General features: G+C 39.3%; 3 protein-coding genes and 1 long non-coding RNA gene across 25 annotated transcripts; 2 read left to right on the forward strand and 2 right to left on the reverse strand.

Annotated features, from left to right (window-relative positions):
- Positions 1-10,953: 10,953 nt before the first annotated feature.
- MPP7 (MAGUK p55 scaffold protein 7) lies at positions 10,954-166,586 on the reverse strand. Of its 7 annotated transcripts, XM_054190550.1 has the most exons (19): positions 155,321-155,617; positions 146,707-146,942; positions 143,635-143,779; positions 124,576-124,742; positions 111,269-111,387; positions 80,242-80,319; positions 75,630-75,710; positions 60,608-60,739; positions 52,917-52,998; positions 51,893-51,978; positions 49,987-50,061; positions 49,167-49,363; positions 48,579-48,643; positions 29,752-29,922; positions 22,718-22,798; positions 20,792-20,885; positions 19,604-19,712; positions 17,944-18,087; positions 10,954-14,989 (listed from the first exon to the last, which is right to left on the reverse strand). In XM_054190550.1, exons 4-19 carry the CDS (start codon positions 124,610-124,612, stop codon positions 14,810-14,812), a joined length of 1,731 nt encoding a protein of 576 aa, XP_054046525.1. In that variant the 5' UTR covers positions 124,613-124,742; positions 143,635-143,779; positions 146,707-146,942; positions 155,321-155,617; the 3' UTR covers positions 10,954-14,809. The 7 variants fall into 7 exon arrangements, 6 of the variants coding, with proteins under 6 accessions (XP_054046525.1, XP_054046522.1, XP_054046524.1 ...); XM_054190547.1 differs by lacking the exons at positions 143,635-143,779; positions 146,707-146,942; positions 155,321-155,617 and adding exons at positions 161,888-161,963; positions 166,473-166,586; XR_008464750.1 differs by lacking the exons at positions 10,954-14,989; positions 143,635-143,779; positions 146,707-146,942; positions 155,321-155,617 and adding exons at positions 18,421-18,541; positions 161,888-161,963; positions 166,473-166,586 and having other exon boundaries at positions 17,982-18,087.
- A 212-nt stretch (positions 166,587-166,798) lies between these two features.
- On the forward strand, positions 166,799-170,046 carry LOC128905555 (uncharacterized). Of its 2 annotated transcripts, none has more exons than XR_008464903.1 (3): positions 166,799-166,870; positions 167,945-168,022; positions 168,486-170,046. It is a non-coding gene; the product is annotated as an uncharacterized LOC128905555 (long non-coding RNA). The 2 variants fall into 2 exon arrangements; XR_008464902.1 differs by having other exon boundaries at positions 166,808-166,866.
- A 21,106-nt stretch (positions 170,047-191,152) lies between these two features.
- LOC128905554 (microtubule nucleation factor SSNA1-like) lies at positions 191,153-210,461 on the reverse strand. 8 transcript variants are annotated; one of them, XR_008464901.1, is made up of 4 exons: positions 210,290-210,429; positions 208,801-209,257; positions 202,723-202,886; positions 191,153-192,896 (listed from the first exon to the last, which is right to left on the reverse strand). XR_008464901.1 is itself a non-coding variant. In XM_054191789.1 (3 exons), exon 2 carries the CDS (start codon positions 209,186-209,188, stop codon positions 208,844-208,846), a length of 345 nt encoding a protein of 114 aa, XP_054047764.1. In that variant the 5' UTR covers positions 209,189-209,257; positions 210,290-210,429; the 3' UTR covers positions 191,156-192,896; positions 208,801-208,843. The 8 variants fall into 8 exon arrangements, 7 of the variants coding, with proteins under 7 accessions (XP_054047764.1, XP_054047766.1, XP_054047765.1 ...); XM_054191789.1 differs by lacking the exon at positions 202,723-202,886 and having other exon boundaries at positions 191,156-192,896; XM_054191791.1 differs by lacking the exon at positions 191,153-192,896 and having other exon boundaries at positions 197,652-202,886.
- On the forward strand, positions 210,424-274,168 carry WAC (WW domain containing adaptor with coiled-coil). Of its 8 annotated transcripts, none has more exons than XM_054191780.1 (16): positions 210,452-210,537; positions 211,322-211,358; positions 212,772-212,967; positions 222,379-222,479; positions 230,091-230,221; positions 235,119-235,225; positions 236,024-236,139; positions 236,628-236,740; positions 238,217-238,525; positions 249,158-249,403; positions 251,429-251,551; positions 252,481-252,629; positions 257,684-257,802; positions 265,669-265,855; positions 271,404-271,531; positions 273,950-274,168. In XM_054191780.1, exons 3-16 carry the CDS (start codon positions 212,821-212,823, stop codon positions 274,017-274,019), a joined length of 2,046 nt encoding a protein of 681 aa, XP_054047755.1. In that variant the 5' UTR covers positions 210,452-210,537; positions 211,322-211,358; positions 212,772-212,820; the 3' UTR covers positions 274,020-274,168. The 8 variants fall into 8 exon arrangements, with proteins under 8 accessions (XP_054047758.1, XP_054047755.1, XP_054047754.1 ...); XM_054191779.1 differs by lacking the exon at positions 210,452-210,537 and adding an exon at positions 210,599-211,145; XM_054191786.1 differs by lacking the exons at positions 210,452-210,537; positions 249,158-249,403 and adding an exon at positions 210,599-211,145.
- Positions 274,169-288,358: the final 14,190 nt, after the last annotated feature.

The raw sequence follows: 288,358 nt of genomic DNA on the forward strand, positions 1-288,358 counted from the left end.
GTGGGTGCAGGGCTCTAAGGCACTTTCCCAGGGCACCTTATGGAGCCACAGTCCCTGGCTTCCCTTCTATAAAACAGGCTGAAGCCTAAAAGAGTAAGGCAGTGACTCTGAAGCACGCAGGAACCGGAGTCCTCCGTAACTTACCACTTTACTAGACAACCCCACAAGTTCACGGGCAATCACCAAGTAGCCATGAGCCCAGAACATGAGTAAGATCCTTCCTGAAAACAGCCAGTGGTGTCAGTAAGCAGTGTGTGCTCAGGGCACCTGGACTGAAGTGAACCCCTCAGGGAACCGAGTGCAGACTTGTCTTTTAATGGGGTTAAAAGAAGCTGCAGCTAGAAGTTCGGAGTTCGGTGTAGTCAGAGAAACCTAAGCTTTAGCGCTTAGGAGACTGACAGAACCAAAACAACGGAGCCAAGTGAATTCAGATTTTACAGTCAGTAAAGCAGAGGTTTTCTGAATCGCTTTTGTGGATTTGGATTGCCTGAATTCCGCTTTTGGTGCCTTGTGTGCATCCTGTGTGTATGGCTCAGTGTTCCAACAAAAATATAGGCTACATCTCAAATAAACAAAATTTAGAAAATAATTGGTTTTCCATTTTAGTGTGTGTTTGCGAGTACTAAAGTAAAAAAAATCCTGTAATTTTCTAGTCACCTATGTAATTAACACCTCTGGTGGAACCGAGCATACCTCCTCTAGTTACATGAAACAGACACTTCCAAATGTAATGTTTTATAAAGCTGTTATTAATTAATAGGAGAATGGAAGAGTTTTCTAATAAAATAAGGTAAACATGCTAAAAAAAAGGCACTTTTAAAACAAAAATCTTAATTCTCCTTGGCATTGGATCACAGCATCAAGGAGCAACAAAGTATATTTAAGCTGACAAAGCTATTTATATGACAGAAATCTGTGAAGTTATCTGCTTTCCTGTTCTCGTATGCAAGCTAGGTATTTTTTGCTTTGCCCATCTTGATATAAGGATAGCTGTGTATTTATATGCTATGCATTTTTTCATGTAATTTGTGATTTACAAGGTACACTACATTACATAAACCATCATGTTTTATTTTGAGAGTAAGCAGAAAAGTAACTCTTCACTTCAAGAAGCATCTTCCCATAAAGTGTCTTATGTGTCTTTTTCTACTTTTACCAACAGAACAGTGTAGTATTTTTAAAGTGTTATCTTTTTGCTGTACAATGTTAAGACTGGGAAAATACACAGAGGCTATTGTATCCCTAACAATTACTTTGCATATAGTCAGTGAAAACACACGTGTACTCAACAATATTGCTTTATTAGTGAGTTCTTTAGTGACTGACTGGTCAGTGATACAATAATATCTCCATTTAAAAAGATAAAAAAACCAAGACAGATGAAGGACAGACAAGGGCTGAACTTTACTAATTCTCAGATTAGCAGAAGTATCTTAAACTCAGCAACTGGTCACAAATCTTACATTTGTATTTAGCTTGAAATTTGCTGTTCTTATTTTAGGTACAAGGAAGGACAAGTTTAAGAAGGACAAGCCCCTTCAAGCTGTTCTCCAGCCATGTAAATTGAACTCACGAAGATTTATCTTTGAAATCCCTGCCTCCGCTTTTCTTGACTGCCTCATTGAGATGCATGGTGCCTGATTTCTCAGTATTCATTACGCAGCAGTGCTTACAGTCACAGCACAGCTCCCGCTGCCTACAGCTTGCAGTTGCAAGTGCTCAGCACTTCTACAAATTACACTCCACCGTACCAAACACCAAGAAAAACACAATTAACAACCACATGTGCAAAGTGACTAGTATCACACAGGAAATCTGTGGCAAAGGCAGGGATACAATTCAGTTCCCCAGGGCTGCACTCATGCCTTAATCATGAAAACATGTTCTCTACAATTGTCTGCTTCATTCACGATGTACTTCCAACGGCTGCAACAAAGAAAGTACAGATTCCACAGAGCACGATCGCTTTTACTACACAATGATTCATCCTCCAGCGCAGGTCTTTTCTACGTGCTACATCACACAGAAGACCCACGGAAAACTCTCTGTGCTCTCAAAGGAATCACACACAGTTCCCTCACCCTCACCACTCACATAGTCCACCAGAGTCCTTGTCCCTTTGTCTGCCTCTTCTACCACCAAGAACTTGGGTGCTTGGGATAGTCAGGATTCCTGATCCAATTCCTGGGCTTAATCAGGTCCCAGATTGCAGCAGCAATGAGCGGCAGGATAAGGGAAGACCGTTTTGAACGCCAGTAGCCCCAGGGCTGGAGCATGCCCAGATGTTTCATGGAACGGCTCTGGCAGGCCAGTCGCACACAGGTGTTTATTGGCTTGAAGTAAAAATCAGGAATACTGAGAATAATTCATCCACCGCTTAGCTCTTCAAACAGAACAGGAATGAGCACAATGTGCAAATCTAAATGCAGATAACAGCAGTTATGAACTAACAAGCATGCTTTACTCATGGAGTTGCTTGCGTGATGAACTTTTTCTTTTCCTGGAATGAACTCATTTTAGTATGAAAACTGATTATGCATGAAGTAGTGTCAAAGGCATGTAGCCGAGCAACTGTACAACTCCTTTTTTCACTAATATCTATAATTTTTAGGAACAAAAGATGCTAACTGCAATAAGTACAAATCTGCCTCTTAGAAATGTGATTTGCAGTTTACTTTCTCTTTACACTTAAAAGCTATTTAAAAGCAAAACAGATCTAACCAAATCAAAAGTAGCATTGTGCACTTACATTAAATAGATTCATTTTCATGCTAAGATTACTTTAAGGAGCAAAGAATTGCTATATGTGGAAAATCAAAGGAGAAATGTAAGAAACTATTCCAAAGAGGTTCGATACTTCGCACAGCAAAAGCTCTGCACAGCCTCTCCGTGACCTAGACCACAGCCAGCTCCGCAGGATTTATTGGTTATCTTTAATAAAGCGAAATCCAAACGCCTTTTCTGTTTTGTTACTTCCATTTTAACACCAGCAGTAGCAGACAGACGAAGTTTAGTTTTAGCCTGGGAGCTAAAAGAAATACGTCTAACATACGTATGCATTGTTACAGTCTAACTTATAAACGCTCAGTAGTAAAGTCGGCAGGAATTGAGCACTAAAACCAGAGAAGAGTAAATGGAAAGACACCCCGCTGTATTTGCAGACTCGTGGTAATAAGGAAAGCGCTCCTGACTGGTCTTGGAAACTTGTCATGTAAGTGAGCAAGGGGAGAGGTCAGGCAGCGACAGGCTGCTCTTCCAGCCTGAAACGGGGCTTGCGCCAAAGTTAAAAAACTGAAAACAGTTCGAAACATGCATTTAACTAAAAATGAATGTTATTAAAACAAATGATACCCATCATTTATAAATGTAATCTCAAAGTACCGTAGCTCCTGGCTCCCACTCAGATGATGTCTGGCAGCACGCTGTGTATCATCCACAAAGTATCTTCCAGAATCCCCAGCACCCTGGCTTCAGGAACCGCTCTAAATCTCACTAAATTCTGATGATTCTGATGTCATTTTCTAAGCTTAAAGTGTTCTTTCAAGTGACATCAATCATGACTCAACCTACCCTCTCCTGCCATATATGACAAAGGCTCCTATTTTTAAACTTTCAAACAAATACAGCTTGTATAACTTTTTTTTTTGCCAAAAATACGTCAGTTCAAATCTCACTGTTCTGAGCGTATTCTGCTCTTTTGGGATACTTGTCAGCTGGCCTATTTGTATTAGGTTTATAAGAAATTAGATTTTTTTCTAGAAGTAAAATAGCAGACTTGGAGAACAGAGCTTCCACCTTGCATTATTAATAGAATTCATGGTAATCTGTGGCTATATTGTCAAGAAGTACGGAGACTAATTGCACAGAGCCAACAATTCACTCAGTGCGGTGGTTAAAATGGATAAAAATGATTTGTATTATTGCCTGCAGTCTCTTGTAAATGTCAAATACTTTCTTGACATTCTAAAACCCAGGCTGTACAGCAAAAGTGGGAGAGTAGCATTTCGTATTAATTTAAAAATGCATAAAACTGATTACCCTCTTCTAGCAGTCAGTATTTCACTGTTTCATGAAGACCCTAGATGCTGCTCATAACTGGCTATACTCTTTCAACTCATCATGTCTCTCATTTTTCTTTCGGCAGAGCAATGAGGGTTTTACTTCAGGTAAATAAATAAAATTTTACTTCCTGTAAAAGAAGATATTTACAGAGATTCTCCACAACCAGTTCTGTCACTTGGAGAAAGTTGTAAGTATTCATTTCCCCCATTTCCCATGCACAGCCGTCTTGCCAGTCCCATGAACCCGCTCTTCCTTTTGTGTAAATCCCAGTCCCATGCAGGTATCTTCATGTACTGTCACTTAGGCTTTTTACTGGTCACTTTAATCACCTCGCAGGGTTCAAAGAACACCTGCACATATTCTCATCTGCTAGTCTTTAAAACATTCACAAAATGTTCTACTATAAAGAATTTATGATATTTCCTTGGTTCACCCTATTTGTGTACTTACCTTACATCTGTTAGACTCTATTTTTTTTACTCCGCTATAGGAGAATGATGCACAGGTGTAATTGAACTGACAAAAGTGTTAATATTTTTCTGAAACAGATCACTTATATTTAGTACAACTGACATTTTACTCATTGTTCTCGTTAGTACCCACATTTATTCCGAAAGAATTGTGAAATGAAATCATCAAAAAGCTACCAGCTGCACAAGTCTTCTGAAACCTCTGTCGTCTGAGTCTGTCTTACACATTACAAAAACATGCAAAAAGGCTTAGAGATAGTTTTAAAAAAAAAAAAAGAGTAGAAGGGGATATCCAGGTGGCTTTTTAACTGTGGAATACAATAAAATACAGTTTGGAAAGTATTACACAGAAATATAATAACGAAAAAACAAGATAGGCAGTTTACAAGTTGAAATACATCGTGCTGTGCCTTTGCTGGAGCTGCGATCAGCCAAGCAGACAGAGCACGCTTTATATGGGTTTGCTGACGCTTGACAGCTCCGAGTTTAAAAATGCATGACTGGCAGCTTACAGGCGTGCCGATCAACACTAGAAAATCTTTTAAGGCTTAAGGTTAATTAAGGTTAATTATTCTCAAACACTGTTTTGGAGATTTCAGTAATAATTGCTTAAAGTGACAGAGATGAATTGCTGCCTCCATCTTGAGAGCACTTGGGAAATTACTTAAAAGTGTGTGAGAAGATTTATCAGGACCACATTGTAGGTGTAAAAGAACTGAAACCCTGGATGAGCAGCTAAGCAGCAAAGGGCATGCCAGTCTAACGCAATCCTACAATTTGCATTAAATAATTTAGACAAGGAGTCAGTAGATTTATCAGCAATACGTATTTACTATCATGTGCTTGACAGGACTTAGATGTGTTTGCACTGAAATTCATTCCCAGATACTAATCTCAGATATTAATCCAAAGAGAATAACCAGACAGCTCTTACATGTTTGATCACTCACCGAAATATTTATCATCTTCACTGATCGCATCTTATCTCAAAGCCAGACCCTGAGCCCACAGAAGTCATCAACTTGGTTCCAGGGTAAGAGCTGCCAACCCCATTGTCAGGAGTGTTACTGAAGTCAAAGGGACCACCCATGAAATGAGGCACTAAAGCTCGACAGTAAAAGTCAGCAAGACCTGGCATTAGATTACAAGGTCTTCTGAGCAAAGGCATTCCTGATTTCCCAGGCACACAAAGACAAGAGGTAAAACCCCGATACTGTTAAAATCAAAACTTTCGACTAACTTTACTAGCACCGCATTTCTACCCACTGCTGTCTCATCTGTGCCACCCTGTTTAACTGCATGAACAATCCCGTGTTCCAAAGTGGCATGGGTGGAAGTCACTTGAGGCTAACTAGAGGAAGAGTTCCTACTATCGCTCGTGTAGGGGTTGAAGTGGTGTCAGCTATCTGCTGATATTTCATACTTCTCCCGTACGCATAATACAGAAAGCAGCAGCAGCCGTTAGGTACTAATAGTAAAGCAATCCAGACTAAGCACTTTCCAATAGCACAAAATGAGGCAATTTACCAGGAAGAGAGGGAGTTGCATTAGCATGAAAAAATTCTAAGTTATTCACAAGATGCTAAAAGAGAAGGAAGAGTCATCAATCCTGAACACTGGAACCATGAGGATCCATAAGGATTTTACATGACGCTAGTGAGGCCAAGCCAAGTAACCACTGCTATAAGGAGCTGTGCGGGGAGCAGAGTAGTAGCGCTGCCTCCCTGCAACGCTTGCTCAGATTTAGAGAACCTGGTCGCTCGTGTTTTCCACTTAGATTTTGTCACAGGGAAGTTACTGCAGCTGGGAGTGACCCAGGAGTTCCTGCAGAAAATCTGAGCACGAGTGTCTCACTGGAGGTACTTAAATGCGATTGCAAGGACAATAACAAACACCAAGTGTGTAAATGCATGGCAGCTTTCCACAAGTACCAGAGTTAATACCAGCCACCACCATCCCTCTGGTACAAAGTCAGTGGAGATGAAGGAGGCTCAGGATTAAGAATGCACCCACTCTGTCAGTGATAAATTGACACTTCAACCACGCACTTCTCAGGACTTGTTGGACTTGAACAGGCTCTTAAGAGTAGACAGGCTTTAATACCCCTTTTGAGAAGATGACTTCTGGAGACAACAAAGTCAAGAGCTACTTTCAGACTGTGACATTATGAAGGGAAACCAGGTGCAGACTCTGCCACATTGGAATTAAGAACTGCACATGGGAAGTGCTCTACCTGGTGATGAGGGTATCTTAACTGCTCCCTCCTAAATGCTTATGAGGGAAGAGCAGAGGGGTGGAGATGCTCCTTCTTGTAGTTAAGAGGGATTAAACAGCACCTTGATGCTTAAAGTATCTTCCCATGCTGTTTTCAACCATAGGTTGCTCATTTTTGCCCCAGGCTTGCAGACTTCCCCGTGGTTCAGAGCCCAGCAGTGCCCCAGCTTCTCCCTTCCAGCAGTTCCTGGCCAGCCCCTCCGGTCTGCTCCACGTCGTCCTTGTTAAACTGTTGGCCGCTGACATGGAGAAGCTTTTTGACAAGACGGGTTAGGAAGAAAGGAAACAAGATTAAACAGAATAGGTCACTTGAGAACAGTTGCAGAAATTTTGTCTTTATTTGCTTGGTCAGGTAGCTTTGGAAGATAGGAACTCCACATCTTTTACAGTTACATTTATGTAAAGAACGAAGGCTTTAATTACAGCAAGTCTTGCTTTCAAGTAGGCAGTAGGGAAGCCAAAAGAAAAATATAAGAGTTTGTGGTTAGAATAATAGTGTCTGATAATCAGAAGTGTCACATAAACTGTATTTTCCTCTTTTACTAAGTTAGTGTATAGTTTTATCACAAATAGCATCTAATTTCACACACTGTGGTGTTACCTCTGGCAGGCTTTACCATGGCAAAGGGTGGCACCTCCTGCTTTGCTTGGAATCGGTCCCCTGTAGCTCCCCTGCCGTGCCATAGCATCCCCCCAGCCCGTGCGGCCGGCTGACAGCCACGGAGAGCACGGTTTCAGAAGGGGGTACATATGTAGTTGGACTTTTGAAGGGAAAACAGAACTTGATACTTCAGTTCCCACAGGATGCCACCACAGAGACTATTTTCTGTAAAATGAAACCAGCGGAGTGGTGTTTTACACCACAGTATCGCATAAAAGGCAAGACAGTTGGCCCAGTGATACTCCTACACAGACAAATTCCTGTGTCTCCTGACAGGTTCACGTTTCTTTATCTGGCAAGCATAAAATTATAGCCTATGTACAAAGCAGCCTTTTCATTTAGGGAACAATTAAGCTAATCCCAGCAAGATTTCATATTTAACTAGGTTTGTAGTGAACAAGTTCGTAGTCTGCATTCAATCAAGCTCTTTTGACTTTCACAAAATAGGGGCAAACCAGTGTATTTCAAATGTAAAATTCTAAGCTTCCTGAGATGTGAGTCCTGCCTGACTAAAACTATGGATCGATTTGCTAAAACTTTAGTATCATATCAGTAGACTTTAATCTGTCATTAATCTTCCAATTCAGCAATAGTGGTTTTGTAAGCCTGCGTTTTTCATTAAAATAAATTGGTATACATGACAGCACTTGATAAATACATAAACATATATATGTATGCACACATGCACAATAAAATAAAGTTGCTATTAGCATAAAGGTAACATTAGCTGCACCCATTACAAGACGCAGACTCCTGGCTTTCCAAGTCTCACCTATTCAAAAGCGTGGTCAGAGTCTGTGCTTTTTCCAGTTTGCTTTGAGTTGAGGCTGGATCCAGCTGTGGCCAATGATGATCTGAATTCACTGAAGTCAATAGAAGACAATAATTCAGGTTCAGTTCTGGTTTTTGACAAAACAATGGTTCAAATCAATCTTTGGTTTTGGGTCTATTTCCTGCTTAACAGCTGTGTAAAGAAAAACATCTGGAATAATACCCCAGCAGGGCCAATAACTGAGGCTGCTCTTTCATACTATCCAGATAGCACCAATAATAACAAAGCTTTCAGGCCAGTCTTCAACAACAACAAAAAACCCCACCAAACAGAAAAACCCCTTTTGTGCCTTACAACCCACAGCAGCCAGGACTGCAAACGGCACTTTGAACATACTGCCTCCAGCTGCACCAGCAGCAGAATGGGCCAAGACCAGTTGTTCTGGCTCTGAAGGAGGTAGGAGAGCACGGCTCATACCTACACAGCTCAACTCCCTCCTGCAGTCGAGCTGGCCCCACGGCTGCTCAGACGAACCTTTTGCCACCCCTCAGCTGTGCCTGGGCACTACCCAGCATGGGTTGAAGACCTGCCAGGAAGCCCCCTCCCCACCTGATCCTCCTGTGAGATGCTGAATCCCAGACCTGACTGCCCCATCGTGCCAGCGCAACCTCTGGTACCTGTTGGTAAGAAGACCCGCTCTCACTGGATCTCTGCGCCTTCTTGCTGGTCAGCACTGCTCTGCCATCTCTGACTCTTTTAGTGAGCTTCTTTGAACCTCGGAGGACATCTTTGTTCCATGCTCATATGGTGCCTAACACAGGCCAGTCTGTATTCTGGAGTAGGGCTCCAGAAGCTGCATCAAAGTAGGTATAATGGGGAAGTGTAACCCATACATGGTATGCAAAGATCTAGGAAAGACTAATATATGAGAGGGCCTAGATGCCCGTCAGAGTGGTCTCAATCCATGCTTCCATCTCTGCAATTTCTCCATCATAAATGTGTGCTTTGATCATGAAACGTGGTGGCTACTGCCAGCACTTGAAACCTAGCCCAGTTTCAGGGGAAAATAATTTCTGAAGAACAAGCCCGTAATGTGTATCTAGGAGAGGGGACACACACACCACGAAATGTCCAGAGGCCACAGACAAAACAAGTAGAACTGCCCCCAGCTGTCGTTTTCTTAAACAAGAAATCCCGAAGCCAACACTGCCTGCACAAACATGGAGATCGCTCCTTGTTTGGCCTTTTTTATCATGCGCTGCTCTTGTATCAAACAGGGACCTCTCAGAGCAATTTGTTTTCATGGGACAAAACGCTGCTCAAACCTGGATCAAACACAAGCTCTTCACCTCTTTGTTTCAGAAACACACCGCCTCTAGTGTCCACTGGGAGGGAAAGAAAAAATGTCCTTGTATCACATTTTTGGTGTCTCACTGTTTTTCAAGACAAGTCAATTATCCCGTTTTCCCCCTTGTATGACTGAGATTACTACACTAAAACGGTACGAGGGCCAAGAGGAGAAAACGGAATGAAATTGCCAATGATTTAACCCAGTTTGGTAAGTTAGTGTTAAAGCTCTGATCTCCGTACTCTAGCTGTAACAGTTAACAAAATTGGAAGAAAGCACCAGCTTTGCCAACACCACCAGGATACGGAGCACTCCTTCAACCCTCCATAATTCCAACAATTTTGGCTTTGCTTACCAATAAAGATTTACTGGCGCTTATTTATATTTACCAAGGAGGGAAGAGAAACCACAGAACATTCGCAGCCAACTTGCGAACCTCCTTGTTCACTGACTTACAAAAACAAAGATGCATTTCCAAGGTAGAGCTCGCGTTTGTAATATTTGCAGTCCCTCTCTGCCATACCCACGCACCCTCTGCCTTTAAAATACTTATCAAATCCCTTAAAACTAAGTTTCCCTGAGCCCGCGTTTAACCCTATGGAAAGCTTGTAACATCTTTGTTAAGCCACGAATCTAAATTTCATTTGAGGAAAATTGTAGCTTTCTTTCTGTTTTTTTTTAGCATATTCAAGTAGTGAATATTAACGTGACTACTGAAAAGAATAAATAGTTAGCAAAGAAACTGTGACCTGATTTTCTCTATTTATTTCTTATCAAGAAGTTTTTGAATATTGTTTGTGCCATTTGAGCCCTTTTTGCAAATCCTGAAAGTATTTTTCTCCGTTCATATACTGAAATGTGTAGCTGGCAGTTTTGTGCCACTAAGTCTTTAAAAACTTGTTTAAACAGACAGATGTGCACAACTAAAATAGAAGCAAAACCAATGTCTCAATAATCACAAGGATTTACCCTCTGTTAAAATATTGGATGTCAGCTACACAAAATACCATAGCAGTTTATTATAGAGATGTAAAATCATTCCATACAGTCTTCCAAATATTCAACTTGTATTTCAGACACAGATACCAAGAGGGAAAAAGTCTCCAGCTGTCTAGAATTCTAAATTCTCTCATTTGTACTGTCATTTAACATAAGACAAAATTTAAGACCAGACTTTAACTGTTTCCAAATGGTTTTGTGTATGTTTCTGCTGAAACCTTTAACCATTATCTAGCACCAGAATTCTTAAGCAACAAATATGCACACTGCGTCCCTTTAATTTTGCGCTCCGACATTTTTCCGCCGAATGCTCGGTATCATACATTAATCATGGTAACATATGATAAATACTTAATGACTTTGAGAGCAAAAGGATCCTGGGCAAATTGCAAGTACAAATGATTTTAAGCATTTATACACAGAAAACTCAATCCCGTGGGGAAATGACTGTAGATGATGCAGTAGCAAAAGTAGACTCAGATTATAACTTTAATTCTAATCTCTGAAAAAACTATTCATCCTTTGAAAAAATCTCACAAAAACTAAATATGAGCTTTACCGAGGAAAAAAATTCTCCACACACAGTAGAAACCTGAACCTAAGTACATGTGGGAAATGCAGAATCCTGCACTGAAACAAAACAGAAGGGGCTTAAAAGTCTTCTCTCTAATCCTAGCACGTGTTAGGCTTTTTTTTCTGGAAAAGACATAACATAATGCAAAAAGTAACTTAGTTTAAGCATCACTTTCTTCGAGTCCTACAAATGCACACAACCTCCCACGGGACGTGTGAGCGGCCGAGGAGCGCACGTGACCCATGAAACACTCCGGGTCGAGGACTCGGGTGACACTCCGAGCACTTTGCAAGCCCAGGGCAGCTGATGTCTCCGCTGGACCCACTGACTTCAGCTTTCCCTCTCAGAAAGAAAATGGCTCATTTTGGGGCAGGCTGCGGGAAAGGGGAGACATCTATTTTGAAGGAGAATTCGGCAACAAAAATGAAAAATTAAGAATTTTAGTCCTTCTTCTAAGTTGCTGTATTTTTTCATTTAAAGATTATTGGAGCATTAAAGTTAACAGAGACGCCTATGAAATAACTTAATACTTAGGCATTTTACCTTTTAAAGTCATTACGCCTATATGGTATGGTGCAATTTACAATAAATTAAAAGAAACACCTTCAGTGATATAGCAATAATTTATTGTTTTGCATAAGAAGGTAAGATCGCATTTCAGGTAAGACATCAACCAAGGACCTGATGGCAAATTCAAGTATCGAGCTTGGTACAATATTAAAAAATACTACCATTTGTATGACTATGGCAAACAGCTAAAACACAATAAAAACATCTGGACTTGACTGTCAAAACATACAGTTCTCTAAAAACCCACACAGCGCAACCTGAATATGTGGAATATTGGAAACATGTTTAGTCGTTTTCGTTCCCAAATTCTTAGGAGTCAAAGGAACAGTCGCCTCCCCCCGCCTTGGTACCCCAGAACAATTCAGCCCACGGGCGCAGCGTCCATCACGACAGCAGGCTCCTGTCCCGTTGAAACTGATGCCCTGAGACATTTTTCTGCCTTGGCCCACTGTCATCTCTGCCCGCCTCGTGGAGGCCAGCGGCTTTCATTTTATTTATTTATGTATTTATTGAAGCTTACACTGCAATAACGTCAATTTTCAAGAGCAACCTAGTAATTTAATTAAACCGATTTCTCACTCCTCAAAGAGTCTGTGCACATTTTACTCTGCTGGTTGGATTTATGTTTTTGTGATTCCCTTTCTTTTTGCAGGTGTTACAGTTCAGGAATTAGCTCCTGGCTCGGAGACGGGGCAGGCAGCCATCCGTCTGGGAAACTCCTGCCAGGACTGTGCTGAGGATCAGAGGGTCAGTGTCGCTGCGAACGCCGCGTGCTGCCGCCCAGCACAGCAAACCTGCTGTAGAAGGTCCTCCTAGACCACACCGACCCAGGAATGGGAATTAAATTAATTTCAAAAGGACAGGAAGAACAGCCTGTGGGACAGCCAGAACTGTTTCTAACAGGGAGCGTGCAGATTATTCTAGCATCTATTTCTTAAAGAGAAAAGCAGGTCCCTTACGTGAGCGCTATTGTACATGAATGATCTGAGACAGCCCAGGTCAGAAGCAGCGTTAAGAGTGTTTCAGTGAGGACTAAAGCCCCTCTTGTTGGAAATGGCCAGGTCCTGAGAGGTGCCGAGTGCCCGCTCCATTTGGGTTGGCTGCAAGAGATGGCGAGGGCACTCGGCGACTCGCAGGCAAAGGCAAACAGACCCGCTCAATTCCAGATCCCCTGAAAAATATTTTCAGTAATTAAAAAAAAAAAAAAATAGAAAACGTTTCCTCAACTCACATAATCTCCATGCAATTAATTTAATCAACAAATTTCTATTTACGTTACAAAAAAAGTTTAAGTCCACCAGGAAAATGGTGAAATTTGACAAAAAGTTACATTACAGCCGTTCAAGCAGAGCATGTACCCGTACTGGGATCCAGTACATCTGTAACTCTTGCATAAACATTTCCAGACTCCTTGGGATTTTGCTGCTGTTGCTTGCCTTTCATTTATTTTATACGACTCTAAGCCAAATGCAATGACCCACACGTTAAATACGCATTTAGAATAAAACTGCAAAATCTGATGGCTTTATCAGCATATGAACTGAAATAAAATATTTACATGGAATGTTGAGCTCCATTTACGGAGACGGGGTTTCAAATTACAGACGTAGTAATCTCCTTAGTAAATGATCACATTGACAAGAAATTTAAAAACTTAACATCCCTTTTCAACCCTTTCATAAATATATAAAGTTTCACTAAATTCTTTTTTCTTTAAACAAGACAGCTATATTCTCTTTACAGATTAACATGAAATAACGGTTTCCTGTTTGAGTGCCACAGATGTGATGGTCTGAAGTCAGCAAGTTCCTACACACATTCCGTACTTAGAAGACATATTCACAACACAACACACAGGTGTTACTGGGTCTTTACAGATGTACTCATTTCCTGCATATCAGTAGTAAATGAAGAAAAATACCAAATTATCTATATTAAAAATACATAATCTAATATACATGTGCTGACACCGACACATCAAATTTTACAGTGAGGTTTCCAACTGTGTCTGACCAGTGACAAGGATACTTTTTACAGTGAAGTCTACAGCAATAATTCATTTTTGGGTGGAGACAAAATAGCTGTTACACTACTACGAAGCATCACTACATACTAAACAATAAAAAGAATTCATCTCTTGCAACGGCTTCCCACATCTCCAAAGTTTCCTCACTAATTGTTTGAAAATTTCTGATGGGAAAACTGTTCTAAAGGATGCCAAAAATGTCTGAAATCAATTTAAAGGAAAAAAAAAGTTACTCTCTACTTTGTTGCTATTCATATCACTTTGCCACTGATTTTACAGAAGACTAATCCCAAAGACTTTGAAGTTATATACATAGAAACTCACATTTTCCCCTATTTAAATAAATATTCCCGTGAGTTTTCTTTGTTGTGCCACAAAGCATGCATGAAAACACGTTTAATCCATGCATGCTCACAGCAGAGTATTTCACAATTAAGCCACTGAATACATCTTTCTTTCCATGACTATGTAAGTGCAAAGGAATACTAAAATCACTGTACATTTAAGACAAGGTTCACATCTAGAAAAGTAAAAACATTTATCTTGATATGTAATTAAAACTATGATGTCTTCCTCGTAAAAATGTTGGTCACTTTTGCCTGATTCAGTTCTCTCAAGCACTTAAAGGGTAATAACTTCCAAGTGCTGATGTGCTCTTTATGGCAGCGGTTACGCTTAAAACCATCAAAGTGCTGATCTCCAGTGTTAATTAGTATCTTCTGCAAACTCTCCGTTAAAAAAGCTTACCTTGGAAATACACAGGTGATGATAAAGAGGTGCCTGGCAGTTTTGTTACACTAGCATTAGCTCACTTTATGGAGCATAGTAAGACTTCGGTTTAATCTGACTGTTCTGCCCCAAAATTGTGGGCTGGAGGATTGAAGACCCAGGAAAACAAGAGCGGTTCCAAGTGCATGAGGAGTGAACCTGCTGCTCAGGTAGAGCGAGAAGCCCTCCCACCAAGGAAAGTAGCAAACGGCCATCCAGTAAAGCCTAACCGTGCCCCAGATTTCGCTGCTGAGACAACAGCAGATGTTTTGTCCATTTAAGACGTTACGAATGTAGCCAGCTGACGGGAACCCAGAAGGTCTCGGTCTCCAACCTGTCAAAAGTTGTTTTAAGCTCACTGTAAGCTGTAGCGAGGTCATCGTTGACTATCACTTTATCGAAAAGGTGGCCGTACTGGCTCTCCATCACGTGGGCAGATTTAATCATTTCGTGAAAATCTTCTTCCTAGTAAGATCAGCGCAAGGCACGGTCAGCCCACAGCAACATCACATCAACGCGGTGGTAAACGCAAAGCTACTTGCTTATTTCTCATCTCATCAGGAGATGGAAACTGAACTTTTAATTAAAAAAAAATATAGAAATTACCATTACACGTGAGCTCAGAGAGCATTCTCACGAGTAGACTTTGCTCAACAGGCAATTCTTTCATCTCTCCCCTTGCAGTGACACAATTAGTCACTGCACGGTAATCACAGAGACATTTTCTGTTAGCAGTACCAGTGGAAAACGTTTCTAGCTGTTTATTTTGATGATACATTTAGAGTTTCGTTACTTAAGTCTCAGCTTGCTATTAGCATACAATATACTACAGTGCAGCCTTTATTCTTTGAAGAGCTTGGCAGGAGCTGCCTTCCTACGCCTGGTCTGACCTGGCTCAGGGGATTTCTCTTCATGTTTGGGGAGGGAACAAATCTTAGGAATTTCATTGCTTAACTCTGAGGGATGAAACCCGTCCTAACTAAGCAAGGTCCTGAAGGTTGCTCTTAAGAATGAATCATAGAATCATAGACTAGTTTATCACTCCAGTCTTCAAAAAGGGCAGGAAGGAGGACCCAGGGAACTACAGACCGGTCAGTCTCACCTCTGTCCCTGGGAAGGTAATGGAGCAACTCATTCTGGGTGTCATATCCAAGCACATTCGACAGCAGGAAGTTACTGGAAATGGTCAACATGGGTTTACCAAGGGTAAATCACGCTTGACCAATCTCATAGCCTTCTATGATGTTATAACTGGTTGGCTAGATGAGGACAGAGCAGCAGATGTCATCTACCTTGACTTCAGCAAGGCTTTTGACACTGTCTCTCATAACATCCTCCTTAGGAAACTGAGGAAGTGTGGACTAGACGAGGGGACAGTGAGGTGGACTGAGAGCTGGCTGTGTGACAGGACTCAGAGGGTTGCGATTAATGGAGCAGGGTCAAGTTGGAGGCCTGTAACCAGTGGTGTCCCCCAGGGGTCAATACTTGGACCAGTATTGTTTAACGCATTCATCAACGACCTGGACGAGGGGACAGAGTGTATCCTCAGCAAGTTTGCTGATGATACCAAACTGGGAGGGGTGGCTGACACCTCAGAGGGCCATGCTGCCATCCACCGTGACCTAGACAGGCTGGAGAGCTGGGTAGAGAAGAACCTAATGAGGCTCAACAAGGACAAGTGTAGGGTCCTGCACCTGGGGAGGAAGAATGTCAGGCACCAGTGTAGGTTAGGGGTGGACCTGCTGGAAAGCAGCTCTGAAGAAAAGGATCTGGGGGTCTTGGTAGACAGTAAATTATCCATGACCAAGCAATGTGCCCGTGGTGCCAAGAAGGCCAACGGAATTCTGGGCTGCACAGGGAAAAGTGTGGCCAGCAGGTCAAGGGAGGTCATTCTCCCCCTCTACTGTGCACTGGTGGGACCGCAACTGGAATATTGTGTCCAGTTCTGGGCTCCCCGGTTCAAGAGAGACAGTGAACTACTGGAGAGAGTCCAGCGTAGGGCAACAAAGGTGATGGAGGGATTGGAGCATCTCCCTTATGAGGAAAGGCTGAGAGAGCTGGGACTCTTTAGCCTGGAGAAGAGAAGGCTGAGGGGAGACCTTATTAATGTTTACAAGTGTCTAAAGGATGGGTTTAAGGAGGATGGACCCAGACTCTTTTCAGTGGTTCCCAGTAACAGGACGAAGGGTAACGGGCACAAGCTGGAACATAGCAAGTTCCAAACAAATATGAGAAAGAACTGCTTTACGGTGAGGGTGACCATGCACTGGAACAGGCTGCCCAGGGAGGTTGTGGAGTCCCCTTCTCTGGAGACTTTCAAGACCCACCTGGATGCAGTCCTGAGTAATGTGCTCTGGGCAATCCTGCTTTGGCAGGGGAGTTGGACTAGATGATCTCTAGAGGTCCCTTCCGACTCTGAAAAATTCTGTGATTCCGTGATTCCATTTTGGTCTGAAAGGACCTTTAAAGGCCATCCAGTCCAACCCCCCTGCCGTGGGCAGGGACACCTTCAACTAGATCAGGTTGCTCAGAGCCCCGTCCAACCTGACCTGGAATGTTTCCGGGGATGGGGCATGAACTCTTCTTACATTTTATATACCATAGAACGTATTCTTATAGCCATTATTTCCAAACTATTTCAAACGCAAATTCTACACAGATACAGCCTGTGATTATACCCGTGACTCAGTTTGAAACAAAATCTAAAAAATCCTAACATCTGAATGAGAGAAAATGATGCACACCGTAAATGTAGATAAAAGGTCTAATAATAATCAGCTTTGCTTTAGCTTCAATTACAATATGATTTCATCATATTTCAAGGAAGTAAATAAGTTACTCTTGGGTAATCCGACCAATACTTTTTTCTGATTATTGGCAAAAAGCAGCATTTGTTATTTGCTTTGATTTTTCTCCTTCTTTCTTACAGTGTCCATTTCTCTATAACATTTTTAAAAATTGTTTCTTTTATTCACAAATATGGTCTTTTTATTAGAGTAGCATTTACCTTTTTAATAGATGCTTTATATTTGGGCTTTCTTCTAAATTTAGACCAAATAATGCACTTGATAAAACAGGGAAATTCTTATACTTGAATAGAAAGAGCTAAGCCCACATAGAAGTTTTTTTAAGGAAATCCACAGCATTATTTCTCATAAAAATATACTTGCATTGTGGGGTTCCTCAATGACATAAAATCAGGGGACCATGGAAATGTAGATACCCATGAGCATATTAAACAATGAAAACACCACAGTAAATCTGTGATGTGAGAGAGGCTGGGAAACAAGAAGATAGTACGTGTAAGCCCTGACAAGGACTGTTGATGACATCCAGGGATCACCTTTGTTTTCAAGGGAAGCCACTACAGCAAAACTCTGAACAAGTTCTCGTGTTTTACCATGTCTATATATACTTACTGTAAAGGGTTTTGCAGTTCCCTTATCATCTTTACTTGAAATAATCTTGGCATTTTTTCTGGTCTCTCTCAAACGGTCAAGCGACGGAGGCTTTATAAATATAACAAATGGTTTAAATTCATACGTCCGTAAGTGTTTCACTGTCTGGGAAGAGGAAAGGTTTTAATTAATTAGTTTATTTTGCACAATGGAATTTACAGTTATAAAAGAAACTCTCCACTAACCAAAATAAACCCATAAGGCACCTCTAGAACGCTATTTTTCATTTCCTGCCACCCCACCCTGGCGACTGGCATTGATTCATGGAAGGAGAATTTTCAGGCGAATGGGAAGAAAACTCTCCATTTCCACACATGCTGCTGGTGAAGCCCATCAGTCCGGCCAAGGCTGGGCTGGGCACTGCAGCGCCACGGGCAGCGGGGGGATGGAGGGGAGGAAAAGCTCAACACATTTTAGCAGGACTAACACGTTCTGTACCCATGAAAAGTAGTGGGAAAAGGGAAAACGGTCACAACAGGTCAATGATTTGTTCTCTTCAATACTGTGTCTCCACCACATAACTCCCGCTGCTCACTCTTCCTGAATCAGTCGAGTGATGCTAGGTATGGAGTTAGAGATAGAGATGGTTAGAGACAGAGACAGTTAGAGATAGGTCTACAATTCAGATTGCACACAGGGTGAAGCAGGGATGGGATGGCTGGCAGCTTTCTGTCCTCTTCACACTGCCACGGCCCACAGGAAAATGGTGTGTCGGAGACCGGGATCCCAGGATGGCTCACAAGCCTGGCTCCCCGAGAGAGTTTACTGCTTCACTGGAAACCAGGGCCGTGCTGGACGGGCGGTGGTCTGGCAGAGCAGCCTGGCAGTACCAGCCCCAGGAACCCCTTCCCAGCTCCCCTCCTCCCCTGCGCGGGGCCTGGCTTCCCCGGCTGCTCCCCGGCCAGCGCAGCCCCTGCCCCGCTCCTCGGGCACAGCCCCGCCGCCGAACCTGCCCCAGGAACTGTTCACACGCTGCCAGGGTTCAGAAGTCACAGGCTGGCCACCCTTGGAGAAGAAATACTTTGGCTGGCTTTAAACAAACTAGTCCAGCTCCTGGAAGCACTGTGGTTATTAGGAGCATAAAAATTCCCAGCAGAGCTGTTCAGCAGGGTTGAAAGACAAGGTCAATGCAAGAACAAATGGTTTAGAGAGGAATGTTCTTAACAATTATCCAGCCAACATCACATTTAGCGCGTTCCTTGACTTGTGTCCACCCTGCACGGAAACCTTTTCCATGAACAGTCTGGTTAAACGTGTCAGAGTTGCTGGAACTGGGTGGTAGCTCTGAGCCGTTCTGAAATTGAAGTTTCGGAGAGAAACTCTAACCCAAATCATCAGAAAGATGAATCGAAATATAGGAGCATTTTGTAATTAAATCTTTGGTATTACACTGCAGGCTTTCAATTGACTTAATTACTAAGCTGAATACTTGCCAATATGTATTGAAGTTTCCTTCCCCTCCTCCTTTCAGAGATTCTTGCTGTGATAAAGGTACCCAGCAAGCCCACTCTACGGTCATTCAGTGTGGAATAAAATACACCTTTTTAGAAACCCTTTTTTTTCTGGAATCCCGATATGCAATGCGGGGCGCTGCGAGAGGCCAAAAGACGTGCTTACTTACATGAGGCTGCACATCCAACAGACAAACTTTGTTTTTAGCTAGAACAGATCGGACAGAATCCAAACTTGTACCATAGTAGTTGTTCTTATACTCGCCGTACTCGATAAACCTGTGGCAGAAGGTGAAAACAACTGGAATCATTCCCATTTTCTCCAGAAAAAAACTTATCAGTTTGGTTGGTGAGATCTAATTCAGGAGCAAAAATATTTTACTTTACATGAGAGTTTTACCATGTTTTATAAAGGAAATGCTGTCAAGTACTTCAGCATGTCAATTTTAAGAAATCTTCTACTTTACCACTTTCAAATCAGTAACACCTGCTTGTATTACAGTTAAAGAGAAAAAAGTACTGTACTCCAACAGCCCACTAATGTTTTCCATCACCTCTTTTTCTGAACTAATGCAATGCAATAAAACAGTGGATAAGCTAAACAATAGAAACTACTGAAATTTCATTGCACACTACAGAATATCCAAATTCTCTGTCTCAGAAGAGGAGGAGGAGCGACGATGGTGCTAATGGAACCAAGGCGGCTGGTTATGCGCTATAAAAGTAGAAGCGCTATTTGCCAAAAAAGCAAAGCACAGTTTGAAGTTTCAATAAAACCCGCAGCTTTGTGTCTAATACACTTTTGCCCTCTGAAACACTGGGGGAGAATTTCAAGCTACGGTATTTTACAGGCTGCTGGAGAGCACGATGCTACCATTGTCTCCATTTTCCTTTAATTTCTGGCAGGTTTACAGGCAGGGGCTTCACTGTAGATCTCTAAATTCAAAAGCAGAGGAAGTGCCTGGCCTGAAAGAGAGCAGAACTACGCAAACATTGACTCAGGCACGTTCGCAGCACTTCCCGCCCCCCCTCCTCGAGCTGCAACGCTTTATTGCTATGGCAGATGATGCCCTGTTAAAAGAGTGCTCCCTCATCCATTTCAGTGTCTTCTGGATGAGCCGAAGTACTGGGAACACTTGCAAGCTCAGAAACAGTCGCGTTTGCACATGCTGCTTTTTTTTTCTGTGTTTTTGCTATCTGCTTTGAACTGTTTATATATGAAAATGTAATTTTAACACATCTTCAAATCACTGCAACTTATATCCACTTTGACTTATTATCTAAAATTACAAACAGTTCCATTTTATAACAAAGCCATTGTTTTAACTGCGGTTCTAGTTAAAATCTCTTCAGCATACTTGTTATTCTGTACGTCTGTCTCAAACAAGTGCTTGGAAATGAAAATGTATTCGACACCGTCACTTTCTTGGCTTCTCCTTGGTCGGGTAGTGTCTGCAGTTTCATGAAATAAAAAAAAAAAATTAAAAAAAAAAAGAGGAAGAGAAGCACAAAACAATATAATGCAAACCAGCTCAGGGAACACTGCGAAGCACACAACCCTTGTGCAATACTAAGCGTAACGGTTCCCTCCGTTCTGACAAACACGAGGCTGCTCTGGGTCCAGGAGGCGGCACACAGGCACAGGACAGGATTGAGTTTTAAAAGTGTGCAGGAAAAAAAACCTACTGGACAAGTATCAGATTATCCTTTTTATTAACTAGTGGAAAAATCCAATAAAATGAGGACAGCTGAATAATAAAAGGAGCAGCAGTCCATAACAATTACCCCAACCTTGCCACTTGTTAAACTTATTAGCATACGAGGCCATAAAGGGAAACAAAAGCTCATCAACCTGATTTATAAAACGTTACGTTCATTAACAACACTAGCAGCTATGGTATGTGAAGCATGATAATAAAAAAATGGGGGGGTGTGTTTTATGTTTTAATGCTTTTCTTTTTCCGGTGATCAAACCCAAATTCCTTTTTCTTTCCGTAGCCTTGTAGTATTTGCACGTCTTACTTTCCTTCGAGTACGAGGTACAAAGGTTTTGCTTACAAATGAAACTTATTTGGGGGGGTGCCACTTATGGGTAACGAACTCATTCGAAAGTCCTGTTTAGTACAAGCTGTACGTTACAGCATCCCGCGTGCACACAACCTGCTTGCAGAAACAGCGTCCTGAGTGCCATTTGGTATCACGCTCTTCGTGGGTTGACATGAAGAGGAACACGTCCAAGACAAGAACCCCCCAGTTTTCCCTCCAACTCTTGACTTACTGAATTTCAGGGAGAGGGATTTCTTTACGTGTTTGTTTTAAATTATAACCACAAATTTGGAAGAGAAAAGAGAGAAGGCAGCTTGATGAATACTGGCAATTTTTAGAGAAATATTTTTGGGCAAATGATTGCATATGTTTCAGTGTGTTAAATATTTGGGAACATCTGGCTTATTTTGTTGTTGTTTTCAATACACAGCTGAAGCAAATATGTGCAAATGAAATGACTTGCCAAAACCAAATGTATTCATTCTTCTACCTAGTAAACTCATTCGTATATATACTTTATAGAATACCTGTACTTGCAAAAAACCTGTGACGGTATCTCCCAAACCAAGAATGTTTGACCCATATTTTTAAGGACCCCCACAGGAGGCACAACTACAAGTAGAAAGCAAAACAAGGAACGCAAGTCTAACTAAAACCGTCAAGTCCTTAAAGAAACCCCAATAAAGTATCGTAGAAGTTAATACAGACAGAACGATGTTATTCAAGTTATACAAAGTAACACTACCTGGTCAGACAGGGGGAAAGATGGAAAAAAAAATAAATCCCCAAATCAACTTTTTTAAAGTTAATCAAAGGGATTTAATGAATTTATTCACAGGATTAAACTGCTTATCATCAGTCTTCATTTTTCAGCCTGTCTAATATAGAAAGGCCATTTTGCTGAAAGCAAGCATTGGTAACGGGGTGGGTTTCACTGCTTTACAGCCAAACCCGGGGTGTTCTTCAGCTGAGTTTCATTTACTAAACCTCGCTGACATCAATCACGTTAAACTCGTACTAAAAGTCTACTGCAATGCCTCTGAGCCAAAACGTCCTATCTGTTTAATCAATGCTATTTAAAATACAACTGCAGCAGCACTTTTAAAAATTAGAAAAGTAATTTGGATGCCAGGCATCCATTTAGGGACCCAAATCTGAAAGTGCCTTAAGGTAATGCAATAATAAGGGATAGTAATGCAAGTATAGCATTAGGAGAACAGAAGTGTATTTTTACTTACGTGGCACTGTTACCCCGTAATGCTGGGTGTCGCTGATCAGCAATTTCCGTTTAAGCTCATTCAGTCCAACCCCTACAGGACCTGAAAGAAAAAAATCGTGCTGTTTCCCAGCAGCCGGTTCTCTCTTGTCTTCAGGTATAAGTACGCTCCGAGGTAAGACTACGTAGCATACAGCTATAATATATATTGGCTTCTAATCAGAGTCATTTGGAAACGCCCATGGTTATACCCTCTCCTAGAATACACAGCGCTGACAAATTTCAGGGGATGTAGTTGGCAGTTACTCTGCTCTGACTTTACTACGGAGGAAAAATCAGTGTAAGAGTTAACAGCAAAGCTAGCTTTCTTTTCTCCAGCAGCTACCCATAACAAACACCATCCTCAGCACTACTGCAGACCCCCGCACCCTAACTTGCAGCTTTCCAGCACAAAAACTAGCTTGGCTTTTCATTTTGCCAGAATATCCCCAACTCACAGACTGGAGGACCCCAGCTGGCATGCGCAAAGTCCCCCCCAGAGCCTCTGCATTCCATGTGTCACCACGGCCTTCTCCTTACTCCCTCCAGCTGCCGCATCCCTTCTCTGCACCAGAGTCACCGGAGAAGCCCTGCTCCCACCTTCTCCCCATGCCCTAGGAGCACTGTGCTCCTTCCCAGCTGCAGGAACACCGCCCGGCCTCAGGCTGGCTCCAGCTGTCACCATCCACCTTTTGACTGGGCCATGGTGACATCGCACGGGGAGAGGAAGGGCGGGCAGCACTCCCCAGGTCACAACCCCTTTGGGATGTTTGGGTTTCTTTCTTTCTTTCTTGTTGATTTTCTTTTAAACTATGCTTGCTCGTCTCCTGCCTGCTGTCTGAACTGGTCCAAAGCAAATGTTTCCTTCTTCACGCGGCTGCCAAAGAGAGACCACTCTTGGAAAGAGGATGGCAGGAAGAAACAAAGACTGCACGGAACTTTTTTTGACCCGTCTCCTCCACCTCCATTTGAGTACTACTGTCCTAGAAGCTACTGAGCTTCCTCTTGTTTTTCAGGCTGTCCCTAACTCTCAGCCATTTGCCAGAGGTGCTTTAGGTCTCTGAGGGCTCTCTGTCTCAAAAGCTCCATGGGCAGTCGCTGCCGGTCCCCAGGAGCCCGTTGCACGGGGCTCCAGCCTGCCTGGCCCCTCTGGCGGTGGGGCCGTGGTGTCATGTGTGCGTGTGTGTGTGGAGGGAGCTCAGCTCCGCGCGCTCGTGCATCTTTTATATAAAGAAGCCGCGGTGCAGTGGCTTCATTTCTGCAGAGCCAGGTCAACAGCAGAATGCAGAGGAGAGCGAGTCATTGGAACCGTATCCCAAATAATACAAAGATAATACATGTCGTTTTAAGGAAAATTCTTGCTCTTCTAGTAAAAGCGACACATTAATGCACGAAGTGCTTTTTAACAGAGGCATTTTGGACATGAGAAATACAAAACCTAATGAACATTTTAATGAAATAGTGATATGTTGGTTAATTACTAGCGAGAGTCTGGTATCAAAAAGCAGAGACTGATGCTTCAGCACCTTCAGGTGCCGATTTGTAAAAACGACTACCCGCCACGCCTGAAGTTAGAACCACACAATGATGAAAAGCAAACGCTCGCTACTTTGCTGCTATCCCCAGACTACAGTCTCTCTGTAAAATCTTAGGATTTCTGCATTTATAATTTTTATATGTTTACATAAGTTAAACACACAACTACATTTCAAGCTCCTTCCCTGACCTGCCTGTAAATTAATCTATCAGTATGTATAAATGTTTATTTAATATGGTGTACAGCAGCCTCTACTGGCGCATGTCTGCAGAGGAAAGCAATGTGTCATGTAGATAATGGCATTTCTTTTGTTCTTATTTTTTTAAAAAACATTTTTCCTTTTTTAATAGTATAGCTATTTAAGGCAAATATGGATTTTTATAGGAAAAGTAATTAAAATTCTCAATATATCCTAGCAAAGTAGAATGAAACAAGTGGAAATCAATTAAAAAAAAAACCAAACCAAACAAACAAAACATTGTCTTCCTTTCAAGCAAAAGATTTTCCCCATCAAATCTACAAAAATACTATTTCCTCTGTCTACATGTTGTCAAATCAACATTATGCTTTTAGCTCTATTTATATATAAAGAATCCAGGCTTCGCTTCCTGCAACAGATGCTTTGGAAACATAGATCCAATCTGTTTCCAGACCACAACCTCACTATTACTCTGTCTCCCCTTCCAGAGTACCATTTAAAAATCATCTTTAAATTTAACTACTAGAAGGTGTAGATTCTTCTTTTTCAGTGCTGTCTTCGCAGAATTCTCCTAACTGTAGCATATGGACGCTGGAGGCTGATTCCTAATTAGCAATGCCATCCATCATGCCGATTTTTACACTATATCTCCCAAGTGCAAGGTACACTTCTCTTCCGAACATTCTCTTCATTCTGATGCAACACAGAAAGGTGACCGTTTCTAATAATGATGAACCTGAACACGATTTGAACTCAAGAAGAGAATTAAGCATCGGGATTGAAAAGGACAATTTCTTGTAGTAAAATGCCAGGTATGTGGGATCCATGACTGCCGCATAGTTTTGGTTTACTATACATCACCCCAGGCAGCAATATTTAGAGTTACGGTGTCAGATTTAGAGATATTTTGTTTTGTTTCTTTTTAAGGAACATTTATGTTGCTTGCTGTTGCCTGTTGAGTCACATAAGATAAGCAATGGTCAAGTCTTGCACAAATGGGCTGTACTGCCTACCTCACCTTATTGAGGGACACTTGCAGAATTAAACCACCAATCATTAAAACTTGCATTAAATTTTGCCCCATTCAGACATGTCTGAAGAAAGCTTAAGAAACTGTTTGATGTAAATCCATGTCTCAGGATTAACCCAACCAGCCATTCTCCACCTGCAGATATACACACTGACCTCCCAGAACTCTATTTGAAAGAAAAAAAAAACAACAAGGAAGTAAGTGGTCTTTCAGAAAAGGTTTTGGGAGTTAGGTGAGAACGTGCCTGCTGGGATCATAAAGACCCTGTACAAAACATGGCTTGACAGAGGTTCTGTGGCTCAGTTACTCCTTCTCTAGTACAACTGATCACTATTGATCACCGTAATGCAATGCCAGCACACGCACGTCTGTAACTGTAACTCAATGAGATATGCAGTAGGAACCTCATTTTTTTGTGTCACAGTAAATTACAACTAGAAGTGGGAGTGTACTTCTAGATTTGCTGTTCACTGAAGCAGGATCAGTGATTTTATCCCGCTGTTCTCATGGGCAAGGCTAGCCAATATATTGCAGCCTACATATGCATTCCTGAGCCACGCTGACCTACCCGTGCCTTCAACCAGGAAGGATTAATGAAGGTAGCAATTCTAGGTCTCTTGTGTCATTGTCCAGATGGTGTATGGCCATGGTAGGCTATTTCTTGAACTACTGCTGTAGATCTATTAAGTCTCTGCAGGCCACTCCTGAACACATGTTGAAGGTGAGTCAGGAGGTGTAGAAAGCTAAAAGCCACTTCCATTTCATCCGCCCCAGCTCTGAGACAGACCTGGCCTCCACATAGCTCCATGGTAAAACCAGAGGTGATAGATTTCTTTTAAATGTAAGCAATATAACAATAGAGAACTTTTCCAGTCCCAGATTCTTTCTCTTCGCAGAGGTGACCAGAAGGACACCACTGTGGGGAGTACTGACAGCATAATTCAGAGACAGTGAGTCTTTTCTGATTGTCTCACATACCAATAATGACTGCTCCTTTGTGGTTACACACCTCTGGTCCTCGCTTCCACCACTGCCCACTTGGGACAGATGGATCACCATGGGTGACCGCAGCACCCGAAAGGCTTTGCATGCCTGTGGTGGTAACCCTGCATGCACATACCTGCGTGGGGACACGCTCGTGGTTTGTTACTGCTGACCTTGCTTCATCCTCGCACTGCCCCTTAAGAAACCTCTAACTTAGCTGATACTACACCGCGTAAAGTTATATCATGTGGCACATTCATTCTCACTCTTAGGAAATAAAATTTGTGCTAGTCTGGCCCTCACAGCAGAGGCCTTTGTGAGCAGGACCTCATTAATGTAAATGAAAATTCTAGTGTCTAAGTAATACGTTTCATATTAAAATATTCTGCCTCTGCCTGATAGGGCTGCAAGGTATCATGCTTACGATGCAGGATGTATATCTGAAGAAAGACTTCAAGGATTTGTTGGCAGCCTGGGAACAGTAAGTTATCAAAAGACGACTGGTGACATGATACCAGATAATTTTGTTTTTAGCAGACTCATCATATTTATAACAACTAAAAGCACAGCAGAAGCATCTGTATCATTACCGCTTCAGATGATCTGTTATTTCAGCCCCAAGGATGTGCAGGATTTTACTGATGAACGTACATTTGCAGACAAGGTAAAATCTTCACAAACTAATACATCTAGCTGAACTTGAGACTAGTATATATCACACTACAGGGCGCTAAAAATTACTGTGTATGCAATTTGCGTTCTGTAAATTAGACTAGGCCAATTTAAAATGAAGCCAAAAGACATTTCCACTTTAAAGTTGTCAAACTCCCTCCCCCTAAAAAAGGGCAAAACAAACCCTACAAAAACCTTCCAAGAGTAAATTATACATTTAGGCCTAGCAAAACACAACAGACATTTAATGCCCCCACCAATTACAGCTATAAATGAATTATCTGTCCCTTTGTTTCCCGGTACTAATATCCCAATTATATTTGACGGATTATATTGAAGGCTGATACTGGCAGACAAAAAGCTTTTTAAATGTGTTCGCTTCTACTATACCTGTGTTGCTTAGCTCTGCTAGTTTTTCCACATTTTGCCCAAGACATTTTTATGGTATTGGCCAGACTTAAGCTGCTCTTAATATCCAGAGAAAAACATTAGAATTACTGAAGTCTGCAATAAATTTCTGAACTGCTTTTGTTACTGAAAAAGCACACTTTCTTCATTTGATTTATTACAACAAAAATCAAATGAAATCTCTAGGTATTCCTTAGATCAGACATATGCAATTTGTTATAAAAAGTCTACTTATCGCACTTTTGCGCTGCACTCTGTTGATGTAAGTGTAAAATCAACTCAACCATGTTATTACTTGTTGTATATAGCCCACAATCTCACAGTGATCACACTAGTAGGTGGCTGAATTTTAGTGCTTGAGAGTGACAAAACTGTTTATTAAAAACTAAATTTAATGTTCCCTTGGAATGAGTGATATAAAAACACAGCTACTCAACAGTTCGTAACAGTCCCTGATAGAGGGTCATATTTCTCTGCTCTGCTGCTTTCCGAATGGAGGAAACTTTACTAATGAAGCATCAACCTATGTGCTACTGCAAAAGAAACAATAAGCAATGAGACATTACTCATCGGTACTCCAATGGTTACCTTCAAAAAATTTAAGATCATGTACTTTCTCTTTTTTTAGGAAACTGAAGCAATGCATTTTGGTTAGATAATAAATTCTGTGGAGAACCCCCGGCAGCAACAGATTATAGAAGAGCAGAAAACTGACTAAGGAGGACATCTTGAGCCTTCTGCAGCTATGCTTACATCTGTTCTTGGCCTACAGAAGTCTGTCTCTCATCCACCTTCCTCTCTATTGCCTATTTACTTATTCTAACACGGTAGATGGCTTTGTTTCGTTCCACTGTCTTGGCTGACCAAAGGTATTTATTCTGTTCTTTTTTTTTTTCCTTTTTCAACATTGATATATTGATTGATCTCTAATAGCAGAACACCAAATTAATTCTTTTGAGTTTTAGTACCGCTTGATTGCCAGGTGCAGACTAGTAACCACGGCACCTACATTTTAATGTCATCTCCTTTTGTTTTAGCAAAGGCTTTAAACATGGTCTCCTAAGGCATCCTTATATGCAAGTTGGGACATCCTGTCTAGACGGATGGATAGGGGAAAAACTGGGTGGGCGATCATGTTCAAAGGGTTGGGGTTGTTGGTCTGTACTCTACTGGGCGACTGATTACAAGTGAAGTTCCTCAGGGCTCTGCCCTAAGGAACACACTCTGTTTAATATCTGCATCAGTAACTTGGAGGAGACCACAGAATGGGCCCTCATCAAGTTTGCAGGTGCCAAAATAGGTGATGCAAGTGACTTGCTCAAGGCCAGTGTTTCTATTCAGAGGGACCTTGATATGGTACAGGCATGGGCTGGCAGAACTTCGTGAAATTTGATGAGAACAAATACAAAGTCCTGCATCTGGGATAGACCAAGCCCCACGGCAGTACATGCTCGGTACTGACTGGCTGGGGAGCAGCCTGGATAAAAAAGACCTCGGGGTCCAGGTGGGCAGCGAACATGAGTCCACAGCACACGCTGGCAGCAACAAAGGCTAACAGAAGACTGGGCTGCATCAGCAGAGCCTAGCCTGTAAATAGAGGGAAATTATTCTTGCCCTTTACTCATCACTTGTTAGACCCTGTGAGCTTAGAGATATGGTTTAGTGATAGCTTTTGTCAGCGTTCAGTTGATGGTTGGACTCAACGATCTGAAAGGTCCCTTCCAACCTAGACAATTCTATGATTCTAGGATTCTGTGAATAGAATGGGCCCTGCACTACAAGATAGATGTTGATAAACCAGAGCAAAGCCAGCAGAGGGCCTCCAAGATGGTCGGGAGCTGAAGCACACGACCTGTGAGGAGAGACTGAGGGAACTGGGCTTGTCTAGCTCACAGAAGAGATGGCTTCAGGGGGACATACCAGCACCCCTCCGATACCCGTTGAGAAGATGGAGGCCACCTCTTTACTGAGGCGTGTGGTGGGAAGACAAGATAAGATGCGGTGGGAAGACAGGTTCACAAAGTTGTCATCAGCAATCTGCTCTGAATTCTGTGTTAAGCCTGTTGAGTGGGAGGCTGGACCAGGTGACCTCCTGAGATCCCTCTCAATCGAAATGATTTTGTGGTAAGCACTGCGCTAATAGCAGTCCTCTGTTTTACCCGTTCAAAAATAAAGAAAACAACTTACCAACCAAAACTACAAGCCTGTATTTGTCATTAGGTTGTCGTCTATATTTTGCAACTTCTTCATATGTTGGGATATCTGCTGTATCATACTGATCACTCTTCTTGCATTCATACATAGATTTGTTTGTTTTTTTATCTTTTCTGCTAAGACGAAAACTTCTTCTAAAACCAGCTGCAATAAGAACAGGATTTTTTCAAAGTAAGAAAATAAGTCGTCTCAAAGTATTTGAAAACAGTCTCTTCCAAACATTTGAGGACTGGTGCATGGAATAAAAAAATAGATTGTGTGTTTAATAAGCCAGGTCATTAGAACAATATTTTCCCACAGTTTTAAACTATACCAGGTGCCTATTTAAACTGCAAAATTAAGATTATCAATAAAATTATAACAGTAGCAACAACAAACTATAAAATATAATAACAATAAGTTGTTAACATATTTAGTTAATTCAAGTGTCTTATACATTAGTTTATATACACACAAGAAATTCATGCAGCCTGGACTCTCATACCACACTTAATGCATTTCTATTAAATCATCACGGCACACAGACATCAAATACAACATATGGCAGAAACACATCCGGTGTTGAAAGGGTTAATGAGAATTAACTCCTTGAGCAATTTTTTTTTTCTTAGCTCCATGCTGGTAGCATAAAAAAGTACACAAAACCATTCCTGAAGATGTTTAAAAGTAAAACCAAACACTGTTAGTTAAATTCCAAACCACCATGAAACATCTTAGACAATACAGTACCCATATTACGGATATGTCAGCATGAAATTAAAAGTTAATATTCCTATTAAATTTGCGTTTACAACTGCATCAACAGTGTGAATTCTACAGTGCCTACTAGAAGACTGGAAATTTCACCCAGCTTTTAAGTACTATGAAAGAGATAATCATAGGCATTTTCAAGCAGAATAGCACAAAAAACCCCCTTCTACGCTATATGTTAAAAACCAGTTTACTCCTCTGTTAATGATTACTTTACAGTTTTTCAAATAAACCCTCTACATTGCATTATATTACATTTTACTGGTATCTCTATGGCACCACTTTTGTTCTAGAAGGAGCTACAGGAAGGACTGCATAGAAGGACTGCAAAGCTTATTTCATTATTTAGGGGAAATAAAGTAAAACACAAACCACACTTTAAATACTGGAAAAATCCCAACACCCTTTTTTTTTCCCCCCAGAACATTTCATAGGACAGTAAACACGTGTAAACTTTTAGTGACCCCAGATTTTTCAGCAATATGTTTTCATAAACTTGTAAAAGCACTTATGTTTAGGTGTTTGAGAAGTAATCACATTACAATTTTTTCTTCAAACATAGTACCTGGCAAATTCAAGACTCAGTTCTGCAAATATTTATAACCAGATCTGAAGTGAAATCCTGTAAGGCTTAGTTACAGGCTTAGCATTTTGCACACACACAGTTCCACTTAGCATAAATCCTTGCAGAACCTGGATCACAGAGGATGTTAACCAAGTTATTTTACTGGTGTGAGCCCCTATACCTATGGGAATCTACAACACATGCAGACAAGCAAAAAGGGAAGAAAAATTTGAGAATACAGTGATGTTGACCTATTCACATTCAAAATATGACCAAGTAAAATGAAAGTCAATGAGAAAGGTGAAGAGCTGGCATCCTCAAACCAGGATAACAGAAAAGGATGGTGACATTTCCATTCTCCAATGAGAAGGACACGGACTGAGACAGAAAAGGGACCAAAATATGCGATATGAAAACATAACGAAATAATCCGAGTTATGTTATTATTTAACGAACACTAACACTGAGGTGACTGCAGCCAGGAAAGCCCTGACAGAGCGCCGACAGCTGTGAGCGCACGCACTCAAGGGAGGGCCCAGGAGATCTTCTCTGCCCCAGGGTGAAGTCCATCATGACATGAGGATGATTTCTTGCTACATAACTACACCTAACCATATAGGCAGTTATATAAAGAAAGGTTAAAAGTAACATTGGCAATACAGACACATGAAGTTTCCTGAAGCCTCATCTAAAAGGCTCCACATTTAAAAAAAAAAAAAAAAATCAGTTGCCCTAAAAGCAAGCTGAAAATGGCTCTGATTTTTTTTTCTGTATAATCATTTTATGGGGGGGAAAAAAAAAGAAAGAAAAAGAAAGAATAATTCTTCACCATCTGCTACTAAATGGTTTACAGAATAAAGAGCTTTGTCACAAAACCCAGAATCCACATATCTGGAAAAGGTAAAAAGTAAGGGTAGCGATCAAATGAAGCTAAACCAACCGTCTCCATTCCAGTTCGCTGTTGACCTTACAAATACCAAGAGCTCTGGGCCTCTGCGTAGCTGTCTCAGAGCAACATTACCAACAGCTTTTTAACCTCAGCTTACATGTCCAACTGCGGAATCTTTAGGAAAAATATCCTTTCTGCAAAATCTTCATACGAATTTAATCTCTGGTGTTGCGTTTTAGTAAGACCAATTGTAACTTGTTCCTCTTTTCTCCATCCATTTTATTCAGATTTCATTACCAAACTACCCTGCGGTGGGTTATTTAAGAATTTTCATTCCTTATTCTCTCAAAAGAGGAAAAAAACCCCGGATTTTTTTTTTTTTTAATCAAATAGGAGAAAATCTTTTGGTGCTGTCTTCAGGCTGATTCATCGCTTGTCACTTTCATAGGCTGCATATAAAGCATCACAAAGACTCGGGTGATGCAGTTCCACTGCTAACATGGGTCTCCTTGATTAAAACAGTTGATATTTCTGTGACTGAAACCCACTGGTCAAATGAAAATAGTAATATTGTCCTGTATATTAAGATGGTTCAACAACAAGTTCACCTAGGACTTGGACATTACAGAAAAGCTATTATATTAATTAAAAAGAACAAACACACACGTGAGCCAGAGATAACGAAGCAGATCTCCAGTGCGGCTGATCTCTCTGCAGTGTGCTGGTGAAGACGCTCTGTAAAACTACCGAATATTAAAAACCTGTGATGCGCTGATTGCTGTGCCACTTTAAGACTATTGTGAATCTGAAAGTTGTTTTAACTGTTCCTCCCAGCACATCTGAATAGCCCTACAGGGAAACCCAAGAAAGCTTGCTTTTAGCAGCTTTCAAAACCAAGGAAAACGTAGAGTACAGAGAGAAAGGATGAGACTGTTTCAAATATATCCAACATTTTTATGACAGCGCTACTGCATTCCTGGAAACATGATTCTCCCTCTCTCACATCTGCCATTATATATCCTCGCATATGCAGCTTAACTTTACTACCTTCAGAAGCTATTTCATAAAGAAGCATTAATAAATATTTTTTACTGAACTCTGCATTTATAATTGCACTATAAGTTGGGCAGCTATGACTGTGCAAGAAGATTAAGCTGAACTGAAAGAACATCATACTTGCAAGGAGTAAAAACATCTATGAACAAGTAAAAATATTCTATTAATGCCTGTATATTTTACAGTTTAGAAAAGATAAAAATAAACTTCATATATTTAAATTAACAATAAAGCATTATTAAAAATATAGTGAAAATCACAATGGAAAAACAAAACCAATACTGATATGCAACAGAAAAGTAAAATTTCTATAAAACGATTAGGCTTGAAAGTAAATTCCTATAAAGAACAAAGGGGAAAAGCACTGCTTGCCCAGAATATTTGATAATATAAACCTCAATGAATATGAAAGCAGCTGCAGGCTATACTGTCTGTGGAATATGGATATCAGCAGAGATTAACCTGTTGCCAAGTATGCAGACTATAAAATAAAAGGGGGAAATTCTGCCACAAAAGCAACATAAAATTCTGAACATTGAGAAGCTTGCACCAGCTCCCTGGGTTCAGCTACATGACTAGAAGCCTACTGAACATGCAAACCCATAAACTACTGCTGGAATGTAACAGTTTGGTGAAATAAGAACAGCCACTGGGAAGAAAATATGAAGAACAAATGTTCTCAAACTACAAATATCTGCAAACCTCGTAACACTTCTCAACATGAAATAAAAATCAAAGGCTGCTACTAATAAACTTGATTAAGGCCCAACAACAATCCAAGAGAACCTACTTACATCTCTAAGAAAAAGAATAAAAAAAAAACCTAGCAGAAAAGTGTGATTATTCTTTTGACCACTAGCAATATACAGTTGGTCATCTTGGAACAACACCCTTACGTTTACACAGAGAAATCCACTTGGACCTCACCAAGAAATCCAAACTGAAAACAGGCAATGCATCGACCTGTCTCTCCTAAAATATTTTAAAGGATGCTGATGTAAAAAGCTGTGCTTATTTAGATTTAATTATATAGTTCTAAAGAAGAAGTGAACAAAAGATTGCAACTATGTTGTGAGAATTTAGATCCAAATATATTCATGAAAGTAGGAAGGTAATTTCTCAAATTCAGAGAAATTACACTAGCAGGAAATGTTATAATTTAAACTCACCTATGCTTCATGAATTCACCAGTAAGGCTCCAGATTGCTATAAAGCACTTACACACGCTTTTGTTAATTTTCATTCATTAAAACAAGTGCTTAAGTATGTGTTCAAATTATGTATATTCTTTGCTGAATTTAGTCTCATCTTAAAGAACAGAAATCTCATAGTGAAAAAATGCTGTTTATGTCTAAATGCATTTGCAAGTACTATTTGTATTCATATTACTGACAAAAGCAAGTTTGGTACCATAGTCATTATCTAGGTTTGTATGAACACAATATTTTTTGTAGATATTTCTGGATTTTTCTTTCCCCCAAAATATTGGGATTTTTTATACTGGCTCATAGGCCGAGTATTTCTATTGTTACAGAGGAACTGCACAAACACAGAGCAGACTTCTTACTCTGCTTGCTTCTGGACTGATTCCCAGCTTGCACATTTAGACAGGGTTAATAAAAATTTAGATTATGTCTGGATTTTTAAGACAAAATTGAGAATAGTAAACAGATGATATTCATCTATATTTACTGTATGTTCATAAAGGTTCAAGTAATGTAACTAGAATTTAAGCTTGGCAAAGGCAAACTCCTAATGTTCTCTCCAGCAATTCCTCAGGAAATTACTGCAGAAACATACAATACTACACTGTGACTTAAATATTAGAATTTGGTGAAAAATCATGAAATTTATCTGAGTCACTTCAGAGGGGAGGGTTCAATTTAATAGCAGCATAACCTTGGACATACAAGATCCGACCCCAGATGGTACAGACATTCTGCTTTCTGAAAGCTGCCTCTTCTGTTGCTCTTCATGACCACCCTGTGTGTGTCTAAAGTGCATATGCTTGCAGAGACGGTCAGATGTTCACAGAATATCCTGGTTCACAGATTGAAATGCCAACAAATACAGAGCCATAAAATAGACTGAAAATTCATGAATTGATATCGGAATTGGTGTAGTTCACTTGATGTGATTACATACTAACAAAAGCAGCATGAAACATGACTTGGTCATTTTGATTTTAGGAAGTAACCGGTGTATCCATACTTATGAAAAACGTTTCTAGAATGGACACACACGAATGATTGACCACACTCCAACTTACCTTATACTAACTGCTCATATGTGTGAATACAACCTGCTGTAAATGCAAGGTAATACAGGTCAGCTTCTTCACCAATGGTTAAGCTAATTCAGACTCCCTTTGCTCTTGTAACAGCTTACAACATATAGACAGGCATTTAGTGGGGTGTCACTAAAACACCCTGAACTTTTTGGTGTGACCCAAGCCCTACAGCAACAATGTTTTAGGTTTTCTTTCCAGTGTAGTATGTTTAATCAAGACTTTGTGTTTTAACAATGAAGAGACTTGCCTAGAAATTCCTAGTTACTTAGTAATTAAGGACCGCCATAAATGCCTATCATCTTTGAAGAATATGCACAGTCAGAAAAATTGAGACGCTCAGGATTCACTCCAAAAAACAGTACTGCAAAACATTCAGAATAAGCTGTTTTCAAAAATCAGACATATTCGTTTTCCCACTTTCAAAAAAACAACAGGCAGGAAAAAAAAAGTATCTTTGAAGGCCCTTGGGATTGAAGGAATATATAGTCAGACCAGTGGAAAAGAGAGAGGCCCCTCCCAAGCAGGAAGGTAGACTGCAGTAGTTAGATACGGTATTGGCTTCCCTGTACCTAACAGAGGGTTTATAAAGTGGCTTTGCCTAGGACTCCTTTGCCTTACAGATTATCCGAGTTTTGTATCTTGCACAGCACACAGGCAAGAGTTTTGTGTCCTCCCTGCAGCTAGTCGACAAGTTTTGTTCAGATTATTACACATTAGGCAGTGGCATTTGTCCAGCCCAGAAAGTTATTGCACAGCAGCTCGTTCCTTGAGAAAATACAACTGAAAAATAATTTAGGAGGAAAGCAACCCCAAGTGTATCTGAATAGGATTGGGCTCCTAATGTTTTGTGAAACAAGGAGACGCTGGAGTGCATGAGACAATCTGAATTACAAATCACTGTTTCCTGTTGCCACGTGCAAAAGAATGGTAACATCAGCTTTCAAAAGCCTACCTGCTTGATCTTAAGAAAGGATAATTTTTTATACATGATTCTTAGTGAAGGACTCAGGGGAACCTCTAATTTCTAAACCAAATAGCTGACTATTCACAACCAATGAATATACTTGCGTCCTTACCCCAAAACTGGCCCTAACCTTAGCCAATTCTTTTTTTCTCCCTGTTGTTCTGTCTTCTGACTCTCCTCTCTGACACCTCACTTCCAAAAGCCCAGACCCAGAATGAGAAGGCTGAAGGTACCGTCTCTGGACCGATGGCCACACTTCTCTGAGTGGAAGCTCTCAAGAGATAAACCATTACCTGCACTGTACAGCAGTACTCCAATAATTTTTGTAAAGTTTTGCGTAAGTAAACTACATTCCACCTTGATTTTTCATTCTTTGCATCTGGGACAGCAGTAGCTTCTTACACAAGAAATCTCCCTCCTGGGTGATCAAGCCTTTTTGGCAACTGTAGACCAAAACTGAAGTTTCACTGAAAGGGCTACGGCACCAAGAAAAGGTGGATTCTGTTTTGCCACGTTCATTCTGAAATAAAATATCAGCCCACTAAGATCTGATTGCAAAACCATGATCTTGAGAATTCACTCAATCTGTATTTGCAGAAAGAAAAAAAAGGATTGGGGGGGGGCGGGGGGGAAGGGGGGATGGGAAAAAAGATCTTTTCTGTTTCAAAAAGATTTGATAAGGAAAATGCCATTCATCTGGAATCACATCCAAAGTACTGTTTTCTAAGCACACTTCAATCTCTCAATACAATTACAGTTCAACATTAATTTAGTTGATTAACTAACAAAGGTAAGAAGTTTATTTTCAGCCTGATCAGATGACCGCTAGTTCCACAAATATGTGATGAAATTATACGACACTGAAGTCTTGGAAAGAGGTCAAAGTTCTTTCAGTCGTATAGTTTGTGTGTTCCTGGTGTAGTTTATATACCATGCTTTAAAACAGTATAGTGCAATATGAAAACCATCTCTAATTTACAGTACTGGTCTAGGGTGTTTCAGTGAGCCCAGTGGCTTGGATGCACTAAAGCACTTTGACATGTTTCTTCCCATTTCTCCTGTAGTAGGAGGATGAAAGCCTTGGGAAAAGGGCTGGTTGCCACAAAATCCGCTCCAGCCAGCCTTCAGCTGGCAGGAATTCTGGACAGTTTCAACTAAAATATTTTTACATCGCTTTTAAAATGGCACAAATTAAAAAGTTGAACCATATCACGGAACATTCACCTTTTTTAAATGTTACTTTTGTTTGAAATTTGGAATCTTGAAGCTGAATCCAAAGGACGCCTTCCCCTCCTCTTCCCCCCTCCCCGCAATGATGCATTGAGCTCAGACTAGCTTTAAAGCTAAATTTAAGCTATTGAGTTATTATGACTTATTTCGTTTTGTAATGTGGAAAAAGAATTGGTGCCTGCAAATTTGTTCTGTGCTCTCACTGAATCCTCCCACAATTGTTAGACAGATGCGTACAAAGAAAGAAAGTGTAAGCAAAACCTAGATAAAACCTTGAAAGTGTGTCTTTAAAGACTTACTCAAATGTTTCACAATACAGTAACCTTTTTGTTTCGTTAAACACATTGCTTACTTAATGTACTTTAAGAGTCAACACTTTCCCAAATTTATATATATTTTTTATTTTGACTTAAAAATCAAACCAGTATTTTAGTAGCTTATGTTTAACCAGATAAAGGCATACGCTACATAAACCCTTTATGTCAAATCCAATGAGCCATTTTTAAAACCTTAATATTCATGCTTTTCTCATGCAGAGTAAGGACATTTATATGCAGATTACCCCCAAAAGCAAAGTGGACACAGTAGTTCCAGGGAAAAGAAGCTGAAAGAAAGGAAGAAATTGTCTTTTGTAACCAATTGCTCACCTAGATAGGATCCACTGTTGTGACCAGCACACTCAGCATCTTCTGGACGAAGGGTAAAAGCATACAGAATAAGAGCCAAGAAATAAAGCAGAACAGTTAGAAGCCCAGCAAAAAATACAGAAGAAATTACTTAAAAAATGTCAACTGTACAAAGCATAGCATTAAAAAGCCTTCAATAAGCCATTTTCTTAAAAACATAAAACAACATTTATTGTTTTATATTTTAGCTGGAGATATTCTGGAATTTTGCAGCATGCACACTGATCTTTTTACCTTTTCAAGCAAAAATTGTGATGACAGCAAACATTCTAAAAAGAATTCTAACACTGTATTATTCACACTTTATCAGTTAATAGAAAATACGATGACGCTTAAAAGAAAGCAAAACGTATTTGATGTAAATCAAGCTTTTTTCTTAAATTATACATTATCAGACTTAAGATTTAAGTTTTGGCTCAGTGGATTAGACAGAAAGGTTTTTGATCAAAAACACATCCTCTCATTTGATATAAAATAGCTATAATGTATATTTTTACATGCCAGAGGCCCTTTGATCAAAAATATGAGCTACAATTTCTAATGCCTTTATAAACAAAGGCCTCTTAAGTAAAAAAAAAAAAAAATTAGAAGAGATCAGCTGCTATTACTTTAACATATGCTGCAAGCATAACAGTAACCGGCTACACTCAGAGGGAAAACAGTAAGGATGATACTACATGGGTGAACTTTCAGCCATCTCAGAGAAATACTTCATCAGTATTAATTAGAAACGCAAGACCTCTCATGGCCATGTAATTAAGTCGGAACAATCTCCTTCCAACCCAGCCCACCCAAGTTTTGCTAATATTATTTTATGATACTACTTTTCTATACATGTCTTCTAAAAGTTCAAGAGAGAGAGAGAGAAAGCAGTTTAAAACAATAGCTCAAATTACTGATCTTTACATGAAGCAACTAGGAATATTCCAGTACTTTTATCTGCTTTTAAAAAATGATTGAACGCATTTGGTGGCAATATAAAAGCATTATATGTATAACATGTCTTAGAAACGTTGGACTATATTCAATTTAATTCTAAACACATGTTCTCTAAATAAAATTATTGGGCTATGCAGGGAAACTTTTGTACATGTACCTTCAATTTCCTCTGAGAAGCACAAAGGAAAAATAGGAAAGGAAATCATTAAATGGAGTGAAAACATAACTTAAGAAGGAAAAGTTAAATCGAAGAAGAAAAATGCACCTACCACACTCAACCGCTTCCTCATCTTAGAACAGCCAAAAAAACAAAGTATTATTGTTTAATACTTCATAAATAGGAAAAAATTTAGCTATGTAAGCTACTCTAAAATCCTCTTGATAGCACCTATTATATTGAGGCATATACCAACATACCAGCACTGAATTTAACTTACATGTTTAACTACACTCAGTTAGAAAAGGACCTAAAAGACATTGAAATATTATGTTCACTTAAAATTTCCGATAGGAGATTCTTTCACTATTCATTTGGTAGTAATGACCTTTCCCAGTTTTCACGGAAGATCTCTTTGATATTAAAGGCAAAGTTTATTAATTCCATTTAATCAGTCTTAACTTAGAATTTCTAAGAATCACTACCACGAACACGATCTCAGTATTTTTCTGCACTTACAGTAACAGCTGCTACTGCCCTTGGAGCTGGGTTTTGGAGAGGTTTTTGAATTTTTTTTGAATGTCTATACTTGTAGCTGAAAAAATGATGAAAGCATTTATACACTCTTGTCATTTTTTCTCTGACACTATCCTAATATAACAGATCTACCCAAGACTTTCTGTTTACCTCTAGTAAGTCAGTAAATTTCTGCGTCCTTGATAGTGGAAAACATACAGTTTTACAATCATCTTTGGGCTTTTACAGAAAAGCGAGATATATATAATGAATTTTTGTTCACAGATATTATATACTAACGTCTAGATTTATATAGAGATTTTACAACCTACATCTCATTCAAATTTCCTTTGGAATCTGGATAAATATGCCTAAAATATAAATATTTCAAAGAGTTTCCATGAAGCATGTCTTTCCTCGGAATGTGGAGAAATTATTCAAGAGATATTTTACAATCTTTCACGCGTAACTGATGCACCAAACAAAGGCGAGGTCAAAACCCTCCTGCCTATCTCATTACACGGAAGAGCTTTTCCCATTTCATGCCATGAAATGGAGACAAGAGTCTTTTCTGCCAGGGGAAGAATACTGTTTTGCAGAACTGTTTCTTGGTATCTTTTTTCTTGAGGACTTATATTTTAAAATACTAATTTGGAAGACTTCTCTGAATCCTATTTAAAGTTTATTTCTACACTCGAGGTGACCATAGGGTTTTAGTAGGCTGGAAAGACCTCTAAGGTGAGCACTGCTTGGTTGACCACATCTGGTGCCTTAAAAAAGCGCCGACAGTTTTGTGAGTTGAGAGTGAAAGTGTTGGATCCTTTTTCCTCTCCTGACCTTAAAAGCTCCGAATTCTTGAAGTGACAAACGCCCTGAAGCTGGACCCAGAATGGCGGGCTGGCTTCCAGGTACTATTTCTTTCTCCTTCTCTGTGCTGAGAGACCTCTTACGCTTCCTGATATGTATGACAAGTTTTTCTATGACTTTCAATAGGCTGCAAAAACGTCAATACAACTAGAAAGTCTCCTGAATTCAACAGTTATTTGACTTAACTAGTGACTGTGCGTTTTGAAGTATTCTATTTAGTATTTTATCATTAGAAACAGACATGTCCTCATCTATGAACATGAAAGGCTGGACCAGGAGAAAAAGACGTCTGTATATACACACAGGTATACACTCACTCAGCCCTGACCACCGCAGACCTTCGGAGGAGACCTGCGAGTATGGGACGGTGGAGCTACAGCAGCAGGGCTGAGAACAGCTGAAGGCAATGCAGGCTTCTGGGCTACCCCTGCTAGGAAAGGAAACGGTCTTATCCATCCATGCTATAAATTAAAGAGGTTAGGATTCCCAAGTGAGCCAGCTGATGCCAGAAAGCACAAGCCAAAATGTCTACAAGCTGAGGTTTAATGCTGAGATAAAGTGAAGGCGTTTTGAACTTTTTGAGTTTTGTTAAAAATGTTCTTTCTTAATACTGCTCTGGCTTTCTTTGGCTACTCCTAAGCTCGAACATAACAGTCTGTAATGAAAAGATGTGGGAAATCAGTGGATCTTCAACGCTTCATGGAGCTACAAAACAGTCATCAACATGCAGATCCCAAATTTGAACTTGACCAGGAATTTTAGCAGGGCTATTACCTATACTTTGTAAAGTCAGAGGTTATTTGCCAGGAAACTTCGTATTGTGATTTACGGCTAATCCAGCTCTGTGTGTCTGAGGCAGTTATACACACGCAGCAGATCTGTGCAGATAAATGCCTGAAGTTTGGAAGTTTAGAGACATGAAAAGTTTGGGTTGATCTGAGGCTAAATTAAAGTGGAGTGAGAAAGGAAACAGAAGTGTTTATCTGAAAGGAACAAATAACAGACTAAAAGAAGACAGAGAGTAAAGAGGAGGAAATCTGGTGGGAAGCAGGAAAATAAAAGCAGTGACAAAATGAAAAAAAGCCATAAGGCAACATGGAACAAATAAAACACTGAGAAAAGAAATATGATTAAATAAATGCTGTGTGATAAGAAGGGAGAGGAAGTTACAAAAAAAATAGTCACGGAACAGGCTCATGAAAAAACAACAACAAAGCAGTACCAAGACAGAAATGGGAAAAAGAAATAGGAAACACAAGCGCAACGGAAGTTAGGAAGTAGGTGTTTTTATTCATTTTAGAAATATTTCAGTGTAGCCAATACGCTAAACTATAACAACGCAAAACAGTATCACATACACTGTATTTCTGTATGTATTTTAACTTAAATATATTTGGATTTGATTGTGGGGGCCTCACCTAAATTATATTGCTTATGAAGCTCAAAACAAGTGCTACTCCAGGAACTTCCTCAACTCTTTACAACAGCCCAGCACCAGGTTAAAATCTTTAACTTTTGCTGACTTTGTTTCAACAATATTTCCATCAAAGAACCTTATGCCAATGTAAAATTAGATCCAACAGCTCTGTTCTAGTTTCTTATGACAAGCAAGTTACATTATCCCTTAAATTCTACTTCACTCTAGTAAGCAAGAAATGGTGATGTACAACAATCTGTGTTACAGTGAATATTAAACACTCCTGATTTTTTATTGATGGAACAGCCCCACATAGCAATTGACATTTATGCTGTTTTCCAGGTTTTTTATCTTATAGGATTTTGTAGATCAAATGAAACATATACGTTCATGCTACAAGAAATTTAAGGTGATCTAATTTCATCCCCTGTCAATATCCTCAGATAACAGTATCTCTACCAAGATAATTTGGAAAATGAAGGATAGTCTTGCGGTGAAGGACAGAGCAAGAGTTTATGAGATCCATTTCCACTTCTGTCTCATGTGACCTTGACTCAAATGTCATCCAGCTTCAGGTTTCCTTAATTTCTCTGTGGTAGCAGAAGTTAGTATTTGTAAGGACAGGAGACTTCTGAACAAAGATGCTAATGTGCTAATTTAACTTTACAGGTCTATTTATTTTTTGTTTTCACTCATAACTACCTGCAGGTGGGCAATCAAGTTTCATATGAACACAGAAAAATACTGAGAAGAAAGGCAGAGTTAAGACTGTGCAGCAATTATAACAAGCAAGAGTCCTGCTATACATTTATCCTAAATCTTTGGTCTTCAAATACAAGTGGTACAAAGCATTCATTCTTTTCGCCTGTTTAAATTCTTTTGTTGGCAGAACACGATCTTCAATTCACAAGACACTCATCTATGGATAAACTGGGTTACATCTTGTTTGAATGAACACCATTTGGCTGCAGTTAAATATTTCCTCTTGCTCATACAATGCCAATCACATATGGTAAATCAAAATTGAAAGTAAAATGGGTTTTAAGCCCTAGAAAAACTATATGATGATGGCTTTGCCACAGTAAGTATTTACATTTAGGATTAAATACACAGAACAAATGTATTTTCAAGGAAAAGACATCTCTGAACAGCTCTGTCATAAATGCTACATACATATACATATTTATATATAACTATACACGCAGGGTATGGATATACACATACACATATGCACGCGCTGCACAAGTTAACAGAAGTTACAGGCTATGCTAGTATAAAATATAAAGTTACAAGTAATTTTCATACCAGAGACAACACATATATAACATAAGAATAAACACAGTAACCACTGTGAAAGCAAAATTATGCTGAAGGAATATAATGTCTTGGCAGATTGTTGTAGCTCACAACAACTGCAGAACCGTAAGTTATTTGGTTGTTATTCAAAGAAATTTACTTTTTTTTTTTTCCTCAAAAAAATAGGCAATCAGTGTTTTATCTACAAATTACAGTAAGCTACAAATGCAAGAATGACCACGTTTGTTGGCAGTGACTATTACAGTCAGAGCATGAGTAGTCTTTGTATTCAAGTTAACAGACTGGGAACTATTAAACAAATGAATTCTTCCCTGTACTGAGTCTAGGTGCAGTCCTGTAGCCAGGATGCAGTGACAGAAGAACTCACAGAGCTAACTCTGTGCCCAAAGTTGTGCCCAAGCTAAGATGACCTCCTAAAGGCGGGAAAGCTGTTAAGTATTATCGAGGAATACCAGGTAAGCAGGTTTCTGCGGAGCTGGCATCAGCCATGGCTCACAGCTCAGACACACCAACGCTGTTTGCATGCAGCCAGGCGCACGTACTGTACCTCCCTCCGCATCCCACCGAGCTCCCGCGCACCCCGCGTCAGGTCACTGCACGTTCACCGTCCCAGCACGTGGAGGGTTAGTCCTACTCACACAATCTCATGCTTATTTATCCCTCTACTTTCATTCCATTTTCCTATTTTCTTTTCTATGCTGCTTTTTTCTATCATTTGTTCCCCAGTATAACTTTCCCGTAGTATTAATGCACAAGCAATACCGCTTTTTGCTGAAAAGTCATTGCTGTTAAGTATTGAGAATAATGCTGAAAATGCTTGAGAGGTTTGGTATCCCTCCATCATTTCGGCACTACCTCAGAGCCTGGGAAGTAACACTATCAATCTTGTCAGAAGGTCAGCGCATCTAACTTCCACTTATCTCATGCTTTTAAAACTTAACAAATATTAATGTTGAACTTAGTGAGGTTTTCTATCAATAATAAAAAGCCCAAAGCTGCCAGAGTTTATATTAGTAATTTTTGCATTCACCATTTCAAAATCTTTACCAAAACAAGTATGTTAATGTTTGATTTAAATGGAATCAAGAAACAACTGAACTATAGTGCAAATACTGTCTATAGTGATGCTCTTGCATAATACTGTTAATTGCGCTAATTTAATAATTTCAAAGCCCATTCTCTGTGGGGTTTTGCCTAAAGGGGTTTATGGACAGCTTTTGTCCATCTGTTCTTCCATTGCCCTTGTTGCAATACTTTCTCCTTTTCTTCATCCTCAATATGAAATTTCACTTCCCTGCTTTTGCCTTTATTTCTATATTCCTACTTTTCCTGGGTCTTCCTCTCGATGTAAAATCACCTCTTCTCAGCAAAGGGTTCATCTATATTACCAATTTCCTGTCACCTTACACCCAGGTACCATCAAACTATGCACCCTCTCCATTTTTAAGTGAAGTGTGATTTCACTTACCTTTCAATATGGAATGTACATTGTTTTGTCCTCTCCTCCAGTGTACACATGTTAAAGATTTTTCACTTTGGTGCAATGCAAGAAAGATTCTCTTACGTCTTTCAAGAAAATAGCTAAATTCTGGGAGAGGCATATGTATGTATCTTCCACAAAGCTAAAGTATTTACTTTTACTTATATTCACTTTACGCATAGACAAATGAAACAAGTTGACTTGGCTATTAAAGTGAAATATGAGTTGGCATTTCCATTATAAACTGATCCTTTTAATAGTTTAGAATTAGGTGGGGCTTCTGTTGTTTTCCATGCAAAGAATTCTTTCTAAAAAAGCTCCTTGGAAAATGTTCTCTACTCCCTTTCCTTGACATCTGTATACATACAAGCATGGTCAGCATCACCAAAAAAGCCCACTTTTTTTGCTTCCAAATTTATGACACACAAATATGTGTACAGATTAACAACTTTACACGACATGCACTGCTATGCTGAAAAGTATAAAAAATTCAAAACTGGAAATAGAAAGAAGGCTTCCCAAAAGTAATTCAGCTCCTTGCAGGTTTTGAAATATATTTAGTTATCAAAGCAAATCCCTATGGACATTGATGTTACTGTGAATACAGTTATTGACTATGTTTCAGGCAGCTCTTTTTTTAGATAAATACAACAGTCCTTCCCAGTTCCAGAACTGCCTTGAGAAGAGAGGAAAAAAAAGGTGGTAGCATACTTCTTTTTATGTTCTACAATTTTGACTCATTTTTAGATTAATTTTCAAGTAGAGGGACACTACTATCATGGAAGCCCACCCAAAAAATTACAGCTGACTGAAATTGTCTTGGTATCCAAGAAAATAGAGGATTTCTCCTTGATTCTCCCGATTAAAAGCAAAGGCAAGTACCCAGGTTTCTTCCTCCTTACAAAACACAGGATCTGTGGAATAAGTTGACTGAACAGAGCAGGCTGACATCCAGTGCTACTTACCATGTCTCAAGAAAGCTCCCTAGTGCAACTCCCAGTCCTGTCAGGAAAGGGACTTCTATTAGCAGCTCTGTTGAAGTCAACAGGTTTTCATCTTTGGGAAGCTATAAGAATATCAGGTGGCAAATTGCCCTTTCCCTCCAAACTGCTTAAGAAATTCAGGTCATATGATTGGATGGGATCAAGTGCAATAGCAAGCAACCTCTCAATATACATCTAGCTCAGGAAGATCTACAGAACATCAGTTTCCCCGCACAGTTACCCTTCCAAACACTGGAGAACCCTATATCAAGCTGAAGGGCTGTAGTACAGGATTAAAAAAGAATCAGACAAGATCAAGCATTACCAATTTCCCACCTCTTCCCACGGGAACTTGTTAAATAACACTTTAGAGGACAATAATCAGTGGGTCATACCTCACAACACAGAAAAGGCCTAAAAAAAATCAGACCCAGAAGTCCTTTACAATTTTCTGTTCTCTATGTCACCTTCCTTACACGTTTCCAATACTGGCAGTATGCTGTTTGTTCAGCTGAGCAATGCATGGTTTTCCAGCATCTCCCAATTTTGCCAAGGTGATTGCTCTGCATGAATACAGACACAGACTCCACATCTCACAGCTTTGCTGCTGTGCTTGGTAACATGAAAAAGCTGCCTAACTTCAGAAAGATCACAGGGGCATGGAGTTTCCCAGCTTACATGGAACCTTCTTGAAAAGCCAAGCAAATGGAAGGTTTTCCTGTGAGCAACTTGAGCAACATCCTAATCACAGCATTTTTTCTATAGCTGAATTCTCATCCTTATAATGCCTCCTCTGTGAAGGATCTGAATACCCTCCCAGCACTAAAAACATGTTCAGTCTGTGAATAAAGGGATGGACCTCTACTCAGACCAGCACTTCCCCTCTTTCCCTGGAAATCTGGCAGATGTAGCAGCAGATTGTCCTAAGACATGGGGAAGAGAGAAAATGACAATGCTATGTTACTCCGCAGTCTTTCCTCCTTCCAGCAGCACCACTGCCTTCTAGATAGTATTTAGCTGGACCTTGCTCTGTTTAAAGAAATTCTGAAAGAGAACAATAACAGGCATACTGCTTGCCCTTAAGGCTTTGTCATGTTTTAAAGGAAAGGGGAGGAAGAAAGGAACTCTTCTCCCTTGTTTAAGCTAGTTAAGGCAAAGTCAGTGGAGAGAGCAGAGACAACAACAATAGACCTCATACTGTGGGTCTTCTTGGGGTTGTAATTTTGGCAATTCCCAATCAAGTTCAGGCTGCCTATTTGGAAGCGTGAGATGCATCTTGTAAAACCTTTCACTTGAAGGTGACTAAAAAGATGCAGTTCATTACAAAAGGAATCATGCAGTTTTGTTGCAGCAGCTGATTTACCTCTTGAAAAGCACCAGTGCCACATTAATTGAAGGCTCTTGCTGAGGGTATTATCCAGATTCAAGAACAGTGGACAGAGAGAAATAGCTATACCCTGGGATCAGACACTTTTCCAAAACTGGGGCAGAGCAACTTGACCTAGAACCTAGAAAAACAACAGATTTACTACAAGCCGGAGGAGCTCCTCTTTGTTTCTAAGATCTATGTAAATTAGAAAAGCTATAGTGCAATCACGTAGTCTATTATTGTAATTACAAAGCTAATCAAGGGCTTTGGAGTTAACAATAGCATTAGGGCACGCAATCAAATAGTGAAATGGAATGAAAGATAGAAAATGCAGATTATTAGAAAACTAACAGTAATTGTCAAACTTCAGAACACAAAAGTCATAGCAAGGAGTTAGGAAAATTGCAACAGGAACCTTGGTGAGAAGTTTTAAAGCTAAAAGCATTTAGTTTTGCACTTAGTGTGCCAGCATCCATTGTATGCCATAGTACCCGTACGTTTTGTTTTAATGTTAGAGAATGAAAGATGGTTGGAAATTTCAGACCACTTTCTGAATATTTCTAGTTGAACTCACAAACATCTTTGCATTTAAGATTTAGATCCTACTGAAGCGTGATAGTTTCTTACATTGTACTCACTTTGTTATGATCTGTACAACTGAAAGAAATAACAGGTCAAGTAAAATATGCAATAATACTTAAAACAGATGTTGATGTAAATTCCAGTGGAAAGAAAATATTTGTTTCAATGTATGCACTTCCTTAGAGCTTATTTTTCTTATATTGTGCAACTACTGTATTTAAAAGCAGAGGCTATTAAGAATGAATTTGTTTTCAAAACCAGTAAGAAATGGTTCTGTGAAAGCCTGACAAAGAACTGAATGTCCTGACTTTTAAAAATTTGTGCTGCTTCATAGGACACAAAAAAAATCACCAAATCTACGGCGGTTAGAAGGGGAGACTACGCGACCTTTTATCTCACTCTCAATATAAATTTCACTGTATTGATGCATTCCAAATTATATAAACTCTTGGGCCAATTCTGTACTATTTCCTGTAATATTTCAACCTTTGAAATACTATATATCAAAACATTAATTGGGCTTGGTGCTTCAAAAACAAAGTCAGAGGGTTGGGAAAAAATGTTAGCTGCTTTTAAAGCTTCTAATTTCAGGTCTTATATTTATTTTCCTACCGATACAATGTGATCAAGAAGCTATTGTGCACAGGAGAAATGCATCCTGTAGTTACAGGGCTGAAACAAACTGCTATTTTATAAGGTTAGAGATCAAGAGTCTGATTTCTATTCCACGTTAACAAACTTACATGATTTTCTGTTGGAAATTTTCAGTGGCTGAATCTGCACTTCTGGTCTTCTTAGTGCAAATCTCCTATAAAATGGAAGGTGGTAGGGGAAAGACACAAACTCCTCAGTTTTCACTGCAAGTTTGGGATTAATAAACACTTAACATCAGGAGACTATTGCAATCCCGAAGATTTTACAAGAAATTAAGTTAAAACAATGCAATCTATTCACAATCTAAAAAAATTAAATCCTCAGCCTCAAATTTTTGTACCCTCTCCAAAACCTGCTGCAGTTCTTATTCCTGCATAGTACATCAGTGTGAATACAGATACTGATGTGCAATTTTCCATATGTTTTTTCTTTCAATCTGGATGAGTGTTATCCTATCAGTTTTTGTCATTATTAATTCTAGCCAGACAAATAAGGAAATCCAAAGTATTTCAGCAACACGTTTCCAAGTTCAGTTGTCTTGCTGCAAATGCAGGTTTATCATACCCATGTAAATCTATGAGCGCTACATGTGACAACTATGCTAACTTAACAACTCGGCAAATAAGTGTCTTCTCTTACTACAAAAAATAATGAAAATATGCTTCTCAGTAGCTCACCTCTCCTGGAAATGCTTTGAAGGGATCAAGCCTGCTCTGGGATTGGCATCACCTTCGTGTTTGGCCTGCCACCAGGTTGCATCATCCTGGCTCATGATCTGAAGGATATCTCCTTTTCTGAAAGCAAGTCCAGCTTCTTTGCAAGGAATTGCTTTATCCTCGTTAGGATCATAGTCAAATAGGGCTCTGATAAACATCTGAAACAAACCGTGGCTTATCTTTAGAATCAAAAAATTAAATGTAATCCAAAGGTATCTCCTTTTTTTGCTTTTACTGTTCAAAACCATTGAACTAAATAATGTAAAGCAATAAACATTTACTGCTGTAAAACATCCTTACGGACGTCTTAACATTAAAAGTTCATATGGGAATGTTAAATTCATTGCTTCTGCAACCACAATCCCAATGTAATAAAGGCTCTATGATCTGAGGCAAATAGGACTTTGAGGGTGAACAGCGTGCCCATATGGGGAACAAAAGAGAAGATACTTTCGAACCAAGGTTCTATCAAGTATCTTCTACCCAGTGTAAGATGGAAGAAAAGGAGTACTTGGAAGCAAGCCAGGAGTACTTGAAAGCAGAAGACTGAAGATTGCCTGGGTCAACTTCACATCTGTAGAGTTAGGGCTTAAGAACCCTGTTACACCCACTTGTAAATCCAGCACGTGAGTATTGATGTGTACAGTGCACTACACATTGTCACATTAGAAAAACCGAGTCCAGAAGCATAAATCACATTCTTGGTTCTGTTATCCAAGCAAACAATATATATTCTCAGCATAACAGTGACTGCAATAGCTTCTGAAATAGTCTTGCCTACCTTGCCTTCTTTCACTGGCATTTCTTCCTTCACACTAGGTATAATTTTAAACGTAATTGCTCCTTGAGACTGAGCCTGGTGAACATTTGAAAAGAAGATGCAGTGAGAATTAAGCTGTACATTTCAAAGAAATCTTAAAAAGAAAAGAAATTCAAATTAATTTAAAAATACTCAAATATAATGAATCTACCCTTTCCCAAGCACGATCCATAGAGTTTGACAGCTTCGCCATAAAAAACTTTGCATTGCAAAGATTAAAATACCCACTTGAAACACTCTGTTTTATTTGCTTCACTGGTGGGAAGAGATGGACTGTTAAAAACTGGGACCTGCATGTTTCAGAGGTCTCACTTCTGCACTGAAAACAGGAGCAAATGCTACAGCTAAAATGTGTGCATATCAGAAGCAACTGCTGGACTCCTGGCACTGTTTGGACACCCCTGGAAAAATCCAACTAACATTTCATTTTTCGAAAAAAAACCACGATAGAAAAATTCAAACAGGCTTGTGCCATATTTATCACATAAAACTTTTGGGGGGGATTTATTCTTTTGGCAACTTTAAGAAACTAGAAAAGAAAAACATTTTTGAATAGACTACGTGTACGAAATGGAAAAAAAGCCCTCCACTATAAATCTTAAAACAAGTTAGCCATCATCAACCACCTCATCCATTCATCGTTCCCTATATCCCACTTAAAGTGTGTCTGGCTGCATTTTACTTATTAACCACAATATATTCCCACTGCCTCAGTGACATTTTGCTATTGAAGGAAGTGCTAATCAGCTGGAGCCTCTGCTACTATTGCATGCAGCCGACAAGTTTCATAAAACTAGCAGAGTGCAACAGACAGCCAACGATTTAAGCAAAATGGAAACAGGCCTGTCCACTACCAAGCGAGACATACTTCTGCCGGCATGTCTGCGATCCAGGAGCTCACTGTTTGACAAGCAGCAGCCAAGTTCTTATTTCACCAGCCGTAGGACTGGAATCAATATTTCTGTTACTTTTGAAACAAGCTCTAACTAGCTTTTGATGTTTATATTGTACCTCGAGGAGGTAAATGGGGAAATTGTTCACACCTTTTCTAGCGCTATTGTGTTTCTAGAGATTTTTAAATATTAATTTCTGCAGGAAAATATGTTTCTGTAGGGAACAAAAAACCATAAAGCAAGTATGAATATCAGCAGGCTAACATTTGAAATGAATCATCTCAGTTATTGAACCAAAACTGTGAGACAGCCATTCAATTCAGCAGGACACCAAAGTATTTATGTATATAGAAATGCCTACACCGTGAACATAAAGACCTGTCATGACACTCATTGGTTTCTTTGCTGTAAAAATATTAAATACTTCTGAAAAAATCTAAATTACTCAATTCACAATAGCGCTCCATTAGTGAGTAATCAGGTTGGCTTTAGAGATTGTGCAGTTCAGTGGAGTGCAAACATAATCATATATATGGCTGTATACTGCAAATCAATATAAAAAACAATCTTCATATACCACTTAGTTTATTCTATCAAGTACATGTATTATGAATTAATTTTCACATGGAGTTAACCCCCGAGTAATGAATAAATTTAAAATAGTTTTAATTCAACAGGTTATGGCGTGCCTTAAAAACTGCCGATTATACGTTGAGGTCTGAAACATTCTGCAACATATTTACAGCCATATTACCATCATGAACTTTTTACAAGTAATCTGTAATTGCATACATGTGTAATGCATGGAAAAATCATTCTTTAAGAGAAACGAAATAGAGTTTTGTAAATGATGGCACTGGAAGAAAAGGCATTATTGTAGAACATACTTTTTTCCAAGAAATACACCAGAAATTGTAAATCTAATTACTTCTTCTTGACTCCCCTACATTAATTTTAGAATGTTTGGTATTTACCAAAATGTGTATTATTTCTTCAGGTTTTTTATCATCTACAGGAATCCCATTGACTTCCCTCAGTTCATCACCAACATGAATAAGACCTATAGAAGGCAAAGAGGAGTTGTTAAACTGTAGTTATCTATTATACAAAAAATGCCATTAACATTCAGCTTTTTTCTCCCTTGTTCATCCACTTGAAGTTCTAACTTACAAGCAGGAATATATGGTGAACACAACAATAGTTAGTGTCCTCACAGATAAGTTTGAGATGGTTGGTTTACTCACCTCCCTTCCTTTTTCCTGCAAATTAGTACCATTTCTCTATGACTTTTCCAGACTTTCATGCAGATGTTTGAAAAATGTCTGTGCCAATTCTTTTTCTACTTATACTACTTTCTTATTGCTACACAGCTGCAAGTACTGCAAAGATCACTTAGGCTGTGAGCGCTAATTTGTGGGACAAATGCTTCCTAATTTAAATATATATATCTAGACATACTCCATTACCCCATCTGAGTGTGAAACACAGCTGTCCTAGATTCTCTTCAATGAAAAGAAGCCCTTCAGAGTATAACTCAGGACCTCTTGCTTGAGCTCTTGAAGATTTGGAGCATTCCAAACTAAACAACGGCAGTCAAAGATGTGCTGGTATTTTGAGAATTACCAGCTGAAACTCCAAATGGATATACTAATACAAAATAATGTAGCCATCCTGAGTTGCTCCATCAGCAGGTTGTAATCTTGGTGTATCCTATCATTTCTAAGTGGATGTCTTCAACTGGAAACGAATCATGATACATCTCAAAAAAAACCCTGTATCTACTAACTCAAAGACAGCTGGTTGCAAGTGAATTGGGGAAAAAATTCAGCATGAATACTTTCACTAGTACTGAAATATCACTTTGGAAAGCCGTCTAAACCCCAAATACTTTTGCTTCTGATAGTGACGTATTTCATGTGTACAAAATGCTCCCATTTTATCTCATCTTTTTCTCAGTTATAGAACTTGAATGGCTAGTGGAAAGCAGTAACACCTTACCACTTCTGTCTGCAGCTCCTCCACGCATTATCCTGGCCACCACAATTGCACCAGTATGTTCATCCCTTTTAATAGTAGCACCCTTAAAAAAAAAAAAAAAAAAAAAAGTTATTTGGTTAATCTTACCATAATTTTAACTCACTTCACTAAAAAAACATTTGCTATGTAAAACTGCAAAAAGTTGACATCATATCTATGTGTGAATATGCCAGAAATTATACTTGCTCATGAAAAGAATACACAAAAGATGTTGTTCTATTGCCATCCTATTAAAATGTGACAACTTTTCCATTCAGAATTGACTCATGCAGTTTGGACAAATGAAACAAGAAGTTTAGTTTTCGACTTAATGGTGACTTAATGGTAACTGCAGCATACCTTCCTTGAGTTTGCTGCTAAAACTGTACTAAACTGTTACTAAGAATTGATAAATTGTTTTTTCTCCATTAAAACAGGCCATGTTGGGTACAAAAAGCTTATCCGTGTTCATAACAGTTGCACTTTACGCTCAGAACTGCCTGTGTACCCACTGATCATAGTTTTGCTTTACAACATTATGAATAAATAAACATGAATTTGAGAAATGCCCCTGCATGTCAGGGCTCACCTGGAATACCCGAGGGACAGAAATGCGGAGGAGGGGAACATTTCCTGCATTAGTCATGACTGCTTTCATACATTACACAAACACAGCAGCAAGGCATTTAGGTAAAATGACATCACATAGTTAAATTTCCAGCGAACAGCTGTCTAGATGAGAAAAATGCCTTTCCAACTAGAACTGCGAGGGTGCACTGAGAAGAGGCACAAGGTGATGGGGAAGCAGCAGCAGCGGCGGCGGTGACCAGTGAGCAGGGACGGGAAGCGGAGGCACGGAGCCCCTGCCTAGGCTGTGGTGCCAGACCTTCCAGGCAGATGGGAAGGAGGGAGGGGGGAAATGCTGGCCCTGCTCTGGAAGGCAGAATCCACAGAATAACGAGGGGGATTTTAGCTAGATAATTCATGCTGTATAATCACCTCCAAAAAGGTTATTTGATCCAGTATTTAAAAAAAAAAACAAAACACACAAAAAAAAGCACCTCCTGTCCAACAGCTTTTTTTCTGCACACGTTCTATCCAGAAGCAAAGTAATTATGCAATTTGCCAGCTTTATTCTTATGTGTTGTTTATAATGTAATTATATTGGTAGCATTTGTTTGTATTACAGTTTCAAATGAATCTGAGAGTTTCAAAAAGATAAAGATTTAGCTGCAGCTAATCTCCTTTTAAAAACTCATGATTAGACTTTTGTGCAAAACTATTAGGAATATTAAACAAAGTACTAACCCCTCTAGCCTATATCACAATATTAAGTTTTGACCTTGCAGCAACAGCTATTAATTTGAAGTTTATTACTAATACCTGGAAAGTTACATCTGCTTAAAAGTACAAAGCATCTTTTTGATGGATATATTCAGAAAAAAAGAAAAAAAGCAGCATTAGGATGCTAGAGCCAAATATAAATACAGGATGTTTCCACTCTATTGTCCACATAAACCAGAGGCTCTCTTAATTAATCATGGAAAAAGCCTTGAAAGGAAAGGTTTTATGCCTAGAAGTCAACACTATTAAATGCCACCGAATGCAAAAGGCAAGCAATGACTGACAGCCTTCCACTGCCATCACCCCGCTACTGCAGGCCCTAATGCTCATGTCTGAAAACAGGTTCTTCACCTTGTTTTTAGACAGACCCAAGAAAAATCTCATGTGCGATCGAAGATCACAGTATTGACCCAGCCGGCATCTGGAAGTAACGATAAAGCTCTTGGCCCCGTGGAACGGTCACTTCACTCTTTATGCGATTATCGCTACCAATGTGCTGGCACAAAATGAATTCCTAGCACAGATTAGCTGATTTGAAAGATGCCCCCGTAAAGGCAACAGGTAATTTGGAATTACGTGGAATTATCAGCAGAAAATCAAGTCTGAATTTTCAGGGAAATTATTTAACCCAAGTTAGCTCACTGTCAGTAACTCCTTTATGGCAAATTGAAAGTGAATGGGCAGACCCGTGAAAAGCACTATTTGAGTCTATGTGTTTTTGCTGTACCCTATAGTATACAAAGAAAAATGGGGGTGTCTTAAATTCCCCTTCCCTCCCAATTTAGAATACTTAAAAAGAAATCATCAAACACAAGTGGGTTTCTTTTTGAAAACCCAAAGAGTTGCTTTCTGAAAAAGCAGCTTCTCTTGTACTGCTGCCAGCCCTGCTTAAACTATGAGGTATATATAATCTGGCAAGAATTTCTCCTTATGAGATGTTCAGCTCCAGTACTTTCAGTTACATGTGCAGTGCAGCTCCTCATTTAGAGCTTTAAAAATGGAAGAAGGTTAGACTGGACCTTGAGAGCTGGAAAATATTTTCAGTGTTGCTAGCCAAAAGTGTAAGCTACCCTAAATGAGACATATACAGATGTAATAGCATAGCTCAGTTTAAAATGCTTTTAAAGGGAAAAATAAGGAGTTTGGGAGCCATATGGTGATCAGACTGAGAAAATGTTTAAAGGTATACCATGCAAAAGCACTAAAAATAATACAAGCTCCTTCAGCAAGGCTTTTTCACTGTTTTTTGGGTTGGGTTGTTGATTTTTTTTTTTTCAGTTTTAATGTAGTAACACTGATTGGTGAGCATCACCCAGGATTTCACAGATGTGAGCTTTATTAGTTCATCCATTTATCTGCTGATTCCAGAATATAAACATTATAAACCTCTATTTTTAAAGACAGAAACACTAGCCTGTAAAATAAATTATTAATAAGAGAGTTTGAAACATCAGTAATATTTTTGCATACCTTTCCATTAAACAAAAGCACATGCACATGTCGAATGTAAGTACTTCAATAAACCTTATTTTAATTCATTCTCTATTGAAAATGCAAAGACGAATACCAGTATTTGTCTACACACATGTAGACTATGCACATTAAGGCTGACCCTACACCCAAATTAATCCCACCTATAAGACAGTCACTAATAAGAACCGAGCTCGGGGACTCAGAGTGAGAGGTAAGGAAGAGCTGTGGAATTTGCATGAGCAGAACATGTGAACGACTCTTTTAAATCACAATTGTTTTCACCCAGGTTCAGCTATGGAAATCAGGTGTCTAGTTCAAGCTAGGTGTCTAGGTTCGTTCCTCCTACCGTGAATGAAAAGAAAGAGGCAGCTTTGGAGAATGAATCATCCTTTCATTAAGAAAGGCATCTTAAATAGATGGCACAGTTTATTCTCCAGAACTGCCTATTTTTCTCTTGACTATAGATGCAGCATTGAGATTAGCTTTCAAATGGCTAAATTTATGTGAAATGAACCTGTGTGATGAAGAAGCAACCATCTTAATGTGAAGAAGCATCCTATCCTATGCCAACTGTGTGACAGCTCTAACAAACCTGGAATATCACTTGGGAGCTGGAAGTAGTGAGAAGTCAGGAGCCAAACTCCTGGTCGCCTGGCTGTACATCTCAGATATCAGGAATGCTTATCAGGAAAACTGAAGTGGCTGAAAAGGCCCTGGAGAGGTGGGCTTAAGCAAAACCCCTCCAAACTACCTGATAAAAAGCCTAATTATAGCCAGGTTAATTTTAGACTATCTCTGAAGAGAGACGTGTCTACTTCTCTCTACATAAGGTTCAGCGATGTTATAAATTACTTTGTTCAGATAAAACCTCCTAACACAAAATCTCATCTCACTTGAGTGAAACACTGCTAGAATGGCATTCACTAATAGAGTATTTATAAAAAAAATGTGGAGAGATTAACAAAAAGTTTAAATCATCTCTTCCAAAAAACTGGAGGGAAGTTTATCACTGACTTCTGAACTGATGAAATCTGGCAAACAGAATGCCCTCCCACAAACCATGTGTGTCCCTCCTTTTAAGTTGATTACTCCTGGGAACTCAGGCTTCATTAATATGTGATTAACACCGGCTCAGAACACTGGTGAGGTGCTTAACTCAGAGAAAAGCACGAACAAGTACAAGAGGAAATGTGGTGCAGTTTTATATAAAAATGGTCACTAGATATATTCCAAAGAAGTTAAGAGAGTGTCTAATTTACTTCACAGAGAGTACCGTTGAAAGTCATCCAAAGGAGATATCCAATTCAAGAACGTCCAGGGTGTGCAGCTGATGTAAAGCTTACTGCTTTGCAGAAAAAGAGTCTCTACTGTTTGCATACAAAGAGAATGAGAATGTATCTGGGGTGAAGGAAGAGTTCAAAGAGCTCGGTATCTTCAAGTCAAGAAAGCAGACAATGTCCATCCCATAAAAATATTGTATGGTACCTCCAAATCTCAACTTCAGTAGCAAGAATCCTGACATAACTATGCAAGTGGAAGCCAGACCTTATGACTGGAGAATAGTGAATAGATAAACTGAGTAAGTAGAGACTCTTTGATCTGTACCCAGCTAACAATATCCAAGACTTAAGAAAAACCTGTGAAGAAAAAGCAATTAAAACAACATGGAAATAAATAAAAAATGAAATTTTAAATAGTTTAGTAAACATAGATAATGGCATATCCTTTCCTTAGTATAACAACTTCAGGAAGCATAGATGCGGTAGATCTAATATACCTAGCATAAACCTGTCTTTCTTTATTCTACTGTGCAATACTCTGGTAAGACCTTATCTGAATTACTATCCATGTTTCTTCTCATCTCTACCTAAGAAAAAAAAAATAATCTGGGGAAGGCAAAGACACAAACAATAGGTTCGTTCTGTATTGTGGTGATAGTGTCATATGAATAATTGACTACCAATCTGCCACAAAGAAAGTAATGTTTGACTTAAACATTAATAATGTTAAAATGGATTGAAGGTGGATTATGGAAGAGGAGGACGCTATTCTTCGAAGTCCTCCTGGATGGCAAGTAACACACAAAACAGAACTCACCATAAGCTCTTCTCCAACAAAAATAAAACATCAAAAAAGGCTAGGGATTTGGAAAGACCACAAACAGTCCTTTCCCCTACAGTAACATACAGTCTTTGACATATTGGTTGAAAGGAAGCTTTTGGAAGTCATTTAGGCCGATCTCCTGCTCAGAGCAGGACTACTGTCAATGCCAGATCACGTCAGCCACTGCCTTATGGAATAGGTTGGAGATACCACATCTCTGGCCAGCCTGTTCCAGTGCTGTACTTCCCACTGAATGAAATTTCATCATTCTCAGTCTAAAGATGGCTGCAACTTGTGGCCATTACCCTGTGTTTTAGTATCTTTCAGTGCTGAGAAGAGTTTGACTCTACCGTCCTTGTGAACTCCCCACTCTCAAGTAGTTGTAGGCTACGATTAGGTCCTGGCTCTTTGCCTCTTCCTAGTAACAGGTCTATCACAGATTCCATTATACGGCTATTTTCGCCATCGTAATTACACTAAACAGTCTTGACAAACTGAAGACTGAGTTTTCTCACTTTTTTTTTTTTATATTTTCCATAGCTGCGTTCTGTCTAGTAAAAGAAAGTTCTAATAAAAAAACCTTATTTGTTACCTCCGTATCACAACAGTCGTACTAAGTTGGATGCACCTTTTCAGAAACTGTACTGGTTTTGCGCTGGATAGAGTTAATTTTCTTCATAGTAGCTTGTATGGTGCTATGTTTTGGATTTGTGATGAAAAGTGTTGATAACACAGGGATGTTTTCATTATTGCTGAGCAGCGCTTACCCAGCATCAAGGTGTTGTCTGCTCCTCACCCTGCCCTGCCATAGAGCAGGCTGGGCGTGAACGAGAAGTTGGGAGGGGACACAGCTGGGACAGCTGATGCCAACTGACCAAAGCGATATCCCATACCATATGATGTCATGCTCAGCCATAAAAGCTGGCGGAAGAAGGAGAAGAGGGGGGATGTTTGGAGTTATGGTGTGCTGTCTTCCCCAGTCACCATGACGAAGCATGACGGAGCCCTGCTTTCCTGGGGATGGGTGAACACCTGCCTGCCAATGGGAAGTAGTGAATGAATTCCTTGTTGTGCTTTGCATGCCTGTAGCTTTTGCTTTGCCTATTAAATCTTTATTTACCCTTATTTCAGGCTCATGAGTTTTCTCACTTTTATCCCTCTGATTCTCTCCCACATCCCACTGGGGAAAGTAAGTGAGCGGCTGAGCTGCCTACCGAGGTTAAACCACAACAAACTCACAGGTACGTGGAAGAGTTTAGTATCCCACTGGAGTGAACGGGCAAGAGTGGAATCTGAGAAACAGCCCAAGGATAACCTTTGGCTTAGGCAATTCTATTTGTTCTTTTAAAAGGGCTTAAAAGTCTCAAAAGTAGATATACAGTGCATATATCTCAACAGGGTTTAGAAAATCTCTCCGGGTTTTTTTCGAAGTTGCTATTTATCCGATTCACTTTGAGATACTATTGACTTATAGAATTTGACTCACAAAAGTCTTAGTAGCAAATCATGTTTGAAACATGAAATTATATAAATCCAGATTTTAAGATTTTTCTGACATATATTCAAGAAAAACAATAATAAAGGTGTTTTCACTAGCACTAAAATTAAGCTGCTCAACTAGAACTCATCTTGTACTATATGTTCAAATTTATTCACACCTGTCAGAATTGATACTCTTTCTGATACTAAATCCTAAAGCAAGTCTGTTTTCTCCCTCAAAGAATTTCTTTGATAAAAAACAGGAAAGCTTAAAGCTGTGATTTAAATATTTGGGGAAAAAAATGTTTAATATGTTAAAACAAAGTAAAAACTTTCCATATGGTCAAACTTTTAATTATGCCCATGGGCACCTACAGGCAGTCAATACCAAAACTTATTTCTTGTTTATTGATGCCAGAAATCTATCAAGAATAACAGTGATGGTAAGACATCTACTGTGGGAGAAGCTACCCCTGCACGTCTAACAGAGGCATCACGCTCTCTCTGTCATCTCAAGTAGAGAATCACAGCTTTCTCAAAGTAACTTTGCAGATATTTCTTCAAGATTGCTATCCATTAAAACAAATATCCAGTACAACATAAAACAAAGCTCTTACTGGTTTGCAGGAGAAAAAGAGTACAGTTAAATTTTATACAAGATGACTCCCACTCTACAGCAAATAAAAATAACCAAATCAGTAAAGCATTTTAATATTCTTGTAATACAACCTAGGTTTAGTCCTTTCATTTTTCCAGATATCCCCATGAAGATATTAACTTTCTAGTATTCATAATCCAAAGTACAACAACAGACATCTTAAATTTGCCCAGATTTCGATTCAAGTATTTTAAAATATGTTTTTATGCTTTCTTTTCAGTGTATCGAAAGGTCACTTTTTTTTACATGAATGCTAACAGGCACAGTTCACAACAAAGGTCAGGATTTCTTTGGGGATTCATTCTCCCTCTCTCATTTTAATACAAGTTCATGATTTGAATTCAAGATAAAAGATTAGTATGTTATTGATCTAAATGCTGAGACTGGCCCACGTGCTCAAACACCGCGAATGAACAAATTACTCATTTCATGTACTTTACTACTAATGACTGCGAATGGAAGTCACAAGTGTATTACTGAATGTTATGAATAAACATGCGTAATGTCCGTCTACCCGCATTTCAAGTTAATGTCACCCATTCATATTCATAATCTGAACACTCCCCACCCTGTGCACAAACATAAAAACTCAAACCAAAAGACAGGGGTTGCTTACCAATGGTTCCCTGTTTTTGACGAGCCTGATTATTTTAACAGAATCTTCTTCCTCATCAATATCATCAGGCATGGGGGGCAAGACAGGATCATAGTTCTTCTGAGCAACAGTATCATGTACAGACAGCAAAGCCTGGAAACATTAATAGTCAGTGTATTATTTGGCATCTGAAAAGTTTATGAAAGACAAAGCAGAGGATATTATTCACAGTCTACTAGCTCTACTAGCGTGATGGACGTAGATTGAATATAATTCTTGTATACAATTTTAACACATGTCAAACTGATGAAAGAACTCCATGAAGTATGTTTTCATATACACAATGTATGCATCTAGTAAATTGTGGATACAGAACAATGGCTTCATACACATGAATATATCAGTGCTTTGCACATTGACTTGAAATTACAAGAATTATGATCAAGAGAAAACCCAAGCGTCCTGAAGTAAGAACATCATTCTACTTGCCCTATATAAAAATTTCTTTGATCCAGTAAGCAGTCCTATGAAACAAATAAGCAAAATAAGCATCTTCCAGTACTTCTGTTAAAGCATGAGATGTGTAACATTAAGCTGTTGCCCAACCATTCCCTTCAGTGGGGCTCTGGAAGCTTACCTGGTTACTGGAACCCTTTCATACTAGCTGCCTTTCATACGAGCTCCAAATAATCTTAGGAATTTTTAATTTATTGTGGAATTCATGATTGAGATTGAGGAACATATAGCTGAAACAACTTGGTTCAAGAAGGTGCTCACCAACCACCTGTCGCATGTCTTGCCTCCTTTCTCTCTCAGTTGCTTCTGCAGTTCATGTATAACTTGAGCAATAGTGTTTTTTCAAAGAAAAGCCTAACAAAGCCTGACAAAAGGTTCAATCTTAAAATAATTTATGAACTTGGAGAAATTAAAAAAAACCTTGGAAGTCAAAGAAAGTTAGAAATCTCATTCTCCTAAGGCTCTAAAGAACCTCAGGTATAATGTAAAATTCACAGCTTTTTCTAGATACAGAACTCAGAGTTCTGTTCTGTTTTGAAAAGTCTTCATTATTTATAATACCTTTTAAAGTGGTGAAAAATGGTTCAGTAACGCTTTTAGTTTTGTAGTGAAAACTATGCATTATAGCAGGAATAACAGCAACAGCCATACACATAATTCTATCTATGGCTTTTAGTTGCTTCTGTTCTCAAGTAGTTGCTCCTAAATACTTGAATATTTTACATTCTGACCTGATATTTTTTCCCCAAAGAGTCAATATTACAAAAGTTCGAGTCTAAATAGCAGAGGTAATTTGCAACGATAAAAATAAAGCATTTTGGAAAACATTGAGATATTTAGGATAAAGCAGAACAAATCAACATTGTTGACATGGATGATATCAGATGATATTATACCAATGACTGTAATAATGAATCTATTGTAACAATTACAATAATGGTTAAGAAGAAACTCCTTAATAAAGAACAGAAAATGGCTACATTTCTCTGATGCCAGTTTACTTGCTACTTAATAAAAGGCAGATAATATTAGACTAAGTACACAAACGACCAGAAACTGTATGTTATCAAGGATAGTGTAAATGTTTTAAAAAAGCATTACACTTCCATTATGCTATTCCGGGTTTTTTTTTCCTGAATGGAGGAGATTGTAACAACAGAAAACAATTTCCAGGCAATGCTGCAAGCTATCATGTCAAAAGCAGAAGGCAAAGCGTGTATGGTAATCTTGAAATTCTGCAGTTTAAATTTGAAGTTAAGTCTTCAACAACATAAACACAGAGGAAGATCATGCCTGCTTCACTGTAATTTGCTATTGTTTTACTAATTTCTATGCATATTGTACAAATTGATAAAATTGTTTCAACACAATCTAACTAATTATTTCTGGTTTTCTTCCCAAGGCACAGTTATATATTTTTACTATTTACCATCAGAAATTACCAGCTCTCTCCCACCAAAGATTAGTTTTACTTTAGATCTGAGCTAAAAATCTCAGGCTAGCAATTACGGTTCCTCCTGGAAATATGCATTATGAAGCATTACGTATGTAAAAGCCATGCAATCACATGCAGTCCTCTAAAGATGTATATGAAATATCAAAGATATAGTAAAACAAAAGTAGCGTTTGCTTTTACTTCAGGCTTCAGTAAGACTTCTAAAACTAGTCTTCTGCAATTACATTTTTCCACATAAAGCTAGGGCACATTCGTGGACTGGCTCAATTTAATGAGGTTCTATATTGCAGTTTAAAAACAATCAGGCAGATAGAGAAAACAGATGAAAATAATCTAAAGCACCACTTCCAGAGTAAAGGGTAGCAACTTAAAACATGTTCAAAAGAACCTACCCTTGACAATGAAACTTGCAAACCAGATTCTGTCCACTACTGCAGTGAGTTATGCCACCAGTGTTAATGAGATACTTCCCATCTCTGACTGCCCGATCAAGCTCCTGGACACCGCACGCAAAAGAACGATGCAGCCCAAGTATTACAAACCAATGCCAATCAACGTCTGGAATTTATGATGCTTTTCTGCACTCACAACAACTGGAACTTATCAACCCTTTCCCTCCTCCTCCCAAAAAAACATATTAAACCACAACGTACTACAGTTTTCAACATAAGATCTTTTACCCAAACTCTGGTATTATTTTATCTTGGTGCAAAGATGCATATTTTAGGCAAGAGTACGAATGCCAGAAATGATGTGTCTTTTCTCAGTCAAGTTTCCAGTAAAGCTTCTGTCATCACAACTTGTTTATGCTGTATACCGAATATATTAAGATTTCTTTCCTGCTCGTCTTCCATCATTGCTTCTTCTAACACACTACTCCCTGTCCACTGTAGTTGCTCTTGAAATAGTCAGCAGTATAGACATTAGTCAGCAGCATAGACATCCCACAATAATTAATCCACAAGCAAAACTTATAAAGCTATTTTGATTTCACTTAATGTATTCAACTAGAGGTGATGAGAGCCTGTCCTCGAGAGAACTTCCTAATGTCCTGAACACATGAAAAAATGACCATATTCACAGAGTAAAGGGACATTTCTTCAGCAGATTCTTTGTGCTGTGCAGTTAATATAGTGTATGATTAGTCCAAAAAGCTATCTATCAGACTAGACTTTTATAGAAAAGGTTGGGACTTTTTTAAAAACAAACAAATTACAAATGCCAAGAAATAAAAATTGGATCCTATCACGAATAAAATTTGCACAGAATAATTGTGCAGCAAATGCGCAAGGCAACATAAAGGTAGTAATGTTCTCTTGTACTTAAGTGATCTATTTATTCACTGCAGTTTTATACTCCATGATACTAATTTTTGCCTATCACAAGAAACTGCAAGAAGTGCAGATGACATTTTACTATTTTTTTATATTTTATTTTTGTTTTCAAATACACAACTCTTTGAAACTATGCATGTACGATCCAAGATTAGGGTCATGTATATTTAAGCAACTCTGGAGAAAAAGATTTTATTTCAGCTCTAAGTTCTACGCTTATGATTCACTAATGCAAACATGGTCCATATTTAGAACTTGAAAGAAGGTATGATTCAAACTCCTGCACTACCTAAATATAAATATTGATGTTCAGCTAAATTCTTAGACATGATCTAGCTGGAAATGAATACTTTCATCAGACCTCTGAAATGTCTAAGAATTAGTGCTGTATTTTTCATATTAAAGCTATCACTGATCATTTCACAGTTTATAAATTGAAATTTTACACTATCAACTTACACAAAGAAAATCTGACATTGGAAACATTCAGAGTTCTTTTTCTTAAACTGTTTTGAAACTTTTAATGTTTATTTAAATTGAGAATGTTGTTAATGAAAACACTTCTATATTTTGAAAAATGCGTATCATTTAATTACACTGACTACATTTTTGCTCCTCTAAAACAATGACAAATTTTATATTATTTTTTGCTTCTGTTTATATTTTGAGATCTGTAAAAGTAAAAATACTCCAAGTAGCCCCTGACTCGCAAACACAGCTCTTTTATGTTTTTAAATTCTCATTATTAAATAAAAAAGAAAAAAATCTCAATTTAAGCCTTATTTTTCAGAAATATTTTTTATTTACTAGAAAAACATTTTAGAAAACAGTAAGTTAAATAAAGAAACCAGACAGAATGGACAAAGAAACAAAAGCAGCCTTTTTCTATATGGTACTTTAAAAAACAAGATTAGAATATTAAATAATTAATGGTCAAGATTATTGACATAAAATTTGTAGGGACTCAAACCACCTTTTATGAGAGGCAACAGCTGCAGCAGACTGTGACCCCGCCAACCCAGCTGCTGGCTCCCTCGCTGATGGAGTCCATTACTGCCCTGGCAGCAGAGTCAGCAAAATGGAACAAAATGGGCCATGACTTTGCTGTCCCAGTCCACAGCTTGGATCATTAGCAGCAGCCACCTTCTCTGGCAGCTCACGTTGAACTCCATCAGGTGAGACAGAGACATTTTCCCACCTCTTTGCTTTGCTATGGTGACAGTAACTTCCACTGCGGCTGGCACAGAGAAGTTACACCGGAGGAGAAAAGCAACTTCATCAGCAACCACAGCAACTCGCCTGGCAGAGCTTGTCCTCCAGAGAGCTCTGGCCATATTATGTTTTCCTTTGTGATAAGGTTACAGCAGAAATACAAAAAGACAAGACGAAAATGTTGGTGGAGAAAATTATTCAAGACTGGAAAGGCCGATTTATGAGTAAGTTGCATAATGTTAAAATGAAGGTGAATTAAGTCATCCAGCAACAGACATCAAAGAAGGAAAGCTGAAAGAGCTGGGAGGAGACTGAACCCACCGAGGGAAAAGACCGTCAAGAGTATCAGAATGGAAGGAGAAGCACAGGAGTCGTAACAGCCAAACACATGCAAGAATTTAGAAAGCAGGAGAACAAAACCAGCAGAAAGCTGAAGCATAATGGTGATGGCATACAAGGCTCTAGGCACAGAAAAGCAATTTGACTTGGGAACAATTTGGAGAAGGGATAAAAATATAAGGTTTCAGAATCAAGCTATATGTTTAAGAACAAATGTAACAGGGCAAAAGGGAGATAAAAATTTAGATTGCAGGCAGGGAGAACGACCTTTCTTCTTCTACAGGAGAATTAGTCTTTAATCCTACTATCTTGAGTCAATAAGCTAGATTTTACATTGATGTACTGATGAATTCCATTCTCCAGTAAAAGGGCGGTAAAACAGCCATCAGAAAAGGGCAGCACATGGCAGCATCTTGTCCACCAACACTGGCTGCTGTGGGAGTATGTGCAACCCTAATCCTCACGCAAGAGAAGGGCTAAGAGGGCCATCAAGAACAGGCATCTCAACTGACAGATAAGAAGAACCACATTAGCCGAATTCTCCAGCTTGGCTAAAGCAGGAAGCATGAATCTAGAAGCAGAAGCAAGCAATAAAACTATAGGTAGGAGAAACTCGTCAGTGCTGCTGAAGCAACCAGAGAATGGCTGGGATAACAGTGAACCGAATTATTATTTTTTGGCAGTAGAACCAGTGAGAGAGTACACAAGTTCCAGTAACCACTTATCAGGCAGAAAAGTAGTATTATTGCTTCTGATTCTTTCTGATCTAATCACTTCCCTACAGAAATCTGAGATTTTCTGTTCTGAACAAAATTCCCAAGTTAGATACATACAGTACATAACGTTAAAGAAATCAGTTAACTTCCAAAGAAATGAGCACATTTTACATTTCCTACTGAAAATAATTTATACTATTCAATCAACATAAGCAAAAAACCTTTGACGGTGATGGTAGGAAAAGTGAAATAACATCCTTTAAATTAGACATAATTTTCTGTTTGTAATCAGGAAACCAATGGGTGTACCACTTCATGGGGAAAAAAAAAAATCAGGGCTAATTTACTTCTTTCCATCCTTCAAATATTGTATTTTTCCTACATATTCTCCATAAAATCCCCAGAAATGATATATTGTGTGAGAAGACAGCAGTTACATATATACAACAGAGAAAAAACATTCCATGCTTGCAACTGTCCCATCTGTACTTAAACCAGAGCTGTCCTCTAGTTCAAGCTTGTCCAGCTGGCAATTAAATCTCGTTCTCTTCCAATTTGACTTTGATGCAGTTGGGTCACAGTAGTGATTCAAAATATTAAAAACACACACTGTACATCTATGGTTTAGTGTTCTTAATATCTACCATGTTTTAATGTTCTTAGCATAGCAACATCTCAGTTGCATCAATATTCAGTATATATTACTTTTTCCTCTTACCATGGTGGACTTTATTCATGACTATATGAACTTCCTTTCACAAAAGGGTAATTTCCTTGGCTGAAAATGCAGTTTCTTGATTTCAGATTCACCAGTCTGAACTGATGGGTCTACCTGCAGCTGGTAGCCAGACAGCAATAGCCAAGAGAAAAGTGAACTTTCTGCATCTTCAGACTCCTGCTTCCTCTGGCTCATTGTTTGAAGCCCCTGGAGACGCTTCCAAAGTTGAACTACTCTCAGTGTTCACAGAAACACACAGCCCGTCCGTGTCATCTGGTAAAGGTGTTAATATTCTTCCAGATGACAGCCCTATGTTTTTCCTCAGTTGTGGATAATGGCAGAATAAGCTCTGATTTTAAATCAGTAGTGAAGAATCTGAACAAAGTCTCTTTTACATTTGCAACGTGATTCATGTAGATAAAGTGTTCTTGAAGCTTTAAGCCCTATTTAAGTAACTTCCAAGAACACAAATAGATGGTTTTCAGAGTGGAAAATGCAGAGACAGGAGCAACTCTTCCAATGTCTTGGCAATCCTCGATCAATTACTTTTTTGAAGAAGTGGCAGCATCCTGACAATATTAAGCGTCTACAGTGGTAGCATATCTCTCTTCTTGGTTGAAAAACAGCTGAAGACACACACCCCCAAAAGAAATCAAGTGAAAATATAAACTAAATAAAAGTAAAAGCTGAGGTTGCAGTTGCTCTTTCTGAAAAAGTGTCTTTTAGAAACAACCCAGCGCTTTTTGACAACAGCATTATGTCTAAACTCTTAAAAACATTTACTGATACAGAAAATAATAACATATATTTATTTATGATAAGTAGGTCTAAAATTCAGCTACAGATTATTATACTACATGGACACCTAACTAAAAATATCGAACTAGTTCAGTTTTTAAGGTAATTACTTTTGCCTGCTTTGGACTCTTCCTATGTTGAATACTAGAAGTAGTTTTTCTATATATCAATTGCACTAAATTCAAGTATCGTTCTGGAGAACTGAAAAGCTACAGTGAGTGTTACCTTCACCGTTCTATATAAGTAAATCTTTTATAAGTACTTAATAAAGTTGTAACTAAAGAATTATAAAGTATTAAAAATAGATCTGGTACAGCAGCAGAATAAATCCTGCCTCTTAAATAGTAACATTCTTTTTAAAAGGCCAGCAAAATAGCAGGTATAAGAAAAAAGCTTACAATTTTCCAAAATATTTGTGATAAAGATCCTTATAGATTTACAAGTTACACAATCATGGGAATCAGACATAATCAGTCTTGCCACTGACTAGAAACCCAGGAATAAGCAGAAATAGAAAAAGAATAGAAAATAGAAATAGAATAGAAAAAAAAAAGATTATGAGACCACACTGGACCACTACTGAACAGATTCATCAATGAATGAGAAAAGAGAAGGCCGTTCAATAAGTGTATGGAGAGTTCAAATGCAATATGGCCTGGCAAATGCAAAGGAAAAGCACTGCTGCAGGAAAAAGCAGCATAAAAAGACGACAACTGAAAAATGGATTATTTGCTTTGTATTGTGCAGTTTCTCCATTTTCACCAGCTGAACAGAATTGCTACTTGAATGGGATGTGATTTTACCCATAGCGACTTTTCCCTCCTCCTAAATTTCCAGCTTTAGTAATACTGCCAACTTTTATGCGCTGTACGTGAATGCTATAGTTACATGTATGCCATTCAACATTCTTACATGGGTTAGAGTTGGTGCCTTCATGTGGGAAAGTCTGTATATAAAACCAAAGAATGTCTTTGATTTACTTTTCAATTCTTTTATTTTCTGCTGCCAACCTGCCTGGCTTCACTTTTGTTTATTTTATCTATCACTTTGTTTATTATATCTTGGCAGCTAGTGAGCATTCTCCTATCCATATGTCTAGGATTGAGAGACAAGCTGTCCGTTGGACATCAGCTGACTTATCACATGAGACAGACCTGAGAACATTTCCAGGGTAACACGATGGTTGTTACTTAAACATATTCATACAGTATTCTTTCACCTCCTTGACACGATGGTTATGATATGTTGTATATTGTTATATGTATGCTCTGTGAGCTCCTACCACATTAAAAGTGTGCCACAACTGCCTTCTGAATTTCTCTGCCTGTCAGATGTGAAAAATCAAGGCTTTTCTTGCCGTTTTAAAAAGGACTATTTCGCTATTACATTTTTGTTTTGTTTTACTTATTCCATTCCATTAACATGAACATTCCAAAAATAAAGACAGCAACGTATTCTCTCAGTGCTCCCCACCCAAAAAAAGTTTTCTGTAAAAAACTCGTTTGAATTATGGGTGCAAGTGGAAATGGAAATAGGAAGTCAAGGTCTGAAGCCGAAGAGAGTTAAGAATAAAAATAAAACCGATTTTTCCACTAACAAGGTTGCCAAACTGCATGATGGAGGGCTTCCCAAAGTGGCAAATAGTTTAAAGGCGAATAGTTTAAAGGCAGGAAATACTGGGCAGAAGGATCGTGCTTGCCTGCTAACAAAAGTCTCCCCAGTACTGCCTCCTCTTCCCCAGCTTCATGGCTGGTATGCTCAGAACATCTACGGGTTATCCATCAACCAACAATATCAAACCATCAGTGCTGTGGTCCTTGCTTATTGTTGTGACAATTTGCATATATTGCTTAGGTGGAAAAGACCTATTTCTTTCTCACTGCTGATACTTCACAGCATACCATCCAAAATCAAGCAGGCTCTTGCAGATTTACAAATTAATGGCACCTGCTTTTACAAAAGATGATTAGGTAGTTAACTTTTCATTTGACTTATGAAGTACAATGTACTCCAGCTCACAATATTAATGAAGTAAAGCTAGTTTGTACACCAAAATATTTTAGTATAAGAACACAACTCCTGTAACCTGTCCTACCAGCAAACCTCAAAGACCACTGATGAGTAGAGAGTTATAAATCATGAGAAATTACACTTCTTGCACAGAAATTGTAGTCTGTGTTACCATGTGTGAGCATGAATATTTCATAAAGAGGAGGAGAACACTCTCCCAGGACATGAGCAAAAATAGAAAACATGGGTGCATTAGGGAAGACAGGTCTCTAAAGGGACGGGGACAAAAGGTCCTCAAGAGCTTGAGATAAAAGTAACAGCCCAAATGTAGCTCAGATGTTAATTGACCCGAAATTTGTATTGGGTTTTCCAGATGCAAAACCTGAACAGTTGTAGGCAAATCCCAACAATTTGCAGTGGAAAATGCTGACTTTGCAGAAACTGCATATTTCAATGAAAAAGCCCTGATGGAAAATCCTCGGCAAGTCTAATTACAAAGGAAATGGTGGAAAGATGACAAAGTTTAGATTAAGATTTTTTTTTAATTACTTGTTACAAGAAATGCTTCATGAATTTTTCAAAGCCAAAAACAGATTTTGCTTTATGTTATTATAGCCCAATATTTTGAGTGCTTTGTATGTTAAAGTTCTTGTAGAAAAATGCCAGCTGTTTCCTGCACAGTAAATTATATTGTCAATTTTTGCCAGTGACTGCAAGGCAGCTTTACGAGGCTCTGCTGATAAGTGCTTAAAATGTTTGTTTTTTTTAACAGAACAAGTAGCGCTTTGATCAGAACAGTTTATTAGGCCACTGTGCAAATCTAGTAAGCCTCAGATGGCATGGATGATGGTCTCAGGAGTTGTTTATCAAATAAAGGCCAGAATTTACAAACTTCCCTGTAAATACAAGAAAAACAGAACAGCACAGGACAATGGAAAAGTTCTGCTTCAAGCTAAAAGAAGCACTATTTCTTTTTTTAAAGAAACCTAAACAAATATAGGAAACATTTATATGAAGAACAAAGTGCCCTGGCTTCGTTATCTGCAGTTTTAGTTTTGTTTAACTCATAGTTCTATTCTGAAGGAAAGCCAAGAAGGTACTTATTAGTTGAAAATGTTTACCAATGCAAATTGTTTATGCTTTCTGAAACTGAAAGTCACTTACATCTCAAATGACTTGCAAATATAACAGCAAGAGTAAATCCTATTTACAATTTTCTGGTGAATGCATCTTTGCCATTTGAATGCAATTTAAAAAAAACTGAAAACAACTTAAAGAATCTGTATTTCCTCTGAACAGCACACTGAATTTGTCCATGGATAAGTCAATCTGAAAGCATTCCCAGTCATACGAGAGCGGTTTTCCCTTCATGCTGCAAGTTAACTTAAAATTACTTCCAAAACTCTATTCATTCTACAGCAATGAAAGAGAAGCCAAGAAAAATAATTCAAATATGTCCACCGCTTGTCCCCTCTATGGCTACAGGTACAGGGCCCAAACTAATCCAAAAACTTCACATTCTCGTGCACCCTGATGCACTGAGGTCATTCTCAGCCCTGCCTTCTGCCCTTCTTCAGGTACCTGGTTTATGTTTCAGATTAGCAGCTGGCAAACTTTTCAGCGCGCATAAACAGAAGATAAACTCAGCTGAAACAGGCAGAACCACCACTGGCATTCTTAGGAGGTTAAAAAAGCTTAATTTCCTCTGGGTCATAATAAGTATAAACATCCTTCAGAATAGTTTTAGCACAGTGGCATAAACTTTTAAAATAATTACTGTTCTGCCCATTACGTCGATGACCACAAAGGACTTATTTTATATGAATTTAAAACACACTAAGTTTACCCTAATAGGGATTAACTTCAAATGGTAAGTTGCTCATTTCAATAAGTAATGATCAGGAATGTGACTCCTGTTATAAACGTGAAGTTAAGAGCTAGTTAGATCTGAATAATATATCCCAAGTCTGTCTCAAAGTGAGTATAATTAGGATAATATTTTTCAATGGACTAAAAGATGGTCCATTCTTTTTAGTCTTTTTTGTTTACAGCCACACCAACAAAATAAGTGCCTAAAATGTTAATTCCTATAGTTAATTGTTTTAGTTTTTCAGATTTCAAATAACTTCAAAAATAAATACGGATTATGCTCTTGTGCTATGGCACCTAACACTTAGAATGGAAACGCTAGTAGCACTACACAGATTATCTAATACGCAATTAATTTAAAGCACCAGCTCCTAAACTGAACAAAGGATTTAAAAAAAAAGTCTAAACATGTGTCAGAAAAAAGGCCAGCGGGCAGGGTCTGCGCTCAGCAAGTTTTACACAGGTGCATCAAGCTCCCGTCGGCCTTGTGAGACCTGAGCAGGAGAAGGGGAAGAGCTGGAGATGCTGCCAACCCAGAGGCTGTCCAGAGCCTCTCCCACTGCAGCGCGAAACACTCGGCCAGTGCTGCTGCTACAAAACCCATAAACACAGGCAGCCATGGAAGACCGAAACTTCACTTTCAGTAATCTAAAATAAGTTTACAGAGAGCTCCAGCAGGCAGATCCATGTCCTCCCTTCGGTCCAAACACCATTCAGAGTAGAGCCACGCAGCACTGCCCACGGGCTGGCCTGGCCATGAATTTATATATCTTTATGTTTTATACCTTTAAGATATCTTTAAGGTTTATATTTTATCACAACTTAATAAAGCCAACCAAACAAAATCTCCACATCCCTCACAGCTTTAAGAAACACAAGCACAGCAATGTAAGTTTCAGTACATCTACTTCTGGTTATTTACCATCATTCTAACTTTAACATTTTAAACTCTTAAGCCGTTTTTTTTAACAACCAGCTCAGGAGGCCTTATAAACTTGCATACGTGTACTCTGGAAGTGTAAGCATTTATTAACAGTTATCTTCCTCAACTGATTGCAAACATCTGATCGCACACTTGCGGTTATAACAGAAAAGAACTGAAGATATACAGACAACAAGACGCATGCAAAGAGCTAATTTCTGGTCTGCTTAAAAATCAAATGCTGCATTGAACTGGATTCAGGTTCTAAGGTATGGAAATACTGTTCTACTTGCTGTTATCTTTAACAAGGTATAGCAGGATTACAGAATGTAAACTGTAAGTCTTCACTCAACGTTGGAAATTAAAAACAATAGGTGTGGCTGGCCTGCATCCATGGGACGCAATTATATTTTAAATCTAGAACGTAAACGCAGTATCTCACACGCAGATAAACAAATCCACTTGATTTCCCACAGCTACGTGCTCTGTTCTACTTAGAGAGTTCTGTTTTAATCAGACAAGGTAAACCACAACCATTATTAGTTCATTTAATTATGTTAACGGATGCCACATTTTAGAGCAGGAAAAAAACCCCACTCAGTGTAACTGGATATTGCATCCAGTTTTTAAAAGACCAGAAATGCCTGATTTATTTTTTTCTGAAAGAAAATACACCTGACAAAACCTTCGAACGACTTTTGAGATTTTGAAAATCTCAGGTCTGATAAATATAACTGCCTCAGAGAAATTATTTTCTTCTTTAAAACATCTCTCTATGGACAGAAACCAAGAATACCTCAAATTTGTCAAAGCTTTACTCATCAGATGCAAACACTCAGGAATATATAAAACATAACAATTTTGTAAAACAAAATGAAAATACAGAAATATTCATCTACTGAGGCATTTGCTGGAAACCTCTCCCAGCCTTTTTTGGCACGTTAACCAAGCCTGTGAAGTTATAATCATCTTCCTAGACCTGCCCCTTTACACCATCAAACTTGTGGAAGCAGTGATGTAGGGCAGTAAACTAATCCTAACCATCCTTCATCATACCATCAACATTAGAGCCGAGCTGTAGGAAAGTGGAAGCTCCAGCTAACACTGCAGTTATAAGCCAGGTCAGGAGAGGAAAATTTTCCCCGCAGAATAACATGGAGCCAGTTTAAGTCAATCCCACATTAAGCCATATACAAGTTTTTAGATAAAGCCTACGCAAAATCATTGGAAAAGACATCAATTATGCCAAGTAATTTCAGACATGTGGAAAAGAGTTGTTCTAGTCATCATTTTGCCCCGGGAATCTAGAAGGAAAGAAACAAAGAAACTGTCTCCAGCCATCAAGCTAATAGTGAAGGGCTAGAAAATCTTATGCAACGTATGCCATAAGCTCAGATACAGCTGAACAGACCCGAGGGCGCCTCTGGGTAGAAACTGGAAATACTGAGCCCCACGTTGTCATCTGGTCAACATAATGGAGGAGGGAGCAGAGATATTTACCATCTCTCCCAGGCATGAGAAGGTGGATGGAGAAGATAATGAATAGGAAAAAGTATCAGGTATACTGTCAGTTCTTTCCCCGAACTCCCACAAACACCTGCAAGCTGCGCAGGGCAGGGAATTGTGTGTGCCTCGTGCAGGATCAGGCAGTCTGGCCACGCAAAGGGCTCGGTGCCCTGCACCTGGCCGTCTCCTCCTGCAGCCAAGACGGACATTTGCTGAGTTACTGCGGTTGTTCAGTCACATTAACCACGCTGAGGGTAAAGCACTTCTTTTCCTGAAATCCCACTAAGATTATCACACTGCATTTAATCGCTTTCAAGGAACAGTCAGTGAGAGAGAGTGAGTGAATGAGAAAGAAAGTGAGTGAGGGCAGGGGAGCAAGGAGGGGAGAGAGAAAGAGAAAGCAAAAAACGGAGAGGTGCACTTGCGGCATATGAGCTGTCTCCAGACTCAATCCACTAAAGCTTAAGAAGTATGAAATGCACGTGGACAGTCGCTAAGGAAACACCTACAGCGAAGCTTAGAATCTCTGCAATTTGATGCACCAACACACCAACATTTCCTCTTGCAATGCACCACTGGCACTGCTTACCCCTTCAGCAAAAAGCAGCTTGTAACTTTGCAAACTATGGAATAACCAACTGTGCAAAAAAATCTTTAAAAAAGAGGCATACTTGGCCTTTGAAATTCTGTAGCGCTTTAAGGCTATTGTAGTGTCCATGTTTTGAGATCAGTGTTTTACAGGTTATATAAAGAAGCAACTGTCTTAAAAAGGGCTCCTTTCCACTCCACAGTTTTTCCTCTAAACTTATCAACTGCTGCATTTTATTAGCATTGCAATATGCAACTACAGCACTAAGTTCTTTGTTCTCTTTAAAGTGGAAAAGTAATCTGATAGTGTGCATTAGGAATGATACACAGAGGACATTCTCACTGGATGTAAGGAAACAGTTTTTACTAGGACGACAATTAGTAACGGGAGCGGGCTGCATGCAGAAGGTTGTGGAGTAGCTGCTCCCAGCCATTTTCAAGACCTGATGGGAGAAAGCCCTGAGCCACCTGCTCTGAACTCAGTGTTGACCTTGCTTTGAGCAGCAGGTTGGTCTAGACAACCTCCTTCCGACCTGAGTGATTCAATGGTTCCAAAGCCTACTGTCAGATAAAAGGTACCAAGTTCCACAAAAATACCACAGAGAACCCCAGGAGTTTTCAAAATTAGCTTTTTTTTTTACAAATAATATCCATCAGGATTTTTGTTCCAAGTATCAGGTTGTGTTACTGATGCACAGTGCAATTAAATCAACAGTATGACTGAAAACCCCTTAGTAAACCCACATTTTTAATAAATTTACAAAGTGCATACAATAAAAGTTAGCAAAAGACACAAAAAAAATCAAGTATGCACTTTTTGGAATAACCATTGGAAATAAACGATGGCTTTCCACTGAATTCCTTTTACAAGTATCAGTAACAGCATAATAATTTATGGGCGACATTAAATGTGTTTCTTCATAACAGGTATTTCCGATTAACGTTCAATCCTTCTTAAAGCACGCATATTTGTTAAAGCAGACAAACCCCCACGCAGCCCGAGGAAGCAGATGCAGACACCCCTGCAGAAAGGACTTTGCAGGTGCAACACATCCTCACCTTGAGATTGGGTTTTGAGAGGAGTTTCAGCAGTTCTCTGATCTCACTGCTCAGCGGTTTGCTCTGCAGCTCCTCAGCCAGCTGGGTGGGAGATGGAATTGACACGGAGACCATTAGCAAAGCGTTGTTTTACCCAGCGCATCAGTGACAACCCAGAATCTATCTTGTTCAAGGTTATTACTTTCCAGCGTGTTCAAACAGAAGCCAGCATGAAGAAAAACACCATCAATCACCGCGCTTCTTTTTCTGGCCCTCGGTGGACCAGATTTAAGCCAGGCCTTTTGGCTCAGTTTAACACAAGTAATCATTTCTGGCGAGGGTGCAGCCAGATCACATTCTGATTTATAGCGATGGGGGTAAATCCCAGCACTTCATTTAAGTGAATGGTCCTTTGCGTGCAGACAAAGGACTGCTTGTAAAAATGACTGGATCAAACTTTGACACTGTCTATAAAAAACAGTTTCGAATGAGGTGGTGAAATCCACGCTGCTTCCAAAAACCCACAGTAGCTGTGCTGTTTAGGACTGGGATAAGAAAGCAAAGTGCCCCTACAGTGCAAGCAATCTGAACCTTTTATTATGTTTACACATACACTGGAAGGAGCTTGTTAAATGTGAAGCAGGTTAATCATAATATAGTTTATAACAGGTCATCAGCAATTCAAGCCCCTAAAATGCACAAGCTATGTCCTAACAACTAGATCAGTAATTTATGTTTGGTTATACTACAAAACTGTGGTTTGGTGAACAATAGAGCAGCACTCTAACGTTTAATCCCGCAGCTATTTGGCTCATGTCTTGAGTTTTTCTTATCACGACATTCTCAACTAATTTGGACTCAAGAGGCATGTTTTACTGCAGGATTTCAGACTTGAACTATTTTTCCAGAAGAAGGAAAAGCTAAAACATATTTCACAACACTGAACTTTAGTTTGAAATTCTGAAGCTACATGGGTCATAATCCAAAACGTGATTTCAGATAATGACTTATTTTCTTTGCATTAAATCAGTACCATAAAAATGTCTGAAAGAAAGATTGGTTATTTGCAGCAAGCAATTTCATTCATCTAGCCTAATTTTAAATTTGTACTTTCATTTTGTATAAATTGTCAAGATAAATGGATATAAGCATATTTTGCATAATTATATATAATAGACAATTCTAGAAGCAATTCTAGACATCAGACATGGTTTGAATACCTTTTTTTAACCTTCAAATTAATACAGGGGTACCAGGACCAAAACAAAAATTCATCACCGACAGTCCCACAGCCTTTTAACTATAATTCATAGATAAAAAGATCCATCAAATACATCAGTGCTAATCTTAACAATATTTGTGTCTTAATACTGAAAGATTAGAAAACAATCTCTGTAGGAAAGGTCAGAACTAAATATTTTAGGCACATAAAGACAAGTATTGAGGTAATCTGCCTGCAATCTAGTCTGCATGTTCTATGGAAAAGCTCTACAAAACTGAAAATAATCCGTGATAGGAATGGCAGGAGGTATATGACACAGGTTCCCCTTGGTTCATTCTTTAGCTTGTAGTACTCATCACTAGAGAATAAAATCTATTCATTTGTGTCTCATTGATGAAAACTAGTAATCACTGAGTAAGAATGACTGCTTCAGCGTTTCTCAGATGAATTGTGCACAAGCATCTATTAACTTCAGCAGAACTGACGTTTGCTTTGGTGGTGCAAATACAAATGCAGGTACATAGGGTTTAAGCACAGTGAGAAACAGAAAGAATATTTTGTTACTGCTTTAACAAACTTTTTAATCCCATAATTTAGAAAATATTTGTTCAGAAATTAAATAATTAAAATTTTGTTTTCTCTCATACAATTTACAAGCTTTTTCCAAATACTTTCATAAAAGCCTTAAAGCACCATGTAACAACCTGAGTTACATGAGGAGAAGGAAGACAAAGATCGACAGGGGAGGAAGACAAAGCCATGTTTCCAGATTAGCAAACAGGTACCACCAGAGCTGCTTCTTGTGCTTCTAGCGCTTTTGGACTGGATATTTATTTGTTGTCGTTCTTGAAGTGCCGGTATTTGTGACAGCTACCAGCAGCAGTACAAACTATATGGAATACTGTGGGCACACTGAAATCGTGCCCATCACCTCCTGCGCCAAAGACTGCAGGAAAAGCTGGCTGAGAACCTCTTCTATGATTCTTTGTTGAGGGAATCATAACATTTCACCAAGTTCTTTATGAAGAGCTGCCATTATAGAGAGGGGAAAACAAAGCAAGAGAGAAGGGCAGATATGGAGTGAGGCTGGCGAGACGGGGAGCACCAGGGCCTGGGGGTGTAAAGCTTCTGGAGAAAGTTCTGAAACTTCTTTTGTCAGAACAGTCTTTCTAATAACCTAGGGGCCTTATTTGCCATATGTACGTCTGCTGCCAGCAATGATTAGAATATTTGCATGTAATCAAGAGTCCTACGCCAGACACTGTTGCTCCAAAATCAGAGGCAAACAAAATCTCTGATGGGAAATTCAGCCTAAAAGTCACTGCAGGTGACGAGAGAGAACACATGACAGTGAGGAATATGAAAATGTTTAGAAAAGAAGCCTCACCACAATTGTTACCTCTGAAATTGCTTTATAAAATAACACAAGAATAAAAACACACTCCATTTTTTATTTACGCTAGCAGCACCTCAAATTTGCATTTTAAATCAACCAGGAAATAGGCACTTGTTAATATCTCCTTCTTTGTTTAACTATAGAACAGTTACTATCACTAGGAAAACAAAACATTAATTCAAAGCCTACTGAAATAAAAGTGTGTTTTATATGACCAACATGCTCTTAAATCCCTGAAGCTGACAACTAGTTGGATAAATGCGCCAAGAACTGAATAGCACTTTAATGCTGAAACTTCGTGGGTTTTAGAGTTACAAAACCCCCTGCACGTAAATGAACTTCCTCAAAGTTTGCTGATAACTACTGAAACACGGAGAATCCTGCAGTGTGCCAGCCTGACTCCAGCTGCCAAAGACCATCCTTGTTCTATGGGACAGTGCCCATAAAACCAGCTGTTCAGCTACACATACGCAGAAATGAAGAACCAGCAAGAGGATCTTTAAAAAGAAGCTGTGCTTAAAAAGAAGGCAGATGTCTAGAGACACTCATGTCCCAACACAGGTACATTTTAGAAATACAACCATATATACATAACAATACATTCACAGGGTTAAAAACCCCAACCTCTCTCATCTGAGGACTGAAAGAGTACTTTAATTTGGGGATTTCCAAAAGTATACACTTTAAATGGGGCTGAACAAAGAATGAGATTGCTCAGCATTTCTGAAAATATCAAGAACTAAGTTTTGCATCCAAAAATAAGAAATGATTCTTATTAAGAATTTTAGCCCAGAGATCCGTAACACAAATGTTAACAAGGATTATTAATATGTCACCAAGAACTTAATGAAGAGAATTTCAACCAGCTTTCTAATTTTCAAAATTACTATCAACATTATTCAGAGCTACTTGAAGGTTAAAAAAATATTACTAATATATGCCTGATGTCAAAGCTGATGCATTATTATATTGGGTATGTTACACAGTATAGCTCTCCTCCTACTGAAACATGATGAACTACATTACATCCTTTTTTCAACAGACTTCAAGTATGTTTAATTTAGTTTTTTGTTAAAATGTTACCATTCTCAATTCACAACATGTAAACACTTGTAAAATTTAAAAATCAAAAGCTAATAATTATATAAAAGGATAGTTAAGATTTTAAAACACGTATAAAATATGTGAAGTTTCAAACGTCGTATTTGAAACGGATCCTAATACATACTGGCTGTTCAAAAAAACAACTTGAGATCATCAATTGCAACAAAGATTTCTGGATTTCACCTAAACCACAGTTTATTAAACATTTCTCTATCCTGGCCTACCTCAGGTTCAGTCATAGTTTATACAGGTGTGTGCACAATTCATCTGAATCCTAGAATTAACCAAATAGCAAGAAATGGCAAGTTGGATTTTTTTCTTTAAAATAAAAATTATAGTAACAGGAAATTAACTACTCCATCAATGCCGACCACTTCTACAATTTATTTTTTGGTTATGAAGGTAATTTGGAGAGGTCCAATATCAATAAATCACTACTGTACTTTTTCTTAAATAGTTTTTGAGTTTTTTTAACAAGCCTCCTTCCTAGGCATTTCATACGCTTCATTTCTGTAGTACTATCTGTCATTTTTCATGTTCTGTCAGCAGCGTGCTATCACATTTGTCTTTATTTTTCCAAAGCATTCCTCTTGTCTCTGACTTTCTCAAAACACTAATAGCTGACAGCTTTTCCCCTCCCAGTAGAGTTCCAACCTGTAATTTCTATTACGTAGTTACTAAAGCAGAACAAGAGGCTATCTAGATGCAATGTTTTTATAACAGGCAAGTGAATAAAAATCAAAGTAATATCAGCAACAAGCCCGGTGATGACAGCACCTTTGGAAACATTTGCAGCTTCTTATGATTTCAGCTCAGAGGATTACATTCATATGTTTGCACTATGAGGAGTTCTGCCTGCAGACAGTTTTTTGGGAGACTTGGTACCAGTGATCTCAGCAGGGGACACTTACATCATCTGCCAAGGCTGCTGCACCATGGAGTATGGGCACCGGGTTCTGTTTTTCATAATAATGCAGTTTTTCATGAATCTGAAAGACAATAGCACAAAACAGTAAGTATATTTAGCAGCACGAGAAACGGTACAAAATGACCCTGTTGAGCTAACTGATCTGTTGAGTGTCTGTAACTAAAGAAACATCCTTATAGTAACCTACAGGCAGCAATCATGTAAATGTAATTCATCATCATCCTCTGCTGAAGTGCTAAGAATATGAAATCAGATGGAAAAAATGCTCAGTATGTAGACCAACCCACAGAAAAACTAAACATTTGTGATTTTTCTCTCCTGGCTTTCTGTGTCCATATTTCTAACATATTGCTTTAAGTATCAATTACATTTTATATTGCTGCTGAAAACACAAAGCATAAAGTGTTTATCCCCAAGATGGATATAAAAAACCCTGTAAATTATGATTTATGAAGTGAAATAATAGCCTGCCACCCACATCTTGACAGACAGCTTCGCGGAGCGGCTGCCGTCATTAAAATAATTCAGAAACAAGGGCAAAGTAGTGCTAGTATGAATTCTAACACATCTGAAAGGAAAAGGCAGTCCTTCAGCACGTTACAGTCATTTAGGAGCATTTAAAGTTTTTAATGGGGAGTTATCAACATTAAAAATGCAGTGTGCTTTGGTTCTTTCAAAAGGGGAAAGGATACACCATCATTTAAATACCCAGCCTCTTCCCTCCTCCACAAGTCATGCATTTCGAAATTTAGATTTTTCCAGTGTGAAAGCTTAAAAGAGCCAACATATTTTAAAGCTTCTAACAAGTTTTTAAAAAGTTATTTCAGAATGGCATAAAATATTAAACATTCAATTTTATTTACATTATTTTCCTGAAGATACACAGATGTACAAAATATTAATTAAAATTTTAAAAAGGAAGACAAGAGCAGTCTGCACTGATGCAACCACACCCCATTCTTAGATTTCTACTTTAGTCCCGCTGCTCTGAAGGAGGCATGGACTCCAGATGGTTGGGGGAGTTGCAGAAGGAGCTAAATCTGGGACTTCTGTGCTTGGCAAGGAAGGGAACACGAGGTCTGGCAGAGGCCACAGGGCTCAGGACTTGCCTGGGGAGGCCCTCACATCCCTGGGGTATGGGAACCCCAACGATACCCTACCCCTCCTTGGCGCGCGGCTGCGGGAGGAACAGGACAGACACCAGGCAGCAAGGACAGCTGTAAAGAGCAACCGAACCATTGGTCTTTGCACACTGAAAATGTTTGGAGCCGACTGGATTGTATCTGTTATGCACCAACTGCTTCCTCTAGCCTTCCCTCCTCTTCCACATTTGCTTTTCTCCGCTCACTTTTAGGGTAAAAGTGAGCAGCAGCACTCATTCCCCAGGACTCCCTCAGCCTTCTCCCCGGCCCTTTCTCTTGAGTTTAACCTGAACTCCTAATAACCACACCCATAACAAAATATTGCTTGCCATTTTTCCTGTCTTTTGCTGTGCTTCGTAATACTTACTAAGTCCACGTCTCTTTTTACTCATTTACACTATAGGTTCTTTTAAGTAAAGGCCATACAACACCCTGTTACTGTACTGTGGCATAGCAGGATCTGTCTTAGTCAATTCCTTCGTCATTTCTGTAATCTTCATAAGACTATTTCTGTAGGTGGTTTGTTAAAGAATACTGAAGTTCTGAAACATCAAGGTGAAGCATGAGAACAACACAGTTGCTCAATTGCTACATTGTAAAATGATTTGTTCTGAACGGCAAGTATTTGCACCTCATCTGGAAAGTAAATGCAAAGCACTATTATCTCCAGAACATGAGTCTGAATTTTACACAGCCTATATAGACATTGTTTACTGAGCAAAGTAAGACTAATCCATATTGGATGTCACCGAAAGTGACTGGAAAACTTCATATTTCTAGCTCACAAAGCACAGAAACTAAACAAAACAAGGAGCTGCAGCTCCCGGAGTTTAGTAGAAATTTGTGATTTACTTAGACTGTGAGCTTGAATAACTAAAAGGCATAATAAATCAAAAAATCTCAAATCCATCACTTTTTTGATTGCTTCAGCCAGCATCCTGATTTTATCCAGGCTGAGCTTCCATCAACTCTGAGGTTAAAAGCAGTCACATATGCTACCTTCTAGTGTCTCAAAGAAAATAGAAGTGCCACTACTGATGAAGCTGTTTTTACCCTGGACAATCTGCAGGTGTCTTCACCGGTGAAATTTAAAACAAAAACAAAAACAAGAAAAAAAACCCACCGCAAACCAAATGGAAAAAAACCGCTAAGACATTCTCACATAACTCATCTTCATGCAACAAAAAAGTAGGAGTTTAAGAGGAGGTACTGTGTAACTTTAACAAGTTATTGGCTCTGCTTACAACCAGCAAATGGCTGAAAACAAATTTTTATTTTCATAACAGTGGATATTGGAATTCAGCTGAGCATTTAAGGAAAGCCATTAAGGTTCTATTTGATTATGGAGGAGTTGTAGAGAGCAGCTGACAAATCAAATCCGGAGCAAACAACAGGAGCTAATCAAGTAAGCAGGAAAATGTAACTATTATTACTAGACAGGTCTAGATATTAGGTTTTACCACATCAGGTTGGAAGTTTTATTAATTTAGTAAATCCTGGCATGATTAATTTAGTAAGTGCTGGCATGATCAGTGACTCCAACGATAAACGTTACATGTTCTACAGGAACAGACAATGCAACCTCAGCACACTTCCATTCGAGATGCAATACAGGTGTTGTTCGTTGGTTTGTTGTTTGTTTTTTTTTTTTTCAAAAAACATCCAATGTAATAGGCAGTATTTTGCCGTGTTCGCTAAATTAATCTGTTGTGTTTTTTTTTTTAAATCAGATCTTCATAGGGCAATATCTCTCTTCCATCTCTTTGTAATTTAAAGGAGTTACTGAAGAAAATTAAAAAAAGCACTGGCCTGTGCACAAAGCTTCAATCAATGCAAAACACAAGGATTACTTTTCATATCAGTACAAAATTATCATACGTATGATAAAAATGCTATTTCCTACTGCTCTCCCGTGGTTACTGCCTACCTCTAACTTCTGGATAACTAATTTCTTCATAATGTATGCAGTAAATATATAATAGCTTCCCCAATGCAGTAAGACAGGAGATTTGGCGCAATTCAACAAACAAAGCAAAAATTTCAGTGAGGCAAAAATACATTTTCAGGCAACTTCTTCTCTCCATGTGTCTAAAAATGTGTTCCAAGATCCTCTGGTCCGTAATTTTCTCCACAGATCACAGTAAGGCTGACTGGCTTCTAGTTCCCCAAATCGTATTTTTGGCCTTTTAGGATAGGTACAGCACTTGCCTTTTTCTGGTGACTGGGGACTACGTCATCTCTGTCACCTTTCGAGGCTGACAGAGAACACTTGCAAACTCACGTGGTGGCCTCTGAATTTCTCAGACTTCACAGTGATGAATGACTGCATTTCTGACTACCACCTTTAGAAAAACTACTGTGCACACAGTCAAACATTTTGACAACTTCTCCACATGCTGTCTTTCATATCTTCCCAAATCTGAAATTTGTAAGTCATGCTAATATATGCACAACTAGCATTATATTTCCAAAATTCAATTCTTACACAAGTAGAATTTGAAATTTCAATATCTAGATTAAGTGACTGTGTTGATGAAAATGAAGATAATGTAAGCTAGGGAACCCAGAACTGAAAAGCAAAACAAGACAAGGGGGTGCAAGTACTTTACCCCTTTGCAAATCTCACTCAAGGAGATTAAACTGTGACAGAAATTAAATACATCCTGAAACACTTTGAGAGAAGTATGAGAGTGGATTCAAAAATAGTAGAAGAGAGAGCATTTATGTATTTAAGATGAAACATTTCATATTTGCAAGCATTTGTCTCAGCTTCATTCTAAAGAATTCTATTTAATACAAAAGGCAAATTTATCTTGTATTCTGTGGCTATACCTGATGTTCAGTAACTTTAATACTATTGCCTTCTCTCTAGTAGAAACCTATGAAGCATATGGAGAGTGTAGGACTGTATCGTGCTTAAAAAATAAAAAATATAGTACATCTGGTTTTAGTTCTTCTGACATTTAAGTGTAAAGCTTGAACCCTGAAAATCTCTTCACAGATGAGACCAAGTCTGTTAAAGAAAGAGTTATGTATTGTAAATAAAATATATTAAGCTGTTCTGCTGAACAGATGACTAAGTTGTTGGGATCTTGTTTTTTGATTATTTTTTTTTTATGACTACCTATCCTTTTCACTGTAAGGTACTTTGGGTAGACTTACGAGGTTCTGCAAAAACTGAAAAACTACTGTGAAGATATGCCCCAAGAGAGAAAAATAATAATTTGCAAATTCATACAATTTTTGGCACATTTATAGGCAAGGGAAATTATTTCTGGATTTTCCCAGAGAGATTGAATTAAGCCTTCTAGGAGAAGGCGGAGTTACTGAATGCCTTCTTTGCTTCGGTCTTTACTGCTCGGCCCAACCCTCAGGAGTCCCAGGCATTGGGGCAAGTAACGGGGAAAGAAGACGACTTCCCTTGGGTTGAGGAGGATCGAGTGAGGGATCAATTAGATCAATTAGATATTCACAAGTCCATGGGCCCCAATGGGATGCACCCGAGAGTGCTGAGAGAGCTGGCAGAAGTCATTGCTGGGCCGCTCTCCATCATCTTTGAAAGGTCCTGGAGAACAGGCGAGGTGCCTGAGGACTGGAGGAAAGCCAACGTCACTCCAGTCTTCAAAAAAGGCAAGAAGGAGGATCCGGGGAACTACAGGCCGGTCAGCCTCACCTCCATCCCTGGAAAGATGATGGAACAGCTCGTTCTGGGCGTCATCTCAAGGCATGTGGAGGAAAAGAAAGCTATCAGAAGTACTCAACATGGATTCACCAAGGGGAAATCATGTCTGACTAATCTGATAGCCTTCTATGATGGCATGACTGGATGGATAGATGAGGGGAGGGCGGTAGATGTGGTCTACCTTGACTTAAGCAAGGTGTTCGACACAGTCTCCCACAGCATCCTCATAGGGAAGTTTAGGAAGAGTGGGCTTGATGAATGGACAGTAAGGTGGCTAGATAACTGGTTGAAAGACAGAGCTCAGAGGGTAGTGATTAGGGGCACAGAGTCTAGTTGGAGGTCAGTGACGAGTGGTGCTCCCCAGGGGTCAGTACTGGGTCCAGCCCTCTTCAATAATCCATCAATGACCTGGATGAGGGGATAGAGTGCACCCTCAGCAAGTTTGCTGATGACACAAAGCTGGGGGGAGTGGCTGACATACCAGAAGACTGTGCCGCCATACAGAGAGACCTGGACAGGTTGGAGATCTGGGCAAAGAGGAACCTTATGAAATTCAATAAGGGCAAGTGTAGGGTGCTGCACCTGGGGAGGAATAACCCCATGCACCAGTACAGGTTGGGGGCTGACCTGCTGGAGAGCAGCTCAGTTGAAAGAGACCTGGGAGTCCTGGTGGACAACAGGATGACCATGAGCCAGCAATGTGCCCTTGTGGCCAAAAAGGCCAATGGCATCCTGGGGTGCATCAAGAAGAGTGTGGCCAGCAGGTCGAGGGAGGTCATCCTCCCCCTCTACTCTGCCCTGGTGAGGCCGCACCTGGAGTAGTGTGTCCAGTTCTGGGCTCCCCGGTTCAAGGACAGGGAACTGCTGGAGAGGGTGCAGCAAAGGGCTACCAAGATGATTAGGGGACTGGAACACCTCTCTTAGGAAGAAAGGCTGAGGGATTTGGGTCTCTTCAGTCTGCAAAAAAGACAGCTGAGGGGGGACCTTATCAACAGTTATAAATACTTAAAGGGTGGGTGTCAGGAGGATGGGGCCAGGCTCTTTTCAGTGGTGCCCAGGGACAGGACAAGAGGTAATGGGCACAAACTTGAGCATAGGAAATTCCACCTAAACATGAGGAGGAACTTCTTTACTTTGAGGGTGGCAGAGCACTGGAACAGGCTGCCCAGAGAGGTGGTGGAGTCTCCAACTTTGGAGACATTCAAAACCCACCTGGACGCGTTCCTGTGCAACCTGCTCTAGGTGACCCTGCTGTGGCAGGGGGGTTGGACTAGATGATCTCCAGAGGTCCCTTCCAACCCTATGATTCTACAACAAAGTATAGCAGAAATATGTTTTCTGCAGTGTCCCCAGCCTGGACTATTTCAAAACCCACAGGGTGCTTTCTGAGTCAGAAAAACAAAAATCTTAAACAAAGAATCCTACAAAATAAGCTTAATTTCTCCTTTTAAATTTCTTAATTTCCAGGTACAATTCTGCTATCATATGGCTCAAAACAACACCGGGGAACGGGGATAAGGATCTACACAGAACAATATAATCAGTTTCCAAAACCCCAGCTCCTTCTGGGAAGGAATCCCCTTAATACAAGACAAGTGTCTTAATACAAGTGCAAAAAATGCACTGTCAGACATGTTATCTCCTTTTTCTGAACTTGAAGAAATAAGGTCTTTAACTGCTTGATGTACCTACAGCTTCATGCATAGAACAGAATGTTTTTAAAGGAGATACTGAAAGTGTCAGCAAATTGAAAGTATAGTTCCCTGTAACTGCTTTGGAAAAATAATTTCCCATCAATGCCAATAAGCTATACTAAAGATGCAGAAAACTGCTAGTTTGAATGGATTTTCAAATGTTCTGTACATCAAAGTAAAATAAATTTCCAAAACAGAAAAAAAGCCTACTTATGAGAAATAATTTTGAGATGTAAACAGAACATTAAGGCTTCTGGTTTTCAGTTTTTACAACCTTCTCCAATCCTATCCCTGCTTTTCTATATCATGACATTGGCTTTGTCTTTCTGTCCTCTTTTCCCCTCCTCTTTTCCATCTCAAAACTATTTTTTTCAACTTCCTTGCTTACGCTTTCTTTTTTCTACTTTTTAAATAGAGATCAATACATTTACGTCACCTGTAACTACCTTGCTGCCCGTATGTTTATATTCATATGAATACTCTACTCTGTGAGTACATACTCATCGTGACTACACATCTCTCAATTGCTTGAGCAAGCATGAAATGCAAATTTTATGTACAGAATATGTTAAAAGAATGTTCACCTTCTTACCTCCAGAGTATTTTACTTGTTACATGGATTGATCAATCTAAATTTTAGGAGGAACTAGCAAAGAAAGTAAACCTGACAATTAGACTGTGAAGACGTATTATGTGGTAGTGGTCCAGTGCAAGAATTCGAGCCCACAGACAGGCTCTGTTTGAAAAGCATATACAAAATCATTGGTGGTGGAGAGAACAAGAGGTAGGAAAACGCAGAAAGGACCCAAAATTTGGGTCCAACTTTTATTAATAATCAAGAGCACGGGAGGAATAAGGTGCCAAAACGTTAACAGGAGACAAACTTAGTCTTTTTGACAGAAGAATTGACATAGGTAAAGAATAAGTGTATGTAAGAGTATACAGGCAAACACTCATAACCCAAAAAACACTGGATCAACATCAGTGAGCCATACTAGCACATAGAACACAAGAAACCCCAAACACATTTGTGAAAACATTCTGCCAGCCACACAGGGCTGTCACCAACTACTCAGACATATCATCACCTCTAGATAAGAGCTTTTTTATGGCAATGACACCATCCTGACAGTACGCACTGAAAAGGATCTTGGGAGAAGTCTGCACTATCATTCTAAGGCAGACAGTAATTCTGGAACAGAGTGCATCACCTTTTGAGAAATATCAGTGGCTTATATCCTCTGATTAGTTATATAAACATTCCCTTACTTGGGTGTGATTTTACTGGATGAGATACCTCTCAATATGGAGATAAGGTACCTGCAAAATTTGGTAATTACACTCACGCATGAAACTGTGCAACACCATCTTTGTTTCGTGCAAGGGAACAATTGGCACTGAGGACCTAATCACCACACCATATACTTTTTACCCTGGACTGGCCTAGCCTAGTCTCGTCTGCTGAATACCTATTAGCAGCTAATCTCCCTGTTTAGTTCCAGCAGAAACGAATCCATCTCGCGGACTGGACTGCTGAAGCTTGCTGATGCAAACCAAAGCAGCAGAAGTTGAGAAGATGGGAAATTGCTTTAAAAAAATGCGCTCCTGGTCTGAACTAGAATGCCAATATAAACACACGCACGAAGCACCAAGACGTGTCTAGAAGACAGGCATTGAGTATATTGTTGTAGAAAGTCAATAAAAGTAGGCAGAACATTTCCCCTAACTGCTCTCTTCATTATGTTCTTCATAATACATCAGTAAGACTGTCTGACATCAAAACACTGACAAAGGCCATGCAGCTTCTGTATTTATTGGCTTAGTCACTTGCATGAATGCATAAAAGACGACTCTCTCATATGGAGAGAGTTAACTCTCTGTTAACTGTCCAGCAAAGCTTCAGGTTCCTGTACTGTTTGCAAAAAAGTCTTTAATTCCACTAGTGGCACCACAAACTGAGGAGATACTACTACAAAGAGGACCATGTTTACATTATGGAGCCACAATAGATTAAGAGAATGGAAAACGAAAGCTAAAGAGAAACTGGTGAGGCAGTATAAGTCCTAGTTTTGGCTTCATCTGCAATTTGTGTCCTACGTCTGTAATATCTGGAGCAAAAGAAATCATTCCAAGGCACTCAGGACTGCAAAGGACAGCTTTATGGATAGTATCGACATTTACACAGTGAGATTTCAAGATAAGAATGAGAGTTTTCATTTGATCACTAATGGTACCAGCTTAACTCTGGGATCTACACAGTGAGTTCACTGAAATGATTGGCTACAATCAAACAAATGGAAATAACAAAAACATTCACAAACTGTACATGCATACCATCATCTATACTGAAAGGGTATGCATATTTTGCTTGATGACAAATTTTAATGAAAAGATTGTTTTAATTCCCTCCTTTTCTTCTCCCAGGACCCTACTGTAGCAGATGAAAGGAACTAGAAAAATCACCCAATTTTTTGCATTATTTTCATCATTTAGCAGGTGTCTGTAAACCAATTTACACAGCACCAGAATATGGACTGAATGCAAAACTACTCATTTGTTCCCAAATCTTCCTATGGTACTTACCATTGCAGCTTTGGCACACTAATGAACTTAAATATATGAACAACTTTGCAGTAATATGGCACAATAAACACATGAGGTGTGGGAAAACTGAGCAGCAAATCAAATGCCAACTCATTTCAAATACCCAATGCAACATCTTGAAAACTGACTTTCTTAGAACACGTACAGTCTTTAAATCACATTCTAGTGAGGCCAATTGACTTGAATTGCAGTTAGAGGCACAGAATATTGCTAAGAATTTAGCATTATGTATTTTAGAAAAGGCAAACAAAATAAAACCGCACAAATCATAGCTAACTACTCAAAGTTTGCAAAGAGAATTTCATTCCCCATAGTAACATTAAATTGCCTCAAATATAAATTAAGTGATTGCACAGTGCAGAAAGGCTTTTGAGAGAATGTTACAAGTATCAAAGCAAGCCTCTGAAGACATAAAAACAGATATTCAGATTCTGGCCCTATTTTCCATAGCAAAAAGTTTCATCACAACAGATGAGCAATTCTCTTCCAAGCTCTTGTTCCAAAGAGCAGAAGCATTAAGTTCGTAAGAGTTCAAAAGCAGGCTAATGCTGTGGAAATACTTCTGCCTAAAGAGTAAAAGATTTAGTAGTCAGAAGTCACTCAGAACAACGTTGGGCAACCTTAACAAAAGAACTAAAAACTTGCACTATAATAAAAGAATCATAAGCTTCTTTACTTCTTTCATGATATCGCTTCACTATAGCATGAAATCACTTTAAAAAAAAAATCAGAAAGCCTGCAGACTGTCTGATATAAATTGTTGTAATGGGCTTGGCTGGGAGAGAGTTCATTTTCTTCACGGCAGCCCGTATGGTGCTGTGCTGTAGATGTGCGACCAAAACAGCGTTGGTAAGACAGCAGTGCTTTAGCTATGGCTGAGCTGTGCTGGTGCAGCATCAAGGCCTTGTCTGTCCTCGCTCTGTCCCCCGCAGCAAGGAGGCTGGGGGTGGCCAAGGGGCTGGCAGGGGACACAGCTGGGACAGCCGACCCCAACTGACCAAAGGGATATTCCATACCATATAACGTCATGTTTTTCCAAAGCAGCCATTGCTTGGGGACCGGATGGGCATCAGTCGGCTGGTGGTGAGGGATTGCTTTTGTATCGCTTGAATCGCTGTATTCAAAACAGAACCCCTCCAGAAAGTTCTAATTGCATTGCAATTTCAGAAATAAATTTTCAGAACTCTATGCATAATTACAGTAATTTTTTAAGTTACAAAATGTGGTAATAAAGTTATATTAGATCACATTTAAGAGCATTTTCCTTGTCACATTATGTTTTGTAAAAATAATACAGTGATGTGTTATCTACAGATTTACAAAGTTATTGGAGAAGCATCATTTGAAATCAGGTGCTATCAATGCAGATCAGCAGCATCGCCTGGAGAGGCCACAGCTTCAACTTACGCTCTCAACAAGCACTTGGTGCTTGAACTTTGATTCAGCAAGAACTTGGTTATGGAGTGCTTATATGAGCTCCGTGAGCCAGCCATGTGGCCTCATGGCCAAGAAGGCCAATGGCATCCTGGCGTACATCAAGAAGAGTGTGGCCAGCAGGTCGAGGGAGGTCATCTTCCCCCTCTACTCTGCCCTGGTGAGGCCGCACCTGGAGTAGTGTGTCCAGTTCTGGGCTCCCTGGATCAAGAAGGACAGGGAACTGCTGGAGAGGGTGCAGCAGAGCTACCAAGATGATTAGGGGACTGGAACACCTCTCTTATGAAGAAAGGCTGAGGGATTTGGGTCTCTTCAGTCTGCAAAAAAGACAGCTGAGGGGGGACCTTATCAACACTTACAAATACTTAAAGGGCGAATGTCAGGAGGATGGGGCCAGGACAAGAGGTAATGGGCACAAATCTGAACATAGGAATTTCCACCTAAACATGAGGAGGAACTTCTTTACTTTGAGCGTGGCAGAGCACTGGAACAGGCTGCCCAGAGAGGTGGTGGAGTCTCCAACTTTGGAGACATTCAAAACCCACCTGGACGGGTTCCTGTGTAACCTGCTCTAGGTGACCCTGCTCTGGCAGATCTCCACATGATCTCCAGAGGTCCCTTCCAAACCTACCATTCTGTGATACGTGTGACAGAGTTGTTACAGCAGACGTGCCCAGTTAACAGTGATGGCAAAGATCATGCGATTATTATGAATTAGATCGTTAAAGCAAATAAAAGCACAGCATGCTAGGAACGAAAGCAAGCATCCTCCTGGGGAAATAAGGCAGCTTTTCTCAACGGGCAAATCAAATGATGTATCGATTTTGTTACGGACAAAAAAGAGGCTTGCTAAAAATTCATGTCTTGTGAGTTATTAGTCATTCCAGCCAAATAACTGGTTTTTATTGTCTAGCCAGCAGTTGCAAGATAGAAAAATGCCTGTGCACATTGCATTAAATTGCACAGTAAAACCCTATTCTCCATGGATTTTTCTTCTTAATCTGTGGTTTCAGAGTTTCCTCCTCAATCATTTAACACTGTGCCTCATCACCTGACTCGTCTGTCCTTCACCCTTGATCAACATTGATGAGCAGGGAGCATCTGAGGAAGATGATCAGGACAGAGAAAACACAATGCTTCAGGAAGAACACCTGCACTCAGGAGTTTATTTGAGGCAGCCTCACAGATGAAGCAGCTCTGAGACTAGTCTGACAAGGTCACGGGGGCATTTGCCAGATTTGATTTTGTTTTACAGAGATCTAATCAAAGTCTCGGGCCTGTGAGGATCCATCTCTTGATTTTTATTGTAAAATGAAAAAGCATCTCCTCTACTCTTTCTGTATTGAGAAAACCAAGACAGACATTAAGAGAGCAACTGATGAGCCTGATGATCCAGCTCTTGTTTCTCTGTGCCGTGTACACTGTCTCCGTGTACTTAAATTGCACCTCCCCATCACATTTCTTTTTTATTGATAAAAGTACTTAGTTATCTGTTAAGTACCTAGCTATTGACACTTTTAACAAACACATCCTTCATTAACAGTGGGGTACGCATGCAGATCTATGTCTTATAATATTTCTAATTTCAGAATTTCCTGTCTTCATGCTAGCATTACAAACCATGCACAAGAAAATTAGTAAATGCCTCCATTACGCTTATGTGACTTCTCCTTAGCTCAAAAGCAAAGGGAGCCATTAAAATTAGGTTTAAAAAAATTAAATTAATTGGGAACATTTCAGAGCAACGGCTATTACACCAGAGAATCAGTTTTCCTAATCTGGAGAGCACACTGAAAGCAAGCAGTTGTTCACCTGTCAGTAAGATTTAAATGCAGAAAAAATACACCTGACATGGAGGACTGGTGAGGTTGTTTCTATTATGCATTTTGAGAAGAGAAAAGAACAGATAACTGCATGCACACCTTTCCTTTCTTAAGTGTGGGTTGAGTGGCACAGGAGTTCAGCAGTAACGTTTAGTCCAGATGTAGTCATTTTAAAGCAAAGGTCCAGGGTTTGAGCCTACGCTAACATGGTGAGTGACCAATTTCCTCTTCACCACCACCTTCCTGAATGACAGTCCATCCATTCTCTACTTGTAAAATGGAAAAGTAGCATCTCCTTGCTTAACGTGTGATTAAAAGCAAGACCAGGTAAGAACCTTGAAAATAGTGTGCCACATATTTAAATTCATTTGGGTGCTGTGGAACTTGGGTCAGCTGATGAAGACCAGACACTTTCATCAGGAAGGAACAGATGTATCCTGAAGCTTTTGTTTAATGTGGAAATGTGACAAACACAACCTCTCTATATACACATATAGAAACTGAACAGAACAATCTAAGAAATTGACAGAGGCCATATACACAATGGCAACAGCCCATCCAGCCCCTTCTGCTCACAGCCAAGTAACCAGAGATAAGTTCTAGGGCTTTCTAATGATACAAAATGCTCTGGGTAGGGCTTGCTCAGGAAACTGTATTCTGCCAACAGTTCTTGGTGGCAGCTCCTCAGGGGTGTGAGCAGAGCAAGTACCGTGCACAGAGTGATCAGGTCACCTCAACACAGCAGGAGCCAGGCAGCCGGCCAACACGCGGAATCAAACCATTGCTCATTTGGCCAACAGTTTGGTCTAGCGCCCGTGAGGGAGCACCTTCTAACCTGGCTCCCAGCCCTTTTGAGATCCTACAGCCATAGGAGCAGCAGCCTTGCTTTGGACTTGCATTTTGCTGTAAACTGATTTCCTGCCTTCCTGTCTGATCCTGGAGAAAAAATTAGTGGCTTTGTCTTTGTGATGGTCTCTTCAACACGGAAACTTATGTACTTTTCTTGTCATTTTTAAGCTCAACTCAAACTCTTTCAATCTTCCCTCATGGATCATGTTTTGCAGTCCTCTCATCGTTCTACTTGCTCTCTTCTGGAACTTTTACAGTCAACTTAATTAGTGGTCTTACGTTCAACCTGCCTATGATTGATACATTTTTTCCTTAACTACTGATAATCCACAGCATGCCATCTCGTTTTCATACAATTGACAATTATTATTCAAGTAGGATCCTAAAAGTACTAGAAGTTTAAAGATTAAAATAGCAATTACATGAAATGTTAATTTCCTTATTCATTGCCATTTGCAAAGTACTGTAACATGCTTACTTGTGATTTTAACTCCTTTATAGCTTACCTTGTGAGATGCTGCCCTTTTTCTTCCTTCATTTTTAAAAGCTTTTCTCTTTAATTGTATTTTGATACCTCAGAGGTTTATTTTATGTAGTTTATATCACAAAAAAAGAGAAAGGACTCAAGAATATTTTTGTCTGAATGAATATGAAAGAATATGATAATAAGATTAATGTATTAGCTATTTTATTTTTGCAATGTTAAGCAAAATAGATTAAATACTGGCTACAAACCCAGTTATTCCTTGCAGAGTTTCTTAAAATGTTTATTTTTCTGTCAGAAACACTTCTCACTTTGAATTCATTGTTCCTTATACAATAAAATAAAGCTGCCATTATATGAGATTTCACAGGCTTCATTCAAATGCTTTTTTTTTGTCAGTAATAAGAAAAGGTTTTGATGACCTCGCTGATAGGAAGAGGGTCCCTAGGTAGGCAGAGAAAGTTCAGACCAAAGCCAAACAAGTTGCGCTTGCTCCAAAATAAATTTCCCTGCCCCTTTAGAGCCAAACAGCCTACATGGCTACTGTATACAGTATTTTCAACATTGTTTTTCTGTACTTTTAACCCCATTTCCAAAGGAAGGAGCATCAGAACAATTCCAAATTTGAATGAAGCCACTCTCTTGTGTGAGCTAAGGACATGAAGTCCTTGAACAGAAAGAACAGAACAACATCAAACTTTTTCTCCTTTGAAACAAGCAGTCTTCAAACTGGAGTCCATGGATGCTTAAGGATCCCTACAATTTTAATGCACTTTCCTTCATTAATGCATTTTCAAGTAAAACAAAATCTGAGCAGTAAACCCATCAAGTACCGGTCTGAATTGTAACAGCCTGAATTTGCTTAGATAAAAGTATAGCAATTCTTTTTTTCCAAAAGCACCCACTGACCTATATAAAACATCTTAAATTCGGTAAAAGTTTGAGGAAAAATTTCAGAAGTGCAATAGCGAACTCAGGATTCCAGGTCACAAACTGCTCTTTCCAGTTTATGGCTCTGCACCCTTCCGCCTATTGACTCCCACTCAGTGGCAAACTGTGCCCACCCACCCCAGTATTATTACTTCAATAAACACCAATTTTTGAATGAAGCATTCAGATTTAAATGAAAAAGAGAATCTGGGCTCTTTATTTCTCTCTTCCTTTCATCAAAACAATGATAAAGATTAAACATCACAACGCAGTAGACCAAATCTTTTATTAAAGACAAATTTCATCTCATACCTGTGACCAATTGCAATACTTTCCTAATATAGTTGTCATATAAACATGTCTTTCTAAGTAACTTTTTTAAATATACTTTTACTTAAGCAAGAAAGGAATTGCACTGAAGCCCTTCAGTTTTGAGAATCAGCACTCAGTAACGCTGCACGGTTATAATTAAGTACAGATGGAAATAATCCTTACTTCAACGATCAAAGAGCTGATGTTTTTACAATGGTTCTACATACAAAACCTGAAGAACAACTTATTTCATTCAAGACACTAATGAAATTAGATTGATTATAAAAAGATATATACATTTCTACAGTATTTCAATCCCACATTACAACAATGAACTTGTATTTTCTTTCTTTCTTTAAGGAAATCTTCCAATTTTTCCCACTTAAAAACTCTGTTGATACTTCCTTTTTAGGTATGACCTGACTCTGTGTGTAAGTAATGCAACAAAGACTTGCAAAATGTATGCCTAACTAATTTGAATTTTTATTATGTGTAATAGATATTCCAAAGAATTGATCCAAAACATTAAAAATTAAAAACTTCTTCAAGTCTTGCTATTGGTCAGATTTTAAGAAATGTCAAAGTTTCTTTATCTTTATGATAAAGCTTTTTTAAATAACACAAGTATAATGTTACTGTTTTATATAGCAAAAGTGTTTTTCCATTTGGGGTTTGGCACTTTAAATTTAAAGAACTTAATCAATTTGAGAGGAGGATTTTTTCCTAAGAAAAGTCAGCTTTCTGTACTACAGAAAAACATAATCATTCTTACTCTTGAATACCAGATTTTAATATTTCAAAGAAAAAAAAATATCTAAAAGAGATCAAAATATTATACTACTAAACATGAACTGGAAAAGGAAATAAACAGACTGGATGCAGCTAGAATGTAAAGAACAAAGATCATGTCAAAAGCTGACTGACTGGGTTTTGGAAGCTAACATTATCTGAAGCCCTTCTAAGCACAAAGTGTACCAGCAACAACTGTCATCTTATTGCTGAAAAGACATCTAGGAAAACTGCAATCCTGAATATTTCATGACTTGTGATTAAATTTGATTACCTAATCCAGCAATTAAAAAAAAAAACAAACCACCAATATTCCATTATTTCCCACTGCTTTATACTGGTATGTTGATTAGCAAAGAAAGAGCCGTAAAGTGAATGCAAACATAAATTTACAATACTTTCTGTGCCAATACTAATACCCATTCATGTTAAAATATTCCCAGAGTCCGAATTAGAGGACCGAAGAGGGAACTCGCTAAGAATATGGAGATAGAACTTTGAAAAAAAAAATCCATTAAAAGAACACTTTTCCAAAGAAAGAAGCTAATCAGGACGTGTTTTAAATGAACAACTGTACAGTCCTGCTTTGTCAAATAAACACAGCTGAAGAAGAAGCTTTAAAATGAGACAGAACTGAAAGATGAGAGTTTTCTTTGGAAATGTGCTAAGCATGGAAAAAAGCACTGCAGAGTGAGAGCAGGTAGTCTCCAGCTCTCTGCTAACAGGCTAAGTTCAAGATTTCATTTTGATGCTAGAAACAAAACAAATATGTGCCTAGATTTAATACTTCCCTCAATAAATGCCTTGTCCATTCCTTCAGAAAACACAAAAACTTATATAAACATTAGAAGGTTCTCATTTGCCCACAAGTATGTTTTACTTGTAAACAATTTGCTTTGTAATCTTCCTTTCTCCTGATACTACTGTTTTCAAACACTCATCACAAATTTGAATTGAGGTCTTTACTTTTATGTCATTACACAGAACCTAATTTCCAGACATCTTCCCAAAAAGCAAGTGATTTCCACTGTTCCATTAGCAGTATAAATCCAAAGAAAAGACCTTTCTTAACCCTGCCCACCAAGTAAACAGATTTCTAACATGAACGGAGGCTAAACTGCGCTTCTGGTTGTCAGACTGACTATTTTTTTTTTCCATCAAGCTCCATTCTCTACATAACTAAGATTCTATAGAAATGCCAATTAAACATTAACTAAAGAAAATAGACAAAAAACTAGGATTTGCTGCATACAGACTGAGAAACCTTGGCATAGACTTTTGCTTTTTTACTTTCACTATTCAGGCAGAGCCTGCTAAATTTAAATCACGAAGAGTTTGGTTTATTCCTGCTTAGTACAGTAAACATCATCCTTACACAGTCTCTACTCAATGCAAGTTAGTCCAAGATCCAATTGAATTCAGGATCCCTGAGTTCCTAATAATAGTGAAGGGATTTTTTCTGTACAGCTCAATGATGCAGAATCAACCCGCTCAAAACTCAAACTTTAATCACAGAGAGGGGTATCTGTCCTTTGAGTTAAAATTAAATATATATACACACACACAGACATACATTTATCAATTAGCACCATCTAGTGGGGTCAGTACAATTTATGCAATATGAGGAATATGTAGCTCACTGTTGAGGTTTTTCTACATCTTGTGTAACATGTCATGATACAGCACAGGTCAAGTAATTAATAAAATTCAGATGTTAAAAAAAAAAAACAACAAACAAATAACCCCCAAACATAACATTATGTTATTCCACTATAAATTACATTTTAAGAAATACACCGAAAGCTACATGTACATACATATGAAAATTTATTGATAGGAAGAAAAAAACCCACCTTTTAGGCATTAATTCACATGCAAAACACAATTACAATTTAATTGCTATTTTCTGGTTTTACTCTTCTGTTCCCCTGTCACACACCTCAAGAAAAATCCACGACTCTTTAAAACAAGCTACTCTGAAGCATGCAAACAATGAAAAAAAAACACCCTTTTATTTCAGGTCTCCATCATCAGAGCAGAATTCTGCTGTAAACACAACTTTTGATAAAAACAGATCAAAGTGCCACAAACACTGGATAACAACCCAGAATGCTAATAACATGACAGATGAAATACTTCTGAAATATTCAAAGTAATTAACGCTAAAAACAGATCCTAAGAACTAACCATGCTCTTTCATCGCACTTCTCAAATATGAAATCTAGAAATTGATTCCTAGTCAGTTTAACATTAAAAACTGCGGGGACTTAAGTCATACAAATAAGTAATGCTGAAGAATTTCAAATACAAAAGCTAACAGCAGTAGACGCCCCATACATCAACCATGTGCAAGAAAGATTTACAAATAAAAAGCAGCAGCACATAAGGGTGCTTAAATGCAACATGCAAAATCTCTACCAGGCTCTGCCAACAGGCAAGCAAGCTAAAAACATCACTGTTCCCTTCTCCCTCTGCCTGCTTACAGTCCAGGTTAAAAAACAAAGCAAAACAAAATAGAAAACAATTCATCACTAAAATTAAGTAAGTGCTTAAGAGTATTAGGACAAGTCACAAGTGTGAAATTACGCATTTGCTTAAATGCTCTTTAATGAAGTCATGGTCATGAAAGCAAAGGAGGCCAACAAGGACATGCCTTGCATTTGGGTCTTCCCTTGTTTCTAAAAAAGGTGACTGACATTTAGCACAACCTTCCAAACAGATCACAACAAATTATATGGAACTTGGACAATGAGGGACAAACACATCTCTGGTGATATCCCAGAATATGAAAATATAACGTTATGAAATCTTTAAAAATAGACAGCAAAATTATAAAGCACTTTAATGTGGTTAAAGGGTGATCTTCTGTTTTTCCCTACTACGCTTCGCATGAGTTGAAAGTCAGTTTTAGTTTTGTTTCTGGGAATAAAAGTAGGTGAAAATTCAGAAAAACAGAAAAATGTGGAGAAAACACGTAGAAATGGGGAAAAAAATAAGATCAATAAAAAGCAGCAATGTAGAATTGCAGTGAGTACTTCAGAAGTCACAGAAAGTAAGAACAGAAGATGCTGAGGCCTGCACAGTGCAAACAGGTGCCAGGCTACAATTTAAACTAAATGAAAGAAATTCTAATAAATTAATTAATACCAACAAGATTTATAGTTAGAATTTTAATTTAAAAAAAAAAATGAAGACAGCATCTGAATTTTATTTCGAAGCAGAGAGATGTATTAGGAGTAAAACATCCCAAATGCGTACAACCAGATAATTACAGTAGTGTTAACTGATACAACTAATTCTCAACCTTCCCTGCAGAGGACGGAGAAACGCCAACACTGAAGTGGAATGCATGCTGTAGGATAAAAAGGAGTACGAAAAATAACGACAAAATATTGGAAAAGAATTGCAGTGATTTAGGAGATATTTAATGCCATTTCCCCCTGCCTTTTCAGTCCGCTGAACTTCAGGCTTTTGCACTAAATCATTCAAACGTGCAAACCCATTTTACAGGAAGCTTCAAATCAAAGCAAAGATATTAATTTCTTTTTATATTGGAAGGAGTAACACAAATGTATTTGTACAGGTGTGCAAAATTACAGCCATGACATGTTTCGGAAAGCGGGTAGAAAGCAGAAGAAATTGCACAATGACAGAGGAAACGATAGTAACAAACATAAGGGAGGCTGTATGGCCACTCTTACTATTATAAAAAAAGAATACAGAGATGAGCCTAGCAATCTTATTCTTTGAGAAATAAGGATCTATGAAAATATAGACCAACACCACAGAAGTATCAACTCCTGGGATGCCAAGGGATTTCCTGAGAGTTTCCAACCAGGAACAGCCCCCTAGTCCCAGCCCTCTTTTTTCCAGTGGGATACAACCAAAGCATTAGCCAGTATGACCTAGCCTGATTTACATAAAATTTTTAATACACAACACTAGAAATAAACAAAAATTTAAATAATATCAGGAAGAAGTATCATTAACTAGGTAATTACATTTTTATGCTATGGATGAGTTTTAACATTAACAAAACCAAAAGGCAACACATTTCCTTTCATATCATGCAAAAATGCCAATTTACACTTGATAGAACAAGAAATATTGATCCAGCTTAACTCAGTTGAGCTCCCCTGGCTTAACTGAAATACACTGAAGTACTCTCTAACCGTATCCATCTTCAGATGATCAGCCTCAGCATACAAGAGGTCACTCTTACCTACATTCTAAAAGGTTTGGAAAATCATTGGAAAATATTAAATAAGTAAAAACCAGCACAATACTCCCACAGAGAAGCCACGACAAAATGGTTATGAAAGTGTCAATAGAAATAATAAAACGCACATAACACAAAGAGAATTAAAGGTCTCTCATACATTAAAAATTAATTTAGCAGAGAAAAATAAATAGAAAATAATCCAGTTCTAATCAGTTGGAAGACCAATATAAGACTCAGAAAGACTCAGAAAACACAGAGACAGAGGGCAGAAGTAGGGCAGAAGATGTGATCAAGCCATAGGTCTTAGTGGTTACCTGATATACAACAAGAAGAAAATATTGCTTCTCCTTTGCAGGAAGACAATAATAAAACTTGGTCAGATTATTAGTTAGAATTAGTTAGAAATTGCTAGAAAGTGGATATTTCAAGATGAAAGAGCACAGGCACACAACTACAAATATTTTGTTGCTTGGCATATTCTATGGTATGATTTGTAGCTAGTCTTTAATGACATACCAAACTTCAACATGACCAGCTTAGTATTTCAGATGCCAATTATCATGATTACAATCATGGGTTACTTTTTTTCCTAGAATGATTGAAACTTGGAAATTCAAAATTGTACCCTGATTTATGGTTTAATCCTGATTAAAGCCGTGTATGTCTGTAGTATTATTACTGGATTATTTAATCACTAAACCTCAACAAAAACTGCTCTTTTCCATGAAACCCAATCTGTTAAGCATATTAAAATTCAAGATATTTTATGAAGATGATATCCATACTAAATGTAAAGCAGTACTGAAGCTATCCCATGCACACATACATACTTTATTTGGACCTGGAGCTCATGCTGGTATTTGGGGAATCTGTAAATGCGGTTCTGCCTAAAAATCTAGAGCACGTTGAATTTCAGCCCCGATCAGCTGGAGAGGAGAAACGGGTCTGCTTTTTTGTTTATATGAGTGTCATTGGTGCTTACGTGGGTAAAGGCACTGCTCTGCCTGTGGTAGCCTTTCTGGCCAGCTGGGCTAGTGGCATAAGTGCTCAGCCTCCCTACTGGCTCAACCTGCAAATGGAAAGAACAGCGGCTGCATCCATCCATCCCTCGGCGTACCAGTCTGGGCTTCTGCAGTGGAGAGAGAGGAGTCCTCAGGTCCTGGGGTCAGCTACACTCGGCAACTCTCAAAACACCTTCAAACTCGAGCACTGATGCAGTATAACAGATTAAATATCTCATCTAGTTTGCATGTAATGAAATAGCCTAACTTTGCAAATGCATGCAAGCTAGACAAGAGTAGTGTTTTCCCTAGGAATTTGTATGGCCACATTAGCACAGCATACAAACATTTCATCTTTATAAACTTACTGTCTTAATTTCCCTAAGAGACAAGGAATTAATCCAATCCTTATTTAGTAGATGAGAAATGGAAGAAGCCTGCAGACACCCATGGGAGGACACACAGAGGGAAAAACTGCGTCTTAGAAAGAAAGACGAAGGAGGGGGGAAGACAGCTGCAAAAGATATGACTGTAATGTAGGCATGTGCAACTCTAAATGGCCCACTGAGGCACCAGTGTTTTTTGAAAACAAATCCAAGACCTCTCTAACTTTAGAGAATTCTGTGTTTTTGAAACTGTCACTACAGCAATAGGAAAGATTTTTACACCATAGGTACCCTTAGAGCAGTTCAGCTGGAGCAAGAAAGCATGAAACCCTTCTCTCTGTAGCACAGAAACAGAATAAGTGACCCTACTGAAGATGCTACGTCAAAGTGAATCTGTATAGTTAGGTTTTGCTATCGCATTGAAGGCAGAGTCAAGTTATAGCAATTGCCCGTTGTAAATTACTCCTCCTTGATTTGCACAGACAGGTAAGCCTTATGCGTTGCAAGTTTTAAAATCTTATTTCTTCAGCACCTCATTGGTTACTCTGCAGTGACTGTGCACCACGTGGGTGGCACCAGTATGGTAAGTGTTCACATGCTGCAGCTCTCAACTTAATGTGACTTATTTCTGAAGTGAACTTCCACTGACATTCCCACACCTGCAAAGTGAGCACAGGATTCTACAAAGATACACAGAAAGGGCTATTAGAGAAACAACCTGTACTTAAGACAACGTCGCCATACAAACAATGCTATCTGTAAGCCTAAAGAAACAGCGCACATGTAGCACTATGTTGCTCTCTCCTTTCCACGCTTTAAAAAGGAAAAAAAGAGTTATAACAGAGATGACTGAAAAAAAGTTTAAAAAAAAAGTGCTTAAGGCGGCACAGAAGAAAGAAGTAACAGGGAACAGAAAAAGGAAAGATGAATAAAAACTGTGCAGTATGCCTGTATTTCATACAAAGGAAGAGAGAGAGTGAGAATGTGTGTAATATTACGCATATTACTGAATACTACAAATTAACTTCATGAGGATTAGCTGGAGAATGGATACAACCAAGTCTTCCAAAAAAGAAGGAAAGTTAACATAAACAGTAACAAAACCTGCTGGTAGGAAACACAGGCAGACGTTTTTACTAAATCTTATTTTAAAGATTTTTATTAAATCTTATTCTATTACTTTCCATGCTTCAGAAAGATTTTATAACTATCACATCCCATCCTTCTTAATTCTTACAATGTTTTTGCATTGCAGAGGCTTGTTTGGCTAGTTATGACTTTCTGTTCTTAAAAGGAATAGTCCAAGGCAGTAACAAAAAAAAATTGTTTTAAAAACTCCCTCACATGTTCTGCCACAGAATTTCTGGTCCAAGGGAAAAGAACACTGTAGAAAAACAGTTTAAAATGACATTATCCTTGGATGTCTTGGATTTATCAGACTACTATTACTGAGTAGCTTACGAGACCTTTTGATTGGCCTCAGTATCATAGACAAAAAAAATGTATCAACTGTGGTTAAATAAAGACTGTAAAATCTTTGTAAGACAAGAAAAATCTGGGTATGAGCATAAATTTGGGTTCTAAAACTTCTCTTCAAACTACTGCACCAGTTTTGTTACCAGGCTGGTACATTACCCCCTTGGTAACAATGAAATTACAAACTATTTGTCTTAGAAGGATTGATTTACTTCTTTTATGTCCAGTACATTTTGGCTGGAAACTGTTTGGAGGTTTCCCAGCAGAAACTTTAAATCAATTACCACTGATCCAAAAAAATGCCTCTGTCTGGATTTTAACCTAAACCAAAGTTTTTTCACATTCCAAAGCACTGATTTATTCACAAGTTTCAAGTAATAGTCATAGACCAACACTTCACACCTCTGATTTAATAAGCTTATCTGCTTTATTTTTCATTTCAAAAGTTTGTTGGTACATCATACCTGTAGGGACTGCTGATATCAACCCAACTTATACAGCTTTTACGAGGCTAAACTGTCAACAAGACAATTTAATTGATACTTTGGAAACTAATCTTTGAATTGCTTTCTTCTTAGTGTTTTAACAAAGTGGGCTGAAAGGAGGAGTTGATGACAGGAACAGGACTTCCTTATAAAAATCTAGATGAAAAGTCGTAGGTGCCTAATACTAAACACATTAGCAACTCTGATGTAGAAACTGCAAGATGCTAAAGATACCAAATGTCCAAACTTCTGACAAAGAAGCCAACACTAGGTATCAAGTTAAACTTCTAACAAAAAGTACCAAATAAAAACATATGAAAGAAAGACAAAAAAGTATTTACCACAGGAGAATCCACTCAATAGACTTCAGGACAAAATGATTATTTATGTCCACTAGCCATCTGTCTCCTAGTAAACTATCCACTGGCTACAATTATAACAAACACTTATTTGAACCATCACATAGGATCCATGTTTCGCAACTGCACTACCCCATCCATTTCGCACTGACTTGACATGCATTTTATTAAAGGCACAAATAAGCACAAGTACATGTGTATGAACATACAAGGCAAAACAACTTTGTCTTTACTCAAAGAAACAGTAAACCTGTTACATGTTACAACACATGGAAAGTTGGGGGCTTTAGGTATGATTTCAAACAGGAGTCTATTTTTATTTTGCTTACTTTTGCGCTGCACTTTTATACAATAAGAGCACAAATAAGTCAAAGGGTTCAACACACACATAACCAGAAACCCTCCCAGTCTCAAGAAGAGAAGTGTTTGCTCAACGCCTGGATGCCAGCTACCTTTTCCCTAATGTTTCCATGGAAACAATATCAGCCTGAATAAAGTAAAGATCCTGTAGTATTTTCTATAAAACTTCAATTACCTTATTTCAATTAATCTGATCACTGTTCCGATGGAAATTAAGTTTAAAGGCAGCTGACTGCCTCCAGCTAAGAATGATCTCTTTACTTGCAGATTTCAGTTGCTGGCTATTGAGCAAGTCTCAAAAAAAAAAAAAAAAAAAAAAATCACTTTGGCTTCAAAAGTAACGCTTTAAATTTATGGGGCATTTCATAAGGAATAACACCTTGCGTTACACTTTTTTTTGAATGCAATAATTTTGATGGAAGCAAAACGACTCATTGCTTCAGTGGTAATTACTCCAAATACAAATGTAAACTTTTGTCAGTCGTCAAGAGGCTTTTTTACAGATTATTATTTTTTCAACAATTTTCATCCTTTGGTAAGCAGAAAGCATGTGGCTAGTTTATATTTCAGTGTATGAATTAGACCATTACTTACAAATACTCTGGATGAGAAAGGTATTGAAATTCTAGCACTCCTCCATATATATTCTGTATGTACAACCAAAGCAGGAAGCTTCAAAAATTAACTGGAGATCAAGCTTCCTCTCCAGACAATGAGAAAAAGAAAACCCTTAAATTTTATCCACACAACTTTCACATTTCTTTGCAGATTCGGCATCCTAGTATTGTCCATGCATACCTTACTGCTAGATAGTTCTCTAGGGTTGAAAACATTGTGTATCATGTGTTTTGCCAAAAGGATTTGAGGCAAGACTGCACCACGTGCCTCCTTCAACAAGGACATCCTTACAAAAGTTAAGATTTCCTAGATTTATGATGATCTGGATTTAAAAAATGACAACCGCCACCTATTATCTAGTACCTCAGTATTAATGAATTCAACTATAGTAAAGTCCTTCTCCCCTTGCCAGAAATAGTAAAAGTTTTCAAACCAGCACAACGGACCACATCTGTGCCTTGTTTGGACAGTCTGCATGGCAAGAGTGATCACTTTACTCTTGCCACCAGTAGGTTTTGCATGCTTTCTCTGACTGAAAGATGTAAACTATAACGTAAGAAGCAACCTTGCCCGATTCTCCTCTAGAGCATGAAGAACAATTATTTTTCATTGGCCATGAATTGTTACCAGCTGCCAACCACCACACTCACACCTCCTCCTCCAGATGGCCAGGTGGTAAACGCTTACTCACACCGCCTTTTCCTTCATTTTTTCCCATCTCCAAAGCAAACAGCAGTTCAGACCTCCACATGAATTTACAGAACTACAGTCTATTCCATTTACTAGGGAGGCAGAGCTTTTTAAAAATAAATATAGTTGAGAACCCAGCAGTAAAAAACCTTAAGGACTTCAAGTATCAAAGCAATTTCTCAGTGAATGAGCTATCAGTTTCAATAATTCCACCCACTCCAAGGTGGTCTGTACATCTCTCCAACTCTACAATGCTTTCTCCTGAAACCACAACACACTCGCTCCATTTGTTTTGAGGTTAGGTGCCACCTATGGTCTACCAATCCCCAGTCCCACTTACTGACCCACACTTTCTCTTCTAGTGCATTTTCCAGGCTTGCTGCTCTTGGGTAACACAGCTCCTCTGAGCTCCTTCTGAGGTAGCTGGTTTTGTCTGCCCTGAAATCAGAAACCCCTCTCACCATTCTTTTAACAGGTGGAAACATACAAGCCACCAAAATTCCCTTAATAACACACCCTGCCCTCTCCATCTTCTATACAACATGAACAGTTAACAGGAAAAAAGACTTCTCGTGACCTGCAGAAACAGACAGTTCCAACCATAAATTATGAAGACCGTATAAATATTAGCTCTAGAGAAAGCATACACAAAGAACAAAGTAATCACGTAGTAAGTAACTTTATGTTCAGCAAAAAATACTTCAATAGTAGCTTCAAACTTGAAATGCGGAAGCAGTCAACATTAACACCATCAGGCTGCCATGAAGAAAGTCAACTCCATTTCAGTACAATCTCTACCCTTTATTCCATATTATGCATGTCATGCTCAGGTCTTACAGTATCTCATATATTCTCCTCAGCCACCGCCACCCTCCCTCTCCTTTGATATAGACACAGATATCATTCCCTCAGCCCATGGGTCACCCCCATCAAACGTTCAGAACCATTAGTTGTCACACACAACTCATCAGAACAACTCATAATCTGAACACTCTCTCTACGTTCTTTTGGAAAGAAGATTCATATGTGTGGATGCTTGAGCACGTGCCCAGGTAGGAACATTTACAATTTGGATGCATGACCGAGAGGTGAATGCACGTGATCTGTGCAGCACATATCCGGATGTTGGGAATAGATGTCTGATCCATCATGGGGTAGGGGAAGCTGCACCATATGACCCCTCCACAAGTGCAAGAACAATCTGCATAGCTCTTCCCAGGCGAAAGGCAGGACAGTTACGAGTTACCCTCTAACATAAAACAGACCATGAAACCTTACTGAGATTCTTTGGTTCCTTCCTGTAGGTGCAAAGTCATTCATCCTGCAGATTAACAGCTTTTTTTTTTATGGAGTGTGTGTGTGAAGTTCTGGGTAAAAATTAAGAGTGCATATAAGCTTGTCTATGAACTAGGCTTGTGTCAGTCCAGACTGAAGATTCAGCACATCACCTGCAGATTGTTGATTTTATCACTTTAAGCATGTGTCAAATCAATCCCTTTTGCTTTGCCCTTGTCAGCTCATTTTCTGTAATTTCTATTTTTATTTTTCTCATTACCAAAAAAGATGCTTTCACCCTACTGTGGATCCATGTTTATATATTGAAAAACCTGAGTCTTCACACTGAAAATTTCCAATATTTCTATACCACAACAATTGTAAAATCTGGGCTATGTAATCATTTGATTCAATTTCCATGCCAAAGAAATTACATCAGGATATGCTCAACTACATTCTTTTTGGAGACGATGGCTGTTATGCCATTGACATGGCAAAAATTAGCACATACAAAAGAATTTCTCAGAACTTCAAGCCAAGTCATACCCAGGTGAAACTAATAGAAAATTAGCACAAATTAAGGTTTTGCAGGACCAGCTACCAAAATACTATGCAGTTACAATAAAATCAGACTAGATTTATCAAATCTTCCTTACTTTTGCAGTAGTTATTTTCTTTTCCAGTGCCATATACTACTTTTTGGATGTACAAACTTCCCTATCAAGAGGAACAGCAACACCACTTACTGGGGCTTCTTTTTCATAATGCAAAGTACGGTACTGGCTGAAGAACTGTGCATGCTCTGAGCTAGCCAAAAATCAATCAGTGAACTGCAATTGGTTAAGAAATACTTCAGTCGCAGCCCAACAGATAAGCTTAGTCAATTCTTGAGCATTACATCCACAACCAGAAATGTTTAAGGCGACAGCGCAAGGAGAAGCTTCATCCTGGAGCTAAACAGACAAGCAGTAAAACGTGTCCAGTGCACTAACAGCAAGCAAACGCACATGGAAATTCTTGCAGCTCCTCTAAAAATAAGCTAAAAGAGTAGTTAGAACAGATCTTTATTTATCCCTTCTGTTCCTCTAAAAAAACCCAAGCAGAGCACATGTGTACTATTTCAGGTTTCAGCGACGTTAGTGCTTATAATTACCCTGAAGGATCATCTCTTCATGTTTCTTTTCTATAAATCTCTACAGAATACTGGGATCTCAGCTATATAAAAAGTAATGAGATGGCTGAAGATTTTTGGTAGAACTTAAGAGAGTCATGTAATAAGACAAGGAAGTAACAAATTGAGGGAAGCAGAAACAAATTTTAAACATTCAACTATCCAGAGCCAGTTTTCTCTTCCAAACTGTCAACAATGGTTGTGGGTTCCCTCTTCTTTATACTTTGCAAAGTAAAATCTAATCAACAGATTCCTTTATTGAGAAAAGGGATAGCAAGAACAGTTGCAGCAGGTTTTGATGGTTTTACTTACTACAATAGGAATGTACTGTAGAGAACAATCCAGTATTTGCAGGGAAATGGACTGGATGATCTAATACAACTTTTCCATTTCTGACTTCTTAGAACAGCTCAGGCTGGTCCAAGTTCACAAAGAGATTTCTGTCCAACAACACTGAATGAAGAGAACTCTAAGACAAGGTTTGGAGCTTTTCTTTTTTTCCTTTTTTCTTTCTTTTCAATATTAAGAGAGACAGAATAGCAAACCATATGCCACAGTATACAACCATACAGAAAACGCTATGACAATTAAATACCCATAAAATATCTGTAGAAAAAGTAGAAAGTTCATTTTATACTTAAACTTTTCGAGCAATTTGGAGTATTTAATCCATTTTATAACTTAGAAAATATTTGAAATTATTAAACAGTTAGATAAGAAGATCAGCTTACAAATTTTTATTAAGCGGTATGTCTATCTGAAATAGAGAAATATTAGTACCAAATTAGTAGTATAACTATGCTCATTTTCTTCCAAAAGCGACACATACCAGGATCGCAACATCCTTGGCTCTAAGCTCGTGCTTTTCTTTTTCTTTTTTTATTACAAAATATCTGTCATCATTCTCTGCCTGAGGAATTAAAAACATTTGTCTTTGCAAGTACAGTTGACTTTAAGAAGTTATTGCTAGGAAAAACTGTCTTTCAAATAAGACACCAGAACCCAGAAAGAAAGATTTGGCACTTTTGAAGCCTTGTAACAGGGAAAAACTATGGCAGATGGCGTTCATTCTTCTGCTCTTACAGCTCTTTTCCAAAAAGGCTATGGAACTGCCTTCTCTGAAACTTGATAGGATACCGAATAATCCTTCTAAAAAAATGCGTTAAAGGTCAAACAAATACCATGAGTTTCAAACACAGTCAAGCCCATCTTGCGGCAGGGATATGAACTAGATAAACTTTTGAAAGCTCTTCATGCCTTACACCACAGAAATCAAAAGGTGATGTTCAATAGCCTGGCACATGCACTGGGTCAGACCAAATGCTCTTAATAGTCTCAATTCTTATAATTAAAAAACCATCGTTTGAATGAAATTAGTATGGGGTACTAAAGAACTGCAACTAATGAACACGAAAGATGCAGTTTCAAGAATTAAGTCTATTTTAAGATAGTAAGAGACTTAACAGGACATTAAAAGAATTGTTAACAGGGTCAGAGTTACATTTAATACTTGGACCTAAAACCAACAAGATAAATAATAAAGATAGTTGGAATACTTCAATGCCTTCTTATTGTAATTGCAATAAAGTGACAATTCACTGATCCCAAAAAATTTCTATCTGCCTCCAGAAAGCTTTCTCATGAATTCTTTCTTGTTAAAATCAGAAAGACCAATCCACCCTGCAATAACAAACAACAGGGTAACTAGGGCATGCAACTAGAAACGCTAATTTTTCCAAACTGAGAGTGTATTCAAGGTGAAGTAAACTAGTTGCTGTTGTGCGCCTTTGTCTTCTTTGGAGGGAAGGGGCAAAAGGGAGTGGATGAACATGTTTGAAAAGATTTAGGTTTTGCCTCAATAGAAAATTAGAGCAAACGTTAAAATTTCAATGCTTCGCAGATCGACACTTATTTTCAAGCCAGCCTTCTCTAACTCCCAATCCAGAAAGAAAAGTGACTTAGCTACTGATCTAACACTTTGCTTAGAAACACTTAGATACACCACTGTCAGCCTATATGAGAATCAAAACCAGTGTTCCCCTTTCAGTGATGTTCTTAGCTACCTTAACAGACTGCTGCAGCAAAGCCGTATGGAGCCTGGAAATCACTGGGCTTCAGAAACTTTGATGAATTTCTTTAAGTGAGTATTTCCAAGCACTGTTCCTCGGTTTGTTACTTCTGTGCATCAACTACCAGAGAGTACTTCTGTTTATTTTATATGTAAATTCTCAGCTAATTTGCAAATAATTTTGGCCAAGTATCGACACTATTACATCCTTTTCAGAATAAGATAGTTGAAAGAAATGGAAAAAGGTGGCTCTTGAAACCTACACTGAAATAATTCCAATTTTAAGCTTCTTCTAGATCAATGACTTGACAAGGATAACAAATTCTGCTCAATTATGTGTGAGTCTGGATATATTCACGGCATGGGTTACTACCACCTACTGACTCATTTGAGACCTCAGAATTTCCTTCCAGCATGAATTAGCTCTGTACCGGAGACTGAAGACATACTTACCATTTTGTAGGAGTGGAACATTTCTAACCAGCTGATTGGTCCCGTTTTTCTGCTATAAGCAATTTTAACATTATCAGGGTAGCTCTGCATACTCCGATGGCATGCTTTGATTTCTTGTTGCTGATCATTTTCATAGCAGGACACTTTACTCAAGTATTCTTCCAAACTTATTTTAGGTCGTACTTTAGTCCAACATATTTATGTGCAAAACACAATTTTAAATGGAGGCAAGCCAATAAAAGAAACAGCTTACTAGAATTTCAGTTGACTTTGTTAAAGGAAATTATTTTAAATTAATGTGGCTACTGAACTGTTGCCATACTTGACCTCAGAAAATATATTCCTTCTAATTTTTGCTGTGAACATTTATTTATTTAAGCTAAACTCCAGGTCTTGAATGTTGACCATAAAGAAGTCTCAGATTTCCTGCTACTATTTCATACTCTTTTTTGCTAAACAAGGGCAAACAACATATGTTTGCTGCATTAGCATTACACTGCCAAAACATCACTCTTAAATGAAATCATCTATGTATTTTTGGTAGAATCTTATTTAACAACTTCCACCCCTGACAGAAACAGAGTTAAAACAAGGCTGTTTTGTTTTCACTGAGCAACAGTTTGATCACTGGTTTACTAGATGGCGCTCAAAACATTTTTCCATATGCTCTTCTCAAAGAAAATCTGACTTAAATGTGGTTTACCTTCACCAGTGAATGAAGGCTTTTTTCACCAAACATATCCCAGAGGAAGGTCAGGTCTTCCTGGCTGTCCACATGTGGCTGCAGCTGGGCTGGCAATGCAGCCAGCAGCTCGTACAGACCTATAAAATGAAAATAAAACACAAAGTGTAATCTGGGGGTGATCTCATTAATTTCACTTAACAGTTCTGTGTAATTGGCTGCCTGGAGCATGTCTTTTTAACTGAATAGGGAGTCTAGAGTATCCAGCATAACATTAACTTGTAGAACCAAAAGGAACATTTTAAAAAAATCACTGAGAGGCAAGTATTAGCAGTGTACTTTTTACCTTGTCACAGTTGTCAAGCTTCTACATCCATATATATTTACACAAGGTTATGCAGAAAATTCATAAAGGTTTTGAAAAAAGGACAAAACCAGAAAAAAACATACATTCCTTTGCTTAATCGTTATTCCATTTCCCTTGATGTTAGCCAAAGAGTGAAATGAGTCATGAATAGGAAAAACTTCCTTAAAAGAACAGAAACTGGATAGGGTGGTCCATTAAAAAAAGGTTCGTGGTTTCTCTAAATATTTCTTGCTAATATATTGCTTAATATTTTTTTTATCCCGTGTTCAGTAGGAATCCACAGCAAGACAAAAGGAACGACTCTGTTTTGCAGGATTAAATCTTAAAAAATAAAACCAACACAGTTTTCCCAGGCACACACACACAGAAATATTTCAGTAACATTTTTAATTTGCAGGTATTTGAGATTCTCCATAGGGTTAAAGCAATTGCTGTTCCCGGTTATTTGTGGCACACCTCAGCAGCGGTCTCCAAAGGGCAGACAGTAGCGCACTGTTCCACGGTAGCATACAGCATAAAATATCCATCATGCACACAGGCCATCAAACTGCTGTCCAAGAAATGTAGCAACAGTGTTTGCTGCAGCCCTCTTTAGGGAGGTAACCTGGCATGAGTTGATATCAATTCATAGCACATGTTTAATTTTCCAGTGGGATTACTTGGGGTAAAAAGGACAAAATGCCTTTTTTTCCTGTCTGCTGTCTACAAAAACACCAATACTCTCTTGGGATCCAAGATACACGGTCCTGCTATTATTTTTAGTCTGAGTAAGTGCTGCTGTTCATCACAAGGACAGATTTACAAGATATTCTACTGGTAAAGAACATTGTTGTAAGTTACAGGTTACCTGTCGTTATTATGCCTATTATCTCCCTAAAACTTATGATTTAGAATACTTATTAGTAAACATAATTCCAAAACCTTTCCAGGCACTACACATCCCTTTCAAAATTACATACAGCACCCTTGGGATCCAACTATTTAACATTTCTGTCCTTTCACTGCCTTTCAGTAAAATATTCTGGGGGAAAAAAGTTCTTTCCAGATACATTCTTTTTGTGGTCCAAGCATTTTTGGTGGTTGACATTCATTTCTCTTAGCATCTTTCTCTTATTTAAACCTGCTCTTGTTTATGCTTCTGAAATAACGCAACAAGAGAATACAACTCAAACCGCTACAATTTTGCATGGGCAAAAAAAGAATGCTGAGCCTTGCCTAGCAAGACACAGTCAGTGATTGAGCCGACACACAGAGAACAGTGGTTTGAATGAGACTCTCAACTCCGACTTTCCTGACTATTAGAACTTCAGCACTTAAAAAAACAGTCATGTTTACCAAGCAATATATGCTTCTAAACATTTTAATTTAGAAAATTAAAAAAAAATTTCTTTACACTCAGCCTTATATTTCTGCACATAGCCACTTTTGTTACTGCAAATACATTTACCTCAGAATAACCTGAAGGTTGTTAGAAAATTGAATAGAAAGTTCAGTGTAAGCTTACACTGTGGCATAACTGCTTAGGAACAATTCACATGTGCCATTCAGAAGAAAGAAAATATTAACTTCAGCCACTCCCTTCAAATAAGAAATGTATAACAGAGTAAGCTTTCTTTTCCTTGATCCATCAGATCTGCTCAAATTTCACATATAATCTACTATAAAACTATTCTGTCCTTGTAACTTGTTCCTCAAAGCTTTGATAATTAAATCCCCAGGAAAAATAAAATGAAAGTTCATGTTTCCTGATGGATTAATTATTGCAGTAGTGACACAGGGTGAGACTGAATCTGCCTATAATGAGACTTAGGTTTTATGCACAGAACTCCCAGAGAAAAATGCCGCCTACCAGCCCTCCAAGACTGACAAACCCTATGGGTGCTTACAGACATTAAGGTTTCCACATCCAGCTCAAAAGTGTCTGTGGGCTTTACTTATCCATATAGCCCTGGATTGCCCCTTCGAGGGAAACGTGTGTCCACGTCCCTCGTGCGCTCCTGATAGCTTCAACAGCAATGCACCCAATCTGTGCAACTCCCCTGGGGAAGTGGAGAAAATTAGACAGATTCTAACTGGTTTTCTCCAATGCCTTTTTTAAGAAAAACAGTATGTGGATCTTTTACACACACACACCCCTCCAACTAAAACGTCGCATTTTATTTGTGTCTCAGTTACACGAAGTGTGTTGTTCTTATTCATTGCAGTGTGAAGAAACAGTGAAAAGTGTGGCTGGCATATGACTTTACTAGCAAATGGGATTTAAAAGAAAGTGCTTTTGTGATAGGGACAGGGACTTTTGTGAGTTTGTGTGAAGTTACTGTAAACTGGCAACGAAGTTGAAACCACTACACTGGCAACTACATATTGGCCTAATTTAAATTACCAGATCTGATAGCTTGTCATATCCACCTTTCCAACGTCCATCTTTCTTTGGGCAGTAGCTCAAATCTCTGCAGCCCTCTAAGGTATCACAGATATCACATGTACAGAGATGCTGCCACACAGCAAGAGAAGCCATCTGAGTTGAACAGCAGAGACTGCTCCAGCCCAGCCTCGAACCTCCTGCAAAACTAACTAGTATCTCAGGTGGTTCTGTAAGCCAGAGCCAAAGGCCCCTGAAATCAACGCAAGTTTCTCACTGGTTTTAGTTCTGTCAGGCTGTTGAAACTAGATTTTTGTTTTAATCTTTTCAGTTGCAATTCTGAAGACTGAAGTGATGCTACGCTGAACACTTTCAATCACTTCTAAAAACAGAAATTAACTTTTAAAATGGCCATAGGTATACCCCCTATATTCAGATGAACTGTTTTGTAAATTAAAAACGCATGTTCACCACATAAGCCATGGAATGAGATATATCAGAGCTGAATACTACTGTTGTAAGCACATGGCTGACAAGCCTCAGTTGTGCTCTTGGTCTCAATTTGATATTTCTCATAAAGTCCCACCTCCTTGAGGCATATGACATGCATAGACCTCCTATTAAAAAAAGTACTTTCACACATTTTTTTCAAATATGTCCACAATTTAAATAAACACACAAAAAAAGCTTTTAAAAAGTGTCTAGAAGTGGTGTTTAAAAAAAAAAAAGATGAAAAGCCAAAACCAAAATCCTGTTTTTTTAATGCCTGATATTGGCAACACTGTAAAGACGTTGAAAAAAAAAAAACAATTTGCTTTTTTTATACACTGTTGCTATTCTATTCAGGTTCTTGTAATTTTTTTCAGCCTAGTTTGCCTAAATTTAACCAGCTTTCACATTTAAAAGGAATCATACGACCACTGGGATTTTCTAGTATCAAAATACTTCAGGTGTCAAAATCCAGTAAACGTGACTTACACAAGAAAAACACATTTACTTTAATTTTAAAAAGCAGATCATTTATTCAAAGGTCCCAGAAGACCTGAGCATGCATTAAAAAAAAAAATTAACAATGAGCTTAAACAGGGAGATGTAAGACTATTTTGCAGTTATAAGAGGTCAAGTGAGTCCGGTCGGTCCTACAAATCAACAACAGATCACAATGTCATCATCTCTGGACTCTCCCAAATCATTGAAACAGAGGAGGAAAAAGGGCCTTTCTAGATTAAACAAGATCACATAATCCAGTGGCAGTAATTGGAGTCAACCTTAGATATTGGTATGCAGCTATATATGAAATATATTCACATTATATAAATTAGGTACAGTATTTAATACTGTTTGTCAAGTAAGGAAAAGCCTGTAGCATGGGAATATTAATAAAAGGAGACAAGCACTGCACATAATACTACTATAAAACTCTTGTAAGAGTGGAAAGGGGAGGGGGGTATTTGAAGGTGAATATATAGTCTATTAAATCTAACTACCTGATTCAAGAATAAAAAAAAAATTGAAAGTAATAAATTAATACTGGACATACAATACACTTTTAATGAAATTTAGTTCAGCCACGAAAAGATACTCAGGGAATTAAAAACCAATGACTAGATAACCTTGCCTAGAGAAACAGTCCATATAAACTATATGCATGTAGATAATCTAAATACACATACATAACCTAAAACTAAAATTTACAACAGCTTGTCATGACAGAGAAACTACTCTGAAGGTTTCGGACTAGTGGCAAGAGCAAGTAAGATAAAATGGCTGCAGAATAAGGCTTGTAGCATTCTGCCAGCTTGGAGTAAGGAAATAATTTCAAGGGAAAATCCAGCTATGTTTGAAAACTCAGCACCATCCCTGCTTAAAAAGGTAATGGTTTTTTTTTTGGTTTTTGTTTTTTTTTTTTTTTTTAACACACTTAAACAATTCCTGTCTTCAGCATACCTTCACCTTTTCCTAAACTTAATTAATACAATTTAGTTTTATTCAATCTGAAGAACAGAGTGTATAATAATAATGGCAATTCCAATTTTAAAATCTGTATGCTAAATTTGCACATGCAATAATATTTAAGACTAAGCAGCAATGGAAAGCTTTTAAATCAGAAACAACGGGACATAAAGGATTTTTCCAGTTCTAGAAAATTGCTTCCTTCATAGTGTTATATTCTATAGAAGACTGCTTGTTCCTAGGAGGAGAATAAATGGCCAAGCAACCGATGAAAGTGTTCCCGTACTGAACCACTCGCACTGCAGATTCCAGATGCTCTACATTCTTGACATCAGAATGGAAAAATTTACTGTTAGTCTAGAGAAATTTAATATCACCATTCTTGTCATATCCTTCATAGCTTCATTATTAGGACAAGTCTGTGGAAGCTATAAACTAGTGCTAAATGATAAAAAAATATGGTCTCTGCGTTCCATCACTCTTGCATATTACAAGAAAACACCAACTTTGTTTTGGTTAGCGTAAAGAAAGAAATAGAGACAAATGGATGTGCATTTGCTTTCATATGTTAATTAATTTCCTGAATTAGCATTCTGAACAATCATGCCAGACTTCGAATCAAAAATTTTTACAGTAACTGAGGGATAATAAACACTAAAGAACATATATCTAAGCCCAGAACAACACTGTAAAATTTTATTGTATTAATAAAATGGGACACACCAACCTTTAAATTTTCCACTTTGTCAAAGGTAAAATAATCAGCACCACTTGCTGCCATTTATAACAAGCTGACATTTTTTCACATTTGAACTGCACTTTACAGTTCTATAAAGGCTCAGACGACACTTGCCTTACACAAGAGCAAACAGCATTGCAGTAGAAACACTCATTCTGACATCCTTGCTGCTGCATAATAAAATCAGTCACTAACACCAAATATTGAAAATTATTTCCTTCTGAAGTTTGAGATCAGTATTTATGCACAGGTTCATATAAAAACATATGCAGTACACATCTGCATTAGGACAGACACACCACACCGTCCTATCAGACTCCAGTTGTAAAAAGACCACTATGTGCTCAATTTTATGTGCTACAAATAGTTCTTTTTTATGTTCTCTTAAGTAATTCCACTGAATATACGGGCTTCCTGACACTGCAAAAAGTTAAAGACTCACAATTTTTCTCTGCAGAACCAGAGTGATTAACTCATTCCAGCATGTACCTTTTTTTAAATTTTGCAGTTTAGCATTTAAAAAAAGATTAATCTAATTTTCAAAGGTACAGGATGCCAAGTAACCAGATAATCATGACATGCAAGTGATCAGCATCTTTGGGAAAAAAAAAAAAAATCTGTTTTGATTTATTTGTTAATTCACAAAAGAAGTAAAATGCTGAAATCCTTACAGATGGAACAGCAATTGAAATGTCAATGTTCTATTTTTTTTCCTAATGAAAACAAGAATTTTGCTGTAAGTGTACTCAAAGAACAAGACTACATACTCACTAAGGGCAATACAGTCTTTTAACTTAAAAGTTGTACCTAATTTTTATTCCTCCAAGCTACAGTAATTTGTTAACCCACCTTAAAACAACGTTATGACAGAAAATGTAGAAAGCGAGCAATCATTTAAGCCCACCACTTTTAATAATATTATTTCCTTCAAAATGGAAAAGTCTTCAGTTTTGGAACTTGGCTCCCAGAGCTAAAGAATCCGCGGTTGTTTGAAACAGTTATTGGTCTTTTAGGATTTGTCTCAACATGTGTATTTCAGATTTAGCATACTACATACCATTACGTTCTGATGCAAGTTAAAATAGTTGATCCCTATTTGCATTCATACAGGACAAGACTTTTGCTGCAGAGTTCTTGCTCGTATGGCTCATGAATGCTGCTTCAAAATCAAAACCCCTCAAAACATACTTACTAGACACTGTGTCAACAAGGATACTTTTAAAGTTCATAAAATGTACTTTCTTGAGTATTCAAAAGCTCTCCTATTATCTGCAAAAATAACACGTACTTACCTAAGTATTCAAAAGCTCTCCTATTATCTGCAAGAATAACACATACATAAAAATGATTTAAAGTGACCTATCAAGCACAAATCCATAAGCAGCTTGTGGAAAGCCCATACAAAGATCTAATGGTCGTTTGGTTTTTTTTTGAAAATTCTTGGCTCCTCCAACAAAGCCTCTATACTACGACACCTTGAATAACCTTGACTAATTGACTGGTCCTTTGTATAGGCATCAGCTTGGTGAGTCTATTTCTATCTAGATCTTCATCAACACTAGAGGAGCCAATAGCAATGACCTGGCAGGCAGGCAGGAAAGAACTCATTCCAGCACTAGGATGTCACTGGGCACACTCGCCATGTTTAACTTGTTAGTCACAGTTTGCAAGGTTAAGAGCCTTGGAACTGAGGAGGGGTAGCGAGGAATACTAAATGTGGCCAAGGAGGACATAATATTTCATTAAGAGACTGAATAAAGACTTCTAACAACAGAAGCCAAGACTATTTTCAACTCAGTTATGCCTAAAACTACTGGAAACGTCAGTTGATTACCATGTATCTCAACCTTTCTTACTACGTCTTGAGAGTATAAGAAAAAGTCCTACAATCCTAGGCAGTACTGATGCCCAAAAACATGCATATTCTTTCAGTACTGTGTCTCACTGTATGACTGAGTTTCAAGTTTAACACTCAAGTTATGCCATTACATCAGTCAGTCATATATGCATACAGACACATTCACTTGATATACAAGTCTATAGAGTTATATAGGAATATACAAAAGTTTCAAGAGTCAGGTACATCATCATCTTATCTCGAAAACAAGTTTAGAAAATTAAACTGTCTGATATTATTAAACCATTTCATAGTTTATCCCTAAGATTAATATGCTGCACTTAGGTGGTTTTTGTTTGTTTGTTTGTTAAACCAATGTGTTATTTTGAAAACAAAATCATATTTGAACTGCTGTCTTCCACAGCAGGCAATGAACTGCAGGCAGGGAAGTTTCTCACTGCGTCTTAGTAGTACTAAATTTCCCTGAGATTAACAGCTTTAGTTTTATTAAATCAGCCAATACTTGACCTGATGTTGGGCTAAGAAGCCACAGAACCTTTCATCTCACAATACATGCACACAATACATACACTCTGCTGGCTAACCTGGGTGCTGGCGCAGCTACACTTGTGCCATAGAGCACAGTAGTCCACTCTCGGCAAAGGACATCTGGCATCACTAGGAACTGTCAACCATTCCTGTAATTACCGCTTTTGGTTCAACAAATGTAGCTATACACTTAAGCCTCTGGTTAGAAACAACATAGGCTGCTGCACTTTCAAATTTACCACAAAACTGCACGTTGCTCACCAAAAAAAAAAAGAAAAAAATTGAGTAAAAATTGTTGCAGCTGCCAGACCATTTGAATTTAAGTTTGTGTCCAAGAACTGTAACAGTTTTAAAGAGTTTAACATCAGTAAATATAATTGCACACATTTTCTGATTCCACACTGCTGAATCAGCCTAGCATAATATAAAATATTAACCCAAACAGAACAGTTTAGAGAAATTTCATTCTACTTTGAACAAGTTTTCCAACAGTCACCCTAAGTATGTCGATACCAAAAATAAATACCCTTTCCAACACCAGCAAGTTATATTTTTAAAAATTAAATCTGATAGCAATTAAAGGTAGCCATACGTCTCATACTTTCCCAAATCTTTCATATTAACATTAGCCTACAAGACATTTAATGCCTCTGGCAGCTGGAGATGGGGAGAATTCAAGAATGCACTGTAAAATATTGGCTCTATTTATTAATTCAGTATAAATTTTGCTAGTGTATCAGTTTTCATGAAAATCTAGCCATATCTGTGAATTTCAGTGCGGTGAAAAATTGAAGTAGCCTTGAAATCATGATGCAGGCAAAGGCATTTTGATACTCCACTTACTGTGGCACATCTTTGCCCAAGTGGTAAGGGACAGTGGGAAGCAGGTGAGTGGAGGCTTTCCCTCTGCTCCGTTTCCACTGTGGCACATCCGCGGGGAAGCAGAGGCAGCTTGGAGCAGCATTCAGTCGCCCGGCAAGCCTTCACCCTGGCAGCCTCCAACGGAAGAGCTACTCCCAGAAATCTTTCCTTCGTTGTTCTCCTAAATTCCCCTTCTCTTCATCTCATAACAACGAATCCAGATCTTTGGCCACCATTTTATGTTATTACATTTTTTTAAACAGTCTGTAAAAAAAGAACTCCCTGATTTCTGTCTCCCTCCTTGTCCTGAAAACTGATTTAGAAGGCTAAAATCTTTAGCCACTTCAGCTTAATTTGTCCTGCTCTACAAATGTTTGTGATGTCCCCCTCGCAGCTCAGCCAACTGCTCAGCTTTTTCTTCGTGTTACCATTTCTTTTTTTTCTCTCCACCTTTTTATCCTTTTCATTATCAATCATTCTTAGAAGAGATTATGTTAAAACTGGCAAGTTGATTAAAATGCATCAGTATTAAATAAAGGGAATACATCTATATGAAAACAGTTAAAGCACGGATAGCATCTTTCGGTGTTCAGATGACTGCAAATCATCTTTGAACTTCGCATTGATTGCAGTGGTCTCATTTCACTGGGAGATAATCCATATGGACTATGGAACTACCATATCAACATAATATTCTAGCAAAATATTTCTACCAGTATTCAATATATGCACATCAACAGCATGCAGCTTCAGAGATCAAGATAATTTTTAAAGAATCACAGAATACACTACTAAAAATGTTGTCTGGAAAAATACCCAACATTTAGAACAAATTTCATATCTTTATTTTGTGTGATACAAAACAGAAAAGAAAACACCAAAACAAGGACTATTTTAAAGGCCACATGAACTTACAATTTGGTTAGTAACAAATGTGTTGGGTTTTTTTTTTATTTAAAAAACTAACATGTATTCAGTTTTACAGGCTTGTAATACTGAACAAACTCCACTATCTGGCACAGCATTAGCTCCTATACGTATTCAAGAAAAAACTAATATAAGCCCCGTGCATTTTTTTCTTTCTATAATTTACAATATGCAAATTCATGAACTGCTTCTGCCTTTCATTATAGTTAAGCAATCTCACACAGTTTTACTTGGTGGCCAAACTTGTCTCATAAATATGATTTTCCTGCTGACAATACATGAATCAAAAACACAAAGTCTGCTTTGCACATTTGTGCACTAGTTTTTAAGGACAAACAGAAAAGCATTTTCAAACTCGTCAGCTGAGCAAGCTTGATACAGGGCTGAAAGGAAAGAAATCTGTACCAATTTTATGATGTTTTTCACACTAAAACAACACTTAAAGCATAATGATGTCATCTTGGCTCTACCAAAGTCAGCAACGAAGCTGCCATCAACTACTGTGAAGCCAGCTCTGGAAACTTAAATCTTCCTAAATATATTAGATAAGTGAATGCCAGATCTTGCAGACTTGCTTTACCTGCAAAAGTGCAAGTCTTGCTCAGTCTTCAAACTCTATTTGATGGGCTTGCACACAGAGTTCAAGCAGACCTTTGCAACACAGAAAATATTTAAAGCTTCGGATGCAGCCTCAGGCAGGAGCTCAGCCTTCCATTCAAGATAGTCGCTTTAAGATAACTTTGACCTGACACTGACAGGGCTATAAACCTTAAGGGAGGAGCACGATCATGCACGTGTTATAAACAACAAATAATTTTGATTATTATTATATAAAAATAGAGCTTCTAAATGGCTAAGGGAGAGTGGAAAAGAAAGACACGTGTACACATAAGCCCTTCTCTGTCTTAAAGTTAAGAAGCCAGATCAGACTGGTAAGGTACAAAATTAATTTCAAAGTCATTTGATGAATCTAAATTAATTAAAACAAATGTTTTAAACAAAAGACTGAAAATATTGTAGCCATGCTTTTAATTTATCACAGTTTAAAGTCTGGTAAATGCCTCTCAAAACAGATTTAAAAGGCATGGTCTGTGTTCAGAACATACAGGTTAAAACATGGTGTAAGTATATGAAGAAAGCAGCTGCAAGGACATGGTGACATCCCTAATAAAAAGTCTGTTGACAAAGTAAAAGCAATGTAAAATTAATACAAGAAGGTCAACCTTCAGGCTGATCAAATATGGCACATCATGAACACTATCCTGCGTTTGACAGTGGTCTGATGCCTAAGACTATATAGAAAAAAAAAATCATCAATGCTTCCATACTAGTGTCCGAGTTTCCAGTAGTTCATGACTTGGCAACTTTCTGATATTCACAGATGATACGTTTCTATTTACTAGTCCTCAATGAATTCTTTCACTCATTTTTAAATCCAGGTTTATTTTTACTTCACCAGGATACAACAGCAACAAAAATAAGCTAGGTCAGGGTTTTGTTTGAATGCACTAATAAAACGGTCTCAGCAGACAGACTAAATGAAGTGGCATCTCTACCCTAGAAGTGCATTTTTGTTATGTCCCCAGTAAGTGACTTGCTAACTCTACAGCATCCCAGATAGTCTTCTCATGGACTACAGCAGTTTCAACTCATTACACGGGTTTATGCAGGCAAGGCAAGAGAAAAACTAGTCCACCCACCAAGGAACAACACAATTAAGAAAATCCAAATTTTTTTTTGTGCTTCTCTTTTTTTTTTTTTTAATTTCAGACAGATGGTAATAACAGAAAAGCGGGGCTCTGACTAGAAACCACCTGTATTATAACCAGGACAGAAAGCACAGTTCGATGTAATTATTCAAAAAATACTTAAATACCTATCATCCCTATTAGGAAATACCATAAAGAAACTGGAAGAAAATAATTCTCTTTTCCTTCCAAATGCCAATTTTTATTTAAAGAAACAATTTACAACTTGCAGCAGAAAACAAGTTGGATTTTAAAAGCAGTATCATTTAACAGTAAGCCATTAATGGTGCATATCACATTTTAATATAGATTGCCTGGGAGAATAGAGATAACTGAGCATTACCACACACCATAATTATTAAAGGTGTATTTGGGTTAAATATTAAAGATGCATTTTTAATGCATCACATGCATTGAATAGAACAATAAAACATGTTTCTAGAGACGTTTTAACATACACAATTTAAGAATTACAATTTTTTCCCCACTTTTTGGAGACCTTTTCTTTCTCTATTCAGGGAATGTCCATGACTATTATTTTTGGACATGTTACCATTCCTTAAACAATAAAACAAGCAAAGTTGTCAGCATCAGGCACCAGTCATCACATATCCCCCTGCTGTTCATCTCAACATGTTGTTGAGACTTCTGAAACGTCAGAAAGCATTTGGCCAAGTAATAATAAGAAAAAAATTAAGGCACATTTTGGAAGGACACAAAAGGTTGCGTGATGAAGAAAGCAAAGATCCAGAATGGAAAATCAGCTCAGAGGAGACCCTGATAAGTCTTCCAAAATTCACCTTTAGCACGCTGAGCAGCTTCAACTGCACTTATTTCCATGGGGGAAGGAGGAAAAGAGACAGGTGTGTAGAGGTAGGCTTTGGCAAGCTAATAGTCAAATCCCTTAAGCACAGGAATAGGGAGACAAAGCAAATAAAAACAAACACAACCCTCCCTCCCCATGGTAATGAATAAATAAATAAGTAAACACACACCCCCAACTCTAAAGATTAATATTTTAATCTAAGAGAAATTTTGCACAGACCTGAGGTGTGGAAAAAAAAAATCACTGCACTGTTCAGTCTGTTTAAAATAAGAATCAAATGCAGCTTCTTACATACATATTTTTTTGTTTCCTGACTTGAAATCTCACGCTTTGTTTTCAAAATCCTGCTGTATAAATTTATGTGATCTAGAATAACAAGCATTGGGGTGGAAAGCAGGGATCTTCGTACTGTAACCTCAGCCAGATCACCTATTTACCAAACACCCTCAAGCAAAAATACTAACTAAAAAAGGGACAAAAATATTGTCAGACAAAGAGAATGCACGCACAACAGCAAGATGAGATTTAACCTTTGAATATAGCCTAATATTGCAACAAAGAAGGTGAAAACTACGGAAAGCTACATATCTGTACTCCCACTGCCTGCAGTCAGTGACAGGAACTGGACTCTGACATGGAAGGCAAGGGAAGGAAGAGAACTTCAGACGGTCTTTTTCTTCTCCTAATTTGTTAAAGAAGTGTCAAAACTAAATAGTCTGTGTTCAGAAATAACTCCACTGATAAATGTAACTCACAGAGGGGATAGTCTAGACTGCTGCAAATATTAAGGCATGTATGATATCATCTTTTTTTTTTCCCCTCCTACTTTTTCAAGTTAACATTGTAGGAACCATGCTTAGAGGCGAATCCAAGTTCTTCAGATCCATATATAATATCTGTTTGGAGTTGTTGTTTTCGGGGGGTTGGGGATGGAAAGGAAGATGATGATGGTGGGACTTTTAAAAATTAATTTATTTTACCTGTTGTGTTTCATGTATCTAAATTAACTTCAGGGAGAAAAGGTTATGTTTAAAGTGTTAAATTAAGCATCTGTTGAGACCATAATTAATTATCTTATTTGATGATTTCTTGAAATAGAGACCGTAGACTTAACAAATAAGATCTGGAGGAAGCATGCAGTCCTCCCTGGCTTGCATACCTGTGTCACTTCCAGATCCAGCTGATAACGCTGGCATGATTTAGTCTGCAGAGTATCACGCAGGACCGTCAGACTAGCGCTCTGCAGCCAGAAGGCAGAAGTTAATTTCAGAGTAACTGCTTGCAGCCAAGTTGTCTACGAAGATTTATGCTATCTCCCGGTTTCTCCTAGAAAGAACAGAAACAGAATTTTACAATTAAGAATATTGTTAAACTGTAAATTACTGCAGCTAACCAAATCCAGTCATTATCACAAAACAAGTTTTTGATTTAAGACTCTCAAAACAAAGTGCTTTGCATTTATTTATGACTGTTAAGATATTTTTTTTGCCCGGGTGAAACAAGTTTTGTTTTCTTCAGTCTAGCCTATAATCCCATTCTGCTGTAAAAATAATTTAACACATTTCTCTCATGTAAATTATACTCTTTAACTCCAGCACATTGGGTATTTTGGAAATAAAGTCTAGGGCTACTTTATTAAAACAATGAATAATTTAAGTCACTCAAATTTTGCTACTACTTATCACAGAAAAAAAAAATAATTGCTTACTCACATGGTAATTTATTGAATGTTTCTACTTAACCTCCTTTTATTTGTTTTCAGTTCATTTAAGATCTGACATGCAACTTTTATTTGTAATCTGGAAATATAATCTGAATTTTAACTAAAGTTGTAAAAAGCAGGACTGGGCAAACACTTCTCTAAGGTAAATAGCAGTTTGATTTGTGAAGTTGATGGAGCTATTATCATGCAGACGACGTTAAGGAATCTTTCTGTAATTCATTACTACAAAGTCAGTATTTTTTTAAGACACATTTTTTAATTATTCCACAGGCCTACTGATACTCAGTTTTGGGTCTTTCTTTTAAAAAGTCATTGAAGAAAATTGAGAGCAAATATAACAAAAGTAAAAACCAATTTCAAGTATAAGTGAATATATTTAAATTCAAGTACGTTAAAATATGAAACTGGAACACAAACTTGTGAAAAGAAATTCAGAGTTAAGACTGGAAATGTTTACTAATAGCAGGGACGGGGTCTGATGTGTTTGCAGGCAGAAGAAAGGAAGAGGGAGAAGTAGAAGCTAACAGAAAACGGGTTTTCTCCAGATTTCCTTGAACAAAGCAAGCAGCATAGTTCTGCTTTAGCATAAAAAAATAAACAAATAGAAGAACATTTTGCTGCTGCTGCCAGTTTGGTTTTTGTTGTTTTGTATTTTTTTTAAACACATTCATATTAATCAGAATGACTTTTGAAGTCATCTTGGCTCTGAAAGTGCATTTTTTGGACACATTTGTACTTGGCAACAGTCTTGTGGAAGAGTAACATACAGGTGCTGTAAACACTGTATGCTGTTCAAAATTTTGTTTTTCACCAAAGAAATCCCCACTTTGCTAAAAGTACTGCAACATATTAAGGGCCACCCACAAGATTTTGTTTAGTAAGTTTTAAATCAATTAGATATAAGCTAGTTGTTAACTCGTCCCTAGGCACAAGCCTATAGTTTAAACAGTTTGGCATCTTTAAGTTCTTTTTTTTTTCTCCCCGAAGTGTTTACCCGAAGAAAGATTTTGCATGTCAGCTTTCAAACTCCAGTGAACCTGCTTTTTTTTTTTTTTTTTTTTTTTTAAGGTAGCAAATACAGCAGAAGTTACAGCCCTGGATAACTTCTATGATGAAAAGGATCAAGTAGAACTTAAAGACCTATCTATTAAGATTGTTTTATTAGGGTTTTGAGGTTTTCTTAGTTATAAAAGTTTGTGGTGAAGAAAAAAAAGTGAGTTTTCACTAAAAAAGCATCAACTTCCAGAAAAATAATTTGACATTCATCAAATCAGCACAAAATCCATTAACTTAAAATTTAAAAGACATAGGAAAGTTAATTATTTCAGACTGAAAGCTCATCTTATGATGACAAAGTTGTAAAACATCGATATGCAAAGCTAGCCAGGGTGCAGTTTAAAAGAAAAAAAAAAGAGAAAAAATAGAAACATCGTGGCCAAGGACACGCTGTACCAATTAAGAAGGAACATATTCACTTTGCATTAATTCTGCTTGTTTTCTTTTTAACACATACAAGCGCCATAAAGAAGAAGTCATGTTCTAAGCTCACTTACAGTCCCTAGTGTGAGCACACGACTACAGCCGTACGAAGGATGGAGGCATTTTTAGTTTTCAGGCATGTAAGAAACTGGTTAAAATAAAATGATTTACTATTAATAGGACATCTTAGATTTATATGCAGCTTAAAGTACTTTTGTTTATTAAAAAAAAAAACCAACCCAAACAGGCAAGGCATTCTCATTAAAGGTGCATTATTATTAAATAGAAATTCAGGTCCCTTAAAAAGTTCACTGCGAAATGTGGAATGTCTTGTTGATCTACGTACATGTCATGTATTTAAACTTGATGGTTTCTTTATTTTTCTTTATTTCACGGTAAATCATTCAATATTAAAAAAATTCAAGCTCATTATTATTTAAGAAACTTATATACGGCACAAAGTTATTCCCACTAGATCCTAAATATATATTAATGAAAAATAAATGACCTGATGAAATCCTTACCAGTAAAATGCTTAATATTTTGCTGGAATAGAACAGGGATTTATTTTTTTTTTTCTAACTTGCAAATTAAGCTACATTTTTGCAGTGATGATGTTATTTTCTTTGGCTCGCTCTATTTAAAATGCTTTGGAAGTTTTTGCCGGAGCCCAGCCATAGGCATTGCTGACTGCTGTATGGAATCGATTTGCTGCAACACAGAAATACCAGCTGTTACAGTATGTCCTGAGAGGGATTACCGAATATTCTTAAATTGAAGTTCAATCCATCTTTCCATAAAAATTAGAAGCCAACGCCAGGAACGTAACAGCAGTATCAAGTGCACCTGAGGCATTTACAATACCCAGCAGGACTGTTACAACCAGCCTCTAAAAAGGGCTTATTTTTGAAATTTCATTATTCCACTCGTACCTTGCTTCTATATATCACACCGTATCGGGTTCTGCTGGCACCCGCCGTGTGGAAACAGCGAGAGCCGCGCAGGCCCCTCACACGCCGGGCACTTTCCACCGGGCCCGCGGCCGTGCGCGGCGCCTGACACCTAGCGGCGGCGGGGGGCGCCGGGCCGGGCCCGGCCGCGCCTCACCGGGGCCCGGCCCGGCCGCGCCTCACCGGACTGCCCAGCTATGGAGAGGAGCGCCTCGAAAGGTTCCAACGTCAACCATTTCTGCTTTTGATCACAACAGTATAAAATGAAATAACTAACTAAAATTTAACAGTAAACTACATTTTCGTTATTTCTGCCTGTATTTACTTGCATAATGAATGACGGTTCTATTTCTAGGGCTTTCTGCTTGAATTGGTATTAAATAAAACCCCAAACTAGATGTCTGTGAGAGGAAGAGCGAGGTTTCCCTGCCTTCCAACGGCTCCTGCACGCTGCACAAGCACATCCACCACGCCAGACGCCGTTCTAGTTTGCTTCGCCGCCAGGCTTATTAAGGTGACAGAATTTACCGGGGTGCCAAACCCCCCCAGTTATAAATAGCCAGGAGCGGGGCAGAAGCCTCCAGGGAACGACTTCCAAAACTGCAAAATCCTCAAATTACACCTCTCCCAGGGAACCGTTTTTCTGCATATGCCACAAATAAGAGAGGCCCCTTACCTAAGAATGAGGGGATAAATCTTGTCCCTGATGACCCATGTTGTCACTACAGGAAGACTAGTAACGATGGACAGTTCTAGGCAGATAAGATAAAATAGCAGGGTTGGAGCCAGTCGAACAGTGCCAAGATGAACACTCTTCCACACATTTTTAGCTTTAGTAGCTTCTTTCTAGCATCCTCTATTGCTTTGGAATGGAAGTGACACCATTAGTCACGCATACATTTTATTTTAGTCAAGTTCATTTTTCTACAAGAGATGAGGTAGGTAAAGGATTCAAATCATGCATTTGGAGACAGCACGCATCAAGATTTGGTTCTACCTTTGACTCCCCATCCAAACCTCAATGAACTGCACAATATTTATTTCTAAAAGGTTATTTTACAAGTTACTTAATATTTTTGGCACTTTAATGAATATAAATTTATTTTCTTCACATTTAAAAAGCAGGCTGAAGACTTTTGACTGATTTAAAAATAGGTAAATACGTAAGAAGCATGAACCTAGCAATGTTACAAATGAGGGGGGATGGGACACACGGGACTTAAGTCCCGGTTGTTTGATACAAGAAACACTCAACGTGTTTTTCTAAGGGATGCTACAGTTATAAAGGCTGTAACATTGATTTCCAGAACTAAGCCAGTATGCCTGCAAATGGTATTTGAACTACCAGATAGAGATTTCATGTGGAGACAGGAAATTTGACAGCCATTCAGTCTTGTATTCATCATGGGGCCTCAAGTAATTGAATGACTAGGGACATGTATACAAGTCTCCAAAACCTAGTCAGCACAGGAAATTGCCAAAGGAGGTTTTCTAGACTGGGAGAAGTAAATCTGTTTCAGTAGACAAAATCTGAATTGAAAATGGTGGTCTACTCTCTTGGAAGTTGTAATATAATGAGATCTATTGAATCCTTAATGTCTTCTGAGGAAGTTTCCACCTCCTCAATCACAGGGTCTCTGACAGGCTACTGGAACCCGCTGGTGGCTCCTGACAGGCTTCCAAAGCTGCTCAGCCACCCTTGTAGGTGGTACATGCACCTTGTCAGCAGGAACCCTCAGAAAAATCTTGAGCTGGAATTACTGCATAAAGGACATAGCGCACAGATGTGATGGGACTTCAAAGGCACTGCAGAAGCAAGAAGGTGCCTCTGACTCACTCAACTGTGGGTATAATGGAAACAGAAAGAGCGGCAAAAAAACCTGTGGGTATAGAGTCCAAGGAAAAAATAGGAATATCTAGGCAACTACCAAATGTTATTGACTAATACACCAACGTAGAGAACATGGACTGTCCCAAATTGAGAAGAATAACAGCTGCCTTCACTAGCTTTCTACTAGTCTTGCCATCACACCAGTCTTCAGTCATCAAAAGAATTTAAAGCTTCTGCATAATATTTTTCTGTATAGTGTTATAGCAGTGCTCTCCATCTTGTTTAGCTTAGCTTATGTAACTTTTTAGCTTACCCCATGGGGATGTTAGAAACAACCTCGCTTTATTAAAAGGCTCTGAGAATAACAGATAAGAATTTAGACACTCTTAAGCATCCATTGAGAATGTAAAACTGCTTGACTTTTAATTCATACATTTGTGGAGGCATCTTTAACAAATATTCGGTTTGGAAAAACCATACCTCTGAACTCATAATATCTTGGGAGTGTGACTTATACTTCCATGGCTCAAATTCAACTGTGAAACCCCAATGCATCAGAAAAGAGATCTCTCCAGTTTCCACTTACTGGAAGATTTTTACAGATGGGGAAGAAAGATGACCTAAATGATAAACCCCCAAATTACTATTAAAAAAAGATGAGTACTGAAGAAGTCATGTGCTGAAAAACATTAAGACATTAGAAATGAATCCCCATTAGTCTGTGGTGGTTATTTCCGAGAGTGCTCAGCTCTCACTATAATGAACAGTTTGATCACCACCAGAACAAAGCAAGGCTGATTTCCAATGGCCTTACTGACTTTAGTGTCTAGGCTACATGGTTGGGCCTTTTAATTTTATTCTGTTCCTCTTGAAGGATGAGCTCCCACTAGAACCTTCCCTCACTGAGTCACTAACAGATGACACACAACTCTGGTCACTCTGGAAATTAATATAATCAAAACTTTTCCTCCTCTGTCATGTTGGACTGAATTTGTTCAAAGGCTCAGAAGACAGCAGGAGAGGGAAAAAGAGAGCACAACACAGGACTTACTTCCTTCAGAACTTCGGTAAATACATTCCTCCTCCTGAAGAGCTTAATCCTGCGTCAATCGGAAAAATCTCACTTACCTAGACACTACAATAGCAAGACCGAAACTGATCTCCCAGATTTCATCCAGATTGTTCTTGTCCTTTGCCCAAACAGGGATCATAACATAAAACCTGCTTATCTAGATACCACCTTTATCTGAACCCTTTCTAAATACAACTGTAAAGTACATTCTTTCAATAATGAGTCAATCTAATGCAAAACAAAAATAGAAAAAATATAGACTATATTAAAATGTAAAATAATTTATTGTACATTAAAAGTTTTAGACAGGTCCTCGCTGCCTTAAAACAATTGAAATACATTCAATAAGCAGCATTAGATAAAATTGCAACAGTGGCAAGACTGTTTGCAACCTGCACCTTCCCTGTCTTTAACACAAAAAACCCGACATGAGCTCTGTCCAGGCTCAGATTTTAAATGTCAGTGTTGGAACTGAGCACATTCCTTTAAATGTATGAAAACATTCCTTTAAATACATACACTAAAGCTACCAGTTTAATTTAAAACAGCATCACTGCAGTAGATGTCAGATACCCTTAGACAGATCCAATTTTCTGCAAATAAAATGTACCAACTGACAGAATAATATTAGTTTAATAAACTAGTTTAATAAAGCTATTCATTAAAATGTGACCTAAACTATGTTTCAGATCAAAGGTTGCTCTTTTGGTTTGAGTTACTGGTTTGGGTACGCTTTTAACACTTTTCCCCTAGCTGCAAACCATTCCTTTTCTTGGAAAATACCTGTCAGCAGGTACCACAGCCTCTCCATTAATTACCTGCACAAACAGTTTTGTTCTGGCACGGTTTCTTGACAGTCTGTTTGAAGAGTGTAACAAACTAAAGTAAATGATAAATGTTACCAGCCCCCCAAAATACTGGAAAAAAAAAAGTGGCAACTTTAACAGATTTCTGTAAGTGAGAATCATAGAATCATTTAGGTTGGAAAAGGCCCTTAAGATCATGAAGTCCAACTGTTAAGGTTCAACAAAACCTGCTGCAATGAGTTATCTGATAACCTCAACTCTCCCTAACAGACAATTATACAAGTTATGCACCAAAAGGCTCTGCAACTTCCATTTTAGAAATACAGTCCATATTTTTTTAGTATTATAATTCAGTTTTATCCCACATCTACAAAAGCTGATGGAAAAATCTCCAACCAATAGAAATCAAAACAGGATTAAGGCCATGCTTAATAGAATAGTAAATGTTCAAGAAAAAATTCATTGATTTATTTTTCAAACCCAAAATTTTATACTCCTCTAGAGCTAGGTGAGGCACAAACGTTCTACAATGCTTCCATATTCTATTACAGAAGACAAAAGTTTTGACCATCCCTTCTCTTTCAGATTAACTAATCTTCTGAACACTTCTCCTTCGTTCAGCATAACTTTCCATAATGCACTTCTGTCAAAATGTGATGATTTTTTTTTTTTGATGGAGGAGAAGATGGGTAAAGGGAAAGGATGAATGAATGAATAACTAAACAATATGTATTCTTTTTTCTGAGAGCAAAAGCAGAATAAACCCCACTTCTTAATATATGTTTTTACCAAAAAAACCCTCACTACAGTAATTTTCACTTTAATCAGTTTCAGGTTGCTTTCTTTAATGGGAATTTTTAAAATTTAATATAAGCAATCTAAAAAGCATATGCCTTTAGCTGAATATTGGAAAAAGTTTTGATTGATTAAGTGGTAATTTATTAGTTGCATGTTGAGTGTAAGAAACAACTACTTTACGTGTGCATGTGCTCAGTAAAAACAAACTACCACACACGGACAGAGAGCTAGTCAGAGGAAGTACGTGTGTTTGATTTCCAGAACTTTATAAGCTTTGCAAGCCAAATTGCTCTTGAATACTCAGTTCGTAGAAGAAAACAAAGGTGAAGCTGAATAGCTCTTCCAGAGCCTCTGCACTACTGGTGCATCAAGCATGCCAGACACTCCTTGCAGTCTTCTGTTCCTCCCTGTGGCCATTCTTCATCCTTGAATTCTCCAATTCTATTTAACTCCCAATGTCACTGCAAAGCTCTCCTCCTGCCTCACACCCTCCCCTCCTCCTCTTCCTCCTTGGCAAGCTCTAGGAGTACCACTGCATCGAGCCCACCATGTGATTTGTCACACAGGACACGCTTCCTTCCAGTTCAATTTTTATTATCTTAATTTTCTCTATGTCCCTCTTTCTAGGAGTGAAGCTCCCCCATCTCAGACCTTGCTGTCACAATTCCATCTTGCAGTTTCTTGCTTCACACCTATTCCATCTTACCCTTTCCCTGGGTGACACTGCGATGTACTTGCTATTCTTGTCATGAATTCGTGATCCTCCACTAACAAAACTTACCTTTACCCCTCTCTTTACAAACATCCCCACCTCCTGACACTTTGCTCTTACTTCCCTTACAGTTTTTGCTTTGTCCTGTCTCCATTTCCACTCCCATTCCACCACTGCTGCAGCCCTAATGGCCCTCCATGTTTTTCACACCATTGCTTTACAAAACCTAGATTCACTTCCCAAATCTATTCTTGACCAGCAAGCCCTTGCTTTACTATTCTCCAAATATCTCCTTTAAGGCTCTTCCCTTTCTTCTAGAACATGGATTAGCCGCGTTCACACGGGCAAGAAACCTTAAGTTTATGACACATGCAAGTGTCACAGATAGAGACAGATCAGATGGGGAGATTTTTCTGCCTGCAGCTCTGTACCATCTCCAGGCTGGAACCCCCCCCAGAGCAGGACTTTCCCGTGTTCTGAGTTACATTTAATCAACACTCAGTAACATCTGGAACACTCCCTAAAAATTTTGGAACCAATTATATATATAGTTTCCAAAGTTATATGTTATAATTCAAAGAGATATGGTTAGAGTTCATCTTTACTGCAACACTTTAAGCTTGATTTACTCTACGAGTACAGTCAGTCATTCTGCACATTTTAGTTATGTACAAATTTAATTAGCAGAAAATAGATCAATTAGAATTAATTTAAAGTTCTGTCTTGCCAACCTATATAGGCTGTTACATTCCCATTGCAATCAGAGCACCAGCCTCTGAGATTCAAGTCATATTTTCAAGTTTAAAAGCCCCTTAATTCAAATATGAGATACTGATGGATGAAGAAGAGTCAGATTTAAGGCAAAGGGTAAACTACGTCAAGTTCACACTGCAGTGAAGACAACCTCTCAGATTTTTCTTCATTTGGCCAAAAAATAATATTCAGTCTTTATGAAGAAAATATTTCAAAATGATAAAGGGTCAATAAACAGAAATGGTAACAGAACTTAACTTGGCAGTGTTACCTACATGAAGAATTTTTTCTGTTTTTCTTGTTCAACTCACAGCTTAATACATTACTTTATGTCTTAATGTATACCAGGAAAACACAGGATATGCAAAGAGTCCAAGTTAATGTTGCTGTTGGAAACTTAATGTTTGCATTTCCTGGATTTTGCAATTCTAACTAGGTGAACAATACTGCATTGATTCTATTTTGGCATTTGCTACAAATACCAAAGTATTTTTTCTGAAACTGTATAAATCAGAGCTAAGCAGTTTGATAGTAAACCTTTGACATTTTCTGTTATTCATAGTGGCCTCTCCAACTCACACAACTTGCAGTTTATTATTAGGCAATGACAAAGGTGATGCTATACAAATTAGCATACCTGCTCCAGCAAGTATAGCTAAATAAAAGTGTAGAAACATTTAAAAAAACCTGATGCTATGAAAAATATAGTGAATACAGGAGTTTTGATGAAGCAATGGAAAAAAATATTCTACAGTAAATACGTTTCTTTGTGATGGTGTCATTGAAGATTCCCTAATGGCACTGGAGAAGTTAAAACAGGAATGTGCGCTGTTCCTGTACATGTCACATACTCCCTTGTGCTCCCATGAGAGGGGATACCCAGGGGCAGTTCAATCTTCCCTCTGAATTCAAAAGCTAAAATACCTAGGAAGCCCAAAAAATAGAGGGATGGCAGGTAACTGAATTCAGCTAAGTGCAGCTACTTGAGGAACCACATATATTGTACAAAAATTAGTCACTGCAAAGTAACTGGTATCAAGTATGTGTTGATGTGTGTTCCTTGCATTAGTATCCTTGAGATAATGAACTAAACAGCAGCTAGGGCTCATCTGGCACTCTTGGCTCCTATTTTGACAGACGATTTGAAGGTACAACACTGATAGAGGTCAGTTGAATAGTTACTTTTTATCATCCTGCATTCTCAGAATTCAGGAATTCACTAGACTTTTTTTTTTTTTTTTTTTTAAAAACAGCTATGACAGAGGTCTGTCCCCAGTGCCACCTTTTCCAGTTAGGTTCCTACCCTTGGGAACGATGTCACATGAAAGACTCAGGTGCTGCCCTACCAAATGTAAATATCTACAGAACTATAACATTTCTCTGAGGACTTGCAACATTGAAGAGGCTATGAAAAGAGAATGACTGAAAAAACACAAACAGCAATGAAACTTCCTTTCTCCTACCACTCCCTAGACATGAACAGGAGGGAAGGAGATAGAAGGGGTCACGGTGTGTGTATACATATACATACACATATATATACAAATATATAAAAATATAAAAATACATTATTTATAAATAATAATTTTTATAATTATTTTATTTATAATTTATAATTATATTATAATAATTTATAATATTATAATAAAATAATAATTTATAATATATAAAAATATGTTTCATAATATATATTAAAATGTAACATATTATAAAACATAGATTATATAATATATAAAATATATATTGTATAATATAAAATACATGTTTTATATATAATATATATTATATAATATATAAAAAAATAAATATATATATAAAAACTTCAAAGCCCTTTCAATGTTCTTAAAAGGCCTCACTTCTCCTCCTTTCTAAACGTATGATGATTTATAGGGCTTTGTACCAAATGACCATCAAGGACTCACATTACTGTTAACAGTTGTGAAAAGCTCAGGTGGGTCTTAAATGAAGAGATCATATTGGAACTGCAACCTACTCCTACATTAACTACTGCTGTCATGACCATCCCAGCAACACCACACTGACAGAGGGTGGTATGCTGTCTATGATGGTACAAAGCAAGGCTCTAGAAACATTGATATTGCGCTTGGAGCGGAGTCCAAATGGGCATCTGAGGGCCACACCAAGTTTTACCATGACCGCAAAGATACCAGAAACACATTTCTGCATATAAGTAGTCAAAATAAGATATCTTTTTAATATGTTGAATTGAGAACGTTCCCATAAACTTTGAATTTAAAGCACTCTAAGCCAGAAGAGGGAGCTCCTGCACTTTTCAAATAAGTCAACATGGATTTCTTCTTGTCTTTGGGAAGAAGCAGCTCTCCTCATGCCACACATAGGTCTGCATCTGGTTGTTTTAAGAGCACATATACAGAAAGAATCCAATATGAAACTTTAAGATATATAATGCTCTAATTATACATGACTGATATAGATTTTTAAAAGCCCATTGGTTAAAATTAGCTTTATTTCACATTACATGGTCATTTTTGCATTGCATAAACATAAAGCTGAAATAATTGTCTGCAAACCGTTTAGTAAGCAAAATTACATTATCTGTAATCAATGACACAATAGATATGAAAACCCACTGAATTTCGTAACAGTGAAGGGGTGGTGTTCTTATCTTTCTTTAAGTTTAGTGAGGTGAACATTTATCTTCTCTAGAATTACAAAAAATGAGGAACTGGATTTTGATAATTTTAAGAAAGTTAGGAAAATGGAGAAGTGCCAATTAAAACAAATATCTGCAATTTACTGCTACAGAATATTGCTGCAGTTTTATTTTGTCAATCAATCTTTTTATGAAGGTGGTGGTTTTTAAAGCGTCTCAATCCAGAATAGGTATTAAAGCACTTATTTTTCAGCTTTTCTAATGAAGATAAATGACAAGTACTTCACTGAATTTGTGGTCTGGTTCCTTACTATAAAGGCAATATTTACACAAAATTAGAGTAGACCACAAAAAAGTAAAACAGGACAAAACGCAAGTTTTCATAGCGTGCTTCAGCAGAATGCATTCCTTCTACTAGATTCATCACTGTGATATCAGTTACATTTTCTAGGTTGAGGGGAAGTTTGTGGAATAAAATGGACTGTATATTTAAAAGACCTCACTACAGTGAGTGTCTAAGTCACTTCTCTTCAAAGTACACATGCACAGTGAATTGCCTGGTTTGCAATTGAACTAACACACCTTAATACTGGAGATCACTTGTGTTTCTCTTTCAGTGAAGACGTCCAAGACTGAGACAGTCCTTTTATTTGTAATAGCCTAGTAAAGAATATCCAAGAGAATTGTTCCCGTTGAAAGAAGTTAATCTGTGAAAGCTTCTCACTAGAAAGCACATGCCAGTTTGAAGAGGAAAGATGTCTAAGATGTAAGACACAATTTGTGGTGAATACAGGAAATGACATATTTCCATCTTCCAGTGGTTTGAGTTCCAGGTAAGCATTCCGGTTTTCCACTTCGCATCCTTTTCTGCTATTTTGATCAAGATTCTCAGCCTTCCAGGTTCCCAGGCAAGTGCTTTGGACCTTGATATATGGTTTCATTTTCCCATGGTAAAAGTGACAACATTCTGTGTCTCTTCCCAAAGCAAATGAAGCACATTTCTTCCGCTCCTTACTGATGACTGTATTAGCATTTCACACACAACTCTCAGCTTAATCAGAAATATAGAACTTAGCATCATCAAATTCCAGCAACCAATTAGCCATCTGGTCTCTGTAACTTCTAATTTGATGATCTTAATATTCTTCAACTAATGTTCTGTGCTTAAAAACAGAATTGATATACAGCAGAATTCTACTCAATGTCAAAGTCAGTCTAACTGCAATAGTCTGTTCTACAAAATCTGGAAAATTTGGCCTCATGATAGAGAAAAATGTTCAGAATTTTCCCATTGCATCTGCTATGACCTTCAACTAGGGTGGTGAAGGAGAAGAAGAAGAGCCATAAAGATAAACAACAGGGCAAAAGCAGCAGTAATATTTGCTGCAAAATTTTACATCACTGTCAGCTTTTACAGTATAGCAATATAATTATGTAGTCTAAATTTCATACAGTTTCATAACTACTCTCCTCTCACTCATCAGTAGGCTTCAGATTTGTGGAAAATATTAGAGTATAACTATTTTTCATGGTATGTTATTTGCCAAAATATCACTGTCACAGCTCATTTCAGGTATGGCAGTATGATTAAAGCATACTAAGAGGGTTTTGACATGTAACTTAATTTTCACAAGTATTTTATTTGTTACTCATAACATTATAAACTAGTTCAAACAAACATTAGGACCTAGAAGTTAATTCCCTAAAAGTTATTAAGTGGATACCAGAAGATATTTCATCATTATGTAGCCCACCAGTTTGAAACAAAACAAAATACCGCCTTTCAACTGAAAGTAATATAGCCATCATCAGCAAGGGAGTGGCAAGGGAACGGAAATACAAAAGCACATAAGCACCCTGGAAGAGTTTTCCAGTGCGCTCTAAATTCTCACATCCAATAGCCCAATGGAAAAGTCAACCAAATACAGAGAATATACCACCACCAAATGTCCAGTGGTCTTTGCTGTTAGGCAAATGGACTAATGAGTTCCATTAGTGCTGGTCAGATATAAGGTTTATGTAGGATTTTTACTGGCTAACGTTTTGACCAAAACCTTAGAGATTCAAATTAATTTTTCAAAAGGAAATTTCTCATCATTTAAATGTCAAGCATAGGTTAAAAAAAAAAAATAATTTTCTTTTGAAAGAACTCAGTTTTAAATACATTATCACTCGAGACATTCTTGAAGCCCAAGGCTGTGCTTCTCTAAGGTCAGCTTCTCTGGTCATCAAAGTCTCTGCTCTGCCCCTACCTGGGAAAGCAAGGTGGCAGAAAGAGGAAGAGATAAAACTCTTTTCACACTGTTTTCCCATGTGAAAACAACTAGGAATAAGAGAGACTCATAATTTCTCAGCTTGTAGATACAATCCCAGTTTAAAAAAAACAAAAGATATATACTATAGTAAGTGCCATACCACACTTTTTCAAGCAGAGAGTGTACACAAAAATAGATAAATTATAATAACCAAGTTCAAAAAACAAAACCCCAAGCATTAATCACACATAAAATGTACAGGTAAGTACATGAAAATAATCAAACAGTGCATTTTGAAGATCAGAGTGTGCTTTTGTGTTGAATATATATCATGCATGTTGACGTAAAAGAGGATGAACAAGAGCTGCTAATCTTCTCCCTCCTCTCCTGACCACATGAAAAACCCCTTCAGCCCCTCATGAACTACAAATTTTCCAAAAAAAAAAAAAAAAAAAAAACAACACAAACCCCTATGAGTTTTAGCTTAGAAAGCAATGCAAAAACCCACAGTGTTGACAGATGATTTCCAAAAAAACCTCTTTTGTACTGATATGCTAGAGTAATATAGAATAATCACACTGGGCATGGCCCACACTCTAACCCCTCCACAGTCATAGGCACCAGTAACAACAGGGTTTGGAGAACTCGGTAAACACCCTGTGATAACACTATCACTTTTAGTACAAAAGCTGTAAAACCTACAGCGTATCAAGGATCTTAGTAATGTCACAGGTGCTTGTGCAGTAGTTATCAATGTGAAAATGCACAAGTACTTGAAAAATATACCATTGCTGCATGAGGGGGAACTCAAAAAAAAAGAGAAAGAAAAAAAATTCTGTAGAAATAACAAAGCCTCTAGTTGTAAATTTAACTCTGAATAAAAGAATAACACACACCAACTAGGCACTCAGTAAGTACTTCATAACCACTAAAAGCACTGAAACATGCTGTTCAGCACTGGGTGGAGAAGATGTGTTGCGTTTGAGCTAGCCACCCATCTCCTTTCCTTTTTGAGAGCCAAGGAGTTTGACAACCTGGTCAGCTCGATTTCTGAAGCCAAACGCTAGCAGTGACCAGCCCAACCACCATCTCTTGTACCTGACAACACCACACCAGAAAGCAGCCATTCTGCTACACACAACCAGCCACTTCGTGAAAGTGGCTACGCAGGGCTCTGAAGGCCAGTGATAGTTCTTCACCCTCTTCACTGAATCAAGATAAGCAAGATCTATCTGAGATAAGCAGCTATGCATGTTTAATTTTGTCTTTTCTTTCAAGCCCAAATAAACCCATCCTTGCCTGTGGGTTCAAGGCAACCTGCAAAATTAAGTCTTTGTGCATTCAAGGGGGGAAAGAACAGTATGAAGCTAATGGGGTGGGGATGGGGGGAGTGGGGTGGGAATTGTCCTGCCCCTCACTAAGAGCTACAGGAAGGCATGAAAACGCAGTGCAAACAAGTACGATCAGTGAATTTGTTATGAAATTTACTTGCGAACTTTGTTAAAGACACATGCAATATCCAATAGTCACACCATAAAATCTAGCCTGGAAGTGGAAGGTTGCTCCTCATATATATATATAAAAAAAAAAAACTCTAGCAAGTACATCTTGAAACAACCTACATTCTCTGTTATCACTCTGCTACCCCACATCCAAACCCACATTTTAGAGTCATAAGTAATCATTCTCCCTCCCTTCCCACTCCCCAAAATATTCCCCATCTCACTCACTATATAGGAGAAATCATGCTGAGTATTTGCTTTGTCCTTACTGTCTGACATATTTACCTTATTTGCTGCAAACCCTCCAAACACTGCTCTGAAGACAGGATGATCTTTTCTTTCTTCTGCATTTCCACAGCACTTGCTCAATATATCACAAGATATCGAAACATCGTAAAAGTTAATTCTCACAAATTTATTACAAAACAATTTGATTTAAATCAAAGTTCTCTGCACGATACTGTTGTTTTACAGTTTTCATATATTTTCAAAATATTAATGCAAGATAGCATCACTGTACTTAATCCCCAAGTTCAAAGAGAAGGCACAGATGGGCTTAGGTCAGAAGTACTGATTAATCTGTACTGCCCTTTTTGAGATGCCCTAATATTTAAGGGCATTTATAATGAAGATGTATACGTGCAATAGCACAGTTAACGACCAACTTAAACCCCTGCTGAACCAACAGAGAGGACTGTTGCAAGTCAGCTTCCAAAGACTCACACTGGGAATTCAAACTCAGGTATGTCTATTTAGCAGCATCTCTTGAAAAGTTTTAAATTACCTAGAAACACTAATGAAAGTGTCATTAAACTCACTAGAATAACTGAGTTGCAGGGGCAGGAACACGATGTAATTCCGTGTTGCATTTATCCACTGCCTTAATGACACCCGACCTTCCTTTTCCCCCAAGCTTTTGCAATAGCTATAAGCCTCACAACTTTGACAATAACTGAGATTGAGGCATCTGTTCAAAGAGTGTATAGTGTCATGTAGGACCATCAAAACATTTACACAAAAAGAACTAAATTAAGCTATAAATGCAGATCTTAAAATTGCCCAATTGTTGCACCTGACAACAATTTTAGTGATATTCTTTCAAATATGCTTGTGAAGAAATACAGTTTCCCTACAGTCTTCATACAAAAAAATTTACATACTTTATCATGACAAATCATCAACAGCTACATGGTTCATTAGCTGAATGAACTGAAGCTTTCCGAAACATTGCCCAAATGCTTGCCGCCGGAGCTTACGGTAAGGGGTGTCAGTCATTTGCCACCGCCTACAGAGACCAGTAGCAAGAGGGCACTACACTTGGACCACAGGAAAACCGACATTACCAGCTCTGCTGTATATCCTTAAAGACCTTCTAAGCCCATTGATATCTGGCAGGCCATGGATGCAAAACTAGCTTAGCAGAAAGAGTGAAATACTGTGTAATCTGAAACATAAAAATTCCCCTGGCCCACTACTAAACAATACACAGATATCCCAAAACTTGTTTAGTGTAAATGCCTCCATCTCCACAGCTCTCCTTGCACTAGAAAAGAGAATCTTTCCACTGAAGGGGAAAATGCAATTTTTTTTGCCTGTATTTCCAGGAGAGAATACACAAATCAGCCTAACACCAGAGGGAGGGGGAAGACCTATATCCTGGTTTGTTTATATGCCATAAACATGCTGTCTTATTTGTCAGCACACAGCGTTCTCCCCACTTTCAAGAAACTGCATGTCTTCTTTAAAAGATCAGAAAAAACAACTCAAGGACAATCAGCAAAAAGAAAGTCACATGTAAAGTTATGAAAGGACCAAAAAAACCAAGGTGAAGCTTGTTGTCTTATTAATCTGCAGTAAGGCGCTGGGAGGCTGCCAAGTTAGTTAATCCAAATACACAAACACGTTAATGATGACCTAAGGGAGCAACACTGATTTACACATCGAAGGAAACACCAGGTTAGGAAAACATTAAGAAACTGCATGTATTTCAGAGCTTTATGCTATTATTTCAAAAGCTCTTTAATTCACCAGATGGAACCATGTAACAAACACAGAGAAGCGGAGCCTCCCCAAGGAATCCTACTGCAGTCCCCATTCCCATCACAGGATGGGAATTCACAACAGAAACTTCAAAGTAATAAAATTAAGTGCCACCCTGGTTTTAAGTGCACCTTCTAAGGACCAAAACGGCTTATTGTGTTCAGCAAGTTCACAGGATCTAAACAAGAGATACTTTATTTTTTAAATTACCGGAGTGTAATGGAGAGACAAAATCATGACCTGCTCTGAGTTTCCATTCAGCCTAGAATTTCCAGATTTTAACACCAGACTGCACAAACCTGAATTCCCTAAAAAGGAAGGAAAGATACTTGTTCACTCCTGGCTTTAAAGCTGCCTATGAAAACAGTTTGATTCCCAGTCAAATGCTGATGTTGAGTAAAAACAAAACAAAAAAAAAGTCAGCCTCTCTGAGAAGAGTGAAATTATCCACCTTCTGAAAATGTTTTCAAACGTAACGGGGTGGGGGGTGTAGGGGAAGGCATTAGTTCTAGTTTCATAAGTAAAGCGATCAGTTAACAACCTAAAGACGGGATCAGACTACTTATGTAAATATGGGACAGAGAAGTCTACAAATGCACTGAAACAATTCCTAGAATAATCGTATCATGTAGTGCTTTTTTTCCTAAGCACTCTGTTTAAAAGAATTCTGTAAAATCATGGTAAAAAAATGATAGATATCTTGCCGCTTTGCCCCAGAAAAAAAATGTTTCCCAGTTATCAGAAAATATCCAACATGAACAGAATCACTGTATGCCTTTTTGCTGCTATCTTAAACCATATTCATATGCTCTACTGCATTTTTATTTCATTTTGAAGGTACATTAGAATGGACGCAGAACTGAATCCAGTACTGATGGTCAATTTACTGCAAATGAAGTGTCTCCCCACTAAGGCAACCCTTCTGCAGAATGAGGAAGTTCAGAATTCAGCTGCAAAAGATTCCTACATTGCATTCAGGACAGGTTACTCCATAAGAACAACCAGATTTTCTGTCAACACAGTTTTTTTATCGTAGGACAACCTCAAGTGGCCCCCAAAAACAAATATACATTTTACATGATGAACCCTTACAAAATAGATACAAGCATTAATTATTTAAAAGGAGTCTACTCTTCCTTCTTCCTTCTCACTGCTATGCCAGGCATTAAAATACTCCTTGGCTCCACTTGTCTTTAACAAATAGGCATATTCCAGTATTTTGGGGGCTACAATTTTGCTTAGTACCCTAGAAGCAGTTGTCCCAATTTTCTATATTTCACGTAATTCAGGTAATGACATAGCAAGCTTTGCTTTAACAGTTGATAGAAGCACCACAAAATGTTCTGCTGAGATCTTAAAAAGGTACACCTCACTCAACGATCCCATCAGATGTCTCCACACTTCCTAAACATTTTCATTTACATAGTTGTATCTGGTTGTGTAGAGAGGCTCAGGCACCATTCAGGCCAAGTTCATTTGTCACAAATCAGTGGTGGTGTAACTGGCCTGTAGTAATGAAAATTTCTTATAACAATATTTAAATTATTATTTTAGTGAGTGTAAGGCACCCACACTGTCTGTTTAGGCAGCATCCATTAGTCACCATCAAGTCTGAACTGCAACTAATGAAACAATGATTACCAGTCTTTCCTAAGAACTCACCTGTCCCGATTCTCAGCACAGGGTGTGTATGGTAGGAAGGCTGAGCAAAACCTTATCACCAGCTGGAATGCTCTACAGCCACCTCTTCAGGCTCACCAGGACAGATTGGAACCCAGGGAAAACAAATTCGTCCATTCCATGTCAACTGTAGAAATGCTTTATCTCAGTCATTCTTATAATACTTTTATGTGACGCTTTATGGAAAAGGATGTTAAGAGAAGTAAAACACTGGGGAAAGTACCTGACTTCTAGTTTAGTATAAGACTATAGATATTTAAAACTTATTTTCAGTCACTTATTTTAGGCTTCTATGTATCTGCAATGCCACCACTACTCTGTCCCTGGTTTGCTGCTTTCTGATCCACCTATGAATAACATGCACACAGACTCAAAGTTAGCTTTGTGTCCTCAACTTGAAAGCAAGCCATTGATAAGCTAAAACTGTTTGATGACCCAAGCCCACTAACCGACATTCTTCCACTGCTAGCAAAGGCCTGACACCACCTTGCTGCTCTTCAGCCAACTTCATACAGAAGATAAAAACAATACCCCAAACCCTTCAGACTTAACCAGAGTAAAGGTCCCTGTAGTACACAATCCTATCTTCAAGAGAGCCAGGACAGAATACCTAATACACATTGAAGGTAACACAAATAAAAACTATTTCCTCCCCCCACAACCAGCAGCATCTGTTTGAGTCAGACTGACTCTGGGCTATCACCATTAATACCAATAGATTCCTAAAGTTCCTTGTTGAGCCCATTTTTTTGTTTTGGCTTTTCGCAATATCTTGTGAAAATAAGTTCTATAACTGATGCCAGGTGTAAAACACTTTTTTGCAAGGTGTTTAGTACCCAAAATTCTCAGAAATAGTGAATAAATAATCTCCTATTAATTTGCTGACGCTATTTATAATTATCTTTCATGTCTTCCTTCAAGAACATCTTTTCCAAACAAAAATTCGTTTATATACTTTTTTTTCTTTTAATGAGGAAGCCATTTCAAATTTCGGATGTTCCCCATTAACTGTCTTTTCATTACACTGGCTAAATATCCCAGGAGGTTTAGAATTACATCATCCCAGAAAAGAAGCATTCACAAAATTTTGGGGGGAAATAATTTCATCCAGGATTTTAGAAACAGGCTGTGGATTTTTTCCATTTTCTTTCTGTCTGTACAGAAGCTCAGGAACTTCCCAGCACTTCAGCAAGTACGTAGGAGTCAGGGCCCAACTCTGCCCATATGCAATAACTGGGTCACAAAATTCAACACCCATCACATCATATGACTTGCACTGGGTGATGGAAAAGGGACACATGCTCTACTTGTGATTACAAGATGTTATCTCTTATCTTTCTTGATTAGGGAAAAAGAAAGAACCCAGAGCCTCACCACTCCACTGCAGTTATCCTCCTGGTCTCTTTAATTTTTTTAGGTCAAGCTATTTCTTGCCACCCAAACCTCAGAAGTGGGCCTTTTCTTCACCGTGTAATTCAAAAATATGCTTTCACAGTAATATATGTTAAAAGAAAACAATGTTTGCAAAGCCTAATACATATGCATATACGCATTTTTCTATGCTTATCCCAGATAAAAGTGAAATGAAACCATTTACAGCAGTATGAGAGATGGCATAATGGTGCCAAGTGCAGTAACTCCAAACTGCATATGAAAGTAATCACAATCAGAAAAACTGTAATGTGAACAACATCATGTCACAATCAGTCATCAGCTATGAAGTAAACATATAATAAAATAATATTTTGATATTATGTTTAAGCATAGATGTGTAAGCCTGTTGTTCCTGGCATGTCTGTTGAATGTGGCAAAGAAAAATGCGAGATCCCCTCCTGCAGCTTGTGAACACTCTAGAATGCAACAACCAACATCATTTATTACAAAAACATGTCTTTCCAGAGTACTTTTTATTCATAGCAAAACAAGGAAATTGTTACTTTGAAACAAATAAAGTTTTGACACACATAATATCTAACTAACTTAAAACCCTAGAGCTACCATTTGATACTTTCTATGTGTCTGCCAGAGAAGATTTTTCCTTTTTAGGAAAGATGTTAATAAGTTCACACATTAAACCACAACTCTCCATCACATAATAAAGTCCTTCAAATTCAACTTCTCCTTAAGCTAGTCATTACAAGTTACACATTACAATCGCTTCTTAATTGATCTAGAAATAAATACAATATTGATGAAAGTGCTAAGAAACACATTTAAGACAGCAAGTATCTAATGAAAAACAGAAAAACAAGAGAGAAAAGATTCAGAATGCTCATTAAAGCAAAAAAATGCCTTCTGAGATTACTCAATAGGAAGCTGAATACAACTATTCACTGGAATTAGCAAATTAAGTTTGCCTTCTTTTCTGTGAATTCTATTAATATACAGACATCATGACGCAAATGGTCTGCACATGCGCTTGTATCCATTTTTACTTTGTTTTGAACTGGAACATCTCATCTTCACAAATATATTTACAGAGGCACAGAAACGTGACTATTTCTGCCTTTCTCTAGATGCATCTTCTTTCATCTGTCCTATGCACTTACCTATGTTAAATTTGTGACCAATTCCTATAGAAATTAGTAGAATTTTATGCACACTAGAAGAAAAACCAAGTAATTGTTTATGACTGTTAGAAAACAAATTAGAAAAGTCCTGGATTTTGTCCCTGTTTTGTTTCTAGTTTGATCATACCTTCATGGATTTTCTCCACACCTGATCAACTTCATTATTTGAAAAGAGCAATTTAATTTAAATTCAGGAGTTGTACTGCTAAAGTAATTACAATTTATGTAAGAAAACATTTGAATTCTTAATCCCTTATAGCATCTGTAACTAACACTCCAGCCTATGACTTCAGATCCCTCGATTATGAAAGCTTTGGGTTGGACACATTGTAAAAACATTGTCCATTTGGTCAACAGTTTCAAGGCAGCTCCTACAGAATTTTACTTGCGATTAAGATCTAGTTCCAGGCTAACAAACTACATGCTGCCCATCTTTGATAAACTAGAAGAGTTTTAACTAGAACTACGAAATTAAGGTACATACCTTAAAAGTTACAGTGCAATGTTACTTGCAATCCAAAACCCCTGTGTGCTCTGAGTGCTTAGAAAGCAACCATCCAGCTGTGACATGATTTTGGGACTGCCATACAAAACAGACGCTTTGCAAAGATGCAGAGATCTTCCCTCAGCACTCCACTGCAGAACACAAGATCACCGTTAAGTTGGAGTCAAGCTTGCCTTCTGGTTTAAGAACAGTAGCTGCCTTGCCTTCATCAAGGTCTTTTTACATGTAGAAAGGGAAAGAAAAAATAGGAAGGGCTATCAGAAGAAATGCATTCATTTTACTTGTATCTCAGGAACACACCCCTCAGGGCAGCATGAGAGAAAGCTTCAAGGCATTCATATGAAGATATAAAGGCCATCATTAACGGCTGATTGGAGGTGGATCCCTATATATCAACATATTGCTGGCCAGATAATGACGGGCAGGATAGGAGTAGACAATGAAAGGACTTTGAAGGGAGGTGGTACCCTGTATGTAAGTGAATAAGAAAGAGGACTTCTGCAGAAAAAAAAGAAAAAGAATGACACGGTACAAACAACAGCCTTGTAAAAATCTCTGCAGCAGAACTCTGTTGCAGAGAGAAGCACAACTAGATGCTATGGGCTATAAAAAGAGAGACAAATGCTGCAGTAATTGACAGATTACGTGATCCAAAATATTTTCAGTGTTTAAATCCATAAGAAACAGTGTATCTTATAGCTATTATTAAAAGATTTGAAATTACTAAGACTTAAATGTAGCCTTGACATGATGCTGATACTGGAAAATATTTTCCTGTTTATGAGCTCCAGTGAGAGACAGAATAATGGCATCATTCACAGAAAATCAAGAAAGGACCTAACAGGAATTTCAGAAGTGGTGATGAAATTATGGTATGAATTGTATTATTCAAGAAAGAAAGTAATGTGCTTTTGAAAATTACAAGTTAAGAGTTTCCAATAATTTACTTGAAAACTAATAGTAATAAAGTAATAATACTAATAAAACTTTCCAGTGAAATTTAACAATAACACCATTTTTTTTTAGAAGTTCGCAATATAAATTCAAACATGGCAAGCAATGAAAAATTTACTTTATGTTTTTGTAATTGATAAAAATCACAGTTTTAGCTAGTGACTGTATGTCAGAAGAATTAAGCAAGATGGCAGTGTAGAAAAAACAGTCTTGAACAAATTATGTTTTGTATGCAGATGGTAAAATAAGAAGGTGAGAGTGCTAGCATTGATCCAGGAAAACAAGGCACAAATAATTCAGCCTGTCTAAATTAAGCTTATTTTGTGCAAAATTATAATAATAATTAATAATTGTAATTATTACTACTAATACTCTTTTAGCTTTTCATTGAACTCAACAACATGGTTAATAAAAAGCAAGGTTTTTTACTTCCCTCAGATCAAACTAGAATTCATCACCTTGTTTTTTCAGTACCCCAACAGATCAACTAACACAATACTTTCATCTACTATTGTCTCCAGTGAGTGAACAACTGAAAAAATAGGAAGAAGCTTATCCATTAAAATAATCTTAAAATAGTATCTGTCTGGAATGATCCATTTCAATTTAAAAAAAAAAAAATCCTAGTGCTGTGTTACTTTCAAGTAATGATTTATTGGGAAGGATGACCCCGTAGCTTCTAAGTTAGGACTGACATTTGAACAAGACACAACCAGGCACAAGTAAATCAAACTGAAGTAAGCCTAGTTTTCAATGAAGACAAGAAGAGTATTTCTATCATCACATAAAATTTGGGAGACAGGTTTCTCCTACTCCATTGATTCCAATGAAAGCAATGCACATTCACAACTTCTAAAACAATGTTCTTCAACTAAAATCACTAGTTCTCCTACACCTTTTCTGATAGTTTCAAGTGGTTTTCATTATGGTTATTAAGAGATTAAAGTACTGTACTGTCATATTAAAGAACACAACTAGCTCTCCTCCATGATCTCAGGTCTCCCCAGGCAGCTTCCTCCACAATTAATCTATTGGAGAACCTATCAAGATAATCACATTTCTCAGGGCAAGGTAGACACCACACAATTTCTTTATTATCCCTGTGGATCTCTTGGTCCTTGACAACCAGCTACTCCTCCTTTCCCATGCAAGGAGCTGCACACCGTACATTTTGAGCAGCAATACAGAGGATTTCTTTCCCCAGTCAAATCCTTGCCAACATCCTAATAAGGGTACTATCATCCCCTTTGCCCTACACTTCTTTCTTCCCACTAGAAATAGAACAGTGCTTAGATCATCCTGGTCCTTTATCTACCATTCTTCAGAGATATTCAGTTATAGAGACCAGAACAGATTCTTCCCCCCCACCCCCAGATATTCTTCAGTCTTAAAGAAAACACACTCTTTTGAAACAATATTCTGAAAAGACAGCTACAGTGTTAGAAAAACAATTATGCATCTATAACATTACCCTACATTGCCCACAGCAGTAACATTCACAGAACAGATGTTCGCTGCTTTTAGTGGTTTCAATGACACCCAAATGCAGTACTGAATTCAGCAAACACGGTAATGTTCACTGGTTGAAGCAGTAAGAAATCTTTTTTACCTTTCTACTGCAGCGTATGAGAACAAACGATTGTTGGCTATGTAATGTAAGCCTTAGCCTAATGTTCATACTTATGGCTGCTATTCTTCAGCTGTCAAACTGAAAAGGAATACCAATAAGCTACACAACTCTGTTAAAGCTGATTTAAACACAAATGAGAATCAGCCAACATGCAGAGGAATTACAAGCTTCTGGAAAACACACTTATCTCCCAGCAAAAGTGATGTTCCAGGGTGTTTCGGGTTATTACTTAAAAGCATTTGAAGTAAAAAAAATAAGTAAAAACCAGCTCATGAAAAAAGATTTTACTAAAAAGGCATGTGCTAACATTATAATAATGCTTTCTGACTCCTAAATAAAACTGAAGTAGAACACCTCCACTTGAAATATTTAATTAGGCAGGAAATCTAAGTCTCATATCCAATTTTCTTTCACCAAAACCTCTTTATCCTCAACATTACAGTAACTTCATTTATTCTTAACATTAACAGGTGCTGTTTGAATTCAGTGCCAAAGAGAGGATAGGACATAAGCATAATATTACATTTGGAAACACGAGTGAAATTTGGCAGAAGCTAACGTGTTGAGGTATCTAAGACACTGCACATGTGCTCCTTGCAGTGAACTGTGCCAACTATGAAAACTAAACCACTTTAAGGTAAGATGTCTTGCAGATCAGATGTATGGTCTGCACTTAACTTCGTATTCCAGACAATACAGGGCACAAGAACCAATCCCACAACGGCCCTCTTTGCACACATACTTTCCTTCCACTTTATAGCCAATGCTAAAAGGGTGCAACCATAACAGTGTTCAACATATTTTTCATTATTGCTACTTTATAGCACCCAGGAATTGTATATCTAAAGAAGTCATTCACGCGTGAAGGCAACCATTGTCTCACACAGAAAAATACAGAAGATTCGTAAGATTTAGCAGGCCGTAGCTAAAAGCAAAGTCAATATGATTATTTTCATTGTTTCATTAAGTAAAGTTTTTCACAATTTTTTTCATTTTCAAGGTAAGTAACCCATTAAGTGCCAAAGTTGACTAAATTTCATGCTTTCACAACTTTGCCCAGGCAGATGCACAGCTTTTGAGGGTTATCACACAGGGAGCAAGCAACATGGAAATACAGACAGCAAATTTATTTTTTGAATGCTTTGGAAGTTTAAGTTTCCCAACTAGGTTATCCCCTTCTAAGATCTCCCATTTTCTATAATCTTGCCTTCTTTATCTGAGGAGAGAAGGAATCTTTTGCACAAGTGTTATGCCACCACTTAGGAATAAAAAAGAAAAAAATTCTTTAACTTTGTAAATAGATTCATAGTTGGGTCTCCCAGTATAGCCTGCATGTACAGAAAGTATCATTTATTTTAAATCAAAACAGCTATAAATTCCCTTTTGTTTTCCTGTATCAGGATTCAAAATCACAACATCTGACTTAACAAAAAAAATATATATATAAAAGAGTTGGGTTTTGTCTGTTTTGTTTGTTTCTTTTTAAAAAAAGCCCTGAATTTAAACAAGTCTAAAACTTCACCCCCAGAAGTGATGAGATCAATGACAGCCATTATTATTCCATTTCCTTATTAGAGTGTCTCAGGCTGTTAAGATATTTCCTGGTCAAACATTAAATAGAAAACAGTACTCAAACAATTGCTAAGAATATTAAATTAGAATGAAATCAGATTATTTAGACGTAGGTTCTACTGCTCTCCAGTAGTAGAATTTCCTTTCCTGGAAAGGAAAGAGAAGAATTGAATCCGTGTTCCAAGAGAATACCCAATTCATCAGCCTGCGGGGCACTTTGCACATGACTGCCCCATCCTTCCTGATGAAGTTGACCATAATGCAGCCAGAAATGTAAGTTGATGGATGCAAGACAGTAGGCAAGAAGTCTGAATCTGCAGTGTGGTGGTTAGGTCACTTACCTAAGCATGAACAACTGGGTTATGGCACTCTTAAGAAGAGAAAAACACGGACTTGAGCCCCCTCAGGTTGTGAAGGACCTAGAATCAAGGCCTCCTACTTCTTGGACGAATAAGCTAATTAACTGCTAGTCTACTACATATAAGATAGGTATCAAAAGCATCTTCCTAAGAGAAAACTGCAGAAAGTGGTACAGAATTTATTTTCTGATTAATATAAGGGTTATATGAATGTCTAAGGTATACCCTGATTTCCTACCAGCCAACTTCTCTGTACCAGTGCTGCACATCATGGATTTCAAATTCTATCCAGGAAATCAGAATCTCATCAGCATGTGGTCCTTAGGTGTCTGCCTCCATACTTTCTTAGCCAGGAGCCTAATTTTTAAGAACTGCAGTGTTGAACATTAGAAGGCTTAAGCTCTCTTTTAAATCTAGAATATTAAACCTTCCACTGCATTTTAAACTGTGTTAAGGGTTTGTTTTACTTTTTCCAACACAACAGCCTTTAGGATTTTAAACAGGAAGAAAGTAGGTCAGGCCTTCCTACTTAAGTTTTTTTAAACTCTTTTTTTTTTAATTTTGTAGTTAAATTCTTCAAAGTGTATCCACCTATTGCATCTTTCATTAATATCTTAAGAAAATAAGTCTTAGAAGAGTACTTTGCTTTATCAAGAGCTTTAGAAGTAGCAAGTATCTATAAATATTAGTCAGGAAAATATTTAAACACAATTCCAGTTTTTGATTCCTTTGTAATAGGTTTGACTTATCTTTGATCACAGATTTTTGCAGTAACTCATTAAAAATGCAAAAAGAATTTGTCTGTGCACAAATCAGCCACAGAATACTGATCTGAACATTAAACAGCCTGAGGAAAAAAAACAAAAAACACAAAGTGGAACCCACGCACTTGAAGCAATCAAACATCTGCCTGCCTTTCAACACCACTTTCACAGGAGTGCCTGCATTCCTAAATTAGAGGATACACGGCAAGCCCCTACTGTGTGAACAACCTCGCCACCCAAAGACAATGTTCAGAGAGTTTAAAATACAGAATTTTCTATCTTCGTGTTTTCTGTTGGTGCACTGCAATAACAAGGAAGCTACTACTCACTTGTTTTATCAGCAATAGTACAAAGAGTAAGACACACCCTTCTCAGGGAACTGGAAAAACCTGCTATGTGAAAGCTGAAAAGTCTCCGAGTACCCACACCTCCATTTTGCTCTACATTTCAACAACAAAACTGAAGGGAAACTGCAAGGACTTGGCCTTAGCCTAGCAAAAGTAAAGCTGAGCAGAAAAACAAGGGCTGTACACAAACGCACTGAGATAATTATAAAATAAGAAAAAAACTATTCAAAATAAAAGGACAACCTTGGCACAAGAACTGGTTATTACCAACAGATGATGAATAAATTTAGGCTGAACATTACAAGCAGCTTCCTCATGTTTAGGGCAATTTAGCATTGGAACAGGCTTCTAATTAAAGTAGTGAGGGGAAAAAGCCCAGCTGCTTTTCAGACAGCGCTCCATATGTCTACGACTGTATGACATAAAGCCTACAAGAGCATGAAAATAAACTTGATGAATAGGGAGGTCCGTTCCTGTCCTGCATTCCTAAGAGAACAATAACTGTCAAGCAAATAACATCACTCTGATACAACTCTAAGATATAACCATCTGTCAGGCAATACCCAAGAATAATTATACCACAGAAAGCAAAACCAGATATTAATATCTTAGCAGGACAAACTTTGACCAGAATAAACTTCACAGAGTATCTTTTCATAAAATGTCTTAGACCAATAACCTCATTTCTTATAATCTCATGCTAAAAATTTGCTCCCTCTGCAAACAAGAGCTGCAGAAAGCACACCTCTCATGCAGTACTCGCTCCCAAAATCTGACAGAGCTCAGCTTATTTGGTCTCCATGCAACTAGCCAGCCCTACCATCTGCACCCCTAACATTCTGCACACTTGCAGCAGATCATCATACCCAAGACAGTATTATATCTAACATGTTCAACAGGCTCTGTATTTGCTACTACGTTCAGTTCAGACAGGGTGGTTCAAAAACAGCTGTCAACCGCTTTGCTACTGAAAGGTTCCAATCCCCATTTTTGCCCACACATCATTAACCAGAAAAACTGTAGCAACCATGATGGTCTAAGACAATTGGTTAGACACGATCAGTCTGCAGAAGTAACATGTTCTACTACACTAAGCTTTAGAGTTTGAAAGAGGAGACGGTCTTTCAGGCACACCAGCCTTTGAACTTGCTTGACATCTAAAGATACGTGTAAAGAAGTATACAAGTTGGTCTAATAAAGACTATTACCTGCCCCTACAAGTCTTTCAGGCCAAGAGACTATTTTACACCAACAGGTACAGGCCTGTCTAGGGGGTCTCTTTATATCCGTGTTTTATTATTGCAACATATCTGAAATTGAAGACAAACTGCAAAATATTTTTGGCCGATAAATTTCACCTGCTTATTTGCAAAGTCCCTGATCACACCACGGACCTTACTGTTCCCTTCTAAAGGCACATACTGAAATGCAACAACTGAGTGAATCGTAGAAGAGGGGAAAGTATGCGCACTCATCAGGAGCTGTACAAAGGCAAACCAAATACAACCATTCACTACTTCTCATAACAAGCTCAGAACACTCAAGGAAATTACCTGGCAACACAAAAGAGCAAACTATAGGAAATATTTTTTTCTATACAACAATTTTCTATACAACAATTATTCAAATAAGTACTTAAACCACATTTTGAGGACAGGCTCTTCGGCTGCTATCAAACAAATGGTCCAGACACAGCCTGTCAGAGACAAAAGTTTTGATGTCAATCTTTGCCAACAACTAGACTGCCACACCAAAACAAAGGCTGCTTTACAGATATTTGTTATTCTCTTTTCCAATGCACCTCTCTCGGTCACTTCTGAAGACAGTATAAACACCTCTTACATTCTCGTCAGCAGACCTAGAGTACACAATTTTTCGTTAAATAGCACGCAATTTCACTTTAAATTTAGAATTCAAAGGCATTTCCTTTTTTCAGTTGATTTCCCCTCTCCTTATTCCTTGCAAAACCATTGTGGTTAAACATATAGAAGAGTTTTGCAGAACAAGAATAAAACTTGTGTCTGAGCAGTAAAGTTTATGTAAATTAATCTCAAACTCTATTTTCTTAGCTTGATTCTCTTAGCAAAGCACAAAGCATGGTAGCTGCAAGAGAGCATTACAATCCATTTTCAATTAGTTTATATCACACCACAACATTTTCCTACCATTTTAGTTCATCTGCTTATACTAGAATACCAATGCTTTTTTAAACTTGTCATCAAAATAGCCTTCACTTTAATTCACTATGAGAGCCTGCAGATCTGATTTATAGTATATTCCAGACATATGACTGTATAATTCAGACAAGTTTAAAAAAAGTATGCTGAAAGAAGATACTCCCAAGGACTTCCCGTTAGGCCTGCTGAGCATAAGAGGACATATTTTACTTGACCTACCCCACTAATCTCAGCAAGTTCGTCCTTAGTAACAGATGCAAAGCTCAAATGACCACTTTCAAATCCTTGTTGCAGCTCCATCTCCAGCCTTTGATCATTTTTCGTCTGGAAGTAACAAACGGATTTCTGCTCCTTGGCCTATGTAACAGTCTCCTTGTAATCCACCAGATGATCTCTCTAGTACCAGGACATGGGATTACTCATCTCAACTTTAGCTGCATTCCCCCCCATCACATACAGAAAGAGATATAATGGACACCAATAAGACAACTGAAATTTATCTTAACTGTTTATAGACCAGTTTGATTGTTTTGCTATAGGATTAGATATCAAATTACAAAATTACAATGCAATATACATGCATTCTGACATTTAAATTTTGGCATTCAGCAGTCTAACACAAACGTAGCTAAGTTGTAGGATGAAATCTACTTGAGCCAATTTTCATTCCTCTAAATATTACAAAATTGTCAACACATAAATTCCTTTAAGTGTAACTCAACTTTGCACAAACTTATCTTAAACTGGAATAAAGTTAGAAATAATATTTTGTATCACAAAAGGTCTTTACCTTAAGGTACGTATTAAAACCAGGCAAACTGAACTCTTCAGAAACTCTGTAAACACTGCAAAGCATACAAAAGGAAAAGCTGTCTATACAAAACTGACTTAGAGCACTCAGAAAACTTGCAGACGTTAAGAATTGCACCTATCTCAAAAACGCACATGCTTTCTGTCTTCTTCTTCTTCCAAGCTGCACCCACAGACAATTCACAGAATTCCCTATCAGATATTCTGATTACTCTCCTACATTCACCCCTGGCCAGTTTCCAGGCAGCCTGAATGACTTTGCTATGCCACTGCAATGACAGCAAAAGAATCCTGTGTCCCAAGTAGCACAGGGGTTTTTTAGTATATTATTTTGAAACAATACTTTTTGAAATATTGTCTTGGAAATACAACTGGGGTGATTCCTGCACACAAATTCTGGATCTCAAATGTAGTTTATGCCAAGTCTCAGGGCAATAAACTCACACAAACTGCATTTTTTTTATTAGCAAGTTGTTGACTGGGTTTTGTTTTTTTTCCCCTTTCTTCATTTATATTTAATTCAAAGTTCATAGAACTGCATACGTCATTCTGGCAGCTGGTACAATCACATGCCAAGTCATAAGCCAAAGACTCCTATGACAAAATATCAAATCAGTGACCCTCTGATGAGACACACGCAATAGAAAAAAAAATCTGCCTGATCTTGACTGTCAGAACACAGCCTGGTTGAGCTACATTGAGGCAAGGTCTCAGCAGCAAGTCGAACTATCATAAGGAGACGTCACAGCCAGTCTGACCATGCTATTATCTCTACAGTATTGTCTAACAAAGAAAAGAAAAAGCAAAAACAAACACCGTGTCTCATGACAATGCAACTTACTGACTGGGAACCACTGACCTAGAGAGTGGTACTGTGACATTAATTCATATGCTAGGGCTGAAGCCGGTTTCTTACTTGGACACCAGAATAGCTCATCCCTTAACTCCTTAGAAAAGAGGCTTTTATTTAAAGTTTTTACCATCCCTCTTTTAGTTACAAAATTCCTATAGGATTCAGTAGACTAGATGAGCTTTTCCTTTAGCTTTACTTTTTCTGGGCATACAGTACTACTACTCTATTCCCTTCCAATAGAAGTTCAGGAAGAACGTGCTGATACTGCTAAAAGAAAGGCGAGCACCTGACATTTTCCTTTCTTCACCTCATCATTCTTTTTGCCTTTTTTCCTTGGCCTAAGAAATACTTCACTGTCAAAGGAGATGGGGAACACTCATTACTGAGAGAGGATAGCTGCAACAAATATCTAAAATTCAAGGTCAAACGTTTCTCTTAGTAACACTGGTAGAGGCGTGCTTGCACACACAAGTTCAGTCTCCTTGCAGTGAGGGTCTGTCTTGTACTTGAGTACATGCGCTGTAAAATAATTTTTATATATAGCAGTGTGCATACACAATAGTTTACGCATAAAAACATCCAACTTTCAGAAAGAAAAAAGAAATCTAATTACCTATTGGTAAATAGGTAATTGCTTACCTACCTCTTATTAGAGGAAATTTGTATCTTCCCATGTATTTGTAAATTCCAGTTTCTAAATGCGTAAGCAGCTTTGCAACAATGCAAACACTGGATTTTGGATTACCTTTCCTATTGCAGTCTACATCCAGCAAAGAAAACACAACATAGTAAAAAACATGGCAACATTTGGCACAAGGTAACCAGACATGAGGCTTTCAGCAGGCTGTGGCATGTTCTCACTCCTCCACTGGGGAAGAGAGGCTATCAAATGTACCTGTCATGCATGCCCATCAAAACTCATCTCCCTAGTCAAGCATTCACATGGGGAGATAGTATCTCAGCATACTACTCAAGAATGAGTTTTGGAGAAGAAAAGGTCATGTCATTACTTACTAATTCAGAGTGGTGTATTATTACATACAAGGTCCCTAAAAGCTGTTCCAAGAGCTACAGAGAAATTGGTTTCATTTTGAAGGCCGCAAAAGCGCTATGGAGGAAGAGGACACAAAATCCATTACGCAGCAGAATATATAAGGCATCAACCGCAGCTAGGCATTAATGTTTGTTAAGACAGAATCAAAACCAAGCCCCATTCAAAAGAGAAACAGGGTCAAGGTATGCTTTTAATTCATGTATGATGGAGTAGCACATAGGTCATAAGGCCTGCACTAATTGCAGAACACAAAGGCAAGTTTAGCCCGTTGCTTTGTCATCTCAAATGCACAACTAAAGAGAAGGGAAATCAGCATTTGAATTCGATCAGCCAGTGCATGAGCAGCAGCCCACTGCAAGGTAAGAGAGGAATATATCTGGTCCCTGTAGTGAGGACACTGTCCTCATAAACTGGGAGCCAGGAGCAACAGAAGTGTGCTGGAATCCTCCAGGCAGACCACAGCAGCTCCGGCCACGCCCTGTGCAGGCAGTGGAAGAAGGACACGCCCTGTTCTCATTCCAAACGTGAGGAACCACGTGAGCTACAAACTAGCAGCTAAACAAATATTTAGCCATAAGTACCACAATACAAGATTTGCTTTTGGACAACTGGGGATAACTTTGTTATTTAGATCTTCACAATGTGGTCAAACGTAAGAAATCTCAATTAACACATATAGCTGCTCTGACATACTGGGAACTGTTAATACAAACTGAACAGCCACTGAAGGTCCAATTACTTAAGTGAATACTTTCCTGTTCCTATAGTCTGCTAGTCTTAGGCTATACTAATGTGCATGCCATGTTTTCTTTTCAGGAATCTGGAGATGCTCCATTCAAGAAGGCGTTTCTTCCTGAAGTAACACCACCACCTCAGCTGACCAGCTTATGAGAACGTACAATGCGCCTGCTGGCACCACATGTCATTCCACAGACTTTTACTTGTGATGGCAGCAGGTTTATTTTAATAAGCTGCAGTGTTTTGATAAGTAATGCATGTGTCTATTGAACCGATACATACATTTTAAATATTAATGCTATATCCAAGCTAGATGAAAGCATTAGAGAAGACAGAATAAGTGATTTAATAAGGTGGGATGTCTAATTCTCTGATATAAGCTAGAAGCATGTAAAACGGTGAGTTCAGTACTTGGATAAAGCAACCAGAAAGCCTCCTGTTTTCTTTCAAATTTAATTGCTATCACCCATAGGAAGCCAAAACCACTAGCTAGAACTCATTAAATAATGTGATAAAGCTGAAAGTCTGAGGAGTAAAATGTAAATTCAACCTTAATGAAGTGGCATTTACTCAACTGTCATCATTGATTACAATTTTCCACCTACACAACAAAGTTACAGAATTAAACATTGTGTTACAGTTGCTGTCTGCCTCTATTCATAGAGCAGTAAAAGGAATATTTAACTAAAACCTATCTTCCTACAAGATGTTTTAATTCTGAACAATAAAAAAAATAATCTAATACTGCCTTTGGTTTGCTGGTTTCACTTCCACTAAGTGAACCACTGGTAAAGAGTTACTGGGTTGAGACTACCTGTCTTCATATTACAGATGTTGGTTATTATGTTTCTCTGTACTTTTTTCAGTCAGTTAAGGGGACAATAACCAACCAGTAATGATTTGGGTCACACTCCACTACCTCTTCTCCAAATACGAAGAGCAGCATTTTGCAAGGTTTCTGAAGTTTCCTTGGTATTCTATAACTTATTCCATATAATTAGTGGATCAGCCAGGTCCTACTGTGAGAAAAGGTTACCGAGTTTGTAAACCTTCCCTAACAGGTATTACCTAAGTCTCCTGTGCTGCGTAGGGGTCTGTTTCTTTCCAAAATTCAAATATTTGCCATATTAATGTCTGCACATTACTTTTTAAATCACATATCAATGAAAAAAAAAGTTTTACAACTCTGCTACAATATCCTTCTGTACCCAAAATATTTAAACTCTTCCTCCACAGCCATGTCAGCTACAGATTCTTCCTTTTAGCCAAATTTCTATATTGGTTTCTAACACCCTTCTGTTTCCACCCCAGCCTTTTTTCCTTTTGAAATGAAGGTATTTAACAGTTTTCATTTATCATTGTGAACAAGTCCAGTAAAAAGCCCTAATGAATCTTAAATATCTATATTAAATAATAAATGCATATTTATCATCAAAGCAGGAGTTAAAATAATTAATCTTGTGTACAGTACATAGTGTTAGAGAACAGTTTTCATAGCTTCTAGGAAACAAAAGCTGGTTACAGCTGGCACAATAGTCTTCAACTTTTTTCCAATTGTCAAACTGTTCCTTTGACTCCCATTTCCTCTAGGAACTGCCTTGCAAATCCTTCCCTTACAGTAGAACTTTCCAGATATAACTGCCTAGGAAGACACTTTTCCCCACTGTTGCAGTCCTGAAATCTGCTATTTCCAGTCATAATTTCTCCTTCAGCCTGGGTGCTAGCATGCCCACCATCCACTAGAAGTAGTTATCTTCCAGCAGAAACAAACAAAGGGAAATTATGACAGTTTTCAACTGTCCACATTTGCTAGCTATAGCCACGGTTCTAAGGAAAGGACAACAACCGTCTTTTCTACATGCCTTCCAAAAACGTGTTTGCTGGCTGACTGACTTCTATCTTGCCTCAGTACTCAGCTCCTGCACGTTACTTCTGCTCTCCATTTTAACCATCAAGACTTCTTGAAGCTGGATCACTCATCACTCTTTCCTGAGGAGCACGCAGGGTGTCCCGACTGACCTGTTCCAGGTCTCAGGGCCCAAGCACATGACTCTCACAGCAGTCAGATGAGGGACCAAAGGCACCACTCAGCACTTGCCTCAAAGCATGCCATTCACAGTTTTATCCCCTGAGGTTTGTTTGCCATTTTGATACCCTCGCTCAGACTGGTTGTGGCAGCTGGAAGGTGGTCCAAGTCACTGTCTATATCATATTTCAAACGCACGACAAGCTTTCGAAGCAGGGAGCCACGCACTGCAGCTCAGTGGGGGCAGTTTCAAACCTGCTAGGCTATAGTACTTGCAGTGTCTTCTCAATACCAAGACAGAATTTCTAGCACGTCTAATTTTGACATTATTAAAGTAATAGATTTGGACCTTTGGAGTAATTACCAATCTTTGAAGAAGAAACCTGCAACAGCTGGATGTTCCTTTCCCCATAGAAAATTAAATGCTAGAACTTAAGTTGGCGGGACTGAAGTTACAGGTTAGCTATATAGGTACAGGAGCTCACATAGATTACTGAATCAGTTAAGCTTGGAGATTAGGCAGCAAAAGGCTCCGTTCAGGTTCTCTAGGATGTACGGTTGGCAAGAGAGCGGAAGCAGAGCCAGGACAGGCTGTGCCCCGGGCAGGCAGCTAACAAAAGGGCTGCTGTTTGTCCTGGTGGGAGCAGCAGTAACTTGCCTTGGGCTGGTGGCAGGGAGAGCACTAGGGGAGGAGCAAGGACTTTCAGATACGGCCTACAGAGTAGGGATTTCATACCCTCATTAGAGTTTAGCCTCTATTCATCTTAACAAGGGAGGAAGGTGCTCGTTCAGAAGCTGGGTTTAGTCACTTCTCCAGCACTGCTAGTATCAACATGATGCAGTTTCAGCATTCCCCCTTCCACACACACGTTCCACTTACAGTGCAATCCTAACACAAAAGGTAACTGTGTTCACAGCTTCACAAATGACCCAGATTACAATGACATAATTAACTGCTCATGAACAGCTATTCACTGAAAACCTCTATCACAGTATCTGTTAAGCCATGGAAAACCTTCATTACTGTATCTGTCAAACCCCTGAGAAGAAATTTAAGACTGTTTCTTTAGATCAGTTCTCTTTTTGCAACTCTTCTGGACTGTGATAAAAAAAGCAAGGCCTTCTATCAGCTGAACTTGGAACGTGTTTTCTAAAAACACACAAAAAAACCTTCTCCATCTACCAGTTGCAGCTTCTGATTTGGCCACAGGTACCATGTGAAATAATTACATTCCACTCTCTTTTATTATAATTGCAATGTCAAGTCCATTTCTTTAGATAGCATTCATGGCATATTGTCTGTGAAACAGCAGCTCTGCATTTCATATCTGAAACTACATTGTTCCTTTTGGAACAGCTTCATTTGCTAAAGTCCACCAAATACATTATGAATTCATTAAGGATTTTCTATGCTCTATATATAAATGGATGTGCGTGTTTCCAAGTTCTGAGACATAATTAGTAGCTCTGAAGCAGTTTTACTCTAGTCTTAAACTTGTTATACAATTTTTTGTGCAATGTATTTTGTTGACAGTCATCATTAATGGTTGGCTGTATTAGCAATATACCTTCCTATTTTTTTTTCAAAACTTATACCATCATATATAATGAAACAACATAAGAAAATTTAGTCATTTTTGACTCAAAAAACAGAGTGTGTCTTTACAAGACAATAAAGCAACACACAATTAAAAATACTTAGACCACAAATTGGTACAATGGTGTTTCACAGCTTTATTAATACTAAGCATGATATAAAATTACTCTTGGTCTCTCATACTAATCCACACATTGTTCAGAACCATAGAAAACAAGCAACAGCCTAGTCCAGTATCAGAAAATGGTGGGCAAAAGAGGAATCACAAGGTAATCCTACCTGGATGAGCATCTGTACTTCAGCAGTGACTTAAGATACGCATTTTCCAAACTGTGGAGCTGAGAATCTATGAAGCCTGAAGGAAAAAGGAAAGGCTAATAGTAATATGACATTGGTTCTTGTCAGTGTCGGAAATATTACATATTTTTGTGGTTTTGTTCTAAATGTTAGCAGCATAAGTTTAAAGTAGTTAACCTCCCAACTACTGTTCCTCTATGACACACTGCAGAAATAAGACAAGTCAGAAGAGACTTATTTAAGCTGGGGGAAGAGAAGTTTTCAACATGCAAATTTGGTCTGCCTCCATACCCGTCCTAGACAAATTGGTCTTAAAGTGATAATTCAGCAAAATAATGATTTTAAAATGGGTACAGCTAAGCTGTATCTAACATATAAATATCCATAAGACTTCACAGATGTATAATCATGTTTTATACGTGAACTATATCGTAAGTTCTGGTACAAAATTCTAGGTGTAAGCCTTCTCCCATTGCACTTAATGGGCCCATATTGAAAACCCTCTAAGCACTTGTGACTTCATGCTTGTAGTAAAGATGCTCGTGTCTTTGCCGCATGATAGCTAATCACTCTGCTTTGGAAAATCAGCAATAACCTTGAAACCATTACTAGCTGTGCACACTGACATTCAGCAAATGTCTTTTTCAACACTCCACCTGGCATTATGCACTGCCTACTCCTCACACAAACTGAAAACACCTGATGTCTCTTCTTGGCAATGAGCTGCAGAGCAGAGATGGAGCAGCAGACCACAGAATACACGTTGGAAACAGAACCACCACCCTGTTACACTTATGGCAAGAACCTAACAGTCAAAACAGGGTGGAAAACATCAAGATGAGTCTATTCTTGCCATGTTCATATGTCACCATCTCTTCTGCACACTGCAAACTACAACGTTCACATCTCACAGCTCTATAGTACAGTTTGTAGTTATAGCTTATTTGTTCAATGATTGTCTTTAAATACTGATGTCACTGAGGATGTAAACAATTAATTAATTTCAGGAGCTTCTGGTTGCAGTCTTATTACATCACTGACTATACTGCACATGGTTTGAGAACTAAGAAAGCTTGAATTTTTGTTCTTTAAACTAGCAAACAACTGCCAAGGTTGATTTTTTTCTTCTATTAAAATATTATTTTTTAAAAATATGACATAAAGGGGGTACGGTCTAGGCTGGATTTTAACCTGATCTGTTATTTCATATAATGGCAATGATAGGCTCATATTAGCCTTCACAGCTGAATGGAAAAGCGACAAAAGATGTTGGCCACAGTTACAAGATGTGATCCCAACAGATTAAATATACTGAAACCCTTTTACATTAGCAGCTTTTCTGCAGAGCTAACAACTCAGTGATAAGGGTAATTCTACCCATGATTCATAATGTAGATCAGGACAAAACCTGGAGTCCTAGAAACTAGTCTGCTTAATGCTATTGCTTAAGAACACATGGAATTTGTTAGTCTTCCATAGTGTGGGGAAAATTCAAGTTGTGCTCTTTGGCAGCCAAGCATAACGAACATAGATATTCAAGAACACCAAAGAAAAGTTTTGTGCATCTTCAGACATGTGCTATTTTTGCTTTCTGCTGTTTTTTCCCTAAATGCAAGGCTGCTAGCTGAAATAAACAGCATGTCACTGTATCTGTATCATTTATCACTGTCTTGGGAAACTTGCATGTCAAAGAACTTTACTGAATACCTCATGGTAACGCTCAAAATTATTCAGTAAAATATGTAGAGCTGTTCTCAGATCTTCCATACATGACATGGGACAGAGTTAGTCCCATGAACTGTCAAGGGATGTTAACGATACTGCAAAAGTTATTGAAGTGTATTAAATAATGCTTGTTCCCCATCTCTCTACTTCTGTAATACAGGGCAAGGCACTGTATTAGACAAGTACAATATCACTTGTGATGTAAACACCACGATCCCCTAAAAGCAGGTATAAATGAATTCTGTTATATTTTTATATTTCTAAGACTGAAATTACGAAGGGACAAGTTAATACACTGCATCTTTTCCTTAATGAACAAGAAACGGTAGCAAGTGGGATGAAGACTTTTCAGGAGATGGGGTCAGGAAGTGTATAAACACCACAGGCTGGGATTGAACTCCATTAGCACAACTATGTGGGAAGCTTTCATGACTCCTACACATAATTCACGTAGTTCAAGGTGAAACTTGCTTAATTCACTGCAACATCTTTCCAAAAGATACTCTAGAAGACAATTCATGGATACACTGCTAGCAGCAAGACCGGATTTTTTTCCTGCTTTTACTTATTATCATAGCAAGTTCTACAGTAAACCTTAACACAGAGGAACCAGTTTAGAGGGAAGATGCTACTGAACTACTTTTTATAGATCCCTTCTGCTCCCTTCCATATGCTAGAGATAAATGAAAGGCTCACAGGTGCTCAGGTGCTTGCCACATAAAAAGGAGAGATTCAGCACAGGAAAGCAGAACTAAGGCTGCTGTTTCAGTGAAAGGTAGTGTTGCAACATCTTAAGAACAGATGGGAGTTACAGCAGATTCCAACAACAACGTCTTCGTGAGAAGCACAGTACTCCCACAAGGCACTCAGGAAAGGACTGGAAGTCACCACTTAGAAAACATACTTGTGACTGTTTCCTATCAGGAGTTGGGATGTCCTATAAATGTTAACAAAAGTACAAATAAGCATCCAAAGTAACAGTACATTCATTAGCCTGCTTTCTCTGCACCTGGTATTGACTTTTATACCACACTCTTAGAAACTTACAGCTCTGACACCTGCCTAATTTAAAATTTAAATTCGAAATTGTATGCCACTACACAGAAAACATTTTATTATGAACCCAAAAATGCCATACTAGCTCAGGTTCAAGGTCCATCTAACACGGTATCCTGTCTCTAATAAGGACTGCTAGTGGATGCCTAAAGAAAAGAACAAGAACAGAGTAAACACACAGCAACCCTTTCTTGATGTACTCTGCCAGCTGACAGCACTCTGCAGCTCTGGGACTTCCTCTGTCTCCTTTTAAATGTACACGTGTAAATATAAACACATTCACATTAAAGTCCAAAGCCATTCCTCTGAAATCATTTAAATAAACTTTTCACTGTTTAGGTTACTGCTTTACTCCTTTTCATTCTGATGAATAAACAGGCACAATTGAAGCTGATGAGTCTCATTCATTCATTCCCTAGCTCTATCAGATTAAATCCCAAAACCTAAATTAACTGTTGCTTTAAAACAGCTTTTAGAAGCTACATGCAATCACCCATTCTGAATAAAAATTAAAAAAAAACTTACTCAATCCAAAGCAGTGACATCTAGCAAAATCCTAATGTTAATTCTGAGATTAGAGATTTGATCATCCACATCAATTAGAGATGAACTTAAAATAAGAACTCTGAACATCATCCAAAAAATAACCGTAAAAACCAAATGCTGAATTCAAGTACTGAGGATTGCCGTGAGGTCTAAAGATGCTGGTCACCACTGTCCAGACTATTCAGTCTTCTTCATAAGGAAGAACTACAAAAACCACTGAAAGCTATTGCCTCTGAAGTTGTTCTACAGTTTATTTAGAGGGAAGGAAAGGCAAAGATGTGCTGAGCTATTTATGAAAGCAAATCAATTCAAAGAAAAAGCTCTGGAAATGCAAAAAGACTTTATTTTATAAATACAGATTAAATAAAACAAAGATAGGAATTCAGAGGTGAAAACATAAAAGCAGCATGCAAAGGCATCTACTGCTTTTCTGAGCTCTTACATCAAATATCATCATTTACACTCTTCACGTGCAACATGACAAATTAATAACGCTATGTCTTGCTCAACACAGATTAAACGCAGGCATTAACAAAACCAGTAAGGCACTGTTTTCACAGTTGAATTAAGCTATTCTCAGCCAATTCATAAAAATACCTCACGGTACCGATAACCTATAAATTAAAGTTTAATCGGTCTCCTGAGCCCAGCTGCGCAGCCTGATGCCACTTAATGGTTCGGTCACATCCATTACTCGCTGTAGACGAGCTCTCTCCTCAACTCCCCGCGACAACCCGGCGGCTTTTCAAAGCCAAGCACTAGCCGCGATTAAACCCACCTCCCCCCACGCCCTCCCGCCCCCCGGCCGGATTTCACGGCGGGCAGCTCCCGCTCCGGGCCTGCGTCCCGCGGACTCGGACCCCCGCTCACGCTACAAGCGGCGGCGGGAGTCGCCTCAGCCCGCGGGGCTGCCCCGCTCGGGCAGGGGGCACGGCCCCGCGGGGCTCCCCCACCGCCCGGGCGCCTCGCACACGGCCGGGGGGGCTCGGCCGGGCGGGGGCCATCTTGGAACTGGCGCCCCGGGCAGGGGGTGCGGACACCCCCCCACACACACACACCCCAGCCCGGCGCCTGCCGCGTCCCCTCACACACCCCAGCCGAACCCTCCCCGGTCCCGCCGGCACGGCACAACCCAACCCCTCCGAGCCCCCCGTCCCGACACCGGTACCGGGGGAACGCGGGGCCACCCCCTCCCGCCACCTCACAGACCCCCGCCCCGAGGATGGGCCGCGGCTCCTACCTGCGGCCGAGCCTCCCGGTGGCGGCGGACGCGCCCCAACCTCCCTCTACGCGCTGAGTCGCGCTCCCCGGCTCCCCATCGCCGCCGCCGCGCTGGGCCGGGCCGGGCGCGCCGGGCCCCTCCCACCAGGGCGGGGCTCGCGCGGAGCCCAGCGGCCGCTCGCCAGCCCCGACCCCCTCCATCCCGTACACACAGACGCACGCCAAGGCCAGGCTCGCGCCCGATTGGCTGGGGGAGGGAGGACCGCGCGAAGCCGAGCGCCCATTGGCCGCGGGGGAAGGCGGCGGCCCGCCCCGCGGCGGTCGCGTGACGGCAGGCCGGTGGCGGGGGGCGCGGCGGGAACGGGCGGCGGCCGGTGTGGCGGGTCCGTGACAGTGGCGGTGCCGGGGCCCCTGTGGGTTCGTCCTTCTGGTCCTGCCTTCCCCGCTCGGGGTTGGGGAGTTGCGGCAGCGCGGCAGAAACCGGGGCGGGGGAAATCCGTGGGGGGCGCGACAGCGAAGCGGAGGGGGAGGAGGGCGGCCGGCTGCCTCTGGGGTAACTGGCCGCGCGGCGCGGGGAGTGTCCCGCAGTGTGGGCCCTCCCTGGTCGGAGGCCTCCTGGTGCGGCTCCTGGGTGGCCTGGGGACAGCAGGAGCCTCCACAGGTGGTGTGACCGGTGTTTGGGTTTGGCCTCCTGCCTTAGAGAGCGCCGAAGGCACCCGCAGAAGATAAATTGGTGAATTTTGTGGAGCGTGTGCTCAGGGGGGAGGCAGGGCGGAGGAGCAGGAGGGGTAAGGAGATGGTCTGGGTAGCTGTCAAGGGCAGCGGTGGCTTCAGCAGAAGCACTGGCTGCAGCCCTGTCTGTGCGGGAAAGGACGAGTCTTTATTCATTCAATGAATCTATTCTTAGTGGGTTTATTTTTCATATAATAAAATACGCCAAGGATTCTTCCAGTCTTTATACACAGGTGTTCTAAATACCTGTGTTTGCAACAGCAGTGCTGTCCAATGTCTGCAAAACTTGGCATTTAGTGCACTGGACAGCCACCTTGCAGAAGTGCATCCCTAGCCTACGCCAGGCTGTGTTGATATTAGTTCTTGGCTAATCTCAAAGTATGTGATTACAGGTGGGTTTGGACATCTTTAATTCTCCTGGGACTTTTCTGCACTGTCTTCAAGTAGCATTTCGAGTGAGGTGTTTAATTGTGACAAAAATTCATTGAGATACAGAAACTGTGGAAGAAGACTATTAGTTTCTTACCATTTCCTCTCATTTCTTGGGGCAGCTCTTTTATTAGTAGACACATATAGTTGTGTAGTGTATAATGCAACTAATCTCATTCAACCTCCTCTGACATTTGTTCCTGTTCCGTTTAAAATTACGGGGGTTTTGGCACACTACAGGATTACATGATTTAATTATGATGTCAATCATTTTTGGTTTAGATCAGCAAATCATTAACAATTACTTCCTTCTTATCCATATCTTCAAAGACTTGGGACGCGATCCTTCCTTTTGTGATCCATCAGCAGCTGAAGCATTCCTGAAAGGAAACCGGTTGAACATATGTGGTTAGTTTTGAAATAAATTATTCTCAAAGACAGTAGACTAATTACAATGCCTAGAGGTACTAGACACCTCAAAATGTAGCCCAGTTTCTGGGTCAATACATATTTTTTGTGTTTTTTGAGATTGTATTTTAAATATTCATCTCGCTTTCCTTTTGCATAAATATTTCACAAGATTAAACAAATGCCAGCTAATAATTTCCTTCTTGTTATGCTGAGTACCACCCAAGTACTTTTTCATATCTTAAGACTTAACCTCATTTGGAAAATTAATTAAAAAAAACAGTTCTGATACTTTATATGCAAACCTTTCGTTGAGGCCAGGCTGCTGTAGGAGAAACTTAGTTTCCCCAGTATGAAAGTGCTGACAGACACTAAGCAACAAAACTCCAAAACAAGGCTTCTGGCCAGAAAGATGAATTGCCATTGTACCCATCCAAGTATTACCCTTCTTTTCCTATTGTAGGGTTTGGCAAGAGTGAGTTGAGCCCTCCATCGTTTTCAGAAAAGGCGTATTCTCCACAAACCCAAAACAAAGCAACTCCTGTAATCTGAACACTCCCATGTGATAGCAAGTGACATGAAACTAAGGAGAGAATGAGGAGCTTTCTACAGGTCAGTGCTTTTTCCAAACCCAAGGGAGACAACCACATCCAGATGACTTTTTCCAGCATGACTTTAGTTAAGAACTAAGCATCCCAATGCCATTAAATCAGTTTGAGTCTGAAAGTCTGAGCGCCAGACTAGCAAAAGATAGCTAGGGAGTTAAATTTAGGCAGGTTAGATGCCCTTCTCCCTTTAATTTCCTCCCAGGGGTTTCTCTGGTGGAAAACGACAGGAAGAAACAAGACATTGAAGAAGCTGTTGTGACACACAAGTCCCCAAAACACTTTAGACATGACTGATATGGCTGGGGGATTTTCTTCTGTTTTGCTGACATGGTTGGAAATCTGCAAAAGCAGCATCTTACATCTCTCTCAGGGGAATGCAGCAGTAGAAAGACATCTCAGATGGTACCACATCTGCAGATCACTGTAGACCCACAGAATCTTCCTCTAAGATCCTCTAAAGATCTTGCCGATCACAAGGTGTTGGCACCTCTCTCTTCAGTTGCTAAGTTGTTGTTACAAGGCAGCTAAAACATATTAAATACTTTCCTAAAATTATTTTTCCATGCAGGCAGTTGCTGTGTCTGGCACAAAGATGTTATATGATCATTAATGGGAAGTGATACTGAGCCAGTTTCTCTTCAAAATATGGCCAGCTGTATTTGAGAACTCCTGCTTTAAATATGTTTGGTTGTGTGTGTGTGCACAGACTAGTTTGGTGTTCTTCACCTCCTGACACTGGCACTTTTGCTGTGCATAGCTGAGATTCTTGCATAATTTAACAGAACCATCTCAGGTGTCTCCCACTCTATTCAGAGCATTTGAGCTGTGTTCTCTGGATTTTGGTATACAGCTTGGATCACATTACATTTACAGAAGAGTTTACCAGACTTGCTTATTTAGAAAATTTCCTAGAGAACAGGGTTTTGGGTTTTTTCAAACATATACTTGAATGGCTCCCGAAATATTTATGACAGCTGTCTCCAGTCAGGTTTTTTATTTCCTTGATTTTAGTCTGATATGAGTATAATCAATTCATTTTTCTGTCTCAAATTCCAGCATTGTTGGTGCAAATGAAATAAATATTCATAGACTTTTTTTTTTTTTCTTGTGCATTGTAAATGCTTGCTGGGTTTTTTTCGTGTTACTGTTTCATCTTCATAGTTTTCCAGCAGACAGGCTTGTGGCTAGCAGGAAGGACTGGCTGAATGGAACTGGAACCAGCGAAAAATCTGTTTCAGTGATTGCAAACTGAGGATACTGGAAAATATAACGTTTCAGTCATTGCAAACTGAGGATACTGGAAAATATGTAAGAATAGATTCATTTATTAAAAGCATATTTATTTTGTTTTCTCACTTTTTCCTATTATATTTTGCAAAACCTGAAATTTGTTGTTCAGCAAAACTCTGAAGTATATCTAGGTACAATAAATGAATTATGCAAATCATTTTATTGAAAGAAAATGTACTCTCATATGTACACGCTATTTGCCTGGTCTTCCTATTACAGATGCAACCTGTAGTAAAATCCTAGTTTGTTAAAGCAAAGGAGTGCTCCAGAGACTCTAGATTTTGAGTGATACGTAGAAATCTATCATGTTTGTGTAGGGCACATGGAGCTTGAAGACATTAATATGAATAAATACTAAAATATGTTAAACATTAGTTTTTGTTGGTTTAGGTTGTTTTCCTGAGGAAACAGGGCTTACGATATTCTGATGTTCATGAGCAATCTGTCTGTGAGTCCCCCTTAGCAATTTCTGAATTTTTCTAGCTGCACTTCAGGTAATTTTAACTCTCTTCTTTCATTGTGTTTACAAAAATCTCAAAATACATCAGTTTTTTTCCCTTCAACTTGTAACCTTTTGCTGTCTATAGAGTTCTCAGTATTTTTCTGTGAGATGACCTTTACAATTTTCTGGTATATGAGAATTTCTCCTCAGGATCCAGCTATCATAAAGGTACATACATGATGTAGACAGACATCTAGACATCTTCAGGTCTGACCTTTTTATTCTTCTGCATGCTCTATGAGCTTGCCATCACTGTTTTTGCTGTGCATAAACTATTTTGAATATTCATACAGTTTTGATAAATAACCAAGCTCAGTTTTGTCCCTTCACCAAATATCTTGTGTTCTTCTTGCTCAGTCTTACAGTTTTCCGTACTGCAAGCTCTGTTGATATCCCTTCTGCCATTCATACCACCAACTTCTCACTTAAAAAGTAGAAACTAAATAAAGTTGATGGAGCAATTTGTCTCATAACAATTTACCTGTTCGATTGATATTTCAAATTCTGTTTTACTTTGAATTTTTTCCCGGATGTCTTCCTCATGGTCTTGCTACCAAACTGTATCAGATGAGCTGTTCTGTAGTTTTGATGCTTTTTTGTCCAATTTCATGCTGATACATATATGTAAATCGTCAGGCTATAGTCCAGTTTGATGAACTTTACAATACATCCATTGATGCTAGTCCATCCAACTTGAGAAGCTCTGTTGGAGCCTTCTCTGACTTGGAGTCTTTCCTTTCTGAATAGTTAATTATATTAATTATGAATGCTATTTCAGATTTTAATGGTGGCAGTTCTCCAATCCATGTAATTCAGTAGTTTTTCATACAGCTCCTCAGTGTATAATCAATGTCTGACCATCCTTTGTTTTTCTTACTCGAATCTCACATTTTAATGATTTATTCATTCTGGTTTGCAGTTAAAACACTTCCCTTGCTGACATGCAGAAATCAAACATCTCAGAGTTTTGCTGCCACCTCCTGATCCTTGGAACGCCTCCTGATATCTCATTTAATCATGTTGAATGGTTTGGATTTGCTTAACTAAGCCACCTACCACCACCAAACTGCACTGAACCAAAAGCAGACATGTCCTTCATACTTTTTAATATTCATACTATGTTTTGATATCGTGGTCGGAGAGGAGAAAAACACATACAGTTGAAACTAAGAACAAAAAAATGAGTGTTTGCGATACTTCTAAACAAAGGTGTACTTATGATATAAATGCTGATATTGAAGTTTCTTATAAAACAACTTCTGGATTTCTGGAGGAGTTGTGAAAGAATTAAAAACATAACGAATGCAACGTTTAGGATGTATCATCCCAAATTAGGCTTTCCCTTTCTTTTGCTGAACTCCTGAGAGGGTGAACTGTTTGCATCATGAAATGGTTAAAATGTCACTGCTTTCTTTATCTTTCCTGGCTGTTACAGAAAACTACTATTATTAACGAATTTGGATGTAGCTGCAGGCCAAGAATGTGCTATTTCGTGAGGCTGATCCTGCACGTGCATTTCAGTCTTCCTTACAGACTAAGGAGAACTTTGATGCTCAGAGATCAAAGTCAGAAGCTACGGAGTGTGATCCACCAGTCACACATGTGTTTTTGAATGGCAGACTGAAGGATGAAGAAGAACAGAATTTGGTTGGATAAGCAGCTATCATTTAACTTTAATTTGCTATCTGATTTCTCTACATTTTGTCCACTAAACCCTGTCTAATTCCCTCTTGCAGCCGGGAGTCACAGTGCAGAACACTTGTGCAAACCAGAGCTAAAGCAATGAGCACAATGCGCTGCTCCTTTCCCTTTGGGCAGTGCATGGCTATAGAATGGAAAACAGATTCCCCTTTGGCATTATCTTAAGTTATCATCATGGAGAGTTGATAGTACTGAGTGTAACCTTTAGGGAATGCATTAGAAAAGAGGCAACTGCTCAGGTACAGACATGAAACCAAGATTAACAGGAAATATACAGCTATAATCTCACAAAAGCACATCATCTAATAAAGAAGAGGGAGCCAGATGTATTTTTTCACAAACTGGCATACACTTGTGGCATGTTCTGAGTTTAAAACTTCTCTAATAAATCAGTGATATTATGTTAACAGGAAAATGGGGTAACTGATGCTGAATACCTCCAGCAAACAGTCTGTTCCAGAGGACAGAAGTTGGGAGCTAACCTGGCCCTCCCAATTCACAAATGTTGCTATGTACATGGCTGCAAATTAGGGAATATCAGAACTGGGGAGATGGTAGTCCAGAACAGGCAAAAGATATCAGCCCTGTGAATGTCTCCCTGATTAAACAATGTTACAGCAGCCATAATGGCTGAGATGCACCACCAGCACTTGTGGATCTTTCTCGGCTGAAAAATGAGCACCTATTACTGATGAGATGCTTATCAGTCCAGCTGTTATCAGTTATTATTAAGCATACTCATTCTCTATCAAACTGTTAAACTAATGTTTACTAGGGTTGCCTGACAAAAACTGAGCACCATGTACTCCTCCAGATATCAGGAAAGACACCAGAAATTAATCTAAATTTTCCTTCAAAAACTAGCAAGACCCACACCTTCCTCCTACACCTAGCAAGGCGTGGTCAAGCCTACCCTTAAAATCAGGATCGCACCCAGCTATGTTGCACTTAGTCAGTACCAAAAGACCACAACAGCACAAGCTTTAGAGCTTCCTGATACGTGCAAGGTGCCTTAGCACAAGTTCCTGTGCTCATTCATTGGATCTGGATGACTCAAGCACAAGCAAACACCTTTCGGGCAGTAATGTGATAGTCTCAGATTTACCTCTTCCTCAGTACAAGCAGGGATGTTTTGAGCTCAGGCTGCAGCAGAGCTCACATCAAGAAAAGAAGGGGATCATGGGTGTCTTCTGTATAAATCCACTGGCAAACCTGTTCTTCCTTCACAGGTGGGGCAGCCGTTGCTTCTCATACTTCCCAGAACTCCTCCTTTGTGCTCGGGCACAAGCTCCTATCTGTGAAAGGCCATTTAGACCCAATAGGATTATGAGCTGCTTGGGATCAGCAGAAGTAGGGACCGTAAGTCTGACCAGAGCTGGTGAATGCCATACTCCTCCCCCTTCCTCACGCTCCTCTCGTGCCAGTTTGGAGAGGGATGAAGTAGGAACTCTACTCTTTCTGTGACTGGAGGATCAGTGCCTTCTTAATGTGACTGGGAGAAAGGCAAGTGGCTGCAACTCCATTCTGTCATTTTGTATGGGAGTGGTGGTCTTTCCAAGTCAACATTTTTACCTCTCTAGACTGGATAATGCACTGTGGTTCTTCGGTTTCTATTTTCGGTTAGCTCATCTCGGGTGAATTGTAAACAGGCTGGCTGTGCTTGCTGCCTGCCAGCACAAGCCAGCCAATCTAGTGCAAAATCTCATTATCAGTCTTTTATTTTCAACTCACTTAAACTCTAGTACCATTCGAGTCTGCCAAAACTGCTGTTCTGTCTCTATAGAGGAATGGTCTTTTCTGCCTGGAGAGTACCTTTATCCCCATTTTGCTCTTTTTTTGTGCATGTATGTGCACATATAAGGGAGGGGTGGGAGGAAGGAACAGCTCCCCTAACAGACAGACATCCATTTCTCTTCCTAAGCTGGAAACCTATTTAAATCTGCTTGCTGGGAATCAGCCCTTCAGCTGATTCCCAACACATGCACAAGGTAGGCTGAGCAGCTCTGCTGAGTTTTTAAAGAGCCCATGCAGCCTGTTGCACAGGGTTTGACATTTCCGATGCAAGACCCGGCTTTCTGCTGTTTGTGCCAGGCTACACTGATTCAGACTGGAAAAGTCTATACTGATTGTCTGCATCATTTCTTGCCTGGAGAAAACATCAACTGAATTGTTTAGTCATTTCTGAAATTAAATGTAGGAAGGGTATATTGTTTTTCAGAAGGAAAAAAATCAATCAAACTTTTTATGGAGGAAGTTTGCTTTGAAATTGAGCAAGGTAGGCCTTTGTTGGATGCTTTTCGCTGCACTAAAGAAAATATACTCTAATTTAGCCAAATTTTAGGGTATTTTAAATCTCAGTTTATGGAGACCCTTGCTACTGCTTAAGGGTTAAGACTGTCCCGGCGCAAGCTTATGCCTCTCACAGTTACAGCCCTGTTGTTTGTGCATCATTCCCACAGCTCAAATAAGGCTCTCCAGCCCCCCTCAGCTCCTCGCTGGGGCACACACGCTCCGTACAAAGCCACTACACATGCTGCAGCCCAGGATTACATGAGGGAGACAGAATTTCCAAATAATGGTTGTTTCCAGCTGCTACACGCTGAGCTGGAGCCAAGCAACAAGTGGAGAGCAGGGACACTTTCCTGCACTTTCAGTGACCTCTCTGCTGGCATCTAGGCAATGCGAAGGAAGAAGCTATCTGATTCAGAGGCAGGCAGAGCAAGAGCCTTGTGGAGAACCAGCAGGCTGTACTGGAAGTAGGAGCATGTGGGATGAAAACTGGGACTTGCAGAAAAGGCAGATATTCAGCATTGATAGGACAGGAATACTATTTTGAAGCCACCAAAAAGAAACGACAACTGGCAGAGACTGAAGATCCAGAACAAGGATATTAGGGTTGTAGACTAAAGGGATGGTAGAGATGAATGTAGGATGGAGGAAACAAGTTGCTGAAGTACTTGTTCACTGTACTGGGGTACAAGAAAAAGAAACTGGTAAAGAAGTTGGGATGGAACAGGAAGGCTCACTGAGAATGCAGTCCCAGGAAAGAGACTGGCACTGGGAACCAGCGGTGGTGGGTAGTGCTGGCAAGTGGATGGAGTGAGCAGTCCTAGATGGGAGAGAGCCAGCCAAAAGAGTCAGGAGGGAATTCTGATTACGTGGGCAAGGAGACGGGGAGTAGAGGCTCAGTTGGGACTTTGAAACAAGGGGTTGTTTTTAATAAATGTCAGTGAACAAAAAAAATAGGGCAAGAGTTGCAACAAACGAAAAAGCAGCCAAATTATCTTCATATTGTCCAAGGCCTTTAAGTGTTCGCTCTGAGAAGACAAGAGGGAGCCCAGGACATGAGCAGCCACCCAGCCTGAACACAGGATCCACCCTCGCACCACTCACACGCCGGACTGTCTGCTGCAGCTCCTGCCGGCACTGTCAGACTGCACAGGGGACCGTGCCGTGCCTGCTTGACCGGCTCTAGCAGGGATGTGGGAGCCCACAGTGGGAAGGTTTGCTGATGGTGGCAGTTCATGGAAGTGGTGTTCCCGTTGGCACGGCGAGTGGATGAAGTCACCTGCTACGTGTGCATCTTTTCCAGGGTGGATTCTCTAGATTGTTTAGTGTGATTTTTACCCACGCTCTGTTTGCCACAACTTGGTGATCAGGCTGTTTGCTGCATTCTGATGCCAGATATTAGCTGGAGAGGTTTCAACCATCTCGAGTAACAGTATGGCTTTTATTGATTTTAATCTACCAATAATATTCATGGGAAGATAAAAATGATGAAATCTTCTGTGGACGAAACGTATCACGGGCCACAGCACCCATCAAATGAGTAGCAGATAATGATTATTATACTTAGCACTGTTTTGTTGGGTCGAGTCTTGCGCTTATTTTGGGAATAGTTCCCGATCTTCCTCCTCTGACCAGTGCGTATGGCCATGACTGTGAATGCTCAAGCCAGGATGATCCTCTTACTTTGGATTGTGTTTAACAAAAACTCCATCTGTCTCCGGTTTTTCTGTGCGCAGAAGGTTGTTAAGCCACACAGCCTTTAGCATACATGATGCTGGTCTTCATTACTGTCTGCAGTGACATGTCACCATTTTGGTTGAGCCAATCTACTGCCATTTAAGATCAACCAGGTACCATCAGCATTTAAGAGTCTCTTATATGTGGTCTTTTGTAGACCATGAACAAATACGTTCAGTAAGGCTGGTGCTAGCACAGAGCATTGTGGAAATCACTCCTCTGGAGCTCCAGGGGTGGGTTTGTGACCCACAGCCCCGTGAAAGCTTTTACCGCAGACTAACACCTCAGTTGCCATCGATACTCCTTGAGGAGGGATGACTGAAGGCTAGTGGATGAGTACGTCAGGTGGTACTGGGGGTTACTTTGAGCTGAAGTCAGCTACACTTTTTCTCTTGATGGTCCTTTTTAACATATTTAGCGAATGTGATCGTGTTCATATTTCATTCTGGCAGGAAATCTCACAAAATGTCACTCATGAGACCTTACAAGGACGTGCCAGGAATGGTGCCTGTCCTGCCAGGAGCACCGGCTCCAGGCGCGGGTGGCTGCAGCTCAGGAGTGCGCTGGGCAGTGCTGTTGAAGTGGCACCTTTGTCTTCAGTAGCTTTTTGCCATATCGTGTGAATCCAGCCCTGCAGCATGAGGCAGGTGTGGAGATGGACAGAAAGTGCTAACATTTCCAGTTTCTGTAGCAGTTGCAGCATTACATTGTCAAACCTGAATATTACAATAGGTTAAAGTTATCCCCCTAATTTAATTTTGTGATTCTTAAGATCTCCTTTTTGCTGGTAGCACCTACTGCTGTATGTCATTTATTATGCTCAAAGCACAGTTCCTGAATGTCTCAGCTACAGCTGTCTGAGAGTGTCTGCAAATCAAATCCTAGGTTATCGAGTCAGCACCCAAAATGAAGGATATGAAATTAAAGACTAACACAATAAGGACCCCTCTGCAGGAACTCTCTTGCAGAAGCAGAGCAGACTCTGGTCCTCCAGGGAGAGCGTTCTGCTATCTTAATTGTAAAGCAATCCTGTTTCTTTATGCAGTCGCCTGTGTCATTCACTGTTCATTTTCCACTTTCAGCAACAACGGGAACAAGGGTCTGGCAGACAACAGATGCTTTTGGTTCAGAAACGTATTCCTACCCACAGCAGGGTTGAAAAACAAATCTGCAATGTTGTAAGTAAAAACTATGCTAAAAGTTAAAGTTACAAAATTAGCTTTGCCCAGTTGTAATGGTTGACTGTGCAACATTAATATTGTTTGAAAGTATTTTTTTCTGAATACAGATACATTTATGTGCTCTACCTGTTTGTCAGCTCACGTTCTTTCTCATCTCAGGAAATGTTGAGGAAAAATTACAGGAGATAGGAAAAACAGGGAAGTTAATTTGGACTAGTCCATGCAGGTAGCTGGAACGTGCCAGCATTACCACTTCACTTCCATTTACAATAGGAAAGCCCAACAGAAAGGGTTAAAGGACATTTTTGCAAAGAAACTCCTGGAAGCAGCTACATTGCAGTAAGCATAAAACTACACGTATGCTGTTTTATAAGAGAGGTTATAGTCCCTCTATATAAGGCTTCTGCACCAATAAAAAATGATTTGGTTTTATAAAAAAAGATTGAAAGGTAGACTTAAAGTAAGTTGACTAGTCTTTTCTTCAACTTAATGATTCACATGTAATTCTGGAAACGCCAGATCTGATCTTGTAGCAAATAATGGTGGTTTCTATCATTGAACAGAGCAGAGGGAGAGAGGTGGAACTATCTGGTTCCAGGTTGTTTATGCTGTACGTGCGACAGCACTTTGCGTGCAGTCAGTGCATCTCTGTGCAGGTGGTCTTTAGTATATTCTGCTTAAGGTACTATCTTAGGGAGCTCCTGCTTTTTGCACTGATTGGGTGGGAGCTCAGAACCACTGTCCTCCCTGTGGCACTTGCCAGACACAGCATCAGAGCTGAAGAGTTACGCAGTAGACAAATAAAATGCAAAAACACTGAGGAAAACTTGTGGACTGACTATGCTGCTTACTAAACCTGTTTGTCTTTCTAGACAAAGCAAAGGCTGATGAAAAAGCCTCTTCTATAAAAACAAAACCATCTTGTGTGTGCTATGTAATGTTTTCCTTTCAGAATCGGGTTGGCAGTGTCTCTTTAATGTGCAGCACTGTGAACTTAAAAGAAATCTCATTATCAGCCTTCCTAGCCTTAAGCACTTCATCAAGTATTCCATGATTGCTGGCTTGCAGATGCTTCAGTTAAGGTGCTGGGTGGTGGGGTTTTGTTTGCGTTCCCTTAGGCCCTTTTCTTGTTTTTGTATGTGGCTATAAATACCTTACCCCCGAGAAAAGACATGAAAGTAATCATATAGACATTAATTATATGCCATATGATTTTTTTTTCAAATTCTGGAGTCACAAAACATAACTTTTAATTACCCATTTTTGGTTTGGGAATAGTAGTTTCTTCTTCAGACGTATATCAACATGATCAGAAATATGTATAATTTCTTCTCCAGAATTCTTGATTTCTCCCGGCCAACTTTTAATAAACAAGGAAACATTTATGCCTGAATCAAAGAGTTATGCACCCCTGAGTAAGAGTTCCAGTTCCTCTGTTGTGGGTCTCAGCACTGTACATCTATCATGTATTGTTCACAGAGATCCTCAAGATAGAGATCAAAAAATTTGAGTATAGTTCATTTCAGTTCATTTTTAAACTTCTAAATTAAAGACAGAAAACTTAATTCCAGAGTAGTCATATCCAACTGACTAGGAAAGTAACTCTTTTTTATCCCTTCCCTTACCCCAAGATAGTTGGTACAACAAAACCATATAACTTAATTTAAACTACATCCAGATAATATTACATGCTCTTGTTGTATATTCCGGAGAAGACTCCTTTCTGCAAACATTTTTGCAAAATCCAAGCATGTGACTTTAGACTGACAACGGGTATTTTGGGTAGGTAACTTTGATCAAAGTAGAAACTAGGAAGGTCCCATTGGTGTCAGAAACAGCTACAAGTTGCTGAGATGGGGTTCAGACTGGGGATCCATTGCAGCCAGGATTCACTGGTTGCATTACTTCAGATTTCAAAACTACCTCTTGCAGTTCCGTTCCCATCACCATGCAGAAGATTATTGCAGAGTGCGGGAGCGTGTGTAATGACTTCACCCCACGGCTGTGGAGCCTCCACTGTGCTGAAGCCTTTGAAATAGCTGGGTGGAGGAGGAGGATTTTGCAGAGACTTCTGAAGGTATCCTAAAGACTTTTAGCCTTTGATGTGATTGGGTTAACCCAATTCAGTTTCTCACTACATGCAAAATATTATAAGATTTTCTAGAGTCTAGTTTTTTTTCCCTTTTGTTTAGTTTCCAAAGAATCAAGGCTTAGACATCTGCGTCTTCCCAATAATTCTTGGATTTGTTAGCAAATTTCAATCAGAGCTGACATAGGTCTCAAAGATAAGTTTGAATTTACTCAAAGGTAAGTTCAATTTTGTGAAAGCAAGTGGCTGATACAGGAAAGAAATCAAAACCAGTAACGGCACACCAAAAGGCTACAAGAGCTCACCTATTATTAGATGTCAGGGAGTCCGTTCAGGGGAGCAACAGGTCAGACCCAAACCATCAGAAAAGCCTCCATCAGAATTTTTCATGAATGGAAAATGGGGGAATCACAGTACAGATCCTTGATGTAGAGGGTGTTGTACTACGGCCATTTCTTTGTCCAATATGAAAGCAGAGACGGACCATTAAATATGATGTGTGTTGCCTCCTTTCCTTTCTGTCCTGTGCTGTCCCAAAATGGACCCATGAAATTTCATTCCTGCCTCCCAATTTACCTGCCAGAAGTTTATGGAATCTGATTTGAATTTCATGTGTTTGCCATCCAAACCAGCAATTCAACTACCCTATGCCTGCTCTCCTAAATATATACCGTGAAAAAGCTATCCTGCGGTCATAGGCTATTTGCCTTTTAATTTGATTGCAGATGATCCTGCACTCACCTAAGACTGGCTGTGTCTCTTTCACACTTGCTCTCATTTCCTTGTCCAGGTTGTATTCTTATCAGGAAGACATTTGTCTGAATTAGTGGCACTCCCATCCTATGACCATAAATTGGTTTTCTCACTAATTTAATTCTTACCTTAAATTGAAAGTTCTCTGTTTCTCATGAATATTCTAAACTTGCTTGCTTTTCTAAGCTTTACATCTTTATAGAAATATAACTCTGGATTGTGACAAGTGGCTTTTGGGGTCCTTAGATGGGGTTTGGATGCCATAAATCCTGAAAGAATATTTGTAGCAATATTCGGCTATTAGAAATTGCTACTACTAGAAATACCAGACTGACAAAGATTATGGATTAATTCTGAAGAAAGAGCCGCGTCCTGGCAGGGTAGGGTTGGTGAGCACCATGCAAATTACTCAGTTTTAAGCTGCTTTAGTGATCAGAGAATAAACCGCTGGGCTCAGAGAGAGAACTGGTAGTCACTTAGTGCGCAGGATATTTACTGTGTTTCTCCTCAGTTTCTAGTTTTGCAAACGCTGTGAGCACGTATCTAGAACGCTGGAAGGATACTGACCAATACGTGGATGATTGTGGAAGTGCTGGCTACCCTGGTCACAGATGTCTGTCTTTGGGAAAGACCAACATTTAAAGCCGTATAAAGGCATTTCAGTGAGTGTTTGAATTTTCAAGGCATTGAGCAACAATATCTCCCACCTGGGAAGAAAGGGCAAGAACATCAGTAGTGGCTGTTTTCAGCTACAAAGTTGTATTTTTATGGAAGAAAAGAGCCAATCAGCAATTTCCCAGTTTTTCACATTTTTAAAATATGGCTATATCTTGACATTCTAGCCTTTCCATGTCTGAAAATGAGCTTGAACTATGCTTTCTGCCGCTCTCAAAACTGTGTAATTCTGAATGGGCTGTCAGTGAACACCTGTATTTTCCCCACCAGCAAACTGCTTCTATCTTAGCTTGTAGCCCACATGTTGGTCATTGGCTGTGGGCATAGCAACCACAGACCCTCTGATCCCTTTCTCCCTAGTCTAGGTCTCTTTTGCTTCCTCCTTGTCTTTCACCAGCTCTGCTATATCACCGTCTTTGCCTTCTCAGCTCAGCCTTCCTCCCTTGTCCCACGGTGTCTGTCCAGACAGTGCCCTCGTGTCTTCTCTTCTCTCGCCTCTCCCTCTCCAGCCCATCCCTGCCTTGGGTGACCATTTTTCCTGGGTTGTCCCAAACCAGCAGCAGGGTCCAAAGGAGCAGGGGAGAAACTAGCTGAAGAAAACCACCTTGGTCAGTCCCAGACAAGCACAGAATCGCTGAACGCAGGATCTTTGAAACACCAAGCTCTGAAGGTCTATCAAGACCAAACTGATCTTCCTCAGGCCTGTGACTCAGCCAGGCTGAGGTGGATTTCCAGAGTGGCTTAAGCAGTTCTCCTGCCAAATTTCAAGCTTTTCCTCCGAAGTATGGGGCCTTTGGGACTGTCTAAAGAAGAGGTTGCCTTTTTTTTTTTTCCTTTTTAATGTGGGGGAAACAGCACATTTTTTCTTATACTTGTTGAAGAGCAAAACCATGTTGGCTGAAATTTTTATACACGCTCAGTCTGAGGCAATTCTTGATACACGCACACACGCATCACACGTATCCAGCCTTAGGCAGACACCTGCTACGGAAAATTTGAGTCCTGGTGTATTAAGTCTGACAATGGCATCAGCAATGGAAAATGTGGTCTAATAGTGGGAATTTCAGGCAGCATTTAGCAGGTGAGTTTTCCCAACACCACCCTAAATTATCCCTCCACTGAAAAGCTTTTAAAATATTCAACAAACTTATTTGTCCTTTGCAGTAATTTTCCTCTTAAAAACTTCTGGCATGCACTTGTTCATATAAAATAACGATTTGCGGAAATAGAGGAAGTTAAAATCCCACCCATCCTTTTCTCTCCTGGTTTATTTATTTTCCATGTGAGATTAATGAGTTTCCTGCAACAGGGCGAGATCCGCTCACACGTTGTGCAGATAAGTTAATATTTATTTCCTTTTCCAAAGTCAAGCAGACACCTTCGTGTTCCCTGTTTTTTAAACACAGAGATCAGTGTACAGTATGTCAAATGATACTAAAATCAGCCATTCTAAATTATAAAACGCTACTTTTACATTTCCTACTGCTGTCAAGCAGACTGGTAAATCAGGCTGAGCTGTACTGCTGGATGCTGACACCGAAGCTTAATTTAACTGGCATAATTTATTTTACCAGCAACTACTTTGGAAAGAACATGTCTGCTTCTTTAAAGGACTTTCTTTAGCGCCTGTCTCGTATCAGGCTCAGCTGCTGCGTGCAGTGGAGCTCTCGGAGGCGGTTTCCTACAGATTTTTCTCCCACGTCCCACTTTCCCTCCCAGTTCCTTCCTGCGTCCCCGTGCCATCGCTCCTTCCTGCGGCATCCCCAGGTGCCTGGGGATCCCCTGCGGCAGAGCGGAGGTGCTCACCCCTCCTGCACTGGTGCAGCTGCGGTGGCCGAGCCCCCTCTCCAGCGGGTCCAGTTGTCATTGCTCTGCCTGCTGGGGAGGCTGGGCATCCACCTCTCCTGTATCCAACTACCAGGTTTCACTTTTGGACTCACTCTGTCACATGCCAGTAAACAGGCAAATGGTGGGTGGCAGGAGGAAGGCTGGGGAGGAGATGTGATGGGCAGACAGGGTGAATGTACACGTTACATTTCCTAGCGAAACCGGGTTAAAAAGGAGCTCCATATTGCCAGGGCATTATGTAAAAGAATTACATATGAGAAATGCTTGTGTGACTTGATTCCAGAGCCAATGGATATTTATACTGTTATTTAACCTCTCCTTCTTCCAGGGTCAGCCTTGGTGCATCACTTACAGCTCCGTCCTCTCTCTCTCTGGTCAACCCCCCCCCCCCCGCTTAATAACCCAGAGGAGAAAAGTCCTCTTTTTCTTCACATATGATTTTAAGTTTTCTGTTTTAAAAGGTACGCTGGATAAGCAATATGAAAAAGTTAGAGCTGTCTCAGGCCCCTGAGTTTCTAACTCCCTGCTGCGGGAAGTGTGAATCGGGGCAGTGCAGCGGCAGTCGGTGGAGCTGTGCCAGTGTAAACGAGGGGAACTATTCCAACCATGTGTGCAAACTTCACTAGAGATTTACTCACCTTCTGAAACCGAAGAGCTGAAAGTTCATTCCTGTTTCACTTATCTGCCAAGGCTGAAGTTCAGTAATTCATACTTTTACCATAATAAATAATGAAACAGCTATAACAGAGCTGGGAAGGCTTTGATTAGGCATTTTATAGCAAGTACAAGAAAAATACTGAATCTTGTGCTCAGGAACTGGCAGCTACAAGAAGCAGGAATGTCTTGATTCAAACATGTCTGTACTTAAAAAAAAAGAAAAAAGAAAACAGAAAAAGAAACCTGGAGGGTTTCTTTCCTATGACTTTACAGGCAATACAATAACCCTGGCACTTCAATAAGGGAGCTGTCATAGATACAGCTTTCATTGTCTGTGCTCCCACTGCCACAGATAAAGAATAAATGAGCCTCTGGCTCACTGTGCCAGTGCAACATGTCCCTTATCTGACACCCCAGTCTCAGCGAGAATGAATTTTTCAAGACACATGCTAACCGCAATTGAGAATTTCAGGGCAAATAACAGGCAGGCAGTGTTATTACTACATTACCTGTATACCTCATACTTCAGAAGCCTGTGTTTGAAAAGCAGACCTGTTAGTCTGAGCAGTACAAGTAGTGAACGCTGCATTATACAGCCTCACAGAGAGCAACCTGCAGGTTCAAAGCGTTGCCTGGATCTCAGCCCTTCCACTCCATTAGAGGCAGTGGGAATTTTGGAGCTAGTGCTTTGCATCTCTCTGAAAAGGGGCCTCCTTCCTCAGAAACAACAGGCTGGAAGAAATCAGAACGGGAGGATGACTCAAGCCCCCTTGCCATTTTTTAAAGAAAAGAAGGCATAGATGGTTGCAGAAGTTCGGAGAGGATTGTAAAGTCTTTCAGAAGTGCCCTGAGGCTCCCAGGAAGGGTAAGGACTGACAGGGCTCATAGTTTTATGACGTCAAGCAGGGACTAAAAAGGAAGAAAGCCTGTCGTACCCTCCTTTTCTCTTTTCCATACTCATTAGTAGCACATGATTGAGAACTAATGGAACAGCTCAAAAATGCTGCTGCTGTGAAGGTACAGGTTGGGAGAGAATTTCTCATTGAGAACGTAAGTATGTTGTTTACAAGAAAGACACCATCCAAATTCTGGAGATGCAACAGTGAACCATGAAGGAGGTTGTAAGTATTTTCCCCATAGCAAGCCATTTTGACTTTTCACCCTTAATTGCAGTCTTTTTGGAGGTAAGTTCTCAGGCAATTTATTTTTAAGATTTGAGAGTTGCAAGTGAAGACCAATGAGACCTAGAAACTTGTTTGCTTGTTTTACATCTGGCCTCAGCCTTAACTTTTAGTAACCCGATTATTTTGATTAACAGTTCTTGAAACTGGGTTACAATGGGCTGCGAGGACTTGACATGCTGCAACACTGCAGCTGCAGAGCCCACAAGGAACAGGAGAGGGACATGGCCAGTGAAAAATGAACTCTTAGATCAGGGGTTTGTGAAATTTGCTCAACAAAGACCTTATATATTTTTATGGGACTAGTTCCCCTATCTTTTTTGCTTTGTAACCCCTGGGTTACACTCCCAGCTAAGTGCCTGACTTGTGGACTACAGACTCTGGCTCCATTATGTTTCCTCTTCCTCTAGCCATGTCACTCTTGGACTTGCACTGACCTTGTTTCAAAAAGAGAGAGGGACTTTGTTCACTTCCCACATAATTTTGTAGCCTACTAACTTATATTCCTTGGAACCACTGATTTAATTTTTTTCAGCTGAGAAGGGAATTAAAGTGGTCTCTTATTTCCAGAGCAAGAGCCCTAGACTCTAGGCTGTAATGCAAACAGTAGAAGGTATTCCCTGGTGTGTTTTGAAATGAAAGTGGCCATGGTTGCTTCTGTCTTAGATGGGAAGAAGACACGAGCTGCTCAGTTCAGCAAGGTGGCTGCATCTCTGGACAAGTGTGGTAATAGAAGTTTGGATACAAATGACGCTCAGCTGCCCATAAACCCATAAACTCATTAACTCGGCTGCCCATAAACTCAGGCACGTAAATAGGGCTTTTTGTGATTGATCTCTCGGGCTGAGGCAACACAAATTCTCCCAGGCTTTGCTTCAGTCATGTAGAGCTTTTTCTTGGACATCTCCCACTGAAGTTGTCCTGCCTTCCAGATAGTGAGCCTGAGAGTCCTCTCTGCCACCTCAAACAAAACTGAGTAGTTCTGGTCTCAACCATAACAAAGCCTTTCTCTGCAACTTTCCTGTGTTGTCCTCTAGTGCATGCCAAAGCTCAAGGCTGGATGCCTGGTCTGGTGTGACCAACTGATGATAGTGGTGCAGGTAGCAGCTCTTTCCACATTTCCCACCACCAAACTCAGAGACTTCTCCGAAACAGATGTAAACATTCATTCCTCCTGGAACAATCTCTAGGAAAAAGGACCCAGAGAGGCTTTTTGTCCCTGAAAGGACAAACCTGGAAGTACGTCGTGGGAATGGAAAGTAATTGCGAAGGTAATGGCTCCACCTCTAAATGGGATTCCTGGCATCAAAAACTTCCCTGTTTCCTCTGAATGCTGGAGGTTGGGCTTTCATGCCTTTGTGTCCTTGATCTTTACAGACAAGCAGGAAAAGGAATTTTCAAACGAGAATTTGTGAAATTTCTCATTCTTTCTGGATCTGTGGCAAAGTATACCAAATGTCACGCGAGGAAGGTTTTATCTTATGGTTAGTAGGCAAAAGCATTCATAAGGGTATATGATGAGGTTATTACAGTGTGGAGACTGGCAGGTTTATAGCTGTAAAACATTGGCAAGCAAGAGCTAAAGGAGGACTTCAGTGTGAAATATGAAATTGATTTGGCATTCCCTGTGTCCTCAGGTTCCCCTAGATATATATTCTATACTTACCATCACAGACTTGTCACAGACAGAAAAGAAAAAATAAAGTTAAGGTGGAAACTATGCAAGTGGAAAGAACATTATGATTGCACAGAAGTCACCATGAAAAGAGAAAAAAAAAAACCCTCATCCTTTCAATTGTTGCCTCTTCAAAGACGTTGCTGTAGAAGTAAAACACTTTTAACAGAAATTTGGTAATTGCCAATATCCCTTAAAGGTCTTTTCCACTAGCTTCAAAGTTAAGAGGTAAATTAAAGACTTGTACTTGTCATGAGCTGACATTTGTCATGAGCTCATTTGTCGTGAACAGGCTGGAGCTCCAGCAAAAGTTGTTCCAGCGTGGCTACACACAGAAGGCAAGAGCCTTCATAATCAGCCAGGAAAGACAGGCAGTCCTGGCAGGTCACTGAAGCCAGTTTCTGGTGAGTGTTGAGCCCCTCGACCCCCCACTTCCCTGGCGAGGTGCAGGGCATGATACCATACCTGCCGCTGGAAGACACGTCCCACTCTTTCTGCCCACCTTTGTCACTTCCCTAATGGTCGCACTCGTCATCAAAACATTCTTCATCAGAAGTTGGCCACATCCTCAAAACACCAAACTTCTCATTTGTAAAAAAAGGAAATGAAATACCAGAGGAATTTACTTTTTTTAAAAAATAAAACAAGGGCTTACACAAAGCAGGAGCTAAATGGGACTTAGCTAACACATGGCCCTTCCACATGTTTTGCTCCTGGTGCAATTAACGTGCAGTTGCAGGCTCTACACACCACTGAACAAAATGTGCTGGGCAGCTTTTGCCAGCGGGGAGTCTGCTTCACATGCTTAGAAACAGAAAGAAATATTTCCCTTTCCTAGCTACTGTAATAGTTTTTCCTGACTTAGGGAACAAAGAGAAAATATGTTTGGCAAAAGTTACGAGCAAATACTGACCACTTCCTCTTGGAATTCCCATTGCCATTTTGCCGAAGTGCTGCTTTCCTTTTCTCATGACTGCTTCTGGTGGCGTACAACACGCTTACCTTAACAAGAAGGTAAATATCAGGCAAGAAACTGCCCACCTCAAGGCTCATGTCTATACTAAGAGTGCTTCAGATTTATTCTGCGGTGGGACACAGTGAGATCTGACGCCACAAGAAATGAGGTCTTGTGACATGGGATGCACTTGGTCCCATGGCAGGGCAGTGTTGTGCTACAGCTGGGAGGTACGTGAACCACCCAGACAGTCTGAGTGGGGGCCCCGCAGCAAGCACAGCCCCTTCCTGCTGAGCAGTTACCCCATACACCACATGCTGCTGATCAACACATCAGAAGATCTACTCAATTTTGCAAGAGAGAGACAGCAGAGGAAGAAGTTTGTGGTTTAGCTGCAGAAGTCTGTAAAGGGAGAGTTTCACTTGCATGGGATACAACTGGACAGACCTGTGACAACAGGACGAGGACGTATCTGTATGTGCTACTGTGGAAAATATGAAATGTGAAGAAACAGCGCTCTGGCAAGTGAAGGATGTCTTCCAATTTACAACTCTGCCAAGGACAGCAGTGTTCAGTTTTTCACGAGCAGCGATAATTCCAAACAAGCCGTGGCACTGAGGAATTGAGGCTGGCACCAGAACACCTGGGAAGGCCCCTTTCCCCTAGAGCTGTGCTGCCTGTAGGAAGAAAGCCTGAACGTGCAAGAAGGCTGATGTACAAACCCTCAGTAGGCCTTGACAGCGACCATGTGGAAGTGGCTGAACTCACCACCCCACTAGCCAGAAGCTGTGCCAAGGACAGACACGGCAAGTCTGGCATGCTCTGGGCATGTTGGACTTGCATGCGAGTGCAGATTGACTGTGTCTGTGCAGTGGCCATTTGCCCATGATTTCCTCTCCTCTGGTGGGATCCCCCAATGGTGCTTGTAGCCAAACCTGCAATGTAGGCTTACTAATAAAATATTTCTTAACCTGATCAGTATCGTGTTCATAGAACCATCGAATCATTGAGGTTGGAAGGGACCTTTAAGATCATAGAGTCCATCCATCAACTAACACTGCCAAAACTACCACTAAACCGTGTTCCTCAGCACCACTTCTACATGTCTTTTAAATACCTCCGGGGGTGGTGATTCCACCACTTCCCCGGGCAGCTTGTTCCAATGCTTGATGACCTTTTCTGTGAAGAAATTTTTCCTAAGATCCATCCTAAACCTCCCCTGGCACAACTTGAGGCCATTTCCTCTTGTCCTATTGCTTGTTACTGGGGAAAAGAGACCGACCCCCACCTCACTACAACTTCCAGTTCCCTCAGCTGCTCCTCCTAAGACTGCTCTCACCAGTGTTTACCTCCTGATGATCTGCCCCTGGGAGCTGGAGGTTGTGTTCTCACAGCCGCTGCCGCGTGGCTTCCCGCAGCAGGGGAGGAAGTGGGAGATGCTGCTGGTTTGTTGGACCAGCTCTGCTGATAGCTCGTTCTCCCTCTTATCCACGCAGGTTACGGCACTGCATCCCCTGAGTTGGTGTGGGTAAGGAGTCAAGGGATGCTATACAGCTCCTAGAGGAAGCCAGAGAACGTGTTGCTGAGAATGATGCCAAGTTAGCCAAGATCTTTTTATTTGCTCACTAGGAGAAATAACGAATTTATCTATGGACAGAACAAGAAAAGACGAAATATAACCGGTCAAAAAACCTCAAATGCAAAAAAAAATGCTGGACCTGTGGAAAAAGAACCTCCTGTGAGCAATACACAGAAGACACTGCAGTCAGGCTGTCTGCAGATTTAAAACCCGATTTGAATCCTGCTTTGTGACTGTCATCAATTGTTGTAGTAAAATTGATATTAACTAGAAAAATGAAATGTAACATGTAATGGAAGCAACCAAGGGAACCTGCTGCCGCTGCCAAAAGTCCTCTATACAGCCCCAACCCTCTTTCGCCATTTGTAGAGAAATAGTAACTAGACATGATTTATCTAAGACTAAATTAAGGAACTAACTACTAGACAATGTAGCTTTGTTGACAAGCAGGATATTCCTGTCAGGAGAGTGATGAACTGTAGGCCTAGTCAGCAACCCGAGAAAACCACCTGGAACTGCCAAGGTCAGAGGACAAGTAGGTAAAAGGTAATTTTGGCAGAGGAAGATCGCGGCCACTGACTCCTTGACCACCTACCCAAATGATACCACCTACTCAGAAGAGAACAATGGAAGAAGAAAACAGAGTCTGTGCCCTAATTTACATAGAAAGCAAAGAAATCTCGAGCAATCATTAAAGAGAGTAACAATGAATATGTATTAATTGTTAGAATATATAATAATCAGTGTATAAAAAGGGAAACTTTTGAAACTAAGGTGTGGTCCCTTGGGACGAGCACCCCATTTCTGTGCATTAACGGAATAAACTTGGAAATACCTCTGCTCTGTGTGTTAACGGCTTGCACACCAGGTAAAGAACCCAAATTTGGGACAACAAATCAGCTGTAGGAATGAAGAAGCAAGTGGCCGAAGCAAGGACCAGATTGTGAAAGGATTTTGGGTGCCTGCACATGCAGGTGGGCATCCACCAGGACTTCTAAAAGTTCCCATGAATTAAGGACCAACTTTGTCGAGCTGCTTTAGGGTTACAGCCATGAGTGACCCCAAAGGCATACGCAGTACTACAGGAACTGAGTTGTAAAAGGCGAACATTTAAAACGTGTTTGCTCTGATCCCAGAAACAGCAGGGAAAGTGTCAAATCAGAAAGGCCAGAGGAATCCCAGACAGCAAAGGAATCTGCAGGGCGGCAGAGGGAAGAGCTGCTGCGTCTGCCGGGCAGGGGCAGTTTGCACAGATTGCCTCTCTGCCCTCGGGTTTGCCTCAAAGTCACCATTTGCTTATTATAAACATTGTTAAATGAAACGTGTAATTCAGGAGAGCAGAACTTGGTCTACTTTCAGCAAGAATTTGCAGCTTGAGAGGTTTCTGAATTCCTGAATTCCTCCCTGAGTTCATTTGCAGGTTTTGCCAGTCAATCAATGACAGTTCTGCCATAAGAGTATTTCTCTCACTTCTTAACAGGTGGTCACTGGCCAGTTACTTCTATAAGCCATTTTCTGTGTGTTTTAACATGATAAATGAGGGAGTGATGATTTTTACTTTAGAGTGTTGTTTGAATAAGTTAAGAATCACAATTACAGATATAAAAAAAATATGTTGTATTTTATTGCCCCCAAAGTCTGAATCTTTTTTTTTTTTTTTTTCCCCCTGCGTGTGGGGTTAACTGCATGGGTTTTTTGATAGCTGTGTGCACTGAATCCCTCTGGAGGTGCCAGATCTATCCATCGACTCTAGAGGGAAGCAGAGACAAGCTGGCTTCTAAGTTAGGCCTCACACTTAGATGCCTATAATTAGGTGGGATGAATGCAGGCCCTCGCTAAGCTGTATACTTCAATTACCCTCTCCGTTCAAAGGACACGGCAATTCTGCCCTCACTGGAGCGTCCTGAATTAAAGGTCTTGCAACATAACGGTGAAAAAAATCAAAAAAATGTTTTAAGTCACTTGTGAACATAAGCTCAAAGGTAGTTACAAAATGTTACCCGTGCATATCCATATATAAATGTTTTTTTTAAAGAGTCGTCCTATTCTATTTTTCCTTCTCTCTGTAGTGATGAGGGTAAGCTCCACGTCAGTTATTTGAAATAGGGAAGGGAAGGGAAGGGAAGGGAAGGGAAGGGAAGGGAAGGGAAGGGAAGGGAAGGGAAGGGAAGGGAAGGGAAGGGAAGGGAAGGGAAGGGAGCACTGGAAACGACCTGCTGCTTGTGAAAATGCTGCTTGTGGAAATCTTATCGCCGAGGGCTTCATCGTTTGCGAGTTCGGGACCGACATGGGCAGCAGCAGCGCCAAGCAGCGGGAGCCCCGCCGGGGGGCGGCGGGGGCACGGCGGGAGCGCGGCGGGAGCGCGGCGGGAGCAGGGCGGGAGCGCGGCGGGAGCAGGGAGGGAGCAGGGCGGGAGCGCGGCGGGAGCAGGGAGGGAGCAGGGAGGGAGCAGGGCGGGAGCGCGGCGGGAGCATCGTGCCACCTCCTGGCTGTAAGGGCGAGGCGCCCGATCCGGGCTTCCCCGAAGAAGGGGCTCTACAAGGATGGCATTGCAGGGACAAAATTGTTAAGTTATGATGTTAGTTATTGCGTTACACCAGCGATGCATGCTTTTCCCTATCCAAAATGTACTGAATGGTAAGACTTGCCTTTCGGAGTACCTAATCTTCACGATTTCTTTTACAAATATACTTTTTAAAAATTAAACGCCGGAGGCAGAAGAAACATATTGCAAGTGACAACGTAAATTGTTTCGTCTCCTTGCTTGATTGCAGATAAATTGTAAATCATATTTTATCTCTTCTTAGTGAAGTAGGAATGATGGGGATGAACGAACTCATAAAAATAACAGAATAGCTACAATCTCTGCTTTTTCTGGAGCAAATGTAGCCCTTTGGGAAAGTGCAAGAAATACCATCTGTGTTTCCGAAACTCTGAAGTTAATTTATTGCAGACATCTCTCTATTTACTGTAAATGGACATATTTTGTGTTGCAAAACAACATGTTGCAGTGATGAAAAATAACCTAAAAACTCCCACCCAATTAACTCCAGAGGGTTTTCTACCTGAAAAAGCTCCATTTAAAAGATCGGTTTGTTTTGCATCAGACATCAAACCTATCTTGTTTTCTTTTTAAGTTAGTTTCATACACGTATTGACAGCTGTTCACAGAGGAAGCTGAGAGGGGAAACTGTGAAGGAGCTGTGACTTTTATGACAGATTATATTTTTCTATTATCAGACAAGAAGTGTGTTTTACAAATAGCCACCGTCTTGGTGAGGGGCTTTTTCAGAATGGACACCTCTACAGGCCTTGCTGACAATCTGCTCTTTCCACTACCGTTCCTTGCAGTTCATGTTAAATGTAAGGTAGAATTTAGAAAATAAGCTTTTTCATCAGAGTGTTTAACAGGTACTTATAAAGAATTCAGAACATAATTCTGAGATGATGGAAATGAGTATTTGCTCTAATACAGCATATCCTAGGAGAAGCGGGGGGAACACAGTACTTGACTTCAGCTGACAGCAGCTAAGCCTCTTTGTTTTAAACTATGGCTGGAATTGAGCCATGAAATACAGAAGGAAATGTGGATCTGAATTTCCCCAAAGTTCAGTGTGCAGTTTGAGTCCATTAGAAAGATAAGTTTGGAAATAGGTTTTAAACTAAACGTTTTTGAAGTGTAGATCCTCTCCAGTCAAATGTTACCCTGTGAAACGTAAAAAGGGAGGCAGCACATGGGAGGCTGAGGCACTGTGATACCGTGGGTTTATATTTGACTGCAAAGATTTAATGTCTGTTTCTTCTTGTCGTGCTTGGCCCTTGAACGATTGAGAGCTCATCCAAACGTCAACTGCTCCTGTGGCAGCAAAAATCCCCTTGAAGAGTTGTTATCTCATTTTTCTCCCCAATCCAGACAACTGGGTTATGAGAATGCAGAAAATGTGGAGTTACTTAGGCAAGCAGGGATGCAAACACAAAGGGGCGAGCCCCGGAAGGCAGCGCCGTGGCAGAGGGGACGACAAAGCCGGGCACTGTCGCTGCTGAGACGAGTTCAGCACAGAAAAATGTTTCTGGAATGTGTATGTGATTCCTCATCCCAGGCTCATTGTCCAGGAGCTTCGATCAACACTGCTGCAGCAAAGATTCCCAACGAGCTGAAACAAAACAAAACATGCGTTCATGGGAACATTGCCATTCAAGAGCACGCATTTCCCAGTTAAAATGAAGGTCAGTTTTGGCAGTTTAAGACCCCTTTGATATTTGAGCAAGGCCTTTCCCTTTGCGCAGCTGATCCTGATTACGGTTTATGGCAATGGTAATTCTTCACCTCCCCAAGGCAGCAATTTTGAGAAGAGAGAGGGAAAGCAAGTACAGGATGGTTGTTTAGGAGAGAAGCACACTGCGGAGTGTTTTAACCGTTTCTCCATTTTATGGCTGTGTCTCTTCCCCATGGATGGCCCTTGCACACAACAGCACTAATACTGAACTCTTCCTACGGGAATGCCCCATGTGCATCAATGAAATCACTCTGTCTGGAGGCAGAAAAAATCAGGTCTTGTATTTATGTATCGAAACACTAACTTCTGAACAATAAAACTGTGGTTTGGCTAGGGCTTTAGACGCTTTCTGTTTTCTGGTGAACACAGAGTAATGTATGCCCTAATTTTTTTCTTCTGGCTGCAAAGTGCAGTGGCCAGGTCTCGGGGTCACCCTGCCCACCTCTCTCCCGCCTTACAAAATGAAGGGGAGTGTTCTTGCTCAATTTCTGGAATGCAACTTTGTCAAAAGAGGGTGGATTTCCACATGGATCAACTTTGTGCCAGTCAGAACTGCCAACCTGCTAAGGCAAAAGTACACCGAGCCTTTGCATGAGGGAATGGGATGGGTGAAATTGTGTTTTGCACTGCTTTTCCCTCTGTGCAAAAGACAGAGGCAGATGTTCCAGCTGAGAGCATGTTCTTGAGAGCATTTGGGACAACGCGAAGGTGGGACAAGTCAGAATCCAAAAAGTTGGATGCTGGCTTGTTTTTCCTATGGCTGGTATGAGGCATTTTGTTACAGGTAGTTCAATTGCACTAAGATTTATGATGTTAGTTTGTAATATATATTTCATTTCTTTATTACTTTCATTTCTCTGGCTTGATTATACCGTGAGCTCTTTGGGTTCATTGAGGCTTTTCATGGAGTTCGCAATACGGAGGGCTACTGCATAGGAATAACTGCTCTTGAAACTCTGGCACCATTAATCTGCTCCCAAACAAAAAATACTCTTATAGATTTGGAGGAATGATTTACAAAATGATTTAGTTGCCTTTCAGGCACTCCAAATGCCATCCTGTCAGCAAAGACAAGCCATGGGCATGGTTTCTTTCCTAAAGATGACCACAATCATCGCACTGGGAAGTAGAAGCAGCTGGCAACTTTTGCAAGTTCAGTGTTTGATTCTGATGCCAGGCAGAAAAACAACAGGCAGAATCGCCAATGATCTTTTTTTTTTTTGTTGCTGTTTGCCTGTACGATATGTTTTTAAAAGCTTAAATGTGTTTTTAAATATGTCTATGTGCATTTCAAATGGGTCTTCCAGTATGCAGTAGAACTTCGCAGGTACACACTGTATTTTGCCCTGAACATACCAAGGAAATGCAATGAAAAAAAGGTACTCGGAACATTTTCCCAGGAAGGAGGAAATTTCATAACTCCTCGTACATAAGCCTTGCCTAAAAGTAATGGAAAACTTCCATTTGCAGGAGAGGAATAAAGCCTTACCCGCTCTCACTGTTTCAGTGACACAGTGAACCTGCTTGAGGAACATTTTGTAAGCCAAACTTTCCGCTTAGCTAATGGTACAGAAGGGCCCAACATGGGAGTTTTCCTTTTCCTTCGTTATTTTAACTAGACCTTCAGTATTACCTTAGAACATACAACTTGTGAAGAACACCATGTGAAGGAAAAAAGTGTTTCTTGCATGTGTCTGTACATTTTCATCGAGATGCAAAGGTTGAAGAGTTGGGGGCCCTCCAGCTTGCCTGGGGAGCTGGTGGCAGGAGAAGAAGCGAGCATGGAGGCCCAGCACCGCACTGCCAGCAGCTGGCTGGGTGCCCAGCCTCCAGTGGTGAACGCTGCAGAAGGAGCTCTCCTTCACTCTGTCATTCTCTCATAAATCAGCCTAATTATTCTAATGAGGAGAGCTGCGTCCCTCTCCTGCGAGCCCTGCTGGTTTACAGAGAGAGGGAAGTAAATAAAGAGGAACAATGCTGGCTGCTGCTGTGGGAGGGACACACGGAGGGAGAACAATAGTCCTGACTCTCCTCCCCGCCACCACCCTGTCAGGAGATGGCTTGGTGCACGCCCCTGGAGTTATTCCAGATCAGAACTGAAATCAGACACTCGGCTCGTCAGCATCTGCTGAAGGAAAAAGCAAGTAAAACAGAGGGCAGAGGCATGTTGTTTCCAAGGCTCTATAAGAATATTGCCAAGGAGAGAAAAGGGTGGGATACAAGGCTTCGCAACGTCCATCGGAGTAACTAACGCCCTATAAATACCAACCTGAGCTCTAACAGCAAGGATCAACTCTCAGCTTTATGCCTTTCCATTTTTTTTAGTGTAAGAAGGTAGATTTTAGGCTTTGAGTGAAAACTTGTACCAACTTGTCTCTTAAAAGATGTATTTTGGTTCCTTCTCTTGCTCTGTATTAAAGTCTTCCTGCAATCGTAAAAATCAGAAATTTGTTTCTCTGCAATGAAGTCTTAAGATTCTTATATACTACATGAATCTGGGAGCTGAAGCTTTAAGCAAACCACAAACTACCATATGATTTATTACAGAAATACGAGCGCCAAAATTATGTACAGCCCTACTCATTGTTTTCTATATTTTTGTCATGTTCCCTCTTACTGTCCCCTCGCTATAATGACTGAAACAAATCATTCAGGTCTAGATCTCATAATATTATGACACCCACAAAGCCTCCTTGCTATTGTTTAGGTCAAATTGAAAACATTTGTCAAGAATGATCGTGGAATAGCATCAAAATTCATCTTTATTTTGCTGAGGATTTAATTATCTTATTTCTATTGTGACAAATTATTCTTGATGTTAGAGACTATATTTACATATTTTTAATAAAAAACATTTTTAAAATTAGGCAGCTTAAGTTCTTGTGACGTTCTCCTTTCAGAAAAATTTCTCTTGATCTCCCTGTTCTCAGCAGTTTATCCTCCCATTTTCAGTGTCAGTTTTACTAAAACATCTTCACCCTACCCTTTATACAGCATATTTACATCTATTTTTAGCTCCAGTTTGATAAATTATTCCATTTCTAAATCCCATCTTCAGTCTCCAGCTAGATGTTGTGATATTTTTGGCCTTTCAGACTCCAAAGAAATCCTGTAAATATTAGAAAACCCTTGTCCTCAGACATTTCCCCATTTACCTTTCCTGTATTCATTTCCACGGGCTGAATATATTGTGATGTCAGGAGATCCCCTAGACCTTCTTTCAGCCCTGAAACATCCCTGCCTCTCCATTGCTCGTTCCTCTAACATTCCCAATTCTGGGAAGCGTCACACCAAGCTGATGTTTCTTCTGGCAGAAGAGGGGCCACGTACCGCTGTTGGACACACTCTCTCCCAGGACCTGGCAGCGTTCCCTCCCCCTGCCATCCCATGGGGCGTCCCGTTTCTGCTGGCCTGGGAGCTCCAGAACTCAGCCTCCAAACCAGACCTTGCTCCGTGACACCTGCAGATTGTGCTGAGGCTGGGCTGGAAGGAGCTGCCCTGACGTGTCTGAGTAACACATAGCAACTGCAGAAAGCTGGGTGAAGTTGCTAGAGATAGTAAGAGAGGAATTTAAATATTCACATAAAGAAAGCACATAGTGTGCTGCAGCATCTACAAGCGTAGATTAGAAAAGTGCCTGTCTTAAAGTCAATGTAATTGCATCTTCTGTGATTGGAGCAAAACAGGGGGTGAAATTTTCAGTAGGACTTTGACCACAACCAGCTTCCAGCATTCAGAGAGACATGCATCAGGCCAAGCACAAAGTGTGGGACTGTTGTTAAGTCATGAAAAAGATATAGAATTATTTATATTTGCCTTTCATTTCTGAGCCTTTCATGCTTACTTGCTTTTGTGTTTTCAACCTTCTCTTTACAAGGAACAGAAATATAACTTCAAAGGTGGGGAAGAACAAAGAAAATACCTTGATTTTAGGAGCCAGGCCTTCGAGAAACACACCAGGAATCCTCAGTCTTGAAGTCCAGAGCAATAGCAAGCAGAGCACGAACTCCACTAACTTTAAGTAAGCCTTGTGGTATAAAAGCCTCTTGGGCACTTATTAAATTCTTAGTATTAACTTAAAACTCATTCCAGAACTTTAAAATGAGTTTTGTTACCCTCTTTACTACCATACAGGACACAGCACTAGAATCAGAAATTACAGATGCAGAAATTCAACACTTTAAAATCCAGTAACACCACACAACTACTTACTTTGGTTGGTGTTAGGGGCTTTGCTCATGCTAACAAGATGATTTTAACTACAGGTTAGTTCATAACTTCCCAGAATCCCCACGTAGCAAAGGTAGCATCAGGTAGCTCAAGCAGCATACGCACACACGCATCTATTTACTTTTATTTAGCACTTCATGCAGAGTAGAGACGCTCAGGTCCTTCTGACTGTCTCAGTGTGAGCCTGCCTGCGGTGGTTCTGTACAGCATGTATTGCCTCCATTTCTTTAATCACCTGCTCTCTACCAGCACCCACGAGATGGCCCCTTGTCCCATGGGCCTTGCAAAACCGACTGGCATGTTCATGTGCGGTGGGAGTGATGGGCTTGGGAAATGGAGCCTGTTTTGTGCTCTGAGGGTCCAGGCTCTGAACAGGTACCGCACTTAAAATCTCTCCTGGATGAGATTATACAGAAAGCGTACTGTTAGCCAAAACAAATGACTTTCGATATCTCTTTAAGATATTTGGCTGTGCTTTCCCACCAAACAACCAAATGCAGAAGTTATTTAAACAAAAATGTTCATGCAAAGAAATATGGGAAGATTTATTTTAAGTCCACAGAAATCAAGTTACACCTTGTGTTTTGTCACTGCTGACTTCACCAACACCCAAAACTATAAAGTACAGGCACAATCTAAGTTAAAAGGCTCATCTTAATGTCCAAGAACCAAGCTCCATTTTAGCTACATCAGTGTAATAATAATACATGGTATAATAATACATGGCTGCTAAGCCAGCGAAAAGGACTTTTAACTAACAGTTACAGACAAATTTCATACCTATATAAGTACCAATATGTGCACTGCTTTATTAAGCTCATCTAAAATAAAAAAATGTATTTTAAACTGAACAGATCTGAGACCAAAACTCCATGTTTTGGACAGGCAGTACTTGCAACGAAAAAAACGCACACAGGAGTGCAGCTACTGGAAGAATAATTGGTCTGCAATGACAAGCAAACACAGGATTTTGTTGTTTCTCCTTCCCCTTAAATGGCTGCTGGCTTTTAGAATTTGCATGATGAAAATTCTTTTCTGAAGGAAAAAAACAGAGCTCCCATGGGGCAGCCGTAGCTGCTTCCCATGTGGTATTGGCTTTTCTTGGAGCAAATTATCCCATTTATTATTATTCATACCTTTAAAGAGAAAGAAAATTCCTTCCCCACTCAGCCCAATAATGATGTAGGAGGGAGCAAGTAAAAAAAAAAAAAAAAAAAAGTCCTCTTACTTGCTACTTCTGCAAGCAACCCCACTCAATTCAGACCAAGGCCAGCAATGTTGTCCTTTTGTGCTTTTCCTCCTCTTTGATGGAGGCCAGTACCAGATACTGCTCTGCCCCAGGTTCTTTCACTACATTATCAGAAATCTGCCCTTTCTTTGTCTAAGATGAAATGATGACTGCTAATAAAAGAAAATACAGTTTGTCTGGTCTGGAAGAGCCAGTTTGTCACCAAGACTTTGCTATCAGTAAATAAAAATAGAAACCTTTATGCCAGTGTGAAAACAACTGAGCTGCTGTCCTCATTCAAAAACTATTTTTGCATTCAGTCATCCCAGACAGCAGGAAAACCAATTGTTCCCTAAAATGTTATAGAAGTCTATGCAGACGCTGTTCATACCCAGAGATTTCACAGCGTGCAGACTTTTAATTGCCTCTCCTTTCTCACTGCAGATGAAGGCATCTGGAACGTTATCTCTAGCACACCTTACTGGGGAACATATTAGTTTGTAAAATAGAGCAGGATTACAAAGAAAATTGCTGAATAGGTACAATGTCTTGACATAACTTTTTACAAGTAGCCTCACTGTGAGCATACTCCACTATCTTAGCACATGTTTATTATTTTGCAATATAGGTCATATTCAGAGCTCTGAAAAAATACCTAGCTGACCTATAGTGGCTTCCTCAATGAGATCATTGATCTGCAAGCTCCAGCATTATACTCCTTTTTCCTCTTTTTAATATGAAGATTAGTCTTTTCTCAAACACAGTGCAATCATTTCTGGAACACACTCAAGTTACTCTGCACGTAGCCTTAATACTAATTAAATTACAGCACCCCATATAGGCCTTCTTCATTTGCAGAAGTTTATAAACAAAGTCTGCATTTGCTGGGACAAGGATATTCTCATTGACAAGCATAATAAATGTCTATTCTTTAATATCCACAGCATATCAGGAACACCCCATTCCCTCCATCTATTACTTCAATCTAAAAGTCTTTTTAGGATGGGTTTTTCATAGGATGAAACTCCTCAGGTGTCTGTTGTTTCTCTACCATATAATATTCTTACCCCACCTAACCATAACTTTTTTGGCCCTATCAAACTGAATGAAATCTGTTTAACTTTGCAAACAATTTTTCCAAGCGTGCCAGAGCACGTCTGGGCAATCTGAAGATAGTGAAAGTATCTCCAACACACCATGTGGCAGAAGAGCAGAGTGCTTCTGGTCAGCAGCTTGGGATAACTAAAAACATGGTAAGAAGGGGCCAGGAAATAGGGACAACAAAAGTTGTTGCGGCAGACAGAGGAGGATAGGGCTACAAACGAGGGTTTATATAGTGGCAAGACTGGGGGCGCTGCAGAGGGTACACAACTAATGCAAGTTGTTAATGACCAGCCTATTTAAATTGTCCTCTCTAATGGCAGACAGTACTGATATATTAGACAGGTTTCTACCGAGAACATACTACACTTATTAAAATGCTCAGTATATTTATACATATATTTTAAGGGGCATGTATTTATTGTAGTATGTGAAATAAAATACTGCTGTCAGGTGTCACCTGTCCTAGATTAAAGTAATTTTTAATCTGAATTCATACAGCCAGCTTCTTTTCCCTATAGAAGAGGCCTATCCATCCATCTCTCTACAATTCCTGACTTGCCATGGTACCTCAAATCCATTAACCCAAAACGAGCTGTAGTAGAATATGGTTGCCACGCAGCCTGCTGCTGTTATATGTGGTCAGAATGCTGTTATGTGGTCTACATACCATTCTAGATGGACTAGAAGTCAGATCCTCCACTGTACTTAAACACCAAGGAGCCTCAATGTCTAGAAAACCCTTAAAGGCTGTCAGTGCAAATACCTGGTGGTCTTACATAGGCTAGCATAAGGTAATAAGAGGTCTGATGAAAGTGAGACAAAACAGCAGGGTTTGTAAAGACGACCCATCTGAACAAGGTTAGACTCGTAAAAGGTAATTAATTAGCAACTATCATTAAAAGTTCTTTCTGTTCCTGTGACCTGTCTCCTACAGTCAGTTCCCAAATACATGTAAGTAGGGACTTGGAGAGAGCAGGTCTGGAAAGTGAGAATAGCTGCTCCGGAGCTGGGATACTTTGTCATGAAGGGTGTATCCATGGATAAATAAGTAATACTTTCAAACATCATCATGATGCTGCATGCCATGTAAAGTGAGTAATAGCAGAAAGTATGCATCTGCTCAGTTATTTCTTTCCCTTCCCCCAACACACAGGTTGAAAATGCATAATCCAGTTGGTTTATGTCAAACGCCAAACAGGATGTGAATCCCTTGGAAGCAGCCCAAGTCAGAGCATTCAGTTGAGGCTGAAAAAGCAAAGCCACTATTTCCAGATCTGTTCCTGATTTGTGGCAGATTACTATCAAATGTCACTGTTTATCAAGGGGGATAAAGATATTAACATTCTCTGTAAGGTACTTTGTGATCTGTTGATTGGAAGCACTTGTTTATATGTCCTATATAAATAGATGTATGTATACACTTGGCATTTTTAAACACTTTTTAAAATGTGCACAGCATGGCGTAAAACCAAATCTTGTTTCACTTAAATTGCTGTTGTACAGGTAGTTTCTTTCTGACATTCTCAAAGAAAACCCATATATTCATATGCACAACATGAATGCCTATGGCAGAGTGCCACAGGAGGCCTCAATGGAATTCTTCATTAAAAAACAAACAAACAAAAAAACCTGAAAGTACATTCCAAATTGAACAAGCAACGCTTGTTGCAAATCATTTAAACTACTAAGAGCAGCCACAAAACTCGCAACTCAACTGAAGAATTAGACAGCGTTTGACCAAGAACTTGGTGTACTACACAGTGAATACAAACCACTTACAGGCTTGCAGACTTCAGTGGAGCTTAGGCATCTGTATGTTTTCCTTTGGCCACAGGTCTTTGAACTCAAACAACCTGAATCTAAAGCAAGAACACTTTAGGCTTCAGAGAAAAGGCCCTACAAGGAATAGGATTTTAAGCATGTATCCTTCTCATGGAGTCATATCTAATGTTGCATGTCACTAAAAGACAGAATTCCCTGAGTTTCAAGAAGAGAAACAGGTTACCCTTTTCCAGCAAGTCCAGCGACTCCTGAGCGCACAAGATTTCATAAGTGTGTCCACATGGTCAACTGCTTTTTGGCAGGGCAAATTAACCCTTGCTGAGCCCAATACTGTTGCAGCTACACTGCTTCCAGCTGTACTTGAGCTTGTGCATTTAAAGATAACCTGACCGTGATCAGGTATCAAATTCCTTGTGACTGACAGCATGGTCTAGGTTTTCTTTTTGTGAGCTTGCTTCAGTGGACCTTGCAACAGTAATCTGTGACCATTATAACCACTTGGTTTGAATCGTCTCACAACCCTCCACCATGAGCCAGGCTAACAAAGATGCTCCTCTGTTTCCACAAGTGGGTGCTCTACTGAAAAGGCAGTGTCTCTTTTGCCCCACACGCCCTCCACACTGGGCTGAAGTATCCATTCCTTTCATGCTAGCAACAATTCTTGAGGAAGGACCAATATTTAATGAAAACTACCTTGGGTTTGTCCATTACAGCAAGTAACCCCACTTACTACTGGACAGTAAGCAGCACAAATCTCCATCAGGATTTCTGTTACTGAACAGCTGCATAAGCATATGAAGAATTACTACTAGCTAGGTTTTTTTGTTTTCAAACATCTGACAGAATATGATTCAGCCCTGACTACCACCTATATTAAAAAATACATCACTAACTGTCAATCTGATTTTCAACTCAAAGTGTTCTTACTGCATAAGGAAAAAGAAGCTTTAAAAAGAGTTAAAGCTTGCAGAACACAGAAAGGATTTTGTCTCTGGAACTGAGAGACAAGCCGGATCAGAATGGGTCTCTAAGTTGTATCAACTTGTTAATAACCATGTAACAACAACAAGAGAATACTACAAAAAATAATTTGGTCTAATTCTGAATACAGACAGGGAGATTTGAAAGCATTTAGGAAAGAGATTTTCTTTTTTTTTTTTTTTACTATGTTCAACTGAATCAATTAAGTGATTTAAAAAAAATTTAAGTTACAGATCTGTCATGGACCATGATGGAAATAGTTTTTTTAAAAATGTTCCCATATACCACGTATCAATGGAAAGATCCTTACAAGAGCTCTCACTGGAGCACGAGAACCTACGCGTATCAAGCTCAAAAATAACAGCTATGAAGGTTTACCTTTAAAATGCTCCATGATCAGTCTATTTGGTATCATACTTTGAAAAATGTTTAAAATTAAGTGTTAAAAATTGTTCAGCCTCTTCCTTTGTTTTACAGTCTGTACCTAACACTTCTGTCTTCTTGATTTAGGCTGGCCACTGCAGGAAGCTGTGTGTCTGCCTCTGAAAAGATAATAAATGAGAACACTCAACACTGTTACAAATCCCTCAGGGCCAAGTACATATATTCTACAAAACATGAGTGGCGGTAAGCAGAGAGGAAAAGTCATTCCACATAACTTCATATGCCTTGAAGTGAGGTGTGAGCAAAACTGAAGCTCCCACCACAGCCAGCAGAATCCCAATCAATCCCACCTCCAGAGGGAGACTGACTTTTCTCAAATGCCTTTTCTCGAATGTGATCTCTGTCTACAGGTATGCATTTTCCTCCAATACAGACGAACCCTATTCCAAGAGCAACATTTTCCCATTTATGATGTTCAAATGAAGCACACACACAAATATTACCAACTTTGAATGATGTAGCAAGCAACAGGCTAGCTACACTCAAAAGGCAAAGATTTGACACCATCATTTTCAATGCTGCTGCTAAATAAGATACCCAAGTTCACGTTAAAGTTTACTAATGTACTGTAGTGGTTACTGCAGCATAGTCTAGTCTTGCACAAATAGACAAAAAAGTGCAGACTGTTCCACCCCACAAGATCTTGTGAAACTATTGAAGCCACTACAAAATGAAAGTGGTTTATTAGCCCCATGTCTTCTAACTTCGTATTTCTGTAAAATCAAACTACAATACTAAGCTAGTTTTCACACAAATCCCATAAACTAAATCTATGAATGACCAAATAATATGGTCTTGAAGCTCCCTTCTCTGCAAGCCTGAACCTCTCCATCAGGTTTTACCAATAGCTAATATGTAAATTGCATCATCTGCACACATCTGGTTTATACCGCTAGATATTGGACAAAACTACATCTGAAAATCAACTGGGGAAGACAACAATCAAGGACTACTCTAGGGTAACTGAAATTAAAGACAGATTCATAAAGCAGTAAGAGGCAAAGAACAAAAAAAGACCCATTCCCAGTTTAAAAGAAGTGTAGAACAGTCATCCAAGAAGCAGCCACACTGCCTGACTCCCCCCAGCCCTGATAACACAACAGCAGCTGACAAAGCAATTGGTGCACAAAGTAAACCAAAAGCGAGTATGTCCTTCCCCCAACACAGAAAAAAAAAAAAGTGGGATTTACATCTATATTTAAAATCATACACTTATATTAAAAACAAAGTTAAATGAGTGCTCTGATTTTAGGAAAACTTGTCTATCCATCTATCTGTTAAAAAAAACCCAACAAAGACACATAAACAAATCAATATTAAAGCATGTATTGATACTTCTTCACTCATTACTGAAAAGGAGGAAAAAAACTTATTAAAAAAATGAACTGTTTTATCTCCTTCTTACATAAAAATTCGAGAGCCCAGGATCTACTCAAAGTTCAGGATAACTTCAGCAGCTGCCACAAGCTACATCTTCTAACTCAAATTTCTCCTAACAAGCAAAATCATCTTGGTCTTCTGCGCAGGACTCGTCTACACAATAAGTTAGCTGTAGACATTTGATCCTTTTGCTACCAATCTTCTGTATGTTCTTATTGCAGAATTGAACTTTGTTCCAATTTAGCTTAATCCATTTGGAGTGAGACACACCTATACCACAAGAGCTAGATGGGACTGAGATACTTAATTCTGAAATTGCAATCCAAGACCCAGCCATCTGGATTTAGATTATAGTTTGCTTCATTGTTTGAATGGACAATTCTTCAGGTGTTTAAAGATGCCTAGTCTTCCTAGTCTGAAGACCTCCTAATCCAAGGAAATAAATCTCTTGCATTCACCAAGTTAAAGTGCCAAAAAATTGCCATCCCTCTGCCTAAATTCTCCAAGGTCAATCTGACATACACATGGAGTGCATCTAATACACTGACAGGACTTAGGGTTCTTTATAAAACCCAAGTAGTTCACCAATTAATGTTCATAGGAGAGCTACCAAGGTAGAAAACAACAGCAACACATCCTGCATGAGCCTGGCAGTACCCTTACCCAGCAAACGGGAGGCCGATTCCACAGCCTCCTGCTGGAACTGGCCACTGTGCAGCTGAGTATGCCCATTCTGGGCATGCCCAAAATCTACTCATGCCATCCCAATCTACTCATGCCTGCCCCTGTAAGGCTATTAGCAGAAAGCGTGTGTGGGGTAGTACCTGAACTGTAGGGTAAACATCTCCGCAGAGACAGTGATGGATTGTGAGTGATTGCCTGTATAAGGGACTTCATCTAGTGGTCCATATTAACCACCTCCACACAGAAAATTACTTTAAACGTATCACTCACAAGCAGTTTCTTTGGTAACCACCAAACTCCATCATACATAATAAACTTAGCTTACTTGGCAGAGTCAACGTTCAAATGTTTTGAAAAACCTGTTGATACCTAGTTCACAGAATCGAATGGTTCGGGTTGGAAGGGACCTTAAAGATCATCCAGTTCCAACTCCCCTGCCATGGGCAGGGACACCTCCCACTAGACCAGGCTGCTCAAAGCCCCATCCAGCCTGGCCTTGAACACTTCCAGGGATGGGGCAGCCACAACTTCCCCAGGCAACCTGTTCCAGTGCCTCACCACCCTCACAGTAAAGAATTTCTTCCTAATGTCTAATCTAAACCTACCCTCTCTCAGTTTGAAACCATTACCCCTCTCCTATCACTCCCCTCCCTGAGTGGGTCCCTCCCCATCTTTCCTGTAGGCCCCCTTTAGGTACTGGAAGGCTGCTATAAGGTCTCCCCCGAGCCTTCTCTTCTCCAGGCTGAACAACCCCAACTCTCTCAGCCTGCCCTCACAGGAGAGGTGCTCCAGCCCTCTGATCATCTTTGTGGCCCTGCACTGGATCCGTTCCAACAGGTCCATGTCCTTCTTGTGCTAAGGACTCCAGAGCTGCACGCAGTACTCCAGGTGGCGTCTCACCAGAGCAGAGTAGAGGGGCAGAATCACCTCCCTCGACCTGCTAGCCAGACTACTTTTGCTGCAGTTGTATGTGCTAGGTACATATTTAAGAAGTATTGCTATAAAAGCTGGGAATCATTACCTCTCCTCCTGTTATTTAGAAACCAGGTGGAGGTGCTACTACATAAATTCAGGAAATTAGATCAGAGCTCTAGATGCGTTTCACCAGAGCTTTGAATCAAGCACAGGTAGGAGTTCCAAAAAGTGTGTCTCCTCACATACCAAATAAACTACAAGACACTCAACACAGCACTTTAGATTAGGCAGTACAATTTGGTAACCTGAACTTTTGTCATTAAGGCTTCTAGATTGTAAGCACTCAAATAAATTACTGGATCTAACCCAGACACTCATATAAAATCAATATAAAAATTAAGTCAGGACTTAGTATGATGCTTTAAGTTTATAACCTGCCTTATTTCACACAAACTTTCCATTGCAGACTAGCCCTCCAGAGCTGCTGTAATCCGCAAATTATCACTTCTGTTCTAGCAATACTATGTATCAATTTAGTTTGCATATCTTTTATTCTAATGAACTGAAGCTGTTTAAGAAAAGCTATTTATGTCAAGATTTATACTACAACAGATTAAAGATGTCAAGATTAAACTATAACAGAAAAAACAACAGTGAAAAAGGTTTACCACATCAATAAAAGGACAGAGTAAATTCATTTGGGTGAATACAGAATATAATGGTAAGAGCTATTTTTGACTAACGACTCTGCAGGTGCACTTACGTCAGAATGACTGCCACACTTGTGAGTTATTCTACAAACAGGCAAGCCCTACAGATATGGTATTATTGCTCTTCATTCGTGAATCTGAATTTAAACAGAAATTTTATAGACTGGAATCACTGAATGGAATTCTAACATTTCAACTTTTTATTTGAAAGTTGGGAGGCCCCAATGTGTGTAAACACTAGCCAACAGTTATATTTTCCCTTTGTTTTGTAACTTAAAAAAATTCAAACATCTCTAGTATTTTAGTTTTGACACTGTAATAGCTACACTTAGATAGGTCATGAAACAGACTTCTTCAAAGACTTGCAAGGCTTCTCTTAAAAATTCTTTAGTTTTAACAGCCTAAGGTAGAGCAAGAGGAGGCATTAGTTATAATATACGATTATTCTAAGGCAAACAAACCTGTAATTATCATCTAAGACAGATAATATGAAAAATTAACTGTACTGTTCTCTATAAATGACCTTTCTATGATACAATTTTTTTCCACATAGACAATTTCAAGTTCCCTTTCAGATAATAAAAAGCAGCAGTTTACATATGCAACTCTAGAAGCCCTTGCTCTTTAGTTAATACCTTTTCCTCCTGAGTCTTCCTGTTTTGACATAAATTAGTTACTACTACCAGACTGAGGGAAGAGAAAATGCCAAGAAACATCCACTCAAATAAATCACTTTTTTGCTACTAAAAAATAGCAACATTTTTGTGTTTCACTTCAATATAAACAAGGTGGTCCTGAATACTGCAGGATTACAAACAACAGCAGTACCCCTGAGATTATCAAATTTTATCACCTCAGCATTACTCCAGGGAAGTCAGTGAAAATGCTATACACGTAAATCGTTGATTAGCTTGGTCACACTAATCCCTGATGTAGCATCACAACCAGATGAACATAAAATGTGCTTCATATTATTGCTGAAGAACTATTACTGAAACTATTCACATCTACATACTCTTTATACTTGCACCTGAGAGACACACAGTTATCAAGTAAGAAGATTACAATTGCACTTCTTTCAATTTAGTTAATTGGTATAGAATGAAGATTTGACTACAAGATGCAACTTAAAAAAGTTACTGCTGCAACACACAAATGAGTAGGACAAAATGCATGTGTATGTACACACATAAACACAGAGAGGTTTAGTAACTACCAGAAATAATAGATGGGATTAAATTCAGATTTCTGCCATGCTATTACCTCCTCCCAGATCTCTAAACTAAGTTCTATTTTAACTTCATCTGTAAGAATACCTGACAGCTGCAAAGTATTCCTAATCTCATTTTCTGCTTTTCATCTTTCGTTTGTATTTACTTCTCTCCATTCCAGATTGTTCACTATTATTTAAAATCTTATTACAATTACTTAATAGATCAGTATAGAGCTAAAGCACACTAAAAAGGTTTCCAGTAGTTTCACTGTTGGCTTGTAGCTAAAATTATTATCTTTGGCCGTGTATTTAACCCTTAGTATTTTTGATTGAATCCCAGTAGTTTTTTCAGCACTTCTAGACACTATTGAAATAGTCATCTTTTCCTTATCCATAGTGGATTAGTTGGTCTGAGCTTACGTGGTATAGCTGTAAGTAGTGCTGTGCCCTGCACGTGGGAGATACGCGCTTGCACCAAAACCTGTCTTTCATCATAGTATGCCTCCTACCTAAGCAAGGCTTTTTGAGTATAGCTTCAGAAGGTGCATGAACCATATATAGTATCACAGTTTAATCCTCCATGCCCTGCCTTAGTCATGTTTGCTCAACTTATACTTCCGTTATTCCAGACAAGTAAGAGATGATTGTAAACAGGGGCTCTCTTTGTGCATGCATCAAACAGAACTCCAAATTCCTACAGGAAAGTCAATAGCTGGTTTCTATTTGGCCCCTAACAGTAAAGCCTAAGCATTTGTAAAGTGAAAAGAAGTAGTATCTGAGCAATTGCATCTGCTAGTTTTCAATCAAACAGGAATTCACTGGTAGCCTCCGAAGCCAACCAATAAAACATGATTTTTTTTTTTCAGACCTTCAGAATAGCCTGGAAGCATCAGCATGTCAAAACTGAGCGCCTCACATCTGCCTCAACTACCTACCTGCAATATAGTTTTGTAGTGTTTAAGTAATTAGATTTTTTTTAAACAGCAACTTTATTTCATCTACTTTCTAGTGCATTTAAAAATAGTAGTAAAACATACAGAAAGGTTGGAAGAAAATCTCTCTCTGTTTATACTGTCATTGCAAGGTTCTGTGGCTAACCACACTTCTCACCTAGTGGAATTTTAGCACTGTGGAGTCCAAACATTTGACCGTTTCACGTTACATTGGTTTTCAGTTCTGGCATATGCTTTAAGCTTCCCACTTCCTTCTTCAGGACATTAAGCAAAGTTCTAGAACTATCCAATATCTTCATGTAAGCAGCTTCAGTTTCAGCAAGAATTTTATCAAGCTCATTCCGTGAAGCTACCTTTTGGGCCAGGTTTTCACATACACACTCCAGTTGTTCACTCAGGACTTGGATTTCATGCTGGAGCTTATTTTTTTCCTCTTCTGCTTGCTGGATTTGTTTGTTCAGCTCTTCTTTTTGCATACACAAGTCTTCAATGCATTTCACTAGCTCATTATTGTAACCCTGAAGAACAGCTCCCTGCTGAGTCATCCTCCACTCCCCTCCCTGAGCTCTGCCACTGCTCCCTGAAGTCCCGTCTCAGCAACAGCCTTCTGCACTCTAAAAAAAAAAAAGAAGACAACAAAAAAAAGAAAGAAAACTTCTGTAAGAGAGTTATCATGAATAATGGTATCCTATCACGGACTGAGCCATGGGCAAACATGGTCTGATTAAGGTTATCATGCTAGTTCTGAGTTGTGCCACATCTCTTCCCTTTTTAGGAAAAGGGAGGGAGAAAATCTGTCACCTATACTCACCTTTACCAAAAAATGATCTCTCCTACGATACCCTCATAGCAATGCTCAACTACAGTACCAAAAAAGCTTCTATTATATTTTATATCTTAATAACATTCTGAACGATACGATGCTTTGTACCTCAGACTTCGAGGGTATGGTCAGAAATAACCAGAACGACCCTTTCCAGGAGAGACGGCTCAGCAGTCACCACCACCAACAGCGGCGGCATCCACTCGGCCTCTCATGAAGCGGATCCTCCTCGCAAACTGAGCGGCCAGGCACCCACTTCAGAGAGCCCGGGGCCACCTGAAACAAACCCACCTGGCGCTGTTGCCGCCTCACGGGCTCTGGGATGACAATTTTACCGAGGTGCGGGCGAGCCGCTCGCCGGCCGGAGGTGACCGCTACAGCCCGTCAGGCGGCCGTTAGCGCCCCTCGCACCCCCGCTCCCCACCCCAGCGGCCGTTTCACCGCGCCCGGGCCGTTCTACCACCAGCACCTCGCTCCCTCAGCGGCCAGGGCCGCGGTGGCCTGGCGGCATTTCCTCAGGGACCGGCAGCAGAGCCCTGCCACTGCAGGCCGGGAACAAACCGGCGCCGCCGCAGGGGCCGGACCAGGCCCGACCCGCGCGGCCGCCGCCTCCCCAGGGACATTTTAACAACCTCTTCACCGCCGAGCGCTTCCTCGCAGACGATGAGCCGCATACAAAATGGCTCCTGCCTATACATCAAGTCCCTGGGCGGAAGGGGAGGAGGGGGTAGGTAAGAGGAGACCTTCCCTTTCCTATCTGGCGGCCGGGCGCCGCTTACCCCCGCCCCGCCGCTTCTCTCGCAATTCCCCCTATTGCCCCCACCTGCCTGGCGTTCCCGCCCTGTCGGCTCCCAGCGACAAAGACCCACCGCAGCCCCGCTGCCTCACGGCCCAGCCCGGCAGGGGCTGCCCTCGTCCAATCAGCCGGGCGCGCCCCGCCAACGGCTGCTCCGGCCGGCAGCGCCTCGGAGCCGCCTGACTGAGGGGCGGCGGAAATACCCGAGCGTTTCCGAACGCGGCGCGGAGCGTGACAACATCTCTACGGAAATAACCGATGTTTTCCGAAGACAGGTAGCGCTCGGGAGTGGAGGGCGAGGCGGGCCGGCCGATGGGAGGGGGAGGAGGGGGGGGGAGCGAGGGGAGTTACGGAAGGAGCCGATGTTTGCCGAAGAGAGCGACTGAAGGGCGTTGGGCTCGGCGGAGGCAGCCGATGTTTCCCGAAGGCAGAGTCGCCCGAGAGCAAAGGGGACAGAGGGGACGGAGCGTGTCGGAAAGAGCCGAAAACAGCCGACGTTAACCGAGCGCGGCGTCGCCCGAGTTTCCCGGATGTAGTTGGAGGAGCGGCGGCGGTGGCGGCGGGCGCAGCGGGGGGAGGAGGCGGCCGCGGCGGTAGCGGCGGCGGCGGCGGCGGAGTCGGCGCTCCCGGAGTGTCTCAGCGTGCGCGGGGCCGAGTTGGTGGCGTCTCCCCTCTCGCTGTGCGCGGAGGAGATGGGCCCGTGAGCGCCGCTCCCAGCCGAGCCGCCCGAGCCGCCCCCTCCCTCCCTTCCCCCCTCCCTGCCCCCGGTCGGCGGCGAGGCGGAGCGCTGCCTCCCCCTCCTCCCCCCTCGGCGCCTGTGGCCCGGCCGCGGCCGTCCCCTCCTGGTCCCCTCACACTCACACACACAGGCCGGGCATTGATGGTAATGTATGCGAGGAAACAGCAGAGACTCAGTGATGGGTAAATCCCTTCCTCCTCCTCTGGCCCCTGGCCCCGCGGGGTCTCCCCCCTCCCCTCCGCCATGTTTGGGCCCCCTTCCCCGGCGGCCGGTAACGGTTGTTCGCTAACGTCTCTCTCTTTCTCTCGCTTTCTCTTCAGCTGTCACGACCGCAGGGGGGACTCGCAGCCCTACCAGGTACCTCAAGCGCCGGCCGCTAGGCCCAGGAGGAGGAGCGGGGGGGGGGGGGGGGGGGAGCTACTCCAGCGGAGGCTTCGGCCGCCGCCGCAGGCCGCGGTGCAACAGACGGCCCGGTCCCGTCTCTCGGCGCCGTGTCGGGCCCGAGGGAGCGGAGCGGGGGGCGGTGGCGGCCTCGGGCGGAGGGAGCGGGGTTCCGGCGCTGTTCTGAGGCCTGCGGGGCCGGGGCGAGGAGGAGAGGCCTAGTGCGACCCGTGTAGGGCTTGGGCCTAGGAGTCGAGGGAGGATACGGTGCGAGGGGCGGGAGAGAGAGCCGGGGTCACTTGCAGTGGAGTGGAGATCCAGGGGGAGGTGAGTGTTTTCCTTTTAAAAACAAAAGGCATCTTGTTCTTCCCCCCACCCCCCTCCCCAAGTCCTTTCTTCTCCCCAAAACTGCTGCTATGGACTGTAACCTGAGCAGGGCATGGTTTTAGACCCTGAATAACTGGGGTTGCCAGTAAGGCTTAATTTCTGCAGTTGCCAGCTGCTAGGCATCTTCAGAAAACATGAGATCCCTAAGCTGCTGACAATAATCTCAATTTCTGTAAGGTAGATACTGTATTCCTCTGCTGTATCTACTGAAAAAAAAAACAGTTCTCAGAGTGCGAATCTGGGGAATGCCGTATATTGAGATATTGCTCTCCTTAGGGCACGGAATTGAACTGTTTTATTACATTTCTGAGTATTTGTATCACTGTGAAGTGTAATCTGACAGTCCAAGGCAGCTGTCAGTGACAGTTCATGTAAATGTAAACACTTGCCACTTAGAAGCTCACACTGCAAAATCAAGCAAGTCAAAGTGAGGCAGAACATGTAATTTTTGGTAAATACTTCAAAATTAATCATCACATTACATGTTTTGGCTTCCCAGAATTCTAGGGGTTTTTATTACATCTGCTACAGGGTTGCTAGGACTGAAAAAACCTTACAGAAGTTCAAGGTAGTGGTGAAACTGAGCAGCCTTGAATACAGTATGGAGGATGTACTCAAAGTTTATACTGATCCATTGTAACTTTCTGTTTATATTCTTAATACCAAGTGGAGACTTGTACTTCTCCCAAAAGTGGGGGAGTACTGTGGCCTATTTACTGCTGAAAGTATGTAGTCCATCAGTGAAAAGACAGAGAAATTAGGTGTTATGTTGGATGTAATAGTGGGAGAAAATGGTTTGAGTTCTAATTACAGAACTTGTTGCTTTAACGTAGGTAATTAAAATCAGAAGGACTAATGCTGATTGTTTAAATGGGAAATGAAAATTAATTAACTTTAAAAAGTGTTTTGGAAAGAGATCTAAAACTTCGAAATAACGTTGTAACATCAGTTCTGTAACTTCACATCTAATGTAAATGCCTATTCTCTTGTGATTTGTTACAGGCTCTTAAGTACTCATCCAAGAGTCACCCCGGTGGCGGTGATCACCGTCATGACAAGATGCGAGACACCACAGATCCTTCACCACCAAATAAAATGTTGCGGCGCTCTGATAGCCCTGAAAACAAATACGGTGACAACACAGGGCACAGTAAAGCAAAAAGTGTGCATACACACAGAGTTAGAGAGAGGGATGGTGGTGAGTTATCTTTCATTAACCTTTATTTAAGTAGTAAATAATTTCTCATGAAAATTTAGCCATTATCACTCAGGTGATGAGATTGTTACACTGAATGTGCATTGTACCATGTTTGGAAGACTGCAGTGAAACCAAAGTTCAAGTTTCATTGGAAGCAATCATTTAAGCATTGTAACACCTATCAATTTTTTTATTTTTACAGGTACGGTAGTTTTTCTTATAACCACAAAGATTATATAAACTTTTTTTTTTTTAACTGACTGACTTAGAAGTATGACTGACTTTAGACATACTGCAACATTTGGTAACGTGAAATAGTGTTCTGGATTTTTCACTAACAATAAATATTAGCTGTTTTAGAGACTTTTTAAATAACTTTGTGTATTATGGTGGTGTACTGTGTAGTTACGTGCTTCATAGACTGAATCTCGTAAGAAATCAAAAAAAAGCTGCTTCATATTTAGCTGCTGTGTACAACTCGTAACAATCAGAAAATAATAATCAACGGTAGCACTTACTAGAGCCTTTCTTGGCAGGAGCTTAGAGAATAATGTTCACAGTCAAGTCAGCCTCCTCTGTATTTACAGGATATTCTAGACAGTAGTAATATCCTTTTTTTTGTTTGTTTGTTTTTAAATGATGGTATTTTCTATCCCTGCTTCCTAGAAAAAGGACAGAGTAGGATTTTCCTTTTAATAAAAAAATGGTAGCAGTTGCAGTTCAGAAAATCCCTGTTACTGACTGAATTTAGAAGCGTGTTTTCTATTTTGTAAGTACTGCATTCGGCCTCTGTATCAAGTTATAAAGTGAAGTATTCAAGTAGAGAACTTAGAGCTTTAAAACAGTGCTTCCTTGTTCCATATAAAGTTATCAACTTGTGATGTACAGATATATTTATTGCTGCACTATTGTTATTTGGTATAGTAGTTAAAGTAAAACAAAAAAAAATACCTGTAAGTACCTTTTAGGAGATACTAGTTCCACATTACAAATGTGTTTATGGTACCCGAGTGGTTTTACAACTCCTATTTGGTTTTCCTTCTTTGGATTAATACAGAGGCTCTGTAGATCACCGATAATGTGGTATTAGTGTGGAGAAGGATTATAAAAAACAGACATCTTTTGTTAGTACACTGATTTTCATTATATCTGATCATACTTTGTAATCTTGTAATGAAATACATGTGCGAGGCCCGTAGGCTGCTATTCTGTGCTACTTTTCAGGACACAGAGGTGCCCTCTCTTATTTCTTGTTTACCTGTCCAAAGATACTCATGCTACATACTCTTGCAATTCTGGTTAGTTTTGTTAAAATTGGTAATTCTTTCGGCTTCAGTGGAGCTACATTTAGTCGAGTTATGCATATATGAGAACATCTGGAGGGTGAGGCTCTATATGGGGAGCGTATTTGCTTATTTGTGTGTTGGGATTGTTTTTAAGATAGGAAAGACAGTCTGAAGATCTCACTGAGTCCAGCTGGATTTAATAGTTGGGGAATGGCCTGAAGCATGGATGTATACAGTAACAATGAAGAAAAATGAATTATTTGTAGCTTTGTAAGTGCAGGAACACTATCCCACTGTACCTTCTCCTTTTCTTCTTTCCCAGGCTGTTAACACAGTGGAAAATCTCCTTTATTCTAATCTGAAAGTGGTCCTTTGCACATCATATATTACTAGACTGTTGGAAGTAGTCGTGAACAGTCTGAGGAAAATTATTAATTTTAAAAGATGAACGTTTGTACGGTTTTATAGAAATTAGAAGTGATTTTTTTTGTGTTGTTGGTAAGGTTAGTTTGGCCCCAGTTTCAGCTTTTCAAAATGTATTCAAGACAACCAAAGTTGCGTTAAATCCTCTGTATTATATGTAGTAAAACAAAGGTGAGGAGATGTGAGCAGGAGGATATCGACTTTATCTTTGATTTACTGAATCTTTCTGTCAGTATGAAATGAAGGTAGGTGTTAGAATATAGTGAAATAGGTATTATGGGCATTTGCATATTGCTAATATGCAAAAGACATAATTAATAATTTACCATGTTCTCTGTCTATTGAATTACACTGAGGTACTGTTATTAATGTAGTACTCCTTTGGTTTTGCAATTACAGACATACAATGAAAAAAAGAAAAAAAATTTTAAGAAAATTACTAAATTTTTTCCTAATTTCAGTCCTCATATGACTGAAGAGTGTTAATTGGCTTTGATACTATTGTAGTTTTCTGGCTTGTTTTCTTTTTAAACTCTGAGGGGGGAAAAAAAAAGTTTGGTGGTGGTTTTTTTTTGTTGTGTTTTTGGTTTTTTTTGTAATAGCTGTGCATTTCATTGTTTTAAAAACGGTGGTGCTTGATTTGGAACTACTACAAAGGTCTTATTGCCTTCCTGTGATCTAGTTGAAATTAGCAAAACAAAACTTATTGAAAAATCTCCAGTTTTTATTTCCACAAACTACATTAAAGTCCCAAAGAAACAATCTTTTTCTCTCATCCATTAGAAAACAAAACAGAACAAAAATCTGGAGTATTACTACTGAACATAAAGCCGAGTTAACCTAATCTCTCCCTTTCAAGTCAATGTTTAAAAAGTCACTCCTTTATATCTCTTAGTGATTTTTGCTCTGAAGTGAAACAGGAAGATTCACTGGTGTGACATGCTGATATTTGGGACTTGTTTAGTCATGATTGATTCACTTTTTTGTGGTAAAGACAACTGGCTAAATGTCATTTAAGGATTTAAGTGTACACATACAAAATATAAGAGCTGTAATTAAATTGATTGAAAATTAATAACTCAAAAAATGGTAGAACGTCCCCCTGTACCTTTTAGTACCTCTATAAAGGTATTTGTTTTACAGCTTATTTTTGTAATACTCATGGCAGAATCTTTTGTGTTCGTAGAACTGTAGTCCATGGTAAGAAATTAAATTGCTTTCAATTAAGGTTTTAAAACCTGTGTTACGGGTAAGCCCTCCATACTGATACAGTGCAAACAAAGCATTTTTCAGAGTTGCTTACTGCATGGTTTCTGTGGAAAGAGACTACATACAGAGACGATCGTTTCTCTGGAGAGAGACTTCCAAGTTTACCTTGGACTAAACACGGCAGAGTACTTGCAAGTTTTTGTCACGTCCCCGGTTTCCGAAGAGTACTTGTACATCCAGCATATCAAAAAACTGCAGTAACTTTGTTCTTGCTTTCAGGTCCTTGTGCATGGGGACGTCGTCTCTGTATGCAAGTGTTTAAAACATAATGAACAGCTACCCCCCTCAGTGCATCTCTTATTTCTAGGTCAGCTGCTGTAGGCAAGTGTGGAGTTTGAAGAGATTAGAGGGTTTTACGAGACCAACTCAAGTGTGAAGTTCCTTAACAGTAACAAATAGGGACTTAAAGCCAGCATTGTTTACAGGGAAAAGAACTACGAAGGGTCTTGTAGATGTGGAAAAGTGTTTCCACTAAAGAGAAAAGGGAAGTACAAAGATTTGAGGGCTCTTATGCTTGAGGATGGACTGACTGAGAGCATAGATGATCCTTGTACGTCTCTTTAAATGCATAAATGAGGAGATATTGGTGTACAGGAAGGAAAACAAAGAGGTCAGATAAGTAGGGTAGCTTTGGAAATGCTGTAAGGGAGATATATATTATTTAGGAGTAAAAATTACAAGATGCAACCCTTGGTAGAAAAGGGAAAAGGATTTTTCTTTCTACTTAAATATATGGAGCAGAATGACCAACGAAGATACATAGTAGAACTTCGTGCAAAAAAAGTTCAGTTAAGCCACATGTTCTCAGTTGTTTCTTACTATGAAGAAGATACTGAGTGTTTCGCTGCGTTTATGTTAAAGAGACTTTGAAAATTTATGTTTGCTTCATGCATCTTACTGAATTGTTTAAAATAACAAATGGAGTGCATTAATGTACGCAGCACGAAATCTTTTTCTGGATTTTGTGCTATGTAGGGTATTTTCAGGAAATTTGATTATAACTTGTCATATTTAAATTCCAAAATATAACTGAACTTTTGTGAATATGTTTCTTTTGCATATTTTTTTTAATTGGCAATTAAGAATACTGTCAATGACCACTGTTATTGACTGACTGTAATACAGTTCTAAAATTCAAAATCCTACTGCTATTAGAGACTGAATGGAATATTTTAAATCATGACTTCCTAATTTTATCGAAGTAGTGGTGGGAGCTTCTGTGGGCTTGCTTTGTTTCCAGTGGTTCCTGAAAGAGTTCAGAGTCCTCATAGCAAGAGGACAGCGAATAGCAGGAAGCAGAGCGCTAGCTTTTCTTTCCTGTCTTAGCAACCCTTGCAGCAGAGGAGGACAAGAGGCTAACTGCTGATTAAATTAGCGTGATCATTGATGAGCAGTCAGAAATAAACGGGGCATTAGGGCAGGTACAAGAGAGCGGAAGCTGCCTGGGCAATGTGCATTGGAAAGAGGAAATTGCAGGGTAGGTGGAAAGAGGGAAGTCTGACAGTAATGAAGCATACTGAAGGGTTGAAGAAGAAGCTGGAATAGGTTCTATCTATTTAGTTAGTATTAACTGCTGTTAAAGTAATTATTCATTATTATGAAAACCCATTTCCTCTCTGTAACTGTGTGGTCAAAGCTGGGATGAGAAAAATCAGTGATCACAAATAAGAGTAGGTTCTCCATAAAGCATGCTTTGAACATACATGCACGCACCCCACACCCCCCAACATCCAGGTGTAAAAGAGATGATTCACTCCCCTGTACCTTGAATGTTGGCTGTTTGGATGGCTCTAAAGGAGGTGGGCTTTGGTAGTTTGTTTTTTTAAGAGAAATACAATTGCTTTTAGGACCATTCATCTCTTAGAAGTTTTTCTCTGGATTAGAAAAATTGAAAAAAGATGGGAAAAGTAGATTTCTGTGGTTTTCTAATTTTTATAAAAGCTTTCTTTCAAGTCTTACTAGTACCTTCAGTTGAGGGGTGGTTAATTTCAAGTTTGCTTTAAATTTTGGAAGGTTTGGGTAGAAAGTAGCTTTACATTTACTCAGTATATTTGGCGATGTTTCTGAAGTGAATTTTTGCTGGATCAGTTGTATAACCATTATTTTATTTTATTTTTTTTGTTACTCTGCTGTGAGGATCTCTAATACAAAAGAAATTGGAAAGTATGTGATCATAGAATCACAGTAAGGATATAACTTCTGTATGTACTTTTTGAGATTTAGAATGTTAATGTTCAAAGTTGCTTTTGAAAAATAGCTGCAAAGCTTGCTTTTAAAAAGCACAGGACAGAAGATAGATATGAAAACCTATTAATATTTGGAAAGAATTGTGATACTAATATGATGGCATTAAATGCTAAGTCTGTGCATTTAGGTGGGTGGAGTTTTCTGTGTTTCTTTTCATGAAGTTCAAGTAGGTTGTGAGAGTAAATATGTATTAATGTGAGACTTTATTCAAAGTGGAAGCTGCAGCAAATGGCAGTAAGCAGTGTTGTTCGTTTGTAGTCTGTTGTTGCAACCACTTCCCCAAATCGGTTGCTACGAGGACTTTGACGCTGGGAACTTCCAATTTCACTTACTAGTCTTACTTTCTTCTGTTTGCTAGTATATAAAGTACAGCTCTGTAAATAGGTCCTCTGATCTTGATCTAAACACTTGATCTGTTTAAGGAAATATGTATTCTTAAGTGTTTTAAGAACTCATAATTTTTAGATTCGAAGTGTAATGTATTCAAATCAGTCTAATAGCTAGACCTGGTAAGCTTTTGTATTAAGCTTATTTTATTCTGGAAAAGGGAAAATACTGGCTATATACAAGATTAGTTAAATTTGCTTATCTTTGGTACGTAAGCTAATTGTAAGGGAATGATTTTTGCTTATCATCATGCTTTCTTAATATATGCTTCTAGCCTCTGACTTTGCAGGAATGGAATATACAGCCTATTAAACTTTTGGGCTTGTACTTCTGGTTTGCTTTTTGCCTTTTGTACTTTTGGGATGCTTTTCTGAAGGTGAAAAGCAGCAGTAAAAACCCTTAGTTTCTGATGAGCTGCCTGCTGCTAGGCCACAGTACAGATACTTGTAAATTATGTAGCTTTTTTTTACTGGGATTATTCTGTATTCTCTAATGGCCCCCAATTAAAGTTAGTTCCTTAACCAGTGTTTGGGACACAGCTGCTTTCTAAGAAGAGAAGTATTGTTCATTGACAGTTTACATTTGTTTTCCTTGCTGCTTCTACCTATTCTATATAAAGTTTTGGGTAAGCCAATTGTCATTAAATCTATGCTGAACTTGGAAGAGAAAGCTCTGCCTCTGTTTTGGCTGAGAGAGGAGGTGATGCTGTAATATCATTGCTGTGCAAAATAGTAATTTAATGGCACCCAACTTGCAGTGTTAACTACATTTGTTCATGAAGTCAGGCTTTTATACAATTTCATAGGCAATTCCAGGGAAAGACCTCTCACTGTACAGAGAAATTGTTCCTTATGTAGTTCTTTAGTAAGGAAAAAATTGTACTGGCAACGAAAGGCAGTTCTCAACACTGATGTTTCTAGGCTTATACTTTGTCAGTAGTTTGTTGTAGTGTAAAAATGAATTCTTTCTGAACTCAAATGTAGCATTTGAAGAGGGAGAAGCATTTCTTTGTATTGAGTAAGATTGTTATCCTCTTCATGTTCTCCCTTGAATTATGAAGGGATTACCAAACTTTGTTGTACTTGACTGCAGGTGTTCCCTGCTGTTACTTCAGTATTAGATTTGTTTCCTTTCTTGAAAACCTTTAACAGACTTTCTAGCTTTTAACAATAAAACTGCCCTAGAAAAAGCATGCCAGTTCACTAGTTCCTTTATCCCAATAATATTTTGCTAGTAGTAAAAGAATGCTGTTTAGTTCTGGGCGTCTTTTGCTTGTTTTATACATTTTTTGCAGGTCTGCTTTTTTACTGAAGTAGCGTGGTTTTCCATTTGAAAGCACTAGCCTAATCATACAGGGAATTCATGTCTAGATTTTGACGTGAACCTGTATCCCTTCAGTACTTTTGCCTGTTAAAAAAAAAAATACTAACCAGAGCAATTATGGCTTACTAAATTTTTGCTGAATATTTTATCCCTTTTCTGAAATCAGAGCTTTCTGCCTGTGGTTGTATACACAGGGAGTAATCTTAGAATTATACCATAGGCTAAAATTTTTATTTATTAAAATTTTTGTTGGAAGTGTTGCTTTGTGAAACGGTATTTTGAAATTCATTCATCTGTAATAAGTGGAAATTCTATGGTAATGAATATATAGGGAACAAAATTGCATCAATTTCTGAAGCGTAAGCTTCCAAAATAAATTGCTGATACTGTAAATTTTAATCACTTTCTAAATTATTCAAAGACATCTCTTGAATCTGATATTCACCTGTTTTCCTGCTGCAGAAAATTTTTCTCAGCCCTTCAACAGCAAAAAAAACCCAAACAGTGAAATAGCCTGTAATTTTCTTACATACACTTTTGCATCCCTCCTTTTACTCTTGGGCAGTGTTTAATTTTTCTCTCTGCTTTCAAGCTTGTGAAGCGAGATCTATGTTTTAAGGCACAAACTGTACTTGCCTACTGACTAGAAGCGATTCCTGGAGCCATATTGAAGAATAATGACTAGTTGGAAAGTCTGTCCTCCGTGTTACTGGAAAGGGAGTTTTTGAGCAGGTGACTGACAAGAGACCACATTATTCACTCTTTTTATCAGATGGGTTAAGAGATGCCTGGTAAGCTTTTGTGGCCTTGACTTCTGTTTCCACGCATGCAGCAATGTTATATTGTGTTTGAAATGAATGGAAAACAAGAGGTGTAAAGACTGTTGTTGATTAGGCCTGGTAGTGTTTTGGGACAGTCATTTTGTTCCTTACTGTGACTACTGTAATGAGAGTTGCAAAGGAACAGCATATCAAAATTTAGCGTTGTAATTTTTTCTGCCCCAATTTTAAAACATAACTTTGTTTCTACAGATGAGGTATGATAAAAATGTTAATATCCTGCTTTTGTCAGCACTCAAAAAAAGAGATGTAATGCAGTATTCAAGGGCTTCATGAATAGGGCAAGGCAGTCAGAAATACAAACAATTAGTTTCCAGAGCTAAATTCACAGTGTCTGAGGGGCAGCAGGAATCTCCAGGAAGCCTTTTTTGTGTCTAAGATTTTGTCATTAATTTTCTGATACATGTCAATTAAATTCTCTGAAATGCTATTTTGGGTAGATGTGAAACAGTTGGTTCTTAGCCACTGAGTAAAACATTTTGAGATCTTTAAGCAAGAAAACATTTACATTGTATTTTCTATAGGTCAAAACCTGGTAACTGATAGATCCCAAAGATATAAAACTTGTAATCATCAAATGAGCTGGTTTGGGTTTGGTTTTTTCTTAATGTGAAGAGGTTTGCTCTTGGACTTAAGTAATAACATTTTTTTTATCTACAAGGAAGAAATCATAGGATCATTCATACATTATCAGTAATTTGAGACTGAATGGCAAGTAATAAAAACTGTTCACTAGTACAGAGCTAGCTAAGTTATACAAAAATGAAAATGCTAATTAGTCTACAGGAACATGTAAAAGTTCTGGGTAAAAAGTTACAGGAAGGAGATTACACGAAGGAGTGCAAGACTTCACAGAAAGTAGATACTGTGCAGAGCAATGGCTCTTAAAAAGGACATGAAACTCATACACAATTAATAGCATAAATATTGAGTGCTGTGTTAGCCAGAAAGGATATGTGATCAGAGGAATATCAAGTAGGACTAGAGAGATTACCTCCTAGTGCTAATGTGACAGCTACTGGAGTACGGTCTCTGTTTTGATTCTCACAGTTTGGAAAGTAGGCAAATCTGCAGATTTTCAGAGAAGAGGCAAGAAAATTACTGCAATTGAAGCATTAGAACGAGAGACTTGAAGAGCTCTTGGTAGAGTTGTAAAGAAAACATTAAGGGTTTATTTGATTAATAATTATAAGGAAAAGAAAGGGCATACTTACAAGTTCTTGAACGTAGCAAACAAAGGTACAAGATCAAGTTAGCTTAACCTAAATATTCAGAAAACAGAAATTTGGCACATTTCTTAATAGTAACAATTGGAGTGACTTATTGTGATGATTTTTACAGGGGCAGAATTTTTTGAAACTGTGGGACTTAAAGACAGTTTTCTGAAGTTTGTTTCGTGAAGAAAGTTGAACTAGTTGATCAGAGGTCCACCAATAGAAAAAACAGTAATGTGAATGTTTCTAGTTTAAATGTTGTAGATTAGTGGGCTTCAAATTGAAGGGGATTAAAAATTGTTAATTAACTTTGTAAATAGCATTCCTGTGATAACTTCCTCCCCTCCCGCCCCAGTTGGTTGATCTTGGCTCATGGCATGTGAGGATTATGAACCTTTGAATGTGTTTCATATTGCATTGTAGGATTTTCGGTCATTGAGAATATGTTGGTTTGAGCGCTGTTGTGGCGTCAGGTGGAACTATGATGGATCTCTTCTCTTGGCAGTAGAATTCAGGATTTGCAGGTACCTGCTGCACTGGTACAGTTTTAAATTTTGTGTGCTTTACCAACATATTTTTTTTAGGAGAAAAAAAACTTCTTATGATTGAATATAATCTAGATGATCTGATCTGTGAAATTTCTTACCATCTAAATTTTTTAGAGTTTGTCTGCAGTTCAGTACAATTTATACCAGACATAATATGTAGAGTCTGTTTCTTCAAAGATGATTGCACACTTCCACATTAATGCAGGTTTTTGATGTTTTTCACTGATGTGTGTGTTTACCAGATTGGATTTTAGTTTGTTGGCCATAACTACACAGCTTCATCTAGTTGGATGGTATCTTGAGTATCTTGAAATTGCTTTGGTGTTTTAGATTTGCAGAATTTGCATGTGTCAGAACATAAATTTCTTCTTAAATTTCTTGTTTTCTTTGCCAGACGAGCTTGTTTCGGAAAGGTTGACATGCTTGTCTCACATACATTGTAGCGTGATTTATAAGGCCTTTCCCTTCCCCTTTCACCACCTCCCACCATACGTTTGATTTCAAAGTTAAATTTGTTAATATGAAAGTTGGAGAGTGATTGATAGCTTCTGTAGATAAAGGTTTCTCTTTGGGATAGAGAAATGCTGTACTCCTTAAACTTGTCTTGTGTAGATCGTGTTTGTGCAGGATAATGTGAAGTGAATTTAGAGAATAATGAAGATAAAATTCTCTTTTTTTTTACTCCCCCAAAAGTACGGGATTACATTTAAAAGCTGGTTTAGGTTTATCAAATTCTGTTGTTTCTGTTTCCACATCTTTTCTTCTTATTTACTACAGGTTTTAGCTTAAGTGTACTGAGAATTAAAACATATTTGTAATCTGTTTTCTTCTGAATTCTGTTACAGAAATTTTTACTCAACAGAAACTATTATTATGTCTTGCAGAACTTCTTGAAGAGGCATGTTATAGGCAGAAAGAACTTGTAACATTTATTAAATAAAGCTTTCCTTTAAATAGTCACCAGTCTTTGCCAGGATGGCTTTCAAATATGTAAGATAATAAAGTCAAGATACACAATGAATTAACTGAATGAAACTGTAGTCAGTTTGTTGTTTTTTTTTTCTTTCCTCCACATGAAGTCATCTGACCTATCTGGTATTTTTCTTGTAATTCATTGTGACCATGAAGGAAGCAGAGAGGCTAACTGGACATAAGACGAAGGCTTGACAGTGACACCTGGTTCCTTGCTGTCCATTTTGCTGATTCCTGTCCTTAGCTTTAGCTTTGGCTGTGAACGTGAGAAACAGATCTGGGTTTAGAGACTTAGGATGAGATGAGAAGAAGGATAAACTAGGTTACTTCTGCTTATACAAAGCCATTTTTAAAAACCATTTTTATTTAAATCTTCAGTAAGCCAATATTGAATGGAAATTGGTCACATTGTTTTTGCAGTAATTTTACTAACATTTTGAATAATAATGATAAAGCCTGATCATTAGTGAACAAGTACAGCTTCTTACTGGGAAGAAAATATAAAGGAATTTTAAAGAAATTTGTGAGATTACATTTTCCTATATTTTACATACTTGTGATATTTGTGTTAAAAAATGCAGAAAAAGCTGTAGGTTGTGAAAACATTGTATCATTTTGTGTGTTTATATATTTGGTCAGAAAATGTTAGCTGCTCGTGTTTGATCAGTTCACCCCTTCTCTGGTTTTAGGAGGCAGTAGTTGAAGGCATGTGATTTTGTGGCTTAGGAAATTCCTGCTCTAAAATCAGTGTGGTTTGTTGTTTTCTGTTTGGTGTTTTTTTGTTTTTTGGTCCAGTTCATTTGATAACATGAAATTCCCTCTTACCTTTTTCTTACTTTTAGTGAGTTGACATAGCTACTCAAAATGTAAACGAGAATGTCTCATCTGTGCCTCCGCACGGGCAAGTGATTAAAACCCCAAATACTACCATGTTTATGTGGGGAAGAACAGAGGTTGGAGGCACATCTCCTTTCATGTGTGAATAGAGCTCAGCTAATAGACTAGACGTTCCCACTTAGTGGGTCCTGAAAGGGGAATGATCTTGAATCACTTTGATAAATTCAGAGGAAGAAAATGTATTTAGCTGTGTCATCTTTGTATGTGTTTTTTAATCCCGAGTACCATGCATCTTGAATTTACTACTACTTGCTATTTTCCCTTGAAGAGTGTGCTTCAAAACTGGCACTGTCATGATTGAGGGATTTGAGCATCTCCCTTATGAGGAAAGGCTGAGAGAGCTGGGACTCTTTAGCCTGGAGAAGAGAAGGCTGAGAGGAGACCTTATTAATGTTTACAAGTGTCTAAAGGGTGGGTTTAAGGAGGATGGAGCCAGACACTTTTCAGTGGTTCCCAGTAACAGGACGAGGGGTAACGGGCAGAAGCTGGAACATAGGAAGTTCTGAACAAATATGAGAAAAAGCTTCTTTACAGTGAGGGTGACAGAGCACTGGAACAGGCTGCACAGGGAGGTTGTGGAGTCCCCTTCTCTGGAGACTTTCAGCACCCACCTGGATGCAGTCCTGAGTAATGTGCTCTGGGCAATCCTGCTTTGGCAGGGGAGTTGGACTAGATGATCTCTAGAGGTCCTTTCCAACTCTGAAAAATTCCGTGATTACTCTGTACAGGTTTTTTTCTGAGAAGCTGCCTACCAGAGAAAAGCTTGTGAAAAGAACTGTGAACATGCTTATTAATTTCCACAGAAACAAAATGCAATCACTTAATACTTATAAATGTTTGTTAAAATATACTTCTTTTTTTTTTTTTAGTAAAAACATGAGTAATTTCTGACCTGTTTTAGTGAAGCAAGAGCTTTAAATTTATGCTGTAACTGTCTCGAAAGATTTGAGATTTCAGTGATTTTGGGTTTGATAGTAGTACTCTTAAATCTGCTTATTCCAGGAATTTGAAGATCAGCATTTTTGTTGAAAGAAAACATAATTTGAAAAATATCCATAGTAATGGGCATGTTAATATTAGACTTTAAATTAGATTAAATTTAGATTAAAACTAAGTTATTGTGTTAAATTGCCAGTGTTGGTGCTTTCTTATGGAAAAGATCTAAGCATAGTTTAATTTTTCCAAAAATTCCTCCTGCCCTCTTTTCAAACCTGTTACATCTGCTGCTCTAAGGATTTCAGTATCATTAGTAAAATTAAATACTTTTTTTTTTCAGCTTTTTTTTTTTTTTTTTTTGAAGAGAAACAGTCTGTATTTTACCATGTTGTAGAAATCTGATACATTTAGGCATGTCGGACTTTCTGAAAATATTGTAAAGAAGCAATGTTTACAGCTAAACAGATTAGTTCCTCTGCCTTGGTTTCCTAGATTTCTTAAATATCATGCTGTTTTATGCTGTGCAAAAAACCAGTCTTCTTCAGTGCTTTCCTAGGTAGATTTGTTACTGAGTTTGTTAGAATAACAGAGTTACAATTTATTCATATCTTTCAGTAGCAAAAATGGGGAAAGGAAATTATGATCTGCCTTGCTCATCTCATTTACTATCTTTCAAACATACCTATTCACTCCCAAACGTGTAAAAAAACCCAAAGAATATTTTTATTAAGGCATATAATTATAAATAATGCACACTTGTGCATAAACTTTTCTGTACAAATTAGGTAATGCTCTTTACCTATTTTTTTCTGATGTGTTTATTTCATCTAATTATGTTCTTCTGGCTGGTGGTGTGTTCATGTCAGATGTCCCCTGTGAATAACATCAGCGGGAGTTCAGATCTCTTCTAGTTAAGTAGTTTGAGTAGTCTGCTCATTCAGACACCTGCAGTTGACAGGTTAACACAGACATATTTTTCAAAACCACTCATTTCTTTTGAAAGAAGACTATTTCTACTTGATTTAATACTCGAAATTATATGATCCTCTTCAAATTCAAGTAGTGTAAAGTTCACCTCATTTACTGCCTGTACTAATGATTGCAGTCTCTATATAGTCCTTTCGAGAGTGTTTACTTAACTAAAGAAATAAAATGAGACACTTAGGCACCCAGACAATCATAAAATAGATTTTTTCAGTTTTGTAAACATAACTTTAGGTTTTGTGGAGAGGCATGTTTTCCTCTAGTAAGGAAATTGCAGGAAAAAACAGTTGAATTTTAAGTATATATTTAAGAATTAATTAATGGGAAGAGGGAAGAATTGTCACCTACTGTGCTTTACATATTTGAAAACCCTATTGGTACCTTTTAGGTAGGTACCTATAGGTGCCTTTATTAAGCCAAGCTAAATATCCATCCTGAAACTAAGACTGTTAATCTGTTGTATTAAAATCAGAAACCATTATATATAAATTCTTAGGTGGGTCCTTGCTTGCTGCCTCCCCTACCCCGAGCCCTGGGCCAGAGTTCCTTTTTTTTAATGAAGAACTTCTGTGTGGCAGAAATTGATTTGACTTGGTTTTTTTTCAGAGTGTTATTAGTATCTCTTCTTTTCAAAAGCAATTCCCAGTTGAAGATTAAATAAGCATAACATTAAAATCCTTGTATGTGTTCCATATCTGTGCTGTTGTCCTGGTTTGAGGTAAAACAGAACCACCTTCCTGTTCAGTAATTTTATTTCTTAGCTAGGCCTCTTGTAACTCTCTGAAATTAACAGCATGTTGTGTCTTAAATGGTTTGTTCAGAGTGATAAAACAGTTTGTGCCAAGGAATGGTATGCAGCTAATTTTGTTGGAGGGTCAGAAGCGGAAAAGCATAGAGGGGTCCCACCTGCAGGGAGGAGCGGACAGGACAGGTGACCGACAACTGACCAACTGAGGGATCAAAGGGGCGCACGACAGCTGTAATAATCATTTCACAGGTTATCATGTAAAAGTTTACTGAGCAACTGCTGTTTCTAATACTAAATGTTTTCAAGTTAGCTTGCTCATTTGTGATGAGTTACTAAATCTCATGGACATGGCTGTAGTCTTAGAAGAGAAGCAAAGTTCTCTTCCACTGGCAAATATTAATAGCACCTAAGCAGTGATCTTGTACTGAAGTGGATTTTGGTTCATGTAAGATACGGTTATTAAGTAAGTGGAGGACGAAAAAGGCTTTCTCGTGTTAGCCTATAAAATAAAAAGAGAATAGAACTGAGTGAGACAATTCTGCGTGCCTTTGGAGGGTGGTCAAATTTGATGTATCTAGAGATATGAATTTGAGGTAATGTGACTTACAGTTAATATTTTTAAGAAACGTTTAAGAAGGAAGATACACAGTGTCTTTTTTGTTCTTGCCTTTTTTTTAAATGTCGTTAGGCATTGATTCAGCCACAGGCTTTTTATTAAGGATACAAGTGTGGTAGTTATGTCTGTGACTAACCTTTTTGCAGGATTGCAGTAGTCTTTTGTAGTAGAGACTCCATTTTTAATCTTTCTACAACACTGTGTGCTTGTGGAGTTGCTGATTCTGAACAACGCACGCTCAATTGAAATGAAGGAAACTTTTAAGATGGGGTTAAGGTTGCAAGTATTTGTCACTGCATAGCACTACCTGCGTTCAGAAAAAGCTGCAACTTCATCTTCCTTAATTTAAACCAAGTAACGGAAACTTTCCTGCACATTCATTTGTAAGTAATACTGTATTCACAGAATCTTCTGCTTAAAGTTCTTTGTCCCCAAGAATCTACGCCCAAAACATTAAAAGAAAATTGAGAGTTGCTAAACAACGTGGCCTTGTTGTTATTTAATCTTATTTTTGCTCACAGGGTTTTGTCAGGGAGATTAAGTTGTCATACCTTGCTTAATTGGTTGGAGCTTCTGAGTGGGAGTACTAATTTGGTGTTGTTGATACATAGAAAATGGAGGAGTAGTCTCAGAGTTGTGTTCTAGCCACTGTGCTTTTTTTTTTTCCTCTCCTTTATAAGCAGAAATTGTTCTGCATGGCCCCTGACTTTATCCACACTTCTGTCAGTGATGACCAGTTTATGGTGTATCGGTCTTTCGTAGTGTTACTGTGCTGTTTGTAATCTTAAAACATTGGAATACTCAGTTTTTCAAAAGTATCTGCACTTGCAGTTTGTCTTAGGGCGTGGAGGTGTGTGTTGTTAAATATCAATGTTTCTTCCAGTATATTTGTTTTATGTTCTTTGGGAAGCTCTTTGAATTAAAAGTAAAAATTGTGACACACGCTGCCCCCCTGCCCCCTCCCCATGTTGATGCTGTCAGTTTATCACGTCTCGTAACTGCATGTCGTAATAGTTAAAAAGTCCCTTTCTGTATTAAGATCTTATTTGAAGCTTTTATTTGAGGACAGAAGAAACTCTTCTTCGCTCTCTTACACTGTATTAGAGATGTAAATGTCTTCTGAGCTACAGTCAAGAATGAAAGCATTTAGTTTGGCTTTATTCTCAACTACCTCTAGTCTCTTTTTAGAGGAGTGTCCCATTCCACTTAATCCAAATGTGATAACATTAATAAGTGTTGCAAGATTAAAAAGACTTTAAAATTGACTGTCATCAGTGATGCTGTAGCAGCAAGTTTGTTTTTTATTTAACACATTGAGATCTTCTGGGGTCATGAGCTAGAGAGTTAGGAATATGGCTGTATTGCTGAAGTTCATAATACTTTTTCCTATTTTCCGTGGGTAAAATTGCTTAATCTGCTTTTTCAAGTTGATTGATCTCAAATAAAGTCTTAGAGATGCTAAGCAGTGTTGAGGATGTTGCTAGCTTATTGGGATGATTATCCGGTGAATCAAACACTACAAAACAGCACAAACTTTGTTGTCCTGGAGAGGAGCTATGGTAGGAGAGGAGGAGAGGAAATAAGGCTTTGTAAGCTCTTTTGCTCATAGAGCTACTTGTTGACTGGTATAAAACATTTATTTTGAGGGGCATAATGAGTATGTAATTGGGCAGTTGGGCAGTACAGTGATCAGGCTAGATTTTCTTTCTTTTGGCAGAACACTGTGCATTCAACTTACTATGTTATGAAATTCTGGAAAATGTTACTGCACAGTTGGTGTGTTCTCTGAGGCCATTGCTCTGCTAGAAAAATTGCAAGTTTTTATGCTTTTAGTTGCCTATGGAAGGCAGCCATATTTTATTTCAATACAGCAGGCCACATAAAAATGCAGTGAAGAAAAATTGTGTTTTGTCGTGTTACTTTTACATGTGGCAAATAAAAATGGCTATGATAGGCTGTTCAGTTACTGCTGAGACATTGGGTATTGTGTTCTTCTTGTGTTACTTTTTTTCCTGCTATATGCAGAACTTCAGAAAGCGTTCTGCACAAAGATTTGCACTGAAGTAACAAAGATGTCAGTTGAAATACACTTTAGACATTTTAATTTAGGCTTACCCTAGATAATTTTCTATCATTTCACTGTTTAAACAAGTCTTAATTAGTTATCCCCATAAAATATCGTTACCATAAACTATCTTACTGTTAAGTTTCTCTGTTAAAAATAATTAGTGTCTGTAAGTTGGGCGGTATTTGTTCTGTTGAGGAAGTTCAAGTTCTAATATTGTCTCTAGTTTAATGAATTTGCTTGCATAGTAGCTAAGAGGTGGAACATGGAGTCATAGAACAGTATGTATGGAGTTGAAACAAGCGGAATGAATTCCGTGCTTTTTTGCTGCACAGTGTTTCTTTCCATATGCCTGTTTTCTGGGCGCAGAAAAGAAGACTTTCCTAGAGCCCTTCCTGAATCCCTGTTCCCGCTGGAGGGAGTGAAGGGGAAGGCTGCCTTTGAGTTCCAGTTACAGCACTCATTGCTGCGGAGCACCTTTTGTGCTTCCTGCCCAGCTGGTGAGCATTTTTAAGCTTGCCTTTGTGATATCTGCACTGGCACTTTTTATTATGGACAAAAGGAGAGTTAGGATATTAACAAGGTATTTGTCTGACTGAAAAGGAAACATAAAATGCTCTACCTGTGCTGGACTGTATAAAGTTAATTATTGTATAGTACAGGACTATACTATGGCAACTACTGTAATTTTACTGTTTGTGCCTGGCTAAAATCTTGGGTGTGAGTGGAGGTGTGTGAATTTGTTTACTGTCTAATTTCTCAGTGTATGTTTGTTTGAAGAGGATGAAAAACAGAAATTTTTTTTTACTGTTTGCTGATCAGATTGTAGATAATCTTTTGAAGGTAACTGTTAATGTGTTCAATGTTCTGATTTGTGCATTTCAGTTGGAGATTTTATGTTTATGATATTGTATGATGTTATGAGCTAGAAAGTTTTAATTAGGCTAAGACACGTGGGTGCCAGCGGATGGTGTGGAATGCATGGTGATGTATTTGGCGCTTTTCAAGCAGCAAGAAAATTTGTTTTAGCTGGTTACAAATGGATGCTGTAGTTGCTAGTATAGGTGTATAGGTTTTGCAAAGAAAAGAGTTGCAGTTTGTTCTTGAAAGATGGCAGGGGAGAAGGGGAGTTCCTTTGTTAGAGCTGTCTAATCCTTAGCTAACTCAGAATTTCAACTTTTCTTAATTTCACAGAGTTGAAGTGTTGTTATTGGAGGCTAATTAATGATGATCATTACTAGAAAAAGCTGACTATGTTGCAAAATGGAATATTCTTATTTAACCCTATGTTATATCCATTTTCCAAGTCCAGTGCAGTGTTGAAGCCTCATTACAATTCAAACTGTCTTGGATTCAGTAGTTTGGATCTGGAAACTACTTGCAAAAACATTTAAGTGAGTCTTTAAAGTGAGGGATGGCAGAATCTCAAATCCGTATTAGGCATTAAGTCATAGCTTGGTTTTTTAATTGGTTCACAGAAACATGCTTTTTGTGTTTTCTGATGATTTTCATGCATTAGTGAGGAAGATGTGATTTTTCATTTGAAAGACTTGAAGATAGTTAGGATAATTTAACCTTGCCTCTGACCTGTCCTGTGTCCTGTTCATCACTAGAGATAATGTTAGTGAAGACCTGCTCACACAGTGGCACCACTACAGTTTTATATAACTGTAGTGCTGATGCCCTGCTTGGCCATCTTCCAGTTAGGAATAGCTCTTCCCAGATTTGCTGCTTCCAAAATAATGATTAAGCTGAGGAAAGTCAGAGTGATGGTGCAGTAAACATTTCCGTGGGGAATTCTGTAGCTGAATTGGAGGATTTACAACACAAGATGAATTTTCCTATGATGCCTCAAAGACACATATTAGCAATTGCTAAATCCTAAGGTATGGTAATAAGCATTTGAAAAATCTTTCTCGAGGCAAGTGGGACTAGTAAGGAAGGTCTAACTGTAAGAGGAGAGTATGAGAAGTGTTATAATAGGACATCTTGAGGGACAGTAGCATGCTGTCTACCTCATCAGGCCTGTTTCTGGGATACGTCCTGATCTTAGTGATCCTGTTCTCATAATCTGCTGTGCCAGGCATGCAGCTGGGAGAAACAGCTGATTGCAACTCACAGCCACCTTAAAATGGCTCGGGATTAGGCTTTGCTAGTGGTGAAAGCCAGCATACAAGTAAGGGAAACCCCCATTCTTTTTAGAGGTAGACCTCCACTTGTGGACTGTATGCGATTATAACTCCATGGCCTTTTAAAGATCTTGAGCAACTTCCCCATGCAACCTGAGCTGGCAAGGCTTGCTTGCCTGGGTTGTCCGAATTCCTAGGTGACTGCTATGCAGGTATGTACCCTAGCAAAGTTTTAGTACGTGGTTAATTTGGTGATATGGGTTTGGTGTTTGCATGGGATCTTTAAGCCCTTAACTTGTATAAAGTGCTTAAAACTCTTGTTCTCCAGAGCATTGTCTGCTTTGGTCTTGGAAGCTTCGGAACAGCAAACATTGGTTTGGCAGCCCTTTCATATGCTCATTCCCTTGAAGCTCGAGTACTGATCCAAACTTAAAGCAGTATTAGGCATAAAATAAAACAGAGGTATGGGGATGAAGCTGTACCCGTAATTACACTGTGTAGTTGTCCTGGACACCATTGGTGTCTGGGATTATTTATGGTTGGCCCTTGTAAAAGCCCAAGGCAATCGGTGTTGCTGGAGCAGCCGTGATCAGTTTTTATGCAGCTGAGGCTGTCTCGGTAGGGCAGGATCCCTGACTGAGGGCAAGCCCATGGGCGTGCAGCCTGGGGGTCCTGCTAGGAGAACTGCAGCTCGGCGTGGAGAGGCCCGGGGGCTCCTGGTGGAGGAGCTGCCGCATAGTAGGCGTTTCGACTATTTCGACTATCGTGTCCAGCTGTAGGTGGGTGTGACTGCTGCAGCCGCTCCGCTCTGATACCCGCTCCGAGGTGCTTGGTGACTCAGTACTGGGGCTGGGAACCGGGGCGGCAGGGAAGGGTGTGAAATGGTGGGGGGATGCTGCTGAACTGTTAGACCGCGTGGGGGCTGAAAGTCTGCTCAGGGAGTTGGAGGGGTTTGTTTATGGGTTGGATAGAATTGGCTTTAAAGGATTTTATTGATTTTAATACGTCTGTTGTTGGCTCTTATTTGTATTTGGAAAATGCGTGTTGGATTAGATTCACTGTGGCATTGTATTTAGACCACTACAGTATTTAAAAATCACCAACTACATCTTGAGTATGCTGAACAAAGTGTAATGTTACTGCATCCATGGCACGGGATTACAGTAAATAAACTATATCAGTGTTTTCTGAAGTTCTGAAGTGACTAATATCAAACTGTTCGAATGAGCCATCTGGTAAATTTTCGTCTTGTTTTTTCCTTTAAAAAGGGAGGGCATTTTACCTCTTAGTAGAAATGACCTATGTCTGTGTTAAAAATTCTTTGTGTATTTCTGTAGGTTGCTTAATTATTTTTATCTCGGTAGAGTTTGGGAAGGATGTAGTAAATAAATAAAGACTATTAACAAGATTAATATGAAAATATTAAACAGCTATCTCATGCCATAATCAGTGTCTAAAAAATAAAGAAAGACTGTTGGTGTGACTGACTGAGGAGTAAAGTCTTGGAGTTATAATATGCTTCTTGCATACATTTAGTGAAATTAAATGTTTCTGTTTTTATAAATGTGTATTAAAGTCTAAATTGTGGAATTTTCTAATGTATATAACATGTAAAGTCACATTCACTAGAAGCTCAATTTTTTGTTGTCATTCGTGTGCATGTGTGATGTTGTGGTTATTGCTTTGACAAGCTCACATCATTCCGCCTGGCTCTAAACATGCAAGATACTTCTGGTGTGGGGCTGATTAACTTATTGTCTTGATTTTGGAAGGCTGGATGACTGTATTTTGTATTTGAAGACAAGACTTCCCCCCCCGCCCCATCTTTAAAGAGAATGACGTATGGTTTTTAGCCAAGATAGTGTAGGAAAAGGTTCAGAGCTACTGATGGTTCAGGCTGCAATAACTCATGCGTGCGCAGATCAGCATTTAATCTTTGCAGGGTACTAAACAGATTAGTCATGGTGTACCTTTTTGCTTTAGTGATGGGCTCCTTATTTCTACCCTGCAGGGTTAGAGGTGGGGAGAAAGAAGTTTGAAATAGTCATCTGTGTGTGTGGCTCTCCGAAGACTTTAAAAAAAAAAAAAAAAAAAAAAAAAAATTGATTTAAAGGCTCCGTTCACTCCCACCTGTCAGTCCACGATCTGTGGACTGTTCTTTGTTGTAGTTTCCTGTAAGATACAGTATTTGCCATTTTCAGAGCACTTTGACTTCATATTTAGATCACTATACAGTATATGAAGTTAGTGGTATGTAATGTAGCATCCCTGAGTATTTAGAAACTTCTCAAGAGGCAGAGGAAAAATAAAGGCAGGGAAAGTGTTATATTTGTAATATCTAGGTTTTTCACTGAAATGTGTGAGAAAATGATACTTTTTTTTTTTAGTTTGGTGTGATTTATGTGAACATTTAAAATTTAGGAAGATGAAATCATATGAAGAAGAATGGAAGAGTGTTTTACTTGCTTAGACATTTTCGAGGAATGGGAGACCTTAAGAGCACGAAATTTAAAATAAGATTGCGAAGGGCCTTGTTTAATTGTAATTAGAACTGTTAAGGTGTAATTGGTGACTTTATCTTAGGCACAAATTTAGATGTAAACCGTGTTGAGAATTATCTCCCTTTTAATTTCCCAGCTGTCTTTTTGTGTCCAAGTGTTTTCATGGCGACAAAGAGAACTAAGTTACCTTGAGAAGCAGTTGTTAGGGAGGCCAGAAGCAGGTGGTGGTTTGGGAAATTGTAGTTGTCAGTACCTGTACTGCAGAGACTGGGTGCAGGAAAATTAATTTAATCTATATCCACAAATAGAAATAGTTACCTAGAACCAGTTACAAGTAGTCTCAAAAGGGTTAAGGAAACAGCATTGTTCCAGTGAACTTAAAACCTGATTTTGTGTATCCAACTATGTAGGCTGTTGATAAACCCATTTAAACTTTCTGACTTACTGTTGAGGAGAAAATGTCTCTTAATTTCTGAATTGACATGTTAGAACTCCTCCAGCCATCAAAAATCTAAAGGCTACTTGTTTATTTCTCGTGGAATGAAGTTTCAGAGTAAGACTAGTGAATGGACATACTGCTTTACGCTGCGTGAAAAAGGAATGCGCATGTGGTCTCCTGTAATATTTCTGCATCTAAACTATGCTGTTGTCCAGGCTGTGGACAACTTGCCTTCTCCCCTCCCTGCTCCTTTCCCCTTCCACCCTAGAATGCAAATGGTTGATTTATTTGAAAACATACGTGAACAGTCTTTCTTTTTCTTCTTTAGGGACCAGTTACTCTCCACAAGAAAATTCACATAACCACAGTGCTCTTCATAGTTCAAATTCACATTCTTCTAATCCCAGCAATAATCCAAGCAAAACTTCTGATGCGGTGCGTATTTGCCATTGGTGTTCATCCCCGTGTCACCCCATTCACACACACTATATTTTCATCATTTTGTGTAAAACAGGCAGCATGTTCATTACCTGCTTCATTGAGTTTTCCAGCATCAGTCTTTATTTTATAAACACTCTATAAACGTATTACATGTTGTAAAACTATTCTAATTGATAAACATTAGAGCTTTGAGGTACCTGTCTTGAATTTTAAAATACTAGATTATTTAAATGAAGTAGATACAGAGAAATATTTTCCATGAACTATGTTGGTAAATCTAGAGAAGACGGTATGATTTTATTCATTTAAGAGGCATTGCACACTGAATTTTAGTCACTTCGTTATCCAGGTTTTAGTAGTTAGGGTGGTGCTTGATAAAAATTGCCCTGAAAACGGAATAGATAAATTTATGAAGTACAGAAAAAATTCAAAAATATAAATAATTTTTCAGAAGTTTTAAGGTGCAGAAAACTAATGCTATCAATATTGATATTACTGTACCCCTGTAATATCAATATCAATACTGGTATTACTGTACTAAACATACTATTAGATTTTGTTTCAGAGTTGATGAGAATAAAACAGAAGAAACTGTTGCAGAATGCAACAGGAGTGTCGTGTTCACGTCTTTAAGCTATCAAAATGAAACACGTTTAGGGATGGTGTAAATGGAAAACAGTGGTATGGGTGCATATGAGGACGCTATTTAGTTTTAAAAATGGCTGAAGCTTTTAAATTTATGTGTTAAAACTTTCAAGTAGCCTTTTGTCCAACCCTGTTTCTGTTTTAAAGGCTTACGATTCTGCGGATGATTGGTCTGAACACATCAGCTCTTCGGGCAAAAAATACTACTACAACTGCCGAACAGAAGTTTCGCAATGGGAAAAACCAAAAGAGTGGCTGGAAAGGTATATGTGTGTGTCTGTTTTCATTGTAGAAAGAACAAATACTCTTAAGCTCATTTAAGAGCAGTTGAGCTTATCTAATAGATTAATGCTATAAAAGATGGTAGTCCAAGTCTACTGTGTTCCTACCCTTACCATGACCTCTGGCACCTGTTTTATCCCGTGATGATCCGGAGTGGTAGGGGGAGGTATGGTTGGTTTTGGTTTTTGGTTTTTTTGTGGTTTGGGGGGTTTGGTTTGGTTTGTCTTTTGATGGGTTGTTTGTTGTTTGGGTTTGTTCGTTTATTTTGCAACGTTAGTGAGCTGAACTAGTATATTGGGGGCTTTGACAAGCACTGATGTAAGGAAACGATGGATGGAGTTTGCCTACCCCATCTGTAGCAGCAAACTCCTAGGATAATTTAATTCATCTCATGTAACTTCACCCCTAGAAAGTGTTATATTATCAGGTAATATAAGTTCTTACTTAACTTGTGTTTTCTTTTCTTCAGAGAGCAGAGACAAAAAGAAGCAAGCAAAATGTCAGTTAACAGTTTTCCAAAAGATAGGGATTACAGAAGAGAGGTGATGCAGGCGACAGCTGCCAGTGGGTTTGCCAGTGGAAGTACGTGGTTTTTTTTACAGTAATACATTCTTGCCTTGTTTGCATTACTGTTTTCCTTTCCAAACAAACAAACAAAAAAGTTAAAAATCCCTTTCCTTAGCTGTTTTTCTCACCTTTTTATATAAAAAGGCCAAAGCAGTTAGTACAGACAACTCTCCCAAATGTTGTTTCTTAAAATAACTTTGAGCCTTCACTAGTACAACGCTTGCTTAATGCTTTTCATGGTACTCCTCCTTTTTGCAACTTTTACTGCCTAATCTAATTATTTTATAGGTTGTTATTGAAACAGCTTGCCCTGTTTATGGTATAGTTGGACTGTCGTGATCATTGAGACCTGTTAATGTCATATTCTGAACTTAAAAATAGAGATGCAGAAGTCTCTTCTAAAACCTTGATTCCACATCTGAAAATAATAAGCTAATTTAATGGATTATGATATCAGGGTTTTCAGAGGCTTGTGTACATTATTGAAAGCATATTTTAATCATGCCAATACTCTCAGCAAAGCCTTTCCTGGACTGAATTTCTGTTACTTGGAAATTTTTTTCTTCATACCTAGCTTTAATCTTTGCCAAATTTTTCTGGGAAATGGTTGTACTGTGAGTTTTCTTCTGTATGATGATGCAGTTTGCATGAATTTGTAGTGTAGTTCTCAGGGTGGTTTAAAAGTAGAAGCCAAAGTATTAATCTCCCCCCACCCGCCTTGGGACTTGACAAGGGAGAGATGTATAAAGGAGTGTTTTGTTGTGTATGCTGAAACATACTGCATATGCTAAAACATACTGTACACTATGAAAAGATAGCAGAAATGCATATTGCAGTAACTATTTGTTTTGTTACAGTCGAAAATCTAGGAATCAATAAAGAGAATTACTCTGTATTTGCTTGGTATCTTCCCTGTGTAGCATATTTTAAAGTCTCCAATCGTGTGACGAATGCAGATTAGTCATTCATTTAATATATAGTCTTCTTGAATTAATTCAATTGAAAGTAAATTCTTTGTAATAGTATTCAAGTGACTTGAAGTGGAATTCTTTGAAGGCTAGAATTTGAAACTATTAAATTATACTTGATGTTTAGGATTTTCAATGAACAAAAGAAAAATGGCACGAATTATCTCTTCACACTGAATATAAGATAGAAATAATAGACTTTGATTTAGATTTTTTTAGGAGACTTCAAAAGCTAACTTGACTGTAACACTTGTTATAAAGCAGCCTTTCATCAAAACACAGTGCTTAACCGGAACTCTAAGTCAAGCAAAGGTCAGAGAAAATGCATTTTGCCAGTGAGTAAAATTGAATTTTGCCTTTTTTGATGCTGATCTACTGGAGGCTTTTTTTAATCATAGGAAGTTCAGTCAGCTCTAGTTGTTGATGTGCACCTGTATTAATCAAAATCATTGCAATCTTAGACAATTTTCTAATTTAATCTTTTTTTCTTATTGCAACGTTTCTTGGGGAATCCTGAAAAAAGTGGAAGACAAGCATTCCAGTGACGCCAGTAGTATGCTCCCACAGAATATTTTATCTCAAACAAGCAGGCACAATGACAGAGACTACAGACTGCCAAGAGCAGAGACTCACAGTAGTTCTACTCCAGTACAGCATCCCATCAAACCAGTGGTTCATCCAACTGCTACCCCGAGCACTGTTCCTCCTAGTCCATTTTCTCTACAATCTGATCACCAGCCAAAGAAATCCTTTGATGCTAATGGAGCATCTACTTTATCAAAACTGCCTACATCCACATCTTCCATCCCTGCACAGAAAACAGAGAGAAAAGGTATGTATAATGAAATTCCTTCTGGTGTTTAAGATGATGCGTTGCATTTATGTTGCTCGTTCAAAGTATGTTAGTTCTAGAATTTAAAGTCATTTTTCCTGTTGATTGAATGTGCTTAGAACCTGATTGCTGTTTTGGTCTGTTTATTTCCACTTAAACAATGTTTGCTGTATCTTACACAACTTCAAATCGACACTGCAATATTTACTGTTTACTGGCTTATTCTGCAAATTATAATTTCAAATGATAATTTGAAAGATGTATTTTAGAAGAACATATTTCAGTTTTTGTCCTCCCTCCTGTTGTTTTGGATCTTTGCCATTATTTTAGTTCTTAACTTAGAGCTACACCATTTGAAACTCATTTTGGACCATTATATTTTATGAACTGCTGTTACTGTTTGGAATGCCAGTGTCAGACTTTTCAGTAAACACGAATGCAATTTGTTCAGAAAGCAAGACAAGTTTTCTACATGTCTGTAACAGCTACTCTTCTGTTTTGATCTGTGTCTTGTGATATACTGGATCTTCAGTTCTAAAGGTGCTGAAAGTTTGTATTTCTCTTAATACCAGAAACATATAGAGTCATTAAGAGAAGATCAGAACTTTACTGTGCATTGTTTGTGACCCTTCGAAAGTCTGTATTTTAATTGGATTTACTTCAATATTAGGGAAGAAGACCTCAACACGATTGTGAGAATCAAGATGTGTGTTACTAGTGGTAGTGTGATAACTTTGGTATAGTTGAGTTCTTAGAGAGTAACATTGTATAAGAAAATTCTATTTTGGGGACTTTGGGAGAGGAAAGAGTAATTTCTGATAAACGTGTCTGGTTTTAATTTAAAATATTGCCTAATTAGTACGATACTAAATTCTTTTTTGAAAGATGGCTTTTTGCCCTGCTGATACTTGCAAGTCTGTCTAGTTACAGAAGAACACTGCAGTGCAGTGCTAGCTAAAAAGAAGACCAAAAAGACTTAGCTCACACATTGCTTTACAGTCTGCATTTGCTTTCTTGCCTCCAGTTTTATTTATTAAAGAATTCCACCTTTTACACAGAGATAAGTGCACTTGGCTGTCGAAATATCCAAACAATACCATACTCTTGCAAATACTGCAATGTAAGAAAATTGTGCATGTAAAGAAATTTTGTATGTTTCTCTTGAGACTGTGCAATTTTTACATCACCTGGTACATGAATGTTGACTACAAACTACAGAGGAACAGAAGATTTTCAGCAAGCCTTTTTCTATTCAACACAGTAAAGCAAGAAGAAAGGTCTTCTAGTTTGTGCATGGTTCCATGCATGAATACCATAGTCACCTGCTTCAGTTCAGCCTTTATGTTTTGACTGCAGTTTGATGCACGTTTAAACATGACGGTGCAAAACATCCCTGTCAAGTGTTCTCTCCTTTAGTGTATCCTTACTCTCTTTAAAATATACTTAAAGAAAATCCTTATTGTTACTCAGTTCAGGCATGTACTTGATTCTTGTTTGGTGTGTGATCAGACTTCAAACTGAATATATTCTTTCCCTGCTTTACTGCATACCTTTATTAGTTGCTTCCACTTAAATTGAGCAACTGAATCTTACTGCAATTGGAGGAAATTCCCATTGTGACAACTGCTACAAATGTTGGCAGGGACTGCTAGTATTTCTTACATATGACATTCATTTGAGAACATACAATTGGGTATGAATAGTGAAAATGATCGCACAGGGTGGTCTTGACACTATAAATCTTACTTTCGAATCCATGTTACCATGGATGGTTCCATATTAAATAATCACTTAATTTCTGTATTCCTATGTCGTTTTTTTAAGTCTGTATGGGTTAAATGGATAGATTCTCTGTAATCCTCTTGCCTCGTTGGTGTGTTTCATGGCACTTCATTATGAGCAAATGTAATACCTGACCTTCAGACAGGGTGGATTCCAGAAAGTTAGTAAGTAATTGGAGAATTAGAATAGATGAATGTTAGGCTTGAAATACTTATTCCAGAAAATGTGAGTTTTCACGTGTTGCTTGAATACCTCTCTTCTTACAGAAACAGAAAAATTCAGTGCAGCTTATATTATAAGTGATCATTTAAAGAGAATATTCAGTAGTCTTGCCTTTTTTTGTGAATGTTGGATTTTTTTTTTTAATGTAAAAAATTTGACCAGTATAATTTCTGTAGCATTTTTCATATTTAAATTTAAAAGAAGGGAGGAAGCAGCGCTGTGTGTACATTGGGATGTTTTTGGGTAGTTTTTTTCTGTTACTCGTTTTCCCAGAGGTGACTGTGAACCTGCAGTACTATAGGTATGCAGTGTTTAAAAGTATTTGTAGCTGTTATACAAAATGAGGAAAAAAAAAATGGCCTGAGATGCTCAGTTCAAAAGTGTCTTTGTAAAATTGGAAAATACTTTGAGGGGTTTATTTTTACACTAGTAAAGCAAACAGCCTTTGATTTTTTTTTTTTATTTTTTTTTTCTGTTGGCTAGCTGTGCCATCCCTCTCTTCTTAGAAAAAGAGGTAAAGCTGTATTTTTTTGCTTATAAAAATAGCTTGGTCCAAATGAGTGGTGTGCACAGTAGTCCTTGCCTAAATGAGTTCTTGCTTCTTGTCAATGTGTTGCTGGCAGCCTTACGCCAGTGTATATGTACCACTGTTTAATAGTTTTGTTCTGAGTGTGTATTTTTTTAATGCAGTAATAGTTGTGAAAAACAAAAGAACAAAAAACCACGGAAACCAACAACTACAGTTTTTTCAGCTCGATCTCTTTTGCTGCAGGGGTATGTTGTAGTCCCACAAGGAGATTGAATAAAATCCCTGGCTGAACTCTAGCTCAGCTGTTAGCAGTAGTCCTCTGCCCTCAATGGCTGGCAGTAGTGGAGAGTTCCTGGGGAACTATTTGACCTCTACCCTTTGGTTTGAATGTTCCAGTCAGAATCTGCTGCTTCTGTTTGTGCTCACTGTGAGTGCTTTATGCAGGTAAAGTGTGGGGTTGCTTTTCCTACTTTTTGGCTGCTTTATCTGTAGGGCACATCACATTTTCCTATTTCTGATTCAGTTACTGAATGAAATGTTGTATTGTCCGTAACTTACCAGTGTGTCTGTCTGTAGGATACTACTTCTCACACCTTTCCTCCAGGTCCCATCAGGCAGCACTTCTGTTTCTAGTGCAGCAATACTCCCAATTTTTTCTGACAAACTTGGCAAGCTGGCCAGTGCAGTGCTGCCTGGGTTGTGACCCTGAGGCTGATGGATTGAAGTGGTTGGTCAGTGGCAGACGAGCTTCTTCCTCATCCTTTTCTCACCCCTGTGGTTTTCTTACTTGTAACACTTGCTAGTCTTTAGCAGTCAGTTATTAACATTGCTCCTGGTATCATTGCATCTTTGGCTGAGTTTTGCAGTTTTAAGTATATTACTCAATTCATACAGTGGTTAGAAAAAATGATGCTAGTGAGACTGTTAGAGGTGTTTCTTCCAGTACTTTCTACTTTCTACTTGTTTGCTGAGCATTGCTGTTACATTTATTTTGGCAGCAGAGATAAAATATGAAAATTCAGTTTTAAGCCTGGAGTGATCCAAACGAGAAAAATACTGAATTTTTTACATTTTGGATAATTTGAGTGTATTTGAGAACCCAGTTACTGTTGTTGCCATAGTTTCTTTTAGTCAAATGTGTTTACAAAATGCATTGCTTATAAATATTTATATGTTTTGGTGTGGCTTAATGTCCTCAGTAGATCAGAAATGGACTATGCAGAAAAGGTAAATGTGACTGTCACTGCTCAGAGAACTTAGTTGGTGGACTATGTCCTGGTTTGAGGTAAAACAGAACCAACTTTCTGTTCAGTAATTTTATTTCTTAGCTAGGCCTCTTGTAGCTCTCTGAAATTAACAGCATGTTGTGTCTAAAACGGTTTGTTCAGAGTGATAAGACAGTTTGTGCCAAGGAATGGTATGCAGAAAGGCGCTTGCTTGTACTTATTGCTATGACAACCAAGGTCAGCTAATTTTGTTATTTGCCCTGTTGGAGGGTCAGAAGCGGAAAAGCGTAGAGGGGTCCCACCTGCAGGGAGGAGCAGACAGGACAGGTGACCCAAAACTGACCAACAGGGTATTCCATCCCATCTGCCCCATGCTCAGTATAAAAGCTGAGGGATCAAAGGGGCAACTCTTTTCCTTCAATGGCGGACGTCTGAGGAGGACCCTGTCTGTTCATCTGCCTTTGATCCCTATCGGTGTGTGCCTGATTACATCTGTGGAATACAGTTCGCACCCATCGCTGAGTCCAGTCTGGGACTTCCCCAGTGCCTGCTGGTGACATCATCCTGCCATCTTAATACGGTTTTGTATATGCTGTGTCTATTTCATTATTTTCCTTTTTATCTTATTGTTAATATTTCATTAATGTAGTTTAGTTTCTTCTAAACTCATAAATCTCTTTATCTCTTGTCCTCCCCTCCGTGTTTGAGAGGTTGGGGGGGGGGGCGGGGGAGCATCTCTTGAGGGCCATTGGCCAATTTGGCCGAAACCACAACAACTGTATACCTAAAGTACTTCAGCACAGATGAATGTGTTATGATTCTTAATCATCAATAGTAAATCAAGCAGTTCAGTTAGCTCTTCCAGGTGGTAGTTGTTTTATTAGTATAGCAGAGGTGAGGTTTATGAGGCAATAAGGCATTGAACTTCTGAACATTTTGTAATGCAATTTTCCTCCTACAGAGAGCATGCACACTGTGAGAGCACACGTGCATGACTGTTGCTAGCAGAGCAAGGATACAGCTCCAGCTCACAGTAGAGTGATTGGGTGCTATTGTAGTGTTGAATCTAAAGGACTTTGAATGCATTGTGGGTTTTTTTAAATGGCATAAAAAATTACATCAGTGGTAAAAGCTATTGGAACACTCAAAGGATCATGTTGATTTGGGAATTATCCAGTCAACAGTAGTGGGTAATTCCCATGTCACTTAAAAAAAAAAAAATCTTTGTTGAAATAAATCAGTGGTCCATATATGTGGCAAGCTATATCTACTAGTATTCTAAAGCTACTCATTGTGTAGGGAGTACTGATATGTTGTGAGAAGGAGGACTGAAGGAAGTTACTGCACAAAAAATGCATTTCCTCCTCTTGTTTCTTTTTTCCCCACTCGCTTCTCTGTCACAGCAATATGCCCGGATAACTCGGCATACCGTGGGTGAGAAGGGAGCAAGCAAGTACTAGGAACAGGTACTTAAAGGATTCCAGCAGGTAGGACAGGGTGGCTGAGACACAACAGAGGTGGTGGGAGTGCTCGTGCCAAAAGCTCTTCATTGAAACAGAGTAGCTGAACAGTCAAGAGACTTAGTTTTTCACCTCCCTGGATTAGCCTAGTGCGAATAACTTCAACTGTAATTTATTAGGCTGAGAATTGCCTTTCAGAATGAGATTCACTAGTGGATCAGCTATTTGCTTAGTAGCAAAGGTTCTTGTGAGGGGCAGAGATTGGTAACGGCAAGATTCAGCAGCATTTGAATATACTGCCTCAAACTCGGAGAAGCAAAGCGTTTGCCTTCTTGTATCTAGGTGGTAATTGAAGAACATTGCAGCACAACTGCTGAAAATGATCTATGGTGTTTTTTCTGAAAGGATTTCTTGTCCTTGTTATTAAAAAATCCACGCTGCTTGGAAATGTGCAGTGTAGTGTTTCCATTTTGACTTGACATGATGTTTTTTTCTGGGGCAAACAATAGCCTCCAGCTTACTTCAGTTGAGATACCTCCCTGTGAAACCTGCAGCATAGATGCACTTCTGTCATACAGGCTCTTGTCATAGAGAACACTGCCTGATAACTTCTCTCCTTTTTGTCCAAAAGATGTGATTGCACGTCAGCTCCACCAGAGTAGGTTGTGAATGGAAAGCTGTTTCCTAATCATCGTGATATTCCAAAATTATTTTCATTATAAAAAGCTTTTTTCTGCTCATTGTAATATAAAACTAATTAATAGTTCTTCACATTAAGTTAATCTCCACATCTAGTTGCTTTTGTTTGCCATCTGATTACTTTGTTTTCCTCTTTTGTTTGGGTTTTTTGTTTGGATGGCTTTGTTTTCTGGTCATTTTCTTTCCATATGATGGTCCAGAAACTTGTTTAGTTCTATGTTGTAGTTCTATATGTAGGGTGTGTCTAATTAGCTTATTAGCTTGATTACATGATTTTTACAAAATCATAGAATGGTTTAGGTTGAAAGAGCCCTTAAAGATCATCTAGTTCCAACCCCATGGCAGGGGTGCCTGTGACTAGACAAGGTTGCTCACAGCCCAGTCCAACCTTTTCACGTTGTTACAACAAAGTGAATGGATTTTTTTTTTAGAAGTTTTCTTGAAAGCTCCAAAAGTTGAAATTTTAATGTGCTTAGCTTACCATGGAAAAATTAGTACACAGTCATATTTTGCAGTCTTGCAGCATAGTTCATCTTTTTTTTAAGAATATTTTTTGTATAAGACACAGACCAAATTTGCTTTTTCTGTTTGTAAATTTCAGTTGTAGGTTCAAAGTTGGTGTGATTGATGTATTAATGGTTCCAATTAGGTTTATAAATGACTGCTGTGTAATCAAAAGCCGTACTTTGCAATAATACTGTAGTTAGGTTGTTAATGAACATGAACTTCTGTTGACACAGGTATAGAGACCAGTGCATCAGAGCAGTAAAATTAAAGAACTTAGATTTGTAAAGATACTTCACTTTTCTCAGTATGCTGTGTTCATTTTGACTGTGTTTCATGGTGATTGAGGCTTCAAATGCATTTAAGAATTACAGGGCTGTATAATTCTAAGCATTTTTTAAAAATCCTAGTAAATGTTTTAGAAACTAGGAAATAGTGTTTAAATGTTGAGAAGTAAATTTAACTGTGTGGCAAAACATACAATGACACAGTCTCTCAAAGCAGAACAGAAAAGGGGAATTAAGGAGGAAAAGAAGGGAGTGAGAACTTTCTGCTTCTATTTGTGGAAAAAGCAGGGGAAATGCACTCACCCCAGTAAGTGATATCTGAGGATTTTTGTGAAAGAAACATTTAATCTTGAGGAGTTTTGATGAGTTGTGTTAACTTCAAAGGCAAAACTTGCAAGTTCTGTATAGCATCATCAATTAAACCAGTTTTAAGCCTTTGTAGTTCTGTTATACAAAAATGGATACGTAAGTGTTTAGAGGCTTTGTTTTATCAGCAGTATTTCTTGGATTTATTTCTGTGAAATCAAGTGTCCAGTCTGGAAGACATGGAGTAAGATAGGTTGGTTTAAATTAAGGTAATAAAAGTTGTGATTATACAGAACTAATCTGTGTTCTATATCGTTTAGCATGTTTGTTTTCAACACAAAGGAGTTTCCCTTTGTAGAGAACAAAATAGCCATTCAGGCTCCTTAATACAAGCAAGAAATACTTGTATTTCCACAAATGTTTTTTGCAACATTTTTTTGGCAGAAATAGTTTTATACCCTTTATTTTACTATGAATAACTTAAATTATTTAATTTGTGAAGTGCTGTGGTGTTCTGAGCATTCATTGTATTCTGCATCCTCTATGATGTTCAGTAACACAAAGTTGTAATACAACGTACCTGTAAATAGGCATGATTATAGAGATGTATTCTTTCATAACATTGGAACTGTTGGCTTTGTAATGTTAACAATCTCAAAAGATCGGAATGTTAGCGTTAGACACCATCCTTTTTTCACATCGCTTTCTCTAGGTGTTTAGTCTGGGTGATTGTACAAAAAATATCTTTCACAGGTATATTTTAACACATACTTAAAATGCCTGCAATAATGCAGCTACAGAATAGTGTCTCCATATTGTCTAAAACAATTGACTGTGTTGTTGTGATGTAATTCAGTTTGCATTTTTATAGCAGAGAAGCTCACCCAAACTAAAGTACTTTTACAGACCTCTTGGAATTCAATGGTTTTGTATGACCTATTTTGAGTCTTTTTATTCAAGAAATGAGTAAATACACAGAACTGGTCTTAAGGTTTGCCTTCACTGCATTGTTTGCTCAAGTTTGCCTTTGATTCAGTTCATTTTGTGTTCAGAACTGCAGCATGGGTGAAAAATACTTCCAGCCTTTTGGTATGGTGGTGTGGTTTGAAGTTAGGTATTGCTTAGGTGAATTAGTAATATAGTAGTGAGTTGCTTCTTTGCTTAAAATAATTCCCCTGTGAAGACAAGCCTAACTACATTAAATATGTTTTGAAATCAGTGCTGATAGTTGCTTAGTATTTTTCTCTGTTTTGTTTGGTTTTAAATTAGGGTGTTTTGTTGGGGCTTTGGGTGGTGGTTTGTTTTTGGGTTTTTTTGGTTGTTGTAAGGTTCTCAAAATTGTAGGGTAGGGGACTTGAACATAAAGGTACTAACATGCCCCATTGTGCTTAATTCCCTTGCTTTTGTCTGCCAGTGTATCTCATCCTTATGTGGACTATGACAAATCCAAGTTCAGTTAAACTTTACATGTTTTTGTTTAGTATGGTAAGATTCTTGTTTGCTTGATGTGTCTTGACTTGCAGTTGTCTGAATAAGTTTACTTTGAACACCGTTAACGTAAGATTTTGTATGTATTATTTCTATAACAGAGACTTTTACTAATGACTTACTCTTTAAAGGGAGGGGTGAGGAGGGGTAATACCTAATCAACTGCCCTAGTCACATGTTACTGAAAACCATATAAAAATTTTGTAACTACTTTTTTTCCTTTTCAGTCTTTCTAACACCTCTTGTCCCTTTGTAAGTTCTTCTTGTGAAAGCTCCTGGCCGAATGGCCAGGTCCCTTTACAGATACGTTGAAAGCTAAATCGTTGTCCTGAGGAGCTTGTAATTAGATAAGGCCGCCTCTTTTTTAGAAGTTTGCCTGAAACACCAAAATGCCTCTGTGTGCCTTGACTATTGCAGCTTTGCAAGCTGTCAAATTTGGATTCTCCAGCATAAAAATGGTTTAGATTCTGGTTTAGGTTTCCCGGCTACTTGGCTGAAAAAGGGGTTTTTGGAGTATCTGTGACCTATTATGAACTATTTGTACTGTAACTGCAGTTACAGCAGAAGTCCCCTTTCTTTTAATTGGGATTTCTAATCTCATTTAACTTTACATACTGATTCTCACTTCAGTGGTTTTTTTAGTGTTCCACAAATTAGTCTCAAAAGTTAGTGTCTCTAGTTAGTTAGTTAATCTCAAATTTAGTCACAGATTAGTCTCAAAAGTTGCAATTAAGGCTGTCAGAAAACAAAAGCTTTTAGAAATTCTGTAGCATGTCATTCTTGCGTAGTAACACAAAACAAGACCCTTTAATTTTTCTTCTTTACTAAAAGTGAGCCTCTTCTTACCTTGACCATCTCTCCAAAGGAAAAAAAAAAAACCAAACACACACACCTTTAGAGTAAAAGCGTTTCCCAGGCAGTTGTTATAGCTTTCATTTGGATTTTTGCCTGAAATGTGGAATATCCAGATAGACATTCTCTGCCTAGTTTGAGATGGGGTTGAAATCCAGGTCTTCAATATTATGGGCAAGCATTCTGGCTGAGGTCTTGGATCCATATCCATCTTTCCACTCTTCATCCAACCTGTTTGGTGCTGTAGAAGCATTAGTCTTGGTTGAGTTTGGCAGCAGAGATCTCTGACGTGTTTAATGTGGATGAGAGAAGCTAAAATTGAAATATAGTGGTCCAGGCTTCTTAAAGGAAGGATATATGATGTGACTGGTGATACATCTGTAGTAAGTGGAGATACTTACTCCTGAACTTTCAGTGCAAGAATTTCTCACAGTATTGGAAGGGAGAAGAAACTTTCATGTTAACTGGAAGTCAAATTTAAAATTAATTGAATAGCTCACATTAGTTAGAACAAATTTCCATATAGTATAATTGGATTTAAGTACTAAGCGTTTCCGTGGATAATAAGTGTTGATATTTGCTAAAATGAGATGAATAAAATAAAGGATATAGGTCTTGATGCTTCAGGAGAAGCTGGCAAGTTTGAAACTAATTATGGGCAGATGCATTTCTAGATGCTTTTCCACTCTGCTGTGGGGATGTTAACAGCTCGTGTTGTATATTTCTAGTACAGCTCATTATCGTGTCTGTGAATCCTAAGCAATGTAGCTGGATTGTGAATGTTAGACTTGGTCTTCATTTTGTAACATCTTGTAGTCGGGTGTCTGAATAAATGAAGCACGGCTTATACCTTCCCCTCAAATGTGACACATTAGCCTATCTGTAAAGCCCATAGTATATTTTTCAAAGAAAGACTGGAAGCATGAGTAAGAAACATAGAATATGAGTACATGCACAGTAAAAGAAAAAAATCACTAAGGAACTTTTGTCCCACGTTTGTCCTAAACATTAGGAAAAAAATTCCCATTTGTAGTACTGGCAGCTTTCAGTCCAATATCTTGAAATTGAAAATTTTTTGTGTGTGTTCCTAATAAATACTAAGTTCAGTAGCATAAGTTACACTAGATATCAAATATCTTCAATTTTTGTTATGTTTTTTTCCTCTTATAACAATAGTTAAGCATTTGATCTTATGAATTTAATATGAATATTATACTAGTGAAAAGTTGTCAGGTTATACTGGGGAAAATGAAAACTACTGTCTGTCTCCTGTTCAGAGTCTGCATCTGTGGACAAGTCTGTATCCCATTCTTGCACAACTCCTTCTACATCTTCTGCTTCTGGGCTGAACCCAACTTCTGCGCCTGCTTCATCTGCTCCTACAGTTCCTGTCTCACCTGTCCCACAATCGCCAATTCCTCCATTACTTCAGGACCCAAATCTCCTTCGACAGCTGCTGCCTGCTCTTCAAGCCACCTTGCAGCTTAATAATTCTAGCGTAGATATATCCAAAATCAATGAAGGTAAGGAATCTATGAAGGTGATGTAATCTCTTATTTACTCACATTAGTATATTATTGGATACTAAGCTTTAGTAAATGCAAACCTTACTTTAAAAGAAAAGTGAATAAATGAATCCCTAGGTAAAGTGGGGATTGGTTTTGTTTATTTGGGTGGGGTTTTTTCCTGTTAAACCTTTTTAAAACAGACAAGTAGTGTTTAAGGCTGTTAAATGCTGATGTATGTGAGCAGTCTAATTGAGACTGGTGACTTAATTGCTGAATCAGCATTCATCTGTTGCACAAAATTTAGTTAGAGCTTTTTGTTCTTTTGTTTCGTGCAGTGTTCTTTGTTTTCTGTAGTTTGTGCTGCTATTCTAATAACATGTTTGCAAATACTGAAACTTCTAGGGATTCTTAAATCTTGTTGCCTGTCAACTTTTTTTTTTCTTTAATAGAACATGTCAGCCTTTCTGAATAAAGAGAGCATATCAGTAATTTTGCTAGCAGGTTAAATTTTGTGCATGTCATCAGTGTATCCCTTAAATTTTTGTCACGTTGGCCTAGTTCACTAGAAGAAAGCTTAGAACTAGCTATAGTGCCTTTCACTGCAAGAACAAGTAGAGTTGATGCACTTTGAATGTAATTTTATCTGACATGGTGTCTCCATGTGATAGGTTACTGATGAAGAAAGTGGTGTGGGATTTTTTTGTTTGCGTCTTTGAACTTCTTGCACACTAATCAGCGATTTGGAAGCAAAACATTTACATATAATGCCCAGAGTTAATTATCCTTAGCTTTTTAAAAGTGCAAACCTTGGAAGTCAAAATAGTAAATTTTACTTAAAATTTTACAACTTACGTATGTTAGGTTTATTTATAAGGAAAAGCTGTCAATTGACTTCCTTTTAATCAGCAAATATAATGGCTTCATTCAGTGCTGATATGCAAGTAGATTATTGTTTTTTCCTGTGCAGGGAGAAGCTTTTAAAACTCTAGAGCACTAGGTTGGACTAAAAAAGTAGGAGTATCATTGTTGTTAGTGCTAAAAAATGAAAGGTCCAATCAAGACTCTAATTGTATTTTATTAGAAAGCTGCCAGTTTAAGTTCCTAGTCATTTTTTCTTGCCACATCTGAGCAGCAGCTGTGTCTGTCTTGGAAACGAGAGTGTTCAATATTGTTCTGATGGCATGAGGGCCTGGCCAGCAGGTCCACGTGGGCAGAGTGACTTCAGCTTGCGCAGCAGGACTGCCCTTACTGTGCACATGATGCAGAGTTATTCTGCGTTTGTGCTGGTGAGTCAGTTTTTTCAGACTTGTGCACGGGTAGTGTACGTTCAGGAAATATCCCGCAGAGCCTGTAGACCTTTCTGAAAAGATTAGTTCAGAGGCTAGGTCTCATTGGCTCATACTGTGAGATGCTCTTCCTGTATAGCACAGTTTTAAAACAGTTGGTTGAAAATGATTAATTTTTTTACTGGAGTGGGGGATGGGACAGCTAAACCCTGAACAAATGTTATATCTTTTAAAGAAGAAACACCCAAGTGTCTGGATTTTTAACTTGAAAGATCTTTTCTTTTTCCTTGAACAGGAAGTCTTCCCACCCTGCCCCATCTCTTTTAGTGAGTTGAAGTGATACTGCTGTTTTGCTTTTTTCTTTTTTTCTTAAATTATTGTAGTTTAAAAACAAACAAAAAACCCCAAGCATATTCTGCTTACTACAATAACAAATTGAACAAACGTTCTCTTTATGTTTCCAAGAACTATTATTCATCCGTAAAATCAAGCTGAAGAATTAAAGTTAGTTTCTAAAATAATTGGTATTTTTGTATGTCTCGGAGAAAACTACCAAATAAAGGACTTTAATGAATGCTTGGCATGCCTAACAATTGAACTCAAGTCATTGAAAAATAGTTCAGGTGGCTCTTTGGCCTATTGTGGATATAGGATCAAAATCAGAAAGAAAATGCAGCTTAAATGTATTTAGCCAGTTTGAAGAGTTTAAAGTGATGTTGTAGAATTGCCAGTAAAACAGAATGTTTGTTTTTAGTTCTAACAGCAGCTGTGACACAAGCCTCTCTGCAGTCTATACTCCATAAAATTCTTACTGCTGGACCATCTGCTTTCAATATCACTTCCCTAATTTCTCAAGCTGCACAACTGTCTACACAAGGTAATCAGAGTCTTCTTTTCACTTAGGTAAAATCGTTACGTTGCATTTTATAAAGGCTGATACAACTGAAACTTGTAGAAGATGTCTCTTGTATCTTTGGCCATTTGGTGTAGAGGATGTTGAATGACAGGCAGCTAAGTAAATGTGTCTGTCTGTCTCGCCTTTTGGGATTTTCTTTGTACGTTAACTAACTCTATATGAGTAACGTGAAACATGTGCGAGACCCTCTCAATTTATTCTGAACCTTCATTAGACATTATTTAATGTTCAATATAAAACACAACTGTTCCTTGTTTGAACACCCTTTTTGTAATGCAGTGCAACTGTGACTCTTGGGGGAGGCTTCAAATTCTTAAAAGAGAATTTATTCTATCTGGTGGGGTTTTTTTGTAGCCTTCCAGGCAAGATATTCCTTCAGGTGTCTTCAATACATTGTGGTTTCTAACTTAACAAAGCTAGAAACTTAAACCAAAACAGTAAATGCAGTCATATTACTGAGTTGGTAAGCAGTATTATGCTATTGTTAATTTTTAACCAGTAATTAAAATGTGGGCAGGGGGCTGTTGGTAGATACCTGGAATGGGTGAATATGTTCATGCATTGTTTTGGTTAAATAGAATTCAGCACTCTAAAATAGGAATCGCGAATGAAAATAATTTAGTCTCTCCATGTGTAAAAAGCAGTGCATAATAGCTTTTTTCTCTTTCCCCTTCTCAAGTTTTAGAAGTGGAGAGTTTAGGGAAAATAAAATTCTTTAGTTAGGATTGTCATTGAATGTTTGATTGTTCCATTTGTTCACCTCCCCAACAGTCTCGAGTATGTTCATATATTATCTAATACTGCATACTGCAAAGTATCAAAAGAAAATTTAATTCACATTTAAGATAGGATATGATTTTATTTAAAAAAAAATATTTTTTTCTTTACAGCTCAGCCATCTAATCAGTCTCCAATGTCTTTAACATCTGATGCCTCATCGCCAAGATCATATGTATCTCCAAGAATAAGCACGCCTCAGACTAACACCGTTCCGCTTAAACCTTTGATGACTACACCACCGGTATCATCGCAGCAGAAGGTAAGGTCCTTTTGATTTATGCCATATTGTAGTAAAAAAACATTATAGGTAATATTAAGTATTGCTGCTATATGTCCATGTGCTAGCAGTTATATATAGCGTGATAAAATATTTATGTTATCTTTCCCAATAGAAACAAAAACACTGGAAGCAACTACTTGGCTGTATTTTTGCAGTACAACTCTAGCACAGAATTCTAGTACACTTTTCTGTTTTTAAAGAAAATCTTGTGCTTGCTTCAGATGCTATCTGGAGACATTACCAAGAGATCAGTATTTTAACATATTTAAATGGAAACAAAAACTTAGTCCAAAGGCAACAGCTGATATAGTTCTCTAGACTTCAGCCAATAAAAGATAGTTAGAATGGGAGAGAAATTCTTGGGGAACGTGGCTTCATGTAGTCTCAAATTTGGTTTAGAAATGTTTTAGGTATTTACAAGGTCAATAACATGATGTTCCTTTCCATCCCCCCCCCTTCACCCCCATTCATTCAAAATTCCTCAATTGTATCAGTGACTAGGAAATATTAATTGAAGCTAACAAATAAGCTCTCCTAAGGTTGTTCCTAAGGATGAAGTAGAAAACATAAAGTTGTCTTTTTTACCTTGTTTTGTTTGTATGATCCCTCTGGTGGGTCACTCTTCAGAGGGAGAAATGTTTTTTGCAGAATCTGAGCTCAGTATTCCATATCCTACAAGTGGCGATACTGAGGAATAAATACGGTTGAAGCTGAGAATATTTATTTATTTATTTCTAGAATTTCTCTGGCCAGCAGATCAGAGACTTTGTTGTGCGGTGTACAGGGAAGGGAAGTAGATGTAATTAGAGGCACTCGAGATGAACTTCCCATTTTCTTAAGAGTTTTTCTTTTTCCTTGTTTAAAGACTTGTGATTCATCTTGTAGAGCAAGGGTGCGAAGAGATCCTGGGTTAAAGGAGCTATTATGAAGGAGGATTTTGTTACTAAAGGAGACTGAAGGCAGGGCTACTGATTTGCACCCTCTGGTGGAAAGTAACCTTTTACATTCAAGATAGTTTTGTAGTCACAGGTAGAGCTGCAGGGCATAACACTCTTGTGCCTTCTAGGCAAGTTTAAAACAAAAAATAATTAACAGTTTACAGGGTTGTTTTGACTATGAAAAATGGAAGTTCGCTGAGGGGTATTTGGACCTCTCCTAGAGGTGTGCTTATGTCACGCAATGGGAACTTGTTCTGTCTCTTAATTTTACACATCTTTCTTTCAAGATTGAGACCCTCAGATTTCAACCCAGTCTTATCAGTATGTTGTTCAGTGTATGTAGTATCTTATCAGTGTAAGAAGCATGACTCTAGACTGTGGGGTGAGACCAGTCTTGTTCGATACCCCCTCCCCCCAGATCCCTGTTCCCTCCCTACCCTTAGCTTAGCTAAAACATCTTTCTTTCAGTTTTCTACTTGGAAGAGAACCTCTGATGTCTTGCAGGCCTTAAAGGAATACTTTTGTCTTGAGGAGGATGGATTGCATTCCTCATTCTAGTCTAAATGCCTCATTTTTTTACACTTGAATTTTTTCATGGATACAAAGAAAACCAAGTGATTCTCCCAGTTTGTTGTGATTGACAATGATACAATGAATTGTGGAAGCCTCGTGTGTCTACTAATCCTGCTTGTCGTCTTTGTTTCTGCCCTTGGAGTGCATCCTGAATCTATGGTCACCTCCCGTAGCTAGGTGACAAGTAATGAAATTATCAACTAGCAGACTTTTAAAACAAAGAAGGGAGATGTCTGGCACTTTCAAATCTTGGGATATGAAAAAGAATCTTTTTAAGTTGTTTACTGTCAGTAACTGGAAGTTGATCTGTTCTGGTCCCTACAACCCAGAGATCTGGATCTACTTTACGAATGAAGTTCTGATTATTGGGTAAATTATAAACATGGCAAAAGCTTTATCCTTTGGGATCATCTTTATCCACAGTGTTTTCTGAAAGAAAACTTGAAGGAAGGACATCTCAGCAGTGTATGGTTTGGTTTTTTTCCCCCCCCCCCAATACATTTATCCTTGTTTTATAAACTTCTTTAGCAGTTATCATCCTGCCACAGATGTTTTCCCAGAACTGTGCAGAGAAACTTGAACACACTGCCATTCACCCAGTAAAAAGGCTGGCGTTATACCTATGAAGTAGCCGCTGTGGTGATAAACTGAACCTTAAGAGAAAGTGAAGGCAAGGCAAGTGTTTTAAGTAGGGCCAGTCTGTCTTGGTAGACAACCTGTATGATTGAATATGGCTTTGGACACACAAGCCTCCCCTTGAGTTTTCAGAAGAGTCATAACTACAGCAAGGCTGCCACTCCTCAAAAAAAAACCCAACAAAGTGTTGGTTACTTTATGCTTTGTCTGATAGAGAACCTCCACTTATATGCAGGGCTCTGTGATTGCCTACAGTTAGTGACTTGGCATGCAGGATTTCACCTCTGGTAATTTAAAGGAGGGTATTGTGTGTTTTATTGATACGTATTTCAGTTCTTCTGAAAATGTTAATGTCTATGATGTGACGCATTTTGAAATTACTATATTTTAATCCATCTTTCCTTGAGATTTCACCACAATGAGGTGAGATTGCACATCTGGTTTATTTTTGAAGCACATATAATGTGTTTGCAATCAAAGTGTTAAGTGTAGTAAATTTCTGAGTTACTCGTTCTAAGCTATAATGTTTTTGCTTCAGAATGCCATTAATCCTGATGGACTGTTGTGCATTATTATATACATTGGCAAGTTTTCACTTCCATCCCTCTGTGAGGAATTTGTAACTCTTACTACACTGAGATATCTTAACCATAAGAGCTTTCTATTTTTTAGGTACCTCGTGTAGCTTCACAGATTAGCTAAACACAATTAGTAGTAATGCTTTACAGCAGGAGCTTTTCTTGGTTTTTATGTTCCTTAAATCTGGTGCTAACAATGGAGCTATGGAAAAGTTAACATGAATTTTTTGTGTGTTAGTCCCACAGGTAACACATTCTGGTTCAACATCAGATGCTTTCCCAGTTCAGTAGGGAAAGAACTTTCTTCACAGTTCTTGTTTTCGCATAATTCAATTTCCTAAAATGGGACTGAGATGAGAATTTAGGTGGCAAGAGCTCCAGTGTAAGCACATCTGTTTTAGTACTCCTTTGGGTATGTCACTCAGGTTAGCTTATCTAGTTCTAACAGTTTGAGGTAAATTATGCATCATCAAGATGTGGTGCTGTGCCAGGACACACTGAGTTTCAGAGCACAAGCTGGTTGGCTTAGGGTGCCTCTATGCAGCATGGACAAAGCTGAAGTGGCACCATGCAAGCAGAGCGCGGTGCCGGAGGCAGGTACTTGGGCTGGCTCTGGGAACAGCATAGTGCCATTTGCACAGTAGGGCCTTTTACTTAGGACTGCATGAACATACCTCTACTGCTTTTAAATTCAAGCTGGTTATGTCTGCCTGGAGGTGTGCTATATGCACATGGCAGCTCAGCCGTCACAGGATCCAGGATCCTGGGCATCACACTTTGCTATTTAGCTGTGCCTGTGTTGTATGGTTAGAAACTGTTCTGAATTTCTGCAAAATAACTGTGTAAAGCGTATGTTACACAGACCTGTCGAGCTCAGTGAGAATGTTGCTTACAGAATGACTATTTTTTAATTTATTTTTTTTTAGCCCTTATTATTTTTCTGTTCCTGGTACACTTACTTACCATCTTTGAAACACTTGGAAAATAGGTAATAGTTAAGAGGTTTTGTGGCTCATTTGTCTCACAAATACCTGTTTTTCTTTACAATCCATTTTTGGTCTTATTTTTACCAGCCAAGGAGCTGGTTAGTTTTACAGTTTGGATCTGCAAGGTGATTGTATTATCTCTGATGGACTTTCCATTTGAAATTGTATCTTCTGTTGAACAGCCTTGATAGTTGCTCTGTCTGCTCACAGGGTGAGCAAAATTCAGGCATTGATAGCAAAGTTCTCGCCCCCCTCAATTGTATAATTCTGTTGATTTAAACACACTGAGTGATCTTATTGTGATCTTGCTTTATCTTTCCAGAACCATGACCTTTTCATATGCTATTCAGACTTTTTTTTGGCCTTTGATGATAATTTTAAAAGGTGGCTTTCCCTCTCAGGCATATAAGTAGGTTTGAGATTACGTTAAGATTTCCGGTATATTTAAATAAATGAATTTATGTCTTGAGTTTACTTTCGCAGATACTGTCTAACTTGGCATCTGTGGTTTGTTTCGCAGGAGTCTGTTTCTGAAACTGAGGGAATTTCTGGAGGTTCAGATGACCACTAGTTAGTAATCTACACCAGCTTGATGTCAGCAAATGCCAGACAGGCTGCCTGATTTACGTTTTTTGTCTTTATGGATACCTAGAACCCTTTTTTCTTCCCTCTTTCTTTCTTAAAATTCTTAGTTTGATTTTCCAGAGTGGGGGATAAATTTTGGAGCTGCTTCCTCTCTTGTACATACTTCAAAAGGGACAGGGGTATGCAGAGTATGGGGCAAAAAAAAGTATCTTGAACTCCATTTACTGTAACTTAGATACTAGTGTATTCCCAGGCTTTTCATTTTCATCCTTTTGTAGTTCAGGAATTCACAGAAAAAAGACAGTGTATCTGGTGTCTTAATATCTTAAGTGTGAATGTGTACCACAGACGAAAAGCAAAAAGCTACTGGTGACTCTCATTTTGTTGGTATTACATTTTAGAACTGACAGTATAGTTAAAAAGGGGGAGTAGCAGATGATAAATATGCTTTAGGTTTGTTTTTCCATTTCTCATAGAGGTGTTATGATACTGTTATGACCTAATTCTGCTCTTGGTATCTATCACAACTGTGGCACTGTAGATGATTTTTAAAAAAACAAAACAAACAAAAAAACCAAAAAAACCCGAACACCTTGTAAAGAATATAGAAATTCTGTCAACAAAAGACCTTATATCAAAAAAAAACCCACTGGTCTTGTAATTTCCATATTTTCCTCTGGTTTTTACACTTGATGTTTAATGTGGAGGAATTCTAATTGAAGTTTTGAACTTTCCAGGTTGCTACTCCAGGTGTTAAACAAGGACCAGCTTCACAGGCAGCACCTCAGCAGCCGGTAATAGCTGACAAGCAGGCAGGTCATGAACCTGCCTCTCCACGAAGTCTTCAGCGCTCAAGGTATATTGAGATACTTCTCTGTGCTGTCGTCTGGTTTTGCTCTGGGTTGAATGTATGTTGTATGTGTTGCAATTTGTGGATTCTTCTTTGGCCTATTAAACACGATTTAACTCTGCTGCTACTGAAAGGATGCAGCTAAGTATCTTTATTATAGAGCTAATGTGGTAGATTCTCCATTTTAGGACCACCACCAGAGTTCCATTCACAGAAGCAAAATAGAATAAATATTTCTGCCCCGTCACTCTGGAGTGAATTTTACAAGTGATTCCTTGTATTTTGAATTCTGAGTTTGGAGATTTTGTTTCTTTCTGTGCAGTTATGGGTTTAAATGCTTTAACTCTGTGGTTTGCTTAGTGTTAGATGTTTGCGGTGTCGTGCTGTAGTGTAATTTGACTTTTAAATTAGTAAGAAATTTTGTCTATCAGACAATTTTTCTGCTTTAATGAAAAAGATTAAATAATGAAGTAAGTTTCACAAATGCTTCTGGTTGGTCAGACTTCTTTGTCAGCATTGCAGCCTCTTTAGCTGTTGCATGATAGGAGCATTTAGCCATGGATTTACAAGGTGGGTTTAGAATCTATATCTTGTCTGAAATTTTTCTTTTGAGAAGATGGGCTTTTCATTGCGTAGGATGCTGTGCACTTTATCATACTGGTTCCAGGGGCTGTAACCAAAGATTTGTCATAAGATCCTTCCTTCTGTGATGGAGTCATGGTCTGGAACTGTGGCAGGAGGAGATTGCAGGTTGACTTTTTAAAAAAGTGCATCATTGCAATGGATTCGTGTAAATTGTGTTGCACTTCTTAAAAGTTGGATTTTTAAAGTGATTGAATGAGATCTGTGCTATAATACGAACAAACAAACAAAAAACCCAACACTCTTTCCTTGTCAGCATACCCGAAACTACATGGTGGTGCTTTCCAGATTATAAAATAGTGAGGTTGTTTTATCTGCCCTTCTGAGACTAATACTAAAGGGGACCTTTGATTATGTGTTATCGACGCACTAATTTATTATTGGATTTCCAAATCTGTGTTGCTTTTTGTTGTTTTGGTGAGGAGGGGGAGGTTACTTTGTGTTCAGGGTTTTTTGGGAGGGTGGGTTTTTTGTTTGTTTGCTTGGTGTGCTGTCCCGGTGACTGACTTTGCTGGAGACACTGTGATATTCATCAGTTTGAGGGTACAAACAGAAGGAAGTCAGAAGTTTTTGAGTCTCTTAATGTTGGCGATCTTACAGACGCTTCATTCTAGTCTTTGGCCGATGTCTAACCTACAACTCATTTTCCTCTATGGGTAGAATAAAGACATAGTATACCAGCTCCACTGTCTAGTAATTACGGATGGTGCTGTTTCAATCTTTCTGAATTACAGTACCAAAAATAAAACTATACTTGGCAACCAGCTAAACCTTTTAAACCAGGGGACTAGAACGTTTTATAAGGAGTGGTGAGGTTTTGGGGAATAGCTCTCAGTCACAGACCTTTTTGTCCTTTGCTGATCACCCATTCCCCATAGGAAATCTTGCTAAGGAAGATAGTCTTATTCTTGGAAACATTCACCGTGGGCTGGAGTCTGTGTGAAGTGATAGTGGTGGGAATTTGGCCTGCTAATCCATAGACCGTACAGTGTGTCCCCCCTCCCTTTGGGTATAGGACTTCCTACTCTGGCGTAACCCTTACCCACATCGAGTTCGCTTTTGGGATCTACTGGCCCTCTGCAAACCATTGCTCCGCTTGGTATCAGCATTTTCCTGGAGAAGGGAAGCTGAGTTGGGCCGGGATATGTACCACTGAGCAGATGGGTCATACAGGTGGCACTGTCCCTATTTGAGGAGGAGGCACAGGAAGCAGTGTACAAAAAGGAAAGTGTGCAGCCTAGTATCAAAGATGTTGTGACAATATTACTGTTGTTTAGTATCCTGTATCTCTCAAATTGTTACACGCTTGTGGCAGTGGTATATTGTGCATCGTGAGTTCGTGGATTTCTGTTTCTTTTGGAAGTGTCTCACTTGCAAAAAAAAAAAAAGGGGGGGGGAATTAATGAGCAGGTGATTTGGAAAAAATTGTGCTACTGCTATTTTCTTCTGTTCGGTGCAGTGGAGCTGAATGAAGGATGGACCAGCTCAGATGTAGATGTACTCATCCACAAAAGAAGTTCTGTGTCTGGGCAGTATTTCTGAATCTATACAGAGTAGATTATTCCTTTGTAGGTGAAAGCAGTTAGGCGGACTGGGGACTGCTCCTGGGGCTAGCTCCCTTTACATTTTTTTTATGGGAATGAACAATAATTTAGCAACTTGAACTGTGGACCAGAGGCTCTATGAATTAAGGTTGCATTTTTCTACAGCTTAAACACAGATTCATTGTGCAGAAGTTAACCACAATTACGTTTCCTTTCTTTTACTAACGGTTTTAAGCAAATGGAGATAAAATTATTTTTTACTTTACTTGTTTGGGAGGAAGCACTATCTAAAAAATACGTGAATAGCTATTGATAACTTTAAAGTTGTGAACATTTCAGCTGCCTAAGTTAGGAAATCAATGCAATGTAGGCATACAGCGAGTCGTCTTGTAAGACATGATTCCAAAGACACACCATGAATTATGGCTGCTTTAAAAATGGAGCTAAATGAGTGCTTCAATAATGAATAGTTTAATCAGGTTGCCAGTTTCTCTTTATTTCCAGAAAGGATTGGGAATATTTTTCATTTACCTTAGAAAATGCAGAACTACTGGAGGGGAAGGTGCTTCCTCGCATTTTTTGTAGATGTAAGATGTTGTAGTTTGTTGTAGTGTATTTCAGAACCATTCTGGTTTTGTGCTCTTGTGCAGATGTTTTTGCCTCTCTGGAAGAATTGCGTTACCTGTGTATAGTCAGTCTTTTAACTCATCCAGCAGCTAAGGCAGGTATTTGGCTTTATTGAAGCATTTGAAAATAGAGCAGCAGTTTGGAACTATCTGTCATTGCTGCATTCGTAGCTCCCCCTGCTGCTAACATAGCAGTGCTAGGATATTGTGTGACGGTATCTTTTATTCATAATTAAGATACAACTTTTTTGAGAAGATTTTTTGAGAAACCCACAAAATATTTTTTTTTTTTTGAAATATTTCTGATGATTTTTACTGATGAAGTAGGAGTCAGAGAAGCCAGGTTGATAAATGGAGAGGAGGCAATTAATAACAGAACTTTGATTCTATTAGAACTAATAGATAAATAAGCATGGAAGGTGTTACCTCAATTCTACTTAGTTAAAAAACGTAGCCTTTCTCTGCACCGTCACTATGTTGATGCTGTATGAATACATACAAACATAGAATTTAGGTTGGAAGGGACTTCTAGTTGTGATCTAGTCCAAGTCACAACTCAAAGTAGGACCAGCAAGTTTGAATTGCTAAGGACATTGTTTAGGTGATTATTTTTTTTTAACATCTCTGAGCATTTCCTAATGTTTGACCATCCTTACGGTGAAATGTTTTTGTTATATCTAATTACAATTTCCCTTGTTGCAACCTGTGTCTCTGCCTCTTGCCCTATCACTGCACATCACTGGAAAAAGTCTGGCTGACTGCTCTCCTCACAGGTAGTTAAAAACAGTAGGAAGATCCTTCACTACCCTTACCTCAGCCTTCTCTCTTCCAGACTGAATAAACCCAGTTCTTTTAGCTTCTGCTGATAAGGCATGTGCTTCAGCCCCCTAGTCATTGGTGTGGTCCTCTGCCATATTCCTTTGGTGTGGCAGTTTAGTTTTTGTCTGGTTTTGGGCTTCCTACTGCGCAGTGCTCCAGGTACTGTGGACCTCGTAAGCTCTGAAGAGAGGGGAGGAATTGCTTTCTTCAGCCACGCTCTTGCTAATACAGCCCAGCGTGTGCTTGGACAGCTTTGTCACAGGGATACAGTGCTGACTCGCATTTAACTTGTCCACCAGGATCCTCAGGTCCTTTTCTGCAAAGCTGCTTTCTACCCACTAGCCTGTGCTGCTCCATGGGATTGTTCCAGTATTGTTGTACAGGGTTATTCCACCCCAGGTGCAGGATTTTGCATTTGCCTTTTTTGAACTTGTTTCCCGTCTGCCCATTCAGGTCCTTCTGAATAACAACCTACCCTCCAGCATATTGACTGCTCCCCCCAAGTAGGTGTCACCTGTAAACTCACTGAAGGTGCGCTGTGTGCCACCGCCTAGGGTTTTAATAACAGTATTGCCCCCAGTATTAATCCGTGAAGAACAGCCCTAGTCATTGGCTTTTGATTGGTCTTTGTATTGCTGACTGCAACCTTTGAGCCCAGCAGTTCATTCAGTCTTCCAGCCACCTTTTACATGAAACACGGACTGGATAAGTGCACAGTTTGGCTAGAATACTGTGGGAGAGGATGTCACAGGCCTTGCTGAAGTCAAAGCACACAATGTTGCTGCCTTCCAGTTATCCTCTGAGCCAGTCATCTCATTGTAGAAGTCAGTGAGGTTTGTTGGGCATAATTTCCCCTTGGTAAATCTATGCTGGGTCACTTCCCCCACCCCGCCCCCCCTTTTTAGTATTTCATGTAGCTGGAAACCCTTCCAGGAAGAGTTGCTCCATAACTTTCCCAGAGACTAAGGTCAACTGGCCTGTAGTTCACCAGGTTGTCATCCTTGTGTTTCTTCAAGATGGCTTTAATGTTTGCTTTTTTCCCCATCATCAGGAAACTTGCCTGCTCACCTGCTGCTTCAGGATGATTACACTGGCCAGCTCCCTGTTTATCCTTGGGTGCATACCATCTGGTTGCATGGACATAGGTCCAGTTGGCTTAACTGTTCCTTAACTTCTTTCTCCGCTGTAGGTAATACTTGCACTGGCTCTGCTGATGTCCTTGGGTGGGTGGGAGGACTGAAGGCAGACCGTCCCCATAAAAACCCAGGCAAAAAAAAAGTTGCCAGATATCCTGGCTTTCTTCATGTCCTTTGTCTCTAGATCCTCTTGCCTTGTAGAGGGGCAACGCACATGTTCCTTGACCTTTCATTTGCTCCTGATGTACAGCCCTTGCTGCCTTTCACGTTCGTGGCTAGTTTCAACTCAGCTTCAAAATCTAAGTGCCATTTTTTTCCTAATCAACTGAACATTTTTACAGTTAAGTGTTTGCACTTGTAAGTGGTTTTGCAGTAGTTGAGCCAATTACTGAAGAGAACACAGACCACAAAATCCAAAGAATACTTTTTACCCCAGTTACACCACATATTCCCTTTTGTGACTTCTGCTGCCTGAAATCAAAGGAATTTTATGTATCCAACTCCAAGAAAACTGCCTGCAAAAATCTTTCTGCATTTTTTTTTTTAAATTCTGAGCTTTTAAACAAGTTTGGGGGTATTGAAAGGAATGAGGTTAAAGTCTTTGCTGCAGAGCAGTGTGCTGTACCTAATTTGTTGGCTGTTTGGAAACGTGCTGTAGTTCTTTGCAAGTGTGAGTGATTAGGATAAATGGCTGGGCATTGGACTGTAAAGATAGTTGCATTATGCCAGGATGTTTTTAGTTCTCAAAGGGAGTAGGTTATGTGAGGAATTAAGATTTCTTTCGAATTTGATTTTTCTTCATACTACTTTATATCACTTGCAGGCAAGTAGTAAGAAAGTTTTAAGAAATAGACTAGAAATTATTTCCTGTGTTGAAAAGCTGCTGCTGGTGGGAGAGTGATTGTAAATATAATCTTATGAGTAATGGCTAGGTACTTAAATAATTAATACTACTATTTCTCAGTATATGTAGTGCCAAAGAGCATTGTAACTGTGAGATACCGTCCCTGTTATGATCCTAGTGATGTTCTTTTGTCCTCCTCAAGCTTACTCCTTCCTTCGTTTTCCCTTACAAGGGTGGGAGGAGAGAGCAGCATGTCTCCATCCTGACCTGTCCTTGTCCATGTTTGCATGGGTAACTAGCGCTGCTCCCACCTCTTCTTCGCAAAACATATGAACAGGGGAACACTCTCTCTGTGAGTGTCGGGGGGGGTGGGAGTGATTGAACGAATACTGGAAAGGGAATTAAGAATGTAGAGGCCTTGTTTTTGCAAGGGATGGGGGAGTAGAAAAGGGCAGGTGCTGAAACATCAGCTTCTAAGCTTCCCCACGGTGGGTTATATACCCCTCCCAGTGGAAGTTTGGTTTCCCAGAAGATCAGATCACCTGGACAGCAGTGCTTGCAAGGAGGAGACAAACCCGCACATTGTGATCCTTTGTTTGATAATAGTGCTATACCAAATATCAGTTTTGATGCTGGTGAATGTCGCAGTGGAGTTGTCTATCACTGATAGTACAGAAGTTGAAAAAGAGCGATGAAATCTATTACACATAGCAGAACTCCGTAGCTGCAGCCCTGGCAGTTGTGTCAGATGTGGTTGGATTCATACAGTATGAGAGTGTAGTGTTCATGCTGGCCCTGATACCTGGGCTTCTGGACACATGGAAAGTAAATTTAAGTATCAGTGATTTTTACATATTTGAGGGGAAACTTCTGTGGCTTGTTGGGCTTAATGTTAGGTGTTGAGGCTGTATGTTGTAGCTTTATTGAGAGAAATGGTATAACTGAAACAAAAAAACATACTTTATCTAGAGAGCTTATCACCCAAGTGTGAGGTGGAGGATGAGGAGTATTTGCAAATTGGGAGTACAAGAGTCCTTGTGGATTAGTCAGTCATATAAGTTTACCAAAGATTTACCTAAGCAGTACCCACCTTTTTTAGTCATTGCAGGAGCTTTTGTAAAGAGATGGTATTCTTAAGAAGACCCCTCCCATACATGAGGAGCATCATGAGGTAGAGAGGAAAAATGTCTTGTGAAGTGGAGCAAAAGTGTAATTATTAGAGGAATGCAGTTAAAGAAACCTGTTAACTTTGCTTAAAGCAACGGCTAGAATACTTTGTAGACAACATAATCTTGAAGCACCGTAGATGGCAAAAGACTGCTATGCCAAGATCAACATGAGAGTTTTTTAATAAAAATTAGAAAAGTTTTTGACCAAGAATTATAGTTGCAAAGTAGAATTGGAAAAGCTGTGTTTTGCTGTAGTGTTCGGATACTGTAAATGTTGTGTTTGCTTGCATAAGGAGATGTGAAAGAGGACAGTCAAAGGCTGTGTCTAAGGCACAGAGTTTTTGATTTGTGTTACAGTACACATCAGCTGAACATGTCTCCGTGTATCTGTTCTCCAGCAGCAGGTTATCACACCAACCAGAAAAACAGCAGCATGAGTATGTTCCAGTAAAGCAGTCAAGTTGGTGGCTACAAACATACTGCCGCTCTGATACTTCTGTGCTCTTGAAGGCTTTAAGTGAAGATGTATGGTATCACAGAGTCACCTAGGTGTTTGTGTTTTGGCATTAGTAAATAGTTATACTCCTTAAAAGCCCATATGACTATATTTTTAGATCAGGACATCAGGCTTTGTACTGAATGATTATTATGACACTTGATGATATTTTGTTGATTAAACCTGGTTGACTCTATCTGATACATCATTATTGAAAAATCTTAGGTGTGCAGCTATTTGAAGGAAGAACATGCATGTATATATTCTCTATCCAACACAAAAATGTAGACACAGCTTACATCTCTTGAACAGCTGTCAAACATTAAAAAAAAGAAAAAAAAAAAAACAAAACCAAAACAAACCCAACCAACAAAAAAAAAAAAGTCATATTCTGGCACTGAAACAGCTCCCATACAAGTAGGAGGTTTGTGGAAAAGTGGCAGAGGTTTGGTCTACCAGAAGTATTTTCTTGTGGTTTAAATGCTTTATGTATTTTTGTGGCTGGAAGCAATGAATTTTAAGTGTTTATTTCTCTGTAGTTTTACATACGTTTTTAAGTGCTCACTTTCTTTTTTTTTCTTAATTCTTTCTTGTAGTAGTCAAAGAAGCCCATCACCAGGTCCAAATCATACCTCTAGCACTAGTGCATCAAATTCAACACCTGCACCGCAAAATACATCTGTACGACCCACTTGTTCATTAACACCTACGCTAGCAGCACACTTCAATGAAAATCTTATAAAGCATGTTCAAGGCTGGCCGGCAGATCATGCGGAAAAGCAGGTGAGTACGCTTGTGCCTTTGTTCCCTGTGTGCAAAATGTGTAGCTTAAAATCTGGTTTTCTTACACGGGTTGCTTTTCCTAGGAATTAAAAGTATTCTTAAAAACTCTGATGCTTGACCTTAGCCAGAAGAGAGGAGAGGGGAGAGATTAGGCCAGACTTGGAGGTTTTACATGTCATTGCCATTTAGCAATTGAGTGTTTTCAGTCTTGCTTAAAGTACCAGTGCTTTTGAAATTCTCTCAGATGAATAGCTATCCCCATAACTATTTCCTTACTGCCAAAGTTCTGTTGAAATTTACAAAGAACATAAATTTCAACAAATTTTTATAATAATGATATTTTTGTGATGTGATATATGAATTAGCTGACAGAGTTAAACTATTTGAGACTACTCCACAGTTTGAGTCACTGAGGTGTTAGCTCAACACAGTGAAAGAGGAACTCTGCCTTGTTTGTTGTATCCAGGTTTTAAGATGATGTAGAGGGCTCAAACTGAATTTGGGCTATTTTTACATAATGGGAAATCCAGTAGGATTGCCGTCCATATTTTATAACTAACTGCATGAAACCCATCCTGTTGTGGTAATACAGGGAAACTTGGATGCATGTCAGCTGCTTGGAATGTATTACTCAAAGGAACCGTGTTGGCTGAGTCTAGTTCAAGTCCTTTCTCAGGCAGCGCTGTCTGACGCAGTCTGTGTGGGACATTAATCTTACCTACCCCAGCATACTTTGGTCTTTTGAAGAGTGGTTGCATGCTGGCTCAAGTCTACACTGGAGGCTTTTAGGTAGTAATTTTCAGGATGACTTTTAGAAGTGCAGTCTAGACTGACAGCCCATTTGGACTCTTTTGGGTTTCTTGTTTTGTATCTTTTCATTAATTTTTTAAATTCGATTTTAAGACATTACCAACCTGTACTGAGTCAAATGACTGAGCCACTACCGTGGAATGCGTGTTTAAGGAAATGGTGCAGCACAGCCACTTCTCTCTATGGCCTTGGCCTGTAGTTTTGGTAGTGCTGCTATCACTGTGTTCTGAATTTACATGTATCTTAATGCAGAAAATACAGATTTACACAGTTTATAGGTCGTTTTTTTCCCACTATCAGTAATAAAGAGATCAAAAAAGAACAGCCAATGCTAGGCAGTCATGCAGGTGTTACATGCAGTATTGTCCTGTCTGCTATTTCAGATGACTTCACGTGACAATGTTGTTTATAGACCAGCTTTGAATAGTAACACTTGAGGGACTCAGATATTTGATATAAAAGTGAATGAAAGCATAGGTGCAATACATAGTGAAGAAGGTAAGCTAGATGAAAGTGGAAGGCTAAAATATGCAGTGCCTTGGTTTCTTCAGATTTATAACCAGATGCATATCTTAAATTGAAATTATGTCATAAGAGCACATGCCAGAGTAAACTGAAAAGTAAATAAGTAAATAAATCAGGAGAGCCAGGAGAGGTATGCGTTAAAGCAGTCAGACTTGAAGAAATGCACAGTGCAGTACTTAGTAGCTAAAACAATTCTTGAACCACTAGCAGTTCTTAACCGCTACTGGAAAACAATCCAGTAATGTCGTTAATTGGAAAATAAGCAACATAAGTGTTGCAAGTTTAAAGGGCAGGGAAAATGGCCAGTCTGGATGAATAAGGAACTTCTGATGGGACTTAGGAATAAAAGGAGGGTTTACCACCTTTGGAAGAAGGGACAGGCAACTCAGGAGGAGTACACAGATCTCGTTACATTGTACAGAGAGAAAATTAGGAAGGCAAAAGCCCAGCTGGAGCTCAACTTGGCCACTAACATGAAGGACAACAAAAAAGAGTTTTTATAAATACATCAACAAAAAGAGAGCCAGGGAGAATCTCCATCCCTTACTGGATGTGGGGGGGAAAGTTGCAACCAAGGACGAGGAGAAGGCTGAGATACTTAATGCCTCCTTTGCCTCCGTCTTCAATAGTCAGACCAGCTATCCCTAGGATGTTCAACCTCCTTAGCTGGAAGGTAAGAATGGAGAGCAGAACAACCCACCCGTAATCCAGGAGGAAGTAGTCAATGATCTGCTTCTGCACCTAGACACACATAAGTCTATGGGGCCAGATGGGATTCATCCAAGAGGACTCAGGGAGCTGGCGGGAGAGCTCACCAAGCCTCTCACCATCATTTATCAACAGCCTTGGTCAACGGGGAGGTACCAGATTACTGGAGGGTGACTAATGTGACGCCCATCTACAAGAAGGGTCGGAAGGAGGATCCAGGGAACTACAGGCCTGTCAGCCTGACCTCGATACCAGGAAAGATCATGGAGAGGATCATCTTGAGTGAGCTCTCACGGCAAGTGCAGGGCAGCCAAGGGATCAGGGCCAGCCAGCATGGGTTTAGGAAAGGGAGGTCCTGCTTAACCAACCTGATCTCCTTCTGTGACCATGTGACCTGCCTTCTGGATGCGGGGAAGGCTGTGGACGTTGTCTGTCTGGACTTTGGTAAGGCCTTTGACACCGTCCCCCCCGGCATTATCCTGGAGAAGCTGGCGAATCATGGCATAGACAAGTGTACTCTTCACTGAGTTAAAAACTGGCTGGATGGCCGTGCCCAGAGAGTTGTGATTAATGGGGTGAAATCCTTTTGGCGGCCGGTCACCAGTGGTGTCCCTCAGGGCTCAGTTCTGGGGCCAGTTTTGTTTAATGTCTTTATCAATGATCTGGATGAGGGGATTGAGTGCACCCTCGGTAAGTTTGCAGACGACACCAAACTAGGTGGCAGTGTTGATCTGCTTGAGGGCAGGAAGGCTCTACAGAGGGACCTGGACAGGCTGGATCGATGGGCCAAGGCCAACTGTATGAGATTTAATGAGGCCAAGTGCCGGGTCCTGCATTTTGGTCACAACAACCCCAAGCAACGCTACAGGCTTGGGGCAGAGTGGCTGGAAAGCTGCCCGGCAGAAAAGGACCTGGGGGTGCTGGTGGACGGCCAGCTTAACATGAGCCAGCAGTGTGCCCAGGTGGCCAAGAAGGCCAACAGCATTCTGGCTTGTATCAGGAAGAGCGTGGCCAGCAGGAGTAGGGGAGTGATCGTGCCTCTGTACTCAGCACTGGTGAGGCCTCACCTCGAGTGCTGTGTTCAGTTCTGGGCCCCTCTGTACAAGAGGGACATTGAGGTGCTGGAGCATGTCCAGAGGAGAGCTATGAAGCTGGTGAGGGGTCTGGAGACCAGGTCATATGAGGAGAGGCTGAGGGAACTGGGCATGTTGAGTTTGGAGAAGAGGGGGCTGAGGGGAGACCTCATTGCCCTCTACAGCTAACCTGAAAGGAGGTTGGAGAGAGGTGGGTGTTGGCCTCTTCTCCCAAGTGAATAATGACAGGACCAGAGGAAATGGTCTGAAGTTGTGGCAGGGCAGGTTTAGATTAGATATTAGGAAGAGTTACTTTACTGAAGGAGTGGTCAGGCACTGGAACAGCCTGCCCAGGGAGGTGGTTGGGTCACCATCCCTAAAGGTATTTAAGACACGTGTAGATTTGGCACTTCAGGGCATGCTCTGAAGGGCAGAGATTGTAGGGGGTTTTTTTTGTGTGTGTATGGCTGGATTCAATGATCTCAAAGGTCCTTTCCAACCATGAAGATTCTATGATACAGTGATTCTATAACTATCTTATCTTTAAGGAGTGTGAGAAACGGAATTGTAGGTGGTCTCAGATCAGTAATTGTAGAGGTACTTTGAGTATTGAACAATATCCAAGTACAAAAAAACTATGAATTTACCATTTTACAAACACCTAGAAAGAAAACCATGATAATAGTCAATATGGACCTTTCAAGGAAGAAATTTTGTCAGATTTGGGGTTTGGTTTGGTTTTTGTTTATTTGTTTTGTTTGGTATCAGGCTTTGGTAATAAGGGAAAGCAATAAAAGTTATATCCTGATTTGCAGCAAGACTGTTAACACCTTTTAACAAGAATCTTGTATTCAAAAACAATTGTAAGGCCTTTTAAATGAGATTACTTTAAGATGGGTGACTGGTCAGCTTTAAAAAAAGAAGCACTTTGAAAGTTGTTATTGATAATTTACTATCAGTCTCAAGGCTTAGGACTTGCGTAAGGAGGACATGCGAAGTGATATCCTACTGGAGACCAGGGTACTCCTGGATGTCAGCACACTTCAGGAAAGAAAACTTGTAGGGAATTAGAACACAAAGTGCTGCTTTGACCTGGAGAAATGCCAGAAGTTGATGAAGACCTGTGCTAAATACTATTATTTTTCAGAAGGAAAAACAAAAGTACACAAGTACTTGAGCAGATGGATTAACTCCAGCAGGCAGCTAAGCACCACCTAGCAGCTCACTTGCTCTCCCCCAGTAGGATGGGGGAGAGAATTGGAAGGGCAAAAGTGAGAAGACTCATGGATTGAGATATGGACAGCTTAATAAATAAAAGGCCAGGGGAGGAGGGGATGACGCAAAAGCAGTCGCTTGCCACCACCCAACCAATGCCCAGCCAGTCCCTGAGCAATGGCAGTCCCTGGAAATCTGTCCCCAAGTTTTATTGCCAAGCACAACATTGTATGGTGTTGGAATATCCTCACAGTCAGTTTGGATCAGGTGTCCCTGACTTTTGTCCACCCACAGTCTCTTTGCTGGGGGAGGATCAGTGAGAAGTGGAGAAACCCTTGGTGCTGTGTAAGCACTGCTCAACAGCTGAAACATTGGTTTTGGTCACAGATCCAAAACCGTATGGACTTCTATGAAGAAAATTAACTCCATCCTAGCTGAGCTAAACAGTAATACTGCAGGAAAGGATCTATTTGAAACAACTTTTTTTTTCAGTGTGCCACTTGAAAGAAGTCCACTTTCCTTATCCAGTGTGATACACAGGACCTCTGAGTAATTATACTAGCCTCCTTGGTGCTGTTGAGGAGTTCTCTGGAGTCATGTAGCCAGTTCAGTGACAAGAGTTTAAGAAATACACAAACTGGGGATAGGTCATGCCTTTTAAATTTACACTTCTGCTTGTCTCCACCTGACTACATGGGGATATTAAAATAATGGAGTTTAGCTGGAAGAGAACACCTGAAAAGGGTTTCAAAGGGTTTTTTTTTTTTTCCCTGGATAAGGTAGCTGGAAAGAAGATGGTATTAGATTATATTTGTCACTAAGGCTTAATTTAGATGGGAAGTTTATGTCTGCGATTCAAGTAGTGGACAGAGACTTTTAACTACTTTAACAAATGACTTTGGAAACTTGGAGCCCTGTCATGTACTGTCTTTTGAGTTGGTTGGGCGAACATTTGTTAGGATCAAGGAAATCTAAAACATCCCTGCCTTAGCATGGGGCTGGGTTAGACAATCTCTTGGCAGCCAGTGTTGTTCATTTCTGATTCTAAATGGGCTTTTGTAGAGAATTTAACATACTTCTGACTTAATGTTCCCTTTTGAAGTTAGAGTGCTTTGCTGTTTCAAGACACCCTTATTCAGCAATCCTCTGGCTACAGACAGTTGTTTCCAGATAACTGCATGATTCAAAATCCTAACTTTTATGTGTAACCATTGCAGGCATCAAGATTACGTGAGGAAGCCCATAACATGGGAAGTGTCCATATGTCAGAAATTTGTACTGAATTAAAGAATTTAAGGTCTTTAGTTCGAGTATGTGAAATTCAAGCAACTTTGCGTGAGCAAAGGTAAGTGTGCTCTGTGTTTGTTTTCACAGTAATTTTCAAGGCGGTATTAGAATTCCTGTTCTAGCATTGTTTTGCATGAGCTAATATTTACTGATGACTTTGTAAGTATGCTAATGCTTGCTAGGTTTGCAAATTGTCTTTATTCTGCCTGTTTCCCACACAGATACCTCTTAGTCTCCAGTAACTAGAACCAGATACATAATTTCTCTATGTATTTTCACTTAGATAGAAAAGAAGGATCTTTCCAGATGCATTAGTGCATTAGGAAAAAAACGATTAACTCGCACTAGTTCAGCATACTTCTGAAATATCTGTCCCTCCATGGTGCACAGATCACATAGGTACATATCTGCATGGTTTATACTGGTCTTAATCACTACAGTTTGCACGAGACATTTGTTAGGTCTCAAGCCAGAATAAGTTTGAACAGGTGTCATTGATCTCACAAGCTAAGGAAAAATTAATGTTTGTTCCTTAGGTAGGAGGCGTCTGAGAAGATCTTGGGGTTCTTTAGCGAGATGTTGGTTATAGCAAAGTAGACTTCTGCTTCTGAACAGCCACGTTACTGAAGACTGTTGTGCAAGACTGAAAAGTTTAGTCTTACAAGACATACTGAAACTTTTCACCAGTAGTCATGATCCTGAATCTATTGTCATATTCAGTTTCCTTTCTGAGTGATGTTATCCCATCTATTAAGTCATGCTACGGTTTGAGTACAGTGATTCTGATTTACTATTTTAAGCTGCTTTAATAGCATTGCATGCTGTTCAAATAGCTAGTTTTATCTTAGACACTCTTGCTTTTTGACAGTTAGTAAAACAATCCTTTAGTCAGAAGTAGGCTATAAAATATTTGTAAATCTTTCCTAATAAAGAATCACAAATATCCCCCCTTTCCGAAATTTTATTTCAGAACCGCATTACATAAATTACAATTTCCGTAGTATATTGAATAAACTGCTTGGTTTCTTATAGGTTGTATCTCCTAAGGTTTCACTTCTGTCTCTAGGTGCACATTTGATCTGAAATAACATGTCAAATGCCATTGTTCAGCTCACTAAATAGCACCTTGTTTCTTGTACACCATGTATCCTTAAACTATCAATGGATAATCATTATTATGACTTTGAATCTAAGATAATATGTATCTTTTTATTTTTGCTGCAATCCCAAAGATATGGAATACGTGGCATAAGTAACAAGTTGGTGGAGGGAGGCTTTCGCAAAGGGAAATTAAGGGATTATCAAAACCAATAATAATATCAAAAAAGGGATTATCAAAACCAATACACTCGAATGATGATATTATTTCAATACTTTTGCCCAGAACTACTTAAATTTGTTCTGAGAGGGAGCTTTATCTCTAGGAAAAGCAAGTATATTGTTTTAAACTTAACTGCCGGCATGTGAAAAGGCACTTTTTATTGATGGGTAAATTTTATATGCCCACGCCTTTTAAGTTTAATTTTTTTTTTCCGTGTGTCTATCTTAATCGTTTTACACTTACTTTTCAGTAGGAAATTAATTTTTACTGAACTGGGCACGTATTTGAAAAGTGTTTTACAAAAATCTGCTGAAGTGGATGCTTTTTTTGCATCAATTAAAGTTGCTTCAGACTGCATAGAGTATGTATGTGAAACTTCAAGTTTCCCTAAATATTTTCTTGATTCATTCACAAGCTTGCATTACACTTCAGCATCATGAAAAGTTGTTTCAAAATATTCATTAAAAATTATGGGAAACAGTTACGTAAGCCAAATGTTCATGAATCACAGTAATTGTTTATGTCAGTTCAGTAGACGAAGGAGAAAATAAATGTATAAAGGAATTGCTGGCAATATAATTTGGTTTTAAGCCAGGTGTAGTTACAACTTAATCCTTAGATGTCTTTTAATGATAGAATGTTTTGAGATTAGAGCTTACCGTAACTAGAGACTACCACTAGCCACAGAGCCAAATACAAGGAAAAAAGTGTGGCACTAGAAGAAAGCTTCTTGTTTAAAAAAGTTTATGAGCTCTTTGGGTTGTTTTACAGTCTAGAAAACTGCATAACACAGGCATGCTAGCATTCTTCAGAACATTCAGTTACTCAGCATACTCTTCCGGTGTCCCGCTTTTTCTGGGAGTTAAATTCAAATGAAGAGCAGGCTTAAACATAATTTTGTATCAGTCATAATGAAATATAGCAACTTAATTTTCTGAACTAAGGTATCAAACACGGCAGGTCTCTGCGCATCTGCACACGGTGTTTATAGGTGATGGAATAGATTGGAAAATAATTTTAAAATATCTGAATGTTATTAATAGAGCTAAGGAGCTTGGTATCTTTCACTGAAATTGTGGAAGTACTTCTGTAGATACTTATTTAATGTCTGTATAATGGAAATATTTATACTAATTTATTTCTTTTCTCTTGCAGGATACTATTTTTGAGGCAACAAATTAAAGAACTTGAAAAGCTAAAGAATCAGAATTCCTTCATGGTGTGAAAAGTTGTAAACAATTGCACATGGTTTTGAGTACAGGAACTATTAAACTGATGCCCAGTCTTAACACTTTTGAGCTGCATTTGAGTAGACTTTGGACCGTTGAGCTGGGCAGAAAAAAAGTTGACATGGGGAAGGGGACAGGAGGGAGTCAAATTCAGGGGAAAGATACAAGAATGATTTGTAAAACCCTTGAAATGTAGATTTCTTGTAGATGTATTCTTCACGTTGTAAATATGTTTTGTAGAGTGAAGCCATGGGAAGCCATGTGTATCAGAGCTTAGACATCCAAAACTAATCAATGCTGAGGTGGCTAAATACCTAGCCTTTTACATGTAAACCTGTCTGCAAAATTAGCTTTCTTTTTTTTTTTCTTTTCTTTTTTTTTTTTTTAGTTAATTTATCATTCAGAAATCTTGCATTTCCTAAAATTCAATGCAAGCGCCAGGCGATCTGTGTCTAAGGCTGCAACAATTTGGGTAATGTACAAAATACCATGAAACAACTGTTTCCACACTTGCACCGAATCGAGAGCAGTGCTTCTCCATTTCTGTTTTACAGAGAAATGTTTTTCATTTTCTGTGTTCCATTTCCCCGTGAAATCCTAAATCTGATTTTATCAGTTTTTTAATGCTTCTAATTTTCTCTTTTCTTAAGGCACTGTTGCTATGGCACTTTTTCTATAATCTTTTCATTCCTGTGTACAGTAGCTTAAAATTGCAGTGATTGAGCATAACCCACTTGTTTGTATAAATTATTGAAACGTATTTCCATTTGCACCCTGTAAGAATGGACTTCTAGTACTGCTGGGCATGTGTGCTGAAAGTACATTACTTGCTCAAATATAAGGAAATAGCCCAATGAACATGTTAACATGGTTGTGGGAGGGGAAAGAAGAAAAAAAAAAAGCTAGTCAGATGTGAATTGTATCTGTTGTAATAAACATGTTAAAACAAAGAAACACTGGTTTTCATTTCCTTTGGTCAACACATATTAAAATTTGGTCTGTTTGGGGACTCTTTATTAGAACTGTTCTTGTTGAACATTTTTGTACTTAAATAATTCCTCAAGGGAGGTTTTGTTTAAAACTTGTAAACAGGAAAATGTGTATAAAATATTTAATGAAATATAAAATTCAACAAGAATGATTTAAGACACCTCCCCAACAGTTGTCATATGTTAACTCCTGGTTTACCTGTCTTGATATTATGACATTTCATTTCGAAGGATGTTTGTGTTGTAGCTAACTGTTTAAGTCTGGTGCTGACTGCTGTTCTTAACCATCACAAAACGCTGAATTTGTGTAATTGGAGCAACCCACCGTTTGAAAATGGTGGCAAAGCTCAGCTTTGTATATTGTTTCCTAAAGTATATTAAAAATAAAAAAGAAACTATTGCTACTACAAAATAAACGTGGCTTTTTCTTTGCTTAAAAACATCAACAAAAATAGCGATGGCAGTACTAGTTTAATATTTGCAGAGGTGTATATGTTACAGTAGTCTGTTAAGTAAGAAAGATTGGAGGTGATTAAAAAAAGTTAATGATAAAGGTGTTAACATGTGATGCTACGTGTTTTTTTCCTACAAAATACTATCAGCACCAGAAACATTACTTCATTTTTATTTTGCCTCGTCTCATGTTGAGCGGGGGCTCAGGCTGATTTTTAAAATCAGTTTTTCATCAGTGGAAGCTGAACGCCCTGTCCTAACAAGGTACTGCAAATGGAGCAAGTTGAAATACCTTAACTAACAACAACAAATGAGAAATCGGCATAGATTAACTTGTAATCGTTCCTTGCTTTTTAACCCAATATGTGCTCTTGTGTTTCATATCATGCAAGTGTTTAGTTTTGCTCAGAAAATGACAATAGAATAATCATGAATTAATTCATTTTAACATACGCTGTTTCTGCATTTTTAGGGACCGAGGCCAAGTGACAGGCGGCTTCCTGAGACTCTCGTATTTGCCTAACCTCCTGTTTCTTGTAGCGCTCACTCTCTTGAGGTTGCCCAAGCGTAGGGAAATAGCACGTGAAGCGGATGGATGTACAGGTGATGTTTCACCTCTGGCTGTCCTTAGCCCTGGTATTCTGCATTTAGTTACTTGATGAGGCGGGGGTTGCTTTTGTTGTAATGACATGCTGGGCCTATTTCCCATGAGCTTATTTTGTTGCCTTTTGATTCGTATGTTGCCCTCTATAACATCCTCTATCAATGAGCTTCACAGGTTAATTTTGTTCTGTAGAAAATTACTTTGGATTATTTTTTTAACCTGTGGTTTGAATGATTTTTTTCGTATTTGCCTCACTGCTGCCTGTTGATCTTATTATTCATTGTTTTATGGAAGAGTTTCTCTTCCAGCCTAAAGAGTACTGGTCTCTTCTATCACATGAAAACTTTGGTAATGGATGAATGGGCACAGATAACAGGGATTGACATGCTACTTTGTACCCCTTAAAAATCCATGCATACATATACATACCTCACAGGGAGGCACGCACTCTCTTCAGGCGATGTCCTCCCGAAGCAATGCAATAAAGGCTACTTTGGCTCAAGTGGCACACTGAAAGCTTCTTGGCTTCTCTGTTTGCTCACCATGCGATAGCTTTCCTCCCCGCTGTCCTCCACACCTTTCCAAAGCCTGGAGCTGCTGTTAGGGGAGGAGTGACACCTTGCCAAACTTCACTAGCGTCAGGCAAGTTGGGGAAGAGTGCAGCAGGCGCTGCTTTAAAGTACATGCCAACCAAATGGCAGAATCTGGGTTAAAGTCCTTCAAAATGGCTTCACTGAGATAGAAATGCAGTTTTGGCCTTACGGTGTGATCTGGAGCCCCTCTTCAGTGACATGCAGAATCTGGCCCTCTGTATATTGCTGGAGGGGAAGAAAAAAAAAAAAACCCCAGTTTTGTCTCCTTCCTATCAAATCTCTATCTGAAGCTGGAGAACAAAGAAATGGGCAGGTGCACTGAGACCTGTTACTAGATTACCAGCTTATCAGTCATTATCTGTCCTGAAGCTGGTGTTATCCTTTCAAATGTAGTTGACATTGTTTAATGAAAGGGGCTTTATTGGATCATTCTACACCTGCAAGTCAAATCAAGTGAATTTCCCCTGGGACAAATCTTGTTTTCTTCCTGGGCAGGTGTTCAGAAAGTGTTTAGTGGAGTTGTGGGATATGTTTTCTATATTAATTACTTGATAGGGGTGGTCAAGGAATAGTGATGAGAAATTGATGAAAGAGCTGTTGTTGCATATGTTGCTCTTGATTTTGCTGTTACGCATTTGCTAAGCAAGCAACCATTTAGTATAACAGAGGAATGGTCTTTAGAACGCCTTAGAAGATTGCCCGAGCCTATACAACCATACTGCAAACAGTCCGATTGGAATAGTATTTTATCGTCTTTGGTGACACACTCAAGAACTTCAGCAGAAGGAGTGGCTTAACGTAAGTTATAAAACCACATGACTGATCAAAGGGACTCCCACGTTTGATGCTTTTATAATTGCACCATCTTTTTTTTATTATTATTATTATTATTATAATAATTATGAAGGCCCTCTTTGAAGGTACGCATTTTTTTTTCACTGGCTTTGATCCTAAGAAAGATCCTGTGGCCAAATGCTCAACTTGGTCAACTTTCCCTGCTTAGACCGATCTCTTGCAGTGACGTAGTGTTTCCTTTTCAGACTTGTTTTATTAATTCTGTCTCTTTTGGGGGGAGGATCTTCTCTTTTGGTGGACACCGATGCTGTCTTACTGTTGCAGTTAAAAACGTATTTAGAAAGGGTGTATAATTGAGGCCGGAGAGAATTAAAAACATTTCCTTCCTTTTTGGAGCAGCCTTATTGCAGGAGTATCCCCAAAGACACATGAGAAAATACTGGGTAGTTATGGCATGTCTCCTAACTCGCTGGGCCAAAGGCGGCCATACCTTCCTGTCACCCTTTCGTACCAGTGTCGCCTTGCCTATGGTGACATCCTGTGGACTTGCCAAAGCAGAGTCCTTTGTTGCTGTGAGTTTGGCTGCAGTGGCCAATACCCCAATATGGGGTACTCGTGAGTCGGGGGTGCATCGGGGCAGTCACTCTCACCCTAAATTAACATTTGGCTGCTGCGTATGTAGTTAAATTTCAAGCCCATTCTTGGAATTAAAAGCTGGATGTTTTTGTGAATACATCATCGCTATTGCTGTTCCTAGGAAAATACTCTGTCCTCACCAAAGCACAATCTCATTTACAGACGTACGATGATAATCGGGCAATTCTGGATGTTTTAAAAATACTGCCTTGACTTTTGAAAGTTTCCTGCAGAGGAATATTCTAAGCTAAAGTGCCATCTCATTGACATTAACACTGCTCTTCTGCCCATGTTTACTGATTCAGTAAACAGCCCCACAGTTCACTGAAACTGTGGGGGTTTCTTTTCTGTTTTGTTTTGGGTTTCTTATTTATTTTATATTATTTTGTAGGAATCAGAGCTTTGATGTAGAGGAATTTGTTTCTTTGCCTAGCCTAACTTCTTTGGCACTTCTTTTCTTTTGCAGTTAGTCAAGCAAAAGCTTTCATTTGCAACTGAGATCCGTAGATATGTTGACTTCTTTTGCAAAGAAAGTTGTTTTCAGCTGTGATATGGTTTTGGATTCCAGTTACACATCACTTTTTTTCGGATATCTGTTAAGTTCATCTGTCTTCTGTCTCTTTGGTCTTCTACAACAGGCGTTTGGAAGGATTCAGTCTTTCATAGCTGTAGGTGCCAGCTCTATTCTTCTGACCTTCCTGGATGCCTGTGTTGCTGCTGCTGTACTAATTCGGCTGGAATTGTTCCTAGAAAATGCTCCTTGCTACAGATTTCTGTATTTCCCAACTATGGCATTTTGTTTGAAGATCCTGTCTGAGGGAAAGGGCTGATGTAGACTTTATACCAGTGAGGGCTCCAGCTAGCTGAGGATCTGGAAGTCACGAAGCACTTTTCTCCTCCCTAATAAAGACACTAACCCATCTGACCAAGGACTTTATAGAGAGTGAATTTCAGGTTTTGTCTCCCATGGGAACTAGAAACATCCTGGCAAATGTTGTTGCATCCCGGGCAGGTCCTGCCTGGAGCAGCTGGGTCGTATGGCAGCTGTAGTACATGGCGTCATATACCAGCCATGGCCCACCAGGTTTGCAAACGTGGCCTGAACAACCACCTCTTTCCAGCAGTTACTCAATACACAGGACAGTATTTTGTCACCTTCTGTTAGTCAAACGTGCCAGAGAGCGTGTGCAAAGGGATGCCATCAACTTCTGCATGCAGCGCCATGCTCGAAGATGAGTCCCTTCCCTCCAGTTTGAAATCTCAGAATTTGGGCTGGGTGAGAAGCGTGCGTTAGTATAGTGAAGCTCAGAATGTTGTGCTCCTCTTCCCTTTTACTGCACGTTACAAGAAAATTCATCCAATTAATTATGGATAATACTGTCGCAGCCGTCTGCACCAGTAGCTAGAATGGTGCAAGTCACTTAAATTGATTCTCTCCCTCTCTTCCTCCCTAATTTCTAAGTTGGCACATGGAGGTGTGTTAGCGTGTTGCCTTTCAGAGCTCCGAACAGCTTCCTTCTCCTGCCTGGCCTGGCAGGTTTGCTGTCAAGATCGTACATGCTTCTCTGTCCAAAAATCTGTGATTGGATCTCTTTTTCAGTGTAATTGGGATGCTGTCGGAGTTTGACTGGGGTTCCTGTTCTTCTGCTAGATGCGTCCTCATTAGCAGCAGAAAGCTTGTGTACTGGGAAGGGTTATTTGGCAAAGTGACCGAAGCCGGTGGCAGATGGTGCTACAGAAGGTGAATGTGTTGTCAGCAAGTCTGGACTACTTGATGGTGCCAAGGGGCTCTGATGTCCGTCAGCTCCATTCAGGTTCCTTTAGCTGCTGCTCTGCATCCTCGGAGTAAAGGCTTTTTCTTTCTTCTACATTTTGAAAGGTTTAATTGAACTTTTTCTTCTTGTCAGGGATTCAATTTGACAGTAAGTCGTTTTTTTCGTTTTTTTTTTTTTCAAATGGGAAAGCTATTAAACCACTGACACCATGTCCCCATCTTCACTTGCTAAATAAAGCTGCCTTTCTGCTTGCAGTAACATTGCCAGTAGAAGCAAGGATAACTGAACCCCTTGATACTATTCTTTTTTTAGGATAAAAATTCTCAGAGTTCACTTTGACCTAGGGTAGTATCCCAATTTCATAATTAAAAAATAAAATAATTAATTTGTTGTGTATTTTGTTCTCCTGTCCCCTGGCATCCCTTCACCTGAACAGTTAGAGATGTGGTGGGGGTGGGGGTCTGTGCAGAGCGCGTATGTGTAACACATAGTGATGGCACAAGATCTTTAAGGACTCTAAGGTGGTTTAATTGAAAGAAATTCTCGGTGTGAGGCTTCACACCGTGGGAGAACTGACATCGAGCTCCCTGCAAAAAGAACAGACCCTTCCTTATAGCTTCCCTGCTCCCAGTGGTGTGTCCCCGCTGAGCCCTTTTTGCCAGCCCTGAAGCAGTTCAGGGAGCGAAGCCCCAGCAGAAACCTGCCTGGTAAATGTCTGCCGACTCCACAGGCTGGAGAGGGTCACACCGAGGGGACAAGCAAGGGCAGGGCGGGCACCTTCTGGCATTGAAGGGCAGGTCAGAGTAAGCCTTGGGGCAGCAGCAAGCTCAAAAGGTGAAGATTGCCTGCTCTTAAAATTCCCAGCTACCCGTGCGGAGAGAAGGGCTCGGGGCACGGAGACTGCTCCAAGTTAGGTATGTTTTTCTGAGGTTTGGATGAATGTGTGCTTTCATCTGAAAAATTCATCTCTGAATGTTTACGTGCTGTGCAGCTGAACAACATCCTGACCTAACAACCAAATTGCCATATTTTCAACTAAGCATGGGTAAAGGTCTAATTATCAACCATGCTCTCAATAATATATTTAAAAAAAAGCACCCATCCCAAAGCAAAGAGTGCCTCTTTAATAGGTTTGGAATACAAATGGAGGAGTGTCTCCAAGGAGATGCTATTCCTCTTCAACTGTTACTCCTTGCTAAACTAACACCGAGCCGCTATTCTTGCCCTGGATGGTTTCTTTAGACATCAAACCTCTCTTGAGAATGAGGAAAAAGCAGCTCGGCTGTCCTCATCTGCCATCTGACGAGTTTGGAGCTTTTCCTGAGCTACTAGATTGTTCCATGAGGATTTTGCAGGCTCCCCCACGGGAGCAAGCACGTGTCCTCACTGCGGGTCCCGGGCGCCTGCCAGGCTGGGCATCTCCCATGGCTCCGGGGGCCGCTCGGGTGCTTGGCAAACATGGGCCTTGCGCCGGTGCACGGAGAGATAATGCAGGTTGTTTCTCTGTGTGTGTTTTCTCTCTCTCTCCAGACAATCTGCCTCACTCCTGTGGTGACTGAAGCTGTGTTTGGTGCCTGCGCAGGGGACAACAGAGCATCCGAGCCAGTCCAGCGCCGCCCCTGGCTCAGCAGAGCCAGACTAGCGCGTGGGCTGGCGAAAAGCCTCTGCTTCAGCCGGCACTTCTTTACTCTATTGGAGTTTTTAGCGCTGTAGTAGCTGAAAAAGCTCCAAGGTGCAGGAATCTCTCTGGCACCTGGAAGGGATCCAGCCCTGGAGGGTTGGAGCAGGAGACGCACTGAAGTGAGGGCTCAGAAAAGCACAGCGGGGGGTCAGTGCTCACCTGAACGGCATCGAGCACCGTTATTATGGACAACTCGGATCTAATTTTGGCAGCGCTTGGCCAGATCCCTGTTCCTCTGGAAACTGGGTTCCTTTTACTTAAAAAAAAAAGAATGTTACCAGTTTTGGGGCTCTGGTATCCCACCTAGAATAATCTTTGGTATAAGACCCTAAATCTCTGTATTTTTCTCCTGGCTAAAATGCACAGCCTCAATTGTTAATACATTTGAACTTGTTTAATTTCCTAGTGCCCAGTTTCAGCACTGATCATCCTTCACCCACGTAAGATTAAGTGGAGTTTATACGTTAGGTGTAGATTTCTGATGGATTTTTTTTTTTTATCTGAAATGCGCCAGTTGTTCCAAGCTACTTGGGATTAGAGGTATAAATTGGAATAGTTTATTGAACAGAAGGCAACATTTTGGTAGCGGGTTAATGGGAATTTGCTAGGTGTTTTTGCAGTTTCACATGACTGATATTCATGGCATTGGTAAAGCCTAATAGTGATCTGAGTTTTACAAAAACCTGCCTTGTGCAGTGGAGAATGGGATGATAAACACCATCCCAGGATAGTGTGTGGTGAGAGCCTTTGCTTCAGGCATGCTATGGATTGATTACTGAGCATTTTGTAGCCTGGAAACAGGTTGCCATTATCACGCATTGACACAAATAGCTACTACTATTTTTAGATACGCTATTCATATTGCAAGAGTAACTTCTGCTCACAGCCAGTGTGCCCAGCCACGGGCACTAGATTTTGGAGGATCTGGTATGAAGACATCAAGATGTGGAGGCTTAAACCTATTTCGGGCTTAAGCAGTTATACATAGTTTTTGATGAGGACCACCTAAAAGAAACCTGCCATTAACTTCTTAAATAGTCATTTTAAAAAAATCTCATATTTTTAATGACGTTCTATTCTTTTGAACTGCCTTTCTCAACTCTGGTGGGATTTAAATTATTACAAGAGTTTTCACAAGGGAAATTTTGTTAAACACATTTTTTCACTAATGGCTTCCCTGCATGACAAGAAGAAATATTAATATAACCTCATATTTTTTATCTCTTCATGGTTGTGAGAGTTTCTCTTTAGAGCATGAGGGATTAATTCACTTACGTAGAGTTATTAAAGGCAGAGAATTTCTACGTGGGAATCTAACGTAGTTGTGATGTACTTTTGTAATGCCTTGGTCTTTTTTGTATGCATCAAGCAAAGCGTACGTAAATGAGAAATGTCTTAATAAACAGTGTATCCTAAAATCCCTAAATTCAGAAGAAGCTGTGAGAATCTATAACTTTTCCTGAGGGGAGGAAAAAGTTAAAAATAAAATCAGATTTGCCTGTTCGTTTTGTAACACACTTGAATTCTGCACAGGCTTGGAAGTTTTCAATGAAATTGGATTCAGTTTCATTAAACACCATCTTTTCTGTGTGCTTTTCCATTCTGTGGAATGTCCTGGGATGAGTGACAGGACATTTGTGAATTCCGCGAAGAGTTCTAACTGAATCTGCTTTTCAATATTAATCTACAACTCAGAGATTATTAATGCATTTTAATCAATGCAGAAGCAGGCTGCAGTGGCTTTAAAGAGGCTTCCCTGAACTGAGAAACTGATTTGCTAATTTTGTCCATTTTGAACCATCCAGGCCATTTTATTTGAAGTGTTGCTTGTCCTTTTTAGTATTTGAGGCTTGTTTTTTCTTCCCACCCCCGCTTTTACATCTCTTAAGGTCCTTAATATGCCCTGCCATAGGGAATCTTCATCTTTGGTCACGAATCCTGTCCCCTCTTCAGGCCATGTGATACCCTGTGCCAAAAGTCTCTTGCTGTAATGTTTCGGTCATGCAATTTCTCTTTTTCCAGGTAGGATTTTGTCATCCCCTGCAGTCTTACAATCTTCATGCTGAAGTTTTGACTGTCATGGCCCCATCTTCCTCTGCCTAATTTTGTTTCCCTGCTGCCCTTCGCCTCCTTTGGTCAGTCTCTCATAAAACCCAAGGGTTGTCTAAGGGCAATTCCCTTATTCCCCGCCTCTGGTTAAATCCCTCGTCGAGCGCTCAGCAGATTCACGTAGGTTGGTCTTTAAGGAAAGCTCCTTCTCCCCTGAGTCACTGTCAGCCCTTGCACCGTCAGCTCTCGGAGACAGAAACCGCCTTCTCCCCTGAGTCACTGTCAGCCCTTGCACCGTCAGCTCTCGGAGACAGAAACCGCCCTCAGTGCTCTGTGCCCAAAACATCTCGGGAGCCCCAGAATCGTCCCCCATTAGGCAGAAGCCAGCGGGGAGGGCGGTGGGTGCTCCAGGGTGGTGGGTGCTGCTGGGGGTCAGCGCTTGCCCAGGGACCATCCCAGCGGGGGGGCAGCAGCTCTCCCCAGGCATGCCAGCTCTTGTTTGGGACATCCCAGGGGGTTGTCTTCTGGGCTAATGTGCAGTTCCCTCTTCACCACCCCCACCTTAATCGTATTTCGGTGGTATTTCCCAGAAGAGACCACGCAGAGGCCTGTTTTGAGGCCAGTTGTTTGAACTTCTGCAGTCCTTCACCAGACACAAACCCCACCAGCTCCCTCTGGAAAAGCTCCATCTTCCTCCAGTGCTACAGCTGGTTTCTTGTAAGCAAAGCCCCAGGGAACCCAAACTTTTTCCTGATTAAAGCTGAGCTGAAAACATAAGGCTGGGTGAAAAACTGAATGTGTTTCATGATTATTTTTTTTGTGCTACTCATGTGTCCTACTGTTATCTGAGCTGCTGTTGTACCCTTTCTGCAAAAGTTGGTTTGGGGAATGGGATTTCTAAAGGGTGCTTCTTAAAAATAAAAATAAAAAAAAATATTTAAAAGTCAGTACTTTGTGTGTGTGAGTGTTGCAGGTGTGTCTACACCTCAGAATTTCCTCTGTCCACGAGGGCTCACAGCACCTGGAGGGAAGGGTGATGCTCTGCCTGCCGCTGGTGTTCAGCCTCACCTTTCCTCCTCACAGCGCTCATCCAAATCTGCCCACAGAGACCCTGGCCTCAGCTGAAAAAAGACAGCAAGCAAAATCCTGTTAGGAAGGAGCAGGGCTCTGGGTACTCCTATATCATCCTGTAAAAAATGCTTGATCTGAAAGCCTGTGTTTGAATTAGTTTTGCAAGTTAGTGCACCTTCCCCGCCCCCCCTCCCCTTGATTCACTCCTTTCTTAGCAAAAATAAACAGAATTTTAACATAAAATATAGTAAAAATATAATAACATAGCATTTGCTAAAACAATAGAAGGATCCAGCCCGCGTAGGCTTTATCCTTACTCCTGCTAATTGACTGGAGCACATTACGCCGTTTTGCAATGACTGCTGATTTCATCAGGGCTGCCCCGGCGGCGCTGCTGGCCCTCTGTCCGCTCTGTCTGGATGATGCTTCTTTCAAGAATCTGATGTACTTGGGGACACAGTTGGGAAATGACTGGGGAAAACATTGTTTTCATGTTGGTTGTTTTTACTCAAAGTGTTGACACGTTCTGTCCCTCCGAGTCTCCGTGATTAAACGAGGAGGCTTTTGACCCTGGAGATGACAAATAAATTCACTTGGTTTGCCAAACTAGAAATGGAGTGTCTTGTGACGAGAGAATGGTGATGAATTTTTTCTGCCTCCCCTCCCCTTGCTCTGCCTCGCCACATCCATCCTGCTTCCCCGCTTTTGTACGTGGCAAAGCTGCTTTGTTCCCTTGGTTGGTGGCCTTGCATTTCCACACACGGGCTGCACAGAAGTGCTGTGCCTGGGTTTGCGTACCCAGCCCTAAACCCCGGTGAGCCCAGAGGTTACCATGAGATTTTAAGACTTGCTCCTACCTGGAGGGACAGGGTTTGAACTTGCTTCTCGTTTCACTCCAGGGTCTTGAGAGCCTCCAGCATCGTGCCCAGAGAAGGGAAACCATCAGCTTTTTTCTCCCAAGCCACCAAAATGAGATGTTCACTCAGCGTCACCACTGACGGAAGGTGGATCTGAGCAGCACTTAACAGCAGGGTCCTTCGGTATCCGCTCCCCTCTGGTCACACACCCTTCTGGTCCGTTTGCTCTCCTGTAGTGGGAGTAAGGCAGAAAAACCCCGCCAGGCGCAGAGCTTCCCCTTCAGAAACTCCAGAGGACGAGGGGAAAGGACAGGAACCCGTCACCCGGGACTGACCTGCCCTTCTCCCAAAGAAATGCAGCTTGACTTCCAGCTGACCTTCAGGCTTTTACAAGCTCAAACAGAGAGAGTTACAGAATTGTTAACAGCTATTTTATTACGCTTACAGATTGTGTGAGTTGCATTTTATTGGAAGGCAGCACTTGGCAGGTTCTGCCTTTGGCTGCGAGGGGAAGTCGAAGGGCTGTGGTTACTCCGACGTGTTAACCCCCTGCTTCCAGCATGGCTAAGCCAAAGGCTCGGGCACAGCTGCAACCTCTTTCATTACAGAGGTGCCATGCCAAAAAACAGCAAGGTGAAGCCGGTAGTTTCTGACCGCAGGAGGATATATCGTGAGGTTGCGGGTATCTAGGGACAGAGGAATACTTTTTGATCACCGTGCTACATACTAACGCTATGGCTTATTGCTCAGCTTCGAGGAGAGGTGATGGTGTTTGGGACCCTGCAGGGCCAGGCTCCAAAGCTGCTTTCTTCCAAATGTTTTTTGAATAAGAGCCCTACTCAGAGAAACACTGCCTAAGAAAGAAAACCTCTCCTTCCTTTTTCTTCCACAGGCATCATTTTGCAATCTAATTTGTTTCTTTTTTTTTAATTGATGCTTGCAGTGATAATTCACACAATAATGCCTTAAACAGTGGTAAATGGCCTGTGCTAGAGGCATTCTGTGGAGTAGGGAATTGAAGACTCGGTGGTAGAGCGTGGCAGCGTTCGGGCTCTCCGGGTGAGACCCTGGCTCCTGCTGGCACTTGCTGGAGGTGCTTTCACAGCGCAAAGCTGATGAGAAAAGGGGGGCTGTGGGCTGAATGACTCCCAGAAAGACGTTTTCACAAGGTGCTTCCATTCATAGAGAAAAGCAGGTATGTGGGGATACCTCGTTTCTTGAAGAAAGGTTAATACGTGCTGTGGACAGTGTTTTTGATGAATGTCCATACTGGGTATAAAGTGGGACTGTCTTCTTGGACCTTGCTAGGCGGCTGTTTTCTTGGACGTTTCTTCTCATTTAGCACTGCTTGTTGCTCCATGACACTAGCTCTCCTCTGCATTTCTGTCTAAGTCTCCCTCGCTTCTTATAGGGCTGCATAAGTTTATTTTATTTCAGGCCTTAGCAATTCAGGAGGCAGGAAATTCAGAAAAAAGGATGAGAATGCTGTGACTGCCCATTCTCTTCACTCTGCTCCCTGGCCTGATTTTGCATCTATCTGTCTTCACAGAGGAAGAGGCCCTGGCAGCTCCCAGACGAGGTGGGATGTTGTAGCCTGTTTTGCTAGTCCCAGTGTGTATTGATTGGAGGGAAAACAAAATCTGTTGACCAGCCCAGCTTGGCAGCTTCAACCAGAATGTTGCAACGCGATGATTAGGAAGTCTAATTGATTGATTTTAGTGTGAGAACTGAGACTTGGCTCCTGTATGCTTGGCTTCCCAAATCTGCTTGGACACAGGCTCGTCTCTGCCAAAATACCTCCTCTGTGCCACAAACCCATGTCTAGCATTAACAAAGTATTTTCCTGGGTGGAGATCCTGTCCATTACCTGTTCATTCATGGGTCAAACATAGCCATGCCATAGCTGCTGAAAGGGTATTGAGGGTCTTCTGTGGCTTTGGGTTGTGCCAACAGTGTGCTGAGGCTGAGTAAAAATGCACCTAGACTTGGGAGGAATTTTTGGAATGGTCCTCGTAATTTTCGTAGAGAATAGGAAATAGTTGCTTCTGAGTCACAAAAAGGATTTGGGACCCTCAGTCTGCACAGCCCAGTCCACTGTAAAACAAGCTGCACTGACAGCCACTAAAAGCGCTGGGGAAGGAAGGAGGAAGCTACTGTGATAAGCAGGTATCTTAGCTTGATTATTATTCAGTTTGAGCCAGTACCTGCAACAACTTAGCCCATTAGATGAATTAGCTTTTCTAAATTCCCTCTATCATTTGCGCCTCCAAGGGAACAGCAGGAGCATGCACCTAAGTTGTGAATTTTGGCGTAGATTTCCTAATCTAAGCATGATGACCCCACATGCCCGTGTAGCTTTATCTAAGTTACCCATTGGTGACATCTCCAGAAACTCCTTTCACCTTCCTATCCCATCCCCATCCCCCAGCAATCCCACCCTCCGAGACCTCAGCACTTCTGAGGTCCCCGGTCCTGCAGCAGAGGTACCCGAACAGCAGCGTCAGGTACCATGGTGAAATGCAGGTGCCCATTACAAGATATTTTCAGTGGTATGTTCAAGTCAAAAAAAAAAAAAAGTTTCTGGAGACATCAAAAAATGTGGAGACTTGACATGAACAGAAGTCTCTTGACTTAAATAAGTAGGAACACTTCTTTCAATGTTGAGATGACAATGAGACACATACTTGAGTCATTTATTCCTGTTTCTTTGGCGATGACTTTAAAGCATCAAATGATGAACACGGTTTGGAAATGTCCCTGTTTTGGTAAGCTTGACACTTGGCCACCTGTCCACATTTGGGCCAGGGAGATATAACCTTGATCTTCACCCGG

Source organism: Rissa tridactyla, chromosome 2 (genome assembly GCF_028500815.1).
Source record: "Rissa tridactyla isolate bRisTri1 chromosome 2, bRisTri1.patW.cur.20221130, whole genome shotgun sequence".
Lineage (NCBI taxonomy): Eukaryota > Metazoa > Chordata > Aves > Charadriiformes > Laridae > Rissa > Rissa tridactyla.

Coding starts and splice junctions, on each gene's coding strand:
- MPP7 (XM_054190547.1), bottom strand. CDS start 124,612: ATGCCAGCGTTATCAGCTGGATCTGGAAGTGACACAG. Junction 75,711..80,241: donor CAGCAGCCTTGGCAGATGAT/GTAAGTGTCCCC, acceptor TCTCCCACCCAG/CTGGCTGAGGAGCTGCAGAG. Junction 22,799..29,751: donor CAGGCTTGTAGTTTTGGTTG/GTAAGTTGTTTT, acceptor TTTTTCTTTCAG/GTCCTGTAGGGGTTGGACTG.
- LOC128905554 (XM_054191789.1), bottom strand. CDS start 209,188: ATGACTCAGCAGGGAGCTGTTCTTCAGGGTTACAATAATGAGCTAGTG.
- WAC (XM_054191780.1), top strand. CDS start 212,821: ATGACAAGATGCGAGACACCACAGATCCTTCACCACCAAATAAAATGT. Junction 212,968..222,378: donor AGTTAGAGAGAGGGATGGTG/GTGAGTTATCTT, acceptor ATTGCATTGTAG/GATTTTCGGTCATTGAGAAT. Junction 236,140..236,627: donor CCAAAAGAGTGGCTGGAAAG/GTATATGTGTGT, acceptor TCTTTTCTTCAG/AGAGCAGAGACAAAAAGAAG.